The 288,358-nt window shown below is 39.2% G+C and overlaps 1 protein-coding gene across 1 annotated transcript; it reads left to right on the forward strand.

Annotated features, from left to right (window-relative positions):
• The first annotated feature begins 24,308 nt into the window (after positions 1-24,308).
• cntn6 (contactin 6) lies at positions 24,309-181,877 on the forward strand. Its single transcript, XM_083531976.1, has 23 exons — positions 24,309-24,451; positions 105,076-105,211; positions 108,413-108,539; positions 113,322-113,497; positions 115,295-115,390; positions 119,484-119,687; positions 120,640-120,742; positions 131,488-131,672; positions 132,313-132,455; positions 132,751-132,880; positions 133,014-133,164; positions 143,827-143,954; positions 147,897-148,069; positions 149,279-149,396; positions 149,717-149,875; positions 152,784-152,933; positions 153,877-153,947; positions 155,261-155,495; positions 156,107-156,222; positions 157,360-157,540; positions 170,711-170,823; positions 175,412-175,580; positions 180,808-181,877. The coding sequence occupies exons 2-23, from the start codon at positions 105,145-105,147 to the stop codon at positions 180,900-180,902; spliced, it is 3,090 nt and encodes a 1,029-aa protein (XP_083388102.1). The 5' UTR covers positions 24,309-24,451; positions 105,076-105,144; the 3' UTR covers positions 180,903-181,877.
• The last annotated feature ends 106,481 nt before the right edge of the window (positions 181,878-288,358 follow it).

Consider the following 288,358-nt stretch of genomic DNA (forward strand, 5'->3'; position numbering starts at 1 on the left):
TATAGTCACTAAATTAGTTACCGGTTTCTTTGCTTTGCAGTAGCATTATTTTTTTTCTGTCCTATTAAACCAAAAGGGGAACAGAAGCCCTCTTGTTAAAGTATATATGCAGTTAAGGGGAGAAACTCTTGTAACATACTTTCTGTTGTTAATTCATCAAAAAGTTTTTTGTTTTTAATTTTTATTTGTTTTGCATTTGCAAATGTATTTAAAAAAGATAATAAATAAAATTATTATAAATTAAAATGAGCCAATTAAATAGCATTACCTTAAAATCACACTTATTCACAAAAATGTATTAATGGATAACCAATTTACTCAATGTTTCAAAAACAACATAACACATTTAAGACTAATTATAATCTAACTTATAAGGTGAAAGCCATTGCATTAAATAAGCAATTGTTTCACAACCTTGACATAACCTTCAGTTATCTCTGTACCATGATCTGCCCTTATAAAAATGCATAACAACTAAACATTGATTGCACAATTAATCCAGTTTTTGTGCTCATAACTGAACAATCAAATATTTCTATCTCCTTCTACAAATATCATATTGTAAATCAGAACACAGAACATAAATGTTGTTTTTTTCTTAGAATAACAGTGTCTTTCAACAAGCTTATGACAGACATGCACTTGAGGGAAAACACTTTCTTTTTTGGGGAAGGTTGACTTATTTGTATTCTCACCTCTAAACCCAAAGGAAGACTACACACCTCTCAAATACTGATCATCCATTTAACAGCCTCAAGATAGAGAAGAACAGATCTCCCTTAAACCCAGACATGGATTCACACAATAATGCTTTCACTGGAGTGACAAAGGTTGCTGAAACATCTAACACAAATTGTAGTTTAGAACTAGGAATCCTTGGAGAGTATCCATGTAATAAATCCTCTGAACAATGATGTGGGAGGTCACTTATAAAAAGAAACTCACTTATGAAATCTATTTATTTTTATTTCAAAAGGAAAATGCTTTTTGCATTTTAATGGTAAAACCCTAACCTGAACATATCAGGTAAAAGCAGAGCATTTTTTTTATGTCTGTGTTTTTTACAAAATATTTTAAAAGCTGTTGTTGGTTGGTGCTGTTGTTTCTTTATGGATACATACAGTAAACTAGGTCAGATTGCAGCATTTATAACTCTCTGCCTGCAATATACAAAAGCATTAAAGAGACAACTACTAATCCAAAGGATCACTCAAAACCTTCATAAGTGTTTAAAGTTGAAAATATAAAACAACACAAAATAAGAAAAAAATTATTTGTTATAAATAGATGGTTGCCCAGGAGACAATTGGGCCAGGACACCTTAGGTCTCCATTTGGACAGGCCGGAAACTGTGTCAAGGACTACGATTAACTCAAGCACCATTCCCTCAACTCCAAAGAATTCTACTCCCTGAAGAGTCAATAAATAGAGAAGGTCAGTGCACAAGCCAGAGATAACAGCCTACAGTTCTGTAAAAGCCACTGCCCTTTTACCTATGTCTGTTAAAAAATTGTTTGCCAATGTTACTTAGAAATAGCTGTTCAAGTATAATAATTACAACAAACAATGCCGATTCTAATTGGAATTATAATTAAAAATACACTATCATGCATTGTCGTTTTGACCAACAGGGTTCTGGTTGTGCAGTTATGATATTTACAAAAGCGAATGAGAATGAGAAATGACAGATGGTTTTACTGTCCTTTAGGTACCTCACGAAAGCACAACTTTGCTCTTAGGAGAGAAGCATACGGTATATCTCTCTTTGTTCTGACCCTAATACTGTGTTTTTTCTATTCTAATGGATTAAGGGCCTGTTCTACAACCATAGATTATTGAATTAACTGGATTAGATTTTATTATAAAAACCAGAAGTCAGTATGTTTGACCTGCTTGTATTTAGAAGCATTATAAAGCCACAAAATCATAAATTCTTCTTCGTCTTCTCCCATTAGGGGTGGCCACAGCTGATCATCTGTCTCCATACAACACCCCCCCCCCCCCCCCCCCCGGTCCTCTACATCTACCTCTTTCAAACCAACTACCTGCATATCTTCCCTCACCACATCCATAAACTTCCTTCTTGGCCTTTCTCTTTTCCTCCTTCCTGGCGGCTCCAATCTCAGCATTCTCTGATATACCCCATGTCCCTCCGCTGCACATGTCCAAACCATTTTAATCGTGCCTCCCTCACCTTGTCTCCAAAACGTCTTACATGCATTGTCCCTCTAATAAACTAATTTCTAATCCTGTCCATCCTTATCACTCTCAATGAAAACCTTACTGAAACAAAAACTGAGAAAAAAGATCAGGGAAGGAAAAGCATGCTACAGGAGGAAGATGGAGGATCAGCTGCAGCAGAAAAACGTCAGCGGTGTGTGGAAGGGGCTCAAAACCATCAATGGTCATAAGGAGCCCAGCTTTCAGGCTGAGGGTGACCAGAAGTGGGTGAATTATCTTAATCTATTCTTTTCAGATTCAATCAGCTACCCTCCCCTAGGCCCCATCCATTCCCCTCTGCTGCAATCCCCCTTCTCTGCTTCCACAGCAAGCAGCTCCAGCTACTGCCGATTCCCTCCAGTCAACACTCCAACCAATACACACTACCCCTCACAGAAGCCCAGGTGAGAATGGAGCTCATGAAGATCAAAGCGAGGAAGGCTGCAGGCCCAGACGGCATCAGCTCCAGGCTACTTAAGACCTGTGCAGACCAGCTGTGCGGCATATTGCTGTACATGTTTGACCTGAGCCTGAGGCTGGGAAAAGTGCCACAGATATGGAAAACATCCTGCGTGGTGCCTGTTCCAAAGACGTCACGCCCAAAAGACTTCGGAGACTATCAACAAGTAGCACTGACCTCGCATCTGATGAAGACATGGGAGAGGCTGGCACTAACTCATCTCCGACCTCTGGTGAGCCCATCACTTCAGTTTGCCTACCAACCTGGCATTGGATTGAAAGACGCAGTCATCTTCCTCCTAAATCGGGCTATATCACACCTGGAAAAGGCTGGACGCACTGTGAGAGTCATGTTTTTTGACTTCTCTAGTTTTTTTAACACCATCCAACCTGTTCTCTTGAGGGATAAGATGGTGTACATGGGACCATCATCTGTCTGCCTGGATACTGGACTACCTCACAGACCGACCACACTATGTGAGGACTCGTGACTGTGAGTCTGCCATGATTGTCTGCAACACTGGAGCCCCGCAGGGAACGGTTCTAGCCCCGTTTCTCTTCACCTTCTACACTGCAGACTTCATGTTTAGCTCAGCAACCTGTCACATACAGAAGTTCTCTGATGACTCTGATATCGTCGGTCTGATCACGGATGATGATGACAGGGAGTACAGAGGACTTATACAGAACTTTGTGGACTGGTGCCAACGGAGCTGCCTCCAGATTAATGCGGGGAAAAACAAAGAACTAGTGGTGGATTTTCTTAGGCACAAACAAACTTTATCACCAGTAAACATTCAGGGAAAGGACATTGTGAGAGTGGACTCTTACAAATACCTGGGTCTTCACCTAATCAACAAACTGGACTGGACAGACAACACTTGGGCAATTTACAAGAAAGGGCAGAGCAGACTCTTTCTGCTGAGGAGACTAAGGTCTTTTGGAGTGCAGGGACAGCTACTGAAGACCTTTTTTTGACTCTGTGGTGGCCTCAGCCATATTCTATGGTGTGGTCTGCTGGGGCAGCAGCATCCATCCTGCAGACAGGAAGAGACTGGACAAGCTGATCAGGAAGGCCAGCTCAGTCCTGGGGATTCCCCTGGACACTGTACAGGAGGTGGGAGAAAGGAGGATGGTAGCAAAACTATCATTATTGCTGGAGAACGCCTCTCACCCCCTGTATTTAACCGTTACATCGTTGAGCAGCTCCTTCAATGACAGACTGTTACATCCCAAGTGTCTGAAGGAGCGTTACAGAAGGTATTTTCTCCCTGCTGCTATTAGACTTTACAATCAAAGCTGCTCCCAGTAAACAAGTCACCAAATACACACTGTTATTACTGTTTAACTGTGTAATAACATTACTTGTGTGCAATATTACCTGCAACATGTGCAATATTACCAGAAATATGTGCAATATTACCTGCAATACGTGCAATACCACCTGTGTGCAATACTACCTGAAATACATACTTTTTTCCTTCCCTTATTTGTATTTATACATTGTACTGTGTATATACTGCATATTATAGTATGTGTATATTCTTTTTATATATTTGCATTTATTTTTATTTCTTTCCTTTGCTGCTGTAACAAAGAAATTTCCCTACTGTGGGACAAATAAAGGTATAACTTATCTTATCTTATCTTATCTTATCTTATCTTATCTTATCTTATCTTATCTTATCTTATCTTATCTTATCTTATCTTATCTCAACATCTTCAGCTCTGCTACCTCCAGCTCCACCTCCTGTCTTTTAGTCAATGCCGCTGTCTATAAACCATACAACATAGCAGGCCTCACCACAGTCCTATAAACTTTCCCTTTTACTCTTGCAGATACCCTTCTATCACAAATCACTCCTGCCACTCTTCTCCACCCACTAAGAACTCAGATCAGCAGAGAGGAAGTGGGAAAAATCGCAACTTGACTCAAACCCCCTGCCCCACCTGCTCCCTCCTCCCTAACTGCTGAAGACTTTGCCTCCTTCTATGATAAGAAGACTTAGGAATTTTGCCAGATCTTCACTTATCTCCCCAACAATGAATACATTCCACACCCAGGGATCCCCTACTCTTTGATTGTCAAGCTTCTCAATAATAGCAGAAGATGAGATTGCACTGCATCACACAAGACCTCCTGCCATTCAGCTTCACGATCACCTTTTGCTCGGATCTTGGCAAGCTTAGCGGACATATCTTCATAGATGAGTGTTTATCAACTAACACTAAATCCCAGCAAAACAGAACTGCTGGTCATTTCAGGTGATTTATTTACAGGTCAAGACCTCTGAATAACTCTTCATAACTCTCTGCTCTCCCCTTCAACCACTGCTCATATCCTTGGGGTTACCATTAACAATCAGCTGTCTTTCCACTCATGTGTTGCTAACGTGTCTCGTTCTTGTCGGTTTCTTCTCTACAACATTTAAAGGATTTGACCATTTCTGTCCACAAAGGCTGCCCAGGTGTGTGTTCAGTCATGTGTCATTTCAAGACTGGACTACTGCAACTCTCTGCTGGCAGGTCTACCTTTGAATGCTATTCGTCCACTGCAAATGATCCAAAATGCAGCTGCATGGCTTCTGCTTTACCTGCCCAAGTTCTCCCAAACCACCCCACTTCTGTGTTCCCTAAACTTGCTTTCTGTAGCTGCATGAATCAGATTCAAAACACTTATGCTTGCCTACAAGGCCGAAAATAGACCAGCAGCCTCTTACATCAGAGACCTCATCACACCTCGTACTGCATCACGCTGTCTGAGATCCTCCAGCACTGCTCGAATGGTACCACCTTCTCTCAGGATAAGAGGTAAGTATACTTCAAGGCTCCTCTCTGTTCTGGCACCGAGGTGGTGGAATGAACTTCCTTAGATGTCCGACCAGCGGAGTCCCTGGCTATCTTCAAGTGTACTGTGAAGACGTACCTCTTCCTGAAACACTTAATCTAACACTTTCCAAGTTTGCTTTGTAAAAAAAAAACCCTCAGCAGAGTTGTAGGCTGATTTATCGTAAGTAGCATACTAGTGTAGATTTATTCATTGCTAGAGACTCAAAGCACTTTTGTACGTCGCTCTGGACAAAGGCGTCTGCTAAATGGCGCAAATTTAAATAACATAACATAACATAACACAACATAACAGGAAATTAAATGAAATGCAATAAAAAAAATACTGTGCTAATGCCATATAACATAAACCTGGAAATGAGCACTTGAATATTTTCCTCAGTTAACTATAGCTAAATCAAATTTTCTTAAAGGTAACCTGAACAAAATTGTTCCACCTGCTCTCAAATAATCCAGTGACCTTTTTACAAGACTGGCAAGTTGAAGTAGTGTTAGTATTAAGATGTGCCTTACACTAGTTCTCTAAACACTCATATGTTGTCTGTTCAGTGATTAAACTGTAGGATCTTTATGATGCGAGTATGTAAGGTAATGTCTTTATCTGGGCTCACACATGTCTGGTTACTATGTCTTCTTACCCAAAGAACAGTTTTAGCTCAGCATCGTAGATAGCATGGGAAACCTCTCCATTTGTTTGGACATGATAAAAAATAAAACAAGTAGCTTGTAAAAATAGTCATTTTTTTTTAATGTGTATAATTTCTTTTCTTTTTTCATCATTACATATAGGTTTGTTTTGATGTGTCAAAAGGTCCACCTTCACAAATGCATGCCTTCCTGCCTGCCTGCCTACGAGGGGGTTTCTACTACTCCCTGCAGGAGCAATTTGCAGAGAGAGATCATGAGTTACTCAGCAGAGTCTGGTCTGTCACTTATTAGAGACTAGACGGAATCAAAATGAAGGGCTAAATAAGGTATATATTGCTGATTTGTACTTTTTTGTTGTCCTACAGATATCTTCCTGGGAGGTGGTGAAAATTCTGTCATTTCTGTAGAGCATGGCAAACAGGTGAACTGGCTGTATTGTTTGAGAATTAAATAAAAAATAAAAAAAACATGTTTTCCATTCTAAATGAATCAATTTGTCATAAGGAAATGTGTACACTTGGATTTTTTCTTATTATTTATTTGAAATAAATCTTTGTAGACTTACATGTATGACATTTGGCAGATATTCTTTTAAAAAGTGATTTACAATTATCCTACTTAAAATATTAAGAAGTTGAGGATTAACAGTGGCAACAAGGCTGACCGCTGTAGTTCACATTTGCATTGGACGAATGTGAACATATCACCCAGAAGAATTAACAAGGCATGCATGGGGAAACCTGCAGTCTGCAGTTTTTTATAAGATCGAAATTTCTAGAATACAATCTTTTCACAGAACTGTACATTATTCAGGAAACATTTAACCACTGGCTTTTTTTAGACAAAGTTTTGGCCAGTTGGAGAAGGAGCTTACCAATAGAAATCCACATTGGCCAAAACGTCTGTATTTGTGACCACCATGTGGGATGACGTGGGATGACGGTGGACTACCAATTGACCAATGCTGTCACACCATTGTGCTTATCTCCAGCTCACAGTCCAATGGGTAAACAATATTAGTCAATCTTACCCTTACCCATTTCCTTATTATTATATTTTTATAATTTTCTTTGAATACATGCAGTAAGGACAAAAGTAGTTTGTAAACAACTATTATAATAAATCACAAAGTATTTAAGACTGTCCCAAACCACCTAAAAAATTGTTTCAAGGTCTAAGCCGAGTTCACTATGACACTAGGGTTTTTTATTCTTAGCCTATTACTTTTTAGATATTTAAAAATAGTTGTTGTGGTGAGATCCTCATAGATGTCACAATACAAGAGTAAATCAGGAAAATAGGCAGTACTCACAAAGTCAGAAACAGATGTTCAGTGTGAATTGCACGTGATGGAGCTGTAATAAAACACAGCCTCTATGTGTGTCTGTGACAGCGGGTAAGATGAAAGCTGCAACCGACTCCATGCAGCACACACAGCCTGAGATTGGTGCAGACATGAAATTGGAGTATGTCATTTTCAGTTATTTTAAAAATGACACAGAATGTGATTTCTAAACCCTTCATGTAAAAGCAAAAGTAAATGTCAAGACATATTTTGATACAAAGTATAATACTGTCTAAGCTGATCTAAATGTGACACAGTTGCTAAAGTCTGAGGAGGATCCTACTTATATGGTTTTTTTTTTTCATGGTCATGTGGCAATATGGTGGTAGAATTTTAAATATTCTTGTTGTGGCAACAGGAATAGAAACAGAATGTATGGTCTTATAAAAACAATGTAATTGTGTAATAGTATTTACATTTACAGCATTTAACAGATGCTTTTACCCAGAGCAACTTACTCTGAGCAGATGAGGGGTTAAGGCTAAAGGCCTGCTCAAATGGTAGCAACTTGTTGTAGCTGAAATACATTTTTGAACTCATGAACTTTTGATCCAAGGGCCATCCAAATTATGATAAAAAAAAAGGCTGTCATTAGCAAATATTAGTTTTTAAAGTCAGTCTCTAGATCAAGCGATTGAGATGAGCGATCATCAAGAGATAAAAGATTAAAAAACAGATTTGAGTGTTTTCCCCAAACTTTTCAACATAAAAGAGCTGTGTTGTTTTTGCTAATCTTTCACTTTTCTTCTCACATGAACTAATTTGTTTCACATTGTTTACAGTTGTAGGTCTGCTTCTTTTTGGCACTTTCACAAGCTAGGTTTCTAGCATATTCTGGTGTGTACTTTATAATCATTAAAAATGGCCAAAACATAATCCAACCACAAAAAAAAGGTCAATTTTACTGACTTGGTAAGCATGGATAATTTCTGCTAACAAAACTTATAAATGCACAGGCAATGAGTTGATATACAGTAAGAGGCTTCAAAAAAGCAACTGCTTTAGGGGGTGCTGGTGTTATGCATTGTCTTCATACATTGTTTCAGAGCAATTTCCAGTCTTGCAATGATTATACATTTCCTTGCTTGGGCAATGGCAGTCAATTATTCCAGCTGTCACAGGTACATCCTAAACCACCACTACATCCTAAACCACCACTAATGGTTTAAGTGATTGCATTACAATTGAATCACCCAGTTATCTGATGCATGTTGTGTGTAAACAGGGCGAAAGATTATAAAGTATGCTTGTTATCATGTTTAAGTTATACGGCTAAGTTTGAAAGTGACTGGTGGCTTTTCTTTATAAACTTTTCTGCAGCAAAACAAGAAATATACAAGAATTATATTAATATTACTACACAAACCAATGTTTATTGCAAAACGCCACTAAATTGAAAAATGCTAAATGTGAACAGGAATAAGCACAGTATATTAATGGCTAATATATTTTAGTTTTCAAATGCTGTAATTTGCAGTAAGCATTTACTTACTCAACTGATTGTACTTAATTATTCTTATAGTTGCAACAGTAGCAGGGTAAAGAAGTCTTATATGTAATTATCTGTTCTCTCTATTTTATTAATGCATGTAAAAAATAAGCCAATTATAAGCAGAAATTGCTTAGCACTTTGTATATGTTTAATAAACTTGTGAAAAAGTTATTACTTTTCCACTATTCTTTTATTAAAAGATTTACTATTAAAAATTGAGAGAGTGCTGATTACTTGCAGCAAACTGAGAAAAAATAAAAAATAAAAAGCACTGGTATGTTTCCAAGAATGTATTCCTTGCCTGGTTTAATAGTCTATTATGATGGAAGTCTATGGTGGTCTGTACTATCAGCGAACTTGTCATTTTTTGGTGCAAAGCATGGATGGAAGTACATCGGACTGAGAGTATTTCTCATTAAATTTTTAGGGCCATGCTGTAATCTTCTTTAAAAAAGCACAAACAATTAAGCAGAGCAAGGCATCAAATGCAAGCAGTGTACAAGAAATACAAGGTTGCATGTAATTAATACATTCCATCTTTGGCTGTTCGGGAAAGCTATTAATGTTGTGACATTGTCTGTGTGTTCAGATAGTGTTATAAATGTGCTTGCATATTTTTGTTTCACATTAGCAAAGGATGTGTTTTCAAGTCAAGACATATTCACTTATTATACTGTATATGATAAACATAACATAAAATATAGTAACCCTTGTGCAGCCATAGTAAATATAAGAATACATCACAAGGTCATGTGAAAGACACAAGATAAAGCACTTGTGACCAGAGGTGGAAAGTAACAAAGTACAAATACTTCATTACTGTATTTAAGTAGATTTTTTTGGTATAAGTATTTTACTCCACTATTTATTTTTCAGACAACTTTTTACTTTTATTCATTACATTTTTACACAAATATCTGTACTTTTTACTCCTTACATTTTCAAAACAGTCTCGTTACTTTAGTTTTAATGCATTGATTGTTGAAATATAAATTTTTCAGCCCACCAACCGATTTCCTGTCATTGCGCATCTTTTTCAATCTACTAGTGTATAATGTCCTGTCTCTCACACACCACAGATGTAGACTAGTTTAAGAATCTAAGAATGAGCAGGCAGAAAGCAACAAGAAGTAAAGCTAAAGTGGATGAGACAAAGGGAGTCAGTGATGTAAACATGACTGAGAACAGAGACATTCCTAATCACCTGATTATCATCATCATCATCATCATGATCATCTTTTCTCAGTTTGTGTTCTATATGTGGATGTTCAGCCTGGACACATTCATTAGGTAACAGCATTTTTAATTCGTTTTTTATATATATATATATATATATATATATATATATATATATATATATATATATATATATATATATATATATATATATATATATATACAGACCGTAATTTCTGGACTATAAAGCACACCCATATATAAGTCCACTGAATTTTACAAATATTTTTATTTTGAACATAAATAAGCCGCACCTGTCTATAAGCCTACGCTTAAACTAAGGAACTTTACACAGGCCTTTAACGAAAGACACGTTACACATGGTGTAACAGGTGAAATATGTTGCGCTTCCTTTAGGAGCATAGCGGTATTTTGGGAATAGCCTGGCACTGCATTTTTCCGCTATTACTACGTTTGTGCAAGACGAGGATTATGTCCTTATTATTTTCTGATGCTCATTTTTAAGTTTCTTTGACTAGCCTATAACGCTGTTGACAAGAAAAATAAAAAAGCACGAGTTTTGGAAACCTGTTTTTGGCTTTGAAGTTTGTGAAACCGGGAAAAACCCAGGAAAAATTCATAAATAAGCCACTTCATTGTTTAAGCAGCGGGGTTCAAAACATGGGAAAAAAGTAGCGGCTTATGGTCCGAAAAATACGGTGTATATATATATATATATATATATATATATATATATATATATATATATATATATATATATATATATATATATTATACATACATACATACAGGTCATGCGGCGAACGAAAAGAGGCGGAAGCTGGAGCACAGCTCGCTTTGATTTAATGTTTGGAGAGAAACACACAAACACAGCAGTCCAGTATTAGTCCCAAATGAGATATCCGTGGTACGCCCTGTGCAGGGACAAACGCACGGAAGGATAGGGGTAATCTGGTGTGCACTTTGGGGAGAAAGCACAGCCGTAGAGAGAGTGTGAAGTCCGAGAGGAAGAGAACGTATAGGGATACGCATACTAACCAACACATACCAACAATAACGGACAAGGAGTGAGTGAGGGGTTTAAGTAGGAGCTGGGGATGAGTGCTTAATGAGTCCTCTGGATCATCCAAATGGTCATTGGCAAACTTAAGATGTGCCTGGACATGTGCTGGTTTAAGCAGGGGAACCTTCCGTGCCATGCATGAGTTCAAACCATGACGTCTTAGTGTATTAGCAACAGTAACCTTGGAAACGGTGGTCCCAGCTCTTTTCAGGTCATTGACCAGCTCCTCCTGTGTAGTTCTGGGCTGATTTCTCACCTTCCTTAGGATCATTGAGACCCCACGAGGTGAGATCTTGCATGGAGCCCCAGTCCGAGGGAGATTGACAGTCATGTTTAGCTTCTTCCATTTTCTAATGATTGCTCCAACAGTGGACCTTTATTCACCAAGCTGCTTGGCAATTTCCCCGTAGCCCTTTCCAGCCTTGTGGAGGTGTACAATTTTTTCTTTAGTGTCTTTTGACAGCTCTTTGGTCTTGGCCATGTTAGTAGTTGGATTCTTACTGATTGTATGGGGTAGACAGGTGTCTTTATGCAGCTAACGACCTCAAACAGGTGCATCTAATTTAGGATAATAAATGTAGTGGGGGTGGACATTTTAAAGGCAGAGTAACAGGTCTTTGAGGGTCTGAATTCTAGCTGATAGACAGGTGTTCAAATACTTATTTGCAGCTGTATCATACAAATAAATAGTTTAAAAATCATATATTGTGATTTTCTGATTTTTTTTTTTAGATTATGTCTCTCACAGTGAACATGCACCTACAATGACAATTTCAGACCCCTCCATGATTTCTAAGTGGGAGAACTTGCAAAATAGCAGGGTGTTCAAATACTTATTTTCCTCACTATATATATATATATATATATATATATATATATATATATATATATATATATATATATATATATATATATATACAGTGGGTACGGAAAGTATTCAGACCCACTTAAATTTTTCACTCTTTTTTATTTTGCAGCCATTTGCTAAAATCATTTAAGTTAATTTCTTTTCCTCATTAATGTACACATAGCACCCTATATTGACAGAAAAACACAGAATTGTTGACACTGTTGCAGATTTATTAAAAAAGAAAAACTAAAATATCACATGGTCCTAAGTATTCAGACCCTTTGCTCAGTATTTAGTAGAAGCCCCCTTTTGATCTAATACAGCCATGAGTCTTTTTGGGAAGGATGCAACAAGTTTTTCACACCTGGATTCAGGGACCCTCTGCCATTCCTCCTTGCAGATCCTCTCCAGTTCTGTCAGGTTGGATGGTAAACGTTGGTGGACAGCCATTTTTAGGTCTCTCCAGAGATGCTCAATTGGGTTTAAGTCATTGCTCTGGCTGGGCCATTCAAGAACAGTCACAGAGTTGTTGTGAAGCCACTCCATCGTTATTTTAGCTGTGTGCTTAGGGTCATTGTCTTGTTGGAAGGTAAACCTTCAGCCCAGTCTGAGGTCCAAAGCACTCTGGAGAAGGTTTTCGTCCAGGATATCCCTGTACTTGGCCACATTCATCTTTCCCTCGATTGCAACCAGTCGTCCTGTCCCTGCAGCTGAAAAACACCCCCATAGCATGATGCTGCCACCACCATGCTTCACTGTTGAGACTGTACTGGACAGGTGATGAGCAGTGCCTGGTTTTCTCCACACACACCGCTTAGAATTAAGGCCAAAAAGTTCTATCTTGGTCTCATCAGACCAGAGAATCTTATTTCTCACCATCTTGGAGAACTCCATGCGGGCTTTCATGTGTCTTCACTGAGGAGAGGCTTCCGTCGGGCCACTCTGCTATAAAGCCCCACTGGTGAAGGGCTGCAGTGATGGTTGACTTTCTACAACTTTCTCCCATCTCCCGACTGCATCTCTGGAGCTCAGCCACAGTGATCTTTGGGTTCTTCTTTACCTCTCTCACCAAGGCTCTTCTCCCCCGATAGCTCAGTTTGGCCGGTCGGCCAGCTCTAGGAATGGTTCTGGTCGTCCCAAACGTGTTCCATTTGAGGATTATGGAGGCCACTGTGCTCTTAGGAACCTTAAGTGCAGCAAACATTTTTTTGGAACCTTGGCCAGATCTGCAGTTCCTTTGACCTCAATGATTCTCATTTGCTCTGACATGCATTGTGATCTGTAAGGTCTTGTATAAACAGGTGTATGGCTTTCCTAATCAAGTCCAATCAGTATAATCAAAAATTTCTGGACTCAAATGAAGGTGTAGAACCATCTCAAGGATGATCAGAAGAAATGGAGAGCACCTGAGTTAAATATATGAGTGTCACAGCAAAGGGTCTGAATACTTAGGACCATGTGATATTTCAGTTTTTCTTTTTTAATAAATCTGCAAAAAGGTCAACAATTCTGTGTTTTTCTGTCAGTATGGGGTGCTATGTGTACATTCATGAGGAAAAGAAATGAACTTAAATGATTTTAGCAAATTGCTGCAATATAACAAAAAGTGAAAAATTTAAGGGGGTCTGAATACTTTCCGTACCCACTGTATATATACAGTGAGGAAAATAAGTATTTAAACACCCTGCTATTTTGCAAGTTCTCCCATTTAGAAATCATGGAGGGGTCTGAAATTGTCATGGTATATATCCTCACTGTATATATATATATATATATATATATATATATATATATATATATATATATATATATATATATATATATATACACACACACACACACACTGTATATAAATGTAAAATGTTGGGAGGAAATAAAATTATATAAAAATAGTGCAGATGTAATGAGTAGTAATAAAGATATACTATGTAATATGTACATTGTATGTATAATTGTACAGAGGTTATCAATCAAATTAAATATTTAATCTCAACTCAATCGCACATTTCTATCTGTTCTAAATGTACCATATATTAATACTTCCTGTTTTTAATACTTTAAGCAACATGGACCTGGAGAAATATAGATGCAACATAGAGCATGAAGACAAAAAATACCTGTTAATGTTTTAAAGTAATAATGATGGTTTAAATTACGTAAATCATCAGGACACCAAATGGAACCTTTTGCTATGTTTCCACACGGACAGTGTGGAGACAGTGATACCGGAGAAACTGCACCTCTTTAAGTCAAGCCAAAAAGCTTTTATATATATATATATATATATATATATATATATATATATATATATATATATATATATATATATATATATATATATATATATATAATCATAGACATTTTACAGATTTGAATAATGTATTGTTCTTATATGTACGATCAATAAAGACAGTAATTTAAGTTCGTTTCGCTATTATGAGGAAAAAAACCAAAAAACGCCACCCAAAGGGTTAACTGTGTGAATCATGGCGGATTTGGTGTTTGATTTGAGACTTGACCGTGGAGTTTATTTATTTATTGATGATCAGGTGATTAGGAATGTCTCTGTTTTCAGTCATGTTTACATCACTGACTCCCTCTGTCTCATCTTTAGCTTTACTTCATGTTGCTTTCTGCCTGCTCATTTTTAGCTACGTAAACTAGTCTACATCTGTGGTGTGTGAGACAGGACATTATACACTAGTAGACTGAAAAAGATGCACAATGACAGGAAATCGATGGTGGGCTGAAATCGGCATGCAGTGGAAAATTTTTTTTTATATTTCACCAAATCAATGGATTAAAACTAAAGTAACGAGAAAATGAAAGAAGTAAAAAGTACAGATATTTGTGTAAAAATGTAATGAGTAAAAGTAAAAAAGTCTAAAAAAATAAATAGTGGATTAAAATACTGATACCAAAAAAATCTACTTAAGTACAGTAACAAAGTATTTGTACTTCGTTACTTCCTACCTCTGTCAGGGACACCAACTTTTGCAAACCAAAATTGGTATTATGCTTTCTTTGCAGTGGTGGGCCGTGCATTTATTACCTAGGCCTTCATTGGGGACTTTCCTGACTTAATCCACCTCTTAATTCTACTACTATCACGTCGCAATTATAGAAACCATCATTACTATACAAAAACGCAAAGCGTGGCATTACAGAGAGAGAGGCATTTTGCATATGGAGGGTGAATACATTTTACTAAAGCAGGCTCCAAACCTCTACACTATAATGGCAACTGTGCCATCCACATAATCTGGAGCAGTTTAGAATCAATATTTGTCTAATAAAATGACAAAAACATAAAAAATTAAATAAAATACAATCTACTCACCAGAGATCATAATTTGCACCGCTCCTCAGAGGCTGTAAGCCAGGGGTACCGCTTGTATTCACTGGTCTGCAAGTGGTGAACAAACCCTTTCCTGGGGCAAGACAAGCTAGCTAGCTTCGGGGTTGGTGAACATCATCTTATGATGTCTAGCTTTTCTATAAAATGGATTTATAAGTATGTCCAATCAATTTGTATAAAAAAGGTATAAAAAAGTTTAACTCTAATGTATTAATGTGTGCAGATTGCGATAGTCATGTTTTGCCAGTCAAACTTGGCTGTAACAGATTCCCTCTGACCAACCAATTAGAGGAAGGAAAAATGTTGACGCTATTTTGGGCCAGCTATGTGAATTTTAAATCTGATTTTTAAAGAAACAAATCCATTGCTAATAGAGACTAAGGTAAAAAAAAAAAAAAAAAAAGCCAGCAGTACTGACTTTGAAGGGCAGATTAGATTGACATGGCAGCACATGTACAAAAAAATCTAACATCCACATACATGTACTGGAAGCAGTGCAGTCAAGAGAAACCCTACAAAAAGAAGAAAATAACTTGTTGGGAATAAATTAATACAATTTCATGGAACAAATATTAGAATTTAGGTTGTAAATGTAGGCCAGTGCTTCTAATAGCATTTAGGCCAGCAGAGAAGGCTTTGCTGGCCCTGATGGCCCACCACTGTTGCTTTGTAAACAGATGTTTTGTCATGCTGGAATTTTCTAGCTGTTCTAGCAGTCAAAAAGTAATGCTACAATGCATATAATGGTATATTAGATAACTTTGTGCTGTCAACTTTGTGGTGGCAGTTTGGGCAAAGCCCACATATGGATGTGTGAATTTTGTCATATAATGTATTTCCAGATGGTATCTGAAAAAAAACATTGTAATTGATATATGTGAATTTGCCAAGTCAATAAAAATTAGGCAGATTTTTAAGTAATGTGTGCCATCTAATTGTGGGCATTCATACAAACCTTTCTTATAATCTTATAAGAAGCAAACCTGTCTTTAATCAATTACAAATTGACTATAAAACAGCATTAAAACACTGAAAACACATGGACCTGTCACTAACAATTAAGAATTATTTTTTGCCCTCAAACTACTGTAGTAGCCATGATTATTCAGAATAGCTTTCTGTGAATGATTGTAAGTCTTGCCAAGCCTGTACCATTCTGATTTTTATATCTATGTGTCATTGTCTGCCTCCTTGACTACTCTCCCAATTATGTATTTTTGACTTGTCTGCCTTGATCATGTTTTGTGCCTTGCTGTCTTTGTTTGAGTCTGGAGTGCATTTTAATCTATTTTACATGAAACATTTTACAACTGGATCTCTATTACATATCTGAATCCTCCTCGTTACAAAACCAATGACTTGACATTTATGTTTTAGAATTAATCATCAATGCTGGGGTTGAAATAATCCATTTTTCCATGCTCTTAGAAATTAATGTGCAGTTAAGAACCAGTTATAGTTCTAATTATTGAAAAAAAAAATCAAATGTTGATCAATTATTTATTGCTCAAATGCATTTCTGAAGTACCTGGAAGTTCATTATGTAACACCTAGTTCCAAGATTTCTGTATTAACTACAAGAAATGAACATCTTTACACAATAGTGTCCAATAGCTGGCTTTTTTTCTGTGCTGTAATGCAATTAAGATTCCTGACACATAAAATATAGATCTCTCAGTCATTTTCTCTGGCTGTTTCTCTCTAAGATAATGAAATTGAGCTTGCCACAATCTTTCTATTTCTGTTGGTGGTTGGTATTCAGGAAACTTTTAAGGTATAACCAATGCTGGTTTTGATCCATCATTGATCCAGATATATATATATATATATATATATATATATATATATATATATATATATATATATATATATATATATATATATATAATTTAGAGTGGACAAGCAATCTGTTGAGCTAAATATCACATATGCAGAAACATGCAGGAGTCATCAGAGTGGGGCAAAACAACAGAGGACAATAAACCACAGCAGGCTTTCCCATTATAAATGCTCATGCAGTGCTGGAGTCAGTGATGCAGCTACTCCTAACTGTGTGTATGCTTGGTGGCATTTGAGAAGGGTAGAAATAGGACTAGGGGTGGAGGTAACAAGAAGACCCTTGGCAGAGGGTAACCTGTCTTACAATATAGAAGCTGGGCCAATCACTTAGTGTGTAAGAGTGTTGAATAATGTTACGGTGAGTTAAAAACATTAGCTAAAAAGCATAATTAGATTTTGGTGTGATTTTTAATTAAACTTAATTTGACAGACAAAATAACAGGCAAACAAATGTTCCCCTTTCAGCAACTTAAACTGCGTCGGAACGCTTTGAGAACAAGGCTGCATTGTCCAAGCTTTGAATAATGTGTGTAATCAATCAATTGGAGGCAGGCTGTCCCCGGCAGGGTGACATCATGACCAGGAAGTATAAAACGCACATGGAGTGAAGCCGGCGCCAGCTTCTGCTTGTTGATGTAGCGCTCTGTGTAAATTTAATGTTGTTTTGTCTGTCTGTCAAAAATGGAGGCATAGAAGCAAACCAAGCATCCAATTTTCGGCTTGGTGTGGCTTGTTTGGGAGCGGAGCAGGTCAGGCCTCTGGATGTCTGCACACCATGGGGGTGTTATACGATTCAGTTCGGGTCTCATCCGACCCCGTTCAACAGGCTCTGTCCAACTCTGGTGGGAAGCAAGCAGGCTTTGGTCATGGAACAAGAAGTAGACACTCTTCTGAGAAAGGAGGCCATTGAAGTGGTCCCTCCATCAGACAGAGAGTCCGAGTTCTACAGCCGGTACTTCAAAGTTCCCAAAAAGGATGGTGGGTTGCGTCCAATCCTAGATCTACATCAGCTGAACCGCTGTTCGATGAGGCTCCGGTTCAAAATGCTGATCATCAAGCAACCTGCGTGTTAGATCAAATCCGAGGACTGGTTTGTCATGGTAGATCTAAAGGATGCGTACTTTCATGTACCCATCCTTCCTGCTCTTTTGGGATCAAATTGTACCAATATTGGGTCCATCCATTTGGCCTTGCCTTATCACCCCGCACCTTCAAGAAATGTGTTGATGCGACTTTGGCTCCCCTGAGATTTCATGGCATCCATATCCTCAACTATATTGATGATTGGTTGATATTAGCTCGGTCAGAGCAGTTAGCGATCTCACTTACATGAAGGAACTGGAGTTTTGGCTAAATGCCGGGAAGAGTGAGCTTTCTCTATCACAGAGAACCACCTATCTCTGCATTATATGGGATTCGACGACAATGCGTGTGCAGCTTTCTTCTGCCCGCATTCCGTCTATTCCGTCCTGATCGGCTGTCAGGACGGTCAGAGAAGGGCAGTCACTCACTGTCAGGTAGTTCCTCCTTGAGCAGCCTCCATGGGAGATTTCTCTGAGGAGGGATTTCCTCTCTCAATCAGGGGGCACAATAGTTTACTCCTGACCAGAGCTGTGGAAGCTGTAGCCCCTGAAGATGAGTAGCTTCAAGGCTCTGGTCTCTCGACCGAGGTAGTAGAATCCATTCTCTAATACAGATCTCCCTCCATGAGAAGGTCGTATGCAGCGAGATGCCATCTGTTCACTGTGTGGTGCACTCAGCACCAATTCGAACCAGTCCACTGCCCAGTTGGTTCAGCGCTGAAGATCCTGCATGAACAGTTTGCAAAAGGGTTGGTTCCACCCACTTTTAAAGTGTATACATCCACTGTTTCGGCGTATCATGCTGCTGTGTCTGGGCATTCACTGGGCATAGACCCGCACTGGGCATAGACCCGCTCCTCGGTCATGAATCCTCCTCCATTCCAGACCCCAGACCAGTAGAGATTGAACCGGCTGTGGCCAGTCCAAACACTGGACTGTTGTCCACAGGACAAGTCCTTGGAGGAAGTCAGAACAATTGTTAATCTGCTACGGCCCTCCGAGAAGAGGCCTTCCTGCTCATAAGCAGACCCTCAGCAAATGGATTATTGATGCTATTGCATCCTCTCACGGGTCCTCTGGTCTCCCCGCTCCATTCAGGGTCAGAGCGCATTCGACCCGGAGTGTGGCAACCACTAAGGCTTAGTCCTACACATTTTGTCATTTGTAATTAGTGCTTTTTCTCACCTGTTTGGTGTCAGAGAGTCGAGGTGCCAACTGAGATGTAGGCTGTATTCTGTTAGGCAGTGCAGCCTGTGCAACACATTTACAGCTAAAGAGAAATAGATTTAAAACAACTTAATTAATTAGCTAAATATAAATAACCTAAAGTTATACTATAAAACAAACATATATGTATAGCTATATGTTATATATACTTACAATATGTTTTGTATAATATTTTTCTTCTGCAAGCAAAGTATTGTAATTCATAATTAAAGGTCACTTTTTCGGTTGAAATTGGTATAGAAATGCCCTCTGGATCATCTCTGTTTGGAAATCTTTGATAAATGTTTACACAAAGCCTTATCTGCTTCGGCACAATAATACCTTGCAATAATATTGTTACCTAAGGCATGGGATTTAGAATGGTTTTTCCCATGTTCATTTGTTAATTCATTATTTGTTTGTTTGTATATTAATTTATTTTTTTACACCCCCTCCCCCAAAACATGGGTGATTCAAGGTTACTTGAATGAGTACTGAAATTACATAATGAGTGAGTGTGTAAATGTAAAGCACATGCATGGAGCTCCTTGATGGACTGGTGTCCGAATTCAGACAGGCATCATATCCACCGTACCTTTTAAACAAGTGTGTGTGTGTGTGTGTGTGTGTGTGTGTGTGTGTGTGTGTGTGTGTGTGTGTGTATGTATGTATATATATATATATATATATATATATATATATATATATATATATATATATATATATATATATATATATATATAATAAATAATGACAATTAAATTTCTTGGTAGTATGCACTAAATAAATCAAATCAAAATCTAATATAAATGCACATTAATTTGTGTAAAAGAAAAATGTCCCTGTTTATATATGTTTTAAAAAAGTGGGACTGGTGCATATCTCACAATGAGAATGAGAATCCTTTCAAAAGAAAAAAAGTATATTAAAATAGATTTAATTCAATAGAGACAGTGTACATATTTTGGCTTAAAACATGCTCCTATCATGCCAATGCACGAATAAATTGGCAAAAAAAAAAGACTGCAAAAATTTTGGTTTGAGAATCAAGGGTATGAATTGCAGGGGAATTGAAGAGTCTGACCTCCATAATTAAGTCTCTGTCTCCAAAAAAATAAACACAAAAGTAAAAAAATATTGAACACAAACATAGGTGGAAAGCCATGAATGTATGGAAGACTGAATTAGAGAATACTGGTAAAAGTCAATATAGTTCCCAGAAACCCATAGCCGATGATAGGGAAAGAATATCCGTGGTAGCCCGAGGACAGGCGAGGTTCACAAAGTCCGAGTGATTCCTTTAGCATAACCTGTTTAGAACTGACGATGGGCATGAGAGAGTGAGAGCCTTAAGTAGACCTGCTAGTAATGAGCGTCAGGGGTCAGTAGTTACTATGATGAAGACTGGCTCCGTGCGGGTGAGGCGTGCAGGAGAGGTGAAGCGGGAGGCTCTTGACGCCCGAGGCCGGCGCCTGGGCCTACCCCGAGCCCAGGGCACCGGATGCACCGGATAAGCAGCATGGAACTCCTCCTCGTCGAGGAACAGCACGTCCTGCCGGGACACCCATGAGTGCTCCTCCTGACCGTAGCCCTCCCAGTCGATCAGGTATTCCAACCGGCCGCCTCGACTGCGAGAGTCCAGGATCTCCCGCATTGAGTAAACCGATGGTTGGTCCAGCACTTCAGGCGGAGGAGGTCAGGCGAAGTTGAAGCTGTTCAAGGCATGTCTGGGAGATGAAGTTCCTCGCGGAGCCGGAGTCGACTAAGGCAGGGGCCGAGATAGAGAGAGTGGGGGTTATGAGAGTAACACCCAGTTTTGACAGTTGTGAAATGTCGGTTGGAAACTCAAAGGAACTCACCGAACTTACCACAAATCAAAGGCACTTCCAAAACTGTGGCAACAAAGATGAAAACATAATTCATGTAATTACAAATTGTTTTCCCATCTCTGTTGCAACAGATTTGGAAGTGTCTAAAATGACTACCCATACGTACAAGTCATTGGTGTTTGGTTTGAGTTTTTGCCTCGAGGTCTGCATTTAAAGTCCACCAGAGGTGTTCAGCTGGGATTAGGACTTGGCTTTATGCAGACCACTCAAGTTCTTACACACCGACTGAGTCAATCATTTACTTTTGAACCTTGCCTTATACACAGAGGCATTTTCATGTAAGAATAGAAAAGGGGGTGTCCCAATACCTTTGGCAATATAGTGTAACACTTTTAATTTGTGCTGTCAAACTCGTTACTGAAAAGTATTCAAATAGGATTATTCAATAAAAAAGTTTTTTGCCAACACTTTGCCTCCTTCATTCTACTCTTTCCCCCGCCGTTTGGCTTATAGAACAGTTAGCATATTAGTTTCTGACACCAGACAAAACTGTTTTCTCTTTACAGGATCTGGATAATACCTCAGGTATGAGAGAATATGCCTATAACAGACTGATAGCACTCTTACCAGGCAAGACTTCTGGAAGTTTCCAGACATTTCCCTCATAAACAAAGGTAGACCTTTGAGAGCTGTAGCTTTTGTTTGAGCTGCACATGAGAAGCCTGAGAGACACAGAAAAAGTTAAAACCTTCAGATTTATGCTTCCGAGATATGTGGCTACTAAAAGTAGAAAGGACATTTTTTGTCAGCTCACAATCTTTAAAAGGACAATTGACTGTGTCATGCCTCCTCACATTATTTCTGAAATTGTTTAAAAACTGGGATGGCTGACAAAAATCTTTGAAATCACATAACTCACATGAAAAATTTAATTTGTCAGTAACTGCAGCAGTGTGTTTGTGTGATCTTGTTAAATGTGTTTTTAACGCATTTAAAGTTTTAAAAGTGCAGATGCAGACAGTATACAAGCAAGAATGCTGTCAGGATCGCCCTCGATAGTGCCGAAGCCTGTAGTGTTTCAAGAGGACCTCTGTGCTACTGTGGGCAAATCTGCAAAGCTTACACTGCATTCAAACCTATGAAAAGAAAAACAAAAACAGTTTGACATGTGCAGAGTTACATTCCAACTAAATTGACATTAATTGTATAAAACACAACATAAATATTACATACAAAAAATTAGAATATTTCGATGAATCACAAAGCAAAACAATAATGCCAAATTACATTTAACTAGTTAAATGGTGCTAAGAAGAGCTATGCTAAAAAAATCTAAGCTCCTGAAATACTAGACATTTGCTGATAATTCAACATGATGATATATTTTCTGTGTTTTAGACCGGATGTTATGTAAAGCATGTTATTTTGTATGTCTAAGATCAGAAATAACCACAGGGTTAACGAGGCTAAGTATACCCTATAACTTACTTAAATGTAAAATGCTGTTTTTCCCCACTTTTTAATAATGTTGATTGAGAAACGGCATTTACTCAGGTAGATTTTTTCCCCAAGTAGTGCTCTGTGGCGTAGCTGGATCATCAATAATCAAGTGTTTTGCATTAACATTAGCCAAAACTGATTTACAGAAAGCAAAATGCGGACGGTGAAATAGAACTGACCAGCTGTCAGAGGATTCTGCCTGGTCTTAAAGCCTTCCTCTAATGCAAATCAAGCAAAGATTTATCCAAAAAGAACGATTCATTCTCAATTTAGCATTTGTAATTAGCATTAGGCGTATGACTGTGTATCATATGCCTTTCGTATGCTTCTTTAATGACTTAAATACTAGAGATTCTATTAACTCACTCCACAACACACAATCCATTTAAATACAGTTTATTGTAATAACTATAACTTACACAATAAAATTGTTTTTTGATACACATTTCAATCAAATTTTACAAAGTGACTTGAACATGACCTAACATGAAGCATGTTAGCTGTCTGAGCTCATTGCAAAATATTACATTCCTTAAAATAGTCTTCCCAAAACACGTTACATTTTATGTTGAACATTTGTATAATGTATTTAGGTTATTTATTTATATATTATATATTTATTTAATGTACGATAATAAAACTTACATGAGTGAAACACTGAAATTTGGAAATCAAAATATTAAGTTTTCCCAACTTATATATATATATATATATATATATATATATATATATATATATATATATATATATATATATATATATATATATATATATATATATATATTATTATTATTTTTTTTTTTTTTTTTTTGTCATGTGCTGCAGCATTAATGCATAAATGGATTTTAGAACCCTTAAGGATTGGAATCTTTATCTATTAACCACAAAAATGATTATAAAATAGTGTCAGTGATCATACAAAAAATAGAAAAAATGGGTATATTTGTATGACAAAATATATTGCAGATGGTTAGTATTCACAATACAGATTACATTTTTTAAAGATATTTTTCCCTAACTGACATCCTATTATTATTACCCATAAAATGTTTTCTGTACTCGATTTGTGACAGTCTTGCAATTTACATAAATCTAAAAGCAAGAGTTCTCTACTCTTCCCCCTCTGCCATCGTCAGTATGAGTAATTAATTTTTGCCTTTACAGGTATTCATTATTTTTTCAGATTCATTATCTTAGACTCATTAAAGCATTGGTCTTGTTCTTGCTTACAGCTGCATGAGAATTTTTCATAGCCTGCTATGTGGGGGGCACTTGTGTTACGTCGGAAATCGTTTCAAATCTGATAAATCTCTGTCATTCATGAACTTAGAAACTGTGCGCGAAACGGCGGTGTGCGATGTGTGTTTCCGAGGGCACGGGAGGAGGAGTTTCGGTTTGCCGCTTGTTCAGTCTAGTGTACACTCTTTCAGAAAGACCACGGCTACTGTTCGGACATCAGATTTTTCCTTTCCGGAGCATCACTGGCGCAGTCCGATCGCGGACCATCTTTTCAAAGGTGAGGGAAGCAACTTATCATCCTTAATAGAGACACTCAAGCAGTCGATGAATGCGTCTAAATATAATGGATGCGCCTTGTGCACTCTCGTGCAGCAGCCGGGCTCATGCTGTTGCATCACGAGGCTCAGGGCGCGAGGAAAAGGATTTCATAGTGTACAGTTCGCTCAGCAATAAAAACAAGGCTGCACAGAATTTGACAGGACAGAATCACAGCTTTCTTTCTTTCTTTCTTTCTTTCTTTCTTTCTTTCTTTCTTTCTTTCTTTCTTTCTTTCTTTCTTTCTTTCTTTGAACCAATTTCTGTTGACATGGACTTACTCAATGCAGTACATATTAATTTATTCAAATTAAGTTTGCTGCTGTGTATACAGTAGGTGTATGTTGTGTTTGCTCAGCACAAATTCCAATTTGTTGCATCAAACTGTTTACATCAGTCCAGTGAATTAAAATGAACTCAAATTAATTCAACAGTAATACCTGTGTGTGTTCAGGTATGGTTTAGATTTGGCCTGTGTGCAATTGTTTTTGTGTACATTTTATTTTTTTTTTATTTTTTTACCCTTTTTCATATCTTCCTTCTTAAGCTGACAGGCAAATCCTCAAGACAAAAATGGCCATTAGTGTTTGCCATTGGATCTATTAATTTGCATTTACTGTTATTTAGATTTTTTTTGCATTACTGCATCTGCATCCAGTCCCCAGATTCAGTAATGCACTTCAGAGAAAAGCAAAAAGTTTCATGTAAGATAAAAAAAAATTGTCTTAAAACAATGGGCATCTTATTGTAAACTTTGATATTTGTTTTTCTCTAAAGTGCACTATGAATATGGTAAATAAAATGTGTGTTTTTTTTTGTTTGTTTTCTTGTGTTTAATCTTGGATTTGCTACAAACAATAAGACACAGTGTTAGATACAGTCATGTCCCAACAGACTTGTTATAAATGTGATCTTTAGCTCATTCAGCTACATCCCATGCTTGACATGCTTGGTGTCATTTATGACCTGCTAAGGATTTACCTGCATGCATATTATAGAGCATATGCATATGGCTCTCTGATCAGAGCTGGCTGGATAAATATTTTTGAGTATTCAATTATGTCTGCAAGCAGATGTCCATTTACTTTGCCTTGAACTATTCCCCAGGAAATGCTTCAGTAATGCACTCTATGCAATTTGAACCTAGGTGGTTTTTAATTTTATTCTATATACTATACTGTGCTTTTTCTTACGCCCCATATACATCCGAATCCATTTATGGATAGTCAAATCTGTTTGCTCATTTCATTATTGTACATTATATAGAATGTATTACTAGTGTTGATGCTTTTTCAAAAGAAAATTCATTTGTTAAAGAGACCAGCAATAAATACATTTATTGCAACCATTCTGAGTTCCAGTAGATGCACTAAAATTGTTTGCATGCCTCCGTACACTCTTTAATACACTGCTGCATGTGAGATAGTGTACACAGCCCTCCACTGTGAAGCAGCAGTAAAACTGGAAGGTGAGAGACTTAATCTTCAGTATAGGGTGACATAGATTAGGAAGATAGATGGTACCACTGCTATGGCTCAGCATTGCAAGTACCCTGCTAGTAGGTGAGGTGACTTCAATATTGCAGACTGTATACTGTGTGTATAGATAGACAGAATCAATTTTTATCAGAGTTAAACTTTGGCTAACAAAATATATGCTATTCAAGAAAATATTTTCAAGTGAAAGTTAAATCGAATGGCCTGACCTACCTAATTAAGACCTTGACTCTAAGAAAATGAAGACAAAACAGGGCATTACACTTCCTCTACACGCTTGTGTTCTTCTCATAATTTAGCCTGGCACCATCTCATTTCTAGGTAAGACACACACACACACACACACACACACACACACACACACACACACACACACACACACACACACACACACACACACACACACACACACACACACATATCAGCTTTTGGTAGTGGACACAGGTCAGCATGGGTGGCTTGACCAGTCTGCATTTGCACAGCCCCACACATAGCAAGCTGCAAGCTGTAATGCACTGTATGTTGTGACACCTTTTTATCATGACCAACATTTGCTTGTTTAGTAGCCGGTGCCTCCCCTGTGAGATTGGACCACTGTTCTAATTTGTACTAACCACAAAATTCCAGGAACACTGACAAGACCTTTTGACATTTTGAAAATGTTATGACCCTATTTTCTATCCATCATGATTTAGCCCTAGTTAAAGCTGCTCAGAACCTGAAAGTTGCCCAATTTCCTGTTTCCAATGCATCAACATTGAATACTGACTATTCAGCTGCTGCCTATGATCAACAAAGTCTATATGTTTAAAAATCAGGACAGTTAACATTTTGATTTCAATATTGTCACAGAACCAAAGTGTCTGGACTAATGTGCTTGGCCGATACCAAATCATACCAATAATGAAACAAACAACCCAACTATACCACCTAGAATGTATAAAAGTGAATGGTTTAAATACAACTTAAATTCTAAATGTTTCTTCTTCCATGATCAATATGTCTTTTACAAACCTTTATATCAATATACACTGTACATAGTAAAATATAGTGCATCCTTTTAAGAATAATTTGATCAGTCCTGAAGCACCTTTGGTAGTCCTGAAGCACTTTTGGTCATATGACCATTGACATGTGCCCTCCCTGCAGGAGCACCAGTGATCTGAGGGAGTGACCTTGCTTTTAAAGTGCTGTTTCCTTGCTGTTATTAGACAGACTTTAATTCTGGGACTGACTTCAAATTGCTAACATGCTTCAGTATATCACGAAGAAGCAGCAACATTGTAGTTTCTAGCAGGGTATAACTAACCTTCTTGATCATAAAAGACCTTTATAAAAAAGACCATCTTTTGTCTAAGCTATAACAACATACACTACCTTCCCATAGCCTTAGGCAAGGTGATCTATGGAACTGGAAGATGTCATCATTTGATTGTATCCAGAATGAATCTGGAAGAATGAATCTATGTTTTATTTGTTTTGAATTTGTAAATTGCTTTTCTGAGCATATTTGCTTATCCTTACCTTTCAGCCATTCAGTCCACTTTAATGCTTCTTGGCAGCAAGCACAATGCTCATTAATAAATCAAGAAACCTAGCTGTCAAAGCATAGAGCAGGAAATCACCATGTACAACTTTAACTGAGTTTCATAATATTACTGTTCTTCCCATTCCAGACCGTGTCAGTTCACAAAGTATAATTTACTTAAACCTAAAGAGTGATTTACTTTGTGTCTGTCTATTCTCTGTTTTGTTCCCAACCTGAATCTAAACCTGAGATTTTTTATAATTTTACCAAATTTTGCATTTGTTTCTGTAATGACATTCGTAGAGAGGTTAACTGTTGGTAGTTTGCTGAGTTCAATGTAGCCTCCTCCTTTCTTTAATGCAGGATTTAGATTTATGAAGCAAGTGATGAAAGCAAAATTCCCTATTGTTTCTCACAGAAAATATACAGAAGAGTAATAACAAAGTTCTGGTTAAACTAGAAAGTTGGGATATTTCTATAAGCATATTGCGCATTTATTGTTTTCTGGAAGGAAAAAAAAGAATGAAAATTAATGACAGAGAATGCAATAAATGTAATTAATGAGCTTGGAAAATCCCCTATTCTATAACTGCATTGCAAGGTTTTACTATTTTTTTTTTTAGACAATGCAATTAAATCTTCAACTTAGGTCTGTAGCTGGCTAACATAATGTATGTTAGATAATTATGAATATTCAACATTATTTAAACAGGAAATTGCAACCAGGGCCTGCTGATTAATTACTTTATGATCACACCCCTGCCCTAACATTGGTTAGTAGTTCTTAGTCATGAATAATGATAGCATTACACATAAACACAGCATATGGCATTGTGACCTCATAACTCATGTTCAGCATACCCTATGCCACATCAGCATTTTAGCACAATAAAGACCATATGAATTTTGTAAGCTGCAATCCAAGCACAGGAACAGAGAACAGGAAACAAATGGTTGCCAAGTTTTCAAACTGAAAATATATTATATTTTAGTAAATGCATTACATTGAATCAGTGTGGAATATACTGCACAGTGAGAATTAGTATAATGTAGTGCAGTATATTTCTAATTTTATGTAGATTAGGAAATTGTTATATTTTAAAATGTATTATTATCACTTAAATTCTAATATTTCTTAATCTTACACATTGAAGTATTGAATGTGTTCTACTAAAAGACAGAATTGCTCATTAAATTCAGTTCATAAACTCAAACCTTCTGGGGATAGAGAAAAAAAAAAGAAATGTACAGGCCTATTTTTATGTCTGGGTTAATTTACCTCACCTTCTTGTAATGCAGTCATCTTCAGCTGCTGTATTAACATTACATTTGGGTGAAATTCTGCTCGGCTTTGTCATAATTGAGAAAATTCTGGGTATGAAATGGGGAGAATGGCTAGTCTCAGATGAGTTACCTTACACCATAATATCTTAAACAGACTCTCTTCACAGGGAAACACCAATCATTTCAGAATTTAACAATGTTATCACTTCAAGTGACACGTGTCAAAATCAATTTGGATGGTATTGAAAAGTATTCACTTTTTAATGCACTATGTACAGATGGAATACATATAAGGATATGCTGTACAGTTTTTCAGGGGAAAAGTGCAGTCAAACATCAGAACTGGCATGAGATCTTATATTGGATAACTTGTAGTTGGGAATTTCAATAAATTGCATGCTGCCTATTTTGTATTGATAGACTTACTTCATGTTCCATAACCACCTTAATTAATAGATTGATTGTAATTAGCAGTTCATAATTGAGGAGTATGTGCAAATTGTGTCTGCCGAGTCAGCTTCCTGACTGAAGCGTCACTAAATAGATTTGTAATGAAGAGTGTGTCAGATGAGCTGTAACCCTCATACTAATCATTCCATCACTGAATCTTCACACTGAAGGGTTTCTTATTGTTTAGTTGTGGCTGAGAATGTCCTCAATTTAAAATCTTTATTTTATATATGCATAGAATAATACAGTTTACCCAGTATAGTACAAGTCCTTTATAGGTAAATGTATTGATTTGTTCCATTTGTTTATTTAACCTGTTAGCCGACACAGATTTTGGGACTCACAGCTGAAATGCTCTACCTGATTTTAAAAGTTAACAGTTCCTGATAAAAATGTGCTACATACACAATTTAAATATCTTTGAAAAGAAGACACTTTGAGCTTTACTGTCCATCATCAAAGTTGATATTGCTCAAAAAAATATTAAGTTATAGATGATGAAGTGCCATAGATATACATTTCCTGCATCGACCATTATTTTTATTTAATATATAAATACATAAAATGTACAGATGCAATCCTGGAGCAATCCAGAAAAGTACTGGGTTAAAAGCCACATGTCTCATGAGTTTATATTTCAGATTTTATGAAGATTGTCATAACAAATGAGATTCCTACAAAAATTTATCTGAGACTGTCTGAGCCTTTTCTCCCCCCTCTGTTTGAGAGACACCTGCTAAACTCAGGTGATCATTCATACTCTATTCATACAGTCTGCATATTAATGAATGGCTGACCATTAAAGGCTTTTGTTCTACATGTTTGGGGCTATTTATATTGATTTGGCATTCATATTGATGGCCAGGTAGCCAGACAAGCTATTGTTCTACATTCATGGCTATTCATATTGCAAATCTCCGATAAAACAACTTATTTGACTGTCTATTTTTTTCCTTGTTTTCTTTTTTTTTGTAAACAAAGTCCAGTTAGCACGAGCTATAAACAGCTGTTTATGTTGACCTGAGAGCTGCATCACTTCCTGGTTTGTCACCAAACCAGGTGCTTTGCTGCTTCAGCCAGTAATAGTTTGTAAAGAGTAATAAAACCAAGACTCCAAGACTAAAATCCTCCCATATATCGTTAGAATCTTGCACTTATTGGCTACATTGTCCATCAGTCATTTTGTTTCCATAATGTTACTGGCTGGAAATAAAAGGTTTGAAATGAGAGGCGGAGCGTAAAAAAACAGGGCGACACCTGCAGAGAGAGTAGAGACTCCACCCAAGATTTATACTCTTTTACTTTTTTATTATAATTTTTTTGTGGTCTCAACCGTTTTGTACCACTATATTCTACCAGCCATATTTGTTTTTTGTCACCAAGATGTCTTTTGGTGTCTCCACCCATGTGAAAGTTATTCGGAAATATATAAACACAAACACCAGCCGAAGTTCTGTGACGTAAACAAAGGAATAAACATCTAAATTACAACACTATTGTTTGTTTGGAGCAGAAATGCTTTACGGCATGTTGTTCACTGGACCCTTATCTTTCCTAATAAACCGGGATTAGCATCAGAATACTGTATGTTTTCATGATGTCCAAGTGAGGCACAAAATGATAAGGCAATTAGCTCAGAAATGAAGCAGGAACATCAGAAGCAAAGCAATCAGGACCAATTAGCCAAATCCAGTGGGCAGGAGGGGCCACCAGCATCTCATAAGGCTATAGTGGTGCATATACAGTTCAAATGAAATAGCGTATTAGTATAGTATGAGCTTTCCAGAGGGTAAAAGAGAGTATATTGTGATTATATTGCAAGTGGGTCTGCTGCAGGCCTATTTATAAAATCATAACTACAGGTGAAGCCCAGAAGTCATGAAGGGCCCTGAGACAGCATTGTCCAACCGCTCAATAAAATAACCTGTATCACCTGACAGAAAGTTGAAGATAGAAGGGGTGGGGGTCATCATCAAAACATCTCAGTTTGCCTTGACTGTATATGACTATTAACCTCCTAATTTTTACATTGAACTTTATCTAATAGAAGAGCTACTAAACAAAATGACTTAATATACAACAATTATTTCAGTCTAGACATAAAGATTGAGAATGGGTTTGAGTCCTGAACAGTATTTGGAAGGTTATAACTGGAAGTCTTTTTTGTAGTTACTCATAAAGGGCTTGCACTTTCTGATCAAAGCAGATATGACAGGTCATAATAGACCAAGACTTCACTCAACTGCAGTGGAATAGGACTTTTTAGTGCTTTATATTGTAATACAATGATTCTGTTCGCAGGCTTGTAGTTACAAACATGATCAGAATATCATGTCTTCAGAATTGGTCACTTGCATCCTGCAACAGCCAAACAAGCAAACCCAGGTCTCCAGTAAATGACTGTTCAATCCACAGTAAACCCAATTGTGTGTAGGTTTGGTCTTCTGGTAGTGGTCTTTAAATGGTTAGTACTGTTACGTTCCCATCTTGGCCTGGCCTAGGGGAGTGTCAGAACAATAACCATTTAGATGTTACGGGTTGTTTGGACAAAAAGCAGGACCAGAGGTTAGAGTAGTTATTGTTTTAATGGTCAAGTGCAGTAGGGTAAGAAACAATTTCCAAGAGTGTTTCACAAGTCAAGAAGACTAATCTCACACTGGCAAAAGAACATGGACAGTGCCAAAGAAATGAACACAAGAAAAAGGTCTACTCTAGGCTGTATTTTGGAAGCTTAACCTAACTAACAAACAGCAACAGACTAGCTGACTACTCTAGGCTATGCTACCAGAAAATACAGTGGGTGGCACCTGCCCTCTAACTAGGGTGTCTAAACAATAGCAAAACCTACGTGGTGCAATGTAGGTGCGCGCACATTCTTACCTGTTCCTAAACCAGGTGAGCTAGTATAATAGAGACAACTAGCCAACAACTAGCAAACAACTAGCAACCAAGCTCTCTCTTTTCTTTCAAAACCTTTCTGGTCTTTCTGGCAATCATTTGAATGTTACTCTCACACGTATCACCTGCCTAAACAATGTTTCCTACCTAATACATCTTTTTATAGCGGCACTATGCACTTTTAGAAGGATAAATATGTCCTGCCAATCTGCAAATGGTATGGTTTAAGGAACATAACAAAGAGTTCAAGGCTCCAAATTCCCTAGATCTTAATCCAATAAATCATCTAGTCAAGTCAAGTCAAGTTTATTTGTATAGCGCTTTTCACAACAGACATTGTCTCAAAGCAGCTTTACAGAAAACAACAGTGAAGGTGAATGGTGTGCGTTTGTCCCTGATGAGCAAGCCGTGGCGACAGTGGCAAGGAAAAACTCCCTTAGATGATATGAGGAAGAAACCTTGAGAGGAACCAGACTCAAAGGGGAACCCATCCTCATATGGGTGACATCAAAAGTTTGGTCATAAATCTTTCAACAATACAGAACAATTTGTGATCATCATAGATCCAGCATCAGCTTCTCCATGCCAGGGCCTTTAAACACTCGGCATCTACTTCTCCATGATCATCCATAGGTCCATAATCTTCACGAGGTGGGACGTGACTGGAGCTGGCCAAACCTCAGGATGCCTCGGGATGGGGAGAGAAAGAGAAGCAGTGGAGAGGAATTAGCGTAGCTGCTGTTCATGATATTACCAGCACAAGTTGATAATGTGCATGTGATCAGATGTTCTGGAGCACAAGGTTATGATGTGATGTGTGTGATGTGTGTTATGTGTAGGCTTTGCTAAAAAGATATGTTTTTAATCTACACTTAAACTGGGAGAGTGTATCTGAGCCCCGAACACTGTCAGGAAGACTATTCCAGAGTTTAGGAGCTAAATGTGAAAATGCTCTACCGCCTTTAGTGGACTTTGCTATTCTAGGAACTACTAGAAGCCCAGAGTTTTGAGATCTCAGGGAGCGTGACGGATTGTAGCGTGTTAAGAGACTGGATAGATACATGGGAGCCAAACCATTTAGTGCTTTATCTGTGGAATATGCTGGACAAACAAGTCCGATTAAATGAAGTCCAACTTTGAAACAGAACTATTTAAAAAAAATAAAATAGCACACATGCACACTTTAGTCATCACCTCTCCCCTACAAGATTTACTAGGAATAAAATCTCCAAACCTTAGATTATGTAGAATCCAGACTGTAGAATGCTGAAATCTTGCAGGATTTCTTAGGACTACTTAATGGATGATTCAGGAAATTCAGTGTCTCACAAATACATTATGTATTAAATCTTTTAAAGCCATATCACAACTTGGATGATCACAGCTTGACCATTGGATTAGGGATATTTAGATTTCACAAGCCCTTGTAACTATAATATCATTTGTGATTGTTACTTAGTTCAACATTAACTTATCATCTACAGTGGAATAATTTCATATTTATCTTTCTCAACATAAACTATGCTCATGCATTGTGATTTAATTTATAGCCCAGGAATTTATTTTTTTTAAACAAAATCATATTTTTATGAGCAATGAACCGTTTAAATGGAAAACAATACAAAAGGTAATACTGGGGATCTACAGTACTGCCATCTTTATCTCAACAAGCATAAATCACAACAGTGTTTTTTTCTGTTTTTCTGTATCTAGGACCAATATATAGTCTCCAGCTTCTCAAAACTACGTCCAATGTTCTGGGCAAGAGAGTCTTGATTTCTCAGATAGACTGTTTAATTACAAACCATAAATCACTTAATGTCCCTTGCTTGAGAGTCTCAATGCTAACTGAGCACTAGCTGCATAGCAGACTTTGTCTGAGGAAGACATAGTAAGTGGTATATAGGACTTGAAACCAACTGCTGCTGTATCTACACTAGAGTAAGATATTTTATCATTGCTCTACACATATGACTTCAACCATTGTGATAGGATATTATTAGAGAATTGCTATTTGAAGTGCAGTTCTTCCTTGGATAATTGACAGCTCTTAATTTAAAGACCTGGTGACAAATTTTTATTATAGACCCAATTCTTCAAAAATTTAAGCAGAAAGTGTCATAACTTACGGGACATGATGCACGGACAGATTGTTCTGTCAGAAATCTTGCGGGTGTGACTAGGTGACTGGATGGGAGGACCCAAATGCAGGATGTGAGCAGGAGTTAGGTGAAAACAGGCTTTAATGAAAGGGCACAGGCAAAAGCAAAGTCCAATAAACAGTCCAGGGTCAAAACAAACTGAAACAGGTCAATGCAGGTAGAGACAAAACCAAATCGAAAACAGTCCAAGTACAGTACAATACTGGAGAGGCATGATAATCCTGGGGCAAATGAGGAAAGTCAAGAGCCAGCAGCGGACACAGCAGGACTTGAGGCGAACTGCCACCAGGTATGCCTTGGAGGTCAGGAAAGTCCAGATGAAGTGTGGAGCAAGCCTCCAGGTGGCTGCCCCAAGCACTTTCTGGCCGATGTGATGTGACAGAGCGACGCCCTCTGCAGAGGTCTGAACCACATTGTTAGCAAAACCCAGGTGCCAGGCGAACACCTTGGAGAAACCCATGGGTGGAGCCTCGGCGGGACTCTGGAGTGGAGCGGCGCCCTCGATGGGACTCTGGACAGGCTTGGGGGCATGTTTGGCAGGGAAGACAGGAATAGAGGTGATCTTGGCAGGTTGGAAGAGCGGGGCAACATCCGCAGTCAGGCAGGAAGGCTGAGGTTATGCAGCCCCCCAGCAGAGTTCAGGGGCTGGAGAGACAGTCGATTTAGGAGATTATTTAAAACCTTTTGGTTTGCCAGAGATTGTTCATGACTCACCCCGAAAATACTGCTGGGGGCTAAGCTTCAAAATATTGACTATCTCAGTTGGATCCCGGAATTGCCGGTCTGTGGCAGAGCAAGCCCAATGCTTTAATACATCCGTTGGGTCCATCTTTTAGCCAGATTATTCTGTCAGAGACCTCGGGTGACACGTTGCACGGCCAGATTATTCTGTCAGGAAAACTGCGGGTGACTGCGGGTGTGGGTGGAGACTGAATATGAGGACCCAAATGCAGTATGTGACAGGGAGTAAGGAAAATACAGGCTTTAATGAAAAACACAAAACGCAAAAACACAGTCCAAAAGCAGTCCAGGGTCAAAAGAGGCAAACAATCCAAAAAACAGCGAACAGAACTAGGAAGGGCAGCGCACAAACCAAAAACCAGTCCAAAGTCAAAATCAGAGCAGAGCAGAGCAAGGGTCAGGAACAGGAGCAGGAACAGAATCCAGAGCAGGCAGGGTGGCAAGAATAATCCCAAGGACTATAAGAAGGCGGTAAAATAATCTGACCCCGAGCTAAAGTCTTGGTTGTCCATAAATACTGGGAGTCGCGGGGAAAAAACGGAAAGATGGCCGCGACCTGGAAAAGCGTGCCGCGGAACCGGAAGTGCGCCCCACGAAACCAGAAAGTGCGCGCCGTGTGCCCGGAAGATCCTTACAGAAAAAACACATCAAAAAGCAGAACAAACAACAGCCATTACAAGTACAGTGGTACCCCGCTTATCGACTTTAATCCGTTTATTAAAACCGGTCGAAATGCGAAAAGGTCGTTCTCGACCGTTCTCGACCTCCACCGATGCCCATTTATAAATTTTTGCCCTGTTTTTAGCAGTAATAATACAGTTACATAAATAATACTGTATATAATTGTTATGCAGCGTAATGAGCGGAGGCAAAGCCGGAGCACAGTTCCCTTTGGTTTAATGAAAACACAGAGAGTTTAACACAGAAACACACACACACACACACACACACACACGGTAGTCCATAGAATCCCGACAAACAAGAGAGAGATATCCGTAGTACCCCCTGCAGGGGCGAGGTCCACGGGCGAACGCACGGGAGGAAAAAGGTAATCCGGGGTGCTTCGGAAAGAAAGCGCAGCCGTGGAGAGCGCGTGGAGTCCGGAAAGGAAGAAACGCATAGGAATACGTGTGACAGGGAAACCACAGACAAACAAGCACCAAACACCTTCACATATTTATATAGAAGCTGGGGATGAGTGAATAATGAGCTCCAGGAGTGCATTATTAAAGCCGGGGTCTTCAGGGAAAGTGGAGGTTTTGACAGCCGCCAAAGGGGACGTGGCAGGTGGATTTCTGACAATAATACAGTAAAAAGTATAAATTTAAATATTACAAAAGTAAAAAAAAAATAAATGCTCCACGTGGGTCGGGGTAAAAAAAGGTCGATAAGCTGGCATTTGGTCGTTCAGCGGGCGCAAATTGCGGTTGAAAAACTGTTCGCTAAGCGAAAAGTTCGATGTCCGAGCAGGTCGATAAGCGGGGTACCACTGTATTAGCCATAAGATTGATTGCCATTTAAAAGTCTTTTTTTTGTTTTGTTTTTACTGTGGTTGTTAGCTGGGCTTTTTCCCCATCTTATATAACGTAGTCTTACTCTGTGTACATCTTCAGAATGGTTTACTTTACAATGTTAAGACAGGTTTTAATACTGATGCTAATACAGATTTAAAACTGACTGGTGTCTGATGCTAAAACTCTGGTCTAAATAAGAAACAGAAAACTCTTTCAATGTTTACAGTGCCAGATATATATACAATTTACTTTTAGAAGTTTCCACTTATATGCGACTACATCTTTAACAATGGGACTTAATCAGAGAATGTGCTTATTAGAGATGTAACAATCACTTCTAGATAAAAAATAGGTTCATGAGGGGTTGAAGTGATGAAAGCTGTTACTGTATACAAACAAATATAAGAGTTTGTATGTTTGGCCCAGCTTTGATATATACTTGTTTCATATAATTTGTGAGGAGTATACTGGTATTATAGTCCAGCTGTCATGAAAAACTGTAAAACTCCTTAATGATTATCTGGTGGGACAGGTCACAAGTGCACTAATTATTATAAATCCCAAACTGCCATTTGATGCTTTTGAGCAAAATGTATTACATTAATATACACAACTCAAATATGGATATGGATAAATAATAAGGAACATCCCTTAAATGGCAAAAAAATGTATGGCTGCTTTTTTATAAAAGATCTGATAGAGAATTTTATGTTGTTCAATAATCACTTGTAAAGCCGCTTCTACAAAGACAATGATTGATGTAACTGAAGCAAAAATCGCATTTTGCTTTGTTTTTATGTTTATTGTTTTTTCTCTGGTATCCTGCTACTTTGAACCATGAAGTTATCAAAGGTCAGGAGAACAAGGAGCAATTATTAATCATTGATTTATTTACATGCTCAATTTGCTACTCCCAAAAAGAGGCCCTTTTTATAGCCTGATCAATCTGCCAATTTGGCAGCGTCACCCCCTCTGTATTTCCAGAAAGCTTTACATTTACATTGAAAAAGTGGGCTACAATCAATAGAATTGCATGGTATTAAAATAAGCCTCTAAACCCTGGAGTGAACTATGTATAACAGTCAGCTCTGGAGGTGACAGAGCAAGACAGATGAAGCAGAGGTGGCTTTGTTCGTACACCAACAGCTTTAAACATATATACGTATATATAGATATATACAAACCCGAGTCCAAAAAAAGTTGGGACACTGTACAAATTGTGAATAAAAGCAGAATGCAATGATGTGGAAGTTTCAAATTTTTATATTTTATTCAGAATACAACATAGATGACATATCAAATGTTTAAACTGAGAAAATGTCAATATTTCAATTTCAATATAACATCTGGGGACTAAGGAGACAAGTTGCTCAAGTTTAGGAATAGGAATGTTGTCACATTCTTGTCTAATACAGGCTTTTAGTTGCTCAACTGTCTTAGGTCTTCTTTGTCGCATCTTCCTCTTTATGATGCGCAATAATGTTTTCTATGGGTGAAAGATCTGGACTGCAGGCTGGCCATTTCAGTACCCGGATCCTTCTTCTATGCAGCCATGATGTTGTAATTGATGCAGTATGTGGTCTGGCATTGTCATGTTGGAAAATGCAAGGTTTTCCCTAAAAGAGACGACGTCTGGATGGGAGCATATGTTCTAGAACTTTAATGTACTTTTCAGCATTGATGGTGCCTTTCCAGATGTGTAAGCTGTCCATGCCACATGCACTCATGCAACCCCATGCCATCAGAGATGCAGGCTTCTGAACTGAGCACTGATAACAACTTGGGTTGTCCTGGTCCTATTTAGTCCTAATGACATGGCATCCCAGTTTTCCAGTTTGCCACAGTCTATTTTAAATGAGCCCAGAGTAAACGCCTGCGCTTCTGGATCATGTTTAGATATGGCTTCTTTTTTGACCTATAGAGTTTTAGCCAGCAACAGCGAATGGCACAGTGGATTGTGTTCACTGACAATGTTTTCTGGAAGTATTCCTGAGCCCATGTTGTGATTTCCATTACAGTAGCATTCCTGTATGTGATGCAGTGCCGTCAAAGGGCCCGAAGATCACGGGCATCCTTTATGGTTTTGCGGCCTTGACCCTTATGCACAGAGATTGTTCCAAATTCTCTGAATCTTTGGATGATATTATGCACTGTAGATGATGATAACTTCAAACTCTTTGCAATTCTTCTTTGAGAAACTCCTTTCTGATATTGCCACACTGTTTTGACCTAATAAGTTGAAAATTGAAACTCGAGCTGCGTCAACAACGCTTTAAGAACGCTTCCATGTTGTCCACGCTCTGAATCACGTGTGTAATCTGTCATATGGAAAAAATGCATCACCAGCGGGGTGACGTCTCGACCAGTAAGCTATAAACCGCACATGTGTGAAGCCAGTGCTAGCTTCTGTTTGTTCATTAAGCGCTCTGTATGTGTGTTTGTCCCCTTACAGGTTTTTGGTAACTGGTAAATGTCTGAAAAAAAAAAAAGCAAGCGATCTTGGCTTGGGAGTGGAGCACATTAGGTCAGTTCCAGACGGAGCAAGCTGCGCACATTCTGCGCATATTCCAGACACATTCTGCTCATATTCTGTACACATTCTAAACATATTCTGTGCATATTCTCTGCACATTCCTTGCGTAATCTGTTGAACACATTGTGCTAGCATGTCTATGCGAATGCTTCATTCCCAGAGAGCACCCTGCCATAAACAGTGCTTCAGGGCATGGGCAGCTCCAGCGAGCATCCTTCTTGATTTTCACCTGTTATCGTAGCGGACCTGGAGAACTCGTATTCTCCTTTGAGGCTCCCAGAGCTGCAACAGGGCGTAGCCCCGGCTCTGGGTCTACCAGAGGTCAGTCTCGAGAGACTGAAACCCTTTAGAGACTACCTGGCAGCCTGAGAAGCTGTACTGAAGACATAGGCTATATGATTCAGTGCAGCCTGAGAAGCTGCACTGAACTGCACTGAAGTCTCTTCCACCCCGGTTCCATGTTGTGCATCCCAACCTGGTGGGACCCGAGCAGGCTCTGGTTATGGAACAAGAAGTAAACACTTTCCTGAGGAAGAAGGCCATCAAGGTGGTCCCTCCATCAGACACAGAGGAAGACAGTCACTCACTGTGGTGGCTCAGGACCTGAGGGTTCTCTCGGACGAGCAATCACCTTTGTCAATCAAGGTCACACAGCGAGCCCTACGTGACTTCGATGGCTGGAGAGATCCTGGTTTCCTATCTCAGAGCACAATGTTGGGAGTTCCAGGTCAATGCGTAATGCTTACATCCCTCACAGGGTGGGGAGCGGTCATGAAGATCTATGGGGATGGCCCCGTCTGCTGTGGCACATAAATTGCCTGTCTGTGCTTCTAGCTCTGAAGCATTTTCTATTGGACCTCAGAGGTCACAATGTGTCGATCCGTTCAGACAACACCTCAGCGGTCTCTTAAACCAATCACGCCTACTATACAAGCTGGCACACCAAATCCTACTCTGGGCCCAGGGTAAGCTGCTCTTCTTGAGTGTCTTGAGTGTGGCATATATCCAGGGCGAGAAAAGAAAAAGTCAGAACAACTGTTCATCTGCTACGGCCCTCTTAGGAGAGGCCTCCCTGCGAACAAGCAGATGTTTAGCAGGTGGATTATCGCTGCTATTGCATTCTCCTATGGGTCCTCTGGTTGCCCCGCTTCTTTCAGGGGCAGAGGGAACGCAGCTCGAGTTCCTCAAAGGGAACGTCTCCAGGTTGTGTATGTAACCCTGCTTCCCTGAGGGAATGAGATGCTGCATCTCCATGCCACACTTACGGCATCACTGCAGCGCTTCCTTCTCCTTTACAGAAGCTAGTGGCGACTTAACTTTAATAGCTTCATGATTGTGATGTCACCCTGCCGGTGACGCTGCACTTTTTATTGGACAGATTACACACGGGATTCAGAGCGTGGACAACGCTGAAGCTTTCCCAACGCAGTTGACGCAGCATCTTGTTCCCTCAGCGAACCAGTGTTACATACACAACCTGGAGACGTTTTGTCCTATTAACAAAAATGCAGCCAGAGGTAAAAACCAGGTCTCAAACCAACAGTAGACATTTAGAACAATTACATGTTTAAACAATAACCTAACAGGGTACACCTGGGCAACAAAAACACCTGTTAGTCCTATAAAAAGAAATGACATGTTTTAAGTAAATATCGGGATATAAACTTCTTAATCCTGTGTAAATCATTGTTCTTGAGATCTGGCATTGATAATATACATTTTATAACTTCAGCAAATATATTAAATCATATTGCATTGAATACTTCTATAATTACTTTATTCTGGTCAGGATTTCAGTGAACCCAGGGCGCTTTCTGCGAGCATAAGTAGAAAATACAGCCTAGATTTGTAATAACAGAGCACTGTGCACACACATTTTCACAATTATTCACAGTTGGTACGCTAGTTTAGAAAAGGTACTCGAGGTGCAAGATGGCATGAGATCCTCTGCACTATCATGCCACACCATGTGCCGCCATGTATGATTGAATTTAAAACTCAATAATTTCCAAGCACTGAAACCTTTTTCTTCTCCTGTTGGTGAAGAACCAGATATGAATTATGAATAAAACCAGAAATAGAGATCACTCTTGTCTACATGCAAATCAATCCTATATGCCCCAAACATAACTGCTTGTCACTTTGCATAACATATAAGATCATAGGCAAAATGATTGTGCAAGCCTCACTTCGATAATGCAATAAGGGAGAAGGCCTCCTGAGGCACCCCACTAACAGCATGAAATCAAGAAACAGAAAATCTTATCAGGCAGAGTTAGCGTATGATTTATTTGTTTTTACCGGAATAATTTTAGATTTCTCAAAGCTAAAACTGGAAACTGAACACATAAGCTTGCATGATGAGTACATTTTTTTTCAATAGTAGACATTATTTTCAGCTAAAATCAAAATATTCCTTGAAGGCTCTCCTGAAGATGATTTTATCCTTATATAACATTAGTGATAAGGCCATGCTTCTAGAACACAGCTCAACTACTAATCCAGATCACTCTCAGGAGTCTTTCAGGAATTATGGTAAATTTACCGTCATGTTAACTCTTGACAAATATGCTATTGAAACTCAGCTGTCATTTCCCACCACATTTGGGTTTTAAAAAATTATATAAGACGAATTTGTGGCTCAGGTACAAACAGATGGTTAAGTAAAGTAAACACATGGAGGGTCAGCAAACACTACGACCTCCACCACATGGTGCCGCTGACAAAGCAGGTAAGTACTGCTGTGTGAGTGGAAACTTCAGTGCTTCTGTAAATCAACAGTAGGCCCTTAGATCCCTCTATAATGCATGACATTGGGAGCCATTTCACATAGGTGTTATGTCCTTTCTAAAACAGTTTGCTTTCAAGAGACAAGCTTTGACACATCAATGACAATAAAAATCCCAGTTGACATTTACTCTAGATCTAGCTTCCAGACTTAAACACTCTGAATATGAAATCTGTGCTTTTTTTTTATAAAGTTTATATTTGTAGTATGAGCTTGAGATGTTTGTAATGACATCAAAGTAGATAGTTAGGTTTAATTAGTCATGACAAATTATCTTGGCCCTAACCATTGCTGGTTGAATACTGGCCAGTGTTTTAGGGTTTTTTTTAAACCGTTGTGTTGTTAGCTTTAATTAAGACAGTACACATTGAAATGAAATTTATTAAACTGTGTGCATATCCTCAGTATTGAAACAGCAATGGGTATACTATTTACATTTTTGTAGAGTGAAGAAGCCTTGAGAAACAAAACATTCCATTTTTTTTTTTATTTAAGCCCAATTTTCATGTTTTGTAGGTGAAGACATTCCATGCATAAAATTTATTCTTGCATTATTCTGGAATTATTTTTGTTGATTTAAAATTTACAGATATCACTTTTAAGAAATTTAAATTGACAGCCTGATAGCCATTGCAATAATATCACTCATCTCGTCACACCTTAAAACTTCAATGGTTTTCATGATAGTATGTTAAATATTTATAACTTATGCAAATTTTTTGCCTATTTTAAAATAAATTTATATTAAAAATCATATAATTGAAAATGAGAATTATGCGAAATAACAAAATGATCTTGTGTAAGGGATCACATTCAGCCTTAAGGTGAAGGCTTCTAACAGCAACAATCTTTTTTTTTTTTTTTTTTCACTCCTCTGCCTGTATGTAGATTTAGATGTCTTCTTAACCTCTTAGTTGTCAGTGCTGCGATTCTGGTATCAGAATCTTTCCTTCTCCTCTATCTCACAGCCAACTTGTGGAGCATAGGCACTGATGACATTTATCATCATCCCTTCAACTTCCAGCTTCACGTTCATGACCCTATCAGAAACTCTCTTCACCTCCACTACACTCTTACTGTACTCTTCCTTCAGAATCACCCCTACACCATTTCTTTTTCCGTTCACACCATGATGGAACAGTTTAAATCCACCGCCAATGTTCCTGGCCTTACTCCATTTCCACTTGGTCTCCTGAACACACAACATATCTACCTTTCTCCTCTTCATCATATCAGCCACCTCTCTCCCTTTACCAGTCATAGTACCAACATTTAAAGTACCAACCCGAACCTCCACTCTCCTGCAACTTTCTTTATTCTGCCGTCTCTGTAGACTTCTTCCTCCTCTCCTTCTCCTCCTTCTTCGGCCAACAGTTGGGGAGGGGCAAACCAGACATAGTCTCAGATAAAACTCATGAGACATGTGGCTTTTAACTTTTACTTTTCTGTATTGCTACATCATTGATTTTGTGTATTTATATATGAAGAAAATAAATTCAGGAAATTTATTTTCACTGTACTTCATCATCTATAACTTTCTATAACTTATCTTTTTAAGCAATATCAACTTTGAATAATCGACAGTAAAGATCAAAGTGTCTTCTTTTTAAAAATGCTTAAATTGTGTATGTAGCCCACCTTTATCAGGAACTGTTAACATTTAAATTCAGGTATGGCATTTTCAGCTGTGAGTCCCAAAATCTGTGGCGACAGGTTTATAATACCTTCTCATTGACAAAGTTTGTACTAAACATTGAAATGACACAACGTTGTTCTTTTAAATGACTTTGATCTGGATTCTATTTACAAAATTGTTGGACAAAAACAACTGTGTACTGTATGTTGACTTCTATCAGAAAACATGGCTTTGCTTCTGACATAATGAAACAATGAAGACATCAGGACCAACAAAGCATTGCAAATTCCTCTGCTGGACAGGTGAACCCATAAATATGTTTGCTGTTAGAAAAGCCATGCCTTTGGCAATGTTTTCCATGCATTTTTTAAACAATATATATACAATATATACTTTGTTAATTCCTTTTACTGTATTCGTTCAACAACATTTAAACTGACAGGCAAATGAACAAGAATATAAAAAAAAAAAAAGGGTTATACACTGTGTATGTACATAAGTAACATATTTTTTTATTAATAACAAATACAGTGGCATATAAGAAAATAATAGCAAATAAGCAGACACACACAGGTGGTGGCAAATTCTAGGAAGAAAAAAAGAGAAAAAAAGAGCATCTATGCATTGTAGCAGCAGTAGACATTTTTACCTCACCATTAGTTTTTCTTTTTTGTTTTTTTTAACCAGAAAAGTAAATGAATGTTATTAATATAAGTGGTTGTGACATCAGGCATATTGGCAATTGGAAATTTTTCAAGGATATTTAAAAATGTTTATGGATATTTTGCTTTATTTCAATTAGATCTAACGTCATTATCTAATAATAATTTTAAAACAGAGAAAGGAGCAAATTAAAGTCCTTCTTTCTGAATTGTGAAATTTCCAGGGAATGGAGGCTTATCTGCTTCTATGTTACATCCTTTAAAGATTAATCTTGCTTTATAGCCACCTTTTTAAATAACAGTTTTGTTTTTAAATATACACTATATGGGATCATTCCTATTTAACATATATCCTCTAAAAATAGGAAAATACAAATAGTTTTCTCTGAGAAAATGTTCTGTATAGTAAAAACATTTTGCCTTTGTTGTACATTTTTTAAATTAAGGTTATAATATATGTACGATATTCTCAGTCACAGCATCTGTATCTATTTTTCAAGGGTCTGCCTTACCATTTCAATAAAAATTCAGTTTACAGTATAAAGGAATTTATATCTGTCAGTAACTACTGCAAATCGAATAAACTAAAGTAATTTAACTAGTTGAAACACATTCCAATAATCACTGATGCTACAGAGGTTAAACATCAAAAGAAGACAAATGTAATGTATGCAAGGTGAAATTCTGATATAGACCCATTTTGTGCATACCGTAATTGACTATAGTGCACTTTTTGCTGTGCACCATTTCTCTGTCACCATTTTCAACATTCATCAGTGAAATAAGGCTTGGGCTGATAAACACTGTGTACCATTTAGTCATTTTATTATAAACTGGTTGGAGATGATAGCTCACTGTTGTCAGTGCACAAATTGTGGTAATCATCCTCTTTTTATCACAGCACTTAAGTATGTTTTTGGTTGGTGAACTGTATCTTAGTATGTTGGCTACAGTGACAATTTAAAATACAATTTTTTTTTGTAATATTGTTAAACCTGACCCATTTGCTGTACTGTGCTGAGCATGGTCCTTGACTAAAATAATATCTGGACATTCATAGCCCTATTGATAGATTCATAATGTAAACATTGTTATGCTTTATTAAATAAGTACATGTAAAGAGATACTAATAAAATTGTGTCACAGTATGCCAATAGGGCCCATTATTTAGTGTAATGGTTTAATATTTCAAATTTAAAAACTAGGGAATAGATAAATTATGCTTTTTAATTATTTTTATAATATATACATTTATTAATTATTATATATTATTTGAGCACTGAAATTCAGCTTTTTTATTTACGTAGTATAAAGCCATTGTTTTCTGATTGCTTTCTCAATGCAGTTAGAGTTTAAAGTCATAACCAGCATGTCCTTTTCTATTCATTCCAAAACCCCTATGCAGAAACTGGCATGTGGTGGTAGAATTGTTTCCAGTGCTCAGATAGGTGCAAGGGTAGAAATAAAAGAAATTTCAATGATGAATCACCATTGCCTTTGCAATTTTACCCAAGACTATTCTTAGTCCCTGTCAAAGGAACCAGTCCCTATTGTCTTTTGCTGCTGATAGTGCACTTTTTAAAAGCATAAAACTGCTGAAAATTCCAGTGCAGTATTGTATTGTTTCTTGCTGTTTGTTTTTTTAAGATAGGTCAGAGAGGGGAAAATTCAGTAAGTGAAGAAAAATATGAAAACCAAATATGTACCACCACAGCATATCTATACTTGCATTATTTTTGGGTGTATAAATGTGCTGCGTTTTAAACTGAGAAGGTTTCTGTACGTATATGGTATACAAATGGAAACCCATTTAAGAAAAAATACATTCTCTTTTATAGTAAAATGCTATTCTGACATTTCTGTGTTGACAGATTGTAGTTTCTTTGTACTCTGTGTGATAAATGTGCTAGGCAGCATGTCTCTAGTAAAGTTCCAGAAACTTGTTTGCTTGTCTGTTTACGGCCCTTCTTACTTATTCTCTGACCTTTTGTGAAAGTACAGTAGAATTGTAGTCATAACATTATTTCTATACCCATAAAAAAAATTATTTAGTCTTCGTTACAATTTGCTCAACAGTTGACTTCTGCTAAAAAGATTGTGAGTATAAATCCCATCAGGTCTTTTGATGGTGGTGGAGCAAACTGCTTAATTCATCATTCCACATTTGCTTAGCTGGTTTAAATCTGGTAACTGCAAATATCACCACATGTAATTTTACTCAGTTTTGGTAGATGATGTTAATTGACTCAAACAAGCATAAAAACATTGGATCTGGGGTGCAGAAAAATTTCAGCAGGTGCTTTGGACTAAAATGGAGCTAGATTGGTCAGGATTAATGGTGCCCTCAATGATGAGAAATACAGGCAGATACTTATCCATAATGCAATACCATTATGGAGGCACCTGCTTAACCCACAATGTATTATGCAGAAGGACAATGACAATTGTTTGTTTATCCTGCATTTGGTAAATACGTACCATGTAATTCATTTAGAGGAAAGCTTCAGTCCTGTACAAGTGCTACAAGAGATGCAAACTACAGAAGAATTTGGACATGCTGGTATGGCTTTTGATGTTGAGCATTTACATGGTAAATCTCCACTCTCTCTGTCTGTTGGAAATCAACAGCTGGCTGATGAAATGAAACTTTTTTTATTGTCTTCAGCCTTACTCAGAGCAAGTGTAGAAATGATTGAGCTCATCAGTTAGGAAGGCACTATTGTTTGGAAAAGACTTGGTTTGTAGTAGTGGTCTGGATGCCCACCCATAAGCATATGTGGTCACAGATGTTAAAGTGTAAAATTTGTAAGGAGGTTTAACTTTTTCCAATGCCTAATTTATAGGTTGGCCATGGCTCTACTATAGGACTTTGCATCGCCAGATTTAAAAGCAGCTTCTCCTACGTGCATTCCATTATCTGTTCATGTGATGCTATCTGAAGCCACAGTTTAGATTCAGCATCAGAGTTTAGCTCTAGCCTGGCTCTATTGTTGCCCCATGCACACCCCTAACCCTCCAGCTCCCTCAACCCTCTTTGTTTATGGTCTTGTATTGATGCTGGGTTTTCTCTGCTGGAAGAGCTGGATCAGCATTCCATAGTGTCCTGATAATTTCCTGAGGGATTTGAAAGCTGTTTATTATGTTATTTGTACAGCTGTAATTGATGTCTAGCCATGCTTGTCAACTCAATGAATACATAGAAAGGTATTCTGAATTGTATTAAATCACATTATACACAAGCCACCACCATGGTCTTGAAAGAGGTGGTCAGGCTGGTTAGTTTCAGGCTCTTCCTTACAAGTCTGCTGGAGGTGCCAGTGTAAGAGCAGGATCTACAATAGATGGTTGTACAGGATATGTAGTCCATATCAACTCTTGTACATCTAATGACAATGTTCAATACCGTAGGGGCTGACAGACTGACAGACAAGCTTTTAATTTTTTCCTAAACACCCAGTTGCACAGAAAGAAAAGGTATTTGTGTAATAGGCCAGGCGAACCTAAAGACCAGTCCCAAATGTAAAAGCAAAGTAGCATGAAGTAAAGCACTGAACCTGGAAGTCACACATAAAACCGTTTCAAATGGCAGAATAAAATTTGCCAACTCTAAATTGAAACACAGACATTACAACGAAGGTTTAGAGTCAAAGCAGTATGTGCATTTGCAAATGAATCAGTAAGATTATGCTTTTAACAGAATCACTGATTCTTAAAAGGAAATGGTTTTATGTAATGTGTTTTTTTCTAGAGAATCTCATCATGCATATAGCCATATACACAGCAAAGCTGAGTAGAATCTTGTTGCTTTTTGCACCTACTATTGCTGTTTGTGTTGACTTATAAAAAATGTATATTGAATTACAGAGTGACTAAAACACTTCTGTCTAAATATAAAGCTTATATTTGCAGAGTGAAGATAAGATATATATAAGAGAATGTAATTTCAAGATTTATTAAATAATTTAAAAGCAAAAGAATCACACCATCCATGCTTTTTATTTACTGTGATCTGTAGATTCCTACACATATGTAAGTTATCAAAGATCTTTTTTGTTCTCCAATATGCTCATGGTTTTGATCTCAACTCCCTGCAAACAATACAGCATATATATTTAAAGTTTGTTCCCTATAAATCTTTCAGGGATCCACCTGCCATGCCCCCCTTGGGAGTTCCGGAGTTCCCACGAGCGTGCCGCTCTGTTCCAGAGTTCCCACGCGTGCACCACTTCTTTTCAGAGTCCCCACGAGAGCGCCGCTCCTTTCCAGAGTTCCTATGAGCGCGCCGCTCCGTTAAAGAGTTCCTACGGCCACAAAAAGGAGGACATACCGCCGCGACACAGACACAACGTCGTCACCAAACCCCTCCGGATGTGCGGTTGTACCTCCAAGTCCCTCTGAACGCGACGTCTCATCTCCAAGTTCCCCACAAGGCGCATTCTCGCCTCCAAGTCCAAGGTGCCACCCCTGGAGGGGGGGTAATGTCAGGGATCCACCTGCCACGCCCCCCTCGGTAGCTTTCACGCTGCCTCGCTCTGCCGCTCCTGGCATTCGCAGAGGGCAGAGGACGTCGCTCCGCCTCAGATCCCCACAGGATCCACCTGGCACTCCCACTTTGGTAGCTGTCACGCTGCCTCGCTCTGCCGCTCCCGGCATTCGCAGAGGGCATCACTCTGCCTCAGATCCCCGCAGGATCCCCGTCGCTCCGCCTCGGGTCCTTTCCCACCTTCCCCGGTTTCTTGGCGGTGCGTTCCAGGCCTCCTCCTTCGACCCTGGATGGTTGGCGGGGCCTTCCTCGAAGTGCCTGGCCCGCCTGGTGTGGGTGGTTTTGGGGCGTCAGGTGCTGCCCCTGGATGGGGGGGTAATGTCAGGGATCCACCTGCCATTCCCCTCTCGGTAGCTGTCACGCTGCCTCGCTCTGCCGCTCTCGCCATTAACGAGAGACAGGTGTCTCTCGTTACTGATTTCTCTATATAAGCTCTCATTCACATCTCATTAGTGTCTGACCTACTTTATGGCTACGGTGACCGACCTCACCCGAGACTGCCAGCATTCCCCGTTGGTTCCGTGAATAATTCACCTGAGACTGCCAGCATTCCCCGCTGGTTCCGTGGATCACTCACCTCCCATGAATTACTATCCATTTCGAGGATTACTTATGTTCCGTGAACATTTCCCTATCGGATATTACCGGCTTTCCTGACTCCGCCCGCGTTACGGTTCTTATGCTCTACCGCTATCGACCATGATAAAGATACTTCCGCTTCCGATTCCGGGTCCGTATCTTGACAAAATCCCACTTGACTATGATGATTTTTTTTTAAAACATGATTTTTTATAATACAGCACAATGGGCCCAACAATAAGAAACAGTACATATTCAATATAATCCTTGCCTTTTATAAAGCAAGAACGTTTAGACCTAGCTAACTTTCACTATGATAAAAACACATAAAAACTGTTTGTTGTTAACTTAACTATGCTGATGAATCCTGCAGAGAATCTGAGATGTATTTAGGATTAGAGAATGTCATAGTTGCATTGAGACAATTTCACTCTAATCCATTCAAACCATGCCTACATGCACCCACTGTGTTTAAATAAATAAATAAATAAATAACAAAATAAAATTCATTAAGCCTAAAAGAGACTGTCTTCATATTCTGAAATCCCTGAAGTTTGTGAATACTTGCCTCAACATCATGTCAAAATTTTTTATACATCATTCCACAGTGAAATGTAATATCCTTTCATACTATTTTTACAATATTAGTATATTAAATGTTACATATTATTTTTGGTGTTCTGCATTCAATCAAAAAATCAGCAACTAGTGAGCAGTCAGTCTGAGTTATCAAGGTAATGTATAGCATGGCAGTGGCTGGCCACAAATTGACTTCTGAAATCATGATCGTGCTCCATAGATGTTTATCCATTTCACTTTGGCCAGAGTCTCTCACTCTCTCTTGTTCTCTCTCAACATTTTATTGAACACTGCACTGCGTTTGCTTTGCCTGGTAATTTATGTCTGTCATTTTGTGGTTCAGCTGCTGCAAAAAAGTTCTTAAATTACTGGCTGCCAGACATGGAGTTTGGGAGATCACACATCTATAACAATGCAATCTCTTGAACAAATAACAAAGACTAATCAATTTACTGTCTGCAGAGTTGCCGTGTTTTTGTAATTAATAAAGCCCTAAGATTTTTACGACAGACCACAGAATGCAAAACATGATATGTTGCATAGCGAAAAGATTTACAAGTTGGTGACATCTTTAATTATAAATGTTTTTTAATGGTTTATTTGCATTTTTGTACCCATGAGCATTCCTATTTAGGGAATAACATAATAGAGCCACAGAACCTATGCCCTTCCATTATTACCACCTTTTTCATGCCAAAGGCTGTGATGTTATCACTATAAAACACATTTCGACTATAACTGCAAACTCCCACAACACATTCAGTATTATTTCACTAGTGAGTGACATGGTGGCACAGTAGCTAGTATTGCTGCCTCAAAGCTCCATTTATAAGCTCACTTTACTGTTTGTGTGGAGTTTATCATGTTCTACCTGTGTAGGTTTCCACTGGGTTCTCCATTTTTCTGTATAGAATATGCAGGTAGAGAATTGCATATTTTCCGTAGGTCTGAATCACTGTGGTAAATTTAGCTGCCTTGTGCCCAGTATTAGCAAAAATCACTCAGAATCCCTGAATCCACAATAACATATGCTGATTCCAGAGAATATATATATATATATATATATATATATATATATATATATATATATATATATATATATATATATATATATATATATATATATATACAAACAGTACAGACCAAAAGTTTGGACACACCTTCTCTTTCAAAGAGTTTTCTTTATTTTGAAAAATTATGAAAATTGTAGAGTCACACTGAAGGCATCAAAACTATGAATCAACACGTGGAATTATATACATAACAAAAAAGTGTGAAACAACTGAAAATATGTCATATTGTAGGTTCTTCAAAGTAGCCACCTTTTGCTTAGATTACTGCTTTGCACACTCTTGGCATTCTCATGATGCCTACTTTGAAGAATCTACAATATGACATATTTTCAGTTCACCTTTATGTTATGTATATAATTCCACATGTGTTAATTCATAGTTTTGATGCCTTCAGTGTGACTCTACAATTTTCATAGTCATAAAAATAAAGAAAACTCTTTGAATGAGCAGGTGTGTCCAAACTTTTGGTCTGTACTGTATATATAATATATAAACTTTTGGTCTGAACTGTATATTGTGTATATATATACAGAGGGTACGGAAAGTATTCAGACCCCCTTAAATTTTTCACTCTTTGTTATATTGCAGCCATTTGCTAAAATCATTTAAGTTCATTCTTCTTCCTCATGAATGTACACACAGCTCCCCATATTGACAGAAAAACACAAAATTGTTGACATTGTTGCAGATTTATTAAAAAAGAAAAACTGAAATATCACATGGTCCTAAGTATTCAGACCCTTTGCTGTGACACTCATATATTTAACTCAGGTGCTCTCCATTTCTTCTGATCATCCTTGAGATGGTTCTACACCTTCATTTGAGTCCAGCTGTGTTTGATTATACTGATTGGACTTGATTAGGAAAGCCACACACCTGTCTATATAAGACCTTCCAGATCACAATGCATGTCAGAGCAAATGAGAATCATGAGGTCAAAGGAACTGCCTGAAGAGCTCAGAGACAGAATTGTGGCAAGGCACAGATCTGGCCAAGGTTACAAAAAGATTTCTGCTGCACTTAAGGTTCCTAAGAGCACAGTGGCCTCCATAATCCTCAAATGGAAGACGTTTGGGACGACCAGAACCCTTCCTAGAGCTGGCCGTCTGGCCAAACTGAGCTATCGGGGAAGAAGAGCCTTGGTGAGAGAGGTAAAGAAGAACCCAAAGATCACTGTGGCTGAGCTCCAGAGATGCAGTCAGGAGATGGGAGAAAGTTGTAGAAAGTCAACCATCACTGCAGCCCTCCACCAGTCGGGGCTTTATGGCAGAGTGGCCCGACGGAAGCCTCTCCTCAGTGTAAGACACATGAAAGCCCGCATGGAGTTTGCTAAAAAACACCTGAAGGACTCCAAGATGGTGAGAAATAAGATTCTCTGGTCTGATGAGACCAAAATAGAACTGTTTGGCCTTAATTCTAAGCGGTATGTGTGGAGAAAACCAGGCACTGCTCATCACCTGTCCAATACAGTCCCAACAGTGAAGCATGGTGGTGGCAGCATCATGCTGTGGGGGTGTTTTCCAGCTGCAGGGACAGGACGACTGGTTGCAATCGAGGGAAAGATGAATGCGGCCAAGTACAGGGATATCCTGGACAAAAACCTTCTCCAGAGTGCTCTGGACCTCAGACTGGGCAGAAGGTTTACCTTCCAACAAGACAATGACCCTAAGCACACAGCTAAAACAACGAAGGAGTGGCTTCACAACAACTCCGTGACTGTTCTTGAATGGCCCAGCCAGAGCCCTGACTTAAACCCAATTGAGCATCTCTGGAGAGACCTAAAAATGGCTGTCCACCAACGTTTACCATCCAACCTGACAGAACTGGAGAGGACCTGCAAGGAGGAATGGCAGAGGATCCCCAAATCCAGGTGTGAAAGACTTGTTGCATCTTTCCCAAAAAGACTCCTGGCTGTATTAGATCAAAAGGGGGCTTCTACTAAATACTGAGCAAAGGGTCTGAATACTTAGGACCATGTGATATTTCAGTTTTTCTTTTTTAATAAATCTGCAACAATGTCAACAATTCTGTGTTTTTCTGTCAGTATGGGGTGCTATGTGTACATTCATGAGGAAGAAGAATGAACCTAAATCTTCTTCTTCTTCTTCTTCTTCTTCTTTCGGCTGCTCCCATTAGGGGTCGCCACAGCGGATCATCCGTCTCCATACCACCCTGTCCTCTATATCTGCCTCTTTTACACCAACTACCTGCATGTCTTCCCTCACCACATCCATGAACCTCCTCCTTGGCCTTCCTCTTTTCCTCCTACCTGGTGGCTCCATCTTCAGCATTTTTCTACCAATATAATTCATGTCCCTTCTCTGCACATGTCCAAACCATCTCAATCTCGCCTCCCTCGCCTTCTCCACCCACTCCACCCTGCCTGCACTCTTTTCTTTACTTCCCTAACACACTCTCCATTACTTTGCACTGTTGACCCCAGGTACCTGAACTCCTCCACCTTCTCCACCTCTTCTCCCTGCAACCGCATCACTCCACTGCCCTCTCTCTCATTCACACACATGTACTCTGTCTTACTCCTACTGACCTTCATTCCCCTTCTCTCCAGCGCATATCTCCACCTCTCCAGGCTCTTCTCAACCTGCTCTCTACTCTCACCACAAATCACAATATCATCTGCAAACATCATAGTCCAGGGAGACTCCTGTCTGACCTCGTCCGTCAACCTGTCCATCACCACTGCAAACAGGAAAGGGCTCAGGGCCGATCCTTGATGCAGTCCAACCTTCACCCTGAACCAGTCTGTCGTACCTACTGCACACTTTACTGCCGTCACACTGTCCTCATACATGTCCTGCACCACCCTCACATACTTCTCTGACACACCTGACTTCCTCATACAATACCACAACTCCTCTCTCGGCACCCTGTCGTACGCTTTCTCTAAATCCACAAATACACAATGCAGCTCCTTCTGTCCTTCTTTATACTTCTCCATCAACATCCTCAAAGCAAATAAGGCATCTGTGGTGCTCTTCCTCGGCATGAAACCATACTGTTGCTCACAGATGGTCACCTCTTCTCTCAGCCTGGCTTCCACTACTCTTTCCCATAACTTCATGGTATGACTGATCAACCTAATTCCCCTGTAGTTACTGCAGGTCTGCACATCTCCCTTATGATTAAAGATCGGTACCAGCACACTCCTTCTCCATTCCTCAGGCATCCTCTCCCCTTCCAGACTCCTGTTAAACAATCTGGTTAAAAACTCCACTGCCAGCTCTCCTAAACATCTCCACGCTTCTACCGGTATGTCATCTGGTCCAACCGACTTTCCATTCTTCATCCTCTTAATCGCTGCTCTCACTTCCTCCTTACTAATCCTATCTACATCCTGCTTCACCAACTCCACATCCTCCAACCTTCTCTCTCTCTGATTTTCCTCATTCATCAGCTGCTCAAAATACTCTCTCCATTTCTCAACACACTGTCCTCACTAGTCAACACATTTCCCTCTCCATCCTTAATTGCTCTAACTTGCAGTACATCCTTCCCAGCTCGGTCCCTCTGCTTGGCCAATTGGTATAAATCCTTTTCTCCTTCCTTAGTGTCCAACCTCTTATACAGTTCCTTATATGCCTTTTCCTTGGCTTTCGCCACATCCCTTTTAACCTGCTGCCGCATCTCCTTGTACTCCTGCCTACTTTTCTCATCACTCTGTCGATCCCACTTCTGTTTTGCCAACCTCTTTCCCCTAATGCTCTCCTGCACTTCCTCATTCCACCACCACGTCTCCTTGTCTTGCTTTCTATTTCCAGATGTCACACCAAGTACTTTTCTAGCTGCCTCCCTCATCACTCCTGCAGTAGTTGCCCAATCATCCGGCACCTCTTCACCACCACCAAGCCCCTGTCTGACCTCTTCCCTGAACCTCACACTACACTCTTCCTCCTTCAGTTTCCACCATCTTATTCTTCTTTCAAACCTTACTTTCCTCCTCTTCTTCTTCGCCTCCAAATCCATCCTACAGACCACCATCCGATGCTGTCTAGCTACACTGTCCCCCGCCAACACCTTACAGTCTCCAATCTCCTTCAGGTTGCATCTCCTACAAAGAAGATAATCCACCTGTGTGCACCTTCCTCCACTCTTATACGTCACCCTATGATCCTCCTTCTTCTTAAAATATGTGTTCACCACTGCCATTTCCATCCTTTTAGCAAAATCTACCACCATCTGCCCTTCCACATTCCTCTCCTTAAAACCATACCTACCCATCACCTCCTCATCACCTCTGTTCCCTTCACCTACATGCCCATTAAAGTCTGCCCCAATCACCAATCGTTCTTTCCTAGGTACACCATCTACCACTTCATCTAATTCACTCCAGAATCTTTCTTTCTCCTCCATCTCACAGCCAACTTGTGGAGCATAGGCACTGATGACATTTATCATCATCCCTTCAACTTCCACCTTCACGATCATCACCCTATCAGAAACTCTCTTCACCTCCACTACACAAGAATGAACCTAAATGATTTTAGCAAATGGCTGCAATATAACAAAGAGTGAAACATTTAAGGGGGTCTAAATACTTTCCGTACCCACTGTATATACAGTGAGGAAAATAAGTATTTGAACACCCTGCTACTTTGCAAGTTCTCCCACTTAGAAATCATGGAGGGGTCTGAAATTGTCATCGTAGGTGCATGTCCACTGTGAGAGACATAATCTAAAAAAAAAAATAAAAAATCCAGTAATCACAATATATGATTTTTAAACTATTTATTTGTATAATACAGCTGCAAATAAGTATTTGAACACCTGTCTATCAGCTAGAATTCTGACCCTCAAAGACCTGTTAGTCTGCCTTTAAAATGTCCATCTCCACTACATTTATTATCCTAAATTAGATGCACCTGTTTGGGGTCGTTTGCTGCATAAAGACACCTGTCCACCCCATACAATCAGTAAGAATCCAACTACTAACATGCCCAAGACCAAAGAGCTGTCCAAAGACACTAGAGTCAAAATTGTACACCTCCACAAGGCTGAAAAGGGCTACGGGGAAATCCCTTGGTGAAAAAAGGAGGGAAGACATGCAGGTAGTTGGGTTGAAAGAGGCAGATGTAGAGTACAGGGGGGAAAGAAGATATATATATATATATATATGTGAGAGAGAGATTGTCTCCAGGAGGTTGAAGAGTTGCTGCTTTCCAGCCATGCCTGTCCATTGGCTCTGTCCATTCAGCACCCAACCTGGCTGTCGTGTTCGGAGCGCTTGTCTGTTGTTGCATGCGGGACGAGAGGCTTTCGTCACAATATATATATATATATATATATATATATATATATATATATATATATATATATATATATATATATATATTGTATAAAGCTACTCTTTACTTTTACTTGTTAGCCTTGTACATTTTAATATTTATATATATATATATATGTGTGTATTATCTGCAATCATCATTATTTATTGTGGATTCAGGGATTCAAAGTGATTTTAGCAGAGTTAAAATATGCTAGAGGAAAAAATAAAAAAATTATGCCTCAGAAACTACAGCACTAAAAGTAAGAAAGACAGAGATGGAAAAGTTGAATAGAATGAAGTTAACCCTGGCCATATATAAGCGACCACTTCAACTTCAAGTGCAAGAAAGGCAGTAGGTTTATTATGCAGTGCAAGCTGTGCTTGCTCAAAGATCAAGCTAGCAGCTTATAAACACTTCACGTCAAACCACCACAAACATGTAAAGGTCAGTTATCTAATACATTTAGCATTGTATTAGTAAGAGGCATTGCACAAATTAGCCAAAAAGACATTGATGCATGAAAGTGCTAATGCTGGTTAGCACTAGCAACCTGCTGGTGACTAGTTATTATTTATTCTAATGCTAATGATGTCCCATTATAATTACCACCTGTTTGAATTGTAATTACAGATATGACTTCATATACAGTCAAATAAAAAGTAATAGTTACGTTTTTTTGAAGAGGGGTTGTATGCCTGGTAGTGTATTACATGGGATTGATTCGCCAACATTTGTATTGCAGGTGTGGATCAATAAATCAGAATCAGGTTTATTGGCCAAGTGTGTTGACAAGTGGTTCCAGCTGTTACCGACTCTCAGAAGAACAGACATAAATAACACCATACATTTAGCTTGGACTATACAAGACAAAGGTGACAAGACAAGACAAAACGTCTCTAGGTTATGTATTTAACCCTAGTTCCCTGAGGGAATGAGACGCTGCATCGCAATGCTTTGAGAACGTTGTCCATGCTCTGAATTACGTGTGTAATCTGTCCAATTGAAGGCGCGTCGTCACCGTTGGGGACCAAGAAGTTATAAAAAGCACATTGACTGAAGCCGTCAGCTTCTGTAAGACAGAAGGAAGTGTGGCATAGAGACGCAGCATCTCATTTCCTCAGGGAACTAGGGTTACATACATAACCTAGAGACGTTCCCTTTCAGGAGCTGCTTAACGCTTTGGGAACGAGAATCCAATACCGAAAGACCTGACTGGTGTGCATGAGCACAGCTAGGTCGAAAGAAAGGAGGAGCCAGGAGTGGCAATTAGGTCAAAGGTTTAGAGCCTGATGAAGGTCAGCGGGGTGGACCAGCCCGCAGCGTTGCAGATGTCTTGGAGGGACACTTCAGAGGACCAAGCCTTAGAGGCTGCCACTCTCCGGGTTGAGTGAGCTCTCACCCCTTAAGGAGCAGGGAGACCAGAGGATTCATAAGAGGATGCAATAGCATCAACAATCCACCTGCTGAAGGTCTGCTTGTTTGCAGGGAGGCCTCTCCTCGGAGGGCCATAGCAGACGAGCAGCTGATCTGACTTCTTCCACGGACTCGTCCTGTGGACGTAAGTGTCCAGTTCTCGTACCGGGCACAGCCAGTTTAGCTTCTCCTGGTCTGGGGCCTAAAACGTACTAGGATAGAATGCCTGTAGCCTAACAGATCGTGGGAAGACCGAGGGCACCTTGGGGATGTAACACATTCTAGGGTACAAAAAGGCACTGGCCATACCTGAAGTAAATTCCAGAAAAGAGTGGGCCACAGAGAGGGCTTGTAAATCTCCTACTCTCTTCAGAGAGCAAATAGCCAATAAAAACACAGTCTTGACTTTTGAGGTGCTTTCAAGATGCCTTAGCCAACGGCTTTAAAGGGGGCTCAGATAGAGCCTCCAGCAGAACGGCCAGGTCCAACCCATGCACTCTAGGTCACACCGGGGACCTCAGCGTTCGGGTGCCACCGAGAAACTAGAGGGTCTCTCCCCAGAGATGATATGCCGAAATGGTGGACACGTAGACTTTAAGGGTGGACGGAGCCAACACTTTGGTGAACTGTCCCTGAAGTAATTTCAGCAGTGAACCAACCGGGCAATGAACTGGATCCAAATGGTGATGCTAACACCACACATTGAACAGGCGCCATCTTGCGGCCTACAACCTCCTCGTGGAGGGGGTTCTGAATTGAAAAATGGTCTCTACCACCTCGGTGGAGAGACCGGAACCTTGGAGCTGTACACAGCCTCTACAACCGTGGGTGGGATGTAATAATGCACCCCTTGCTTGAGAGAGGAGATCCCTCCTCAGATGGATGCATCCATCGTTAAGCATTATGCGACGAACATGAATTCAAAGCACTGGGCTCTGACACAGGAAATGATGACCAGATAAGTGGTTCTCTCTAATGGAGAAAGCACTCTTTTCTTGGCGGTTAGCCAAAACCCCAGCACCTTTATGTGAGCAAGAACGACATATCAATGCCAGACCGCTAACTGCTCTGATCAAGCTAATATCAACCAATTATCGATATAGTTGAGGATACTTCCAGAAGGTGCAGACAAGGCCAAACCAAAGAACCTGATACTGGTAAGATTTGGCCCCAAAAGCAAACCTCCGGAACTTCCTGTGAGAAGAAAGGATGTATACATAAAAATATGCTTTTCATAGATCTACCGTGACAAACCAGTCCTCAGATCTGATCTGAGACACGACCCCAGGAGCTACCATGCCACTCTGCCTAAGCAAGAGCGGGGTCAGAACCGCAAGGAGTAAGGGCACACTCCTCGAAGACTGCCCATTGGGCAGCTCCCTAAAGAACCGACATGCTCCGCTTCCAAGCAAGCTGCACATCCGGAAAGTGTGTTTAACTTTCTTAGAAGCCTTCAATTTGACAAACGATAGACAAACAATTGACAAAAAATAACATGAAATACACACAGAGCGCTTCATACAACATGCTTTTTATAGCTTCCTGGTCATGACATCACCCTGGCGGTGACGCTACAGCTTTTATTGGACAGATTACACACGTGATTCAGAGCGTGGACAACATGGAAGTGTTTCCTAAGCATTGCGACTCAGCTCGAGTTCCTGAAAGGGAACAGCCTATATGAGACAATACAGACAATGTGAGAATATAGACAGTATTAGTATTAAATGGGAATACAGAGTATATAGCAGATCAGTAATGTAATCAAATAAAGTGTGAGAGTGCATGGTAGTGCAAATAACAGTATTGTGTGTCAGGTACGATAAAGAGTTTACTTTAGAACTTTTGTACAATATACTGTACAGCAGCAATAGTGTGTGTAGCACATATGGATGATGTGATGACTGAAAATTCTGTTAATGCAATACTTGTAGATATGAAACAGGGAATATACTTATGGTGAGTTGTTATTGAGGGTGATTGCCTGGGAAAAGAAACTGTTCCTGTGTCTGGCAGTTTTGATAAACAAAGTTTGTAGTGCTAGCCAGAAGGGAGGAGCTAAAAGAGGTTGTGTCCAGGGTGTGGTGATTTTTCCTGCACGGTTTCTAGGTTCTTGTATGGTACAAGTCCTGGAGAGTGGGCAGGGGAGCACCAATAATTTTTTCTGCTGTTTTAACTTTGTGTTGCAGTCTGTTCCTGTCCTGTTTTGTTGCTGCTCCAAATCAGTTGGTGATGGTAAATCAAAAATCAATAAATATATCGCACAAAACTGAAAAATTTATTAAAAGATAACAGGATCACACACAAAATCATGTTTTTTGTGGAAATGAATTTTTTTATGCTATTTTTTTATTTTCCCCCAATCTAGTTTTCACGTTGTGTGCTTTCCAAATCATCATTATCGGTACACTAGTTCTAGATTGACAGTCCCTTGTCTAGCCTATCAATCGAAGAGGGGATTTTTACGACAGTAAGAGTCTCATGGCTGCTGTGGCTCGTACAAGTGTGAAGAGGGATAACCACCATCAGCTGGTGACTGTCAGACAATCACAGGCAATTAAACAGAAATGTATTGTTAGTGGGTGAGAGATGCTGTGAACATACACAAAATGTTGAGTGAAATTTTCAAACCAAATTTAAATGAAAAATTGTAAAACTAAATAAAAAAAACTATATAAAATATGTTAAAGGAGAGTCACACATTTTCAGTGGAAAACCCAGGGAAGCCCATTTGGAGTTTGCCAAAAGGCAACTGAAGGACTCTTAGACTGCGTGGAACAAGATGATCTGGTCTATTGAAACCAAGATTGAACTGTTTGGCCTTATTTCTAATTGTTAAAATGTTTTATGTAATGTTATTAAGAAATCCAGGCACTTCTCATCACCTGCACAAAAGCATCTCAAAAGTGAAGCCTGATGGTGGCAGCGTCATGATGTGTGGGTGTTTTCTGCAACAGGGACTCAGCAACTTGTCAGGGTTGAGGGAAAGCTGAATAGAGCAAATACAGAGATTAAACAAAACTTGTTTCGCAGAGCTCAGTATCTCAGTCTTGACCAAAGGTTCACCTTTCAACAAATCTAAGCACATAGCCAAGACAACACAAGAGTGGCTTAAAAACAACTCTGTTAATGTCCTAGAGTGGCCCAGTTAGAGCCCTGATTTGAACCTTATTGAGCATCTCTGAAGAGACTCTCAACCTGACACAGCCTGAGAGAATTTGACATCGAAAATGGCAGAAAAACCACGGTTCAGGTGTTCAATGCATCTTGCATCATACCTAAAAAAAACTCAAGGTGTAATTGCTGCTAAAGGTGCTTCAACTAAGTACTGAATAAATGGTCTAAATACTTATGTACATGTGATTTATTTTTTTCACAATTTCACATAATCGGGTACAGAGTATAGATTAATTAGAAAATAATTTTATATACAGTGAGGAAAATAAGTATTTGAACACCCTGCTATTTTGCAAGTTCTCCCACCTAGAAATCATGGAGGGGTCTGAAATTGTCATCGTAGGTGCATGTCCACTGTGAGAGACATAATCTAAAAAAAAAAATCCAGAAAACACAATGAATGATTTTTTAACTATTTATTTGTATGATACAGCTGCAAATAAGTATTTGAACACCTGAGAAAGTCAATGTTAATATTTGGTACAGTAGCCTTTGTTTGCAATTACAGAGGTCAAACGTTTTCTGTAGTTTTTCACCAGGTTTGCACACACTGCAGGAGGGATTTTGGCCCACTCCTCCACACAGATCTTCTCTAGATCAGTCAGGTTTCTGGCCTGTCGCTGAGAAACAAGAAGTTTGAGCTCCCTCCAAAGATTCTCTATTGGGTTTAGGTCTGGAGACTGGCTAGGCCATGCCAGAAATTTGATATGCTTCTTACAGAGCCACTTCTTGGTTCTCCTGGCTGTGTGCTTCGGGTCATTGTCATGTTGTAGGACCCAGCCTCGACCCATCTTCAATGCTCTAACTGAGGGAAGGAGGTTGTTTCCCAAAATCTCGCAATACATGGCCCCGGTCATCCTCTCCTTAATACAGTGCAGTCGCCCTGTCCCATGTGCAGAAAAACACCCCAAAGCATGATGCTACCACCCCCATGCTTCACAGTAGGGATGGTGTTCTTGGGATGGTTCTCATCATTCTTCTTCCTCCAAACACGTTTAGTGGAATTATGACCCAAAAGTTATATTTTGGTCTCATCTGACCACATGACTTTCTCCCATGACTCCTTTGGATCATCCAAATGGTCATTGGCAAACTTAAGACGTGCCTGGACATGTGCTGGTTTAAGCAGGGGAACCTTCCGTGCCATGCATGTTTTCAAACCATAACGTCTTAGTGTATTACCAACAGTAACCTTGGAAACGGTGGTCCCAGCTCTTTTCAGGTCATTGACCAGCTCCTCCTGTGTAGTTCTGGACTGATATCTCACCTTCCTTATGATCATTGAGACCCCATGAGGTAAAATCTTGCATGGAGCCCCAGTCCGAGGGAGATTGACAGTCATGTTTAGCTTCTTCCATTTTCTAATGATTGCTCCAACAGTGGACTTTTTTTCACCAAGCTGCTTGGCAATTTCCCCGTAGCCCTTTCCAGCCTTGTGGAGGTGTACAATTTTGTCTCTAGTGTCTTTGGACAGCTCTTTGGTCTTGGCCATGTTAGTAGTTGGATTCTTACTGATTGTATGGGGTGAACAGGTGTCTTTATGCAGCTAACGACCTCAAACAGGTGCATCTAATTTAGGATAATAAATGTAGTGGAGGTGGACATTTTAAAGGCAGACTAACAGGTCTTTGAGGGTCAGAATTCTAGCTGATAGACAGGTGTTCAAATACTTTTTTGCAGCTGTATCATACAAATAAATTGTTTAAAAATCATATATTGTGATTTCTGGATTTTTTTTTTGTAGATTATGTCTCTCACAGTGGACATGCACCTACAATGACAATTTTAGACCCCTCCATGATTTCTAAGTGGGAGAACTTGCAAAATAGCAGGGTGTTCAAATACTTATTTTCCTTACTGTATACTTGCACTATGTATATTATTATGGTTGTGGTGACTCACCGCTGCATTGGGCTGAACACAGACAAGGGAAATCTGGGGTGAAGTTTTTTTAATTTGGGACCAAAAACGCATCTGCAATCTTTTGCTTTTAGTGAGACAATAGGCGAGAGATCCGCCATTAGTCGGGAAATATATATATATATATATATATATATATATATATATATATATATATATATATATATATATATATATATATATATACAGTGGGTACGGAAAGTATTCAGACCCCCTTAAATTTTTCACTCTTTGTTATATTGCAGCCATTTGCTAAATTCATTTAAGTATATTCTTCTTCCTCATGAATGTACACACAGCTCCCCATATTGACAGAAAAACACAAAATTGTTGACATTGTTGCAGATTTATTAAAAAAGAAAAACTGAAATATCACATGGTCCTAAGTATTCAGACCCTTTGCTGTGACACTCATATATTTAACTCAGGTGCTTTCCATTTCTTCTGATCATCCTTGAGATGGTTCTACACCTTCATTTGAGTCCATCTGTGTTTGATTATACTGATTGGACTTGATTAGGAAAGCCACAGACCTGTCTATATAAGACCTTCCAGATCACAATGCATGTCAGAGCAAATGAGAATCATGAGGTCAAAGGAACTGCCTGAAGAGCTCAGAGACAGAATTGTGGCAAGGCACATATCTGGCCAAGGTTACAAAAAGATTTCTGCTGCACTTAAGGTTCCTAAGAGCACAGTGGCCTCCATAATCCTCAAATGGAAGACGTTTGGGATGACCAGAACCCTTCCTAGAGCTGGCCGTCCGGCCAAACTGAGCTATCGGGGGAGAAGAGCCTTGGTGAGAGAGGTAAAGAAGAACCCAAAGATCACTGTGGCTGAGCTCCAGAGATGCAGTCAGGAGATGGGAGAAAGTTGCAGAAAGTCAACAATCACTGCAGCCCTCCACCAGTCGGGGCTTTATGGCAGAGTGGCCCGACGGAAGCCTCCCCTCAGTGTAAGACACATGAAAGCCCGCATGGAGTTTGCTAAAAAACACCTGCAGGACTCCAAGATGGTGAGAAATAAGATTCTCTGGTCTGATGAGACCAAAATAGAACTTTTTGGCCTTAATTCTAAGCGATATGTGTGGAGAAAACCAGGCACTGCTCATCACCTGTCCAATACAGTCCCAACAGTGAAGCATGGTGGTGGCAGCATCATGCTGTAGGGGTGTTTTTCAGCTGCAGGGACAGGACGACTGGTTGCAATCGAGGGAAAGATGAATGCGGCCAAGTACAGGGATATCCTGGACAAAAACCTTCTCCAGAGTGCTCTGGACCTCAGACTGGGCAGAAGGTTTACCTTCCAAAAAGACAATGACCCTAAGCACACAGCTAAAACAACGAAGGAGTGGCTTCACAACAACTCCGTGACTGTTCTTGAATGGCCCAGCCAGAGCCCTGACTTAAACCCAATTGAGCATCTCTGAAGAGACCTAAAAATGGCTGTCCACCAACGTTTACCATCCAACCTGACAGAACTGGAGAGGACCTGCAAGGAGGAATGGCAGAGGATCCCCAAATCCAGGTGTGAAAGACTTGTTGCATCTTTCCCAAAAAGACTCCTGGCTGTATTAGATCAAAAGGGGGCTTCTACTAAATACTGAGCAAAGGGTCTGAATACTTAGGACCATGTGATATTTCAGTTTTTCTTTTTTAATAAATCTGCAACAATGTCAACAATTCTGTGTTTTTCTGTCAGTATGCGGTGCTATGTGTACATTCATGAGGAAGAAGAATGAACCTAAATGATTTTAGCAAATGGCTGCAATATAACAAAGAGTGAAAAATGTAAGGGGGTCTGAATACTTTCCGTACCCACAGTATATATAAAAGCTACTTTTTACTTTTACTTGTTAGCCTTGTACATTTTTACTTGTACTTGTACTCTTTAAAAGTAAAAGTGCTTTTACTTGAACAGAATTTTTGAGTACTCTTTCTACTTGTGTATAAGAAGAGGCCTTTTTTTCATTAAAAAAACCATACACTCAAAATGGTCCATATCCATAACTGTATATCCATATCCATTTCATGCCAGTGAACCTATTTTAAATAATTAAATTAGCCTTTGTTTCAAACTATGGATAATGCCACTTTCTACACTGTCTCTATCTTTTTTCCCATAACACATCTTTAAGTAATAAAAAAATTATTTCTTTTGATTTTGGCTTGTCCCAAACATGTTTTCTTGCTTTATTTAGATAAGCTTCTTTTTTCTTTTTCACAGACACTAGTAACTGACTACTTCTGCAGGAAGGAGTAATCCTGTATGTGTAACTTACCCAGAAAGACCTGTCAATGAAGACTGAAGCAGCATGACGATCAATAACTTTTATCCCTCTCAATTTATTCAGCAATAGATTTGTACAAAAAAGTTCCACAATTCTTCTTGTAGAAATATATTTATTTTATTAATCCTCTTTGACTAAAGCTACACATCAATTACACACATACTTTATGGTACTGAACAAAATGTATTTTGACAGTGTGTTTACGATAAGCATTACATTTTTAAGGGGGCATTTCTAATTGATTTCTATAAACCAGTTCAATTGGCAGCAGCCATATATGGAGCAATCAGGATTGTAAATTGCGATCTTTAACATACTGCATAAGTGCTTGTTTTTCTTGGGGGTAATATAATTCTCATTACAGGGTATGCAAGAATATCATACACAGTCTCAGTAAGCTTTATCTGCTTGTGATTGTGCATGTTCACCAGCAAATATACGATTAGGGCGCATAATTATATCCTATGTTGCAGTGTGTTTGTTGCTTTTAAAGATATGGGATGGGACATTTATTTGCAGTAGCTGTGCCCAGTCTGTGACGCACAATAGTATTGAGTTGAATAATCGTGATGATTAATTTATTTAAAATAACAGAGTAGCAACATTCTTTAATTTAAACTTTTGGGAGCCATAGGAAAAATCAAGCAGGGTCTTTTTTTTCTTTTTTTTTTTTTTAGATTTTTTAGGTTTTTGTACTGTACGTGTTGTAAGGTTAGATGTAATGAACATGGAACAAAAGAAACATGAAAACATTTCTAACATAATTTTACAGGCACTGTGTTCGGTTCAAGTGAGACAGGTTTCAAAACTCAAACCATTCATCAAAAAATTTTCAGCCTGTTTAAAAATAAACTAACCAAAATGTTGTGTAGGAAATGTGGCAGCTTGAATGAGTTTCTTGCTGGTCACAGGTCTTGTGGTGTTTCTTTTAGAAAACACCATCTGAACTAGACAAAACAATAAAACACCTAATTAAATTAATTCTGGACATTTAAAGCATTTTTTTGCACCATTAAAATCCTAAATATATAAATAAGAGCAAAGCCTAGTTCACATGGTTGTAATTAAAGTAGGGCTGTACCTAGCTATCAATTATCAATTTTGGTAATTGAGTATTCTACCAATTTTTTTAAATAATTAATTAAGTAATCGGTTAAGAAGTACTTTGCAGTGTACTGTCTTTTCTTTATTCTTTGGTTTTCCAAATGTGCCCATTTCCAACACAAAAAAAAAAAGATTTTTGCTTAATGCAGATTTTTTTTTTTGCAATTCTAACTTTATATCTCATAGACATCCAACATTTCATCAACCATGCTTTTAGGCCTAAAGTTTGAAGTTGTTGGTGTTTGAACGAGGCCACTTAGGCTTTATCTGTCTTGTTCCTCCAGAGCTGATTGTTAGACAGATCATGCGATTCTATTGATTGAGCTTTTTGGCAATACAAATTAGTTGACGCTGCCTGATTGGCTAAAAGAAGTCAGAATTGCGACAAATAAAGTTGTAATTGAGAGAATAAAAGTCAGATTTTTTTTGTGCCGGAAAAAGGCTTCAACATGAATCTTCTCCTCGCCCCTCACTGTTTTCTCAATGTTCCTCCATTTTGTAGCGCCATGTGTAGTTAAAAGGACTAAACGATGCATCAAAGCAAATAATTTGCCTCGATGATTTTTTTGTATTCGAATAACTTGAGTTACCCGAGGAATAGTTTCAGCCCGAAATTGAAACTTATTTATGTCATAATACCTTCAGCATATCGTGTATGTGATTATTCTGACACGAGTTTTCCCCTCTCCTGCTTCCTCCTTTTTTTCTATAAGCCATTTATTTAGCTGGCTTGCCATGTTGTGTTGTGATCATCCCTTTTTTGTGCAAGAACGATAAGGTGCAACAAGGTTCATTACAACCTCTTGCAAGCAGAAGACACCGTGCTCTCTATTCTTTCCCCTACTGCTTTGCATACTAATCTCACTACCAATAGGTCTCTAAGCAACAGAGACTTGCCAGAAAGCTCCTGCTTTTCCAGCGGTTACATACTTCGTGACAAAAAACAGCTTTACTTTGGTATAAGTCATAGTGTTGGTGCACATTCAGTATGATCACATACAAAGAGTCTTGTACAAGATAACCAGCTTTATTGTCATTTTAACCATACTGTATATAGCTGATACACATTGAAATGAGACAACGTTTCTCCAGAACACTGGTGCTACATAAAACATAGAGCTACATCACACAACATAGAGCTACATACAGAACACAGAGCTAAGGACTAAGTTGTCCTAGCCACATACAATGCATCGTGTGCAACCAAGTACAAACAGTGCAAGACAAAAGATAAACAAATACAAAGATACAGTAAGTGTGCAATGCAATGGCACTGTTTAATCCATTAAATATAGATTTCTCTCCTTTTTTTATTTGAGCTGGAAATGGCAAAAAAATATATAATTCATTCATATCTGTTAAGTTTAAATAATGTTTTTGTATTTGGCTCCACCGCTATGATATGTTAATGGAAATAATGCTTTGGATAATGGTAAATTCAATTAATGATTTGATATTTATAAAGAGATGTTGCATAACATTATTCAACCTCCGGACACACACACACACACACACACACACACACACACACACACACACACACACACACACACACACACACATCTCTTAGCTCTCATAAGTCTGATGGTTGACCTACAGTCTTCATTCAGTGTGTTTATTTAATAACACATATTGCATGTAGCTAACTAATATCTATTCTATTTGAAGCTAATATTATACAATATTACAATAATTCTAAAATGCCACAACATTTACACATCATGAAACCAGTATAAAATATGCACAAGACGAATTGTAAAAGGCATATGTAAAACCTATTCAGATAAGGGGGTTATTTTTCTATTGGCCTGGATATTTACTGGCCATGGCACATTCATCATAGATAATGATTGGCTTATGTTCTACTAACTTTAAGAAAAGTTTATAGAAAGATAGATTATTATAATGCAATGCAGCTTTGTCTGTCAATCATTATTTGGTAGCCTAAGGCTATGTTTGAATTAAATTGTCCTCATATTTCTTTGTAAAAGAAATGCTGCATAATAGTTTTATACTTTTAAAATCAAAATATCTTGGTAGACACATTTAGAAATATGATACTCTTCTTGGTGTTCTGGAAAGTCCTCACATTGTACTTTAGAATTCCATACAATACATGAAGAAATTATTTTGTTTACAACTTGGGGACACATATGACCCTGCATGCTTGTGATGATGACATGTATTTTATACAGCAAATCACCTTTTATAGACAATGAGCTTTTAGTGATAAGGCAGCTGTTAGACCACATCAAGAGTTCCTACGAACCTTTTCAGGAGAATATCTGAACTGTGTCTAATTTGACGTTATCAGTGCACTTCTAAAATAAGTTGAACTTTAAATCTAATCAAAAGGCACTTTACTAGTATGCTCAATCACTAGTTTTTAAGTGTTGCTCTGTGGCAGCTATTTGGTTAAAATCGATTTTGTTAAGTAAGGGCAAGCACATCAGCACAATTCCTGTTCTCAAGCCAGTCAGTTGAAACGAGATTGGAAAGTGGGTGATAATGGCTACATTTCTCTGGGGTGCAGTGTTATTGCTTGCTCTGATTGTGGGGGGTTGAAATCTTTTCTAATTGAGACCTTAAAGAGTGGGGTCTTGCTTGGGCTGCCTGTCAAAAAGAGCATTCGTGCAGTAACCCACTTAGAGATGTCTCTGATAAACACAAAGGAGCTGTGAAATCAAGTACATATTCTCTGAATCTTTTTATTAAATGTTTTTAAAGCACACTCCAGTGGTAAATTCCGTGACCCCAGAAACCCATTAGTTTTGGCAACAGCTGCTAAATGATGTTCCATTGTTATTTTATGCATGAGAAAAAGGCAAAGGAACGTGTCACTTTTGGCTTTGCTCTTGACTTTCAGAATGATCTGATTGTCAGGCTTTTCCTCACAAAGCTCTTAAAAGTTCTACATGCTCGGCTCCTGACCTTGACAAATCGTAACAAGAGCCTGTTGACTGGAATGTGAAGTGGTACTACACTGCCCTTTCAATTTGCTGATAATTCTGGGCAGACTTTCAACATTTAATGATTTCATTTTAATGATACCAGTTACAGCTTTTGTATTGGAAATATTTATTTGAAGGTACTCGTGGCCAAATTTAAAATGCAATATTCACCCAGAGAAGATTATTTGGGTAATATTTATCAAGACTAGATGAAATGGGCATTTTTGAATTTGCTAAAATAAGTGCATTGGCACTTTAGTGGGGGACTTACCCGACTTAATCCATCTCTTCCACCACTATCACGTTGCAATTATAGAAACCTTCAATACTATAAAAAAACACAATATAACAACGTGTGGCATTACAGAGAGAAAATTTCACGTATGGAGGCAGAATAGCATTTTACTTAAGCAAGAAACCCAGTTAAGACAACTCCAAACCTCTAAACTACCACTGCAACTGTGCCACGTAAATCATCTGGAGCAGTTCAGAATCAATATTCGTCTAATAACATAAGAAAAACATAAAAATGTAAATAAAATACAACCTACTCACCAGAGATGTATACTCATAATTTGCACCGCTCCTCGAAGGCTATAAGCCAGTGGTATCGCTCATATTCACTGGTCTGGAAGTGGCAAACAAACCCTTTCCCGGGCTGAGACAAGCTAGCTAGCTTTGGGGTTGGCCGACCTCTCCTCACGATTTCTAGCTTTTCTTGACAATGTATTTTTAAGTATGACTGAAACCAAATCAATTTCTCTTTCTTTGTAGGCATAAAAAAAGTCTAACTCAGATGTATTAATAATCAGAGGACGGAAAAATGCTGACACTATTCTGGGCCAGCTAGCTGGCCCTGTGAGTCGAATATGAAATCTGATTGGTTAAAAAAACATAGCTATTTCTTAAGGGGACTATGGTAAACGGGCCGGCACTACTGACTTTGAAGACCCTGGGCAGATTAGATCGACATGGCCAGCACATAGAGGCTGAAATCTGATTGGACAAAAAAAAAAAAATCTAACATCCAGATACACATACTGGAAGCAGTGCAGCTAAGAGAAATGCTATGAAATGAAGAGAATAAACTGTTGGGAATAAGTTAATAAAATCTCATGTAAAAAATATTATAATTTAGGTTGTAAATGTAGATCAGTGCTTCTGCTGTGTTTAGGCCAGCTGTGAAGGCTTTGCTAGCCCTGACCGCCCGCCACTGAATATGTGTATGAATTTTTTAAAAGTATGTAAATTAAAATCAGTGTGGTCCCTGCTAGTAAAACTGGTCCCTGCTAGTCAACATTTATTATTTACGGGAAAATAGCTTGGTTTACAATTTGGTTTATATTTTCCAAATTGTATTTGGCATGTCACTTGCAATATGTTTTGTATGCTAATTATGGAATGATCCACAAACATAAGTAGCATAAGCATAATTTTGCTGCTAAAAACCACAATAATGCATTGTTCTATTGTTTTCCTTTTTTAGTTATAGCTAATTTCAAGGAAAAGCTTGCTAATTAGTGAAGTGGAATCAGACGTGTTATTTTAGTTAAAAACTACATACAGTACATGTATGACAGTTCTTTTGGCCTTTAGGATAGATAGTGCTTTCTAGCTTATGCTTATGCTGCTTATGCTCACACCTTAATTATTATTATTACTATATATAAAACACAATCAGTCAACCTAAGACATAAATCAGTGCTTTTAATTTTTATTTATTATAGTATGATGATGATAATAATAATAATTATAATAATAATAATGTGTATATATGTGTGTATATGTATATATATATATATATATATATATATATATATATATATATATATATATATATATATATATATATATATATATATAGTACAGACCAAAAGTTTGGACACACCTTCTCATTCAAAGAGTTTTCATAGTCATGAAAATTGTAGAGTCACACCGAAGGCATCAAGGGCAATTTGACCAAGAAGGAGAGTGATGGGGTGTTGCGCCAGATGACCTGGCCTCCACAGTCACCGGACCTGAACCCAATCGAGATGGTTTAGGGGTGAGCTGGACCGCAGAGTGAAGGCAGAAGGGCCAACAAGTGCCAAGCATCTCTCGGGGAACTCCTTCAAGACTGTTGGAAGACCATTTCAGGTGACTACCTCTTGAAGCTCATCAAGAGAATGCCAAGAGTGTGCAAAGCATTAATCAAAGCTAAAGGTGGCTACTTTGAAGAACCTAGAATATGACATTTTTCAGTTGTTTCACACTTTTTTGTTATGTATATAATTCCACGTGTTAATTCATAGTTTTGATGCCTTCAGTGTGAATCTACAATTTTCATATATATATATATATATATATATATATATATATATATATATATATATATATATATATACACACACACACACTTAATACTTAAGTACTTAAGCCCTCATATTTTAACTTGCAAGTAAGCAGAAAAAGGTCTAGAGTTTCAATTGTGGCATTTGCATGTGGTGTCTTTTGCTATTAACTCTAATTATGAAGTCTAGAGCCATGTCCATGCTAGTAAAGCAAGCAACCATTAGGCTGAAAAACCATAACAAACCTATCAGACAGATAGCAGGAAAATTAGCTGTAGCTGAAATAACTTTTTTCTAAATTCTTAAAAGGAAAGACACAAGTGAACTCAGGAACACCGAAAGAACATAGAAAACAAGTGTATCGGATGGCAGAATTATTCTTTCCATGGTAAAAGGAATCTCCTTCACAACAGCAGGCCAGATCAAGATCACCTTCAGGAGGTAGATGCATGTGTCAAGAATCAAGAGATATCTATACCAGAGAAGACACAGAAGGTTCGACTGTAAATGTAAAACTTTAATAAGCCTCAACATCAGGAAGACCTGAGCACAAGAAATATCTAAAAACACATAAAAACAACTGTACCTTTTTGGAATACACTTCCTAAAGACAAAACAAGAAAAACATGATGGAAAGAGACTTGTGTGAAGTACCTTTGATATATTATGACATAGGCATAATATATATATATTCTAAAAATAATCATTCATCTTCTCCCGCTTATCCATAATTCGGGTCGCGGGGGCAGCAGTCTAAGCAGATTCCCCAGACACTTCTCCGTGTCCGGGGATCAGGCTGTCAAGGCCCCCGCCTTCGACTGCTGCCCAATCCTCTCAGCACCGGTCCCTTACGGTCCCTCCTGCAGGTGGTGAGCCCACGGGAATTAATCACAATTTAATTTAATTAATTAAATTACTTTTGTTTCTTTAGAAAAAATGAACAATATACAAAAATGATTTATTTATACATAATGCATATCAGTTGGATGTATATATAGTGTAAATTGAATGTAATTGTGTATTAGAGAGTCCTTTAAAGAAATTGACTTACCTTTTAATAGCTAGATTTAAAGGTCACAGTGGTAGACTTTTTTTTCCACGAAAACAATTACATAGTTACACCATAGGATGTCAATAACCCTGATTAGTCTGCAGGTCTACACAGGCTTGGTTGTACTGCTGAAATGTCATACATAGAGTATCTATATTCTATAACCTAATGCTTACAGCATCATATACAAATATTACAATATTTATGTCACATCTGGGATTTTTTTCAGCATTCTTTGTTTTTCTGCCCTAAGCTTCATGTTCATAACATGCTTTAATTTCCCACTGTCCTTATCTCACTGACAATGACCCTTTCACTTTTGGAGGGTGCTGCCACTTTGTCAAAAGTGTCTGTCAGGAGTTGTAGAGATGGTTATGAGATATGGTTCGATTTGGCACCTAACCTTTAGTGGAATTACTCTCTCTGTGACCCATGTCGGATGATTGTCTTTGAAATACCAGTGAAATCTGTGGCATTATTAAAGTGAGTGACATCCATTGGATGATCAACCCAGCAATGTTGACAGAATTCTCAAAAGCTCTGATGATATTACACAGCGAGGAGATGAGTTACAACTCCAGCACTTTATGACTGGTAGTCCTTCAGCTTATACACGTCAAAACACACCTCCTCCCACGATTTGTTATTTGACCTAAGGCAATTCATTATTTGAAACACGTTTTGCAATCATGTTAAATAAGTCATAAAGGTGAAGGAGATTTTACAGTATGGTGGCGTATCATATCGAGAGGGGGGTGAAAGGGAAAAAAAATGAAATTGAAGATGATGCTCAATTATTATGTGATTTGCTGAAGACTCTGTAAAAAGTATTTTTGTTCATGTTTCAGATCTTAAAAAATGATTTGGAAAGAAATGGAAAAGCCACTTTTAGCTTGGCAAATACATCACCTGTATGAGGCTGTGATCTATTGGAGAAAAAGAGCCAAATACAACACTGTTTGAACATTTTCAGGCCCTGTAATTTGAGCTGCTGAATTATTCATGGTTGTCTTGGTAATGAGTGTAAAAAGAGGTTCCTTATCATTCATAATCTGGAGGGTAAAGGAAATATGAGCATGGACTTTATGCACTAAGTGGTACTTTTTTTTTTGACAGAACTGAGCGATACTTGAGGAGGAGCGGAGATAGAGACCACCTCTATTTGCTTAGAGCAGGCAAAAACAACACCTCACACACCAGTAATGGAGCCTGTACCATAGATGAGCAAAGGTGCAACAGATCAAATGCTCTCTATTAAAGATAAACAGATTTTTGCAGCCAACTTTTTTTTTTAGTTTGCTGATCAACCAAAGCAGAATAAGCGCTAGTTCTCATTTTGCATTTTGCTAGTTCTTATTTGCTAGTTCTTATTTCTTCTTCTTCTATTTTTTTAATCTATAATCTAAGAGATGTAGGTCAGGATTTAATTTCGATGCAAGTTATATACTATATAGAGCTGTGTATGTGACAGGTACAATTTTGACTTTTGTATAAGCTGACTCAAAATAGAACAATATTTTTTTTGTGTGGTTTTTTTTATTATTGATTTTGAAAAGGGTCTTTGAGAATTTTATTTGCATATTGTATATGGCAATAAATGTCTTCAACACATAAGGGATTAAAGAAGGTAAGAGAGTAGTGATAGTCTTTATTAAAGAGTGTAAGAAAAACTGCAAGAACTGATAATATCCATGATAAATATACTGAGCTAATCATATCTTGGGATTTTTTTTCTGCACTGCAAATCTTTCCAATGACCTTTACAACGGCAAGAGCTTTGAAACACAGTAACCATTAGTATCCGGTATCATATGCTCTCCTGACACCATATTTCAACACCCACATAGCAAAGGGAAAAATGAGATAGATAGGTCATAATATGTTATTGATAGTATCTGGAGTGTCTTTTTGGGGTGGGATGTAGTTATTGCACAATCCCTATATTTCTGTTGCTTGAGATACTGACTGAAAACAGATTAAATGTTCATAAATCAGGTGTGGAAATTTTTACAATTTGCCAGGAGTTTGTATGCTATCTTAATTAAGTCTTTGACAAGATTGTCTCCTGTTTCAGCAACAGGCAACAATGTTCACAACACACCAGCACAAAACATCAGGGTTGAAACAGATCACAAGATTTATTTACCAGCATTGACAAACTTTAGATTAAATTTAATTGTTGCACACACACACACACACACACACACACACACACACACACACACACACTAGAGATGGCAAAAGTACACACATCCTTCACTCAAGTAGTACTCATATTTTAAAAGATTCTGGTAAAAGTACTGACTACACTTTTTGCACTCAAGTTAAAGTAAAGAAATCTGTAAAGAGCTCTGACACACTTAATAAAAAAGTAGCCATAACTATTAACTGTTTTACAGTTTACATCATATTAATATATTAAGATTAAAGAATTTCAAATTTTGTTACTTAATGAATGTATCCAGGCTGAACAACCACCATAGAGAACACAAGCAGAGAAAAGGTGATGATGATCAGGTGATCAGAAATATCACATTAGCTATACTTCTTGTTGTCTTCTGCCTTTCTCATTGTTAGCTTCTTAGGCTAGCCAATGTCTGTGGTACTTAAATAACAAGAAATAGGTTGAAGGGCTGAAAACGGCATGCAGTGAGAACAAAAAAATAATTGTCATGTTAGATTAAAACTAAAGTCACGAGCTTGATTTAAAAATGTAAGAAGTATAAAAGAAAGATATTTGTGTAAAAATTGAATGAGTCAAAGTAAAAGGTTGTCCGAAATATGAACAGTAAAGTGAAGTACTGATACCAGAAAAATCTACTTAAGTACAGTAATGAAGTATTTGTACTTCCTAACACACACACACACACACACACACACACACACACACACACACACACACACACACACACACACACACACACACACACACACTCTTGAAACATAAAAAGGGGTTATTTAAGTTATATTTAAGTGAATAATATAGTGTGTTGTGTGTGTGTGTGTGTGTGTGTGTGTGTGTGTGTGTGTGTGTGTGTGTGTGTGTGTGTGTGTGTGTTAGGAAGTACAAATACTTCATTACTGTACTTAAGTAGATTTTTCTGGTATCAGTACTTCAGTAATTTGTATTTTATATATATATATATATATATATATATATATATATATATATATATATATATATATATATATATATATATATTTTTTTTTTTTTTTTTTTTTATATAAAATACACATTTACAAAAACCAGAAGTCTACCTATCTACATGTATAAATTGTGCAATGTGAAATGATAACATTGAACAAAGGCATGTGTAAAGTAAAAATAAATGTTTTTAAAAAAAATTAATAAAATGTACTTGGCTTTGAAAGCAATTAAGTATCAAAAGAAAAGTTATGATTAATGAGAACTATATTTTATATATATACTGTATATACTAATATATATATATATATATATATATATATATATATATATATATATATATATATATATATATATATATATATTCTAATACAGGTTATCAGTTTATGTATTCAGTTAAAAGTAGCAAGGGGCAGCAAGTGCTTCTAAAATATAGTGGAGTGAATTGAAAGATATTATACTATACCTTAAAATGTTTTGAAGAAAAGGTTTCCCAAAATGCAAATACTCTGATGAAGGAAAGATATGCTAACCTCTTCATTGTCCTCAGGGAAGCAATTACATTGTCTTGTTAAAGCTTACTTTTTTTGCCTGGCATCTGCCAGGGTGTATTGCAGCCTCACTTCCAGGGATAAGCTGTAGGTCAAATGCAACCCTGACCAGGATAATGCTTTTACTGCACAAAGCTTTCCTCTTTAAGGATTATGGGACTATTTGAACTTTTAAATACTCATGCTCTGACCCTATATGTACAGCCTTTATAATCTATATCTACCCGATCAGAGAACCAGAGGACATTTAAAAAAAAAAAGGATTAAGCAACTGACCCAGATCTTTTAATTCATAGTTCAGGACAATGCAGAGTTTTCCAGTCCAATAACTGAGATTAAAATGCATCAGGAGCTAACCAGAAGGCTAAATTGATTCAAGGCTTAACACTGTATGCTTTCTTTAACATCAGAAGCACTGAAACTAACGGCAGCACAGCTACAGTACATGTTCTGCATACTACATATACACAGCTATAGTGTTTCCTGGGTGCACATTGGTAACAAAATTACAGGACATGAATATGTTTTATACTTTTGTATTTAAATATAATTAATATTACAAATAATAATATATTATAACATATTTATTATCCAAATGGTTGCCTTGCCCCCACACTTTAAAACTCTCTCCTGCATCTCTCATTCCACCTGTCTCACTGACTGACAGATGCAAATGATAATTAGAATTGCATTTCATTCTATTGTTGATGGAAAATGTAACTAATATTTAGATAAATATTTGAGTTTTAATTTTTTCCTTTATTTTCTTACATTTGTTTAAACCTACAGTCTGATATATTTGAGCAATTCAATCATATAATTATTGCTTAGAAATAAGTGTTGCTTTAGACTATATTGATAATTAATTTAATCCAGCACATAGACAAATCATATATCAGAAGGCTTTTCTTATACTGTAGGTAAGTGAATGATAAACTGAACTCATTTATAACTACAGTATCATACATTCTCAGTTTTATTTAAATAAGGGTAGCACATTGCAATTGAAAAAACAGGCTTGTTTGCAAAAGTAAAAACTTTTAATTTAATTGAACTATCATGCTTTTTCATTGTTTTCAAGAGACATGCTGTGTAACAACTCAATTATACACAATCTGATGCGATCAAAATATGCCAATGTACATCACTGGCAATGTGGCATATCAATTTTAAACACTTTTATCCATCAAACATTCTGCATTTTCTCAATATGTTTAGGGTGGTTTAGTTGGCTAATGGTGAAGCTGTAAACCTTCTGCAGCACTGCATAGCCTGCCACTAATTAAAATCCAAATTGTGTAAAAGTACACAATAGGAGTTAAAATTAAGTTTAATTAAGAGCCTTTTTACTGACCATTTACAGTGGTTTCATAATATTTTTTTAGCTTTAGAAAAACTGAAATCACAAAATGTGTACTTTGTTTCATCACTTTACAAGTGTTTATGGTCAGTTACATTTAGGCATCATTAACTTGTTTCAATCTTTAACATGCTCCAATAATCCATCTTTATTATTGTTTTCCTCATTTTGCTGAACAACACTTTTCATTTACTTTTTAAAATAATTGTTGAATATCAAAGATCAATCAAGGGATTATATTTTGTTATATGTCAAGTCTGCATTTTGACATTTCAGTTAGACTCATGGGTCTAACTAAATAACAAAAATGTAAAAGATTAAACTTTTCCTGTGCCAAATTGTGAATTGAACGGATTTAATCTCCTCTGAATGAAAACAAAGTAAGCAAGGTTTTTATATGACACTTTTATTCAAGGTAAACCTTAGTAAATAGACTTTCATGTATAAGATGGTTTCAGAAAAGTAATGACACCATCTGTCACTATGTGGATTAGATTTTGCCCAGGTGCATTTGTACACTCATGAAACAGGTCACATGATGTAGGATCTGTGCAATGTCATGGTTCAAAATCTGGTATTTAATGTTGTTAATGGCAGTGATGTACAGTAACTGACCTTTATATAGGCATTGTGTACCTGGGGGATGGTTGGCTACGGACACCATCCTTGAGGGGATTCAGTGGCTGTACACAAACAGAAAATGCCATTGACAATGTACAGCATTGTAAACCTTCTTGACTGTGGATTTTTAGATGAGCTAACATTAGCCATATCATCTTAGCTAGCAAACACCTTTCAGTGAGTATAGCTTTAGGTGTAATTTATAACCAGTGTTGTTTTTAAATATTGACTAAAGTAAATTTTGGACTATGTGCATGTGACAAACTGTGCTTAATGGTGTTAATGAAAAAAATGTCAGCCTGCTATACAAGATCTCAGATTGCACACAAACCTAAACATAATGTCTTTTATCTAGTTACTATTTTTATATATATATATATATATATATATATATATATATATATATATATATATATATATATATATATATATATATATATATATATATATATATATAGCAAGTGAATATGTAAAAATGTGAAAATGTAAAAATGTTTTACTTATCATATTTCGCCTTATATTGAATGCATAATAGTAATTTCAATTATTTAAAAGAAAAACAATTAACTTGTGTTGGCCAAATGATTACCTACTTATGATTTATCATTTCAGAGGTGAAGTGAATCCCAAAGCCTATCATAAAATAACTCATCTCAGTTGTTAGGTCCCACATTTTAGCAGGATTTTACCTCTCTCCAAATAGCCTACAACAATAAGTCTGGGGTTCTAGCATTATGGCAATTTTGGCAATGTGTTTCCTGTTTGCTTGATTTGGCTTCACCCCATGTTTTTTAGCAACACAATGTGCTTTCTTTTTTAATTATAATATTCAGGACCCAAAAATACATAAACATTTCCATGATTAAAAACTCAGTAAAACATTTTTTAATGAAGTTAAATCTTGCACTCCCAGTCATCTTCATAGCTGTCAAAAGACATTTGCTTTTCCACTGCTAGAATCAATAAAGCCAATTATGTATCATGGTAGATAGCTGACCTGACACACTCCCCAATCTCCCAGTGAATTATGAGAAAATGGAGGTCACGAACAGCATGTGTAATACCATTTTTAAAATAGCTCCATGTCTTCTTAGCCAGTTTGTCAAAACTTGGCAACACATTTCTTCAGGCCTTCTGCACTTTCTCTGCCTGTTTATTTGCAGAGTACTTGCTTAGATCTGTTCTTTTTGGCTTTTTTGTTTGCTTGTTTGTTTATTTGTTTTATGAAGTAATGTTTAATATTGCTCTTTGTGTCAGGGCTGAAAATACAAAGCTGTAGATTGTCACTGTGCTGGCTCTAAGCACGTTTTTGTTATATTCTTCCACCTGAGGAAGCGATCAGTCTTTCTTTGATAGGCCCTGCTGGAGACTGTGAGTACCAGCAAACCCAATTACTATGAGTAAATGCACTCGCTCGTGTTAGCACAGGAATCCAGGTTATATGTACTGCATGTAAACAATGGTTTTGAATTCAGGCCATCATATTTTTGTTTGAAAATTTTTTTCTTTGTAATGCATAAGAACCTTTTGTTTATGAGATTATAGTTGGATGTTTGATGACCTTTTTTAATTCTGTACTACTTTACGGACTCATTTGGAATGATGCAATTGAACAAATGACGTGTCTGCTTACATGATTACGGGAACATGCACAAAGAATGACATTTAATCAACACCTCTTAAACAATCTCACAGAGTAGTCTTAGTACTTGTTGTACATGCTCTAGCACTAGGATATTTATTAGTTCATATTTAACTGCTCACAGACTGCTATAACCATTGTTTCTCAGGTGGTCCTAAAGTGTACATGCAGCAATTTATTGGCAACCTGTAAGTGGTTATGAGTATAGACAGTTAAAATTGCATAAATGTTTACTTGATGTGATAGGATTCTGATAGTACCATGAATGCTTATTTTCTTGTTTACCTAGGATTACTGTCAAGTTGCATAGGCTCCACTTTCTCATGTAGACCTCACATTGTATTTTCTTTTAGTGATTAGTACTAGGAGATCAGGTTCTTCACATTAGAGCAAGTGGATGATCATGTAATGTGTAAACCTTGTCTGCATTGAATCATGTAGCATACACACCATTTTGTAAAACAATAAACTTGTGTTGGTCAAATGATTAACTACTTCGTTTAAATTTCATATAGCTTTCCATTTTGTAATAACACATCATATTAACAGTATCAGATAAGATGTAACTGCTCATAAACTGGTATATACCTATTAAGTTACATTTCAGTGCTGCTCAATTTGTCGACGTGTACATGGAGTAATTTGTTGGTATTTTAGGGATTTATGCAAGAGGATTATTAAATAATGTGTAAGCTTTGTCTGCATTAAATCATGTAGCATATGCACCGTTATGTCAACAAGACACCAGACTGTAGTGTGCGCAAATTCTTTTTACTTATATTATATGGTTTAATCAAAAGTTCCATATATTTCAGGCACATTTAAATGTTTTGCAGTGCAACATATAGTGCAATTCTTATATACTGCATCATAGAGATCAGGAGCAAATGTAAATGTAGAAAATCTATTAAACTTGAAGACTGAACAAAAATAGTTACTTGATAAGTTTTTAATTTACCATTTAGCGGTGGACTTTGGATTTCAGAACAACCTCTTCAAATTGTGTTTTAATCATCTTGAAATTATATATATCTATTAGGCATATTAAAATCATATTTATATAATTTACAAATGTGTGCGTGCAAGCTCTGAGACTATCAATACAATTAATACTGTTCCAGGCATGCATGCCTACTTCCACATAACACATTATTTATGCATTTATACACATCATGTGCGCATTCATTTTGGCAATGAGTTATAGATTTGTCCCCAAACAAACAGGTGCTTTGTGAGCAGCACATAGGATTTTATGCCCAGTGGCATAATGGAAATGTGTGTTTGTTTGGGACGAGTGGCTAAATTACATTCTGTACCTGCTTACAAGCCTGAACCATGAATACCTACTGAATAGATGTGTGTTCTTTTTATTATTTTTTTCGGCCAGTGATACCTCATAGCTACATCGTAGAGGTACTTAGGATACATTAATTCCAGTTCTCCCCTATTTTATCATCATTTGAAATGCATGCAAATTTTTTAGTATATATTTATGAATGTATTTATGCAACTATTTAACAAAATACAACCCAATTCCAAAAAAGTTGGAATGCTATATAAAATGTAATTAAAAATGGAATGCAATGATTTGCAAATCTTATAATCCCATATTTTATATACAGTAGAACATAGAAAACATAAATTATTTACACTTAGTAAATGCACCATTTTAAGGAACAAGTTATGGCCACAATGTTCTTTAACATTGTAAAGACTTTAAATATCTCATTATCTACAGTACATCATATTTCTAAAAGATTCAGAAAAACGGGAGAAATCTCTGTGTTCGAGGGACAAGGGTAAAAAATCAATATAGGAAGCCTGTGATCTCCTCAAGCAGCACTGCATTAAAAAACAGGTATGATTCTGTAATGAAAAATCACTGCATGTGCTCAGAAACATCTGAGCCCATGAAAGCTCCAGAAATCACTGTCTGTAAAGACAGTTTGATATGCCATCTCCAAATGCTCTATCATGCAAGGAAGAAGCCATATGCAAACATGATCCAGAAACACTGTCATCTTCTCTGGTAAAGCTTAATTAAAATAGACTGAGGCAAATGGAAAATTGTTCTGTGGTCAGACAAATAAAATTTTTTTACTCTATTTGTAAACCATGGATGCCAAATACTCTAGACTAAAGAGGAGAGAGACAATTCGGCTTATCAGCGCTTAGTTTAAAAGCCTCTGATGGTATTAGTGCATATGGAATGGGGACCTTTCTTATTGGGAAAGGCAGCAACAATGCTGAAAGGTTTCATCCTTTTATTCAGACAATGTCTTTAAAGGAAAGGAACTATTATCATATTTCGGCAAAATATGAATGGGGCAACGTTCCTCACCCAAAATTCATGCAGCTTGTCTCCTCAATTCCCAAATGTATACAGACTGTTGTTAAAATAAAGAGGAGAGGTTGCTTTACAGTGGTAAACATGCCCTTGTCCTAACTTTTTGGGACGTGTTGCAGTCACTAAATATAAAAATTACCTCATTGTTTCCTTAAAATGGAACCTCAGTTTAAACACTTGATATGTATCCTATATCTCTTGTAAATAAAATATAGGATTTGCAAGTTGTTGCATTTGGTTTTATTTATGTTATGAAGTGTACCAAATTTTTGGGAATTAGGTTTGTAGAATGAAATGATTATATACCGTATTTTTCTATAAGCTGCTACTTTTTTCCCACGTTTTAAACCCCACGGCTTAAACAATGAATCAGCTAATTTATGAAATTTTCCTGGTTTTTTTCCGGTTTTACAAACTTCAAGCCAAAAAACTGAGCGACATAACATTAGACCAATGAAATTTCCGAACGGAAACGAAAAAACGCACCTCACCTGTGTTCTGAGCTGCATGGCTTCGGGAGAAAAAACTTCCATCGGGTGATTTTTAAACGTACGACGATGCCAAAAGATAAACTCCCGAGATAAATAGTTGTGAAAGGAAGGAGGAAGACAGTGAACAATGACTTACTTGGTCGGCTACTGTTTAGATACAAGCCATTGTAACACGTTGAGTCAGGGTGAAGGGAGAGCTCGCTAACTCCAGTTGCAACAGAAATCATATAAGCACAGGCGGTTTCCAAAACTCGTGCTTTTTTATTTTTCTTGGCAACAGCGTTACGGGTTAGTCAAAGAAACTTAGAAATGAGCATCAGAAAATAATAAGGACATAATCCTCATCTTGAACACACGCGGTAATTCCCGAAATACCGCTATGCTCTTAAAGGAAGCGCAACATATTTCACTCGTTACACCGTGTGTAACGTGTCTTTCGTTAAAGCCTGTGTAACGTACATTAGTGTAGACACCTGCGGCTTATAGACAGGTGCGGCTTATTTATGTTAAAAATAACAATATTTGTAAAATTCAGTGGGTGCGGCTTATATATGGGTGCGCTTTATAGTCTGGAAATTACGGTACCTCATTTCTGACATACTGGATTTCAAACTGGTCAAGTAATTTAAAGAAAAAGGCTTAAAGCTGTGTTCCAATTCTCTTTATGCATTCTGACTGAGGGAGACTAGCTCAGAGATTGCTTATGTGTGTGTTTTTATGGTTCTACCAATAGCTGCTGTAGAATGGAGGACCTGTGAGGTCTCAATAATTTGTCAGAGAGCTCTATACTAATTTTACAGCATTAATGAAGATTGACATTCAGTATTAGTGTGAGCTAAAGGTTAAAGGGTTTCACTACCGAATAATACATTGCTAATAATGAATAAAAGCCAGTGTGTGCCAAATGAGTGTATGCTGGTAATGTTCATTATCTTTAATTTATTCATTAATTTATGTTAGGCATGTTACCACAGGCAGTAATGTAAGAACCACACTGATCTGTGAGGCACTAAATGTATGCGTTTTGCATGCCAGGCAATTATTTTAACTGTAATGATTTTTTTAAACAGCAAAAAGGTGTGGCTTCCAAATGGCACAATATTAAAGCACATACCCTATCACAGAATGATTCTGTCAGCCATCAGTGGAGCCAAGGGAGCAAATCTGGCCCTCCTTTCTGAGTGGGATGGATGGCATAAGCTTTCTGTAAATGTCTATGATCTAATGTATATAGAAGCTGGCAGATTTTTTGTCATGATGTCATTGCAGCAAGAGAAAAAGCAAGAGAAATATTATAGTATTTTAAGAAAAAAAAATTGGCTTTGTGTTAAAGTAAAGTATAGTAAAGTATAGCATTTGTTAAAAATATTTTTTTTTTTTATTATTTTATTTCACACATGTAGTCTATAGTTAAACCCACACACCTTGATTTAAAGATTATATAAAGGTGATTAAAAGTTTGTTATATAAAGTTTATATAAAGAATCCTTAACTTGTGTTAACTGTTTTAAATGCAATCAACCTAGAATTTAGTTTGGATTTCTGTTACTTGGTGTAGATGATTATTTGGGTGGATATGACATTTAATAATTTCTGTTTCCCAGATTTAATTCAGCTTGTGTCTGATTCACTGGTTCATATTTCAAGCATTAGCCACTGTCTTGGCATTTACAGACTAGTTGATTCTAAACATACAGTGAGGTGGCCTTGAGGTCCCCCGCTTTGCAGCGACATGACAGCAATGAATTACATAAAGCTCTGGCGCTGTGCTTTGGCTGAGAAGCGCTTATGAAGGTCAAGCTGGCAGAACTTGGACAGTCTGTGAGATTCATGTGGTCCCCCCACCACCTGCATACATACAAGTGTGCTCATGATGAAAAGTGTAGGCTTCCCTTCTGGGTAGGCTAGGTTTTTGCAGGCTCTAATTTAGACCAAAGCACAATATCTGTTTGTACCATGATTTTCCATTTACTCCTAAGATCTTAGCCGATCAGTTGGCATAGTCACCCATGCCAGTGTCAGTGTCTTCAACCACTTTCATAAAGAAAGCAGTGCAATCTGTTCATCTCTGAAAGGGGAAGAGCGAAGGGGAGGGGAGGGGTGCATATTATCCATGTCCTGATATTATTGGAGATTATCCCTGACATATCACTTTCCTTGCAGGCACCATTAGCCAGGCTTTATCCCGCTTAGTATTTCTACCACCTGAGACCACTATTCTCAAGGACTAAGAATTATTACTATTGTATTTTTTTTTCCTGGTATATAAATTAATCACAGTTGGATTGTGATCAACTGCTTTTATTATTTTTATTATTATTCGCTGAAAGCCCTCTCTCCCAGAGGATGTCCATGGAACCCCATGAATCACTAAAAACAGAGCACCGTTTTGTAGTCATAGATAATTTGTCACTGACAGGTTGGCAGCACATTTGATGCATATTATCATTTCATATCAGGATAGAAACATATGCAGTAATGCTGACTCTTTTTACAAACATAATCTTATATGGCAATGATTACAATGCATGTAAATAACACATAAATCCACACAATAATAAAAGTACAGTTGCTGGGGAATGACATGTGCCATACAGAACAATACACCCTAATGGTAGCATACATAATTGCACTGTACACAGTTGCTACACAGCATCGCAATAAACCAGATCCAGTGGCTGCAGAATTGAGAATTATTACCGGCCATAAACATTGCAAGATAGTTAGGGAGTAAGAGGACAGCTGAAATAGAAATAGGCATTATGTTAATGGGTTAACCTCATGATGATATATACAGTATTTGACAAAAGTAAGTACACCCCTCACATTTCAGCAACCATTTTATTATGTTCTCAAGAGACAATACTATAGAAGCAAAAATGGGATATACTTTAAAGAAGTTAATGTGCAGCTTGTATAGCAGTACAGATTTACTATCCTCTAAAAATAACCCAACATAAAGCCAATATTGTCTACATAACTGCAACAAAAGTAAGAACACCCTAAGTAAACATGTCAAAACTGTGTGACCACCATTGTTATCTAGCAGTGCCTTAATCCTCCAGGGCATGGAATTCAACAGAGCTGTACAGGTTGATGCTGGGATCCTCTTTTTCATAATGACATCAGGAACTGCTGGATGTTAGACACATGGCGCTTCTTCACTTTCCGCTTGAGGATGTCCCACAGGTGCTCAATAGGGTTCAGGTCTGCAGACATACTTAATCACCTTCAGCTTCTGCAGAAAAGCATTTTTTATCTTGTCATATTGTTCAGATACATTTAGATTAAGTACAGATAAAGACAAACATTCAAACATTTAGGTATTTACTTACCATCCCAGCCATTGATATTTTAGAATATTAAAAGTCATTGTCCGGCTTCCAAATGACAACTACACTAATCACCTGGTGTATAAGTGTTCCATCTTATAGAGAAAATAGGGCATTAAGCTGTGTAATTGTATACAGATTGTATTCTGTCTATATATCTATATGAATGTTTATTAATAAAATACCTGGTCACACAATATTCTGTAAAAATCATATTGTTCATCATAAACTTGCAAATGTTTACTTTCTTAAAAAAGTATTGCAGGGTGTTACTTTATAAATATTAAACATTTATCATTATTTGCCACAATGTTTGAGTTGGAGTTTGAAATAAATGTTAAGTGTTCCTTGGGGGGTACATTTCAGATGTTTTATTAAAAACATTGGGGGTCCCAAATGTCTTGTGCCCACAAAACACAAACAGACACAAGGGCTCCAAAAAGCTAGTGTATAGGTATTGTGCAGTGGCGGATCAGTCATTTGGTACCTGGGCCTTCAGTGGGGATTTACCCAACTTAATCCACCTCTTAATACTACCACTATCATATCACAATTATAGAAACCATCAATACTATACAAAAAACGCAATATAACAACATGTGGCATTACAGAGAGAGAGCTACCACCACAACTGTGCCACGTACCTTATCTGGAGCAGTTCAGAATCAATATTTGTCTAATAACATGACAAAAACATAACATTTTAAATAAAAATAAATTAATTCATAAAATACATCATACTAACCAGAGATGCATACTCATATAATTTGCAATGCTCTTCAGAGGCTGTAAGCCAGTGGTACCGCTCATAGGCACTGGTCTGGAAGAGGTGAACAAACCCTTTACAGGGCTGAGACAATGTAGCTAGCTTTACGGTTGGCCAACCTCTCCTCACGATGTCTAGATTTTCTGGAAAAGTCCGCCTTGAAAATGGATTTTTAACTATGTCCGAGAACAAATTGATTACTCTTCCCCCATAAGCCAAAAAAAAAATTCCAACTGAAATCTATTAATGTGTGCAGATCATGTTTTGCTAGTCGGCTGTAACAGTTTCCCTCTGACCAACCAATCAGAGGGCGAAAAAATTATGACATTATTGTGAGGCGAATTTGAAATCTGATTGGTTAAAGAAACAGTCCCATTGCTAATATAGTAAATGTACATCGGCCAGCACTACTGATTCTGAAGGCCCTAAGCAGATTAGATTGACATGGCAGCACATAGAGGCTGAAATCTGATTGAACAAAATATCTAACATTCACATTTTCTTCATTTCGTAGCTCTTCATTTCGTGCAGCCAAGAAAAAAGTTACGAAATGAAGAGCTCTGAAATGAAGAAAATAGACTGTTGCAAATAAATTACTACAATTTCATGGAACAAATATTAGAATTTATGTTGTAAATGTCAGTGCTTCTGATAGTGTCCAGGCCAGCACAGAAAGCCTTGCTGGCCCTGATGTCCCACCACTGGTATTGTGTAGATTTCAGGCAACAAGATGAAGTGCATGTGATATTTATTTAAAGGATTTATCATAAACTAAATTTAGCTACAGTTGACAATTAAAGCCCAAAGAGACACAACAAAGTAAAATGGCTCTTTGCAGAGTACTGTGTAAGTTCACTCATTTATTGAAAATATTCAAGCTAAATCTTTTTATTCACATTCAATGGACATTTTGAGTACTTTGCTTTATGTAAGCCAAATTAATGTGGCAGTGGGTTTAAGAAGTATACACTTGGTTCCTATTTTCTAAACCAAAAAGCTGTTTTTTGTTTTTTTTTTCCCCTATCTAAATACCCACTTATTCAGTTAATGTTATTTCTACACATTTAACTGAGCCTTGGAGTATACCTCAATGGTATTTAACTCAGTAGCTTGAGCATAAGGAGTATTTAACTCAATAGCTTGAGCATTTTTGCTACATGTTGGTGAAATCACAATATTTTACTCTTTTGAATCACCACCTATTCTAAACCAACAGACTCTTAATCACACAAAGGGCAGTTATTAAGTTTTTACAATTTTATTCTAACTATTTAGAGATAATGCAGTTTCCTTATTAAATAAATCACAATCGAAGCAAACAAATTCACAAGTTAAGCAAACTGAGAACTAAGTATAAAAACAAAAGCATGGTGTGAAATATCAGAGGAGTGACATAAACAGAAGCAGTTTATCAAAACAACAGAGACTAAGTAAGCGAGGGAACACTGAAATTATGTTCATGGATTAATCAGGTGAGAATCTCTCTAGGTTACGTATGTAACCCTGGTTCCCCGAGGAAACGAGACGCTGTGTCGCAATGTCTTGTTCCCTCAGGGAACTAGGGTTACATACATAACCTAAAGACGTTCCCCATTCGGGAACTTTGAGCTGCTTCACAACGCTTTGAGAATGAGGTGTCCAATCACACCACACTGACCAGACTCTGCCTAGTGTGTGAGTGCCTCAACACCCGCACGTAGGACAGAGGCGCCTGGAGTGGCTCTAAGGTCAAAATCGTAAAACCTGACAAAGGTCAGCGGGGTGGACCAGCACGCAGCATCGCAGATGTCTTGCCGTGAGATTCCAGCGGACCAGGCCGTAGAGGCCACCACATTCCGGGTGGAGTGTCCCCAAGCGGATCGGGGAGACCAGAGGACTCATAAGATGATTAAATGGTATACACTACCCACCTGCTGAGAGTCTGCTTGTTGGCAGAGAATCCCTTCCTGTTGGGGTCATAAAAGACAAACAGCTGCTCTAACTTCCTCCACGGACTCGTCCTGTGGACATAACCTGTTTTGCTTCTCCTGATCGGGGGCTAGGAACGGAGGAGGGCAGAACGCCTGCAGCACGACAGGTCGTGCGGGAGCCATAGGCACCTTAGGTACGTACCCAGGTTTTGTGTAAAGAAATGCGCTGGTCATGCCAGAGGCAAATTCCAGGCGAGACGGGGCCACAGACAGAGCCTGCAGATCCCTGATTCTCTTCACTGAGGAAATCGCCATGAGGAAAGCGGTTTTCACCAACAGGGGCCACCTCAGCCTCAGACAGGCACTCTAATTCGCGTCCCGGGCCGCAGCCTCCGGGCGCCACGGAGGAAAAGTGTCACCAGAGGGTGTCTACCCAGCAACTGCCTCGCAGCCCGCGCCGTGTGCTTAGTCACCCTAAGGGGTTAGGTCGGCAGTGCAACGCAACTCCTTAACAGAAGCTAGTGTCGCTACCACCACGCAGCTATTTTGTAGCTCCTGGTCGTCGCGACGTCAATAAGTATTTGAACACCCTGCTATTTTGCAAGTTCTCCCACTTAGAAATCATGGGGGGGGTCTGAAATTGTCATCGTAGGTGCATGTCCACTGTGAGAGACAAAATCTAAAAAAAAAATCCGGAAATCACAATATATGATATTCTTAACTATTTATTTGTATGAAACAGCTGCAAATAAGTATTTGAACACCTGAGAAAGTCAATGTAAATATTTTGGTACAGTAGCCTTTGTTTGCAATTACAGAGGTCAAACGTTTCCTGTAGTTTTTCACCAGGTTTCACACACTGCAGGAGGGATTTTGGCCCACTCCTCCACACAGATCTTCTCTAGATCAGTCAGGTTTCTGGCCTGTCACTGAGAAACACGGCATTTAAGCTCCCTCCAAGAATTCTCTATTGGGTTTAGGTCTGGAGACTGGCTAGGCCACGCCAGAACCTTGATATGCTTCTTACAGAGCCACTCCTTGGTTATCCTGGCTGTGTGCTTCGGGTCATTGTCATGTTGGAAGACCCAGCCTCGACCCATCTTCAATGCTCTAACTGAGGAAAGGAGGTTGTTCCCCAAAATCTCGCAATACATGGCCCCGGTCATCCTCTCCTTAATATAGTGCAGTCGCCCTGTTCCATGTGCAGAAAAACACCCCAAAGCATGATGCAACCACCCCCATGCTTCACAGTAGGGATGGTGTTCTTGGGATGGTACTCATAATTCTTCTTCCTCCAAACACATTTAGTGGAATTATGACCCAAAAGTTCTATTTTGGTCTCATCTGACCACATGGCTTTCTCCCATGACTACTCTGGATCATCCAAATGGTCATTGGCAAACTTAAGACGTGCCTGGACATGTGCTGGTTTAAGCAGGGGAACCTTCCATGCCATGCATGATTTCAAACCATGACGTCTTAGTGTATTACCAACAGTAACCTTGGAAACGGTGGTCCCAGCTCTTTTCAGGTCATTGACCAGCTCCTCCCGTGTAGTTCTAGGCTGAATTCTCACCTTTCTTGGGATCATTGAGACCCCACGAGGTGAGATCTTGCATGGAGCCCCAGTCCGAGGGAGATTGACAGTAATGTTTAGCTTCTTCCATTTTCTAATGATTGCTCCAACAATGGACCTTTTTTCACCAAGCTGCTTGGCAATTTCCCCGTAGCCCTTTCCAGCCTTGTGGAGGTGTACAATTTTGTCTCTAGTGTCTTTGGACACTTCTTTGGTCTTGGCCATGTTAGTAGTTGGATTCCTACTGATTGGGGTGGACAGGTGTCTTTATGCAGCTAACGACCTCAAACAGGTGCATCTAATTTAGGATAATAAATGTAGTGGAGGTGGACATTTTAAAGGCAGACTAACAGGTCATTGAGGGTCAGAATTCTAGCTGATAGACAGGTGTTCAAATACTTATTTGCAGCTGTGTCATACAAATAAATAGTTTGAAAATCATATATTGTGATTTCTGGATATTTTTTTTAGATTATGTCTCTCACAGTGGACATGCACCTACGATGACAATTTCAGACCCCTCCATGATTTCTAAGTGGGAGAACTTGCAAAATAGCAGGGTGTTCAAATACTTATTTTCCTCACTGTGTATATATATATATATATATATATATATATATATATATATATATATATATATATATATATATATATATATATATAAAATTAGAATCAGGTTTATTGGCCAAGTGTGTTGACACACACAAGGAATTTGGTTCCAGCGGTTATTGACTCTCAAAAGTACAGACATAAAGTAAACCTATACAAGACAAAACAGACAAGACAAGACAAGAACAGACTATACAAGACAATACAATACAGACAATGTGAGACAGTATAGACAGTGTGGTTATTAAATAGGGATACAGATCAGTAATGTACATAAAGTGTGAGAGTGCAGGGTAGTGCAAATGACAGTATTGTGTGTCAGGTATGATAGAGAGTTTACTATAAAACTTTGTACAGTAAATAGCAGCCATAGTGTGTGCAACATATACAGATAATGTGATGACTGACAGTTCTGTGCAGTACTTATAGATATGAGCAGGGAATATAATTATGGTCAGTTGTTAGTGAGGGTGATTGCTTGGGGAAAGAAACTGTTCCTGTGTCTGGCAGTTTTAGTGAGCAAAGTTCTGTAGCGCCTGCCAGAAGGGATGAGCTGGAAGATGTTGTGACCAGGGTGTGAAGGGTCATTAATGATTTTTTCTGCCCGGTTTCTGGTTCTTGTTTGGTACAAGTCCTGGAGAGTGGGCAGAGGAACACCAATGATTTTTTCTGCTGTTTTAACAGTTTTCTGCAGTCTGTTTCTGTTTCTGTCCTGTTTTGTTGCTGCTCCAAACCAGATGGTGATTGATGAGCACAGGACAGATTCAATGACTGCAGTGTAGAACTGCATCAACAGCTCCTGTGGCAGACTGTACTTCCTTAACTGGCGTAGAAAGTACATCCTCTGCTGGGCCTTTTTCAGAATCGAGTTTATGTTGCATTCCCATTTCAGGTCTTTGGAAATGGTAGTGCCCAGAAACTTGAAGTTCTCCACAGATGACACAGGGATGTTGGATATTGTGAGGGGAAGTGGTGTTGAAGGGTGTTTCCTAAAGTCCACTATCATCTCCACAGTTTTGAGTGTGTTTAGCTCAAGGTTGTTCTGACTGCACCATAACACCAACTGCTTCACCTCCTGCTCATATGCAGACTCGTCACCATCTTGGATGAGTCCGATGTGCGTGGTGTCATCTGCAAATTTCAGGAGTTTGACAGTTGGGTCACTTGATATGCAGTCATTTGTATAAAGGGAGAATAGCAGTGGGGAAAGAACACATCCCTGAGGAGCACCAGTGCTGACTGTCCGAATACTGGAGGTAACATCTCCCAGTCTCACCTGTTGTTTCCTGCCTGTCAGGAAGCTGGTGATCCATTGACAGGTTGCAGGGTGTATAGTGAGGTTTAGGAGTTTGGACTGGAGAATACCTGGAATTATTGTATTAAAAGCCGAACTAAAGTCAACAAACAGAATCCGGGCATATGTTCCTGGGCAGTCAAGGTGTTGTAGAATGTAGTTTAGCCCCATGTTGACTGCGTCATCCACCGATCTGTTTGCTCGGTATGCAAACTGTAGGGGATCCAGCAGCTGTTCTGTCACCTTCTTTAGATGGGCCAATACCAGCTTTTCAAAGGTCTTCATGACGACAGATGTCAGAGCGACAGGCCTGTAGTCATTCAGTCCAGTAATGGGGGGTTTCTTGGGGACCGGGATGATTGTGGAAAGTTCAAAGCAGGAGGGGACCTCACACAGCTCCAGTGATCTGTTGAAGATAAAGGTGAAGATGGGAGCTAGTTGGTCAGCACATGCTTTGAGACAGGAGGGGGAGACACCGTCTGGGCCGGGGGCTTTCCTTGTCTTCTGTCTCTGAAAGAGCCGATACACATCCTCTTCAGAAATCGTGAGCGCAACTTGAGTGCTGGGAGGAGTTGTAAGAGGGGTTCCCAGAGGTGTGATGGTGGCAGACATTGGGCTGGGTTGGATGAGAGGTGTGAAGATATTGTTCTCAAACCTGCAGTAGAAGGTGTTGAGGTCGTCAGCCAGGTCTTTGTTTGCTTCAGTGGGGAGGGGTGGTCTCCTGTAGTTTGTGATATCTTGCAGGCCTTTCCACACTGATGCAGGGTCGTTAGCTGAAAACCTGCTTTTCAGCTTTTCAGAGTAGCATCTTTTGGCTATTCTGATCTCTTTTGTTAGTTGATTCCTGGCCTGCTTGTACAGTGCTTTGTCCTCCCCTCTGTAGGCATCTTCCTTGGCATGTCGAAGTTTTTTCAGTTTGGCTGTGAACCATGGCTTGTTGTTACTAAACTTGCAGAAGGTTTTGGTTGGCACACACATGTCTTCACAAAAACTGATGTAGGATGACACAGTGTCAGTCAGCTCATCCAGGCTGTCAGTCCCAGCCTCAAAGACACTCCAATCAGTGCAATCAAAGCAGTCTTGTAGTTCCTGCTTTGCCTCACTGGTCCATCTCTTCACTTTTTTGACTTCAGGCTTAACAGATTTTAGTTTCTGCCTGTGTGTTGGAATAAGATGAACCAAGCAGTGATCAGAGTTCCCTAAAGCTGCCCGGGGTACAGAGCGATATGCGTCCTTAAGAACGGTGTAGCAATGATCCAGTGTGTTTTTCTCTTTTGTCGGACAGTTATTATGTTGCCTGTATTTTGGAAGTTCAAGTGTTAGTTTTGCTCTGTTAAAGTCTCCAAGGATAATAAAAAGAGAATCCGGATGTTTTTGCTCCAAGCCGGATATTTGGTTTGCCAGGTTTTGCAGTGCATCACTCACGTTGGCCTGCGGTGGGATGTAAACTCCAGTCAGAATGAATGAGTATAATTCCCACGGTGAGTAAAATATATAATATATATATATATATATATATATATATATATATATATATATATATATATATATATATATATATATATATATATATATTAGGTATACAACAATACAGTTAGCCCACGGTTCAATACATACCTCGGTTTTTAACCAAGGTTTTCGGTTTGGTTCAGTTCTGATGGCTTAACACATAAAAGTGTTTTTTGTTATTCTATGCTTAGGCAATAGGAACAGTAAGAGGTTAAAAAGAAACAAAAAAACGATTTATTGCAATACTCCTTTATTTTACTTAAAAGCAAAGTCAAGTCCACTAGTTCCTAGTGTTTTGTATAATATAAAAAAAATATATTTTTAAATTAACACTGACATCTCACAGCTGCTGGTAGCCCATGTACAAACTGAGGAACACAAATTCCTAAACATATTTGGCCTCCTCAACTTCCATGTATTCACTGCGTTTGTCAACTCTTCTGCCAAATGAGCGCCTGAATGACTCATACAGGGGACGGGTTTGGAGTACAGCGCTTTTCATTTCCTCACGGTTGCCCGCAAGGTCCAACTATCTGTGGTCAGAGCAAGGCTCTGTGCTTGAGCCAATTCGTACACAATACTGTTGCATGTCTTTTCATAGAGGTCGGGAATGATGTCGGTGCTGAAAAAAGTGCGAGACGGTAGTCTGTAATGCGGATCGAGTGTTTTTATAAGATGACAAAATCCCGCATCTCCAATCACCGAAAACGGCTGCAAATCTTTGGCAATGAACACCCCCACTGCCTTTGTTATTTTCATGTGTCTCTAGGAACCAGTTGGGTATGTATGCTGGAAGGATTCAGCGAGGGACGGTTGTTTTTTGGAGGACTTTATTACCTGCTCTGCTATCCTGCCTTCAGACATTGATATGTGCAATCATATTGGAAGTGTTTCCGTTTGAGTAGGCTACACGTGTAAAACAATGCTTGCAGACAGTCTTTTTTTGTTTTTTTTGTTTACCGTTTTTTTTCTTACTCGGCAATATACTCAACAGCAAAACCAAAATGTCTCCACCCCACAGATGTAAAACTGAAAAAAACGCAATTCACAAGCGCGCATTGAACCGTGGATGTCGTACCGAACGGTTCAATATTATATTGAGAATTGTGGCATCCCTAATATATATATATATATATATATATATATATATATATATATATATATATATATATATATATATATAAAAAAAAACATCTTTACAGTAGTAACAAAAGTCTTTCTAGTTACACAAGCATTTAAGTGGCAATTGAGTTTTACTGTGTTTTGACACATTTTGCAGAGAGATGAACCAAAGAATGGTTCAGTAAAAATGACAGCTAATATGCCTATATTAGTTTTGGAATAAGTTCAAAACCCCAATATTATTGACATTTATGTATTTTTTTAAGAACTTAATCTTACCACATTCACTATGGAGTAATACTTTAGTTCTTGTTTACATATAAAGATCTCATTTACATTAGCATATTGTGTTTCTTGTGTAACAAATTCTGCCTGTGAAAGATCGACCTTTTCTATTATACAAAAATACATAATTCAGATGATTTATATGGTAATATATTTGCTAATATTATGTTAATACATTTATGGTAAGCCTCAGACTTAATACCTGGGTGGATGGACACTGACTTACATTCTGTTTTTCATGTCTAAAAGATTTTATTATTTTATGGTTGAATAATAATTTCCTCTCTTAATTCTAATTTGAGCCCAGCAAATGTAAGCATTCTTATACATATAGGGGTTACATTATAGTATAATGTTTGCAAAAGTGCTAAGGGTCCCTAAAATTGGAAATTATCACATGCATGCACACTGCATGTCCTGGCGTTTATTTGCTTTCTTAACCTTTTTGGTAACTAAGTTAACAATAGTGTACATTTCTGCACTTTATGGGAATCTATCAAGCATAACAATATTTCCATCTGCCTAATATTGTGTTGGTCCCCTTTTGCTGCTAAAACAGTTCTGACCCCTTCAAGCATTATCAGCAATAACTTCTCTGGCAATTTGAGCGTCAGTAGCTCGTCTGTTGGATTGGACCACATGGGCCAGCCTTCGCTCCCTACGTGCATCAATGAGCCTTGGCTGCAAATGCACATGTAGCTGGTTCACCACTGTTCCTTCTTTGGACGACTTTTGATAAATACTGACCTGATTTGGCCCTTTTAAAACTTGCTCAAATCCCTAAGCTTCCTCATTTTCCCTGCTTCTAACACATCAACTTTAAGGACAAAATGTTCTCTTGTTGTCTAATATATCCAATCCAATAATAGGTCCTGTGATGAAGAAATTATTTAATTTACCAGTCATAATAATATAATGTCAAAATGTTACAATAAGCATGATCGCTGAATCTGAAATACATTGTGATAATGCATAGAATTTGGTGATCCTGTTTGCAAAACAAATGCAAACCTTATTAGCAGAATACAGATGGAAGCTACACAGTTTGGTTTTACCCTGAAATGAAGAATATCGATAAAAAAAAAAAATAAAAAAAAAAATTCAATCATATTTCTTTACAAACAAGCTTTTCATAGCGTGAACTGTTCTGTACACAGAGAATGACTGCATGTGGTGCACAGAGCTGCATATGATTTCAGGGCACTTCTGAAAAGCACATTTCATTTATTTGGAAAATATTATAAAACCTGTCAGGGACCACACTTTTGTCACAAATAGTCCTATAGTATTTTTTGCAATATAGTATTTATTTTGTGGCAAACAATAATGGTTTTCAACTGTAGTCATTTGTATTAAATGAATAAGTAATCTTTTATTAGTAAAGTTAATAATTTAATTTTAATTACAAATTTTAAATTGACTTGAGTAAATAAATAAAGAACTGCATGGCTGTTGGTCTGAAAATGGAATTGATGTACTGTATATTATTAACCCCTAAGTAATTAATGGTCCTGATTTGATTACACAGGAAACAGAACATTTTAGACAAGTATTCATCTGTTAAAGTGCGTTTACAGGAGGTGAAACTAATATATATTTGAAATAATGTCTTTAATCATGCCTAGTCTGTATACAATTTTTGGAGGTTCTTTAAAAGGGAAAGCACACACACAATTATATTGTAAGAATTTGCTTTGTTTTTAACTGTACTGTAATTATAGTGTACTCTAATTACTGCCACTGTTTTATTAGTGGGATGACAAATGAGAAACAAAGGAATTGTCTATGACCTAGTGGTGGATTGTGTCGTGGTCAGCACATCTGTTCTCTTACTAGTGGAAAATAGGCCATTGAATAATCTACAGTATGACTTTCTTAATAAACCAACAATTATAAAAATAGATGCACCTTTTCTCACTTTCTTAGAGAAAGTCTTCATGTTCATTGCCAAGCTGATATTTTCATTGCTTTCACTTTATTAGCTGGTAATAGGAAGTGCAATTTTTCCATGGTTTAGAGTTTTAGCATCCTGTTTGATTAGAATAGCAGTCTGATTTCATTGACATCAAATATCATGGGTAGTAGTAAAAAAGTGTTTGCCTACATGTATGTATATACTTTCATATGTATATATATATATATATATATATATAGTTATACAGTGTATATACATACTGTACATACACACAAAAAAATTAATAAATTGGAACCACTGTGTGGTCCCTGAGGATCAGTTTCAGAAAACAGAAGCAATAATGAAATTGAATGAAGTAATACAGATAACTGTAGTAATTCTCAAGCACTATGCCTAGAAGTCAGAAAAAGATCCTCCTTGTCACATGGCTTCTGTTACAGCATCCATTTCAGCTGCATCCATAACTATATGCATCTTCCTTGTGTTTCCTAAGGATGTGAACCAAATATCCGGTTATTGACTTGTCTTCCAAGACCTGATTGAGACTCATTGTGGCATCTGGGTCAGAAAAACAAAAAAAAGAAGCAGAAGCACAAGGATAAAAAAGAACCCCAGATCAATAGAGTTGGCTGAAATGACAAAGGGTTTGAAGGTCAGCACTTGTGGTCCCTCTGAGCAGATAATACCGGAACATAATCAATCTCATCTGATTTAATCTGTTCCTCTATCAGGCTCGTTTTTCTCCCCACTCCTGGTCAGTTCTTTTCAATTTCTAGCCAGTGATTTCGTGTTCCCAGAGAAGCTTTGTGTAAAGAATGAGGATCAGTTTAAGTGTTGACATAGTAAAGAGAGAACTTGGATGCCCAGGTCAAAAGTGAATGGAATTGAATGAATCAGAAAATACAGTATGTATGTAACCATAATGATCTAACTATTAGTACAATACTCTAAATGTTTAATTATTGTTTGGGACAAGAAAATTAACTTGTAACATTTTAATGGCATTAATGTTATTAATGCCATTAATAACATTAATGGCATTAATAACATTAGTGCCATTAATGTTATTAATGTTATTAAAGTTCCCTGGTAGTCTAGTGGTTAGAATACGGCGCTCTCACCGCTGCGACCCTGGTTCGATCCCCGGTCAGGGAACCAACCCCAGCCACTCTTAGTGCTAGTCCCACGTCCGGATAAAGGGGGAGGGTTGCGTTAGGAAGGGCATCCAGCGTAAAAACATGTGCCATATCAAACATGCATTTAATGAATACGGATGATCCGCTGTGGCGACCCCTAACGGGACAAACCGAAAGAAAGCTTTTTAAAAAAAAAAATTATTTTATTAATGCACGATTAATGCAGCACGCATTTCTGTTTGACTTTTATTTTCATAAAACATGTCATTAAATAAATAATAAAAGAGGTGAAATTTAAATCTTCAATGCAACAAACATTTATTCATGACGTTCTTTCTTTACTCAGATATAAAAAAATAAATTCCATTGAAAAATAAATTTTTAGCACAAACATGTGTTTTACTGATGTGCAAAGTCTTAAATTAAGCACCAAAATCCGCCATTAACACACATCTGCCAATTAAAACCGTCTGTGTGGAAACATAGCAAAAGTTCATTTTTGTGTCTTGATGATTTATGTAATTTAAAACACCATAATTACTTTAAAACATTTACAAGAATATTTTGTCTTCATGTATGAGTAAGTTTTGCACTAATAATAAACATACATTTGCATAAGGCCTCTATATTTGTCCATGCCCATGTTGATTAGACTATTAAAAAGGTACATTTAGAACAGATAAAAATGTGTGGTTAAGTTCCGAATAAATATTTGAATATTAAATATTCGAATGACAGCCCATATAGCTATATATAGTAGGCATATAAAACATATTGAATTCTCTATCCGTACTCTAGGTTTGTGTGTGTGTGTGTGTGTGTGTGTGTGTGTGTGTGTGTGTGTTTAGCTATGTATTGTATTAGTACTGTAATGTCACAAATTCCATTCTCAGCATGACTTAGCCCCTAGTACAGCCATCACTGCTGTCTTTTGTTTTGTTTACTTGTGCTTTGCTTTACGGCTTTATGACATTATAACATTATGATTATCTCTTTAACATGAAACCTGTCAGTAGGTGGGATATATTAAGTAAACATTCTTGAACGTTCCTCAATGTTGATGTGTTTGAAGCAGGGAAAATGGGCAAGTGTAAGGATTTAACCGAGTTTGACAAGGGCCACGTTGTGATGTCTAGAAGACTTGGTCAGAGCATCTCCAAAACTGCAGCTCTTTTGGGGTGTTCCCAGTCTGAAGTGATCAGTATCTATCAAAAGTGGCCACAGGAAGGAACGGTGGTGAACCAATAACAGGGTCATGGGCAGCTAAGGCTCATTGATGCATATGGGGAGGACAACACATTCAATTGCTGATGAAGTTAAAGTTTATAATGCTCAACAGGTCAGGACTGTTTTGGCAGCAAAAGGGTGGGCCAACACAATATAGTGTGTGTGTGTGTGTGTGTGTGTGTGTGTGTTTGTAAATATGTATATGTATGTATATGGTTTTTAAGTCTTGGTGCGGTAAAATTTTGGTACTGTTAGAGGGAAGAAATGCAAAATATAAAATTGCTTTATTATTTATAATTATTTTAAATAAAATGCATGTTTAGTTAAATTTTATATTAAATATTATATTTTCTTAACATTCTATAAAAATAAAGTTACAAAAATCTAAATAATGCAATGCACCTTTTTATTATATTGATTCAATATAGTAATCAATTAAATTGGCACAAATTAAATTAATTAAATAAAAGTAAAATATGTGGAAAATTTAAATTAAATAGTTTACATTTGTTGGACCACATTTGAGTAATACAGATGTGTATGTACAGTAAGTGTGTGTGTGTGTATATGTGTGAAAGCTCTGTACTGGTAAATACTGTATATATTTACAATATACAAACACATGTACTGGTATTTATACAGTAAAATAAGAGACAAGAAGACTTCTTGTACCACACCGTGGCTGTCAGAAGTTTTGCGCAGCAATCGACGAGAACTCAGATCTGCAGAGAGGAAGTGGAAAAAATCACAACTTGATGTAGACCTCTCATATTACCGTGCACTCCTGACCAAATTTTCCTTGGAGGTGACTTCTGCCAAAACTGCCTTCTACAAGGAAAAGTTCGAGGCCTCTGCACAAGATCCTCGTAAGCTTCACAACATCTTCTCTTCTCTACTCAACCCCCCTGCTGCACCTGCTCCATCCTCCCTGACTGCTAATGACTTTGCCTCCTTCTATGATTAGATTTGTGTCTAATATTAAGAAAATCTGCCAGACCTTCACTTCCTCTCCAACAATGACTACACAACACAGCCAACAATCCACTACGTCTCTGTCAAGCTTCTTAACCTTAACACAAGATGAGATACTGCAAGTCATCCGATCTTGCAATCCCACCACCTGTCCTCTGGATCCAATCCCTTCAACTACGCTCCAGACCATCACGCAAGATCTCCTGCCCTTCATCTCCACAATCATCAATGGGTCATTACATCTGGCTATGTACCCACTTCCTTCAAGCAAGCAAGGGTCATTCCTATCTTGAAGAAACCTGCTCTGGATCCATCAGACATCAACAACTACAGACCGGTATCACTTCTCTCCTTTCTTTCTAAATCTCTGGAACGCACTGTTTTTAACCAACTGTCTGTCTATCTCTCACAGAACAACCTCCATCATCCGAAACAGTCTGGGTTCAAAGCGGCACATTCCACAGAGATGGCCCTTTTGGCTGTTTCTGAGGAACTGCATGCTGCTCGGTCAGCCAAGCTGTCATCTGTACTTATCTTCCTGGACCTTTCAGCAGCATTTGACACAGTCAACCACAAGACACTTTTGTCAACCCTCAAGAGCCTTGGTATCTGCGGAACAGCATGGGTATAGTTTGCTTCCTACCTGGAAGGTCGCTCATACCAGGTAAAATGGAGGGGATCCACATCTGCCCTGTGCAGACTCACCACTGGTGTCCCACAAGGCTCTGTACTTGGTCCCCTCCTTTTCTCCCTCTATACCCACTCCATTGGTGAAGTCATATCCTCACATGGGTTTTCTTATCACTGCTATGCAGATGACACTCAACTCATCTTTTCTTTCCCTCCATCAGATACCACAGCTTCCGCTCGGATCTCAGCATGCTTGTCAGACATATCTTTATGAATGAGTGCTCACCAACTAAAACTCAACCCCAGCAAAACAGAACTGCTGGTCATCCCAGGTGATTCATCTCCAGGTCAAGATCTCCAAATAACACTTCATGACTCTCTGCTCTCCCCTTTAGCCACTGCTCGTAACCTTGGGGTAACTATGGACAATGAACTGTCTTTTTTCCCACATGTCGCTAATGTTGCTCGTTCTTGTTGATTTCTTCTCTATAACATCCGAAGGATTCGACCATTTCTGTCCATACAGGCTGCCCAGGTGCTTGTTCAGTCTCTTGTCATTTCAAGACTTGACTACTGCAACTCTCTGCTGGCAGGTCTTCCCCTGAACGCTATTCGTTCACTGCAAATGATCCAAAACGCAGCTGCACGACTTGTGTTCAATCAGCCCAAGTTTTCCCACACCACGCACAGCTGCGCTCCCTTCACTGGCTTCCAGTAGCTGCACGTATCAGATTCAAAACACTGATGCTTGCCTACAAGGCCAAAAATGGACCAGCACCATCTTACCTCAGTGACCTCATCACATCTCGCACTGCACCACACTGTCTGAGATCCTTCAGCACTGCTCGACTGGTACCACCTTCTCTCAGAATGAGAGGTAAGTACACTTCAAGGCTCTTCTTTGTTCTGGCACTGAGGTGGTGGAATGAACTTCCCCTAGATGTCCGTGCAGCAGAGTCCCTGATTATCTTCAAACGATGACTGAAGACCTACCTCTTCCTGAAATACCTAAATTAGCACTTTCCAAGTTTGTAGAATTCGAGTTATATTTATATTAAGTTTGTAATCTTGCGTACCAGTGTAGATTTATTCATTTACTAGAGATTTAAAGCACTTTTGTACGTCGCTCTGGATAAGGGCGTCTGCTAAATGCCGCAAATGTAAATGTAAATGTAAGAGATAGAAAATAATACAGGTCTTCTAAACTAAACACATAATCTGTTTTTCTTTTTAAAACAAATGCACTTACAAGTATATTGGTGAAAACAAAACCAATTTAGTGGATTTAATTGTCATATTACATAAAAATACAATTACAGTGCATTCAAAAAATCTCTCTGAAAGTTTATAAAAAAAGCTTTTTGTAAAAATCTTTTTCAGCTTACTTTAAAAACGATAACTGGTGTTTTCTTTATGTTTTAGTTTGAAGTTAACCCAAACTTTGGAAACTTTCTGGTGTTTTCTTTGGCTTGAATCTTCTCCCCACCCCTCGCTGTTTTCTCCCCGTTTCTCCATTTTTTTTATTCTGCAGTGTAGAGCGTTACATATCCAGAGTGCTGCAGAGCTTATTGGGCAATCAGTTGTCATCTTTGCGATGTGTTTGGGGTCATTTTTTTGTTGGAAAACTGCTGTTCCACCCAGTTTCTGAAGGAAGGGTATCATGTTCTGCTTCAGAATGTCACAGTACATGTTGAAATCAATTTTTCCCTAAATTAAATGGAGCTTTCTAGTACCAGCATAGTACATGTGGCTTTGCATGGTTACACAACATACAGCTTTTATCACTTAGGGTGTACTCACTTTTGTTCCCAGCTATTTTGACACTAATGGCTGTATGTTAAGTTATTTTCAGAGGACAGCAAATATATACTGCTATTCAAGCTGCACATTGACTACCCTATTTCCAAGTTTCGTTTCTATTGTATTGTTCTTTGAGAAGATATAATAAAATGGCTGCTGAAATTTGAGGGGTGTATTGTTGTGATATCTATCTATCTATCTATCTATCTATCTATCTATCTATCTATCTATCTATCTATCTATCTATCTATCTATCTATCTATCTATCTATCTATCTATCTATCTATCTATCTATCTATCTATCTATCTATCTATCTATCTATCTATCTATCATCGATCGTCACTAGGTTACGTATGTTCCCCTAGTTCCCTCAAAGGTAAGAGAGCTGCGTCGAAAATGCTTTGGAAATGCCTCACGTTGTTCACGCTCTGAATCATGTGTAAAATCCGGCCAATAGGCAGTCATGACGTCATTGGCGGGCGACGTCAAGCAAAACAGAAAGCTACAAAATGGGAGTGCGATGGCAGCGACTTTAGCTTCTGAAAAAGGAAAAGGTAAGCGCTGCAGGGATGCAGGGAGTATGGCCCGTTGACGCAGCTCTCGTTCCTTCAGGGAACTAGGGTTACATACATAACCTAGTGATGTTCCCTTTCAGGAACTGGAGCTGCGTCAAAACGCTTTGGGAACTAGTGTCCAATCACGCCACACTGACCAGTCCCTGCCTAGTGTGTCTAAGCACAACTGGACAGAGAAGCCGGGTGTGTCCAAGGTCAGTGGGGTGGACCAGCCCGCGGCATTACAAATGTCCTGAAGCAAAACTCCAGCTAGCCAGGCCATAGAGGCCGCCATACCCCAAGTGGTCTCGGTGGAAGTGTTCCAGTGCCAAAAACACGGCCATCTTCCCCTGGCAGTTTATGTGCCATTAAAGATGTGACTTGTCCCACCGACCTTGGACGGAGCGGGCACTCATAACTGCTCCCACCCCATGAGGGATCATTATCGTTACGAATTCAATCCGGGCAGGAGACAATTGTGTCCGCAACATGGTCGAGTCCCACACTATGCCCAAGAAGGTGGTTCTCTGTACTGAAGAAAACACACTCTTCTTTGCGTTTAGTCTTAACCCCAATTCTTTCATGTGGGCGAGAAAGACATCTTGATGCCGGACCACCTGAAGCTCTGATTGAGCTAAAACCAACCAATCGTCTATATAATTCATGCACTTGGTGAAGGTCACAAACCATTGAACCGGGTAGGAGGGGACCCAAACTGAATCGAGAAGCCCTTTTCTACTGTGTGCAGGACCCACAGTGATACATCTGGCAGGCCTTCTCTACCAGGAAATCTCTTGCGGTGGGTCTCCTCCATCTGCAGCGATCTTTCGGGCAGAAATAGAGGGAGACACCGGCTGGAGGGAGGTTTCACTATGAGGCACATCTTGTGGGAGAGTTAACAGCCTGGCCTTGCCATCTGCCTGCAAGTCAGAGCGTGAACAACACAAGGCATTCCCAAAGCGCAGCTCGAGTTCCTGAAAGGGAAATATATATACACCAGTTTGGAATTGGTAAAACTGTTACTTGGTTTGATGATGAAGCATGTAGGCATTCAAAAACAAGACAAAACTAATCTTCCAGTTCACTGACAGGTAAGGTTCAGATTTTTGGCTGCACCCAATAGATTCTTTAGCTGTATCCCTTCTTACAATCTACTTACCCATGAAAAAATTAAGAATGAAAAAAAAATATGAAATAACCTAAAGTATAAATCTAATGTGTTTCGTTGAAATGGACTGTATTGATTGTAGTCCTCACTCAGAAAACACATATTTGATCCAATGCAACTCCTTTAATTATATTGACTTGTGTTTAGGGATAAACAGTGTGAACATAAATGCATTTGTGTAAATTTCTTTCATCACAGGGCTGCAGTCTATGTGCATAGAAGTAATAATTTTAGCACAATCCAAATAGTGCCTATGGCAACAAATGTTTTAGATGTTACAGCTACAAGCAAAGCCCGGTTTCTTTGCACAATCTCTCTCTCTCTCTCTCTCTCTCTCTCTCTCTCTCTCTCTCTCTCTCTCTCTCTCTCTCTCTCTCTCTCTCGCTTGCTCGCTCTCTGGAGACTATCATAGTAGTGTGCCGACACTAAATATCAGCTGCTGTGGATCAGCTGTGAGCCTGTGGGACTGAGATTCTGCCTGTGCTTATTTGGATGAATGAATTATTAATGTGCTAGAGATTTTCCTCAAGCTCCAGCTTTGGTGCTATATTTTTTTTTTAAAACAGACTTTCAGTATATTTAGTACTGCACTTCACTGCAGCATCTCAATCTTTTCTCCCTCTCTCACTTTTGCAGATATCAGAAGCATCGGGACATCGCTCAAGTATTTTGGACAGGCAATAAAACAAAGTGTGAATTAGGATAATGAAGATCAAGGTTTTACTATTATGGCTGGCTCTAATCCTGATGTCACTCAAATGCTACCTCACAGGTACAGTATTTTGTCAGTACTTTTAACTATGCACCCGATGTTTATTGGATTATTTCCATTTCTGCACTTCACAAGAGGAGGTTGGTGCTTTATTGCACTCTCTCACTTATTTTATTCTTTCTTGTTAAAACTGAGTACACTGGGATTAAGATCCAGATTAAAACAACGTCTGGTTTTTTTTTGCTACATTATAATGAAATATGTAACTAAACCTTATTTTAAAAACTATTTTGAAGATCTTAAAGATTTCTTTCAGAAATTTAATTTCTTAGAAATTATAAAACCCATTCAATGAAAGGTCTTCACAATAAAACTGCAAGTTAAGTGGCCTTGACCTGCTATTACTAGGCACACTGCCCTGAATTATTGAATGCCTTCATAGACCCTCTTAATCCACTCCTGCAGCATTGTGTGTTTCATACTTAGAAGAAGAGGTGGCTCAAGAACTTCCTCCCTGCGGTGAAGACAACTGCCTTTCCTAGAATGAGTGGCCCTACTCTAAATGCATCATTAATTCCCTTCATTTAAAGGACATATAAAAAGGCAAAGGAAAAGGGGGGAAAATGAATGAGGAGAGATGAGGCCCTCACCCCAGGCAAACAGGCCATTTCTATTAGCCTGACTATGTGGGAGGAAGCATTTCACTTTGTCCTTGTCAAGGTTAGGGACCTGTTTAAAAAAAAAGAGAGAGACAATTTTCCTGTTGAGAACAAGCAGGTGATTCATCTCTGAAGAAGAAGAGGTGGATGAACATAGTAAAACATGCAAACAAGTTTGCTGGTTGTGCATTGTTTTGGATTTGTCTCTACAAGGTGACTGAATATAAGTTAATTCTGTCTCTCTGTGTTTATTTATCTTCAATACACTGTGTTATAGATTACCCCAGCAATGACGTGACAGATAAGACTATTTTATTTTTATTTTGTTCTTTTATGATTTGCTTTTAAAGACACGTTTATAGAGCGTAGAGATATATACAGTACCAGTCAATAGTTTGGACCTTCTCCTTCAGGGGTTTTCTTTATTTAAATTATTTTTAATATTGTACATCATAATTGACTTAGGACTACAGATTTGCTTCTGATCACCATCACTGTACCTCGCAACATCGTATATCTGCAATAAAAGGACATTCGGTGCAACCGAGACGAGGATGGGTTCCCTCTTGTGTCTGGTTCCTCTCAAGGTTTTTTTCTTGCCACAGTCGACACCGGCTTGGTCATCAGAGACAAACTTACTTATAAAGAACATATACATTTTTTATCACCACATTATCTGTGTAAAGCTGCTTTAAGGCAATGTTCATTCTTAAAAGCGCTATACAAATAAAAATTAATTGAATTGAATTGAAAGATTAGATTCAAAATAAATGAGTGGCAGACAAATTTCAGCATACACTGTTTAGAGGTGACTAAGCTGAATCAGGCTTTTTATACTTAAAATGCATCAAAGAGACTATTACTTTTGTTGCACAACAAGTGGAAGAGACTTGCATGGATCAAGAAACATGCATATTGGACATCATTGGAACTCAAGGATGTTGGAAAACCATTTCAGGTTTCACCTTTAGAATCTGATGAGAGAATGCATAGAAGACTGTGCAAAGCTGTCATCAAAGCTAAGTGTAACTACTTTGGACTATCTTAGATATAAAACATATTTTGGGCTGTTAACTTAATTACTTAATTCCCTGCACATTCTTTCATATTTTGTATATCTTCAGTATTAATGTACAATGTTGAAAATAATAAAAATAAAGAAAAAACTGAACTTGTTGTGTCAGTGGTGTGACTAAAAGAAGTACCCTAATGCCGTACACAGACTGGAATATTATAAAGTTTTTTTAATAGAAGAAGCAAGCAGAGACAAAGTTAAAAAATAGTTCATGGTTCAGAGCAATGTAGGCAAAAACAAGTCAGTCTAGGGTCTGAACACAGGCAAAATGTGCAATGCAGGCTGGGACAGAAACAAATGCACAAACAGATCTCAGTTAAAAAAAAAAAAAAAAAAAAAAACAGAAAACAGAAAACAGGGCAATGCAGGCAAAGTGTCAGGAATCCACCTGCCATGCCCCCTTCGGCAGCTGTCCTGCCTCTGCGTTCGCTGAAGCTCCCGGGTTCAATTGTGCACACCAGGGGCTCATTGTTCACTCATCCCCAGCTCCTACATAAACCCCTCATTCACCCACACTCCTTGTCCTTTATTGTTGGTATGTGATGGTGATGGTTCATGTTTGTTCGCATATGTGTTGTTGTTGCGTATTCCTATGCGTTCTTTTCCTCTCGGACTCCGCACACTCTCCACGGCTGCGCTTTCTCTCCAAAGCACACCCTGGATTACCCCTATCCTTCCGTGCGTTCATCCCTGGACATCGTGGACCTCTCCCCTCCAGGGCGTACTACGGATATCTCATTCGGCACTATTACACTGTGTGTTTGTTTGTGTGTTTCTCTATATTTCATTAAACCAAAGCAAACTGTGCTCCGGCTTCCGCCTCCGTTCGTTAGCCGCATGACACAGAGGCTAACCAGACTCCAGGAACAAAGTTTAAACTGGTACCAGGGCAAAGCAGGGTAGAACAGAGATCCAAGACAGGTTGGAAACGGAAACCAGAGCAGGCAGGATAGCAAGATACATGAAGAGCCGGTAAAATTTCAGATACATGAAGAGCCGGTAAAATAATCTGGCAGTGAGTTAATGTTTTTTGGTGTCCTTAAATACAGAAGTGTGTGCCACAGGTAGTGAACTTAAAAATAGTAAATCAGGCAATAACAGCAAATCATATTCAGTTGAACCAAGTAGGTAAAGTATATATTAGTATTTCTAGCTGGATATGTGTTAGAAACAAGCAAAAAGAGCAAGATAGCAAGTTAGTAAGCTAAGTGTTTTACCTCAGGTCGACTACTATTGAGACTAAGAAGACAACTTGCCTCTGGTATTAGTTTGGTGTGGTTTTTTATATCCAGATAACTTACTCTCAATTGTATGTCTCTCACGGTCCTCTAATCTGAAGTGTTGTATGAAGTGCTGGCTTGTAAATTTACATAACATGACCTATTTCTCCTCTTGCCCTGAAGAGTAATGTGGGAAAAAATGTGTTCCCAAGTGAAATTTTTACTTCATTACTTTTTTTTCTGCTTTGTGAATCAATAATTAAACACCTGTCTTTTCTGAATATGCTAATATGGATGATTTTTGCAGAGAGAATTATTCAACATGGACCTGTTTTCACCCAAGAGCCTAGTGACAGTGTTTTCCCACTGAGCAATGAAGACAACAAGATATTTATCAACTGCAAAGCCAAAGGAAATCCTCCACCACATTATAGGTAATAAATGGCCCATACTGGGCCATATTTTTTAAGCATCATCAAAGAGCAGTGGCTTTGTGTTTATTTAAGTGCACTAGGATATGCACAACCATCTAAATGCATGATGTTAAAAAGAAAATGAGCTGTTTTCTTATCATTTATTTTGTTCATTTAAACAAAAATGACCTATTTTAGAATGCACAATTATTATATTTGTACAGTAGCTACAGTCTAATTTCTGTATTGGACATAGCTCATCTACAGGTGACTTTAATATTCTTTTTTAAGAGTTCAGTTGAAAAATAAACATGTTAAAAGCCAAAAGTATAATTTTTGTTTCATGTAACCTGTGCATAGAAGTGCATAAAAGCAGCATGGTTAATGAAAAATAAAAGATCAGCATCATACAAGAAACATCTATAATCATAAATTAGGACACATGATGATCAAAACCAGGTAAGGAAAGGCATGTAATTAGAGCTAAGATGTTCCAGAAGACATTTTACAGCATAAAAGTCCACAACAAGAAATAGACGCAGGAGGGTATAAATTGACAGACAAGCCTCAAATCAAAGCAAAGCACAAGTAAACAAATCAAAAGAAAGCAGTGGTGGCTGTGCTGGGGCTAAGTCATGCTGAGAGTAGAATTTGTGATATTACAGTACTACATTCCAGAGCTTCACACACACACACACACACACACACACACACACACACACACACACACACACACACACACACACACACAAACCTACAGTAGAGATAGGTACAGATAGATAATTAAATATGTTTTGTATGCCTACTATATATAGTAGACATGTTTGTTTATTATATACAGTATATAATATATATATATATATATATATATATATATATATATATATATATATATATATATATATATATATATATATATACAGTGGGTACGGAAAGTATTCAGACCCCCTTAAATTTTTCACTCTTTGTTATATTGCAGCCATTTGCTAAAATCATTTATGTTCATTTCTTTTCCTCATGAATGTACACATAGCACCCCATACTGACAGAAAAACACAGAATTGTTGACCTTTTTGCAGATTTATTAAAAAAGAAAAACTGAAATATCACATGGTCCTAAGTATTCAGACCTTTTGCTCATATATTTAACTCAGGTGCTCTCCATTTCTTCTGATCATCCTTGAGATGGTTCTACACCTTCATTTGAGTCCAGAAATTTTTGATTATACTGATTGGACTTGATTAGGAAAGCCACACACCTGTTTATATAAGACCTTACAGATCACAATGCATGTCAGAGCAAATGAGAATCATTAAGGTCAAAGGAACTGCCTGAAGAGCTAAGAGACAGAATTGTGGCAAGGCACAGATCTGGCCAAGGTTCCAAAAAAATTTTTGCTGCACTTAAGGTTCCTAAGAGCACAGTGGCCTCCATAATCCTCAAATGGAAGACGTTTGGGACGACCAGAACCATTCCTAGAGCTGGCCGACCGGCCAAACTGAGCTATCGGGGGAGAAGAGCCTTGTTGAGAGAGGTAGAGAAGAACCCAAAGATCACTGTGGCTGAGCTCCAGAGATGCAGTCGGGAGATGGGAGAAAGTTGTAGAAAGTCAACCATCACTGCAGCCCTTCACCAGTGGGGCTTTATAGCAGAGTGGCCCGACGGAAGCCTCTCCTCAGTGCAGGACACATGAAAACCCGCATGGAGTTCTCCAAGATGGTGAGAAATAAGATTCTCTGGTCTGATGAGACCAAGATAGAACTTTTTGGCCTTAATTCTAAGCGGTATGTGTGGAGAAAACCAGGCACTGCTCATCACCTGTCCAGTACAGTCTCAACAATGAAGCATGGTGGTGGCAGCATCATGCTGTGGGGGTGTTTTTCAGCTGCAGGGACAGGACGACTGGTTGCAATGAAGGGAAAGATGAATGCGGCCAAGCACAGGGATATCCTGGACGAAAACCTTCTCCAGAGTGCTTTGGACCTCAGACTGGGCTGAAGGTTTACCTTCCAACAAGACAATGACCCTAAACACAGCTAAAATAACGAAGGAGTGGCTTCACAACAACTCCGTGACTGTTCTTGAATGGCCCAGCCAGAGCAATGACTTAAACCCAATTGAGCATCCCTGGAGAGACCTAAAAATAGCTGTCCACCAACGTTTACCGTCCAACCTGACAGAACTGGAGAGGACCTGCAAGGAGGAATGGCAGAGGATCCCTGAATCCAGGTGTGAAAGACTTGTTGCATCCTTCCCAAAAAGACTCATGGCTGTATTAGATCAAAAGGGGGCTTCTACTAAATACTGAGCAAAGGGTCTGAATACTAAGGACCATGAGATATTTTAGTTTTTCTTTTTTAATAAATCTGCAACAGTGTCAACAATTCTGTGTTTTTCTGTCAATATAGGGTGCTGTGTGTACATTCATGAGGAAAAGAAATGAACCTAAATGATTTTAGCAAATGGCTGCAAGATAAAAAAGAGTGAAAAATTTAAGGGGGTCTGAATACTTTCCGTACCCACTGTATATATATATATATATATATATATATACAGTGAGGAAAATAAGTATTTGAACACCCTGCTATTTTGCAAGTTCTCCCACTTAGAAATCATGGAGGGGTCTGAAATTGTCATCGTAGGTGCATGTCCACTGTGAGAGACATAATCTAAAAAAAAAAAATTCCAGAAATCACAATGTATGATTTTTTAACTATTTATTTGTATGATACAGCTGCAAATAAGTATTTGAACACCTGAGAAAGTCAATGTTAATATTTGGTACAGTAGCCTTTGTTTGCAATTACAGAGGTCAAACGTTTCCTGTAGTTTTTCACCAGGTTTGCACACACTGCAGGAGGGATTTTGGCCCACTCCTCCACACAGATCTTCTCTAGATCAGTCAGGTTTCTGGCCTGTCGCTGAGAAACACGGAGTTTGAGCTACCTCCAAAGATTCTCTATTGGGTTTAGGTCTGGAGACTGGCTAGGCCATGCCAGAACCTTGATATGCTTCTTACAGAGCCACTTCTTGGTTATCCTGGCTGTGTGCTTCGGGTCATTGTCATGTTGGAAGACCCAGCCTCGACCCATCTTCAATGCTCTAACTGAGGGAAGGAGGTTGTTCCCCAAAATCTCGCAATACATGGCCCCGGTCATCCTCTCCTTAATACAGTGCAGTCGCCCTGTCCCATGTGCAGAAAAACACCCCCAAAGAATGATGCTACCACCCCCATGCTTCACAGTAGGGATGGTGTTCTTGGGATGGTATTCATCATTCTTCTTCCTCCAAACACGTTTAGTGGAATTATGACCCAAAAGTTCTATTTTGGTCTCATCTGACCACATGACTTTCTCCCATTACTCCTCTGGATCATCCAAATGGTCATTGGCAAACTTAAGACGTGCCCGGACATGTGCTGGTTTAAGCAGGGGAACCTTCCGTGCCATGCATGATTTCAAACCATGACGTCTTAGTGTATTACCAACAGTAACCTTGGAAACGGTGGTCCCAGCTCTTTTCAGGTCATTGACCAGCTCCTCCCGTGTAGTTCTGGGCTGATTTCTCACCTTCCTTAGGATCATTGAGACCCCACAAGGTGAGATCTTGCATGGAGCCCCAGCCCGAGGGAGATTGACAGTCATGTTTAGCTTCTTCCATTTTCTAATGATTGTTTCAACAGTGGACCTTTTTTCACCAAGCTGCTTGGCAATTTCCCCGTAGCCCTTTCCAGCCTTGTGGAGGTGTACAATTTTGTCTCTAGTGTCTTTGGACAGCTCTTTGGTCTTGGCCATGTTAGTAGTAGGATTCTTACTGATTGTATGGGGTGGACAGGTGTCTTTATGCAGCTAACGACCTCAAACAGGTGCATCTAATTTAGGATAATAAATGTAGTGGAGGTGGACATTTTAAAGGCAGACTAACAGGTCTTTGAGGGTCAGAATTCTAGCTGATAGACAGGTGTTCAAATACTTATTTGCAGCTGTATCATACAAATAAATAGTTTATAAATCATATATTGTGATTTCTGGATGTTTTTTTTTTAGATTTTGTCTCTCACAGTGGACATGCACCTACGATGACCATTTCAGACCCCTCCATGATTTTTAGTGGGAGAACTTGCAAAATAGCAGGGTGTTTAAATACTTATTTTCCTCACTGTATATATATATATATATATATATATATATATATATATATATATATATATATATATATATATATATATATATATATATATATATTCACACACATGTTATATACATGTTATATACTGTATATAGGGCTGTCAATGGACTAAAATATTTACGAGTTAACTCTTGATAGATTTGCAACTTATTCGCACATTTTTATCTTTTCTAAATGTTCCTTAAATGAATACTCCAAGTTTTTAAAACTCTAATTAAACATGGGCATGGTCAAGTATGGATGCTTTATGCAAATGTGTTTATTATTAGAGAAACTATACTCAACATAGAGCATGAAGACAAAATATACTTGTAAATGTTTAAAAGTAATTATGGTGTTTTGAATTACATAAATAATCAGGACACTTTTGTTATGTTTCACACACTGACAGTTTTAATTGCTGGATGTGTTCATCATGGCGGATTTTGCTTCTTGATTTGAGAGTTGGCGTATCATTAAAAAAAAAAATTAGTAATTAAAAATTTATAAAATTAGTGACAATAAAATTTATTTTGCATTACGTGTTATTGATGCGTTAATTTCAACAGTCATAAATATATATATCAAGTATGTATCAAGCAGCTTTGATAAATGCAAAAATGTATTTTCTGCAGGTGGAAATTCAATGGAAAAGATCTCGATACTTACACCAATGTGAACTTCAGCCTGGTTGAGGGCAACCTCTTGATCAATAACCCACAAGCGATCACAGATGGAGGATCTTACCAGTGTATTGCCACTAATACTTTTGGAACCATCCTGAGCCGCAAGGCCAAAGTGGAGTTTGCATGTGAGTAAAATTCACATATCAAATTCTTTTGCTCCCACAGAATTTCAATATTAGCCTCTTTGATTATTGATTAGGTTCTCCTCAGGAAATCCTTTTTTTTTTTTTTTCTTAATGCATTTATATTGTGCTGTAAAAAAAATGTCTAAATTCAAACTTAAACCTACTACAAAATATTAAAATTTTTCTGTGTAAAATATCAGAAAATTATCTTTTCATAATAATTACAATCTTTTCTACACTCTAGACATGTACCGGTATCAAATATAACACATTTTATGATATATAAATCCCATTGTATCATTCATTTGGAAAGCAGTCTTATAAGTTGCCATGCATAATTATTTGGACCCATGTCTCTAATAGAAATAAAAATAATGAAATGAATCATTTGAGCCTTTTTCCTCATTCAACATAATCTCTAGACACTGCATCTGGAGCTTACTGCTGATTACTAGTACAATGTATGAAAATTCTGGCACATTTCCAAGACAGAATTCGTGTTTGCTTGTTTATGATTGATGTTTAAGGACAGTTGGCAAATTAATACTCATCTCACGAACTCGTCTATAAACGTACGTTTATAGAATAGTTTCATGAATTCTCCAGTCACGGTTGATCAGTTATGAATTTCACAAAAATTGCACCCTATTGCTTGTGTTTAAAGTGTCAGGTGGTAGAGACAGCTGCAGTTGCCAAAAATATAATATATAATAAAGATGAGACAGTCAAGCGCTTAGGTGATTAGCAAAAAAAAGTGTCAAAAAGCTCAACACTGAATAGACAAAAACCTTAAATAAACTACATTTACAAAGCTTTATTTAATGAATGCTGTATAATTAAAACTTTATTGAAAAAAACTAAATTATTGAATGCATTTGGTTAAGTCTTTTTCCCATATATAGTATCATACAGTACAGTTTCTTTTATAGGTGAGTTTAAGTCAACACTTCTTTATTCTTGTCTAATTACAGGAAACTACTGTTGTGTAAAGTATTTGCACATGTGTTACAGATGTGGTAGAGAAGATCAAGTGAAAAAACAATTGCAAATTACTAGTAAACTATCACTTTTATCAAGCAAATGCTTTATGCCACTAACAATGGATGACATATGTCATGTGTCTAATGACAAATACAAAATCATCAAAAGATTTTGATCCATAAAATTATTAAAATATTCTGCAATATGGACACAATTTAATCTATGACATGCGGAGTCAGTGTGTACTTAAAGGATAAGCAAATCTGTTGTTATTTGCAATTCCAAAAACAAACATTATTAAGTGACATAACCATTCAGGGATGTTTGTGCTTATTTGTAAAGTTGTTCTAATAATTTACTGGGTTTATGCAAGAATGCATCTTTACATACAGACTGTACATTATTTTAATTCATAACATAGACAATTTTATTAATTTCCCGCATTATGCCAAGCAAACTTGTTAATTTAAAATGTAAATTTTTGCTAAGTTAATTTAGGGTGTAGAATATTTATTATTTAACTGTAATAATAATTGTATTTTTACACTTGTAGAGAATTAGTTGTAATATATTCCAGTGTGTACAGGATCTGACATTCAAAAAATATGTTTTCAAGCTTTCCAGTAGACAGCCGATTAAGTGCTTAACTAAAAGCTTTGTTTTTAATTGGCTGACTGATGCCTGCAGTGGTAGTGGTATTTCAGATATTCTCTGTGGATTAGAATGGTATTTTCTAAAGGTTCCTGTCCTCTGTGTGCTCTTTCAATGAGGTGGTGGTTGCACACTGAAAACTAATGGCATAACTGTTGTTTGCAGATCTTCAAAATTTCACCAACAAGGCCAGAAATGCAGTCTCAGTGAGAGAAGGCCAGGCTGTGGTGCTTCTTTGTGGCCCACCACCCCATTTTGGAGGTACTGTGATGCCAGATTTGCTTTTAATATTTGTTTTTTATATATATATATATCACAATCAAATCACATTTTATTTGTCACATACACATACATACAGGGTACGACATGCAGTGAAATGCTTATTACAATGGTATTAATAAAAATAAAATACAAACAAATAATACAAACAAAAAGAAGACTGATAAATAAAGTATAAAAACTATATAAAATAAAATATAATTGTATATATATATATATATATATATATATATATATATATATATATATATATATATATATATATATATATATATATATAAACAACTTTATATATCTCTTTGTTTTTATCAAAATTTACTTAGAATTAAGCATTGGGATAACTGTGTGATATTTCTGCTTAACTGTTTATTTTCAAAGCTGCCCAACGAAGGTATGGTCCAGTAGGTGGCACCAGTGAGCAATGGGACCTAAAGGGTAACTTTTAAACACAAAAGTCAATTGAAAGTACTTTTTTAAGCAGACATATTTAAGAAGAGCAATATTTCAAATAATCACCTTATTTGTCTTGCTCCTTTTTTTAAGAAACATCTTTCTATTAATTGAAATTTATTGAAACAGTGTAGTGTGTTTTAATTTAAAAGCTGTTAAAAAGGTTAAAAATTAAAAAAAAAAAAAAAATGCAAAAAGTAATGTGACAGCCTTTTCTCTCCACAGTCATGCAAGAAGTATTTACAAGAGTTGGCTTTCTTAACTGGCAGTTTTTAGAGAGATTCTTTTTTTTTTACTTTCATGTCCCACATTCCTTATCTCTAATACCTACATTTATACTCACACACACACAAACACACACACACACACACACACACACACACACACACACACACACACACACACACACACACACACACACACACATGCATACACACACACTCACAATCTTTCCTCATGGCATTTAGCTCAGTTTCTCCATAATACCCCCCCCCCCTCCACCCCCACCCAAACACACACCACACACACACCACACACACACACACACACACACACACACACACACACACACACACACACCCCTCCCCTTCCTTTTTAATGCCATGTGTGCCCTTGCGGTCATTTGGAAAGGTTATTTTCTTTAGGCTTGGCCTTATATTGCTGGGTAATAAAGGCATTTGGCAGTCCTTGTGGAGCAACAAGCTTCTTTATCCCTCTCTGCAGCCAGCGGTGTCTGCTGTGCTTATGTGCAGCTGATTAGCGGGCCGTCAAAGCTCACATACACACATACACACATGCCATTGGTACAATTTCACGCCATCGGCCCAGCATTTTCCCACTCAGTTGAATTTTCCAGAGGAACGAATGGCCTTAAGCATAACGGCACTCTTTCCTTTAGCACACAGTCCCTTTTTCCCTTTTTCACTTCTCCTTTTGAGTGCTTTCATATGGAAATATGCTTTGGAAAACTTCACCATACTTGAGCTTTGCACTAGTGGATTTTGAGATCTTCAGTACAGTTATTTCTATTTTATATGGTCCACAATATGGAATCAGTAATGCAAATAAATACACATGTATGCTTATTTCATAATTATACAAGTTTTGCATCACTGTATTACCAAGATATCATGTTTGCAGCTTGTTTGTGTAGATCTTACATTTTACAACTCTGAATATACTATCAAATTGTATGCTCATCAGGCAGATGCATGAAATGAAGACCATAAAACAATAAATAGATTATATTCAATCTTAATAACATGGGGCATACCAAAATGCATTTTGTTGCTATAAAATCAAATCAGATAGCCTGCTTCAATGGGTCATTAATTGCTATGTGGTGAATAGCACTTGAATGCTTTTAATTATTTCCACTCTATAATCATGAAAGAACCATCACACTCCCAACAATTCTCCCAAAATGGGTTTAATTTGTCAAGTCTTTAATCTAGGAACTAAAATTGGTTTTCTTTTTTGTCTCTACAAAACAAAAAAGAGCTTAGAGCATGACGTTTAGACATGCCATGGTTAGACAAGCTCTTATCAAGCTGCGTTTCAATCTCACCAGCCCTTCCAGGCCTTTAATAAGCACCCCTTAATTTGACACTGATGTCGGCAGATCTGTCTGCTCTACACTATGGTTTCTGTCTCATTAAGAACCAAAGCACTGAGAAACCTCCAGGACCAAAAGGACCAGACTCATTTCGAAATGGTTGCATAACTACACTTTTTGAGTGAAAAGCATCCAAAAATGCAGTGAGGTGGAGTGAATGACTATACATTCACCAATGCAATGCAGTATCGTATACATTTTAAAGTTAATAAATTAGCATAAAATAGCAAATCTGTAAAGACCATACTGTAAATACTCATCACATTTTTTTGCTTTTTTGCTATTGCTACCATATTAGAATTAAATTAAACCATTAATCTATAAAACGTATAATGTATATAATAACATGCATAAAAATATGTGTTGATTAAAATGCAAGCTGTGGAATTCTGTGGCTACAGCAGGCTTCGAATGAATAGATAAAAAACAGGTTTTTTTTGTATCTTAAACTGTCCGGCTTCAATGGGCCTGTTCCAATTATAGCATCAGATTCCTTTTCCTGCCTGACAGGAGTGAAATCAAGTGTGGTCTTCTGTTGTTGTATACCTCTATCTCAAAGTTCTATGTTTTGTGCATGCTGAGATGCTTTTTTGCTCACCACAGTTGTAAAGAGGGCTTATTTAAGCAGCTCAAACCAATCTGGCCATTTTTCTCTGACTGCTTTTATCAACAATGTTTACACATACACACACACACACACACACACACACACACACACACACACACACACACACACACACACACACACACACACACAAAGTGCTTTCAGCAAGTATTTAGACCAGGTGCCTCCAAATTCGATTCATGTTTCTACACCTTGAATGGAGTCCAACTGTGACACACATATAGATTGGGCATGATTTGTGAAGGCACACACCTCTCTATAGATGGCCTTACATATAGATGTTCTGAAGGACTCTCAGACTATGTTGGCAAACTCCAAGTGGGCCTCCATAGGTTTTGCACAGAGTAGGGCCTTCCCTCTAGCCACTCTGCCATAAAGCCTAGCTTGGTGGAGGGCTACAGTAATTAATTAATTAATTTATTTATTTTTAACTGCTAGTTAAATGTTGTAGTGCTGTCAATGATTAGTCTGACTATTAGATCTGTAGTAACTGGGGCAAATCTAGCCAGGTGTTAATGTAAGCAATGCCTCATGCTATGTTGCTCAGCACAGTTTTCTCCTATTGTTCCACTTCAATTGGCTTGTCATGAGGGTCAGCACAAATGATTGTAATGGTACATGGAACAATGTAAGCACACAAGACTGCTACCAAATTCTTTAAGCACGCCATATACTCCTACAGCTCTATTACCCATCAGTTTGCTGTAGCTAGTATATATATATATATATATATAGTATGTATATATATAGCTAGTATATATATATATATATATATATATATATATATATATATATATATATATATATATATATATATATATATATATAATGTGTGTGTGTGTGTGTGTGTGTGTGTGTGTGTGTGTGTGTGTGTGTGTGTGTGTGTGTTTGTGTGTGTGTTTTTGTGTGATATACTGTATGTATGAGGGATATATGTACGGTTTATATAGAGATAGAATTAAATGTATAGTACAAACCCACATCACTAACAGAAACTATCCTGTCATGTTCACATTATCACAAACATCTGTTCAGAATTTTGTTGGTCCCCCTTATGCTGGCAAAACAGTCCTGACCTGTCAAGCATTAACAGCATTAACTCCTTCAGGAATTTGAGTTTGTCTGTTAGATCAGAACACCCAGGCCAGCCTTTGCTCCTCATGTGCATCAGTGAGCCTTGTCCGACCATGCCCCTGTCACCGGTTCACCACCGTTCCTTCCAGTGCATCAAATAAGAGACTAATGGAATGATTTGTCCAATAGAAAGTTTTACACATATGCAGTCCTGTCTCAAGAAAATCACTAAAAACTTCTAATGCATCTTGTGTTATGTATTTACTATAATTAATATGCACTAATTATTTTACTTTACCTTGTTTTCCCAGAGATCAGATATTCATGGGTTTACAATGGGCATCCCAATGTCCTCATCCAAGACAATCGACGCTTTGTGTCCCAGAGGACAGGGAACTTATACATTGCTAAAGTGGAGCCATCTGATGTGGGCAACTATACATGTGTGGTGAAGAACCTAATGACCAATGGCACCGTGTACAGCTCGCCAACTCCTGTGGTGCTGCGCCAGGATGGTGAGGGACCTCAATGTTTTATTTAAGTATTCTGCTGCTCACACGGTGTCAACTAGTGGAAGCCAGTGTCAGCTTTATAAAAATTACTCCAAAAGCCAAAGGCAAAGTATACACTTAGCTAAATGTTATATTCATATCTTTCTTTATTATATTTATATTGCTGTATCATTCTTTGTATATCTTTTTTCTTTATGTAATCTGTAATTTATTTCATTATCTTTATTTAAAAATAGAGGTAAAAAATTGGGACTGTGTAACGTGAATAAAAACAGAATGCATTGACTTGCAGATCTGGAGAATCTGGTACACAGGATACAAGGGTAAACACCAATACTGGATGCCCATGATCTTTGGGCCCTCTGGCAGCACTGCATTAAAAACAGGCATGATTCTTTAGTGTCTATAGAAATGGACAGCTTGCATATCTGGAAAGTCACTATAGATGCTAAAAAGTATATAGTCTTTATATGGCTTATCTTTGACTTATAGTTTATATTAGTTTTTTTTTAGGAAAGGCCTTGTATATTTCAGCATGACATTCTAAATTACATACTGCATCTGTTACTACAGCATAGATTTGTAGTATAAGAGTTCAAGTGCTGAACTGGTTTGTCTGCAGTCCAGACCTTTCACCAAATGAAAACATTTGGCACATTGTGAAACAAAAAAATATGACAAAAATTACCTAGGACTGTTGAGCAGGTAGAATCCTGTATCAAATACGAATAAGACAACATTCTTCTCTCCAAACTTTATTTACATACTTTGTTATACTGTGAATAAAATAAGGTTTTATGAGATTTACAAATCATTGCATTCTATATTTATTTACATTTTACACAACGACCCATTTTTTTTGCAATCGGGGTTGTACTTCCTGCAAAAGCCACAGATTTAAAAAAAATAAATTTACTGTTTTGAATTAATTGATTTTTCATTCTTTTTTTTTCAGCTGTGATGGGTGAATATGAGCCTAAAATTGAAGTCCAGTTTGAAGAAATGCTGCATGTCGTTAAAGGATCATCAGTTAGACTGGAGTGCTTCGCTTTAGGAAAGTAGGTCTCTGTTCAAATAACGTACGGACCCTTGTCTGCCTCCAGAGATTTTTGAAGCTAGCAAGGACTTTGCACACTTGGCACATAGTACATCTTTGAGCTTTATTTAAGCGAAAGATCTCAGGAAAATGCTGGCTCTTTTAATCTTAGCAAAATGTGGCCAGGGTGAGAGAACAGGGCATTTATCATTGCAAAAACAGCTGCAAGGTATGATTCGGGGATTTTGTGGGAGGTTAGGGACCTCTGATTTTCTAAAGGTAATGCTGCATAGTATGTAAAGGCAACAAAAAAAGCCCAACAGGCAATAAATAAGTCAGTTTTTTTTAGCCTCTATGTAAAATATTGCCATATATTAATATTATTCTACTACTGTTATGTACCTAAATAATCATTGCTGGTTTACTTACAGTTAATTCACAGTACTACTACTACTACTACTACTTCCACCACTACTACTACTACTACTACTACTAATAATAATAATAATAATAATAATAATAATAATAATAATCTGCCTTTTCAGCTCCATCACCCTTACCCAAAAACACCCTCACACTGACTCAAAAATAAACATAGGTGCACTGTGTTAATATTGAGTAGATATTACTTTGTCTTTTACAGTACCCACACTTTCTTTTGAGTATGCTTTATATCCTACAAACGTGGATACATTGAAACATGCCTCAAAAATTGCTAACATTTTGTGAAATAAAACAGTTTTTTTTTGTGCAACACTTGATAGTCTTTTGTTTATTTGTTTGTTTTTAAACTCCTTGTCAGGGAACTGGCCACGCCCCCCCTCGGCACTCAGCACACTCTCAGCACCTCTCCTTTATACTAATCATCTTCACCTGTCTCCAATCTACACCCTCCCTTTTTAAGTCCCTTACTCACCGTCTGATCTACGGTTCATTCTGGCGATCATTCCTGGACTACCTGTCTTTCGGAATATACCCGTTTTCCGGTACATGCTGCTTCCTAGCTTCTGTTTGTTTCCCAAGGCTAATAAACGTCCTATTCGTATTTTGGTTTACGACTCTTGATCAAAGCGTGACACTCCAATACACTTTAGCCAATTAGAGTTATATGTTTTAAACTTGTTCCTGTTCCTATTGGAACTGATTTCTTATATCGTAACTATTGCATCTTTTTGAAAATAAATATTACCTTGTAGACTTTTCAATATGTACTAAATCAGAGATAATGATCAGGGGGGAAAAATAATAACATTTAATTCTTCGCAGACTCTGTTGGTGAGAAATAGACATTTTACAGTTTGTTATTACTTAAAAAGATGGGAGTAGTTCTTCCTAACTAAAAAACATAAAGGCACATTATTTGTTTAGTTAGGAAGAACTACTCCCATCTTTTTTAATTTGTATGTAGAGCATTGCCAAAATCAAACCAGAGACTTAGAAACGAGGGTAAACTGACATTCTGTATATGCTGTACACTACATTATATCTTATTAGTACACAGTATGCATATCATTTAGTATGCACTCAATAATTTCACTTTTTTGTATTATAACACACCGTGTTTAATTGTAGTGATTAAGACAAATATGAATAAATGAGGCAGCAGAGAAATGCTTCAAGCCAGTCAAAAACCACTTTAAACTTATTTCTGAAACAGGATTGCAATTATACACTAATGGCACATTTAATTAAAATTAATATTACATGGATTGATGCGAACTTTGAAGAAAATTTGTTTGACCAGTGCAAACACTGGGTCAATTATTTAATTACAAGACCAACAGACTTTTAGCCACCTTTAGATCTATTATGCCACAGTTTGGCCTTGGAGCCAAAATGCTGAGATTTAATCTACATTAGTTTTCATTTAAGGGTCACTCTCACAGGGAATATTTATGTTTCATTTAAAAATATATATATTCTTAGTATGTTCTTCTGTGTATGCCTTTGTGATCTATTAATATTTTGAGCATTGCTTTGTCAATTTATTAAACTATTCTGCACCCCAGTTCCTGGGAATGTCTCCAGGTTACGTATGTAACCCTGCTTCCCAGAGAGAACGAAAAGCTGCATCAACAATGCTTTGGGAACGCTTCTGTGTTGTCTATGCTTTGAATTATGTATGTAATCCAATGAAAAGCGTGGCATAATCCTGGACTCTCTGTTTGATGGAGGGACCACCTTGATGGCCTCTTTCCTCCGGAGAGGGCTTGTCTCTTGTTCTACGACTAGAGCCTGCTCGTACCTCGTCGAACTGTGGCAGATGAGACACAATCTGAATTGTATAGCAACTGTCTACAATACACATGGCCCACCAAGACACGTCTGGCAGAGCTTCCCAGGCTACCAGGTAGTCTCTTAAGGGTATCAGTCTCTCAAGACTGACCTCTGGTACACCTAGAGCTAAAGCTACGCCCTAGTGCAGCTCTAGAGCCTTCAAGGAGGCAGCAAATCCTCCGGGTCCGCTATGATACCGGATGAAAACAAAGGAGGGTGCTTGCTGGAGCTGGCTGTGCCCTGAATCACTGATCGTGGCAGGGTTATTGGATCAGGTCCCTGGGGCGCTGGGGCAGGGCGGGCACCGTATAGTGAGATGCTTCATGCCCTACTGACTTTTATTCCCCTTCTCTGCAGCGCGTACCTCCACCTCTCCAGGCTCATCTCAACCTGCTCCCTACTCTTACCACGAATAACAATATCATACGCAAACATTATAGTCAATGGAGACTCCTGTCTGACCTCGTCCGTCAACCTGTCCATCACCACTGCAAACAGAAAAGGGCTCAGAACCAATCCTTGATGCAGTCCAACCTCCACCTTAGGCCCGTCTGTCGTTCCTACTGCACACTTCAATGCTGTCACACTGTCCGCATGCATGACCTGCACCACCCTCACATACTTCTCTAGCACACCTGACTTCCTCATACTATACCACAATTCCTCTCTCGGCACCCTGTCATACGCATTCTCTAAATTCACAAACACACATTGCAACTCCTTCTCTATACTTCTCTATCAGAATTCTCAAAGCAAATAATGCGTACGTGGTGCTTGGCATAAAACCATACTTTTGTCACAGATGGTCACCTTTTCCCATAACTTCATGGTGTGACTGATCAACTTTATTCCCCTGTAGTTACTGCAGGTCTGCACATCTCCCTTATTCTTTAAGATCGGTACCAGCACACTCCTTCTCCATTCCTCAGGCATCCTCTTACCTTCCAAAATCTTGGTAAACAACCTGGTTAAAAACTCCACTGCCATCTCTCCTAAACATCTCCATGCTTTTACCGGTATGTCATCTGGTCCAACCGACTTTCCAGTCTTCATCCTCTTAATCTCTGCTCTCACTTCCTCCCTACTAATCCTATCCACTTCCTGCTTCACCATCTCCACACCATCCAATCTTTTCTCTCTTTTATTTTCCTCATTCATTAGCTTCTCAAAATACTCCCTTCATCTTCTCAACACACACCCATCTCCATCCCTTATTGCTCTAACTTGCAGAGTAACTTGCACATCCTTCTCAGCTCGGTTCCTCAGCCTGGGCAATCAGTACTTATGCCTTGTACTCCTGCCTACTTTTCTCATCAATAGAATTGATTCCAATTCTGTTTTGCTAACCTCTTTCTTCTTATGCTTTTCTGCACTTCCTCATTCCACCACTACATCTCTTTGTCTTCTTTTCTATTTCTAGATGTCACACCAAGTACCTTTCTAGCTGCCTCCCTTATCACTTACCACTGAGCCCCTGTCTGACCTCTTCCCTGAATTTCACACTACAGTCTTCCTCCTTCAGTTTCCACAATCTTTTTCTTCCTTCAGTCCTCACTCTCCTTCTCTCCTTCTTCACATCCAAAACCATCCTACAGACCACCATCTGATGCTGTCTAGCTACACTGTCCCCTGCCAACACCTTACAGTCTCCAATCTTCTTCAGGTTGCATCTCCTACATAGAACATAGTCCACCTGTGTGCACATTCCTTCACTCTTATACATCACCCTATGATCCTCCTTCTTATTAAAATACGTGTTCACCACTTCGCCATTTCCATCTTTTCAGCAATATCTACCATTATCTGCCCTTCCACATTCCTCTCCTTAAAGCCATCACCTCCTCATCACCCCTGTTCCCTTCACCTACATGCCCATTTAAATCTTCCCCTGTCACCAATCTTTCATTCCTAGGTACACCTTCTACCACTTCATCTAACACACTCCAGATGTTTCCTTCTCCTTCTCACAACCCACTTGTGGAGCATAAGCACTGATGACATTTATCATCACCCCTTCAACTTCCAGCTTCATGTTCATCACCCTATCAGAAATCCTCTTCACCTCCACTACACTCTTACTGTACTCTTCCTTCAGAATCACACCTACACCATTTCTCTTTCCATCCACACTATGAAAGAACAGTTTAAAACCACCTCCAATGTTCCTGGCCTTACTCCCTTTTCACTTGATTTGGCACATGTTTTACGCTGGATGCCCCTCCTAACGCAACCCTTCCCATTTATCCATGCTTGGGACCGGCACTAAAAGTGCACTGGCTTGTGCAGCCCCAATGGCTGGGTTAGAATATGCACAGACTGAGCGCCAATATGCACAGAATGTACGCAGCCAGCTCTCTCGGAAACCGAACTAACACGTTCCACTTCCAAGCAAGCGACTCACGGGCTGGAAAACACGCACACATAGAGCGCTTAATGAACAATCAGAAGCTAGCACCGGCTTTACTTCATGTGCTTTCATAGCTTTCTGGTCATGACGTAACCCCGCCGGTGACACCACGATTCCATTGGACAGATTACACATGTGATTCAGAGTGTAGACAAGTCAAGTCAAGTCAAGTTTATTTGTATAGCGCTTTTTACAACAGACATTGTCTCAAAGCAGCTTTACAGAAAACAACAGTGAAGGTGAATGGTGTGCGTTTGTCCCTGATGAGCAAGCCGTGGCGACAGTGGCAAGGAAAAACTCCCTTAGATGATATGAGGAAGAAACCTTTAGAGGAACCAGACTCAAAGGGGAACCCATCCTCATATGGGTGACATCAAAAGTTTGGTCATAAATCTTTCAACAATACAGAACAATTTGTGATCATCATAGATCCAGCATCAGCTTCTCCATGCCAGGGCCTTTAAACACTCGGCATCTACTTCTCCATGATCATCCATAGGTCCATAATCTTCACGAGGTGGGACGTGACTGGAGCTGGCCAAACCTCAGGATGCCTCGGGATGGGGAGAGAAAGAGAAGCAGTGGAGAGGAATTAGCGTCGCTGCTGTTCATGATATTAACAGCACAAGTTGATAATGTGCATGTGATCAGATGTTCTGGAGCACAAGGTTATGATGTGATGTGTGTGATGTGTGTTATGTGTAGGCTTTGCTAAAAAGATATGTTTTTAATCTACACTTAAACTGGGAGAGTGTATCTGAACCCCGAACACTGTCAGGAAGACTATTCCAGAGTTTAGGAGCTAAATGTGAAAATGCTCTACCGCCTTTAGTGGACTTTGCTATTCTAGGAACTACTAGAAGCCCAGAGTTTTGAGATCTCAGGGAGCGTGACGGATTGTAGCGTGTTAAGAGACTGGATAGATACATGGGAGCCAAACCATTTAGTGCTTTATAAGTGAGTAGCAGTAGTTTGTAGTCTATTCGAAACTTAATAGGAAGCCAATGTAGGGACGATAAGATTGGGGTTATATGATCGTATTTTCTTGACCTAGTAAAAACTTTTGCTGCGGCATTCTGAACTAACTGAAGCTTGTTTATTAATGATGCAGGACATCCACCTAGTAATGCATTACAGTAGACAGCTCGAGTTCCTGAAGGGGGACTGTTTTTAAGAACTTATGTACGAGTATAAAGGGGTATAAATTAAGGTTTATCATACATATCTGTATTAGCTTTACTACATGACTGTATACATGCTCTGGATCTTTAAAAATACAACTTCAACAACTGTTGGAAATACAATTCCAACAGTCTTGAAGGAGTTCCCCGAGAGATGCTTGGCACTTGTTGGCCCTTTTGCCTTCACTCTGCGGTCCAGCTCACCCCTAAACCATCTCGATTGGGTTCAGGTCCGGTGACTGTGGAGGCCAGGTCATCTGGCGCAGCACCCCATCACTCTCCTTCTTGGTCAAATAGCCCTTGATGCCTTCAGTGTGACTCTACAATTTTCATAGTCATGAAAATTAAGAAAACTTTTTGAATGAGAAGGTGTGTCCAAACTTTTGGTCTGTACTGTATATATAGATATTATTTTGCTCTTAATTACACGGCCAATTGTAACACCAAACTATCTTTTTACTTTAAAAATATAATACTTAAAAAAAGGCCCACTATTACATTTTTTTTTTTGCAACAGTTACTCTCACAAACTTCAGTTGCATTTCAGAATAAAATTACCTCCACGTACAATTAAAATACACAAAATAGTAGATATTGTGGAATTTAATATACTTTGTTATATGAAGGTATTGTGACTAATAGTTGGAATGAAATGAGTGGGTGAGGAGCTGTCCAAAATCTTTCTGATGAAATGTTTTCTGGGTCTGTATTACAAAATAGCATAATGCCAAAATTCTAAATCTATCCCAAAGTCCATGCTTTGTTTTATATAGGCAAAATCTGTAATATTTACAATATATAATACATATGTAATATTGCACATTGTCTTATGATGACAATCATAATAATAATAACAACAGAACAGAATAATCTAACCATAACCTTGTCAATTATTTATTTTATCAGTGTTTTCAATTTTCTAATTAATGATGAGTTATATGATAAGAGGGCCTATTATTGGTAATAGGCCAATATAATGAATGTCTATTCAGGATTAGAACTATATAAAGAAGTCCAAGATATGCCTAACTCAAACATAACCACAAACATACGAATAATATTATATTTTGACATTACATTGAAGTCATATTGATTAGTTTAACCTTGCTTTTATCAGTATCACCAATCTGGTGCACCAGCTTATATATTCCCAATTATGGCGTACCAGTTAAACCAACTTAAATAAAGACTGTAATTCCAAATGGTACATTTTTAATTCTGATTATAACAATTAAGCTTAGTCAAAGAGTAGGCTACATATGTGCCTAAATTGATTTTCCAGGTAATCCATTCACATTCAGCAAATTATTTATTTGTTGTATATGGTTCTGAGGTTGCCAGAGTAGAAAAGTTAAATAGTGTATGAACTATATGATTTGTAATACTATATGGATCACTGCTTTTACATTAGCACTTGCCTTTTCACCTGAAGAAAACAAATCAGGAATATAAAATGTCAACTAAAAAAATCAGATTCTGCTATTTTTATATAACATAGCCTACCAAAAAAACGCTATTGTAATGTGTATAATAAAACAAGTTCAATCAGGTTAGGTTAGAGTGGTGTGGTGACAGCTGGGGAGAGAGCAGATATTCTGGAAAAATGTGAACCAGGGCATCAAGGGTCTGCACCCTAAATTGGGTAACACTCAATAACTGCTATACTGCAATAGAGGGATAGAGAGAAGTCAGCTAATCCATTTGAGTTAGGAAGACAAATGAGCAGTTGTAGAGAAAGTTTGTGCCTGCAGGATTTTGGTGATGCGACATCAGGGTATATGGACCAGTTGGGAACTAGCGTTGACCCATAAGATTGACCAGTCAGTTTATGACCTGCCCAGATTGGATATGGCAGAAGAAAAAGCATTTAGTTCGATTAAGCAAGGTGAATTATAAATTAGACTTTGTGGCCAACAAAGCTTTAAGATTTGCTGGAGAAAACATTAGAGAATGGTTTAATTTTTTAATACAAGATTTTTGCCAAAAAGCTTGTGATGTTATGAAAACAATACTTGTCAAATTGGCATTTGTTTATGCAAAGCTCTTTTATGGCCCTGCCGCAGCATTTAAGTTGAGTTGAGGTTGGGACTTTGACTGTGCCATTGCAACATGATGATGTTGTTTCTCTGGTGTTGTTAGGATCATTGTCCTGTTGCATGGCCTGAATTAGCCAAAGTTTAGCTGACAGACAGATGGCCTTGCATTTGAATTTAGCTTGGTATACAGAGCAGTTCATAGTCACATCAATGACTGCAAGTTGCCCAGGTCCTGTGGCTGAAAAAACAAGCTTAAATTCTCACCTCTCCACCAGTGTTTGACAGTTACCATTAGGTGTTTGTGCTAATATGCTGTGTTTTCGAGAAACATGGTGCCATGTGCAATCGACTTTACATTTACAGCATTTAGCAGACACCATTATCCAGAGTGACATGCAAAAGTGCTTTGAGTCCCTATCATTGAATAAATAAACACTGGTTCACTTAAATACAAACGTCTCTAGGTTACGTATAGGTTACGTTACCCTAGTTCCCTGAGAAAAACGAGACACAGAGTTGAAATGCTTCGGGAATGCGCCCCTGTGTTCACGCTCTAAAATAATCTGTGTACTTTCTGTGTAGACCAGGAATTATAAAACGCATACAGAGTGAGCAGGGCCAGCATCTGTAAGGGAGAAGGAAGTGCTGCAGGGATGCCGAAGTTGTGGCACAGAGACACAGCTTCTCATTCCCTCAGGGAACAAGGGTTACATACGTAACCTAGAGACGTTCCCTTTCAGGAACTCAAGCTGCGTCGAAACGCTTTGGGAACGAGTGTCCAATCACGCCAAGACTGACCAGTCTTCTCTACAACATCCGAAGATTTCGACCATTTCTGTCCACACAGGCTGCCCAGGTGCTTGTTCAGTCTCTTGTCATTTCAAGACTCGACTACTGCAACTCTCTGCTGGCAGGTCTCCCCCTGAACGCTATTCATCCACTGCAAATGATCCAAAACGCAACTGCACGACTCGTGTTCAATCTGCCCAAGTTCTTCCACACCACCCCACTGCTGCGCTCCCTTTACTGGCTTCCAGTAGCTGCACGTATCAAATTCAAAACACTAATGCTTGCCTACAAGGCCAAAAATGGACCAGCGCCATCTTACCTCAGAGACCTCATCACATCTCGCACTGCACCACGTTGTCTGAGATCCTCCAGCACTGCGTGAATGGTACCGCCTTCTTTTAGAATTAGAGGCAAGTATACTTCAAGGCTCTTCTCTGTTCTGGCACCGAGGTGGTGGAATGAACTTCCCCTAGATGTTCGTACAGCGGAGTCCCTGGCTATCTTCAAGCGACGATTGAAGACCTACCTCCTCCTGAGACACTTAAATTAGCACTTTCCAAGTTTGCTTTGTAGAATTCAAGAGTTATATTTATATTAAGTTTGTAATCTTGCGTACCAGTGTAGATTTATTCATTGCTAGCGACTGAAAGCACTTTTGTATGTCGCTATAGCAGACGCTAAAGGGCGTCTGCTAAATGCCGCAAATGTAAATGTAAAACTAGTCCCTGCCTAGTGTGTGAGTGTCAAACATAGCTAGAGGAAGACTAAAGGGCCATGAGTGGTTACATATGTCTTGGAGGTTAAACTCCAGAGGACCAAAATTTTGAGGCAGCCACACTCCGGGAGGAGTGAGCTCTGACCCCGAAGGGAGCGGGGAGACCAGAGGACTCATAAGATGATGTGATAGCATCAATTCAATTCAATGTATTTTTATTTGTATAGCGCTTTTAACAATAAACATTGTCTTCAAGCAGCTTTAGACAATGTGGTGATACAAAATTAATATGTTCTTTAGAAGTGTAAGTTTGTCCCCGATGAGCAAGCTGTTGGCGACTGTGGCAAGGAAAAACTCCCTGCGATGGCATAAGGAAGAAACCTTGAGAGCAACCAGACTCAAGAGGGAACCTATCCTCATCTGGGTTGCACCGAATGTCAATTTATTACCGATATACATTGTTGCGGGGTACAGTGATGGTGATCAAAAGCAAACTGTATTCCTGAGTCAATGTAGCAGACTGTTGACATTAACTACTGTCCAAATCTATCCTCAAAGCTCCAGTTCTTACTATGAAATTTTAATGGAACCACCCAAGGTGTTGATGAGAAACTGTCCCCAGCTGCACAGAGTGGCCTCCAAACAAAGAGAACACTATCCAGAGGCAAGCCTGGACGAAGTGGGAAGATCCGTAGAGGAGCATGTTTAACTCGAACGAGAGAGAGAGAGAGAGAGAGAGAGAGAGAGAGAGAGAGAGAGAGAGAGAGAGAGAGAGAGAGAGAGAGAGAAAAGAGGGGTGACTGGAAGAGAAGGATATGGATTATTATGTGTCCTTATTGTTGTATGAAAGTTTATGTCGCTGTGCAGTTTGGACTCCGGCAAGACTCGCTATGGCAGCCTAGCTAAAAGAAAAAAACCAGATTATTATTTATTATTATTATTAATAGTAGTAGTAGTATTGTTATTATTATTATCATTTATTTTATTTTATTTTATTTATTTAGTTATTTTTAACCTCGAGGAGTGAGAGCACACCTCCAAGGAGTGCTCTCCGGGAGTGGAGCGGTCGCATAGAAAATGCCAGCAGAATGTGTGGCACAATCAGCGCGGCGCAATAAAAATATAATTTTTGAGACATTTATGTCACTTTTGCTTATGTAACAAACAAGGTCAAAGGCAAGATAAATCAAGAATTGGGTAGTAAATAACTGGAAGAAGGTTCTATGGACATTTTTCTAATTAAAAAATTTTAGCAACAGAAAAACTTTATGAAAGAGAATAAAGGTTAACATTTCTACATTTCTATATGTGTTTCTCTAAATAAACTGCATTAGTACTAACATGGCCTGTTCTTTGGCACAGTCCAGTACCTTCTATCTCTTGGAGAAGAGCAGACAGAAGCCCTTTTCCTGGAAAGATGAAAATCAATCAATCAAATGGCGTCCTGGAGATCCCTTATTTCCGGCCTGAGGATGCTGGCTTTTATGAATGTGTGGCAGAGAACACCAGAGGCCGTAGCATTGCAAAAGGACATCTCATATTTAATGGTAACTACAAGTTACAAATAGTTAATAATGTAAAGAAAACCACATATGACCGGTGTAAATTGAATGCATTTTATGTGCATTCAGCAAGAGAAATGCCAAACTACATTTATGCCGTGAGTGCTCTAAATAAACTTCAAGTCAATTCTACAAAAAACGTATTACTTAATCTCATCTATTTATTTTGACGCTTAGTAGCTCTTTTACCTTTTCAACAGTGAAATCAATACAAGATGTACAATACATACTTTAATTGTATGTCAGAAATTGGGCAGCATGGTAACCACTACTGAATAATGAATAATCTGCAGATGAAAATGACTTAATGCTGGTTGGCCAAGCCAGGCTAATTAAAATGGCTGAAGCATCAGTCTTTAGATTGGTGGTGAAAAGCAATTTTGCTCATACTGCTCATAAAGACAGGTTAATCTAGAATTAATGTGTAACAATTAACCCCACTGTTTGGTGGTTTATGGAGTACTGAGCTATTTTTAAGATGACATGCAGTTTTTCCCTACAAAATCAATGGTCAGGGAAAATAAGGGATGATTGTAAAAGGGATAAAGAAAAAAAGTGGAAAGACTATTGTTTTAATCATTTTGATTGTTGGAACAGAAGTTGTCTGCTCTGCTCTTGACTGTAGATTTGGAACATCTGCATTGGGCCCAGACACTGCATGATGCCTACATGGCCATCGATGCCGATCTGCACTGGGAATGCAGGGCTAATGGGAAACCCCAGTCTGTGTACAAATGGCTTAAGAACGGACAGACCATGGTGTCAGAGGTGAGAAATTTCATTTGCTATGCCTTCCAAACTCCTCTCAGTTATGTGCATGCCAGGTGAACCTGTTTAAAAATAAAGATATATTAATTATCAAATATTGGTGTTAATTTGGTGCATTATACACATTAGCATTCTTCAAGTTATATGGATATTATTCAAAAGATAAACTAATAAAAATGCATGGTATTATGCTAAAACTGTCAGTTGCCTTACCTGCCTTAGTTAGAATCTTTTTAACAATATAGTTTGTATTAGCACATTGTAGTCACTGTTGATGGTGTAATTTTGTCCTTAGGACAGAATCCTTATTAATGGAGGCAAGTTCATGCTCTCTAAAGTTACCCAACAGGATTCAGGGATGTATCAGTGTTTGGCTGAGAATGAGCATGGTGTCATTCATGCTAGTGCTGAACTCAAAGTTTTAGGTGAGTGACTTTGTTTTTATCTGAGCATCATAAGAAGGCTAAATATATTCTGACATTGTAACATAAAAACACAAACTAAGATATTACCTAGAACAGACAGCAAATAAAAAAACACTTTTGCTGTTTTATAAAGCTTTTCCTCCAGACTTTTCTAAAGGTCCAGTTAAGAAGTCCACACTTGCTCAAAGAGGAGGTGAAGTCATCATTGAATGCCGGCCACATGCATCCCCTAAGGCCTCCTTCTCATGGAGGAAAGAAGGCAAGCTTCTGAAAAACAGTGAGAGGTAGGGATTACTGACCAAGTATGCAGAGATGGTATGCTTAAGACTTTAGGCCAATTCAGCCATTAAATTCACATTTTAATGCAGTCCGCATCACTCCCCAAGATGTGGGCCTCTTCTTCTTAATCTTCTTTCGGCTGCTCCCATTAGAGGTCACCACAGCGGACCATCCGTCTCCATACCCCTCTTTCCTTTACATCTGCCTCTAAGAGGGACAAGAGGGACATATGCTTTGCCTGTGAGATTCCTATGATCATGTACTGTATTTATCAACCTTGTTCATACATACCTTTGCTCTTTACTTTCACCACCCCAGAGGTTACTGGTGTCTTAATTAATACAGAATTGGTGATATAAGGACTTGTCCATGGACAGATGTTGTTTGGTAGACACTATAGTACTGTATTTTTTTTCCTGATGGCATTTTCACAGAAGACTGCATGCTTAATGGCACACTAATTAATTCACTGGGAGTGCTGTCTCTGGCCCGTGGGGTTTGCATAGGCCAGACAGTCTAGCATGACTGTATCAGGACAGAAGTGTGAGAGAGAGAGAGAGAGAGAGAGAGAGAGAGAGAGAGAGAGAGAAAAGTGTAGCATGGCCGTGTTAGGACAGGTGGCAGGAGAAGCGCATGATCTCCAGTAATAGATGGGGATGAAGAGATGGCCATGGCGGGTCTATCCACACTAGCGGGAATGCTGCCTCTATGACTCACTGCTGCTGTCTGCAAGCCCCAGAGGAGCCGAGTGATTACTGGATGTGAGGGTAAGAGAGAGCTGGAGAGATATGGGAAAGAGAGAGAGAGAGAGAGAGAGAGAGAGAGAGAGAGAGAGAGAGAGATCGCAGGACAAAGAGTTTTACTACTTCTGAATGTCTATGTCAATATATGAACTGCTTTGGCCATACCAGTAAATTGATGATGATTGATGAGGGAGAGAGAGAGAGAGAGAGAGAGAGAGAGAGAGAGAGAGAGAGAGAGAGCAATCAAATCTATCCAGAATTGATCTGACAGAAAGAAGAGAGAGAGAGAGAGAGAGAGAGAGAGAGAGAGAGAGAGAGAGAGAGAGAGAGAGAGAGAGAATTTTTTTATTTCTGAGTATGTTCAGATATGTCAATTTTGTGTGTTGGTAATGCTGCTACTGCTATACTACACTGCCATGCAAGTAAAGTGATCCTTATGCACGTACACAACACACAAATACGGAGAGAGAGAGCGAGCAAGAGAGAGAGAGAGAGAGAGAGAATTGTATTACTTCTGAATATGTTCCGATATGTCAATTATATGTGTTAGTAATGCTGCTACTGCTATACTACACTGCCATGCCAGTAAAGTGATCCTTATGCACACTCACAAATACAGTGAGAGAAAGATAGAGAGAGAGAAACAAAGTAGGGGCAGACCGGGAGATTATATTGGACAGAAAGGGGGAGTGGTTGGAGGTTTTTATTATTCGTAAATGTTACATTGTCAGTACATTAAAGTATTTCTGTACTTTGGCAGTACAGTAGTTCTTTAACCATGCCAGTTAAGCGTGTCTGGACTGAATGAGGCATCCAAAGAAACAAATCTGCTAAAAGTGAAACAAAAACACAGTTTTGTTAAACTTCTGCTCAAAACATTTTATTGTATGTTCTTTTAAAACAAGAAAGAAATACAGTGGAGAGGTTTATAATATATAGTAAGATATAAATGAGATGTGTTGTAATCAGAGCAATAAATATATATATATATATATATATATATATATATATATATATATATATATATATATATATATATATATATATATATAGTAGTTGAACATACAACTGTGTTTTGGCCTTGTGCCTGTGCACATGTCTACATGATCATTGCAGACAATGTGTTCCAGTTAAAGAAGTTATGGTTAAGCTTAAAGAAGTGATTAAGGAAGTGGCCATCCTTCCCAGTCTCATGCAGTTGACTTCGGCTCTGAATCAATGCGCCTCGCCCCATTCCCCACAGCCCTTTTTTTCCGTAACTCTCTGCACTTGCAAGCGCTAGCATCGATTAGCTCTCATATTCCATATGAGGCGGCTCAGCTGCAGAAAAGTAGGGAGGAAAATGATTACAAAGCTGAGCGAATGACTCGATGAGAATATGAATGTGGCCAGAAGTTTTCTTTTCGGTAAGCAGATATTTCTCTCTTTTTTTTTTCATCTATATTCTCCTCCCATCCTCTATTTTTGCCAACTCATTGCCCTCTGAGGTCAGTCACCCAGCGTTTGATTTTGGTCAATAAATCAGAGCAGAAACATCTTTAATGCCATGCCTGTGCTCTGAGCTGTGGTAAATAATTATTAATTTTATAGAAAGTTTGATTTCTTTGTGACTTTCTCTGCTTTGCTGTTTGATTGAGTTGAACAGAAGGCAAGGCTAACCTAATTTATGTATGTTTGTGCTACTGTTCAATATGGTGTTTTTTTTTTCTGTATTAGTAATTAAAAATCTCAACATGGCTGATCATGGTTGGTCAACCCCAAATGCATTTGTACTATTTTTAGTTCTTAGTTTCAGTTACCAAATGCCTTTGCAGTATCTTAAGCCTGGAAAACTAAGATTGCTGTATAGGCTACTCCACTAGTAACATGTCTTAATGCGATATTTTTTATTTGTTTGTTTGTCATTTATTAAATAGTTTGAAGGATACTTCTGCAAACACATTTAAATTATCGTGGTGCTACTTCCTCTTTGTAGTACGCACAGCCTCTTGTACACAATGTTCAATGCCGTTTTTTCTCCAGTTAATATTAAGGTCGTAATTAGCAGCGTAAGTGAGTCAGCACTTTCCTTTTTCACTTTATCTTTCTGGTCTCCATACACCTTTTATTCATCCTATTCACAAGCAACTTTAATCTGACTTGTCATCCCTTACAGCTGTAAGATGATAAGTGATTCATTATTTTTTGCTCTGAAGATTTTCTTTCTCAAATTTTACTCATTTTTCAAAAGGTAAAAAATGTCTGTTTCCAAATCAAGTTTGAATTCAATCAAATCACAGTTAGCTGGTTAGATAGCTACCAAAAATTTAATCTAATCATTGATAATATTTTACATACTGTAAGAGCAATAGGCTTTATTTATTAAAATATTCTTGTCAATGTCTTTGTACTCACATGTGCATGTTGAAAATTGCCAATTACGCCAATCATGCCCATGCTAAACATCAAAATATTAAGGAAATGGGGAAAAGCATGTTGTACAGCTCAGCCAATGTATCTGAGGCAAACATATCCAAAATCCGAGTCAATGATTAGAACTGTGTGTATATACTGTATATTAATATAATATGTATGAATATCACATTTAAGAAAAATCCATCCATATCCAGTTTGATCATTGAGATGCATTCTTCAGTTCTATTTCTGAACATATTCAGCACAGAAATAACATTGGTTTAAAGAGGGCAGCTAATGCCATAATTGTTGCTGCTGTTATGCAGGTAGAAAAAAAAAATTGCTTGTTGCAATTTTTCTTCCCTGTTCAGAATATAAAAACTCTTTCCTATTTTAATTGCATGTGGCGAAAATGATTTGAGGTCCTTGTCTGAGCTTTTTGGGTATTTAGAATAAATTAAGGCAGTTTATTTGGAATTAGCCAAGTTATTCATGAACAGTTTGACAAATAACAAGACATCTGTTTAAAGCAGAAAGGCTAAAGGTAGCTTTAGATTATGTATTGTCAGTAATGAAACAGTATTTAAAACTAACAATGTTGTCTTTCACACAACATAGTATTATGAAATGTGTGAATGTGGGTTAATATATGGTTTGTAATTATAGCCTACACATATATCCTGGGGATGTTCTGAGTTGAAAAAAGTATAAATTAAAAAATTTCTTTTTTTTTTTTTTTTTTTTTTTTTTTTTTTTTTTTTAGTTTTTGACAACTAGGTAGCCTCCCCCTAATGTGCCTTGTCATGGACTATAATGTCAGACTTTTGTTTTGTCTATTGCAAAATTAACTTGCTATTTTTACATGCTATTTTTAATGAGTGTAATTAACTTGTGCAGCAGTTAAACAAGCTAATGCAGGATTTATCTGTATGGCTAGTATATCATATCAGTGAGCCAAAAGCTAGCTCTTAGATTATCTAAAAATAGCAATGCAACAGATCTTCTTCTGGGAAGTACACACTCACGCCAAGAAAACAAGGCTGGACAGACATAAAGGTTTTTCCCGTTCAGAGATGTTAAGCCAAGTTAGATTGTTCTTAGATTGCCCTCAGCAAATGGAGGGTGACCGTAAGAAGCCATGTGGTTTCAGCAGCCTTGCCTTGTTAAAGGAAGACTTAAAATCCAGCAGCAGAGGGTGGGTGTGTGTGCACCTAAATGGACATATTAAGTCTTTCCAGCAGTGGTTTATTCTGTCTGAAATCTTGGTCTTAATTGAAGATGCAGTTCACTGCTTTGTCTCATTATTAAAAACAATCAATCTAGGAGAACTTCTGCAAAGTTTTGTTTTTTTAAGACCTTGATGATATCTACATGCAAATGTATTTTAATTAAATCCAACATTTTGAACTCATAGCTATTTGTGCATTTCAACATCACTGTGGCACATAAGGTTATTTAATATGCACTTCCCAGTACATCAATACTATTTTCTATCCCAGACTGAGTACAAATATGGGCACATGTTTTTGGTACTCTCCAATACTGATACTGATATGGATATTAGTAACCTACTTATATGGATCATATCAAGACGAAAGTCAAACCACAAAGGACACTTTCGAGCTGTGTTTCCATTTAGCCAACTGGCAAGAGCACAACCAACAGCCCTCTTTGATCATTTGCTTTGGCAACTACAGCATTAAATTATGAGCTGGTGAATTTAAATATTTTCAGGGAGAGGGATTTTAAGCCTCTAATATTATAATTAATGCAAACTGTCTAAGTTAAAATATTCCAGAATCTTTTTATTTTTATTTAACAGAAGGAGGGAATTTTTGCCAGACTCTACCATAATAACTGTATAATTAATTAGCAGTTTTAGCCAAACTGACATGGGGAGAGTGTTACTACAGTTGACTAAATATATAACTTCTAGAAAATAAAAAGACATGTAAAAGAAACATGTGAATTACTTTGATGTAAAATTTTGGTTGGAAAACAATATGGAACATTTGATTTAGCTCTGTTTTGTTTCCATGCTTTCAAATAATGGCCAAGAAAGTGCACACAGAGACAGGCCCATGGTTTATATTGTTAGTAATTTGTTTTAAATGCGTTGACGGGATTTATCTAGCTATCACCCCAAAACCAAAAGATCTGGGACACTGTGTAAACTGTAAATAAAATCGGAATGCAAGTATGTGCAAATTTTATGAACCCATATTTCATTCAACATATCAAAAAAAGTTAGGATGGGGTAAAACACTTACTTGCTACACAAGTAAGTGTTTATATTGTTTATATTGTTTATAAAGAAAAATTTACTAATTAGGCAACAGGTGAGTAATATGTAATCAGTAATATGGGCAGAGTCTCTCATAAGTTAAGATGGAGAGGGGTTCACCAATCTGCAAAAACTGTCTTAAAAAACAATCTGGAATTATTTTCAACATCAAATTGTGAAGACCAATTATTATTTGATGCTTGGAATGTGAATTTTGTGCCCTCAGACAGCACTGCATTTGAAACAGGTATGATTTTGGTATGGCAATCACTGCATTGGGTCCAGAAATCAGTGTCTGTGAACAAATCAGCTTGCTGTGCCCTCCACAAATCATGCAAAAAAAAAGTAATGTGTTAAAAACGCAACTTCTCTGGACTAGAGTTTAGTTACAATTGACTGAGGCAAAATGGAACACTTCTGCCAAACTCTCTGCCACTGGTCCGAGGCAGATCTTTGGCACCGTAGGGGCCCCTAGTTTGACATAGTTGTCTCTGCTGCTGCTGCATTTTCCATTCTGCTGTCTTCAGGGTCTCCTTCTATAGGCTCTTCTTTGCTCAAAGATGGTAAGGAGCCGCTGCTCTCCTTATTAGGTTCCAGTCGAGTCTGATTTCCCCATCTCGCCAACATGCCATGTGCTCTGGGGCTTTCCACAACATGGGTGCTGGAGTGGCGCTGTCCATTCAGCACCTCTCTGACAGTCGTGTTCGAAATGATTGTCTTTCCAGGTGCTTGAGTCCTTAGCCCAGTGTCCGCTGGCGGTGCCGAATGCCATTTTAGGTTTTGATTTCCAGGGACAGGGCTAACTGGCAGTATCCTTTTGTTGGGTCCAAAGTAGAGATGAACCTGGTTCTTCCCAGGTGGTTTACTAGGTCGTCTATTTTAGGAAGTGGGTAGCTGTCAAACTCGGAGACCTGTTTGAGCTTGCGGAAGTTGTTACATAATTTGAGGCACCCGTTTAGCTTTGGCACAACGATGATGGTCAGCCAACTAGAGGCTGGCAGACTGCTTGATTATTCTGTCCTGTGCGACGACGGGCATTTGGAACCTTATTTGGACGTTGGCGCTCTACCACCCTCAGCAAAGACTTAATTTTGTGTTGCACTAGGTGGGTCTGACCCCGCACTGTCAAAAAGACGTTCGCAAATTGATCAACCATCTCTGTTAAGTCCTGCCGTTGCCTGGGTGTTAGATCCTCTCCCCTTTTGGACCAAGCTACACCCCGCAGGATCTGTGGTTGAGGTGCAAAAACACTGACACAGCAGGATTTGTCTTTTCAATATTTTTAACACTTTACTGTGATATATTTGAGTGTTTGTTGTACCCAGCTGCTGCAGGCAATAGTTCACTGGGCCGATTTTCTTAAGGACCTTGTACAGGCCTTGCCAGCAGGATAGAAACTTGCAGGTTGTATTTTAAAGCAGAAGTGGCACCCTGGCTGGAACTCCCTTGGCTTTGCTGGGTGGTTATATGTATGCTGCTGTTCGATGTCTTTATCTATGCAATTCAGCATCTCCTGTGCATATTCGATCAGAGACCAATATGGGGATGGCTGTTCCTCCGATGCCTCTTTGGCTACGTCCAGCAGTTCTTGAGGTCTCCTTCTGAACAGGAGTTCAAATGGTGTGAGCCCTGTTGATGCTTGTGGTGTTTCCCTTATTGCAAAGAGGTCGTAGGGAAGGAGGAGGTTCTAAATTCTCCCTTCCTCATCCTCAACTCGTCTGAGCATTTTTTTAACGTCTGGTTGAATCGTTTCATGAGTTTGTCTTGTTCTGGGTGGTAGGCCAATGTCCTGAAGCATTTCAACTGCAACAGTCGGCAGAGAACTGACTAAAATTTTACTTTGATACCAAAGATGTACCTTGATTGGTTAGTAGGTCCTTTGGGATTCTCACACGGCTGAAGAGTGTCATTAGTTTCCTGTCGATGTTCTTCGCGGTGGCCTTACTCAGGGGGACTGCCTCATTGTCATTGTCATTGGCCCTGCATGTTTAAGCAATAATGTTAACCGCATACTGCATTTATTGCAACACCATGTTTTTATAGTAGAAGATTCCAAAATTCAAAATACATTTCATAAAAACATCTGGTGCATCAAAACAAAACAAAAAATGACAAAAAAGACCCAGGACCATTGAGCAATAAGAATCTTGTATTAGACACAAATAGGACAACTTTCCTCTCACAAAACTTAAGCAAATGATCTTCTTCGTCCCCGGATGTATAGGGACTGTTGTCAAAGATAGGAAGTAACACATTTTTCATTACTGTACTTAATTAGATTTTACTATTATCAGTACTTTACTTTCTAATAAATTTTTTTGGACAACATTTTACTTTCACTAATTACATATTTTACACAAATATCTGTACTTTATATTTCTTACATTTTTAAACCAGGCTTTAAGTTGTAATCTATCTGTGACATAATCTATATTTTTTCTTTTTTAACCTACCACTGGTGTATAATTTCCTGGCTACCCCACACCACAGACTAAGGCTAGCCTTTAAAGCTAATAAGCAAGGCAGAAGGCGACAAAAAACATTTTAAGATGACTGAGAACAGAGACATTCCTGATTACCTGATCGTCATCATCTTTTCTCTGCTTGTGTTCTATATGGTGGTTGTTCAGCCTGGATACACTTATTATTATTAAAGATGATGGTCCTCAGATCTGTAAGTTCCTTGGGCCTCGGGTGACACTCTGTCTCTGAATTTCACGATGCCTAGCACTCGTGCTAGGCTGGGGCTGCGCCCGCTAAGCAGCCCAATTAGTGTGGAAAGGGAGGGACCGCAGGAATGCCACCGACTGTTTCTTGGCTATCTGGGACTTTTCAACGACCATATTCACGACTTTGCTGAACAGGCCAGTCAGCACCACAGGGGGTGCAAACAAATCTGATAGGGGGAGCCAGAGGTGTCTCTCTGTGGACCAGAGTGGACATAGACCGGTCGAGCTCTTTTGTGGCCCTGAGAACCAGGTCTGTAACACGACGCACTCTAGGATCCCATCACTCATTCTCGCATCTAGCTGACAGACAGTCGGCCTGATAAGCCTTAAACATGCCCATGATGTGGGGCAGGACTGGGGCCTTAAGGGACGATGCAGCACCCAGGAAGAGATAGCAATACCCTGGTGTGGAGGTAGTGACGTAGATTGCAGGAAACATTCGTCCAGCTTGCTTAGGGGAGCGCAGCACTCTCCTCACAGGGGGAAGAAACCGCTTAAAGCGTGCTTCCGATAATTAAGCGGGGTTGAGAACAGCAAGGAGCAGGAGCGCCCTCCTCAAAAACAGCTCTCTGGAGTAGAGCATCCGCATGGACATATAGTCGCAATGCGGGCAGCTGGCTCCTTCGAGAGCCAACCGAGCATGCTCCACTGTCAGACAAGCCACACACAGTCTAAAAGGCTGCTTGCCTTTATAACTTTTCTTTCTTTCCATTTTTTTAAATATGTTACTGAATACCAATACTTGATAACACAGACACACACAGAGCGTCTCCTGAACAAACAAAACATAGCACCGTCTACTCGGCAAATGCTTTTATAGCTTTCTAGTTGTGCTGTCACTCCGCCGGTGCCGTCGCATCTTTCTGTTGTTCAGATTACACACGTGATTCAGACACGTGATTCAGAGTGACTCATTTTATTGCCTTAGAATGGCGCGTTGTAAATTAAAGAATGAAAGATAATGGCTGATTATCAAGAATAATATATTGTTTTTAATCAATTGTTAATTTTTACTACTAGAACTCTTTCTGATTGTATGTCTAATATATATATATATATATATATATATATATATATATATATATATATATATATATATATATATATATATATATATATATATATTTATAATATACTAATAACTGGTTGGGCCACCCTTAGCAGCAACAACTGCAATCAAGCATTTGCGATAACTTGCAATGAGTCTGTTACAGCACTGTGAAGGAATTTTAGTCCACTCATCTATGCAGAATTGTTGTAATTCAGCCACATTGGAGAGTTTTTGAGCATAAACCACCTTTTCAAGGTCATGCCACAGCTTCTCAATAGGAAACAGGTCAGGTTTGACTAGGCCAGTCCAAAGTCTTCATTTTGTTTTTCTTTAGCCATTCAGAGGTGGACTTGCTGGTGTGTTTTGGATCATTGTCCTGCTGCAGAACCCAAGTTCACTTCAGCTTGAGTTTACGAACAGATGGCTAGACATTCTCCTTCAGGATTTTATTGGTGAACAGCAGAATGCATGGTTGCATTTATCACAGCAAGTCTTCCAGGTCCTGAAGCAGCAAAACAGCCCCAGACTATCAAACTACCACCTCTGCCATGCAGACCATTTTTGCCCAGTCTCTTTCTTATGGTGGAGTCATGAACACTGACCTTAACTCTCCACTGTTCCATGTTTTTGCCATTTGTGAATGGCTCTTACTGTGATTTGCTGGAGTCCCAAAGCTTTAGAAATGGCTTTATAACCTTTTCCAGACTGATAGATCTCAATTACTTTCTTTATCATTCGTTTCTGAATTTCTTTGGATCTTGGCATAATGTCTAGCTTTTAAGGATCTTTTGGTCTACTTTACTTTGTCAGGCAGGTCCTATTTAAGAGATTTCTTGGTTGCGAACTGGTGTGGCAGTAATCAGGCCTGGGTGTGGCTAGAGAAATTAAACTCAGGTGTGATAAACTGCAGTTTTAACAGGGGGGCAAACACTTTTTCACAGAGGGCCATTAAGTTTGAAAGTTTATTTTTATTTATTTTTTATTTTTTTTATGTGATATATTTTAGAAAGATTGTATTGTTCCTTTTCCTTTTCACAGAGTTTGCACTGCTTGATTTGCTTTGATTGACATTATTAATTGTGAAATGAGGCCAGAAAGCTGTCAATTCATCTTGTCTGTTCATTGGCACCACATCATATACTAGACATTTGCACATATTATCACAAGGTTCTGCAAGTATTTTTTTTGTTTATAAAGTAAAATGAGCACAGTGTCAAACTGATATCAGTATGGATCAAGCAATATTACTTTACAAAGCTGAGGTTTACACTGCTGTAGTCTGCCAGAAGTGAAGTTTGACACTTGAACTTTTTTTTTTTTTTTTTTTTTTGCATTATGAGCTTCAGAGTATCTTATGTATGGGGACTAGAGTTTTATGTTTTGTTACAGCTGTCTCAGTACAACTTTTTTTTAAAGCCCTTATAAAAGAGAGGATGATTCATCCATTATCTTTATTTTTTCAACAGAAGGACAATCTCAGATGATGGCACCCTGCGGATTACCAATGTGAGTGAGTCAGATGCAGGTAGATACACATGCGTGGCACAAAACCTGTTCGGTGTGGCCAGCAGCAGAGGAACATTGATGGTCAAAGGTACAATTCCATAAACCAAAAACATATCCCCTTCTTTTTTTTTGTTTAAATCCTGGCTCAGGAAAGCAGCCGAAAAAAATATGACTAAGCCAAGCATGAAATTGATAATGAAATATATAGTTGTTTTATGTCCCTGCCAGCTTTGACAGAGATATAACTCATCCATGCTTTTGTCAGCTGTGAGTCATTGGTCAAATCAGTAGCATGAGAAAACCTTTGTGAACTGCAGGAATGAGGGCGGATTGATAAAAAATAAAAAGTAGGTTTTGTAGGTTTGTTCTATATTTTTATATCACTATTTTGGCTTGTATATGACATTTTACATTTCCCTAAGACATGCAAATGAATCAGTTTAGAATTAGTCTAAATTGGACCAATACACATTTCTTTTCACAGCAGCTGTTCCATGTTCAGTGTGCAGCTGCCTCAGACCTGTTAATCAAAGAAACACTGACAGCAATACAGAGCTATCACAAACTCTTTTATCAGAAAAAAAGAAAAACAGGTCTCTTAGAATGACAAGAGCTTTGTGATCCGGTCTAGTCAGCAGTATCAAAGCCTTTATATTGGTAAACAATTTGCTCCTTGTTGACTGAAAAACTGATGATAAAAAAATAAAAAACTTAGCATCTTTTCCATGTATGATAGCTGCCAACAATAGCAGTCATATACTGTATGAGGCTACTATATATAAAGACCATTTGAAATCTAACATGAGATGTTATTGAAATGTGTTTGGTACTTTTGTCATGAAATTACTCTTGAGGCTATAATCAAATGTGCAGCCTGTCTCTAAGACAAATGTATGTCTGAAATCCTCTTTACAACAACAAACTCTAGTCTGACATGTTATCAGATAGATTTGAAAAGTTGATGAATCATTGTTACAGAGGTTGTACATAACAGGCTTGACACAAGATTTCTCTTAAAGTTTTTTATAAAATTTTTTATAAAGATATTTTATTTTTAAAGATTCTACTGTAACATTTTAAGTGCATTTATTTTGTGAGTAGAATAGCTATTGAGAATGTGTGTATATATATATATATATATATATATATATATATATATATATATATATATATATATATATATATATATATATATATATATAATTATTTATTTATTTATTTATATACACTCACCGGCCACTTTATTAGGTACACCTGTCCAACTGCTTGTTAACGCAAATTTCTAATCAGCCAATCACATGGCAGCAACTCAATGTATTTAGGCATGTAGACATGGTCAAGACGATCTGCTGCAGTTCAAACCAAGCGTCGGAATGGGGAAGAAAGGTGATTTAAGTGACTTTGAACGTGGCATGGTTGCCAGACGGGCTGGTCTGAGTATTTTAGAAACTGCTGATCTACTGGGATTTTCACGCACAACCATCTCTAGGGTTTACAGAGAATGGTCCGAAAAATTTAAAATATCCAGTGAACGGCAGTTCTGTGGGCGCAAATGCCTTGTTGATGCCAGAGGTCAGAGGAGAATGGCCAGACTGGTTCAAGCTGATAGAAAGGCAATAGTAACTTAAATAACCACTCGTTACAAAAGAGGTATGCAGAAGAGCATCTCTGAATGCACAACACGTCGAACCTTGAGGCGGATGGGCTACAGCAGCAGAAGACCACACCGGGTGCCACTCCTGACAGCTAAGAACAGGAAACTGAGGCTACAATTTGCACAGGCTCACCAAAATTGGACAATAAAAGATTGGAAAAATGTTGCCTGGTCTGATGAGTCTCGATTTCTGCTGTGAATTTCGCGTCAACAACATGAAAGCATGGATCCATCCTTCTTTGTATCAACTCTTTAGGCTGGTGCTGGTGGTGTAATGGTGTGGGGGATATTTTCTTGGCACACTTTGGGCCCATTAGTAACAATTGAGCATCGTGTCAACGCCACAGCCTACCTGATTATTGTTGCTGACCATGTCCATCCCTTTATGACCACAGTGTACCCATCTTTTGATGGCTACTTCCAGCAGGATAACGTGCCATGTTATAATGCTCAAATCATCTCAGACTGGTTTCTTGAACATGACAATGAGTTCACTGTACTCAAATGGCCTCCACAGTCACCAGATCTCAATCCAATAGAGCACCTTTGGGATGTGGTGGAACGGGAGATTCGCATCATGGATGTGCAGCCGACAAATCTTCAGCAACGGCGTGATGCTATCATGTCAATATGGACCAAAATCTCTGAGGAATGTTTTCAGTACCTTGTTGAATCTAATCCATAAAGGATTAAGGCAGTTCTGAAGGCAAAAGGGTGTCCAACCCGGTACTAGTAAGATGTACCTAATAAAGTGGCCGGTGAGTGTATAATTTTATTTTTATATAATTTTATTTATTTATTTATTTATTTATTTATTTATTTATTTATTTATTTATTTATTTTATTTTTTTGTATGGTGTGGTGCAAGTACAGGTATTGAGGGACATTGTAGTAGAAGTCCAGATAGAGTGATTGAGTCTTGTGGGAGGGACTTGCCATCTAGATTTTACTACAGTACATACTTTAGAATGTACTTAATGCTGTGCTATGTTTTGAAGAATAATTCAGACACAAAATAATCAGCATCTGAAAGGCATATGAAAATAGAGACATAGTTAGATGTTGTTATTATACAAATACAAACACGCTCAGATATGTTTATCTGGTTGACCTCTTGAAGATCTTTCATTGGCATACATTATATGGTCAAATAATGTGGACACCTAACTACACTTGTATGTACTTTTCTGTAAGGGGGTTTACACTAGGTTTTAATTTTAGGCATTTATAAAAAAAATTCCTGCATTTAGCAGACACCTTTCCCCAGGGTGACTGAGTAGTTGAAGATTGCTGGGATTTGAGCTTAGGACTATCCAATCAGAAGTCAAAGGTCTTATCCATTGAGCTACCATTTCCCACCAGATTTTGGAACATCAGTGTGGGGATTTGTTCATTCAGTCACAAGCGCATTAGAGAGATTGGGCACTGATGTAAGCTTTGGTGCACAGTCAGCTTTCCGAATCATCCCTAACGTTTTCAGTGGGTTGAGTTCAAGGCTCTGTGCTGGCCACTTCAGCTCCAACCTTGGTGAACCATCTTTCCATGTTTTGTGCACATGGGCATTATCATACTGGAGCATGCTTGGGAGCATGCTCTTCATTGCAAAGAAGGGAATTTGTAACTTCACTTTGTATACAATTCTTGTTTTGTTTCAAAGAAGCCACATTGAAAATGTGATTGACAGGTGTCTAGTAACTTTTGGCTATATAGTGTTTATTGAGCTAGTTAATGCTACAATGCTATATAAAAAAATTCCAAACCTATATCTAATTTTTATAGTTAAAAGAAAATGCTGTTATGAAAAAATCACTTTTCTTTGTGAAAAGCAGTGAAATGCACCTAAAAGTTAAACTACACAAACCCAACGCCCTTCCCACAAACACACACACACACACACACACACACACACACACACACACACACACACACACACACACACACACACACAGAGAGAGAGAGAGAAACGCACATCTATATACTTAAACTCCTAATTATAAAGCCAGAGTTTAGATGAGATCATCAAATGATCAAAATGTATCCACCTGCAGACCCTTGTGAAGCTTCTCTTGATTAGTCATTGTTACTAGACATGCACATAATTGCACATCAGTATTCATAGACAAAATCGGACCATCTGTCATCACACTTCCTCTGAGATTTTAAATGGTGTTTAAATAAGGTTCACCTTTTTTTAGCATTTACCTGACTTGAGACTAATGACTGGTTGAGTTTATTACCGGTGTGACATGACTTCTCTTGCAGACTGTAAACCTAATAGAAAACTTAAATTATAGTTTTTAGTACGTTAGTATAACCCCAAAGACACCCATTAAAACAGCAATAATTTTTTACCATTTTTTTTTTTTCTCTAAACAGAACCAACCAAAATTGCAGTTCCTCCACTGAGTATGGATGCCACAGTGGGTGAGAGCATAGTTCTGCCATGCAGGGTGTCCAGAGACTCCAACATGGACCTCATCTTCAAGTGGTTCTTCAACGGGAAACTTGTCGATTTCACCCGCCATGAACATTTTGAGATGATTGGAGGGGTAAGTCTCTAAAGCTAGATATCCGACACTCTCCAAGTGTCTAAGTGCCATAATGCTTTTACACGGTATACAGGTTCTTTCTTGAAAGCTACTTATTTAGAATAAAGCTAGACTTTTTGTGCAGCTGTGGCAGCTAAACTTTAAAACCTCCAAATGCTCTTTTGTAGTTTTTTCTTTACTAATCAGGGACATGGAGAACAAGAGCTGTGTCTGGCTGCTCGGTGAACAGAAAAGCACACAAATGTGTCTGATTACAGGATTTAATCCACATATTAAACATAAGAAAGTCTCTCCATTTAAAGGCTGCCTTTAATTTTATTTCCAGCCCATAATCAAAAAAATGTGTACTGGCTTACATTAAAACAAGTAAACCGAGACATCTTGATTCGTTTTTTGTTGTTCATTTAAATATGTTCAGTATTTCATTGCTGTCTGGCTTTTGTTTCTGAAACACATTGAAGAACAGGAATCACCATGGCAGTAAAAATAGTAGTAGGAAGGCCAAAGTTTAATCATATATGGAGATTGTTGTATTGAGTGTGCTAATGCATATAATCACTACAATATCAAATATCCATTACATAATGAAAAAATGATATCACAAAAATAAATCAAAAGAATTTTTATAATAATGTCATAACACAATTATTAGCACAGTTCTTTACTAAGTGTTTAGTCAAAACCTGCACTACTGATGCAAAACTGTTTTTAATATTTTTAAATGGTATTTAGTGCCTATGTTAAAAGGTCAAGGGTAAAGATGAAAGGACAGTTATTTTTCTTAATTTTTAAAAGAGCTTTAATGTTATTGTGTTTATGACTATGCATGTAAAAATGTTTGCAGTGTGTCTTGCTTGAAAACAAAAAAACATTTTGAAAGATCTGCTTATTATTACATGCTTACCTGATGAGTTCCACTTCCACGTTCAGAATGTTCCATCAGTAGGAGGCTTATACAGCATTTAAACTTGACATTATTTATTGTCTTGGTCAGTAAGTTACATGCTGTGATTAATTGTAATAGACAGCTTAAAGATTTTATGAGCTTATGTCATTTTGGTAATTTGTAATGTTTTTTTTTATATTTTACTATTTAGTCGACTGGTTAGAGATGATTACAGTATATTGTTGGGTGTGGAGGCATTAATACATGCATTTTAGTATAAGTAATTTTACTTTATTTTATTTTTATTTTTATTTTTTTTATAGGGAGCGTCCGGTGACCTAATGGTTCGTAACATTCAGCTAAAACACTCTGGGAAATACGTGTGTATGGTCCATACAGCGATGGACAGCGTCTCAGCTGCAGCTGATTTGATTGTCAGAGGTACATACAGCTCCTTATAGGTACTACAACTCCAAACCCCACCCCTCTGTCTCAAACTCTTGCCCGATTCCCTTCTGTTTCTATCACAGTTTCCAACAAATGAAAAATAAAAGACTTTAACATTTCTATACCACTTGCTCTGAGAAAGATTAAATGCATCCTTCCTTAGATTACCTGAAACTGCACAATATTCAAAACTGTGTCTCTGCAACATGGCCCTCTATATACTTATTTGGTTTGCATGTTTGTATATATTTATAGTAGATATGACTATTCTGATGATTTAAGTCCTTGTCACATGACATTTTTTTCTATCATAGGGCCCCCCAGTTGCCCTGAACGAATTGTGGTGGGGGAAGTCACTGACCAGACAGTTCAGCTCTCATGGAGTCCTAGTCCTGATAATCACAGTCCCATCACACATTACATTGTGCAGGTCCGAAGTGATTTCTCCATTGGCTGGCAGGCTGTAAAAACAGGTATACTGAACTCATAAAAATATAAATTTATATGACCCTAACTTAAATAGTCAGTGTCTATTGTTTATTGCTGATGTATAATTAAACTATGCATGTGAGGACATGCAAGAATGACGCACATAAACTATGATAGTTCAGAACTTGGGCTTTAATAAAGCTGTTGGATGCAATAGATAATTTAACATGTAGAACAAGCTTTAGTAACTGTATTTTTTGTATTAAGCTTGCAAAAGCAACAATTACCTTTAGTATAGTCCAGTGGCCAGGATGGTGACTCAGTCTTTTGGTACTCATTTATTTTTGTATATATCCTGGAGGAAATAAAACCTGGTCTTTCAGAAAGCACTGCTGAATCCCCCAAATAAAACAAAATGGTATCAACATCATGATAAAACTTTGGATTTGCAACCTTTGCAACACTGTGTTCTGGAGAAACTGTTCACCAAATTAAGTCTATTTTATTGTTAATCTATCCCTGAAAATGTTATTGTCAAGCCATCATTCCAAAACCTTTTAACCATAAATACATTTGAGATTTGTATGTCTCTTACCAGAGACGGTTAAGAGGTGAAAAATTCCCTGAAATACATCACTTGCAAAATAAGGGTTGACAACAATATGAATATTTGTTTTTGTGTGTGGTAAATTTTCACTATATCCATGGTTCAAAACGTAAAAAAGTTTCTTAGAAGTGGACTTAAAACTTTATAATAGCACAGACTTAAGGCAGTGAGATAGATGAATAGAAGGATGTAGACTGTTCTGTTAATTTAAAATTAATGTTTTCTGTTCATTTAAAAAGTAAAATTTTTTTGGTTTATCTTTTTTACGTTATAGCACCATAGAAATAAACTTGAACTTAAACTTAATGAGGTGCATGTCAGTATAAACCTGTGGTTTAAATGTTTTGTAAACATTGGATGACTGTGGTCTTTACCAAAGTAATATTATGTATTGCAGAGCTTTTAGATTATTTTGCTGAAATTAATTTTTTATAAATATCCCACTTGAAATATTTCTTTAAATATTACTGTATAATTCTTAACCCTGCCCTTTAATAGTATTTTCTAGGAAGTCCCAAAACACTAAGCCAAATGCTAAAAATAATGTGCTGATTTGCTTAAATAAATCAAATTAACTTACACTTTTTATTTAATTAATTTTACATATGTGTACACATAAAACTATAATAACTTAGGCCCAATGTATTTTCTTAATTTGTTTTTACTGATTATTGCTTTATTATAGCATTTATGACCTATCACCACAAATTCTAGCAAATGTATTCATTAAACACTATATTAGAAACACCCTACTTTCATGCAATTATTAAATCAACCAATTGTGTGGCAACAGTGCAGTGTGGAAAATTATGCATATATGACCAGCAGGTTGAGAATCAAAATGAGGTAAAAACAAGAACATTAGTCTGTTTGACTGTGGCATGATTGTTGGTGCAGACAAGCCGGTTTAAGTATATTTGTAACTGCACTCTGATGTAATTTTCATACTCAACATCATATAGACTTTTTTTTGAATGATCCTTTAAAAAAAACATCCAGTAAATAGCAGTGGCATTTCTACAGACAAAATCACATTGTTGATAAGAGAGGTCAAAAGAGATTGGCCATAATGGTAGAGGTGTCTTGTAGTAAGAAGAAAATGTTTCAGAATACACATCAAACCTTGAAGTAGAACCCAGGTGAGTTCCACTCCTATCAGATAAAAACAACAAGCTGAGGCTGCAGTCGGCACACATTTACCAAAACTAGACAGGAGAATGTAAGAATTGTTCTTGAAGAATCTTGATTTCTGCTGAGGCAGACAAATGATTGTATTAGAATTTGGCACCAACAGTAGGAATCCATCAACCCAACCTGCATTGTGTCAAGGTGGAGGTGGTGGAGGCTGGAGACTGGGTAACATTTTGTTTACATTTTTGCTACTGTTCACTTTATGTCTCTTTACAACAGGTTAACTGGCGGAGCTATTTTGTATTTTGTGTTTTGTGTATTTGTCTTGCACTGTCCTGTGCTGTCTTGCATTGTCTTGTGTTGTCTTTGCACTGTTTGCACCAGGTTGCACACATGCACTTTATGTGGCAAGGACACTTACTAGTCCTTAGACCTGTGTTTTCTGTTGTCTGTTATTGTTGTATGTAGCACCAGGGTCCGGAAGGAACGTTGTTTCATTTAACATGTAAAATAAAAGCTTCTTGAATTCTTGACTTGACTTGGAGGCTGGTGGAGGTGGTGTAATGGTGTGCGGGAATGCTTTCTTTGTAGTTTGAGTATTATTACTGACCATGTCTGGCCCTTAATGTGAACAAATTAACCATCTTCTAATGATTACTTTCTGCATGATAATGCACCATAAGACAAAGCAAATTTCATCTTAAAACTGGTTTCATGAACATGACAATGAGTGTAATATTCTCGAGGAGTTTTTTTTAGTCACTGGATGTGAATACAATAGAACACCACTGGTGTCTAGTAGAATGGGAGATTCGCTGCATGAAAGTGCACCTGAAAATTTAATTAATGCAATAAATTAAAAATGGACCAGAATCAGTAAAGAATGTTTCCAACATCTTTTGTAGAATCCATGTTACCTTCATGTCAAATTTCACAATAATGTTATTATATTATTATTTTTTAATTAACATAGACAAAGATTAACAAATTAACAAAGATTAACACATTTTCTATCAGATGTCAGATATTCAGTATATGAAATTTTCATCTGCATATAATCCTGCTGCAATGATATTTTTCCATATTCTTAATTAATAATTTATGCATTGTATGACATAAGAATCTGTAACATCCATCAACTTGGATTTAACTTTGTTGGTTCATGTACAGAGGGCATTTATTTGTATCTCCATTCCAAATTTCTTTAATCCTAGTTCCTGATTCTGTGCCTGGACAGATGACACGGGCCACTGCAGTGGGCCTAAGGCCATGGGTTCAGTATGAGTTTAGGGTGGCAGCCGTGAACAGTGTCGGTGTGGGCGAGCCCAGTGCCCCATCTGAAGCTGTTCTCACTAAAGCAGCAGGTACTATTGTAAAATCCCTCTTAATCTCATATATTCCTCTTTCTTAACACATGACTTCATTTCTTCTTCCTGTCCTTTCTTTATCATTTTGCACTGTACCTCTCTATTTTCTTGCCTCTAGAACCCCTGAAGCTTTTTTATCCTCTTCATTTTGTCCCTTCTCCATCTCCTCTTTCCCCTCTCTTTCTCTCATTTCCTTCCGTTACTAATGTTCCAGGCCCACTGCGAGAATGCTGTTTAATTCCTTAATTAAATGTAATTTAATTCACTTGTAGAGACTCATCTCGATGGCAGATTAGCCATGGGAAATCCATGATCATTGTTTCCTGTCAGTCATTGCATTTGGCCCCAAATCACCAAATAATCTTCTCACAATTAAGACACAAATCATGCGTGCATCTATCTGATCAACAGCGGAGGAGATTTTGCTAAAATGAATGAGAGAAAGCATTGATTGTGCTTGTACTTTTTTGTTAGCTGAATAACTTTTGATATTTGTGCTTCCTGATCCTTTAGTCATTTTTTTTTTTTATCTCTTTTTATATCAGAAGGGTAAAGCTGTCATCATGTACTTTTTAATCATTTTGATGTGATACTTTAGCAAGCATGGATTTCTACTGTTATTAATTTAGCCTGTAAATGTGTGAAATCTCTACACTCAGCAACAAGCAGTAGAAAATGAAAGAATCTATATTTAGCTTGTTATGCAGAGAATGATCAGAGCTACAGGAAATAAAATACCATGTCGACTTTAACACTTAAAAGAGATGACAAAACCCCAAAGGTTTCTTTTGTTTTCCAGGTTCAACTTTAACCAAACTTAGTTCTTATCTTGAAGAAGACAAATTTATTTTGCCAGGCAACATAAGAAGAATTCTAAAAACCTTGCTGTTTGATATAATTTTTTTGTTCTTGTTGTTGATTTTTTATATTTTTTCTCAAGTTCCTGAGGTTGCTCCAGCAAATGTGAGTGGAGGTGGTGGGAACCGTGGTGAACTGGTGATTGTGTGGGAGGTAAGGATTAATGCATTACCAGTATGCAGATTTTAGAACAGATGTTGTAGTTGATCTTCAGAAACCAGTCAAACCAATTACCACTAAAAGGTATGTACTGAAATGTAAATTAATGCATATCATTATTTTCAACTTTGTTTTAAATCTCCACTACAATTATACATTGTAATATTTGTGTTCTTTACAATTGTAAAATTTTGTTACACACCAAATAGTTTTTAGATTTAGTTAGTGTCTAGTAATTGCAGTAGTTCTTGACCCAGTGAATTAATATGAGAATGTATAGCATTCACTAATAGAGACTTGCTAAGGGTGTCTTACAAAATGTAAATGTAAACACCTCTCTACCTAGGCTTTTTGTCATTTTGTATTATTTAAAGAATTAACAGTAAAAGTAACCCTCGCCAGCATAGTCATGTGGACAGAGTTTTCAGGGGGGAAAAAAATTTAATTTATTTGTTCATTCATTTTGTTTCACTACATTAAAAACTTGATAGTTTGTCAGCTACTGGATCAGTGCAGTTTAACATGGCAGTGCAGCAACACTAGCAATGTTTAATTCATTTTTTTTTTTTTTTTTTTTTATCGGGTCAAATAATAAAAAATGCTTGCACTTTTTTTGGGATGACACCATTCCTTCACAATATGTTACTGTATATAGGTTAGGGTTAGTGATTGTTATATTATATTATATTATATTATATTATATTATATTATATTATATTATATTATATTATATTATATTATATTATGTTGGCTAGTTTGAGTAAGTTTTTTCTTTTATTAGTTTTCTGACATGAATTGGATTTAATTTTAAACCTCAGCGGTAATGCCAAGATGAGCCATAATTAAAACATGGATCTGTCAATGTCACTTTTACCTGTATGCAGCGACTCCCTACAGAAATCATAATAATGATAGCGATAGAAGTTATATTAGAGAAAGGCCTTGTGTAACAAAAAAAAAAAGCTAAATGACAAAGCTTGTCAAGAGATTTTAACTATTAGCACACTGACTGCAATGCCACCTGTTCAGCTTTGTGAGGAAAGCAAGTACGATTTTAAAAACAGTGCATTTCAAATGTTTTCGGAGCTTAGATACCAGATTGCCAGAGCAGTAATCAGAGCTTTTCAGCTTATGTAGGAAGACATGACAATAGCAAGAAAAGAAATGACAAGGGACTTTTTCTTGTCATCCTCAAATTATGTAAGATGATCTCAGCTAATTACATGAATCAAGCATCTTTTCTCTGGATTTTTCTGACCATCTGGAGTTGTTACATTTTTTTTTTTTACATTCTCTTTTAACTTCAGCCTGTTCCAGAAGAACTTCAGAATGGAGAAGAATTTGGATATGTGGTTGCCTTTCGTTTACTTCGGTCCTCTGTCTGGATGCAGAGTGTGGTGCCCTCAGTAGATGCATCACGATATGTGTTCAAAAATGATAGCTTTCCTCCACTCTCACCATTTGAAGTAAAGGTGGGAGTGTACAACAGCATTGGAGAAGGTCCATATAGCCCTGTATCTGTTGTCTACTCAGCAGAGGAAGGTTGAGTAAATATTTGTCAATTCTCTTGATACAAATATACTGAAATACAAGTTAAAAGAATTATTGACTTGTGAACAAGAATTTTTAAGTTGAATTATTTAGTTAGTGTTGGTGACTCACAGATCCTTGCATTGGCTTATTGGGCACAATTCTTCTTCACAGGCTCTAAACATGATCTGGAATTAGAAGTGCATTTACAGACATTAGAATGAATGAAATGTTTAATTTTAAGGTAGCTTATAATAAAATTATTTAATTATAATTATTTTTATCAAGCCTCACTTCAGAGAAAGTAGGACTAGTGATGTAAAAAGTATTGAAACGTATTTTCACTTTTTTTATCTATAACTTTTCAAAGTGGCTATATAATGAGTGTTTATATAGAATATTTTAATATAAAATTTAAGAAAAGTATTTAAAGTTTGTATATATATAAATATTTAATGGGGTTTTATGTGTCTTGCACTAATTAGATCATTCTATCTGGTCACTTTATACTGTATACTGTACTTTTTCTATTGAGTCTATTATCAGACTTTACTATTTTCTAACAATTTGTGGTGGTCAGTTTTATTTTGGTTTATCTTTGGTCCTACTTTTTGTCTTCACAGAACCTTCTATAGCCCCAACTAAACTGTGGGCACATAGTCTTTCTTCCTCAGAGCTGCAGGTTTTCTGGGATCCCATACTGCAAAATCATAGCAAATCTAATATTTTAGGATATGAGGTAAGAATAAAGGCACCAGTTAATTAATTTATTAATTGTGTACTGTTTTTACCTTTTACAATTTTTTTTATCATAATACAATACAAAATACTACTTTTTTTTTTCTGCACAAAACTGTACTGCCATTTTAGAAAACAACAGTATTTTATTTTTCAGAGGATCAACAATAACTTATACAATCACTGTGTCAGTGACACATTGTCTTCCCTCATCTCATTGTGCATTGTTTGAAAGTAATATAGAAACAAAGAGGGTCACGAAACACCCTTATTGTTTTTTTTTATTTATTTTTTTTTATTATTGATTAAAGTCTACCTTCCTTTCAATTTTTCTTTTGATTACTTAAATATCCCCTGTATATTTCTGAAATCAGAAGAGGCCCACTGCTTGGTGTATATTTTATGTTTTCTTAGCCACTTTAGAATACAAATAGCTTGATAATGAGCTGATTAGATGAATCAGTGCATTCTTTTTTATGCAAGACTGCCCTTTGATAGATGTTTTTTATTTATTTTTTTGCCTAGGTTTTTTTGTTGATGTTGTTCTGGCTTTTGATACCAAATACCCTGTGACTATACACATCAGCTGTGGATCGCTTGAGCACTTTCAGGCTTTATTTTAAAAGTGTGCTGATTTGAAATAACATACTTGTATTATATTAAACCATGAAGAAGAAACCATGTTTTTAAGTAGGGTTGGATTGTGTATCAAATACAAGCTCCCCCTTTGACATTTCATGCTTGGCACATTCATTTCCAATATGATTTTTACAGGTTATGAAAAATGTTTTACATTTTGAATTGTTCAAGGAATAAATAGAAGCACAATTATGGAATCACTCTATCTGCCAGTGACATTCTTAATGAACACAATTTTTTAAACTTTATTCCTTATTACATGTGATGTCTTCTTATTTGGCCAATAAAAAAACCTTGCCTTTTCACTTTGCCTTTCTGACATCACCTTCATGACAAGTACAGTACGTACAGCTCAAAAGTGATGGCTAGTGAATAAAGTGTGATGTAGAGGCAGTTTAACTATTTGCCTGATTTCATTAATGTTTGACATGCTAGTATGTCTCAAATAATCATAGGTACATCAGTCTATTATCAGTCTTACATTTTTTTCTAACTATAGGTGCTTTTGTGGGAGGACGGCTCATTAGAGAGTGTAGCAATAAGGGAAAGGGTCATAAGAAGCCCTGCTCATATCACAGGCCTGAAGGGCAGCACACTGTATCTGATCTCAGTCAGAGCTCACAACAGTGGTGGAGCTGGACCTGCCAGTGCTGCCATCAACATGACTACTAAGAAACCACGTGAGTATCTCAATTCTTTTAATACAAGTAAAACTATTGCACAAAAATCTCACATGATTTTTACTTATTTCTACGTATTTCAAATATAAAATAGAATTTTGTAATTTGTATTTCATAGGGCTGATGAAAATGACTTTTTGTATTTTGTAGTTTTAAAATACTGTAAAATGTGTTGTAAGAAGTCTACATAATGACCACAAAAGGATTCGGCCTCTGATGCATACACCTTTATGAATACAGGTGCCATCAGTTGTTTTCTTAGGAATTACTTGTTTGTCATTGAGTCAGTGTTGCTGATGTAAAGTAGCCCTTTTTACCAAACACCAAGTAACTAAATAAGGATAAAATTATGAGTCATTTGCAAACTGTTAAACATTAAACTGTTGGTTACTTTAAAACTAAACTTCATCTGGAAGATCACAGGGATATGTATGTGAATATTTAATCTGTTAACTAGTTGCATATGTCATTTATTGCAGGCCAGAGAAAAGCTGTTGCTATCATTCTTTTTATAATTAACTGATTCAGTGTAACGGTAAAGGGATACAGTAGATCAAATAAACCAATTGATGGATGGTTTGTGAAGAAATTTCATGCTAAATGTATTGTTTGTATTTTTAAAATATCAAAATCCAGTAGTTACATGGTGTGGTTTTATATGGTGTGGCTGCTGTATTTTGTAGTTTATTTTGTAAAATCTTTGATGTGTCTTTGCCCAACCCTGTATATAGGTTGAGACATGGTTTAGTCTACCCAAGAGTCTTAAAGAATCGTGATCATTGTTAATAATTTAACAAATAACAGTACATTATTTATCAAAAATTTGTAATTTACAGTACCATACACTATAAACTATACAGCATATATGTATGTGGCAGCAAACACATGGATGAGCGAGTGAAAATACGCTGCTAGATTTTTCTGCCACGTGAAACTTGTCATATATATGTCATATATATATATATATACTTGTCATATATATATATATATATATATATATATATATATATATATATATATATATATATATATATATATATATATATATATACACACAGTGAGAAAAACAAGTATTTGAACACCCTGCTATTTTGCAAGTTCTCCCACTTAGGTGCATGTCCACTGTGAGAGACATAATCTAAAATAAAAAATCCAGAAATCACAATATATGATTTTTAAACTATTTATTTTTTATGATACAGCTGCAAATAAGTATTTGAACACCTGTCTATCAGCTAGAATTCTGACCCTCGAAGACCTGTTAGTCTGCCTTTAAAATGTCCACCTCCACTACATTTATTATCCTAAAGTAGATGCACCTGTTTGAGGTCGTTAGCTGCATAAAGACACCTGTCCACCCCATACAATCAGTAAGAATCCAACTACTAACATGGCCAAGACCAAAGAGCTGTCCAAAGACACTAGAGACAAAATTGTACACCTCCACAAGGCTGGAAAGGCTACGGGGAAATTGCAAAGCAGCTTGGTGAAAAAAGGTCCACTGTTGGAGTAATTAGAAAATGGAAGAAGCTAAACATGACTATCAATCTCCCTCGGACTGGGGCTCCATGCAAGATCTCACCTCGTGGGGTCTCAATGATCCTAAGGAAGGTGAGAAATCAGCCCAGAACTACACGGGAGGAGCTGGTCAATGACTTGAAAAGAGCTGGGACCACCGTTTCCAAGGTTACTGTTGGTAATACACTAAGACGTCATGGTTTGAAATCATGCATGGCACGGAAGGTTTCCCTGCTTAAACCAGCACATGTCCAGGCATGTCTTAAGTTTGCCAATGACCATTTGGATGATCCAGAGGAGTCATGGGAGAAAGTCATGTGGTCAGATGAGACCAAAATAGACCTTTTGGGTCATAATTCCACTAAACATGTTTGGAGAAAGAAGAATGCTGAGTACCATCCCAAGAACACCATCCCTACTGTGAAGCATGGGGGTGGTAGCATCATGCTTTGGCGGTGTTTTTCTGCACATGGGACAGGGCGACTGCACTGTATTAAGGAGAGGATGACCGGGGTCATGTATTGTGAGATTTTGGGGAACAACCTCCTTCCCTCAGTTAGAGCATTGAAGATGGGTTGAGGCTGGGTCTTCCAACATGACAATGACCCGAAGCACACAGCCAGGATAACCAAGGAGTGGCTCTGTAAGAAGCATATCAAGGTTCTGCCGTGGCCTAGCCAGTCTCCAGACCTAAACCCAATAGAGAATCTTTGGAGGGAACTCAAACTCGGTGTTTCTCAGCGACAGGCCAGAAACCTGACTGATCTAGAGAAAATCTGTGTGGAGGAGTGGGCCAAAATCCCTCCTGCAGTGGTGCAAACCTGGTGAAAAACCACAGGAAACGTTTGACCTCTGTAATTGCAAACAAAGGCTACTGTACCAAATATTAACATTCACTTTGTCAGGGATCCACCTGCCACGCCCCCTTTGGTGGCTCTCTATGCCTCCGCTCTCCCTAGAGCTCCAGGTAACCACGCAATTCAATTTCAATTCAATTCATTTTTATTTGTATAGCGCTTTTAACAATGAACATTGTCTCAAAGCAGCTTTACACAGATAATGCGGTGATTAAAAATGAATATGTTCTTTATGAGTAAGTTTGTCCCTGATGAGCAAGCCGGTGGCGACTGGCGACTGTGGCAAGGAAAAACTCCCCGAGATGGCATAAGGAAGAAACCTTGAGAGGAACCAGACTCAAGAGGGAACCCATCCTCATCTGGGTTACACCGAATGTCCATTTGTGGCGGGTATACAATGTTGCGGGGTGCAGTGATGATGATCAAAAGCGAAGTGTATTTCTGAGTCAGTGTAGGAGACTGTTGACATCAGTGTAGGAGACTGTTGACATCCAATCCAGGCAGGCCTGGATGAAGTGGGAAGATCCACGGGGGGGAGAGGGGCAGGAACAGTGGTCACTGGAGCCTCAGGAGCATGTTTAACTCGACCGAGAGAGAGAGAGAGAGAGAGAGAGAGAGAGAGAGAGAGAGAAGAGGGTGACAGGAAGAGAAGGATATGGATTATTAAGTGTACCTATTGTTGCATGAGAGTTAAAGTCACTGTGCAGTTTGGACTCCGGCAAGACTCGCTATAGCAGCATAACTAAAAGGGAGAACCAGAAGGCAACACAGACATGAGGGATCTCTGGGATAAGAGACGGCCCACCACACCACCATCAACAAACCTGAGTGAACACGTGAATGTGAGGGGACGACAGCGTACAAATATCCCAGTTCACCAAACACTCTATATCAATGTTCCCTCCAGATCTGAGCCTTTACCTGAGAAAAAATCTACTGATTAAAGGCTTGACTGAATAAATATGTTTTCAACCTCGACTTGAACACTGAGACTGTGTCTGAGTCCCGAACACTGATAGGAAGGCTGTTCCATAACTGCGGGGCTTTATAAGAGAAAGATCTGCCCCCTGCTGTAATCTTCATTATTGGAGGAACCAACAGATAGCCTGCACCTTTTGATCTAAGTAGGCGTGGAGGATCATACTGGTACAGAAGTTCACTCAGATACGGTGGTGCGAGACCATTAAGTGCTTTATATGTCAGTAGTAAAATTTTATAAACAATGCGAGATTTGATTGGGAGCCAGTGTAGACTGATTAATACAGGGGTGATGTGGTCATATTTCCTAGATCTAGTGAGGACTCTTGCTGCTGCATTCTGAACTAACTGAAGCTTATTTATGCACCTACTCGCACACCCAGACAGTAAAGCGTTACAGTAGTCTAATCTAGAAGTAACAAAAGCATGAACTAGTTTTTCTGCATCCTGTAACGACATCATATTTCTAATTTTAGCAATATTTCTAAGGTGAAAGAAGGCGATCCTGGTAATATTATTCACGTGAGCCTCAAAGGAAAGACTCGAGTCAATAATCACACCAAGGTCTTTGACAGCCGTACACGCTGAAACAGAAACACCATCCAGAGATGTTAGGTAATCGGAAAGTTTGCTTCTAGCTGCATGTGGTCCTAGTAAAAGTACTTCCGTCTTATCTGAGTTTAGCAGAAGAAAGTTATCGAGCATCCACTGTCTAATGTCCTTTACACATTTTTTAACATTGTTAAGCTGATCTCTCTCATCTGGCTTTGCTGAAATATATAGCTGTGTATCATCAGCATAGCAATGGAATCTAATACCATGTTTATGAATAATTTCTCCAAGAGGCAGCATATATAAAGAGAAAAGCAGAGGGCCTAAGACAGATCCTTGAGGAACACCAAACTTTACCTCAGAGAGTGTGGAGAACTCACCATTAACATCAACAAACTGATAGCGATCAGTCAAATAAGACCTGAGCCAAGAGAGAGCCGTTCCCTTTATTCCAACAACGTTCTCAAGTCTAGCAAGTAGTATAGTGTGATCAATGGTGTCAAAAGCTGCACTAAGGTCGAGCAAAACAAGTAAGGAGACAAAACCCTGATCAGAGGCCAATAACAGGTCATTTACCACCTTAACTAGCGCCGTCTCTGTGCTATGATGAGGCCGAAATCCTGACTGATACATTTCAAAAATATTATTCATAAGTAGGTGTGAGCATAACTGCTGTGCTACAACCTTTTCCAAAATTTTGGCTATGAAGGGGAGATTTGATATTGGTCTGTAGTTGGACAGCTGACATGGGTCAAGGTCAGGTTTCTTAATTAGGGGGTGGATAACTGCCAGTTTGAAGGATTTTGGTACAAAACCAGTGCTAATGGAAGAGTTTATTATTTTTAAAACAGGTTCAATTACCTCTGGAATGATCTGTTTAATGAAACTTGTAGGCAAGGGATCGAGAATGCAGGTTGATGATTTTGATGAGGAAATTAATGAAATTAAGTCATTCTCGTGAATAGGAGTAAAACTTTGTAATTGATTGTCTGTTATAATTACACTGCTGTCTACAGGGTTACTTGTAAAATAATTTGGCTTTACATTAACCGTCTGGATTTTTTGCCTGATGTTTTCAATTTTATTATTAAAAAAGTTCATGAAATCATTAGTACCTAATGATGGTGTGCATGTGAGTGCAGTGCTTTTATTCCCTGTTAATTTTGCTACCGTGCTGAATAAAAATCTAGGATTATGCTTGTTATTTTCTATGAGGGTGGAGAAATATGCTGATCTAGCAGCACTAAGAGATTTTCTATAAATTAGGAGGCTCCCCTTCCATGCTATTTGAAATACTGTTAATTTTGTTTGACGCCATTTACGTTCTAATTTTCGAGTGGTCTGTTTTAAGGTGCGTGTATGATCATTATACCACTGTGCTAATTTTTTCTCCCTGATCATTTTGGTCTTAAGGGGAGCTACATCATCTATGGTATAACGTAATGTTGATTCTAGGTGTTTAGTGGCCCAGTCGAGCTCTGCAGGGTCAGACGGAGATCTATCTAATATCGTAATTTCTGGAAGATTGTTAATAAAACGCGCTGTTGTAGCTGACGTGAAAGTACGCTTAACACGATAACGTGGTGAAGTAGTAATGCAATGACTGAGGCAAATTTTAAAAGAGATGAGATAATGGTCTGAAATAGCTTCAGACTGTGGAATTATGACTACGTTTTTTATTTTTAATCCAAATGTTAACAACAAATCGAGAGTGTGTCCACCACTATGAGTGGGTCCTATAACATTCTGATTAATTCCAACTGAATCTAGAATGGACACAACTGCTGCTCTTAAGGAGTCTTCCTGATGATCAAAATGAATGTTAAAATCACCAACAATTAATGCTTTGTCTAGAGAAGTAACTAAATTTGTGATGAAATCTGCAAATTCTATGAGAAAATCAGAGTAGGGCCCTGGGGGTCTATAAATATTAATGAGTGGAATTGTCTGACTGGACCTGCTTTCAGACACTGAATATTTTATGCTGGTGTAAAGAACTTCAAATGTTTTACATTTGTGTTTAGTCTTTTGTGTGACGCTTAGATTATTATTATAAATAGCTGCGACTCCGCCTCCTCTGCCATTTAGACGGGGTTGGTGTATGTAACTATACCCAGGAGGACTCGCTTCATTTAATGCTAAATATTCATTTGGTTTAATCCATGTTTCTGTCAAACACATTATTTTAAACTCCTGGTCGGTAATAATTTTGTTTACATTAAGCGCTTTAGACGTGAGAGATCTAATATTCAGCAATCCTATCTTTAGATCAGAGGTGCTGGCTGTGCGTTCAGTCCTATTTAATTTTATGTTAATCAGGTTACTAAAACAGACTTTCTGAGAATTCCTATATGTTGGTTTCGCTCGGGGGACAGACACAGTCTCAATTTGGTGGATCCTGAGTAACGACTCTGTGCAGCTAGCAGACGGTCGGTTTAGCCTGTCTGTCTGCTCCCTGGCCTTGGCTCTAGACAGTCACTTGTTAACTAGTGCTGTTCTGAGACTATGACCTATACTACAAGAAATGAGAGCAGCACCTTCCCGAGTGGGATGGACACCGTCCCGCCTTAACAGGCCAGCCTTGCCCTCAAAAATGCTCCAATTATTAATGAAGCCCACATTATTTTTGGAGCACCACTCGGACATCCACGCACACCTGGGGCTCATTATCAATCATGCCTCCACTTTCTCTGGAGCTCCAGGCCTAATCACGCTCAGCTGGAGCTCATCACCCGCTCCTACATAAACCCCTTATTCACACCCACTCCCCGTTGGTTATTGAATGTGTTAGGTGTTACGTACTGCTGCATGGGTTCTCTGTTGCATGCAGTATTCAATGCAATCCGTTCCATTCGGTATCTACTATCAGGTACCGGCTGCGCTTCTCCTCCCCGTGCATCTCGGATCCGTTACACTTCTCCCCCAAAGCGCACTTCGGACTCTCGCAACCAAAGGACTGCAGTGTGTGTGTGTGTGCGTGCGTGCCTGCGTGCGTGTGTGTGTGTGTGTGAGTGTCTCTCTTCCTCAATCCTGTCATTAAACCTGAGCGAGCTGCATTCCGGCTTCCGCCTCTTGTTTCACCACTCGCACCCTGACAGAATAACCAACCTCCGAAAGGGAATATAAAAAAAAGAAAAAAAAAAATTATCGGATTACCGTCGTGGACCCGGTGCGAACTGAACATCGGAGGAAGGATTCGCTCTGCCGCGCTGAAGCGGCCGCCCAGCTCCGCCCCGGGAAAACCCTGACATCCGCTGCCGTTTCACGCGGATCATGCTCGGCAGCGCCACGCCCCCTCAGTGACGTCACGGGATTCCCGGCTTGTTTCTCCGGGAAAACGGCAGAATGGAGCGGATTTTTACCGAGCGTTGGTGGATATGTGGAGTCGAATTCAGCCTCCTACATAACGGAGGGTGCAAAGATCGCGCTCCACATCTCTCTGTTGTCTGGGGAATCCCTCTCTTTAGCCAGTGAGTTGTGGAGTACAACTGGAGGCGAATTCGGCTCGTGCGCCCGGTTTATTCGGCTTCTCACCAGGGAACTAGGGATGGTCACCGCGGATCTCCACCGACTCTCTCCCGCTCCCGAGAGTACGGACCACTCCAGTGTTTCCTGGAGAGCTCTGCTCTATCCCAGGACCTCCAGGGGATCACCACCCTGCTTCAGGCCCTCCAGGATGGCACCGCTTCGCCCCAGGACCTCCAGGAGATCTCCGCCCTGCTCCAGGTCCTGCAGGACGGCTCTGCTTCACCCCCGGGCCTTAAGGAGATCCTCACCCTGCTCCAGGACCTCCAAGAGAGCACAGCTCCGCTCCAGTGTGTCCCCGAGAGCATCTCTCCGCTCCAGAGTTTCCAGGAGATCTATTTTCCGCTCCAGGGTTTCCGGGACAGCTCCGTTCCGCTCCAGAGTTTCCAGGACAGCTCCTTGCCGCTTCAGGGTTTTCAGGAGAGCTCACCTCTGCTCCAGGAGAGCTCAGCTCCGTTCCAGGATTTCCAGGAGAGCTCAGCTCCGTTCCAGGACCTTCAGGAGAGCTCAGCTCCGTTCCAGGACCTCCCGGAGAGCTCAGCTCCGCTCCAGGAGAGCTCAGCTCCGCTCCAGGAGAGCTCAGCTCCGCTCCAGGTCTCCACAGACAGCTCCTCTCTGACCCAGAGCGTCTCCGAGAGCTCCTCTTAGCTCCAGCATGTCTCCGGGAGCTCCTTTTAGCTCCAGCATGTCTTCGAGAGCTCCTCTCAGCTCCAGCATGTCTCCGAGAGCTCCTCTCAGCTCCAAGGACTCCATTCAAGCTCAATTTCGCTTCATGGATCTGCAGGACAGCTCCGTTCCACCCCAGAGTTTCCCAGAACAATCAGCTCAGCCCCAAGGCCGCGAAGGGAACGTCGTGCCCCCGCCCGGCCGCGAAGGGAACGTCGTGCCGCCGCCCGGCCGCGAAAGGGACGTCGAACAGCCACCCGGTCACAAGAGGGTTGTTGAACAGCCGCCTGGTCGCAAGGAGGTCATATCGACTCCGACCGCCTATGAAGGTGGCATGGAAACCCACGGTTCCTCAGACAGCCCCAGGTCGCTTCCAGAGCCATCCGGCAGTGAGGTGGCAGTCCCAGACTCTTCTGAGGGCGACATCACAGCCCCATGCTCTTCCGATGGGGACGTCTCGCCTCAGAGCTCCTCTCCGCTTTACAAAGTCTCCGAGAGCTCCTTTCCGCTCCACAGAGTCTCCTAGAGCTCCTTTCCGCTCCACAGCGTCTCTGAGAGCTCCTTTCCGCTCCACAGAGTCTCTGAGAGCTCCTCTCCGCTCCACAGAGTCTCCGAGAGCTCCTCTCCGCTCCACAGAGTCTCCGAGAGCTCCTCTCCGCTCCACAGAGTCTCCGAGAGCTCCTCTCCGCTCCACAGAGTCTCCGAGGGCTCCTCTCCGCTCCACAGAGTCTCTGAGACCTCCTCTCCACTCCTGCCTCCGAGCTCCTCCGATGGCGACGTCTCGCCTCCGAGCTCCTCCGGTGGTGGCGTCACTCCTCCTAGCTCCTCCGATGACGACGTCTCTCCTCCGAGCTCCTCCGAAGGCGACGTCTCTCTCCGGAGCTCCTCCGTCGGCGACGTCTCGCCCCCGGGCTCCTCCGTCGGCAGCGTCTCGCCTAAGAGCTCCTCCGAAGGCAACGTATCGCCTAAGAGCTTCTCCGACGAAGACGTCTCAGCCCCAAGTCTCCCAAAAGGCGAAGCCACATCTCCTAGACCATCTGAAGGCGAAGTCACGCCTCAGCATTCCGCTCCATGCGACGTTTCGCCTTCGGGTTCCTCTCCAGCCTAAGAAACACCTCCGTGTCCCCTTCCGGATGACGTCTTTCCTCCAGATCCCTCGGAGGATGACGAATTACTCCCAAGTTCCTCTGAAGGCGTCGTCACAGCCCCGTCACTGTGTTCCTCATCTCCGCCGTGGGCGTCACTCGGCCTCTGGACACCACCGAGGACGCTTTTCTGCTCCCGGGCCAACACTGAATGCATCACTCATTCCCCGATCTTCGCTATGGACATAGCTCCGCTCCTGACCTCCATGGTTGGCACCCCTTCGGTCCAGGTCTCCGCCGAAGGCGTCACTCCGTTCCAGGTCTCCGGGGTGGGCATCGTTACGCTCCTGTCCTCCGTGCTGGACATCGCTCCGATCCAGACCTTCCCGGTGGGCGTCAATCCGCCCCTGATTGCCGCCGAGTACGTCACTCGGCCTCAGGTCTCTGCTACAGGCAGTTCTGATCAGGTCCCTTTCGACCCTGGACAGATACCTGGGTCCTCTTCCGAGTGCCCTGGCCCTCCAGGCTTCAGTGGGTTTGGGCATCAGGTGCCGCCCCCCCCTGGGGGGGGGGGGATTAGCGGTAATGTCAGGGATCCACCTGCCACGCCCCATTTGGTGGCTCTCTATGCCTCCGCTCTCCCTAGAACTCCAGGTAACCACGCACACCAAGGGCTCATCATCAATCATGCCTCCACTCTCTCTGGAGCTCCAGGCCTAATCACGCTCAGCTGGAGCTCATCACCCGCTCCTACATAAACCCCTCATTCACACCCACTCTCCGTTGGTTATTGAATGTGTTAGGTGTTACGTACTGCTGCATGGGTTCTCTGTTGCATGCAGTACTAAATGCAATCCGTTCCATTCGGAATCTACTATCAGGTACCGGCTGCGCTTCTCCTCCCCGTGCATCTCTGTTCCGTTACACTTCTCCCCCAAAGCGCACTTCGGACTTTCGCAACCAAAGGACTGCAGTGTGTGTGTGTGAGTGTGCGTGCGCGCCTGCGTGCGTGTGTGTGAGTGAGTGTCTCTCTTCCTCAATCCTGTCATTAAATCTGAGCGAGCTGCATTCCGGCTTCCGCCTCTTGTTTCACCACTCGCACCCTGACGGACTTTCTCAGGTGTTCAAATACTTATTTGCAGCGTATCATACAAATAAATAGTAAAAAAATCATACATTGTGATTCCTGGATTTTTTTTTTAGATTATGTCTCTCACAGTGGACATGCACCTACGATGACAATTTCAGACCCCTCCATGATTTCTAAGTGGGAGAACTTGCAAAATAGCAGGGTGTTCAAATACTTATTTTCCTCACTGTATATATATATATATATATATATATATATATATATATATATATATATATATATATATATATATATGTATAATATATATATATATATATATAGAGAGATAGATAGATAGATAGATAGATAGATAGATAGATAGATAGATAGATAGATAGATATACACACACACACATAACACATATGTATATATATATATATATATTTGTGTGTGTGTGTGTGTGTGTGTGTGTGTGTGTGTGTGTGTGTGTGTGATGCATCACGTGATGTGTGTTTTTCTACAGTCTAATATAAAGCAAGACTTTTCTACTAGACGGTGTCTAATAAATGTGCGCTGTGTATACACTTTCCTCCCACTACTCTAGTTGTAGTGGATGCTGAAATTATTAAAGCGGGCGACTGTTCATTAGCATACTGTTACTGTTCTTGATAAATATGTTGCAAAGAGAGACAAATGCAGTGGGGTTTAGTCATTTATACTGCCGACATCTTTTATGTGTCATTTGATAAATGTGTCTCTAAAGCATTGTTTGTGCTAATATCTCTTCACGTTTTTTCATTCATTCATCTTCAGTAACTACCTCACTGCAATGGTCCTGGTGCCTATACAGAAACTCTGCGCAAAAGGCGAAAAAAACAACTTTTCTTTTGCTTAGATATTCACACCTAGTGACAATCCAGAGTAACCAATAGCCCGGAGGTGGTGGTTGGGGGGGGGGGGGTACCTTAAAAAAAAGGAAAACCTTTTGTTAGCAACTGCATCTATAATGGAGTAATTATGTAGTGAACTAATTTCTTAACCAATTATTTATTTAAGCATACAAATCTCTACAGATAACAGAGCTATTTTTGCTAATATTCCATTAAAATAATGCAAAAAATACTAGTGAAAAAATAATCAGTGGAATTATCATACTGAATTGATAGGATCATCCATCTTTCAATGACATATACATGTAGACTTCATTTAAGCCTCAAGCATATTTAAATTGAACTAGGGTCTTATCAGATAAACTCAAATGTCTCAGTGGAAAAAAATAAGAAATTGATTTATTTGTACAGCTTAGGAATTGTTCTTATGTGTATTGTGTTATAAAACAGAGAGAAAGCATAGGCTGCTAAAACTATTCAACTAAATTCACATATTGGCAAATATTAGAGATATATTGATACAATATGGAGACAATAGTAGAAATGGTTTTGTATTACTTAGAAACTCTTCCTTTGTTTTACTCAATTATCAAGTGAGTGAGCACAATTGAAATACTTTCAGCCCTCTTCCTTTTTTATTTAAACCAGAAATGTTGTGTCACATTACTTACTGGACAATTACACTAGATATAATTATAGTCTTAATTTCTAGGCTGTGTGTATGTCCTGAACCTATGAAATAATTGATAATATATACAGTGTATAACAGTATATGGACACTGTTTACTGCATAATTGCATAGCTATAAAACATTTGTTACATGCAATAATTGCTATTGTATATTGTAAAATAAATGCTATCTTGGGCTGGCGTTCTAACGGAAACAGCAGAGGTTGGTACCCAAGTACACAGTAAAATACAGTCAGCTGGGTGGATAAGAGACCCAAAGAGTTCTGGGTGTACTCTGCCAACAGCAGGGCTTAGTCCTTCTAGTTGTAAGCACACTCTAGGTTTGACTATTCCATCTGCCCATTGGCCAGAGACTGTTATAGGGAGATTATACTAAATCTTACCCTATTTCTTTTTTTTTTTTCTACACAAAGTCGACCCCATTTGCTGCCAATGCCAAGTATCAAGTACAAGTTTAGTTCAGCTGATATTAACACTTTGTTCAGAAGTGTGTGTGTGATAGCTTGGCTTGTTTCCCAGTCCATGGCACCCACAAAGCAGAAGGGGGGTGGGGGGCGTGAGTTTCGCACCAATGGCATGCATGTAGGATAAACCATCTACCATGGTATTGTTGGAGCTGGGCCTATTTGAGAGTGAAGAAAGTTTCTTTCTTGTTGGGGTGAAGAATTAGAGCAGATGGTCTAAATAGATGGCAAGATCAATGAAGAAGTATAGCAAGATTTAGTACCCATGGCAGTACATTTAATTTTTTTTAGGGTGTTTCTGTGAAATGTGACTATAATGGTCAAATTGTTTCAGCCGGGATTAGGTGGGACTCGTGAGTATACTCTGCCACCTTGCAGTAACCTTGAGATAAACTACATTAATTCATAACAGGTGAAATGTCACAACAGATGTTTTTTTTTTGTTTGAGATGCATTACCTGCAGACCAGCTGTGTGAGTATCCATGTTTGCAGGAGAAGCTAGTCAATGATCAAGGTCACAGTGTTTGTGAATTAAAGTCATTTTTAAACTGTCAATGTGTCATTCTGTATAGGTAGGTTCAGAAGTCCATTGATTAGGTACAGGTTAGTGTATTCTGAGTAGTAGGTTCTGAGGCATGTAGTTTGAATTGACTATGTTTGTATGCTGAGGTGCACACAAGGTTTCCTTGTTTTCTATTATCATCATAAAAAAACAAGAATCTGTGATACATAGAAAATATAAAGTTCAAGGCCAATAATATATAAATCCAAAAGCCAGACTTTAAAAATGACAGAAATAAACTTAAGAGAAAAAAATGCTACATTTATGTCCAAAATAAACTACACATGGTATTTATTATTATTTTTTTTTTAGCTCCAAGCCAGCCTCCAGGGAATATTGATTGGAACATGACAAACTCCAAGATCTTCTTGCACTGGCAGCATGTGAAGGCAATGGACAATGAATCTGAAGTAACAGGCTACAAGGTAAGATTTAATTAATGCTTTTCTATTTTATGGAATACCACAATATGGATCAATGTGTACAAACTGAACCTGCCTCTTATACACTGTTTAATGTATTAGAGTTCATTTGGGATTAATCTGTTTTTAACAGAAAACTTACAATTCTCTTGACTCAATCTTCCCCAACCCATTAGTGTTTTGTGCACTACAGGCTTTTATATTTTGTACCTTATGTGTATGCCTTTATTTGAATCAGCTTTTAATCTGAATTCACACTCTGGTGTTCGCTAATCAGGCAACCTGGACAGTCTTAGCAAATGGAAAGCCAGCTGGCTCTGGAATTAGGTGAAAGAGCCAGCAGAGTGTTCTGTGCTCTTGACCAATACAAATCCTGAACTAAAATAAGGCACAGTAACTATTCAAACCTTAGGATTAGTTCAGCTACAAGCTCTTTGCTTAAGCTGTGTGATAAGTTTGCTGCCTCAGTCAAACACTGTCTGTATGTTCACTCAATCTTTTAGAGAAATTACATATATAAACATGAGGACTACATGCAAATACAGTGATCCTTTATAATCTAAGTTTAAATTAATTCAATATTACTATATGGAATTTTGATTAGGCAAAAGTTTCATTTAAGAATTTTTTTTGCATTCAAAAGAATCTCTTCGCTGGGATTTGCAGTCTGAATCGAGCTCAGCATATTTTAAAAATACATTTCAGAGAGAGCCAGTCAGCATGTTGGCCTGCTGTGCTGTAAAAGAGCAGTCTTAGTCATTGGCACATATGAACTGGCACAAACCAAGAAAATGAAAAGCAGGGAAAAGAAACAGAATTGAACTTTTTGAAATTTTTGTAATGTATTAATTTTGCTGAATGCTTCTGGCAAACATAGAAAGGCCTTTGCGTGGGGGTAAGGGCAACTGGAAAATTATGGGCTACAAGCTTTACTGAGCATCACTTTCCAGTATTCATTTGTAATCCAGACTGCTTTCAGAGCAGAACTTGTATAATGCAATCAATAGCTACAAATTATCTCACCCATGCAGGCAAGAAGGAATATCAGAAGCCCAGGTCTTTGTTTTTTGTCTGTCCGTATGAAGAAGAATTATAAATGATTTATGGATTTCTTTTCCCCTAAGAGCATAGCAAATTGCTTGGCATACTAATCATCCTTCTAGTGTGCTGAGAACTCACTTTTAAGTTTTAAGCACTTTTTCCAGTAGACTGTGTCACAAAGCAGTGTTATTTGAAATAGCTGTCCAGGACTTTAGGGGGAAAAAACAAGACACATGAAAAATGCCTATAAAAATACTATGAGGAGAAAACCTTGATAGGAGGGCTTAAACATTGATTCTTCACAGTGTGGGAGGCATTGATAGTGGAGTCATATCATATGCATACTTGTCATTAAATTAGAGAAATGTTGACAAGTAATATGTTCTTTCTTACTCTTGAGTCTATAGAGTAAATTTTTATTGGTTGTCTTTTTAAATGTAGTGTTGCTACACTAAAGTTTAGTAGCATGCTAGAGTATGAAAGCAGTTTGTGGTATTCTATCATTAAACTAATCACAGGCTATTACTTCATGCTCTTTGACCTTCTCAATTAGAATATTACATCCAAAATACATCCCTGAAGCCCTGTTTGGATTGAACTTGGTTTGATAACATAGTTATTACTGGAGTAATATGGGATTTAAGTCTGCCTGATTCTATTATGTCAAACTGCATGTGCACACAGTTTTAATTTAAAAGGTGTCATTAACCTCATATACAGTTTTTTCAATGCCACTCCAGTAAGTACTTACTCTATTCTATTGTTTCCTGTTAAACCAAAATGAAACCAAATATTGTCCGTGTTTAAAACACAACAATAAAATCTTACAGCAACATTACTTATATTGTTGTGTTTTAAACATAGAATATATATATATATATATATATATATATATATATATATATATATATATATATATATATATATATATATATATATATATATATATATTCATTCATTCATTCATTCATTTTCTCCCGCTTATCCGTAATTCGGGTCGCGGGGGCAGCAGTCTAAGCAGGCCTCGCCTTCGACTGCTGCCCAATCCACACAGCACCGTCCCTTACGGTCCCTCCTGCAGGTGGTGAGCCCACGGGAAGGCGGCCCGACGTCACGGACCTTTATTTTTCCTTCGTAAGGGACCCCCGGAGCATAGAGGGTTAAGGGCCTTGCTCAAGGGCCCAAGAGTGGCAGCTTGGCGATACCGGGGCTTGAACCCCAGACCAGATATATATATATAAAAAAAATATCAAACATCAAAAAATGTCATCATGCTTTCTATAAAATACACACACACACTTTATATATATATATATATATATATATATATATATATATATATATATATATATATATATATATATATATATATATATATATCACAAGTGTGTGTGTGTGTGTGTGTATTTTATAGAAAGCATGATGACATTTTTTGAATGACATCTGGTGTTATGGTGTAAAGTTGTCACTACAGAATATCAATATATATTGCATGTGTTGTGTAAAATAAGATACATAGACATTGTGCTTTACACATTAAAACGAGCCAGCATATCTTTCAGCCAGCATTCTAACATATTAGAGATGTCCATATGCATGAAGCAGTATGCCTCACTATATACCACCTCCAAGGGTGTCACAGGAATCTAAGTTGAAATATAGAGCAAATATTTCTCCTAACATGAAAATGTGTTTCCATCACAAATTTACTGCTCTGTAAAACACATCCACAACAAGTCTGTCACAGTGCTAAAACAGCAGTAAATGTTCAAGATGATGTTGTACATTATTACATACCTGTTTTTTTTTTATATCCAATATTAAAACATTGTATTATTTAGATATGACATTAAAACATTTCTTCTAGACTGCAACTATTATAAAGTTCGACTGAAGCAACAGGATTTTGCTCACTCTTTGTAAATGTTTTGAATCTTAATAAAAGAACAAAAGTAACCCCAGAAAAAGCAACACCACAGGTCTAAGTTAAAGTTAAACCTAAACCTATTCTAACCTAAGTCATAACTAAGACTTCTTTAGAATCCTACAATGTATCAGTGGCAGGCTGTCAGGGCCAACAAGGATTTCTCTGCTGGCCTAAACACTATCACTGGCTTACCATTTAATAAATTTTTGCCCATGAATATGTATTAAATTATTCCCAATAGTTTATTCTATTCATTTCATAGCCTCTCTCACCTTACAGCTGTGCTCCTGCAAGAAGTGTCTGTATACGTCGGATTTTCTATCCAATCAGATTTCAGCTGTCACATCACATATTGACATGGTCAAGTGTATGCCAGAAAGGCTTCAGAAATCAGCACCATGGTTGCCTGGTAGCATAAAATACCGGAGAATGAAGCTGTTGCTTTAACCAATAAGATTTTGAGATTGAGTCACTGGAGCCATCTAGCAGACATCCAATAATGTTGCCATTTTCACTTCCTTTGATAAGACAGAGTGCACTAGTCAGAGCTCAAAACCACATCTGTTGCAAACTGCATCGCAAATATATTCATGTGGATTTACTAGCAGTTTATTTACATTCCACAATGGCTGAAAGTGGAGAAGAATTATTTTGGTCACAGATGTGCTTAGAAGGACATTTACAAGAAAAGGAATAGTCAGCCAAAACAGTTCATAACAGTTTTTTCTTATTTCTTATTTCTTTAATTTCAAACAGTAATGCACAAAAGAAATGCACAAAATCCCAGTCATTTTACGAGGTTAATATTGGTGCTTCTGCACATATATATTATGTGGGTGGTGCAGCTGTGGCTGCAGGGAAGGAGACTTGAATTGTGTTAATTGGGTTTCTTGCTGTAGTAATGTTATTCATTCTTGCTCTACAAGTTACCTGTCTGTGATGGAGCACTCCTTTATACTGCGTTTCTGTATCCTAATGATTTCTATAGTTGTGTAGTCATAATGATGGTATTAATAGGTCAGTAAATTCTGGTAGAACAACACTGAAATGCACGGCCTTATGCTTCGACTTTACAAAAAATGTTACACAATATAAAACACCAGTTGAAATGATATGCCTAAAGTAAATCTATACCTTTTGAAGGAACGTATGAATTATTATTTCATCTTCAGTCTTAATCATTTAAACAACATATCATTTAACCAACAGTAGTTCTCAAATAAATAGATTTAGATAATTAAATCTTGTATTACTTACACTTACTCTTACAGCTATTTAAAAACACACTTGCTTTCTGGAGAATTTTAAGGAATTTGTGCAACCCAGTCTCACGGGTTTCCGTTCAATGTATTTGCAGCAACATAAACTATATATATTGAATATCAACATGTTGTGGCACAAGTATATTTTGCACAGCAACATATCAAACTTTCACTTGAGCACGCTGGATTATGAAACGTGATTTTTTTCTCTGCAAATGCAGCTTATTGTTTTGTTAAGCCAACATCAAATGTATTATCGAGTTAAGAATTATTGAATGATTTTTATTACGTTAATATTTAATGCATGTGATACAGGTTCTATTGATATATCATTGATATACCACTGAATCTTTTCTTTCAGGTTATGTATCATCAGAGCTGGCACAGTAGAACCAGCATAGTAGAAACAAATCGGACATCACTGGAGCTAAAGATTCCATCCGGAGATGATTTGCTTATACAGATCAAAGCTTTGAGCGATGGAGGAGATGGCAGCTATAGCAGTCCTATTTACATACCTAAGTTGTCCAGTAAGGATCCTCCCCTACACAGTTTCATTTTGGGCTAACAGACAGGACAATATAATTACCAATAACTGATAACAGTAGACAATATTAGCACAATTAAAAACTTATGCATATCATCCTTTTTTACAAATCACAGATTCTCACAAGACTTTGTTTCTTCATATCCACCTGTATCTTAACAGTAATAGTAGCAGTAATGCAAGTAATAGTAGCAAACTTGTATGGTTAAAGCAGCCCTACACACATATTGAAGATGTCAAAATGAAGTGAGGCACTGCTCATTTACAGGCTTCCCTTGGACCAACAGATCTAAAGAAATGCTGAAGTAATAACGAGTGGAAAATGCAGTTTTTTTACTTGCCTACACATTTCTCTCAAGACATTTCTCAAAACCTTTCACAGTAATTCACATTGAAATCATGAAGCCAACTAAAACCATAAACACTGCCTCAAGAATTGCTCTTAAAATGTTTATATAATGTCTCTTATAATTTACTTATGCATGTATGCTAGAGCTGTAGTCAAAGTTGTTGACTTAAGATCAGAAGACCTGTCAGTAATTTAAAGCAGAGTGAGAGAAGTTGTGTGAGTTAGCTTATGAAGGTGCTTATGTTAATTTTCTGGGCAAGTTGTTTAGGCTAGTAAAATAATCTATGTTCACAGTAAGCCTCCAAAGTTGTGAGAAATTAATTGATTAGAGATGTTTTTAAGCACAAAGAAAATGCTGATACTGTAGATGTTGATAGTCTAAAAAGCCTAAAATATGTATGGAGGTATAGTATATTTTATAGTAATGTTTTTTTTTATTTCAATTCAATTAAAATTTTATTTGTATAGCTCTTTTACCAGCAGCTTTACACTGTCAAATAAACAATTTAATTAAAAACAACTATTATAATAATGTTTAAATGACATTAAGGCAAGCATTTAAATAAATGGTAAGTGAATATGAAGGAGTTTTTGACACTAGATTAACTGAAATGTATGTACTGTGAGTTTACTCAAGCAGTTATATAACCTGTCTGCCACTAAAAATACATGAAAAAATGTCTATACAAATGTCTAATACAAAATAAATTTTTATATTAAATAATTCAATGTATTCATATTGTATCACCAATCTGAACAGTCATATAACAATTTAAAATGAGCTGCTAATTATGTGGTAATCTTAGTTTAGCATTCAGTGTCAAATTTAGTGGTTTTGGAATATTGCAAAAATGTTAATTTTTGATTTGTAGACTTCATCAGATAGGTAGATTTCATTTAGTTTTCATGTTTATTATAAATAATTACAATATAGCTATACTAAATAATAATAATAATAATAATAATTATTATTATTATTATTATTATTATTATTATTATTATTATTAAATTTATATCAGCAAAGGCAATAGTCTGGATGCAAAACAAGCCTAACACATATGTATGCTTGTTGCCATGGTTACAATAATTGCTCGTATTACAATGCTTGTATAAAGAGCATAAAGTTCTTTGAGATATGGCCTAATAACCCAAGATACAGCTTAGTTTGAAACAAAATGTCTTTGTGCAGACTGCTAATTCAGTAGTAAGAACTGATTAGGAAAGGAAAAAAATTCTATTTAATCAGATCTGATTGTAAGTCATTTTTATATAACCAATTTAGTAGAACTTAAGTTGTCTTTTCCTTCATTATATTGGCACAATTGAGGGGATGGTTTAAGTCTTGTGTCACTGTCTAACAGCAACCACATAATGTCACATAAAAGTTCATTTTTAATGGCTCTAAATTCATTTAGAATCAGTGGTGTGCCAGTAAAGAGCAATCTTTCTAATAATAATTATTAATATATACTTTTAATTGGCTGCTTAGTTTATCCTTGTAAAGTGATTTACATAGATATAGATATCAGAGGAGACAGCATCTTAATCTGAGACATTGCTTAGCTTTAGGACTAATATTATATATATATATATATATGTGTGTGTGTGTGTGTGTGTGTGTGTGTGTGTGTGTGTGTGTGTGTGTGTGTGTGTGTGTGTGTGTGTGTGTGTGTGTGTGTGTGTGTTGAGAGCTGAGAATTAGTCCAGGGCTGTGGTTTGAAGACTGTGGTGTCTGATAGGAAATTAGTTAACGTTAAGTTCATTGTACAAAAAAAAAGTGTGTCTGTATCTGTGTTTGTGTGTGATATTTTATTGATTTTGATATTTTGCACCCTGATACTACAATTGTTTAAATAGATTTTGTTGCTAACATTAATCTACATTTAATACCCCATAATGACGGAAAAGTAAAAAACATAATTCTAGAAATGTCTGTCAAACAATCTGTGTGTGAAACAATCTGAAAAAAAGTAAATAAAAAATATATATTTTTAGCAACTTCACATGTAGCTGCTTGATGTTAGACACATGGTGCTTCTCCACCTTCTGCTTAAGGATGCCCCACAGGTGCTCAGTAGGGTTTGGGTTTGGAAACATACCTGGCCATTCCATCACCCTCACCTTTAGCAGGGCAGTTGTCATCTTGGTGGTTTGGTTGGATTTTGTTATTATGTTGGAAAACTGCTGCACATTGACTACTCTAAAATATATAAACTTTTCACTTCTACTATATAGTATTGTCCCATGAGAATTTATGCTAAGATGGTTGTTAAAATATTAGGGGTGTACTCACTGTGTGTGTATACACACACACACACACACACACACACACACACACACACACACACACACACACACACACACACACACACACACACACACACACACACACATCCCGATCAGGCATAACCTAATGACCATTGACAGGTGAAGTAAAGTGAATAAATCTCTTCTTAATGGCACCTGTTAGTGGGTAGAATATATTAGGCAGCAAGTGAACATTTTGCCCTCAAAGTTGATGTATCAGAAGTCAGAAAAGTCAATGCTGGTTTTGATAGAAAGGTGAAAGTGCCTGAAACAATGGGCTCGTAGGCATCAGAACTGAACCACAGATCAGAAGAAGGTGGCCTGCTCTGATTAATAGCATTTACTTTCACATTACATGGATGAATGTGTGCGTGTGCATTGATTTCCTGGGGAACACAGGTAGGGCAGAAGGCAAGCCGGTGGAGGCAGTGTGATGCTTTAGGCAATGTTCTGTTGAAAAACCTTAGTTAAGGAATGGTTTGAGAAACGAATTTGAGGTGTTGACTTGGCCTAGAAAATCTCAAGAGCTAAATCCAATGAAGCATCTGTGAGATGTGCTGGACAAACAAGTTCATTCCATGGAGGCCCCACCTCGCAAATTGCAGGACTTATGTATCTACAGAGTATCTGCTGCTAACATCTTGGTTCCAGATACCACACCACACCTTCAAGGGTCTAGTGGAGTCCAAGCCTTGACGGGTCAGGGCTATTTTGGCAGAAAAAAGGGGTACCACCACAATATTAGGCAGGTGGTCATAATGTTATGCCTGATCATATATACAGTATGTACAGTATCTTACAAAAGTGAGTACATCACTCACATTTCAGCAACCATTTTAGTATACCTTCTCAAGGGACAATACTATGGAAATGGAACTTAGATATATTTTAGAGTAATGAATATGCAGCTTGTATAGCAGTATAGATTTACTGTCCCATGAAAATAACTCAACATACAGCAATTATTGTCAAATTAGCTGGCAACAAAAGTAAATACACCCTAAGCAAACATGTAAAAACTGTTTCCTAAGTGTCAATATTTTGTGTCAGTACAATTATCTAGCACTGCATTAATCCTCCTGGGAAAAGAATTCACCAGAGCTGCACAGGTTGTTGCTAGGAACCTCTTCCACTTCTCCATAATGACATCACTGAGCTGCTAATTGTTAGACTTTTCATCTTGGTGATGTGTTTGGGGTCATTTTTATCTTGGAAAACTGCCATTTGGCACATTTTCTGAAGGGAGGGCATAATGTTCTGCTTCAGAATGTCGCAGTACATGTTGGAATCCTCTAAAGCAATGCTGGCAGTATCATGCGCCTGTTTTTTGAAGCCATCTTCTGCACCTGATGTACAGCACAAGGACTGAACTTCTTTGACCCGAGGCCTGTTTCCCGAGTGGTAAACCATCTTGGAAAACCTCTGTATGACCCTGATCACTGTACAATAACACATTTTCAGGATGTTACCAATCTTCTTATAGCCAAGGCCCTCTTTGTGGAGAGCAACAATTCTAATTCTCAAATTTTCAGAGAGTTCTTTTTGTCATGAGGTGCCATGTTGAACATTCAGTGGTCAGTATGAGCGAATTGTACTTAAAGCACCAAATTTTAACTGCTCTAATACGAAATCACAAATTACACTATGTACCACTATTATCAATTAAGGTGTACTTACTTTTTGTTGGCAGCTATTTTGACAATAATGGCTGTATGTTGAGTTCTTTTTAGGGGACAGTAAATGTATACTGCTATACAGGCTGCACATTTAATACTCTAAAATATTTACAAGTTTCATTTCTATAGTATTGTACCTTTGGAAGATATTCTATAAAGTTTGCTGAAATGTGAGGTCTGTACTTAGTTTAGATAGATAGATAGATAGATAGATAGATAGATAGATAGATAGATAGATAGATAGATAGATAGATAGATAGATAGATAGATAGATAGATAGATAGATAGATAGATAGATAGATAGATAGATAGATAGATAGATAGATAGATAGATAGGTGACAGACAGACAGACAGACAGACAGACAGACAGACAGACAGACAGATGTACACACCTTTCACTGCTTCCACCAAAACTTCAAACTGAGTAAGCAGACAAAAAATGATATTAGTGTTAATAATAATGATCCATTAAAGTTACTGCAGTTGCTTAGTACCTTGATCTACTCATTCATCCTGTTTTATCCAAAACAAATGTTAAAAGAAAAATGATAGAGTTGGCACTGTTCCTATCTAACTTCATTCAGATATCAAATATGTCTAGTGAGGCTTATTTCAGTCTCATTTTGAGTCTATCAGTTCCACTGTTGCTAATAATTAATAAAACATTGTAAGTTTTTAAGTCAGCATTCACCCTAAATTGCTTGTTTAAATTACCCAAGATGCAAAGTGGAACTTTGGTCTGCCCTTTTTTGGTCCAACAGCTCCCAAATATGATGATATTGCTTTGTAAATGCAAAAATAAACTAATGTGTACGCTGATGTTACATGGGCTTTCACGTGTACATTTCATTCTTTATGTTTATTTCTTATGTTTCAGATCTGAACTCAAGAGGCTATTTCAGCTCTGATGCAAACAAGATGGTCCATATCCATGAAGTTGCATTACTTATACTATCATGGCTGCTTCTATAATAGCTTGTCCTTTAATTCGCACAGGGTAAAATTAAAATGAAGAGCTGAATACTATGTAAGAGAAATATACACAATGTAGAATTAATTTTAATTATGTAATCCCAAAAATGTTGATAGAGACAGTCAAAATGTGTGTGTGTGTGTGTGTGTGTGTGTGTGTGTGTGTGTGTGTGTGTGTGTGTGTGTGTGTGTGTGTTTAGGGAGCTGTTATTGGTGGTTTTATTTATTTTCGTTGTTTTTTTTTTTTTTTATTATGGATGAACTTGTGCTTTATCTTTTCAGTTTTATGCAAAAAGGTTGGCATTACTTAGATATTATTTGTTAGTATCAACACATCAGAAAACTTTCTTCTACTTTGTATTTTGGCGTGCAAACAGAATTTAAATGCTGTGTTCAATGAAGAAGACCCCTGGGTCTTCATTAGATGCCTATTGTTTGACTACACTTGTTTTATCAATGCAGATGAATCTAAAAGAGCCTCAATGTGATTTTTCTCACTGTTTTTGTTTAATTTTAACTGTTGGAGAATACCTGATAGTTAGATTAGATGTATAGTAATTAATCAGATATGCCACATGAAGGGTATGCCACAATTTGTCAAACCAAATTCTTTTATAAATTATTTGCTGTTTTGTGAGATTCACACTGATAAATGATCTTTAAAAAAGCATATTCCCGGAACAATGTTATCTGGAGTATGTCTACTTAGTTATTATGTCTACTTCATTATTTGCTTGATGTTCAATGTTTTAGACTATTTATATATTAATAATGAAAGAATTGTGTTACCATTTTCATTTTTTTTTTTTTTTTAAGTCCAATGTTATAATTATTAGTATAGGAATATTGTTCTGTCATCGTTTGTTCTTATTGCAAATATTTCAGTTTTTCAAGCAGTTTAATACTTTTCTAATAATATTTGAATTATCTCTATGAGATGTAACAGGAGCACAATAAAATTTCATATTGGAATTGTAATCTTTGAATTTCCCATCCATCAAAAATAACACACAGTGACACTTCAGGCCACTGTTTACCTTTCACATTATTGTTTTTCTAACATATTACTCACTTTATTAACATGAGCAATAGCAACTAAGATGTCATTCTTAATTGCATTTATTTTGGTGGATCTGTATGGAAAGAGAATGTTTGTTGTCTGATCTTCAACATTGATATCCAACAGATTTCAATTAAAAAATTGCTAAAAGTTACAGTAGTGTGGGGGGTAAGTAAAAATCTGTCCATGAATTCCATATTTTGGAAAGGTAGCAATATAGCTTTTTTCCCTAAAATTTAGAAAATTGCTACTTGAAGTTGTAAAAATACAGGCATATAGACTAATTCAGAACTGCATTTGCATAAATTAAATGTGATGGAAGCATACATCGTGTACACAAATGAATACCATATGGAATTTTGCATATGATGAAGAGGGCACAGCTTAAAAATTGTAATATAAACATTTAAAAAAAATAAATAAATACAATACATACCTTGTGTATGCAGAATACAAAGAAATTAAAGTTTATTTTTCAGTTTTAAAATGCCGTAGGCTGTTGTTTTTTTTAAGACTTAATTTGCAGTTAATTATTACATTTTAAATTAATTGATTTAACAATAGAAAGTAAGTAATTTTAACAACGATTTTTGTTTTTATCCAACTTTTATTCATAATTAAAATGGAGAATTAATTAACTATGCATTATTTAAATACAAAATAAATTCCCTTCGTATATATCAGGTTAATTTGAAGAAATGTTCAGTATTTTTTCATATTTCACAAAGAGACTTGGAAATTGGAAGACTGCAGGTGAAAAAAAAACAACACTTTATTGACTTTACATAAGTGCAATGCAATTATATGAAAGCAAATTCAGACAGAAAATAATCCAGAAAAGAAAATGAACCACCAAATCATTGCCTAATGACATTGCTTGTCATCCTGTTTATCAAAGAATAAGTATTCATTTTTTAAGCTTATTTTCATGCCTTAAACATAGATTCATCTGATCTGCCGATATATGTATATTGTTGTACAAGCGTCAGGGTGCTGATAAACGATTGTCTAGATATTCCTTTATGACAGTATAGTAAATTTTTATTTGGGTGAATGAATTCAATAGATAAAGTTTGGTTCAGTTAATAAAAATGACAAAATAATAGACTAATTTGAAATATAAAACTGGGTTGCAGTCAGTGTGTCAAATAAAGTTTACATAATAAGGACATTGTGGGAGGGGGAAAAAGATAAAATATGTGCAAGTACATTTCTTAAAACTCTAAGGAATAAGCTTGTCAGGAACACAGCTGAGCGTCTCAGCATGGCTGTAATCTCCTGAGACCTGCTCCAACTTATCAGACTGCTGGGGGATTTAATTGTAAGTGGTAGACAATCTAAAACCTAGAGCATTTGTAATAGGAAGCATGAAAAGTCATTCTGATGTCCCCCTTACCATTTTGTTCTCTGCTCCTACATACCAGCTTTGACTCTGGCACAATTTGCCATTTTAAAATGATCCTCTCTCTGATCCTCTTAAATTAAAGGCTTCAGTGGAGCCCATACAGTTTTCTGGGAAGCAAGACAAGGAATCCTCCCCTGTTTAACACATTTGGACAGCTGATGTTTCCATTTAATCAGAAAGAAATACACCTTTGTTTATGTGCATTATTTTATATACGATTTTGCTACTGTGGCATCTCTGACTGTGCTTTGAATGGGTTTTTTTTTCTATGATTTTATATATGGGAAGGTAACAATGTTTTCTGAAACAACATGCTGCTTTATAAATGTATACCCTTTTTCCAAAGTGTGTGGGTAAAGACTGCCCCTTTTAAATCAATAATACTATTGACAATATCCAGACACTATTTTCATTATAGATGTATATCTGTTAGCTCAAGTGGGGCATATTAAAAATTTTGCCTGATGGCACTGTAATGAATCTTATGCAAAAATGAAAAAGGCTGAATTCTGTCCCAGAATTTCACACAGATAGCCACAGCGGTATGTAGGAAGCACCTTGACTCAGGGGAACCTATGGGTATTGGAATTAATCATTATAGTGATAGAATAGGGCTGTCATAGTTCATTTTGTTGGTAGTGGGATGCCACTGAGGAGGGACCAGTGAGATAATAAATGGTTTAGGAGTTATGCATAATAAGTGGGAGAGCTGAAAAGGCAATCTGAGGCACCAGGAAAGGGTGTGAGAGATCGCACAGCCTAGTTAGGGGGACAAAGAGGGGGAAAAAGATGTTGGACTAGATCACTCTTTCCTCTTGGGAGAAGTGACATAAAGCATATATAGATAAGGACACTGCAGGTGTTGTAATACGATGTAAAAAAAAAAAAAATGTAATATATATTTTCAATTATTTTAATCTAGAGCATAATTAGTAACTTTACAAAAGCTAAATATTTCATCATTTACAGTAAATAATATAATCAACAGTATTAAAGAATCTGGAGAAATCTCTGTGCACAAAGGACATTGGCTGCCCGTGTCCTCAGGTGACAAAATTGTCATTGTTCTGTAATAGAAACCACTTTTTGCAAACACAGTTTTTTCACAAATGCCGGTTAAATTTATATCATGCAAAGAGGAAGGCATGCATGAACATGATTCAGAAATTCTCAATTAAAATGTACTGAGGCAAAGTGGAAACCTGTTCTGTGGTTAAAAATTGCATTTATATTTTTTATTTAAATTTAATTTATAGGAAATTTTAATGAGATTAATTGTAATTATTATTATTTTTATGAGAATATCATCCACTGAGGTACATCCTGAGGTACAATTTAATGGCAAAACAACAGCTAACTTTCAGTGGATAATAATAATAATAATAATAATAATAATAATAATAATAATTATATATATATATATATATATATATATATATATATATATATATATATATATATATATATATATGTATATATATATATATATATATATATATATATATATATATATATATATATATATATATATATATTTTTTTTTTTTTTTTTTTTCTACTAAGTTTGTACTAGTTTTAACATCTAACGCAGTGAGCAGAAACACATTTTAGAATGCTAGTGTATAATGGTACTGTATTATGTATTCGTACCAAAGTTTTTCGGTACAGGGCTTTTGGCACATGTTTACAGGCACATGTGTAGTAAGTGGTAGACCACTAGGTTTCTTTAGTCTCATCTTATGTATGCTCAACAATGTAATGGAATTAAAGTGTTATAACCTGATATGGATAATATAAACATTAATCAAAGATAATGGATTCACTTCTGTGTTGTACATAGACAGTTTGATGTACTTGATTCCACAAAAAAGTGTCACTATAGAGACATATGGTTGTGTGACAAAAGGTGTTTCGAAGCAGATAAAACCATCACAGGGCTCAAAAGGTGAGCAAGTTAAGTCGGACATAATCTGCAAAGCAGCAGATTGGACTACTTGGCCCATAAATTGGCATGTGAGATACTGCACACTGAAAAGCTGTTCTCTGTGATATAAATATTGGATACCCCTCAGTATCATACAAACAAACAAACAAACAAATACACAAGATAGACAGAAAGACAGACTGATTGATACTGTACCTGACAGGAGGACTAAAAGGTGTTTAACCTGATCAAATAACCTCACTTTAATAGACAATACAACCCAATTGTTTTATATATATAAAAAAAAAATGCATTATATTTATTTTATGTACTAACAATGTACTCTTAATAAATATAACATATATGCACACACACACATGCATCAGTTGCATGTTGACTGAGAGTAAGCTTTATTTATATGTAATTCTTTTTACAGATGTTACATATATTATAATGTCTACTAAAAGACAAATCCAGAACTCAAAATTGCATTTAAATCAAATGGGTTTATAGTAAATTTATAGTGAAATTGTTTTTAAGAAAAACAGGACTGTTTTGGCAGCAAAAGGGGGACCAAAACCATATTAGGCAGGTGGTAATAATGGCCTGGTTGGTGTACTTACAAATATATACATACTAGTTCCAGCAGAACTGGCATATTGTCATAAACAATATTTTTCTGGGCATATATTATGGTAATATATCATGGTCATAGTTATGTAAAAAAAAAAACTTGGTGCTCCACAAGGTAAATCAACAGTTCACTTAACCTCATGCCACTTGCTGTCTTATGCCTGTTGAGTTAAAATTTTTATCCCTGCTTGACATTTGCAGTAATTAAACTGCCTAATCTGAGCAAGGCACTGGTGTTGCTTCTCAGAGGAGTCACACATTTAGATCTATTACCTACCTATTATATTAGAACAGGCTTAAATTCAAGGATTTAAGGACTATTTTTGTTATTGTTAATCTTCTTCTTCTTCTTCTTCTTCTTCTTTCGGCTGCTCCCATTAGGGGTCGCCACAGCGGATCATCCGTCTCCATACCACCCTGTCCTCTATATCTGCCTCTTTTACACCAACTACCTGCATGTCTTCCCTCACCACATCCATGAACCTCCTCCTTGGCCTTCCTCTTTTCCTCCTACCTGGTGGCTCCATCTTCAGCATTTTTCTACCAATATAATTCATGTCCCTTCTCTGCACATGTCCAAACCATCTCAATCTCGCCTCCCTCACCTTGTCACCAAAACATCCTACATGTGCTGTCCCTCTAATAAACTCATTTCTAATCTTGTCCATCTTCGTCACTCCCAACGAAAACCTCAACATCTTCAGCTCTGCTACCTCCAGCTCCACCTCCTGTCTTTTACTCAATGCCACTGTCTCTAATCCATACAACATCGCAGGTCTCACCACAGTCCTATAAACTTTCCCTTTCATTCTTGCAGATACCCTACTATCACAAATCACTCCTGTCACTCTTCTCCACCCACTCCACCCTGCCTGCACTCTTTTCTTTACTTCCCTAACACACTCTCCATTACTTTGCACTGTTGACATCAGGTACCTGAACTCCTCCACCTTCTCCACCTCTTCTCCCTGCAACCGCATCACTCCACTGCCCTCCCTCTCATTCACACACATGTACTCTGTCTTACTCCTACTGACTTTCATTCCCCTTCTCTCCAGCGCATATCTCCACCTCTCCAGGCTCTTCTCAACCTGCTCTCTACTCTCACCACAAATCACAATATCATCTGCAAACATCATAGTCCAGGGAGACTCCTGTCTGACCTCGTCCGTCAACCTGTCCATCACCACTGCAAACAGGAAAGGGCTCAGGGCCGATCCTTGATGCAGTCCAACCTTCACCCTGAACCAGTCTGTCGTACCTACTGCACACTTTACTGCCGTCACACTGTCCTCATACATGTCCTGCACCACCCTCACATACTTCTCTGACACACCTGACTTACTCATACAATACCACAACTCCTCTCTCAGCACCCTGTCGTACGCTTTCTCTAAATCCACAAATACACAATGCAGCTCCTTCTGTCTTTCTCTATACTTCTCCATCAACATCCTCAAAGCAAATAAGGCATCTGTGGTGCTCTTCCTCGGCATGAAACCATACTGTTGCTCACAGATGGTCACCTCTTTTCTCAGCCTGGCTTCCACTACTCTTTCCCATAACTTCATGGTGTGACTGATCAACTTAATTCCCCTGTAGTTACTGCAGGTCTGCACATCTCCCTTATGCTTAAAGATCGGTACCAGCACACTCCTTCTCCATTCCTCAGGCATCCTTTCCCCTTCCAGAATCCTGTTAAACAATCTGGTTAAAAACTCCACTGCCATCTCTCCTAAACATCTCCACGCTTCTACCGGTATGTCATCTGGTCCAACCGACTTTCCATTCTTCATCCTCCTAATCGCCGCTCTCACTTCCTCCTTACTAATCCTATCTACATCCTGCTTTACCAACTCCACATCCTCCAACCTTCTCTCTCTCTGATTTTCCTCATTCATCAGCTGCTCAAAATACTCCCTCCATCTTCTCAACACACTCTCCTCACTAGTCAACACATTTCCCTCTCCATCCTTTATTGCTCTAACTTGCAGTACATCCTTCCCAGCTCGGTCCCTCTGCTTGGCCAATCGGTATAAATCCTTTTCTCCTTCCTTAGTGTCCAACCTCTTATACAGTTCCTCATATGCCTTTTCCTTGGCTTTCGCCACATCCCTTTTAACCTGCTGCCGTATCTCCTTGTACTCCTGCCTACTTTTCTCATCACTCTGTCGATCCCACTTCTGTTTTGCCAATCTCTTTCCCCTAATGCTCTCCTGCACTTCCTCATTCCACCAACACGTCTCCTTGTCTTGCTTTCTATTTCCAGATGTCACACCAAGTACTTTTCTAGCTGCCTCCCTCATCACTCCTGCAGTAGTTGCCCAATCATCCGGCACCTCTTCACCACCACCAAGCCCCTGTCTGACCTCTTCCCTGAACCTCACACTACACTCTTCCTCCTTCAGTTTCCACCATCTTATTCTTCTTTCAAACCTTACTTTCCTCCTCTTCTTCTTCGCCTCCAAAACCATCCTACAGACCACCATCCGATGCTGTCTAGCTACACTGTCCCCCGCCAACACCTTACAGTATCCAATCTCCTTCAGGTTGCATCTCCTACACAGAAGATAATCCACCTGTGTGCACCTTCCTCCACTCTTATACGTCACCCTATGATCCTCCTTCTTCTTAAAATATGTGTTCACCACTGCCATTTCCATCCTTTTAGCAAAATCTACCACCATCTGCCCTTCCACATTCCTCTCCTTAAAACCATACCTACCCATCACCTCCTCATCACCTCTGTTCCCTTCACCTACATGCCCATTAAAGTCTGCCCCAATCACCAATCGTTCTTTCCTAGGTACACCATCTACCACTTCATCTAATTCACTCCAGAATCTTTCTTTCTCCTCCATCTCACAGCCAACTTGTGGAGCATAGGCACTAATGACATTTATCATCATCCCTTCAACTTCCACCTTCACGATCATCACCCTATCAGAAACTCTCTTCACCTCCACTACACTCTTACTGTACGCTTCCTTCAGAATCACCCCTACACCATTTCTCTTCCCATCCACACCATGATAAAACAGTTTAAACCCACTTCCAATGTTCCTGGCCTTACTCCCTTTCCACTTGGTCTCCTGAACACACAACACATCTACCTTTCTCCTCTCCATCATATCAGCTATCTCTCTCCCTTTACCCGTCATAGTACCAACATTTAAAGTACCAACCCGAACCTCTACTCTCCTACACTGCTCCTTTTCCTGCCGTCTCTGTAGACGCCTTCCTCCTCTCCTTCTCCTCCTTCGGCCAACAGTAGCCCAATTTCCACCGGTACCCTGTCGGCTAACGATACCTGTGGCGGTCGTTGTTAACCCGGGCCTCGACCGATCCGGTATGAAATTCTCATTTGTGATCCGCATATTTGATTTGGCACATGTTTTACGCTGGATGCCCTTCCTAACGCAACCCTCCCCATTTACCCGGGCTTGGGACCGGCACTAAGAGTACACTGGCTTGTGCCCCCCTAATGGCTGGGTTTTTTGTTATTGTTAATATCCTTTTCTATAATTATTTTATAACAGTTGATCACCTGCTACACTGATTACTTTAAAACACTAGAGGAGGGGTGTCCAAATTCTTTGTGCTAGGGCCCAGGTGCTAAAATATTTTTGTGTTGTCTCAGTTCGCATGGCTGTAATAATAATAATACAAAAATACTATTAGACAAACTAATTGATAATTGCCTTTAATTTGTCCATGTCTGATTATATTTTAAATATGCTATTCTCTAAAAATGTGTGTGCTAAATATATATATTCATATATATACCCCATGATATTATATAAATTTTTAACCTAACAATAATTACAGTGTATTGCTTTCAATAAATCTCTTACTCACTAGTAGCTTTATTAATGTTAACAGTGATGTCATGTTTTCAATTTCAGATTTGATGTCAATTTAGGAATAAGTCGTTTAGTAGAGATACAAAGCAGATCACAGACATGGATGTCAGTCTGTCTGGCTCTCAGTAAACTCTTGTACCTTGTCATCAGCAAAAAATGTTTGCTTGAAAGACTGATGTTTTTCAAATATTGCATTTATAATTTTTTTTTTTGCATCTATGTGAGCTACCTAATAGCTAGCTCATGTAGAAGTTCCCTGTGCTCTATTAGCACGAAAAAATGGTTGTTGAGTTGACAAGGCAGCTGCCAATTGCTTCACTTTTTGATCTCGCTCAGCACCAGTGTAAGATTTAAAAGACTGATGTTTTGTTTCTAAGTTGTCTTTTTACATTATGTTTCTTCATCACCACAACAGACTCCTGTCAAACAAAACAGACACATTTTCCATTGACCTCATTGAAGAAATATTAAGTGTCTGAAAACTCTGAAGCAGTCATTTTTTATTTTTCTATTTCATTGTTGTGCCATGACTTACCAAAATGTGATCAACAATAATTAGTTGTCTTTAGTCCCTCTGTATAATTATGAACATCTGACTAACTACCCTAATGCGTGTGATAGCGATACCTGATTGTATTTAGTACATTTAATGTATATAATAGGCAGTTCATGGGGAGGATCAGGACAGTTTTAGCAGCAAAATGGGGACCAACACAATATTAGGCAGGTGGTCATAATGTTATGCCTTGTTGGTGTATTATTAATGAACATTTGTAATAGAAATGCTAGACCATTTATTCTGTGATTGTGGGATAACATACTAAAGTCTGTTATATTTATTAATTGTTTACAGTTATTTTTACTATTTTGAACGGACACAATTTTAAAAATGCCTGGCTCTGCTGCTTTGCTGTGTAAGCCAGCCCATCCTCGATGGTATAAAAATTTTATATGACTTCTTTCTATGTCTCTCCAGATTAAAAAAGGCTTTTATTTAAGAACACTCAGAGTTTTTTTTTCCCCACACATCCTGACACATAATGATTGCAGACTGTGCTGAGGTGTAGTTTGTGGGAAATGTCAGAAAGTGACAGTGCACGAACTTGAGCTGAGCTCCCAAGCAGGGATAAAGTGCCATGATGGACAGAAGATTGGCTGAGAATTAAAAAGACCACGAGCACAACCCCATTGGATCATAGAGAGCAGTTGACTGGCATTGCTTCTCTCTCTCTTTCTCTTTTTTCTCCCCTTATCCTTTCCAAAGCTTTTCTCCTCTGCTCCCTTACATATGCCTTTAGCCAAAATATTTGATGCTCTTAAATGTCTATATTGTAACAGTGGCTTAAGAATCATGCAATTATATGAACTATCTCACCAGGACAGTTCATTTAAATCCATAAACTGTAGTTCATTTCTGAGAAACCAGAATTGAAAACCATGTACTCTACAGTGCCTGTCAAAAGTGTAAAAACGTCTTTTATCGTTTTGACATAAAACATATGACATATGCATGTTTCTTTTGTTTAGTTATGCAACAAACAAGGTAATCTAATATTAAGAGGATATGCCTTTATCAAAAAATGAAAAATAAAAATAAAAACACATAAATGCCACTCCACTGCTTCTCTTTTTCTACCCAACCAAAGGCATCCAGAGATTGGTCCAGCTCCAGTTGTGTGACACCTCATTAAGATTTTGTACCTTAAAAAAGAAGATTCTGACCCCAGAAGGATGCCTAGGCATCTAGAGGTTGCGCCAGCTCCAGTTGTGAAGATTTCGGAGCTCTAAAAAGAAGATGCCAACCCGACACGGATCCCGAGACATCTAGAGATATTCCAGTGCAAGGTGAATCCCAATTCATGTAGATTTTGGACATTGGACCTTGAGGAAAAAACAACCTCTTAATCAATTCTCAAAAAAACATTCTACATATGCTGCTTCTCCATCATTGAACATATAAAGTCTCTGACATGGAGGAGATGGTGTTGAAACTATAATGATTTTGAAGTTATCTCGTGCTAATTTATTAGATGCTCAGGAGCACCTGGTTCCACAACTCCAACTGACTGTATAAGACTACAAGGTCATAACTTATAATCACAGACTTTGGTGCTCAGGATATTTTTCACTCTCTAGTGTTTGTAATGTTATATTTATAATCACTCTTGGTGTCACCCAAATTTCCCCTTTTGTTTACAAACCCGATTCCAAAAAAGCTGGGACATTGAACAAATTGTAAATAAAAACAGAATGCAATGATGTGAAAGTTTCAAATTTTAATATTTTATTCAGAATACAACATAGATGACATATGTCAAATGTTTAAACTGAGAAAATGTATAATTTTAAGGAAAAAATAAGTTGATTTTTAATTTTCATGGCATCAACACATCTCAAGAACGTTGGGACAAGGCCATGTTTACCATTGTGTGGCATCCCCTCTTAGTGAAGTAGTAGTAAAGTTTATACTTCTTCTTTTTATAACAGTCTGCAAACGTCAGGAGACTGAGGAGACAAGTTGCTCAAGTTTAGGAATTGGAATGTTGTCCCATTCTTGTCTAATACAGGCTTCTAGTTGTTCAACTGTCTTAGGTCTTCTTTGTTGCATCTTCCTCTTTATGATGTTTTCTATGGGTGAAAGATCTAAACTGCAGGCTGGCCATTTCAGTACCCGGATCCTTCTTCTACGCAGCCATGATGTAATTGATGCAGTATGTGGTCTGGCATTGTCATGTAGGAAACTGCAAGGTCTTCCCTGAAAGAGATGACGTCTGGATGGGAGCATATGTTGTTCTAGAACTTGGATATACCTTTCAGCATTGATGGTGCCTTTCCAGATGTGTAAGCTGCCCATGCCACATGCATTCATGCAACCCCATACCATCAGAAATGCAGGCTTCTGAACTGAGCGCTGATAACAACTTGGGTTGTCCTTATCCTCTTTAGTCCGGATGACATGGCGTCCCAGTTTTCCAAGAAGAACTTCAACCACATAACCACATAACAGTTTCCCACTTTGCCAAAGTTGATTTTGAATAAACATTGGTCCAGAGAAAACGCCTGTGCTGAGCCCATGTTGTGATTTCCATTACAGTAGCATTCCTGTATGTGATGCAGTGCCGTCTAAGGGCCCGAAGATCACGGGCATTCAGTATGGTTTTCGGGCCTTGACCCTTACGCAGAGATTGTCCCAGATTCTCTGAATCTTTGGATAATATTATGTATTGTAGATGATGATAACTTCAAACTCTTTGCAATTTTTCTCTGAGAAACTCCTTTCTGATATTGCTTCACTATTTTTCGCCACAGCATTGGGGGAATTAGTGATCCTCTGCCCATCTTGACTTCTAAGAGACACTGCCACTCTGAGAGGCTCTTTTTATACCCAATCATATTGCCAATTGACCTAATAAGTTGCAAATTGGCCCTTTACTTAAAATTTAGTTTGAGTTATCAATCACATTCTGCCTCATCAAAATCTATAGTCATGAGCTGCTGCTGCTGCTGTACATAAACTATTTAATTGTATATTTACATTTCAGTTTTTATCATCAGCCTCTGGCAGGAAACTGGCTTAAGAGGCTGCACCATTGGCCCCTGGCGTTAGAAGTTCACAGGAGGCTGCAATGTCAGCCACTGGTGTGAGCAGGTTGTAAGAAATCTTGTTGCAGGCCGCTGGCAGATAGAAAATTCTATCATACTGTAGTTCCATTGTCTGAAGTCTATCTTTCATACCATTACATTGTCTCTTTTTAAATATTTCTTAGTCATATTATATGTACCTCATCGTTTATTATTATTGATGAAACATACAATACTGCAGTGAGTTTTATCAATAATCTCCTAGAGTTCTCAAGAATGATTGGATCAACATCTGACCCCACAGAACTCGACTGGGCTGCTGATCGCTTGGAATTAGCATTTTACCACACACTAGATAATTTAGCTCCCCCTAAAAGAAAAATAATTAGAGAAATAAAACTAGCACCATGGTATAATATTCATACACACAACTTAAAACAGGCTACTTAAAATCTTTAATGTAAATGCAGCATAAAATCAGCAAAAAAAAGAAAGCCTTCTGAGTAATAGAAACGCTCTTAGCACTGCTAGATCAACAAATCTTTCTACCCTAAAAGATAATAACAAACATAATCCTAGGTTTTATTCAATACCATAGCAAACTTAACTAGAATTAAAAGCACTGCAGTAGCATGCATACAATCAGCAGCAGCAATGATTTGATGCATATTTGTACTGACAAAATTAAAAAAGGATTATAATTCAGACTAATTTCAAGGTAGGCAATTTAATAAATAACCTAGTAGATAACAATATTATTACATCAGATTAAATCATACAATTTCTTACTTTCATTCAAGAGAGCAAATTTGTTTTACTTTTTCATGAAGATTATCAACTTGGGTACTAGATCCCCATTATAAAAATAGTAAATCTTTTTCTAGTAAATTTTCTTATCACTAGTTATGCACATAAGTACATAGCTAGTGACAATGACATGTCATTCAAGCTAGTGATTATTAAACACCTAAATAAAAAAGCTAACTTTAACCCATGTCAGTTCTTCAAATGTAGGCTTCTCCAATAATATAGAAGAGGTTGTAGTACAGCAAATTATTCTCATACCTTCATAGGAATACCATTCATGAGCTGGTCCGTATGGACCAGCTCATGAATGGTATTCCTATGAAGGTATGAGAATACCATTCATGAGCTGGTCCGTATGGACAGTACATCCGTGGTCTCTTACATCAACAATCAGGGGGGTCTGCACTCTTTCCTTTTTTTCAAGCTGACACATCAAATCCTTCTGTGGGCCCAAGGAAAGCTGCTCTCACTGGCTGAGGCCAGGGGAATGGAGGCTCCACCCAGAAGAAGTGAAGCAAATATGGAGGAGGTTTTACAGAGCACTAATGGACCTGTTTATGACTCAAGAGACCTCACGCTGTCCCCCTCTGGTTTTCCCTCACTTCCTTACTGGAGTTCTGGTGAGAGTTTCCGGGATGGAGTCTGTCTCCTTTTGGTAGCCCCTTGACATGGTTTGCGGACCTAGTAGCCCTTCTCAAACACCCTATCTTTAAGATTCCTCTCAGGCGGAACTCCTCTCTCAGGCTGGGGGCACTCTATTTAACCACCTCCCAGAGTTGTAAAGGCTATGGCCCCTGAGGGTTTACGTGTCTGCTATTGCGGCATATCGTTTTTTCGCTTGCTGTTTACTAAGGTGCGTTTACTCAGGTGCAACCTAGAGTGCTTTTGTGGCATCTGTCCATAGTATTGAAGGCCCTGTACAAATCTCCCCTTAAGCCTTTGCATGAGGTGCCATTGAGATTTCTTGCAGACAAGACTGTTTTTTTCTACTGGCCGTCTCGTCTTTAATAAGAGTTGGAGACCTTCAACCCCCCTTTGTGGCCCCCTCTTTTTTAGAGTTCACCTGGGCATGGCCAGTGGCTTTCTCTACCCACAGGCCAGGGTAAGTTCCCAAGGTGCCCTCTGTTGCCCTGTGAACAGCCATGCTCCAGGCATTCTATCCTCCTCCCTGTTAAGCCCCCGACCAGGAGAAGCTCAATCAGGTGTGTCCAGTGTGGGCATACGTCCACATGACAGCCCTGTGAAAGAAGTCGGACCAGTTGTTCATCTGCTACAGTCCATGTTAGAAGGGTCTACCTGTGGACAAGCAGACCCTCAACAGGTGGATTGTGGATGCTATCTTTTCTTCTTATGAGTCCTCTGGTCTCTTCTCCCAACTCACATGCTATGGCATCCTCTTAAACCTTTTCCTCTGGGGTTTCTCTCTAAAACATTTGCAATGCTGCGGGCTGGACACCCTCTGACCTTCGTTTAGTTTTGCAACTTTGACCTTAGCGCCATTCCTGGCCCCACAGTCCTTCCAACCTAGCTGTGCCCCCACTAGGCAGGAATTTGTCAGTCTGCCGGTGTTGTACTCTCATTCCCAAAGCACTGTTGACTCAGCTTGAGTTTCTGAACGGTAACGTCTCTTGGTTATGTATGCTAAACCTGGTTCCCCAATTAAACAAGATGCTGCTTGTTGGTGCCACACTCTCTGCATCCCTGCAAGTGCTTCCTTCCCTCTTTAAAGCTAGCGCCATCTCCACGGCAAGTGCGTTTATAGATTACTGGTCATAATGTTGCCCGGCCGGTTTTACATCCTGCAGATTACACACGTGGTTCAGAGCATGGTCACACAGATGCATTCTCAAAGCATTGTTGATGCAGCGTCTCATTTACTCAAGGAACCAGGGTTACATACATAACTTAGAGATGTTTTCAGACAGCAGAAGACAGAGGATATTTGACAAATAAAAGAAAACATTGTGCAGGACTAACTGCCTCTATGGGATGTGTCTTCAGTAGATAGAGGAAGGGGCTGTCATCAAAAATCCTTCCAGTGGCTAAAAAAGTATGTCTTGAAAGATGGTAAAGAGGCTGGGATCATGGCAGTGTGACCAACTGACAACCAACCAACCTCTCGTGTGCGCCGTTTGTGGTGTGTGAGAGTGAGAGTTTTAGTATGAACTTTACTATTTTTCATCTTTCCACCCCTCTTGCTGAGAATTTTGAACGAGATCTGATTATAGGAGACTTTTCTAATGCACATGCATTTAGCTAGTCCTTTAGGGGCAGCAACACCACAGATTAGGTGTATACCAGGACATTTTCAGTTTCTAGGCAAATATAGGTTATCTAAAATTCACGTGGGCACTAATGATATATACTTTCGACAGTCAGAAGTTGCTAAGAGTAATATTATAGAGGTGTGTAAATTAGCAAAGTCAATTAGCAAAGTCCAATGCAGTAATATGCTCTGGCCCCATGCAAATGCAACATGGCAAGGTCGCTGAACTGTTGAATGTCCAAGTCATGCTCCAAGTCACGCTCCAACAATGTGGGCTTATTAATCATTTTGGAAACAAGATTGGCCTCTTAGGTGTTAAGTGCTGCTCTCATTTCTTTTAATATAGGTCAAAACAGGACTAGTAAACTAGTGATAATCCAGCACCAAGACCAGAGAAAAGACAAGACAGCTAAACTGAATACTTAACTTCGATCAGAATATAAGACTGTTAAACATTAGATCTCTAATTTTAAAAGCGCTGATTTTACATAAAAATGTTACTGATGAGGAATGTAAAGTCCTGTGTACTATGTGAAATATGGATTAAACAAAACAAAAATATAGTATTAAATGTAGCAATCCTTCTGGGTATAGTAAATACACCAGTCCTGTTTAACTGGCAGAGGAGGCAGTGTCACAGTTATTTAGAATAATAATTTAAGCAGTGTTGGGCAGTAATGCGTTACCGGTTACTACTTCTTTTTTTACCCGTTACTTTTATAAATGAATTAATTTCGGCTGAAGTGTAGACTACAGTCTAACTTGTTTACAGCAGCGTCACATTGTAGGATTGGTGGATAAACCACTGTAAACAGGAAGAAGACGCATTGTAGTATTGGTGGATGAACCACTGTAAACACAAAGAAGACGCAATGTGGGCGTGTCTCCGTTTATTCAGGTCTTTGCGGCAGTAATGGCGAGTCGAGGCGAGAGCACGATGAGTTTCTCAAAGTGGAAATATTTTCATTATTTCACTTTAGTTGAGTATAAAGACAAAAACTTTTAAGTCAAATGTAAGCTGTGTCTTTCTGGTTCGAAGCTCGTATCTACTGCGATAAACAGCAACTCCAATCTGTCGAAGCTCCTCCAGGACCTCCATGCCTGAGGAGCTAGTAGCTAGGAGCTCTGTTCTACATTGTGGATAGTTTTCATACTTCAGCTGTGAAAGAAACATTTTTAAGAGCTCAACACAACAGCAGAAGCCACTTTAGTTTTTGATTGTGAATATATTATTCAGCTTGTTTTGTTATTCATTTCAGAAATCCTTGTTATATATTCAGTTTGTGTTGGTCTGACTTTATTAAAATAGTGTTTAAAAATTACTTTGTGTTTAGGTCAGTTATGTGTTTGTATAGACCATAACGCATAAAAGGGCATAAATGGGAACATTAAAGAACGTTCTTTAAAAAAGTAACTAAAAAGTTACTTTTAACAGTAACCCATTACTTTTTGGTGTAAGTAATCAACAAAGTAACGGAGTTACTTTTTTAATGAAGTAATGAGTAACTGTAACTAGTTACTATTTTTTAGTAACGAGCACAACACTGAATTTAAGCATAAAAAACCCCTAAATAAATGATATATAAATGTAACAAATATAAAGTGCCATAGACGAAATATAACATATTTAACTTCCAAAAGTCTAGTCTACTTATTTCCATTAATTATTATTTATGGACTCTCATAGCCCTATTATAATTTCCTTGCAGAACAGCTACTTTTTTATACAAACCATTCATTTTTGGGGACTTTAATATTTTTTTGATAATCAGGAAGATAATTTATATATATTTTATATATTTTTTTTCTTAATTTCTATACCAAAATTGTAATTAAATATTAAAAATATATGCATAGTTCCATAGATGGAACTTATTTTAGATCAGTACCTCATCTCCGTTTAAATATGCCTCAGTCATTGTATATGACTGTATATGACTCAGTATGTACCTCATTATGCTTCCATGTCAAACGTACATTCATGTCAGCTACTGCATTACATTTTATCAAAGATATTCCAGTATTTTGAACCAGAACTAGAAAATATGACCACATCACCATGTCATGCTGACATTAATCAAAAGGTACAGGCTATTTGTTGGTACCTTGAATAGTAAAGGCTACAGCAGGGAGCAGACCTTTCTCTTACAAAGCCCCACAGATATGGAACAGCTTTTAAATGTGTGTCTGGGACAGTTTCACTGTTTAAGTCTAGGTTAAAAACACATTTGTTTAGTAAAGCATTTTGTGAATTTTTATTATCCCATTCCAGGTGCCAATTGAGAAACAACTCCTGCGTTACAATGTAATTGAATAGCTGAGTCAGGAGCAATATGAGTAGCTGACTAACACATACCTCACTACTGGCTGCAGATATTGATCTTGTTAAGCAGAAATAGCACAGAGGCAATGTGAATATGTCGCACAGCTGCAAATAGGTTAAAACCTTGTTGTGGCATCTGCCCATCAACCTCAACCATCAGGATGAGGGCCAGCGAGAGGTTGCACAGAAGAAATTATATGAGGATTCCAGTGCATACAGCAGTAATGACAATAACATTGGGTACATACCCAGCTTGCAGTTACTGATCACACTTTACAAATGGCATCCACATTTGTAGGAAATTTCAGCAATACCAAAACTCCTAGTATTCTTGAACAAGGCAAAGCATGCCATGAAGGGTACATTGTACAGGGTTCCAGACACATGACATCAATCATCGCACCCTGGACTGTATGAGTGAGTCTGAATCCCCTTTGAATTGTTAAATACACCTGCTGCCTTCCAAAGCAGTTTGAAAAAATGTTTCACTCACTCAGAAATGAGTGCTGCATCCCATTATTAGAGAATGTCCTATGTTATGCAAGCATCTGAAAGAGTCCTATGGGCTATACTGTTTCAGCAGGAAGATAGGAATTTAATGGTCATTGGATATGTGTTTAGAATATTACACAGCATGGGGCAGCATGGGGGAGGGAAGTCATGTGCCAAAGAGAAATGATATGGCTTGGGTTACTGCCCTGTAAATGTCTACAGTGTTGGGTGAACCATGGCAATCCACCACTGGTTGCTGACAACAAGGCGGATTGAAATGATTAAAAAGGGTCCAGTAATCTCTCAAGTAAAACAATGGAAGGTGTAATATCTATGAACAAGATGAGGGTAGGTATGTACCAGTACAAGTGGAATAAGCTGCAGCTTGAAGGAGGACTCTCATAATAAAGAAAACAGGCGAAGAAACTAATTATTTTACTGAGCAAGTAAAAGAAGCTGGAACTCGAGCACCTCCATGACAAGATGGACCATGTGAATACAGAGGAAGAACTGAGCCTTGCAAGGGAGTGGTTTTACTGGCCATATATAGAAGTTGAAGTGGGCATGTGTGTGACCAATGGGTGCCAATATATAAAACTAAAGAAACCTACTGTACACATCTAAATGCCTATGGATAGCGTCACAACACATAATATACATGCATATACATATGCATTGATAACCTGTGTAAATATATATTGATAAAAATGAACAAGTTAATAACAGAAATGCATTTACCGCATACATTTTATCAACGCACAATTAATGCAACGTACATTTAAGTTTGACAATTTTTTATTAAAATATAAATAAATACTTATAAAAAAGGCAAAACCTTTAATGCAACAATAATTTTATCTCAAGGTCCTTTCTTTACTCAGATAATAAAAAAAAAAATCTAAATCTGTAAACATTAAATCACTAAACATTTGTTTTACTGATGCACCAAATCTCAAATCAAGCACCAAAATCCACCATGTAGCACACATCCAGCAATTTAAACTGTCCGCGTGGAAATAGTAAAAGTTCTGTTTAGTGTCCTGATGATTTATGTAATTAAAAAAGACCATAATTACTTTTGTGTCCATGCTCTATGTTGAGTGTGGTTTCACTAAGAATAAACATACGTTTGCATAAAGCATCCATATTTGTCCATGCATATGTTGTTAAGAATATTAAAAAAATTTAAAAATATCAATTTAAGGTATATTTAGAACAGATAAAAATGTGTGAATAAGTTGCAATTAATCACTAGTTAACTCATGACAAGCAAGAGTTAATCGTGATTAAACATTTTTATAAATTGAACATCCAATATATATATATATGGTGGTAGCATCATGGTCTGGGGCTAGATGAGTGCTGCTGGTACTCGGGGCTGTGGTTCATTGAAGGAAACATGTACTGTGACATTTAGAAGCAGAACATGGTGCTCTCCATTCAGAAACTGCAGTTTTCCAAAATAATAAAGACATCAAATACACCGCTAAAATGAAAACTGCCTTGCTGAGGAAGCTGAAGGTGATGGAATGGCCAAGTATGTCCCCAGACCTAAACACTATTTAGCACCTGTGGGGCAAGCTCAATGTTGTCATTATGCAGGAGTGGAAAAGGATCCCAGCAACCTGCAGCTCTGGTGAATTTAATGCCCAGGAGGATTAAGGCAGTGCTAGATAATAATATCAAAATATTGACACTCTGGACACAGCTTTGAGATGTTATTTTGACAATAATGACTGTATATTGAGTTATTTTCAAAGGACAGTAAATCTATACTGCTATACAAGCTGCACATTGACTTCTCTAAAATATATCCAAGTTTCAATTCTATAGTTTTGTCCCTTGAGAAGATATACTAAAATAGTTTCTAAAATGTGAGGGGGGTACGAACTTGTGTGAGATACTATGTTTTAAAAAATAAACTTGGAAACCATGATAATGTTTGTATTTTGGATCTACATTTCATATAAATGAAATTGTAAGAAAGTTAAAACAAAGCTATATTTCCACACTCACATAATAAGACAAAGTGATACTTTACAAGTTACCACAAGGGTCTTCAACGGTGCTTTAAATAAACACCTATGACTGTATTTTATGTCTTTATTAAGGCCTGGAATTACCTGTCACATTCAAGCAAACAAATGTTTGAGCATGTTGCCAGTGGGACGATTAGCTAGTGGTAATTCATAGCTTTCTGAAACTGCTTGCTGTGTAAATTAATTTTTAATTGCTAGGTGAAAATAAGTAATAGACAGGTGGCTTATTGTTGACAGATACATGTGCACCAAGCTTCTTGAACATAACCAAGCAATAATCCCATCAGATGCTTTTTTACTTTAACTAGATATGCTGCAACTACAATCGTGCATGATGATGATGATAATGAGAATTCAATTTATTAAACAGTCAGTGAGTGACAAATTTGTTGCAGCAATGCCTATTAGAATCTGGAGAATATGAAGCACTATTCCAATTGTATAACGTGTCAGAAATAAGTAAATGTATATATTATATATATTATATTTATTCAAATATATATTATATGTAATAAATTATTCAATATTATTGTAACCGGGTGGTAGTTTAAGTGGCATTCATTTCCAGTGTTGTGCTCGTTACTAAAAAATAGTAACTAGTTATAGTTACTCGTTACTTCATTCAAAAAGTAACTCCGTTACTTTGTTGATTACTTACACCAAAAATGAATGCGTTACTGTTAAAAGTAACTTTTTAGTTACTTTTTTAAAGAACCTTCTTTAATGTTCCCATTAATGTCCTTTTATGCGTTATGATCTAAAGAATCACAAAACTGACTTAAACACAGTCATTTTTAAACACAATTTTATTAAAGTCAGACCAGCACAAACTGAATATATCACAAAGATTTCTGAAATAAATAACAAAACAAGCTGAATGATATATTCACAATCAAAAACTAAAGTGGCTTTTGCTGTTGTGTTGAGCTCTTAAAAATCTTCCTTTCACAGCTGAAGTATGAAAACTATCCACAATGTAGAACACCAGGTTAGCTTCCAGCTACTAGCTCCTCAGGCATGGAGGTCCTGGAGGTGTTTCAACAGATTGGAGTTGCTGTTTATCGCAGTAGATACGAGCTTCGAACCAGAAAGACACATCTTACATTTGACTTAAAAGTTTTTGTCTTTATACTCAACTAAAGTGAAATAATAAGCATATTTCCACTTTGAGAAACTCGTCTTGCTCTCGCCTCGACTCGCCATTACTGCCGCACAGACCTGAATAAACGGAGACACGCCCACAGTGCGTCTTCTTCGTGTTTACAGTGGTTCATCCACCAATCCTACAATGCGAGAGTGAAAATCGGGGAGTTAATAGGGATATAGGCTTTAAATTTACTGTTTTCTAGGTAAAAGATCCAGTATCATCTAAAAAAATATATATATAAAAAAGGATAGCAAATTTCTTGTACCCATGTTGTTTTCTGAAGAGTGATGTATGTCTGCAGTAATTTCCATGGATGCAAGATTTTGAGGTGCAACTGTTAGCATAGTGTGAGCTAATGCATCAGGTCAGTGGTCTCGGATGCATATTAGTTTAAAAATGCATTAAATGTGCGATTTGTGTTTTTTTTCTAAATGTTCATGAATGTGTTGATTCATGTAGCATGTGCAGGCCATACGAGTTCTCTTGGTGTGTTTGGCCTATCAAAGCATAAATAACACTGAAGAAAAAACACTTTTTTGTGTGTGTGTGTGTGTGTGTGTGTGTGTGTGTGTGTGTGTGTGTGTGTGTGTTATAAATAATATTTGTTCTGTAATTTTCTGTTCTGTAACTTGTTGGCTATCTGCTCTATAAAGAGAGTAGGGGACTTGCAGGCCCTTTCTGTGGCACCCTCCTTCATGGAGTTTACCCCAGATAAGGCTAGTGCCTTCCTGTACCTCGTACGGTTACATCCCCAAGGTGCCCTCGGTTGTCCCACGACCCGTAAGATTACAGGCATTCTATCCTCCTCTGTTCCAGGCCCCAGACCAGGAAAAATTAACCAGCTCTGTTCGGTGCACTCACAGGACACTTACATCCACAAAATGAATCCTTGGAGAAAGACCGATTAGCTGCTCAGCTGCTACGGCCCCCTCAAGAGAGGCCTCCCTGGTAATAAGCAGACTCAGAGCAGGTGGATTGTTGATGCCATCACATCATCTCATGTCCTCATCATCTTGTGTCCTCTGGTCTCCCCGCTCCCTTCGGGGTCAGAGCTCACTCCACACGGAGTGTGGCTGCCTCAAAATCTTGGTCCTCTGGAGTTCCCCTCCAAGACATATGTAACGGGTTGCGGAGGGGATGGTTGGTTGACCCTGCTGACCTTTGTACGGTTCTATAACCTAGACTGCAATGCCACTCCTGGCCCCTCAGTACTCCTTTAGCTGTGTTTGACAGACACACTCTAGGCAGGGACTGGTCAGTCTGGCGTGATTGGACACTCATTACCAAAGCGTTATGATGCAGCTGGATTTCCTGAAAGTAAACATCTCTAGGTTACGTATGTTACCCTAGGTTACCCTAGGTTACGTATGTTACATCTCTATGCCACACCTCTCGTGTCCCTGCAGCACTTCCTTCTCTCTTACAGAAGCTGACTCTGCCTCTCTGCGTTCCTGAAGCATTTCGAAGTAGTGTCTTGTTCCCCTTGGGGAACTAGGTTTACATACGTTAACCTAGAGACGGTCTTCTGCATTTTATTGCAATAGCCACAAATTTTGGTACCTGAAGTGGGGTATTCCAAGAGGTTAGGTGTGCACTTTAAGGTACAGTTAATAATATGGTGGTGCTGAAGAGGCTGAAAGTTTAAATGAAGGATGGAGAGACACCGGGTGTTGTGAAAGGACATCGGTGGATCATCAAGGACTATAGCCGAGGCCCAGTCAGAGTTCAGCAGCAACCAGCCCAAATAGAGACTGTGCATAAACTGCTATGTCTGATTGAAAGGACGTCAAGTCTTTATTCTTTTCAGGGCTTTTCTTAAAGTCTTTCAAGAAGTTTTATCTCACAATGTCGGAACCAGACGACAACCATAGTAAAATTAGTTTGCCAGAAGAGATAAGGGAATTACAAAATAGGCATGATGAAGCACATTTTACCCTATTGTGGTGACATTGAGAAAGAAGGCAGATCAGTCAATGATTTTAACAGGGGAGGTTTAGCGTGTTCTGCGTGCTGGGCATCAGTCTGACAATGACCAGTATGATTTTGTCATGTCTCTATTAAGACGGTCAGCCCTTTAAGAGGTCACACAGTGTTGATGATGATGGAGTTAGTAAACTATTTGTATATCTCAGAGAAACCTTTGGAGACAAGCATAGTGCACATCAGCTCCTACACAGTTTCTATAGTTGCAAGCAGTTAGAAAGGGAAAGCACCAGAGAGTTCTCTCATGCACTGTCACAAGCACTCAATTTGATTCTGAAATGTTCCTTGGATGCTGTAGCTGATGTGAAGGTAGCATTGAGAAATCAGTTTGTAGAAGGGGTCTGGGATCCTTCTCTTAAGCGGGAACTTTGTAAATTTCTTCGCAATCACACTGATTGTACTATGATTGATGTCCGAGTGCAGTGTAAAGCCCTGTTAAATTAGGGTCTAATAATTATTATTTTTTTATTTATTTTCTTTTACACTAAAGAGTTAAAAGTTTACACTAAAGAGTTGTTACTTTCAAACAGAAGAGATATAACTAAGAAAAAAATTTATTAAAAAAATGTTGTTGTTTAACCAATAAGGTGGTTTCCGACTGACCCTTGAGGTCAGAGGTCTGAGGGCAGAGTGTGGGGGAAAAAGTAATAGTGAGAGAGAAGGACGACACGAGGGGTCCAGAAAAGAAAAAAAAGGTGCGCGAATCGCACAGTGCAGGTGTAAAGCCTGACTACTGAGATTGCGGACTACATACAGGGACACTGAACAGATAAGAGACTGCAGTAAAATAATCGTGAATGAACTCTATGTAGAGAGTGTGGGTTTAAAAGTGACTGTACTCGGGTGCACGCGTTCACATGAAGGACAAAGATGACACAGTTCTTTTAGTCCCAGGACTATGTGAGCTTTATGTGATTTATACAGTTTGCAAAGTCGCAGAAGATAAACTATCATAAAGTGTAGTGAGTGTACAAATGTTGTGGAACAGTTTGCAATGCGAATAGTCATCAACAGTGAGTGAGTAATGGAGAAAGTGAAGGCCGCGCGATTCTTCAGGAGAGACCGAGGACACGTGGGGGTCTATGCTGCATCTTTCCCTCGTTTACGTCGTCAGATTGATGATTCGCAGAGTGTTTGTTCATGGATGGACACCAGGAAAAATCGTACCGATTGATCGGATAATCGTGTTTTTCCAAGTGAGTGCTTCGTGCTCGAGTTTCACTGTTCCATTGGATTTTGTGAGTACTATCAACTGTACACACATTCACATGAGCTCCAACGTAGCACGCCAATGAGAGACTTAAATCACAGCTGGGTAATATTTATTTTGTGGGGTTTTATTTTGTTTTATTTTGTTTAAATTTTTTCAGTTAATAAATGTTTGTTTATTGTTCACACAGTATAATCTCCTGTTATTCTTATGTAAAGAAAGAGACCTTTGCTGTTTTTTGGTTGTAATTAATTATTTATTGAGTGATAGAAGTGAGCATTGAAAAGAAACATTGAAGTCTGAAGCCCGAGGTTAATAACAGTATTTTTGAGTACTTTGGTTTACCTTAGGTAAATTTAGATGTAAATTTTAAGTTTCCCTAGACATAGTTTGAGCCAGTGAATCAGTGAGAGTGCTACAGCAGATATGTGGTTCTTAGAGGAACCCTCGACTAGTACCACAGTAAATAAGTCACGATATAGTAGTAGTTTAGCACATTTTTCAGCACTTCAGGTGCATGAATGTAAAGATGTTACCTTAGAGGACATACTTAAGGTCATAGCCAAGCAAGGCAGGGCAATTAGTGAGCTGACTCAAGCAGTGAAAGATCTCACTGCACAAGGTGGTAGCACAAGAGTAAACACTAGTAGGCCCAAGTCTCAACCAAGATTTACAGAGGAAGAGCTACCAATATGTTTCAGGTATCAAGTAGCTGGACATGTGGCAAAGAATTGTACTCAGAAGCCAATTACTCCGTTGGCTTAGCCTGTTCCCCCTGACTCTCAGGGAAGTAAGACCCCCCCCTCGATCATCACAAGTCAGGCAATTCGAGGAAGGCAAACTGACTGTGACCAGTTGATGCAATGCACTGTAGCTAGATGCCCTGTAGTTGAGCTTTTAGTTGGTGGTGTTGCCACCCAGTGCCTGCTGGACACTGGTTTTCAGGTGAGCACAATAACTGAGCAATATTTTCAGAACCATCTGTGTGGGGAAGATGGTGACATGTTCTCCACCACTGGCTGGCTAAAACTCACAGCTGCCAATGGCCTTGACATACCCTATTTCAGCTACCTGAAGTTAGAGGTTGAAGCCATGGGAATCAAGATGCCGCACTGTGGTTTCTTAGTTGTTAAAGACATTGTTAGCCCTGATAAATCACTGCCATGTATTATAGGCATGAACATAATCAGTCATTGTAGGCAGCTAGTCAATGCAGAATTTGATACTACCTTGGATGCAAAAGTGGATTCCGATTGGAGGGATGTTTTCCAGAAGGCACAGATGTGTACTATTAAAAGGACATGTGTTGCAGTGGTCACTGGGAAATGGACAGAGCGAATACCTGCTGGGTCAGTAGTGACTATATTGGCAAGGGCATCTAATAGAGATCTTGGAACTGGACAGCTTAGGATGTTTGAACCTTTGAGTACTCCATTGTCAGGATGTCTGGTAGTCATTCCCACGCTTGTTGATGCAAATACTTGTATCCTGTTGAAATGTTAAATCTTTCTCAGGAGGATATGTTTTTGTCCCCTAGGACACGGCTGGGTATCCTGTCAAATGTATGGTTTGTAGAGAGTTTGCAGCATTGTGAAGTGAAATTTCAGCGTGGTTAAGCCTAGTTAAGAAATTTCACCCGGTTAAGCTTCTCCTGGTCAGAGGCCTATAAAGAAGGATGATAGAATGCCTGGAGCATGACTGGTCACAGCATGACCAAGTGCACCTTGGGAATATACCCCAGTCCGGGGTAGAGGAAGGCACTAGCCATGCCTCAGTTAAACTCCAGACAGGAGGGGTTCATGCCCCAGGGTGTGACGGTCCACAAACCTATTTAGAGGGAAGATGGCCAGTAGAAAAACAGTCTTAACTTAAAAAAAATCTTAAGGGCACTTCGGGGAGGTGCTCAAAGGAAGGCTTAGACTAGGCCTCCAGAACAACGGCCAGGTGCCATACAGGCCTCAAGGTATAACAGAGGAAATGTGTCACTAACAGGATTTTTTTTTTCCCTACTGACTGCTCGGCATGTGGAGCATGATAAGCTGCAATTGCATACATGTAAAACCTTTAGGGTGGAAGGAGACCTTTGGTGAACTGTTATTTCAGAAATCCCAGCACTGGGGCAACTGAGCAGTTAACTGGGTCTAAGGAGTGACCTATGCACCATGTTGTGAACAAACGGCACTTTGCGGCAAACGACCCCCTTGTGGAAGGAGCTCTGGATTAGAGAATGGTTTCTACAACCTCGTCCGAGAGACAAGTGACTTAGAGGCCACAGCCTCAGGCTCCACCGCTCCGAGCCACTCATTATCACCCCCCAACCCGTGAGGGAGGCATCTGTCATTAACGTTACACAATGACATAGAACCCCTAACACGGGGCCCTGTAACAAAAACCTGAGATCTCTTCATATGTTGAAAGCCTGTAAGGCTCGCTGCGTGGCCTTGATTGTGCAGAGTGGGTTGCCCTTAGGTGAGAACCCTTTGTCCTTGAGCCACCACTGTAGGGGTTGCATGTATAGGAGGTCAAGTGTCACCACATTGGATGCAGCTGTCATCACACAAAGCAGTCTTTTTTTTTTTTAAAAACTGCTTTAAAGTAGCTGGCCAAAATACTTCTATTGAAGATGACCATTAAATATTCGTTAGCTTCTTGTGCCTGGAGTGCCACCCAGGGGCCCTAGTTTCTGGGGGAGTGTGAGTGGCGACATGCTGTCTCTTTTTTTTTTCACTGGGGCTGGGGCTACGCCCGCCAAGCAGCCCATAAGAGCAGCAAGAAAGAAACCTCTGGAATGCCCCAGACTGTTTCATGGTCTCCTGAAACTTGTCGACGACCATATTTATAGCCTTGCCAAACAGGCCAGTTGGCACCACTTGGCTGTAACAGTTTCCCTCTGACTAACCAATCAGAGGACGAAAACATGCTGACGCTATTCTGGGCTGGCTCTGTGAATTGGTTAAAGAAACAGACTCATTTCTAATAGAGACTAATATATAAAAGCCAGCAGTACTCACTTTGAAGGCCCTGGGCAGAGTAGATTGACATGGCAGCACATAGAGGCTGAAATCCGATTGGACAAAAAAAAAATATCTTACATCCACATGCACGTACTGGAAGCAGTGCAGCCAAGAGAAACACTACAAAATGAAGAGAATAAACTGTTGGAAATAAATTAATACTATGGCTTAGAACAAATATTAGAATTTAGGTTTTAAATGTAGTTCAGTACTTCTGATAGTGTTTAGGCCAGCAGAGAAGGCCTTGCTGGGGATTAGAGACAATGACTCTCTCTGCAGTTTTTATGACTCACTGCAGCGATATTTCTCACCCAGAGTAGTGTTGCCATACCACATAGTAATACCACTGGTAAGGATGCTCTCAACAGGGCCTCCTTTGACATGGATGAGGGGTTGATATTGAAGTCCAGCCATCTTAAGCAGTCTAAGGAAATGTAGCCTTTGCTGAGCTCTGTTAACTGTTGTTACTTGGTTTTTAGCTCAGCTAAGGTTCTCTGCAATGTGAAGGCCTGAGAACTTATAACTGACAGTCTGCTTCCCCTCAGCCTCTTTGATAGTAAGAGTCTTCTGAGGAGAGGCTCTCTTTATAAAATATAGAATAGGTTCTTTGATTTCGCCAATGTTAAAAACAAAACTATTATTCCTACCTTTTGGGAACCTGAGGCCAAGAAAGTTTGTATCATGTGCATACTTAATAATGATATTATTGTCTTGAGTGGAGGAACAGTCATATGTATACAGTGAGAAGAGTTTAGCATTGAGGCAGAAGCCCTGGGGGACTCCTGTGCTCACTGTGTGGAAAGTCCAGTATTCTGTTCTGAGTGTTGGTCAATCCCGCAGACCTTTGTGCGTTTCTATAACCTAGATCGCAGTGCCACTTCTGGCCCCTCAGTCCTACTCTAGCTGTCTTTGCCAGACACACTAGGCAGGGACTGGTCAGACTGGTGTGACTGGACACTTGTTCCCAAAGCATTTCGGCGCAGCTCAAGTTCCTGAAAGGGAACGCCTCTACGTTACGTATGTAACACTAGTTCCCTGAGGGAACGAGACGCTGTGTCTCTATGCCACACCTCCGGCGTTTCTGCAGCGCTTCCTTCTCCCTTACTGAAGCTGGCACTGCCTCACTCCATATGCGTTTTAAACTTCCTGGTTGTGACACCACCGGTTATGGCCAGCATCCAATTTTTGACTGATTACACACATTATTTCAGAGCGTGAACACTCGGACACGTTCCCAAAGCGTTTTTCAATGCAGCGTCTCATTCCCTTAGGGAACTAGGGATACATACGTAACCTAGAGATATTGTTATTCTTGACAAACACAAATAAATTCTCTGAGTGAGTGCTTTGGATTATGCATATGATGTACATTTAGTTCATGTATGTCCATCATGTTCATACATGAACTACATGTACATGTAGTTCATGTATGTCCATCATGTATGAACTACATGTACATGTAGTTCATGTAGTTCATGTATGTCCATCATGTATGAACATGATGGACATGCCTCAATCTCTGCCAGATTTATCTTGGTAGAAGCATTTCAGACCGGGTACCTTCAACTACAATTAAACAAAACTTTCTGCATTTAACTTTGATAGGAATTGAAAATGTCTTACAGTTATACATACAGTAATCATACTGAGCAGTTAAGATCAGTTAATGGGTTAATTGCTCAGTAGTGGCAGCTTAGGGCTGCTAAAATTTGAATGTATAACCTTCTCGATCAGAAGTCCAATGCTGCCGATTTAAAGACCAAAAAGCACCACAGCAAAAAAAAAAAAAAAAGGTTCATTAAATGGTTATCATATTAAACATCTCTCTAAGTTACAATGATATTTGCAATGCATTTGGAAAACTCAGCCCTAAATTCCTACAGCTATCTTTAAATAGTGTCCATATATTTGCCCTTTAAAAAGTTCTAAATTATACTAAAACTGATACATTTGTGTCTCGTCTGATCTCCTCTGCAACAACAAAAGCAAAAAAAACTTCTACTACTTCTACTTGTACTCTAATTTGTCAACAAGAGCAAAACTATTTATTGATTTATGTTATCATACTTACATATTTATTATTTTGAGTTTATTAAAATACACAACAGGTGGAGTCGTGACAAAAAAACTTAAAAAAAAATATTCCATTGGCAGCCAGACATGCCCATACCACTGCCTGTATGTTTGACAGATGCTTATTATCATGTCCCTTTTCTTTCTTTCCCCATATTCTAGCTCATATAATTCTGGTACTAGCAAATCTTGGTTTTATCTGTCTAATCGTGATCTACGTGTTTTATAAAATATATTTAATCTAGCCTTTTTTTTTTGTGTTACCAATGACTGACATCCTATCAGTGGCTGACATCATATTATTTACATAAAAGCCATCTCTTGATTTTAAACATTGACCAAATTTATTCTACCTCCTTGAGATAGTTCTTGATTTGGCTAGGTGTTGTGAATTAAAATAATTTGTCAGTATTTCAGTTTTTTTTTTTGGTGTTTATGGACTTAAAATGCATGGCAAGAGTTCCCATGAAAAGCTATCAAATGCTAATTCAATGTTAGGAATCAATTTCAGACCATTCAATAAGAATGAAACATTCTACAGATGGTTGAAACTGGCTTATTGGTCTAGTCTAGTTTAAGCCTGTAAAAATGGAGGAACTATGTAAAAATGTCTGTAAGTGATTAATGTAATGTTTTTGTTAAACAAATTGAATAAAACTAAAAGTCTGCACTTTAATTACTTTTTAATTGCTTGATTTGAAATCTATTGTGGTATACAGGGGAAAGTGGGGAAAGGGGAGATTATGTAAATTGTGACATTATCTAAATACTTATACTTAAACTTAAATGAAAATTTATTTTAATTCCTCCATACTGGCATAGTCAACTAAATTGACAAGCAAAATAGTTAAACTTTCAGTATACAGGGGAAGATATGTATTTAGGCTACGTTTCCAGACTGTCATACATAATGGAAAACACTTGACTCAAGGTTTTACCCTTGGTCACATAGCAAATGGAATGGCACACACAACGGAACACAGAAACTGCTAATTATTTCACTCTCACAGAAGTAGATAACATTCGAGAGATGATTTAACAAAGGACAATTTCATTTAAAATCTTTTCCTGTCAACATGTCAATATAAAAAAGCAGTCAATGCTAATAAAGCAAGTAATCATCTAAATAATTTGATAAATTCTTAAAAAGAAAGACTGTACTGGAACCCAAGGCCATGAAGGCCATGGGAAACAACACAGCAATTATTTTCTTAGTGGAATAAAAATTCATAGCAAGGCTATATATTCTCCAGTAGTTGTGTCTGGAGTCAACTTCTAAATGAAAGTAGAAACTCAAGGAGACCAAACTTAAATTAGACACAAATATAAAAAAATAAATAATAATAATAATCTGTATCAACATCTTATGGACATATGATTAACTTGGTTTTAGAAACAGGAAAATGGAAAATGAAGGAAATGTAAAAAATTTTAATTATACACTTACTCACCTTCCTTTGGAATGTCTAACAGGGTTTCAAGACACTGTCTAAATCAAGTAAAGTGAAATTACCACTGCAACCAAAGTGTAGAATTTTGAGCACTTACATATAAATTCACTGAATCAAACATTGTAACAAAAAGTATATTATAAAGGTACCTCCTGATACAAATACCTAATGAAAACCACCGGTGGCAGTTATTGTTTTGCATGCTAATGTGGTGAGTGGAAGAGGCAATATCATTACAGTATGGTGGCTGACATGGCCACTAAGGTCTGATATACAGTCAGAGTATACAGTAAGTCCTGTTGGTTATAGTAATTTTATTTAAAAGCCAGTATAATGTGGTAGGTATAACAATATTGTTTAAATGTATAAATACTAATATAAAAATATGTAGATGAACCAATACGAGTCCTCACTGAGTCTTGACTGATAAAGGACACTGCAGCAACTGATAATGAGTTTCAGGTAAAAAAAAAAAAGTGCCAATCAAAGAAAAATGTAAAAAGTTGAAATAAAAGCTGCCAAGGTAATGATTTCTTTCTGTTTATGGTATAAACATTTGCTTTACGCAGACGTGATGAGGTGCTGATCTGTCTTAACCACATGCAAATAAAAGCAGGCTCTAGCTCAAGCTGATTGGACCATATGTTTTTCTTTAAAATGCATAAATGCAAAGACATACATTCACCAGGATCCGCTCAGAATCCATACTTCCTGAGTTATGCTTTGTCAGGGCTATCTCATGAGACATACCAAGAAAGCAAAGGAAGAGGGCAAAAATCATATCTACAACCACATTTTATACATATTTGACCTGCCCCAATCCAGAGGCTGTCCATATCAAACAATATATTGATGAAATTCCACTGTCATTAATATTCATTAATTTGTCTAGATCCATTTGTGCACATGTCTTGCTCTAGATGTGTCCCTGCTTGTATCCCCTTCTTTCTTTGCACATTCCTATATGTGCATCATTTCAAAGCAACATTTCTTTTAAATACTTTCATTGATTCCCTTGCCAGTGTTACCCACATTTTTTTATGTTTTAAATTCTCTTCCTATATACTGTAATTCCAAAGGACAGAGTTCTGACTGTGCCGCCCTCCCCACAGTTCACATCACAAGTCTGTGGATGTTAAATGTTTACATAATTTTGAATTGTAACTTACGTACATAACTTGACAATTACTAGTTTAACCATAGTGAGAAGATCTTGGAGAGCACACACCATCACTATTCTAACATTGGTATCAGTGCACAACTTAGACAACTAAGTGGGTTCAAATAAAACACAACTATTCATCTGGTTTTATGCCATTTGCTGGTAGGCAGTCAGTAAATTAAATCAAATACGTTTCCAGTAGATTTTCCTTTTGATGTTGACGTTTGCCCAAGCCTTGTGTATTCTGTTTATTGACTGCTTGACTCTTAAATGTATTTCCCACTTAGTTTGCTTCATTCACTGGATTATCTGCTGTAAGCCTTTAATAAACATTAATTTTGCACCTCCTGATATAGCAAACAGTACTGTATTTTGTTTAGATTTAATTTCAAAACCCTTAAAAAGATCCTCCATTTCATTTGGGTTGAAAAGTCTAAATCCCATGCGCAAATTATTATTTCATGAACTTTTTTTAGTATTATACATAGTTTTACTATTGAGACATGCATTAACATATACTTCATATATTGGCGATACACTGGGCTCTTGTTAGTTTTCATTTAAAATATGTTTTCCCTTTCACATTTAATAAACTGTATTTTTAGATTGTCCATTTCTCATATATTTAACAGTAAAAGGCAAGCGTGGTGGTCTAAACACTATTACAAAACCACATTTTGGATTATACTACTCAAGAAAAATATCTGTTAGGCTTCCAATGGCTTCCAATGGTGCAGTAGAAAATAGTTAACTATATTATTCGGAGATGAATTATTCTGAGTGATTCACAACCATCGTTGGTGGGACACTGAAAGAAAAAAAATGTGTATGCTATCAAAAAGCACCTACTGTAGCTGTACTGTATATCATATACTGTAGCATCCTATATACTGTATATCAGCAACAATAGCCAATTCATGCACTGAAGTGGGTGGGTAGAGAGTAGTATCTTACCTCCGATGCTGCATGAGCAGCAGTCCAAAAAGATGCATTTGGGTGACTTCACATTCTTTGAAAGAAGCACATGATGGCCTTCACCCTTCTGGTCTTAGCTGTCATGAAATAGGGAATGATGAATGATGCAAATTTACTTTTACTAAATGCATGGTTCCTTACAATGCATTAGATATTAATTATTTTTAGTGTGTATATGAGCACCTATACGCATACACATTAAGAAAACCTTTGCTAAAATACTACATATTTTAGTATATATATATATATATATATATATATATATATATATATATATATATATATATATATATATATATATATATATATATACAGTGAGGAAAATAAGTATTTGAACACCCTGCTATTTTGCAAGTTCTCCCACTTAGAAATCATGGAGGGGTCTGAAATTGTCTTCGTAGGTGCATGTCCACTGTGAGAGACATAATCTAAAAAAAAAAATCCAGAAATCACAATATATGATTTTTATACTTTTTATTTGTATGATACAGTGCAAATAAGTATTTGAACACCTGTCTATCAGCTAGAATTCTGACCCTCAAAGACCTGTTAGTCTGCCTTTAAAATGTCCACCTCCACTACATTTATTATCCTAAATTAGATGCACCTGTTTGAGGTCGTTAGCTGCATAAAGACACCTGTCCACCCCATACAATCAGTAAGAATCCAACTACTAACATGGCCAAGACCAAAGAGCTGTCCAAAGACACTAGAGACAAAATTGTACACCTCCACAAGGCTGGAAAGGGCTACGGGGAAATTGCCAAGCAGCTTGGTGAAAAAAGGTCCACTGTTGGAGCAATCATTAGAAAATGGAAGAAGCTAAACATGACTGTCAATCTCCCTCGGACTGGGGCTCCATGCAGGATCTCACACCGTGGGGGTCTCAATGATCCTAAGGAAGGTGAGAAATCAGCCAAGAACTACACGGGAGGAGCTGGTCAATGACCTGAAAAGAGCTGGGACCACCGTTTCCAAGGTTACTGTTGGTAATACACTAAGACGTCATGGTTTGAAATCATGCATGGCACGGAAGGTTCCCCTGCTTAAACCAGCACATGTCCAAGCACGTCTTAAGTTTGCCAATGACCATTTAAATGATCCAGAGGAGTCATGGGAGAAAGTCATGTAGTCAGATGAGACCAAAATAGAACTTTTGGGTCATAATTCCACTAAACGTGTTTGGAGGAAGAAGAATGATGAGTACCATCCCAAGAACACCATCCCTACTGTGAAGCATGGGGGTGGTAGCATCATGCTTTGGGGGTGTTTTTCTGCACATGGGACAGGGCGACTGCACTGTATTAAGGAGAGGATGACCGGGGCCATGTATTGCGAGATTTTGGGGAACAACCTCCTTCCCTCAGTTAGAGCATTGAAGATGGGTCGAGGCTGGGTCTTCCAACATGACAATGACCCGAAGCACACAGCCAGGATAACCAAGGAGTGGCTCTGTAAGAAGCATATCAAGGTTCTGGCATGGCCTAGCCAGTCTCCAGACCTAAACCCAATAGAGAATCTTTGGAGGGAGCTCAAACTCCATGTTTCTCAGCAACAGGCCAGAAACCTGCCTAATCTAGAGAAGATCTGTGTGGAGGAGTGGGCCAAAATCCCTCCTGCAGTGTGTGCAAACCTGGTGAAAAACTACAGGAAACATTTGACCTCTGTAATTGCAAACAAAGGCTACTGTACCAAATATTAACATTGACTTTCTCAGGTGTTCAAATACTTATTTGCAGCTGTATCATACAAATAAATAGTTAAAAAATTATACATTGTGATTTCTGGATTTCTTTTTTTAGATTATGTCTCTCACAGTGGACATGCACCTACGATGACAATTTCAGACCCCTCCATGATTTCTAAGTGAGAGAACTTGCAAAATAGCAGGGTGTTCAAATACTTATTTTCCTCACTGTATATATATATATATATATGTGTGTGTGTGTGTGTGTGTGTGTGTGTGTGTGTGTGTGTGTGTGTGTGTTTCAAGTTGTAAATATTGTTGAGGTTGTAGCTAGTTAAAATGTTGTTATCCTGCAATTAGCCACATGGAATACTGGTTTCTCTCAGAGAAAGAAGACCTAAAGACTGACAGCTCACTGGGCACCAAAGTGAAGCTGCCTCTCATACTTGACGAAGACAAATGATTACTGCATAACACTCTTACCGCATGGATCAAACACAAAGAAATGTGACACTGACAAATGGCCTTGACTACATTGTGCCATTGAATTGAATGTTTCCATGTAAAATTCCCCCATACCATTGCTTTGCAACTGCATTACTTCATAATCTAGCCCATAAAGCAAATAGTGATAATTGTGAAATAAAAAAATAAATAGCATAAAAAAATATTTTAAGTAACAATTTATTTTAAGCAATATTTATTTATTTATTTATTTAAAAAACTGGTTTGTTTGATTATAATGTTGTGTTTTTTTCTACCACAATGTAATTCAAAGAATCTGTGGGGAAAACAAAATTTATAACATACTCCACTCTAATATATTTTTGACACCAATAAAACAAGCTCAAACATATTGGGATACATTTCAGAGCTCAGCTATCTTCCTTCAGGCTATGACTGTGCAGTGGACTGGAGAGACAGTAAATGCCTGTTGAAGCATCACTGAGCAAATACATCCAACTAAGTCACAGCTATTTTGTTCAAGGAAATACAATCATTGGACCTCTGACAAATAAGAAAGAAAAAAAGGTAGTCCAATTGGACTTGTGACGGCAGAAATGTCTCTAGGTAAAAGTGGAGTGCAAATTATATTTTTGAAAAGGTTTAAGGCAGCCAGGATAGCAATGCAGCCTCGGGAGGACTGCAAGCTCAGTGGTTCCCATTCAAAACTGCCAAAGCATTTAAATGGCTTGTCAGCAACCGCTAGTTTTGTCATCAAATCACAAGATATACAAGGACAAGCACACCCTACAATAGCCCAGTGACAGGTTTTCCTGCCATAAAATTCACTAGTGTGTGTAAGGTTTGTGTAAAAATCATGTTGCTTGGCTGTGATATTTGGTGTATAACTGTAATATTAAGTTTGAAGATTAATTTATTACAATAATACAAACATTTAATACTCTATGTCTACTAATTAAGCTAAAGGCATTCCGAATTGACATTAGGTGCATCTTATGTGCTTTGATTTTTTTAATTTTTATGATGTCTCACAAATGACATTGAGTGTTAAACCAAAAACCGTCATGAAGTCCAAAAATTTTTTGTAGACCTCTTTATTCAGGGTTAATGTATAAAAACATTAGAAAATCATTCAATGTTCCAGTTTTACATTTATGGCAGTTTGGCAGTTTATCCAGAGCAACTTGCAAAAATTATTCTGTTTAAACAACTGAACAGTTGATGGTTCAAAGGCTCAGCAAGGCAGCTTACGTAGTGATGCTAGGATATAAACTCAAACTGATCAGAAGTCCAACAACGTAATCACTGATTTACAATTTCCCTATCCTCCAATGTGTCCACCATTGTAAAACATTAGTTTGCAAATGGAACTACCAGGATTATATCTAAAGTTGTTTAACCCAAAAGCTTATTTTTGTTTTGTAATATGGGTTATTGTATGCAAATTAATGACAAATTAATTAAGTCAATCCATACAAATACATGAAGTGCAATGAAGACTACAAGCCTAAACATCTTTAATGCACAGTGTATGACATGGCTATATTATTTGTAACATGCACCTAGCATTGATATTTGTACAATACTTACTGTGCTATATAGATAGTTTAAATATCTCACTCCGTTTGTACTGCCTTGACATAACAGGATACACACACAAGCAATACATTATTCATAACTTATACAATAAGGCATTATGTGTAAGAGATAATGAGTATGAGTTAGCTGTATACTGACTGTAAATATAAAATGGCCTTAAAATTGTCCTGGAGTTCAAGGGAAGGGATCCACTTGTACTTTTGTGATGAATTGCTGATGAATACAACAAGTAAAAATGAAGGTTTGATTAAATATACAATGAAAGTTGGTGCAATTTTATATTCTGGTGGTAACTACACAGGAATACAGGTTCAATTTGTAATACTGTTTTTACAAGAAGCTACAAAGTAACTTAACTTCCATAAGCTTCAGGTCTCAGGTGCAAAGACAATTCACATTTTCATTTATGCAGCTGTAAATAAAGGTGCTGATGTTTGTTGGATTGAAACTTCTGCTACCAAATTACATTCTCTTTGCCAGGATTTGGTCTCTTCCCATCAATTCATTAACAGCTGGGACCTCTGTGCACTTTCTTTTCCAAGGAAATGCAGGATCAGGCATATGTTGGATGTGTATAAGTCCAGTGCTTGAGCAAGTCAGCAAGTCTTCCCATATTTGGCCATGGGGGATAATGACTCCACTCTTGGGGATAATGTCACTTTTAATGTTGCTACAATAGGATCTTAGGAATTCAATTTCCTGATTAACCTGAAGACAGACAAATATAAATGTTTAGCTGCTGACAAAATGCCAAACCTGTGAAGTGAAATGTTTTTTTTCTTTTCTATCATGAAGTCTCTGCCTTCTCTGTGGCAATAGGGAGCTTTGTCAGAGCAATTAGATACATTAATTTCCTTCTTCAATAGAAATAAAAGTGTATGCACTTTACAATTTAAATAATCTGAGGACCTTTGTTTTTTCCTTTGCTGTAGGTACAAATAGAAATATGTACCTATATTTAATGTTCATGGCATTGAGCCCTCTGTTATAAATAAATGGACAATTCCCTGGTATTAAAACCCGTTTGTATTATGGTTCTTACATTAGTGAAAAGATGCAATTGAATTGGCAGAAGTGTCCCTCTATAGACTTGGGTCATCTATAGATTTGCAGAAATCCTGGAGCTGCTGAGCACAATTTATGCAGTCATAAAAAAATGCAACCAGACAATGGATATTGACTGAATATTGTTAAAGCACCTTGATTATCCAGAAAATAGAAAATCAACAGAATGGTAGCAGAAGCTAAATATCTTGCTTTTGTTTAGATTTAGGCTTATGCAAACAAACAAACAAAGAAACTATATATATATATATATATATATATATATATATATATATATATATATATATATATATATATATATATATATATATATATATAGTACAGACCAAAAGTTTGGACACACCTTCTCATTCAAAGAGTTTTCTTTATTTTCATGACTATGAAAATTGTAGTCACACTGAAGGCATCAAAACTATGAATTAACACATGTGGAATTATATACATAACAAAAAATTGTGAAACAACTGAAAAATGTCATATTCTAGGTTCTTCAAAGTAGCCACCTTTTGCTTTGATTACTGCTTTGCACACTCTTGGCATTGTTTTGATGAGCTTCAAGAGGTAGTCACCTGAAATGGTCTTCCAACAGTCTTGAAGGAGTTCCCCGAGAGATGTTTGGCACTTGTTGGCCCTTTTGCCTTCACTCTGCGGTCCAGCTCACCCCTAAACCATCACGATTGGGTTCAGGTCCAGTGACTGTGGAGGCCAGGTCATCTGGTGCAGCACCCCATCACTCTCCTTCTTGGTCAAATAGCCCTTGATGCCTTCAGTGTGACTCTACAATTTTCATAGTCATGAAAATAAAGAAAACTCTTTGAATGAGAAGGTGTGTCCAAACTTTTGGTCTGTACTGTATATATATATATATATATATATATATATATATATATATATATATATATATATATATATATACAGTTGAACCCGGTTATGTCGATGTCCTAGGGGGTCGCCAAAAAGCATCGAGATAACCGATGATCGAGATAAACGAAAATCAATATGGCGGCAGTATATTAACGTGCTTGAAATTTCTTTATCTACATGATGTGCGTTAATAAATGAGAATGTGCATGCACGTGTTTTTGGAGGGTTTTAACAGCGTTTTAACAGTCATGCTATAGAAATGTACATGTTTGTTAACTGTCAGGAATCCTCCTGCCACGCCCCCTTGACAGGTGCTTTCTCGGCCGCTTTCTCTGAAGCTCCCGGCTTCATTCGCGCACATATGGTGCTCGTTTATCACTCATCACCAGCTACTATTTAAACTTCCACACTCTCACCGTCCGTTATTGTTGGTATATGTTGGTTCACGGCGGTCGTTGTTATTGTGCATGCGTATCCCGGTACGTGTCTTTCCACCGGCACTCTCATAACGGCTGCGCTTTTCTTCCCAAAGTGCATCGCGGATTCCCCCCTTTTCCCCCCTTTCCCCCCCCCCTTCCCCACATTTAACAACAAAAGGCATATGTGCACTAACTAACAGCAGAGATTCACCAGTATACAATACAACACCTGTAGCATCTGTAAGTCTTGATTTTTCCGCCACTTTCGCGAGTTCTTCTGCGGCTGTACAGTGCCGTTTGACATAACTGACGTTAAATGGTCAATTTCTCCCCCTTGTGCTCGAGATATTAGGGTTTGGCGACATAAAGTCGACTTAACCGATAAAAAATGCTTAGACAAAGCGAGAATTTGGCGGTTCCACTTCAAAAACTTCGACTTAATAGGGTTGTCCAGTTAACCGAGGTCGAGATAAGCGGGTTCCACTGTGTATGTATATATATATATATATATATATATATATATATATATATATATATATATATATATATATATATATATATATAGCAGCCTCAGCCTTTTTGTGTGTGAACTTTTGACATTGCTGTCAGATTGAAAGTCTAAAGTAGCAACAAAAGTAAAAATGTATAATACACACCCTATTCAGCCACAGAAGGCTTAACAGCGATCCTAAGTCTGGAAAGGGGCAGGTTGGAGGCACTGGGAGAGAGGTATACCAGTTGGTGACTATACATTATTTCATATACAGACAAGAGCAAAATGTATTAGTAAGTGGGGGAGATGATTCCGGTACACCACAATCATTTTCAGAAATAGATGTAGGCAGGCAGTGCTAAAAAAAGAAACATGACTAAATGCTGTTAGTCCAAACAATTTCTGGAGTCCATATTCACAATCAGATTTCAGTTCACCAAATTCCCCAGTGAAAAAATTCTGACTACTCAGTAGAGAACTTGAATGCCTTATTGACTCCTTCTTTTAGCCCAAGACCTGGAAATGGGTCATAGATTATTGTAGCCCTTGACCTGGATGTATTTCAAAGAGGATATAAGTTTTACACTCCAAGAAACCACAGGTGCTTCCTACATAGAAGTAAGTATTTTTAATGGTTAGGACATAAGCCTTCAGTATAATAGCACAATTCTCACTCCTCAAAAACTATAAACAAGTTTACCCCATAAGTATGAAAACCACAAACCTGATGATATTACTGAAAATGATAAACAAAAATTAAAGATATTACTTATCTAAAAAATAATACAGGTACATTCATAATAGAATAAAAATCTGGTTAAGATGTGGCTGAAAAATATGCAGTCTTTATAATGGAATCTTATAGGAATCATAAAAGCTATTGAAAATGTGATGTTAATGTACAGTAATAATTTGAAATAAAATTTATTCAGTGTCTATTGTGAATGCACAGATCTTTTCTCAAGACAACATACAGCTGTGCAGCAAAGTAATTGATTAGTGATGACATATGCCACAATGATGTTTGCCACCTGCTTTTATATTCAGATTTACGCTACACATGGGTAGGAAGTGAACTTTTTTATTCTATTAAAAGATAAAAGATTTGTATTTTGTCACAAACATAGTTATATGCAAAATACAACTTTAGGTGAAAACCTGATAAACCAATCTGAAAGTGTGCATTAGATAAAAAGGGACTATAAATATAAAATATTAGAAAATCATAAAAATAAAATAAAAGAAGATATAAGTAAATATATTATATAATGATAAAATAGTATTAAAAAAAAATGTATATTTAAGAAATAAATGGTTTATTTCTCAAAAATTGTTTATTTCTTAATTCATTATACAATATCACAGACACTTACAAGTTTGTACTTAATAAAATGTGTCTAGAAGTGTAATAATTTAAAATTGGGTTTATTGTAATCTTATGAATTACTAAATTAATGTAACTATGTGTTTCTCATTTGTTTAAACTGCTGCAACAGCACTGGGTGCCACTTCTGCTTAGCAAAACATTTAATAGCTCTAGAACACCAGGTTTAATGTAGATGACACTGGTTTGATCATATATGCTGCCTTAAGAGTGCATCCACTGCATCATTGTGCCATTGCAGTATGCATTTTGCTTACTTGAATAGCTTCTGTGAAAGGTAAAGAGTGTTTCCATTTGTTTGTCATCTTGGTGACTGATGTATTTGACCAACTCAATATATCCAAAGTGGCCCAGTATAAGATGGCAGTGTACCTCAAAACTAATAAGATGAGGTCTACATAGACAACTTGCATTCATATATTCTGTACTCAAAATGGGACTCCATATACCTTTTATACCTCTGTGATACCACACAGCTTCCCATCCAGTGAAGGTTCTTAACTGTTCGTTAAGCGCTGCTATGAAACAAAGCATAAGTAATTACATTAGCCACAAAACACAAAGATGGGAGCCTAAATACAGATGAGAAAATAATAATTCAAGTATTATATAATTCCTTATATAAAGACAGAAATGTCTGATCATGCATTATATGTTCATTTACTAGCATAAACCCAAATGTTATATTGACTTAATGTTTTACCCCTCCTTATCTTAATTACTGTTTTCCTCCTAAATTGTTGTCTGATATAATTTTATAATAATAAACAAGCTTATTTGTCTTTTAACAGTAGGAAAACTCACTAACTTTTTTGGCCTGGAATTTAAAATTCTTTCCTACAGTGACCCAAAATGTGCAAAATTTTACTTTATATAGGTGGTAGAACTTTTTGTACATTGAAGTTGTCCTGTTATATGTTATATTTCTCCTATTTATATAAACTTTAAATAAACCAGCTAAAAAAATGTTCAGGTTATGTGTGCATTTCACAGGAAAGTGGTGATAGAGTTAAAGGGGGCCCTTGGCACTGTCACTGCCTGCATTGCCACCACACTTGCCCAGGTTTTTACCAAGACAGGCACCTGTTTTTTCTTTGAAGTGTCACAGTGGAATCTTGAACTGGTAAAAGAATAAAACTACATAGGCATTACCATATGTAATCATAGATACATAAGGAGATAGGAGAAGAAAATTATATTTTAATTACTCCAGGACATATAAGGCTGGCATTGCAGCCACCATTTTATCAGCTTTTTAATTCCTCCAACTACCAACCACTGTAACATTTAGCTGAAATAAGCAAGAAGTACTGCAGAATATTATTTCTGGAGGAGCTTGGCATTTTTTGTTGACATGCTACATAGTAGTTTTGTAACTGTATACAAAATTCATGATTCAGTACATACTTAAGATTTTAAGTCACAGGTTCAATTTATTTACATTTGGGGAAGAAATGCAAAAAATTTAATTGCTTGTCAATTTTTATTATCAAAGTTTATTACTTTTAACATTTGTAAACGTCAACAGTTTACATAAAAAAATATTCTAAAATAAAATGTCTGCTTGGGTAAATAATATATAAAATTATATTTTATAAAATTATAGAAAAATAAAATAGAATGAACTAAATTAATGCAAAACACTTCTTTATTATATTGATCAAATTAAGTAATCAAATTAAATTAAATAAAATTGATCAAATTGAATTAAATAAATGGACAAATTTAATACAAATATTTTGTTAGACCCCTTTTTGGTAATAGAGATGTGTATATAAGTATGTGTGTCTGTGTGAGTGCGTGTGTGTTTTACATTTAATATTTAATGTTCTAAAGATATGTTCCACTTATTTCAACATACTTTAACAAATGTCTTCATTCCTTCTATCCTTCAATCATTCACTCCCTCGATATACGGTATTGTCAGGATTTTCTACTTTAAAGAAAATGAGTTGAAGCTGGACATGAAACGCTAAAGAATCCATAGTGCTAGTGATTATAGTGATTATAGTGACTATTTCGCAAATGCGCAAAACAATACAGTACAAATCGTATTTTGGCACACTACAAATTGCATTGCTGGGATGGAGTGAGTAGTCACAGTGACACTGCACTAACTATAGTTTCTTATTATAACCCTAGTATTTTTGTGTATGTTTTTAAGTTTAATAATAATAAAAAAAAAACCCTGCACTTTAAAAGCGTACTATGTACCGCATGTAAAAAAGGATTGCATTCGGAACATGTGTGCAAAAAAGTTTCAGTATGAATACGTGCACTGTTACACCCCTACTACAAAGTGTCCTCAGAATCTCTGGATTAAACAGTGCAACATTCTGAATCAAGATCCAAATATAATATAACTCTTATTTAATTAAGATCAAGTCATGATATCAATAACATTTTATGAGTAATTAATGCAAAAATCCAAGTGAGTCCAAAAGTGATTATGGCGGTCAAAATATTTTGTATATGTATTTACAGTTATTAGTGGATGCACCTGCAGGGAAAGACGATTTTATTGATAAAGCATATGAATCCAGATTGGCAGGCAAACTCGAAAGTGTGAAACATACAATGGTTGGGTGATTAGCAAAAAACAATTCTATGGAATAAATGAAAATGAGAAACAATAAACAAAAAACATCAGAAAATTAGAAAAAAACATGAACAGGAACAATAAACAAAACAGCTCAGTATTTAGCTAAACTGGACAAGTTAGTTTGCAAATCACAAGATGTACATGCAGGGATATTTATAAATAAACTAAATAAAATGAAACAGAAATCTGTGAACAGAACATGTGAACACAAGAACTGATAACAAGATAGGGGGGAAGACATGAATGAAAAACACGACATGAATTAAACACACAGAACTGACACGTGACAAAATCAAATGTACATAGTTACAAAAAAAATGTAAGCAAGTATTACCTAAACAAGTAAGGGACTCCTTGACAACTGTGCTACATAAAAAACATTATCTGCTCTATTTCCCGTTTTAACATTATTGTCCATTTATTAAAGTATGTGTGTGCATTCTGTTCATTTCTGTTTGGATCCAAGATATTTTCTACTTATTTCAGCAAACTTTACCAAATGTCTTCATTCCTTCCTGTCATGCTGCGCATATGGAGGCGGAGGCAGGAATAGGAGCCGCCGTTTTAATTAAACAAAAAGGCAGAGCCAACATAAAGCACCCGCAGAGCGGGATAATCCGGCAAATGGCAGCCCGTAATACAAATAATAATAATAATAATAATAATAATAATATCCATGGTGCGGCGCAGAGGCAGCGACGGAGAAGCGCCAGAAGTCCGAGGCACGCCGGGAAACGCACACGCCGCCATGGAGAGAACGAGGAATCCAGAATGAGAAGGTGCGTAGCGGGAGAAGCATACGCTGAGCAGCGCGCCACCGTGGACCTGCACAGACACACGAGACTACACACATGTACATGCAATAACGGACAATCTGTGTAGGTGAGTGTGGGGTTTTTATAGGTGGTGTGATGGGCAACGGAAATGAGCCTCAGCTGCTCCTTGTGAAGCCTGATTGCGAGCAGCTCTGTGTGGGCGGGGCACACACGAGAGCAGTAGCGTGGTGCGTCAGGGAGTCCCAACATCTGGCGTGGTAGGGGGATTCCTGACACCACCCCCCCCGAAGGGGCAGCACTTGACGCCCCAACCCACAGAAAGCCCGGTGGGCCGGGGCACTCTGAGGACGGCCCCCTTGAACGTCCAGGGCCTAAAGGGACCCGGTTGGAACCGGCATGGAGCCAGGGAAAGCCGGGAAGGACCCGAAGCGGAGCGATTACCCCCGAGGAAAGCTGGAAGGGAACCATGGACACCGCGGGACCATGGAGCGAAAGCCCTGGCGTCGACTGGAGACGGAGAGGCGGAGCGACGCCCTCAGTGGAGACTGGAAGCTGCGAGACGTTCTCGGCGGTGGCCTGTAGTAGCGGGCCGGCCACCACGGGAACCCCGAACGGAGTATGCCCCCGCGGAGGCCTGGAACGGGGCCCCTTTCACCACATTGACCGGGAAGGGCATAACGTCCCTGGTGCTGACCTGAGGCTGGGCGATGTCCTCGCCGGAGGTCTGGACCGGAGCCCTCTCACCCACAGGGACCTGGAAGGGACAGGCGGGGGTGAGCAGTTAACGAGGCTTACCGGCTGGTAGACCCCCTGGATGGAGGCCGGAGACAGAGCAAAGTCCCCGGTGGTCTTCAGAGGCGGAGTGACCTCCACGGCGGGGAACCGGAACTGGACGGTGCTTACGACCCCGACTGGAGGTTGGAGGACGTCCTCGGCGGATTAAGGAGGCCGAGCGACGCCCTTGGAAGACCCCTGGAGTGCCATGTCCTCCTCTGAGGAATCTGGAGGCCTCACCGTCTGTGAGTCTGTGGGGCGAGACATCGCCGTGGGAGGAGTTCGGGAGCAAGTCGTCGCCGTGGGAGGAGCTCGGGGATGTGGCGTTGTCCGGAGAGGAACTCTGAGGCGTCACTTTGCCTTCTGCAGGACTGTGGGGTGAGCCATCGCCTTGGGTGGAGCCCGGGGGCAGCGGTTCAACTTTCACTTCGCAGTGCTGGAGTCAAGGTAAGTGCACAAGGAAACCCCTGGGTGAGGGGGCGCTCTTTGGGACCCTCGGGAGCAGATCGGATCCTGCTGGGCAGCTTGGGAGCGGAGAGGAGCTCACCAGGAAATCCACGAGCGGAGAAGGGCTCGCCTGGAGATCCACGAGCGGAGCCGAGCACTCACGGAGGTCCTGGGACAACGCTGAGCTCTCGGGGACTCTCTGGAGGGGAACCGAGCTCACTGGGCTGCTCGGGAACGGACAGGAGCCCACGGGGTCGCTCGGAGGCGGAGAGGAGCTCTCTTGGAGAACCTGGAGCTGGGCCGAGCTCTCAGGCGGGACCTGGAGCTGGGCCGAGCTCTCAGGCGGGACCTGGAGCTGGGCCGAGCTCTCAGGCGGGACCTGGAGCTGGGCCGAGCTCTCCGGCGGGACCTGGAGCTGGGCCGAGCTCTCCGGCGGGACCTGGAGCTGGGCCGAGCTCTCCGGCGGGACCTGGAGCTGGGCCGAGCTCTCCGGCGGGACCTGGAGCTGGGCCGAGCTCTCCGGCGGGACCTGGAGCTGGGCCGAGCTCTCCGGCGGGACCTGGGGCGGAGCCGAGCCGAGCTCTCCGGGAGGTCCTGGGGCGGAGCCGAGCCGAGCTCTCCGGGAGGTCCTGGGGCGGAGCCGAGCCGAGCTCTCCGGGAGGTCCTGGGGCGGAGCCGAGCCGAGCTCTCCGGGAGGTCCTGGGGCGGAGCCGAGCCGAGCTCTCCGGGAGGTCCTGGGGCGGAGCCGAGCCGAGCTCTCCGGGAGGTCCTGGGGCGGAGCCGAGCCGAGCTCTCCGGGAGGTCCTGGGGCGGAGCCGAGCCGAGCTCTCCGGGAGGTCCTGGGGCGGAGCGGAGCTCTTCTTGGGAATCTGGAGCAGAGTGGAGAGCTCCTGGAGGTCCTGGAGCAGAGTGGAGAGCTCCTGGCGGTCCTGGAACAGAACCGAGCCGTCTTGGATGGCCTGGAGCACGGTGGAGATCCCCTGGAGAACCTGAGGCGGAGCAGAGCTTTCCTGGAGGGCTTAAAGCAGGGCGGAGATCTATAGTAGACACAGGTACGGAACCGTGCCCTCGGAGGCGGAGGTAAGGAGATGGAGATCAGCCGTGACCATCCCGAGTTCCCTGGTAAGAAGCTGGAGGAACCAAGTGCACGAGCTAAACTCACCTCCATTCGCGTCCCATAACTCTATAGCGAGAGAGAGTTTCCCCCGTCAAAAGAGAAATGACAAACGCGATCCTGGCTCTCTCCGTCGGGAAGCTGGATGGATTAGACTCCATATAGCCATTCACGCTTCGTAAAAACCTCCCCCATTCAGCCCTGTTGCCGGAGAAGCGATTCGGGAGACCCGCGACGTCATCAAGGGGGTGTGGCGCTGCCGAGCATGACCAAGAGATGGCCGCGAGCTTCCAGGTTTTCCTGGAGGCGGGGCTTGGCTGCTGCTGAATCGCGGCCAAGCGAACCCGACCACCGATTCGCGCTGGGACCACGGCGTCAGTCCGATCATGTCCTTTCTGTATCGGTCCGTTATTCTGTCACGCTGCGCATATGGAGGCGGAGGCAGGAATAGGAGCCGCCGTTTTTAATAAACAAAAAGGCAGAGCCAACATAAAGCACCCGCAAAGCGGGATAATCCGGCAAATGGCAGCCCGTTATACAAATAATAATAATAATAATAATAATAATAATAATAATAATAATAATAATATCCACGGTGCAGGGTGCGGCGCAGAGGCAGCGACGGAGAAGCGTCAGAAGTCCGAGGCGCGCCGGGAAACGCACACGCTGCCGTGGAGAGAACGAGGAATCTGGAATGAGAAGGTGCGTAGCGGGAGAAGCATACGCTGAGCAGCGCGCCACCGTGACCCTGCACAGACACATACAAGACTACACACACGTACATACAATAACAGACAATCTGTGTAGGTGAATGTGGGTTTTTCATAGGTGGTGTGATGGCAACGGAAATGAGCCTCAGCTGCTCCTTGTGAAGCCCGATTGCGAGCAGCTCCGTGTGGGCGGGGCACACACGAGAGCAGTAGCGCGGTGCGTCAGGGAATCCCAACATCTGACAGCCTCCGAGGGGGGGCGTGTCAGGGGGATTCCTGACACTTCCATCTTTCAATTATTTACTCCCTCAATGTGTAATTGTCAAGATTTTGTACTTTTAAGAGAAATTCTTGAATCTGGACATAAAACGCTAAAGAATCCATAGTGCTAGTGATGTCCAGAAAGTGGCTACTATTTCACACATGCGCAAAACAATACATCTTGCAATCATTTATGCGTTTTCATGCATGCGAAAAACCAAACTGAGTGCACATAGCGAGGATGTGAGTAGCCACAGTGACATTGCACTAACTCTAGTTTCTTTTTTTTTTTTTTATACCTTTCAAGTTTAAACTTCGCCACAGATTTTGGTACTCACAGCAGAAAATGCCCTACCTAAATTTAAACGTTAACAGTTCGTGATAAATGTGGGCTACATACAGAATTTAAATATCTTTAAAAAGAAGAGACTTTGAGCTTTAGTGTCCATTATTCAAAGTTGATATTGCTCAAAAAGATAATAAGATATAGAAAGTTATAGATGATGAAATACCGTGAAAATATTTTTCCTGAATTGATATTTTTTTCTTCATATATAAATAAATGAAATCAGTAATGTAGCAATCCAGAAAAGTAATGCATTAAAAGCAAAATGTCTCATGAGTTTATATTTTAAATTGAATGAAGATATCATGAAAAATGAGATTCCTACAAACATCTATCTGAGACTGTCTGGTTCGCCCCACCCAGCCCAAATTTTAGGACTCACAACTGAAATTCTCTACCTAAATTTAAATGTTAACAGTTCTTAATAAAAATATGCCACATACACAATTTAGATATCTTTGGAAAGAAGACACTTTGAGATTTACTTTCAATTATCAAAGTTGATATTGCTCAATATTAAAGCGACGTGGGGCCGCCTTCCCGTGGGCTCACCACCTGCAGGAGGGACCGTAAGGGACCGGTGCTGAGAGGATTGGGCAGCAGTCGAAGGCGGGGGCCTTGACAGCCTGATCCCTGGACACGGAGAAGTGTCTGGGGAATCTGCTTAGACTGCTGCCCCTGCGACCCGAATTACGGATAAGCGGGAGAAGATGAAATGAAATGAAATTATGAAGTATAATGGATATACATTTCCTGCAATGAACATTATTTTTATTTTATATATAAATACATGAAATCAGTCCTGGAGCAATCCAGAAAAGTACTGGGTTGAAAGCAAATGTAATTTTAAAATTAAAAAATTTAATGAAGATTTTCATGGCAAATGAGATTCCTACAAACATTTATCTGATCCCTTTTCTCCCCCTTTCCCTGTTTGGGAGCCACCAGCTAAACTCTGGTGTCCATTTATACTCTATTTTTACAGTCTGCATATAAATGAATAGCTGTCTATTAAAGGCTATTTTTATATATGTTTGGCTATTGATATTGAGTTGGCATTCATACTGATGGCCAGGTAGCTAGACAAGCTATTGTTTTACAGTCATGGCCACTCATATTGATGTCTGGCAATTTCAATCCCAACACACACACACACACACACACACACACACACACACACACACACACACACACACACACACACACACACACACACACACACACACACACACACACACGCTTTGTGCAAATCTCAGATAAAACAACTTTTTTGATTGTCCATTATTTTCTTTGTTTTCTATTTTTGTAAACAAAGCCCAGTTAGCACAAGCTGGAAACAGCTGTTTGTGCCGAACTGAGACCTGCATTCACTTTCTGGTGTCACTATGCACATGTGCTGCTTCGACCAGAAAGAGATTGTAAAATGTAATACATCTATACCCATGTGGGAAATAAAATCCTCCCATACGTCGTTAGAATCCTGCACTCATTGGCTACATTTTCCATCAATCATTTTGTTTCCATAATGCTACTGGCTGAAAATAAGTTTAAAATGATAGGTGGTGCATAATAAATGTCACCTGGACACCTGCCTATGGATTGTAGACTCGAGACCGAGATTTACTCTTTAACTATATATTTTTTTCTTTTAGTGTGTGGTCTGTCACCCCTGAAGGAAGCCTCTTCTGGAGCTGGCTCACAAGAAAGCCTGCAAACAGTTTGCTGAAGACAACCTGTTTAAGAGCATGAAGTGCTTTGAGAGGCTCGTCATGAGGCACATTAAGACCCAGCTACCACCCTCACTGGACCCCATGCAGTTTGTGTATCGTCCAAACTGCTACATGGACGATGCCATCTCCACGACCCTTCATCTGGCCCTCACCCACCTAGACAACAAGGACACATATGTACGAATGCTGTTAGTAGACTTCAGTTCAGCATTTGACACAATCATCCCTCAGCACCTGATTTAGAAGCTGAGCCTACTGGGCCTGAACACCTCCCTCTGTAACTGGATCCTGGACTTCCTGGCTGGGAGACCTCAGTCAGCATCTCCAGCACCACCACACTGAGCACTGGGGCACCTCAGGGCTGTGTGCTCAGTCCACGGCTGTTCACTCTGCAGACTTACGGCTGTGTAGCAATGCACAACTCAAATTACATTATCAAGTTCGCCGATGACACAACTGTAGTGGGTCTAATCAGCAAGAACGATGAGTCAGCATACAGAGAGGAGGCGCAACAGTTAAAAGCCTGATGTGGAGCGAACAACCTGTATCTTACGTTCACAAACGAAATATATGGTTGTTGACTTCAGGAGAGCACAAAGCTAACATTCTCTACTGAACATCGATGGACCCTCCGTGGAGATCATAAAGAGCACCAATTTCCTTGGGGTTCATTTGGCAGATAACATCATCTGGTCACTCAACACCAGCTCCATCACCAAGAAAGCCCAGCAGCGTCTCTTACCGGAAGGAGACGGACTCCATCCTGTCAAACTCTCTCCAGAGCTCCTGGGGTCAGCATGATGGGGAAAAGGCGTACAACTGCCACCTCGGCCACACCTGTACCAAGGCATCCAGCCCTAGAGAACCAGAGGGGACAGTGCAATGTCTCTGGAGATGCAAACATCTGTTGGAAGCGTTACGCGTATCACTTTTATGTGATCTCTTCACATATCTAAGGCACATAGGGGTAAACAGAGTGACCTTCATCGTACAGAGTGAATTGCCCCTCCAAGAGAACCCTTTGGGCTCTGGGAGACTTAAACTGGGAGAGTGTGTCTAAACCCTGAACACTGTCAGGAAGACTGTTCCAGAGTTTAGGAGCTAAATGTGAGAATGATCTACCACCTTTAGTGGACTTTGCTATTCTAGGAACTACTAGAAGTCCAGAGTTTTGAGATCTCAGTTTGCTCAGGTATTCAGCTCTAGCAGCTTTTAAGCATGAGCCCCATCAGACTGGTCATGGGAGCAGTGTAGCAACCATTTATAGTGCCTCTTTTAATGTTAATCAGAGACTAGGATTCAGTTTTAAATCATTTGAAGTGCTCATTCTTAAAATTGTACTTTCAGACATGCATTGAAAACTCGCTCCGGTCACCGTGTTCAGAACCCCAGGGCCCTACGCTGCTTTTCTTCAAGAGTTTGCTTGTTTTCTTTCAGACCTCTTGATCAATTTTGATAAAGTGCTGCTTTAACGTGGTGAAACATGGCTAATCTGCTCTACTGGTAGTGTGTACAGTATGAGATAATGGTCCGTGATGTCATCACTCTAAGGTAAAATATCTATATCAGTGACGTCTGCTCCGTAGGATATTATTAAGTCTGATTGTGTGATTAAAACGATGAGTTAGTCTGGTGACGTTTTGTTTAACCCCAAACGAGTTTAATAAGTCGACAAATGATAATCCTAGGGCATTGTTTGCATCATCTATGAATATTCAAATCTCCTATAAGCAGCACTTTATCAAAATGTATCAAGAGGTCTGAAAGAAAATGAGCAAACTCTTGAAGAAAATCTCTGTAGGGCCATAGGGGTCTGTACATGGTGGCCAGAGTAAGAGATAGTAGGGGTGTTCTATGTATGTCTGAACGTACAACTTCAAGAACAGGCACTTCAAATAATTTAAACCTGAATCCTAACCTCTGACTAACATTAAGAAGGGCACTATAAATGGTAGCTACACCACCCCTACGATGAGTCTGATGGGGCTAATGCTTATAAGCATATTCTGATGGTGTAGACCCTTTTATACCCATATAATCATTTGGTTTAATCCTCGTAAACATCTGTGAGCAACAGTATGGTTTTATGCCGAGGAAGAGCACTACAGACGCATTATTTGCTTTAAAAATGTTGATGGAGAAGTATAGAGAAGGACAGAAGGAGTTGCATTGTGTGTTTGTGGATTTAGAGAAAGCTTACGACAAGGTGCCGAAAGAGAAGTTGTGGTATTGTATGAGGAAGTCAGGTGTGTCAGAGAAGTATGTGAGGGTGGTGCAGGACATGTATGGGGACAGTGTGACAGCAGTGAAGTGTGCAGTAAAAAAGACAGACTGGTTCAAGGTGGATGTTGGACTGCATCAAGGATCAGCTCTGATGTCCGATGTTGTATGGTTTAGAGAGAGTGGCATAGAGGTGGAGCTGGAGGTAGCAGAGCTGAAGATGTTAAGGTTTTTGTTGGGAGTGACGAGGATGGACAGGATTAGAAATTAGTTTATTAGAGGGACAGAGCATGTAGGACGTTTTAGAGATAGGGTGAGGGAAACTCGATTGAGATGGTTTGGACATGTGCAGAGGAGGGACATGGGGTACATCGGCAGGAGAATGCTGAGGGTGGAGTCACCAAGAAGGAGGATAAGAGGAAGGCCAAAGAGGCGGTTTATGGATGTGGTGAGGGAAGACATGCAGATGGTTGGGGTGAAAGAGGCAGATGTAGAGGACAGGGGGTATGGAAACAGATGATCCGCTGTGGCGACCCCTAATGGGAGAAGCCGATAGCAGAAGAGAGACTGCATTTTTGCATACTTCTAGACAAACCTGAACATTTTTATATATTTAATCTGCACTCAAAAAAAATAAATGTGGCTGCATTTGGTCCAAAGAATGTAACTATGTTTAAATTAAATAAGGCACTAAAGTTTGTGTATTAAAATTGAAAGTCTCGTTGACAATTTTATATTTTAGTTTTACACAACGAATTTAAGTAAAATGAATGAAAGAGTTGTGTTGCTTTTGCAGTACCGCGCTTTGGTAATATCTGCACATGCGCAGAGGAAAAGCATATTCAACGCACACTTTTCAGTTCTGTTTTTGATTGGCGCCATTTAATAGGAATCAATTTAAACAAAGTTCACAGTGCAAAAAGAGAAAACAAGCAGGATTTTCACTTATGGACACACAGCCAGGTGAGATTCAACTTATATATATATATATATATATATATATATCTCTTATGCATAATATATACATAATCTCATGCATAATCTCATGTTTTGTATGGTATTTTCAGGATGTTACCGTATTCCTTGTGTGGTTTTCACCTTCATGTTAGTTACGTTCTTGTTTTTCTCTTTAATGTCATTTATATTTGTTGAAATGTGATTTAAAGTCGCCTACACAAAAATGCAAATGATTTATTACATTGATAGGAAGACTCGATTCATGTGTAAACGAATTTTTCTGTGCAAATCCGTTTACACAAGTTGTATCAAGTTTTTAATATCAACTTTTCAAAACGTTTCAATAATTTAGTCTTTAAAAAATAGTGTTGTTCATTCTTACTTAAGTTTAAGTAAAAATGTTAACTTTGGAAGCCCCAAAAAAAACATATAACAATAAACATATAGATATGTTTTCAGCATGCTTTTGCATACCAGATTTCATAAGCAAAAATTTTTTTTAATTATTTTAATTAAAAAAAAAATAAAAAAAAAAACACTGGTGAATAAACAATCAATATTTTATTTGATTCTAATTATTAGGGTAAAAAGTGAGTACACCCTGAGTGATAACAGCTGCACATGGTGTAAACATGCAAAGCATTCATCCTATTCATTCATTCGTCCTATTCATCATGTTCATGTTTTTGTCTGCTTAACAGGACCATATAAATTTGTGTATCTTGTATTAGACAAGATAAAATTTGGTGTTTCGAGTACAATCATACTGTCTCATACTGACTATAGGATTTTCCACATGGCACCTCATGACAAAGAAAACTCTGAGGATTTGAGAATTAGTATTGTTGCTCTCCACAAAGTTGTACAAAGGCTGTACAAAGATTCGGCAACACCCTAAAACTAAGTTACAGTAAAGGCGGGTTCTACTTGAAATAGGCCTTGCAAGGTACAATCAAAGAAGTCGAGACCTCGCACTGTAAAAAAAAAAAAAAAAAAACATCTTGGAAAACCTCTGTACTGTAACTCAATTCAGGGTGTTACCGAATCTGGACCTGGATGGTTCGTGACCTTTCATTTGGAACTGGACGAAGAGTAACTCGCAAAAAATCTGATAGTTCGCAAGAAGCTGCGAGTGGTTTAAAAGTTTGGAGTTATATATATATATGTATAAACACTAAAATGTTAAAATGATTCATACTGTTTTAATGAGTGCTACGTTATAGCGTCATCATATTCAGCACCAGAGTTGCGTTTTTGCACCTGCAACAATTGAAACAACTCTGACATCAAAGATTATTGTGCATCTTTTCCATAGCAGAGATTGGAAAATTCTCCTGATTTAGGACCATTTTTGGTTTTCTTGTACTGGTTGCTAGGACTTTTGTAAAAACATCACAATGGGATAATCTGTATGATGCTACTTAAAGTTTTAGATGTACAGTAAAGCGCTAACTAATGCTCATTTTACATTGTTCAGAATGTCCCCATTGAGAAAAAAACGTGAATGCATCCTGAAAGCCCTTACTGTCTACCTGAATGAGAGCATCAAACCTTGTGAAGGAGTATATGGTAAACCATTTACATTTTTTTTTAACTTATTGTATGTTTCTTTGCAACCAACCCCTCCTATCACTCTTGATCTGTTGGTAATTCTCTTTTTATACTTGATATATTTAGGATGTTGAACATGATGTCGTTGCACCCTTGATGTGCAACACCACCCTGTAAATCTATGTCATTGTACATGAAGGAGCAAATGCTACAGATCCTTATGAAGAAGTTGGCATCATCATTGAAGGTCCAGGTCCTGAAAAATAAACTCTTGTTATAAGGTAGAACATACTGTATGTTTTCTCCATAAGGTCTTGCTGTTTGCTGTAGTTGTACTTTTGTTTCAGTACTGACCATGTTCATTCTTTGCAATGTTGGTCTTGCATTGAATAACTGATGCATTGTTGGCTTTTTTTTTTTTCAGTTTCAAGAGGGAATATTAGAAAATAAGACTTTTGTAATATTTGTTTTCTATTATTATTTTGTAAATCTTTTAAAGGAAGCATGCTTTAGTTTTATTAGTATTTTTTGTAATAAGTAAAAATAAATTAGTTTTTTGAAAAATAAAAGCAGTTTTCATATTTTGTACAGTACACATCCTTGTTGGGAAAAAATGTAAATACCTGTAGATTCATTGAATAAACTAATCAATAAAACTGAATTATTTGTTTTGGTTGAAGGCAACAATATATATTTTAGAATAATTGAAATTAATAAACTTAATATATTAAAACAAAATTAAGAATGTTAAGTTGATTTAACTTAACAACATTGCATTAACATTATGTAATTCACTTACGTTTACTGAAATAAATATTGTTACTTAAATGCAGCCTAACTAATTTATGTGGAACCTGTTGACAAAGTTAAGCATGGCCAACATATAATTTTCTTGTGTGTGTCAGGTAAAGCACATCATAGACTAAGATTGTATCTCACTCACACGTTCAATTTCTTAGCAGGCTGGATGTTTTTAGCCACTTTTGTAGCATTTAGCTAATTTGCAGTCTCATTAGTGTGGTCTTTTTTTCAACGATTTTGCTGCTGTTCAAATATACACATTATTAATCATTCAGATAGAATTCATGTTTTTAAAATGTATGCCTAATTAATAATGACTTTACTGGTCTTGTGTAATACTCTTTAAAATCCCAGTATGCAGTTTGGGTTGTGGGAAATTTATATTTGTAATTATTAATTAAGATACAAAAGGTTTGAGTTTACAATAACTATATTGTGATTATATTGTATCAGTGTGAAAGTGCAAAGCTCTCAACAATAGCCAGTGAAGCAAAATTAAAATTCAACAAATCTAAAATTAACTATAATAAAGTCTTTAGAATAAACTGGAACTGGTGTATATCATGTATTATTCACTAGCACCAAATGAGAACAAACCACCAAGAATAAAAAACATCAGTCCTGAATTATTTTTCCATTAATATTATGATCAGATTAACGATACAGAAACCTAGCCATTAGGGAGGCACAAGCCAGTGCACTCTTAGTGCCGGTCCCAAGCCCGGATAAATGGGGAGGGTTGCGTTAGGAAGGGCATCCAGCATAAAACATGTGCCAAATCAAATATGCGGATCACAAATAAGAATTTCATACTGGATCGGTCGAGGCCCGGGTTAACAACGACCGCCACAGGTATCATTAGACGACAGGGTCCCGGTGGATATTGGGCTACTGTTGGCTGAAGGGGAAAAAGGAGAGGAGGAAGACGTCTACAGAGACAGCAGGAAAAGGAGAAGTGTAGGAGAGAGGAGGTTCGGGTTGGTATTTTTAAATGTTGGTACTATGACTGGTAAAGGGAGAGAGGTAGCTGATATGATGGAGAGGAGAAGGGTAGATATGTTGTGTGTTCAGGAGACCAAGTGGAAAGGGAGTAGGGCCAGGAACAATGGAGGTGGGTTTAAACTGTTCTATTATGGTGTGGATGGAAAGAGAAATGGTGTAGGGGTGATCCTGAAGGAAGAGTACAGTAAAAGTGTAGTGGGGGTGAAGAGAGTTTCTGATAGGGTGATGAACGTGAAGCTGGTAGTTGAAGGGATGATGATAAATGTCATCAGTGCCTATGCTCCACAAGTGGGCTGTGAGATGGAGGAGAAGGAAAGATTTTGGAGTGAATTAGATGAAGTGGTAGATGGTGTACCTAGGAATGAAAGATTGGTGATTGTGGTAGACTTTAATTAGCATGTGGGTGAAGGGAACAGAGGTGATGAGGAGGTGATGGGAAGGAATGGCCTTAAGGAGAGGAATGTGGAAGGGCAGATGGTGGTGAATTTTGCTAAAAGGATGGAAATGGCAGTGGTGAACACTTATTTTAAGAAGAAGGATGATCATAAGGTGACCTATAACAGCGGAGGAAGGTGCACACAGGTGGACTATGTTCTATGCAGGAGATGCAACCTAAAAGAGATTGGAGACTGTAAGGTGTTGGCGGGGGACAGTGTAGCTAGACAGCATCGGATGGTGGTCTGTAGGATGGTTTTGGAGGCGAAGAAGAGGAGGAGAGTAAGGACTGAAAGAAGAATAAGATGGTGGAAGCTGAAGGAGAAAGAATGTAGTGTGAGGTTTAGGGAAGAGGTCAGACAGGGGCTCGGTGGTGGTGAAGAGGTGTTGGATGATTGGGTAACTACTGCAGGAGTGATGAGGGTGGCAGCTGGAAAAGTACTTGGTGTGACATCTGGAAATAGAAAGAAAGACAAAGATGTGGTGGTGGAATAAGGAAGTGCAGGAGAGCATAAGAAGAAAAAAGGTTGGCAAAACAGAAGTGGGATCAACAGGGTGATGAGAAAAGTAGGCAGGTGTACAAGGAGATGTGGCAGCAGGTAAAGAGGGATGTGGCGAAAGCCAAGGAAAAGGCATATGAGAAGCTGTATGAGAGGTTGGACACTAAGGGAGGAGAAAAGGATTTGTACCGATTGGCCAGACAGAGGGACCAAGCTGGGAAGGATGTGCTGCAAGTAAGAGCAATTAAGGAAGGAGATGGAAATATGTTGACTAGTGAGGAGAGTGTGTTGAGAAGGTGGAGGGAGTATTTTGAGCAGCTGATGAATGAGGAAAATCAGAGAGAGGGAAGGTTAGATGATGTGGAGATGGTGAAGCAAGATGTGGATAGGATTAGTAAGGAGGCAGTGAGAGCAGCGATTAAGAGGATGAAGAGTGGAAAGTCGGTTGGACCAGATGACATACCGGTAGAAGCGTGGAGATGTTTAGGAGAGATGGCAGTGGAGTTTTTAACCAGATTGTTTAACAAGATTCTGGAAGGTGAGAGGATGCCTGAGGAATGGAGAAGGAGTGTGCTGGTACCAATTATTTTTTTTTAAATAAGGGAGATGTGCAGACCTGCAGTAACTACGGGGGAATTAAGTTGATCAGTCACACCATGAAGTTATGGGAAAGAGTAGTGGAAGCCAGGCTGAGAGAAGAGGTGACCATCTGTGAGCAACAGTATGGTTTCATGCTGAGGAAGAGCACCACAGTTGCCTTATTTGCTTTAAGAATGTTGATGGAGAAGTATAGAGAAGGACAGAAGGACTTGCATTGAGTATTTGTGGATTTAGAGAAAGTGTATAACAGAGTGCCAAGAGAGGAGTTGTGGTATTGTATGAGGAAGTCAGGTGTGTCAGAGAAGTATGTGAGGGCGGTGCAGGACATGTATGAGGACAGTGTGACAGCAGTGAAGTGTTCAGTAGGAAAGACAGACTGGTTCATGGTGAAGGTTGGACTGCATCAAGGATCAGCCCTGAGCCCTTTCCTGTTTGCAGTGGTGATGGACAGGTTGACGGACGAGGTCAGACAGGAGTCTCCCTGGACTATGATGTTTCAGATGATATTGTGATTTGTGGTGAGAGTAGTGAGCAGGTTGAGAAAAGCCTGGAGAGGTGGAGATATGCGCTATATGTGCTGGAGAGAAGGGGAATAAAAGTCAGTAAGAGTAACACAGAGTACATGTGTGTGAATGAGAGGGAGGGCAGTGGAGGGGTGCGGTTACAGGGAGAAGAGGTGGAGAAGTTCAGGTACCTGGGGTCAACAGTGCAAAGTAATGGAAAGTGTGTTAGAGAAGTGAAGAAAAGAGTGCAGGCAGGGTGGAGTGGGTGGAAAAGAGTGACAGGAGTGATTTGTGATAGTAGGGTATCTGCAAGAATGAAAGGGAAAGTTTATAGGACTGTGGTGAGACCTGCGATGTTGTATGGATTAGAGACAGTGGCATTGAGTAAAAGACAGGAGGCAGAGCTGGAGGTAGCAGAGCTGAAGATGTTAAGGTTTTCGTTAGGAGTGACAGCCCATGTAAGATGTTTTGGTGACAAGGTGAGGGAGGCGAGATTGAGATGGTTTGGACATGTGCAGAGGAAGGACATGAGTTATACTGGTAAAAGAATGTTGAGGATGGAGCCACCAGGTAGGAGGAAAAGAGGAAGGCCAAGGAGGAGGTTCATGGATGTGGTGAGGGAAGACATGCAGGTAGTTGGTGTGGAAGAGGCAGATGTAGAGGACAGGGTGGTATGGAGACGGATGATCCGCTGTGGCGGTCCCTAATGGGAGCAGCCAAAAGAAGAAGATTTACTATACAGTACTGTACAGAGGCTCTTTATCATTGCTAAGGTTTTAAATGCATTAAAGCCACAAAGCAATGATTTTGTCAGAAAAAAGCTAATAAAAATTAGTTAGAGGAAAGAGAATTGTATTTAGACCCATTTTGAAAATAGTTATTAAAATCTCATTGCAGTGGCAGCTTCTGAGTGGATTAAATTTTAAATGTTGTTCATTGAGTTTAAGTTCATTGCAGATCATTGAAAGGGACTTGATATAGAATACCTGATTTTCTACAAATGGGAATGCTTGTGCTTCACAGTGAGGAACTGCATGTGTTTATGTGCACAATGTACATTTTACTTGTTTTTACTGATCTCTTTTTTTTGTCAATATCAATGTTTTCATGTCATTGGATCTAAGACTGAAAAACATCAGGAAATCAGCATTGGTATATCATTTTCGAGATTATAAGATTGTTCACTATAAAACAATTTGAAAAAAAAAGAAGAAAACTGTGCTTAACTGGGTTATGTAAAAGTGCTAATGAAATGCAGTGGCGGGCCATGTATTTGGTACCTGGGCCTTAAGTGAGGACTTACTGGACTTAATCCACCTCCTAATACCACCACTATCACGTCGTGATTATAAAAGCGACCAATACTATACAAAAACACAATACAACAACGCGTGGCATTACAGAGAGAGAGAGAGAGAGAGAGACATTTTACATATGGAGGGTGAATACTATGTTACTAATGCAAGAAATGCAGGTAAGACAACTCCAAACCTCTACACTACAACTGCAACTGTGCACCTACATCATTTGGAGCAGTTCAGAATCAATGTTTGTCTAATAACATGACAGAAACATTAAAAATGTAAATAAAATACAACCTACTCACCACAGATGCAAACTCAATTTGCACCGCTCCTCAGAGGCTGTAAGCCAGTGGTACCGCTCGTATTCACTGGTCTGGAAGCGGCAAACAAACCCTTTCCGGGGCTGAGACAAACTAGCTAGCTTTGGGGTTGGCCGACCTCTCCTAGCCCTCTAGCTTTTCTTCAAAATGTATTTTTAAGTAGGTCAGAGACCAAATAAATTTCTCTTCCTCCATAGGCATAAAAAAAATCTCAGATGTATTAATGTGTGCAGAGCTACACACGTTTTGCCAGTCGAACTTGGCTTTACCAGTTTCCCTCTGACCAACCAATCAGAGGACGGAAAAATGCTGGTTAAAGAAACAGAGCTATTTCTTAAGAAGACAATGGTAAAAAAAAAAAAAAACACCAGCAGAACAGACTTTGCAGGCCTGGGCAGATTAGATTGACATGGCAGCACATAAAGGCTGAAATCTAATTGGACAAAAAAATCTAACACGCACGTCTAGATCAGGGGTCTCCAAACTTTTCAGCCCGAGGGCCGCATTATCTATCAAACAGCAGTTCGGTGGCTGACTACACACTCGAGGTCCAAATAAAAAAGAATGTATTAGTGGGAATGGTAAAATTGTTTTCTGGATGCCAGAATAGCAGACATTTCTGGTTTAGATTTGATGTTTTTAACATCAACAGTGACCTGAGATTATCATCAGGCAAGTTTGTTCTCAAATTGTTCTTCACGTATTTCATTCTTGTGAAAAGATGATTAGACCAATGAAATTGCCAAACGGGTTCAGGTGAACCAATGAAAGGCTTTATATTAAATCAGATGCACTCCCACTGAATCGGGCCACAGCACATCATAAATATGGATAAGGATAAGGTTCCTCTGATATTTGACCAACCGGGCATAAAAAAAAAAAAAAAAAAAAACACCACACTTCACCTGTGTTCTGAGCTGCACGCCATCGGGAGAAAAGTTTCACCGATGGTGATTTTTAAACACACAACGATGCCAAAAGATAAACTCTATAAAGAAATTGTTGTGAAAGGAAGGAGGAAGACGGTGAACAATGACTTTCTTGGTAGGCTACTATTTAGATACAAGTTGTGTAACAGACACTGTCTTTCATTAAAGCCTGTGTAAAGTTCGTTAGTTTCAACGTAGGCACCTGCGGCTTTGTCAGGCTGGAAGCCGAGCAGAAGCCGATGTTCAACAGAACAGAAATATGTTTAATGAGGAAGGGAATGTATATAAACCAAACCAGCAGTAAGCACGGGATTACAGGATACACAGGTAAAGAGCAGTTCATACGATACATCCACAGGGTAGAACCTCAATGAGATAAGTTCTTGGAGTGAATCCTCAACGAGATAGTCCATAGAAAGAGTAGTCAGAAGGTCCAGTGATGTTCTCCAGACTAATCGGTAGAACGGACGGGGAGTGCTTGGAAGTGTGTGCTTATGTAGTGTGTGAGCTGATGAGTGTCAGGTGTGTGTGATTAGTAGGAGGGGGAGCAGCTAAGAGGAATGTGTGGTTCAAGTGAAGGTGTGGCTGGTGGATCCCTGACAGGCTTATAGACAGGTGTGGCTTATTTATGTTCAAAATAAAAATCTTTGTACAATTCAGTGGGTGCGTAATAGTCCAGAAATTATGGTAACGCACTACTGCGCGCCTCTATTTTAATTCGGTAAAAACATAACGTCCACGTAAGCAGGCCGTAGTTTGGAGACCCACTGACAGTTGATGTCTAGATGGACCTTGACGTAATTTATTGACTCCAGTCTCTCCTTTGAAAATAATGTAAATAATATTACTGGGATAGCTTTCTTTCATATCAGAATTATTACTAAAATAAGAAATATGATGTGATCACATGATGCAAAAATAGTTCATACATTTTTTTTTTTTTTTTATCTAGGTTGGACTATTGTAATGCTTTATAGTCTGGATGTTAAATGCATAAATAAGCACAGGTTGATCCAGAAAGCAGCAGCAAGAGTCCTTACCAGAATCAGAGAATATGACCACATCACCCATATCTTATCCACTCTACATTGGATCCCAATCAAATCTCGCATTGTTCATTAAATGCTACTGCTGACATAAAAAAGCACAGAATGTTCTCGCTTTTTTGGACGCTTTTGGACCTTTTTGGCATTTTGGATGCTGTTGTCCCCCAACTCTCACACATTTACTCATTTTTGTTGAAGATCGTATGGCAGGCCATTTATATTCCAGAGATCCACCATGTCTGTGCTAACTTCTACCTCTCAATTTTAGTTATGCTGTCAAAGCTAGTCCTGCTGTAGTCCCTACTTTCACCCTGATCATAATGCACAGTGACCTTAACTATTATGTAAAAATAAGAATGTCTAATAATGCCTGTTTTTCTCTATCTCCTTGTTGCCTGTTTGCCCATCTGGTTCCAAGGTTTCTTCCTCATAAAATCTCAGGAAGTTTTTCCTTGCCACTGTTGCCACTGGTTTGCCCATTAAGGATTAACTTATAAGTCTAAACAATGATAAAGTGTTTTATAAATGTAAAATTTCCAAAGCTGCTTTTGGAACCATTGTCAAAATTGATATACAGGTAAAATTGATAACTGTTTGCATTGAGAAATTTATATTTGACCTTGCACTCACAATGGGATGAATTCTGAAGTGGCTAATAGTCATTCAGTTTCAGTCAATCTACAGTGACATGAGACCAATAGTTTAATGTTAAGGGGAGGGAAGAGCAATTAAATAAGTAAAAAGAGAATGATCACAGGAAGGGAAGAATAGTGGATTGCCTTTTTCCAACTACTGTTAAATAATTTTCAATAAGTGTTCAGGAACTATGTTTACATGGTCATAGATTATCCTTTTCATGCATAGAGCTGCATTTTGTTCATTGAGCACATTCTGGCTTGCAGCAATGCAGTAACCTTCCAGGTTTTAATTTTGTGTCCATATGTGCTATGTGCATCCTTGTTTTGATTGATGTCATGTCTCAGTATTGTCCTCTTATTTGTTGTTTCCTTCATCTCTTCATTTGTACTTAGACATTTTCATTTGAACTTGTAATTAATTTGTGGGTAGATACTCGTGTGTCTGTTTCCTTTGCTTCTGTAACATATAACCACACCATTCTGTTTGATTCCTGTTTTTAATAAACCAAAAATGGAAATCAATAGAAGTACATTGTTTTTTGCTACAAATTTGCATCGATTATTATATATATTTTTTTATTACAAAATAATAGTTTGTAATAATAAAACATAGTTTTTAGACTGTTTTTATTAGATTTTTTAGTATTTTTACATTATTATTTTTTACAGTGATGCACAGAATAAGCACAATGTATCAGTAGTACATCTGATCACTGGTCAAAGATAGGAAAGGCAGTCTGATTCAGACATTTTGTCGGTAACTATGTTATCAGAATGGCCATATCTCACTAACTGCATGCTACTGTTAAAACCATAGCAACTTGGTAAAGACTAAAGATTTGATCATCCATAACAACCATTGTAGCTCGTTTTAAGTTATTCAAGGTAAAAACAGTGTAACTGCAGCATTAAACATTGATATTTATGCCAGTGAAGAATACAGTTTAAATCCACTTTGGTCATCTCTTGGCCAAAACAGAAATTAGAGATTATTGTGACAAATTCAAATTATGTTCCATAATTAATATAAAGTAAGATTTTATACCAGCTGTCATTATAATAGCTTATTTAATCAGTCTGCTCTTTACTTCCTTTTGTATTATACGGGGCTCAGTGATGACACAGCGTACTGGAAGTACTGATTTGAATCAGATGAAATTTGATTATAAGGAGTAGACATTTTGCGAAGCATTTTATAAAGACAGAGTCAATTTAAAACATAAAAAAAATTTTATTTGATACATTTCTATAATTATGTCCTAATTAAGTACATATAAATGAACAAGTACTCTAAGGTAACAAAAAAAAAAAATCACCACAGGTTCCAATATGGAGCCGTTTTTTTTTTTTTTTCAGAATGTCAGAAAATCTAACCATTGTGGTCTGATTGCACAAAGGCACTGCAATAGCATAAATTGCTAAACATTAACATTTTAAGCATTTTGTGCTAAAGTAGCTCTTTGTAGGATTAGACTAGATTTTAGTTTCACTTCAGGAACTCGTTCAACTAACACGCGTTGTCCATGCTCTGAATTACCTGTGTAGTCAGTCCAATGGAAAGCGTGGCATCACTGGTGGAGTGACGTAATGACCAGGAAGCTATAAAAAGCACATGGAGTGAAACTGGCATGAGCTTTTGTTTGTTCAGGAAGCACTCTTTGGGTGTGTGTGTGTGTGTGTGTGTGTGTGTGTGTGTGTGTTTGTGGCAAAAAAAAAAAAAAAAAAAAAAAAAAAAAATATATATATATATATATATATATATATATATATATATATTATATAATTAATAATTATATATATATATATATATATATATATATATAATAAAGAAAAAAAATAAAAGCGACTACTAAGTCTAATATTATTTTCAGCCATGTGTTCCTCCTTGCCCCCGCATTAATAGGGTGGGGATACACACAGCCTATGTGTTGCTTGCCTGGAAATGGAGCATGCTAGGCTGGTTCTCGAGAGAGGACAACTGCACAAACAGCACTCTTTGAGAAGGGTGCTCCCACTCCTCGTGTCTCTTGCGCCACTCTCACTGAGGTAAAGCATTGTTAGAGAACCTGGGGTAAGAAAGCTCACCCATCCAGCAAACACTACAAGCTCTTTCTGCAAACCGCATCAATACCTCCAATACCTCCATTTACACTTTTTTACCGAACTGCACACCGAGGTGTCCAGGGCATGTGTTAATCCTTAGTCGGCTCGCCTTTTTAGCTTCAAAGAATAAGAGTGGTTATGAGACGATGACCCGGTTTGAAGAGACACTGGCTGGCTATTTGTCCCCGGGTGCTTCATAATACCCCGGTGCTGGTGGGCAAAGCTTATACCTTGACAGGTCATGATACTGACTGTTGGCCCACCATGGCTGTGCTACAGGCCTTTTAGGCAGACCTGCTGTTAGAGCTAGACATGGAAGAGGCCGTGGGCGGTCAGGAAATTCGTGAGCTCCGCTGGGCTTCCGACCTAGCTCTTCGGGCTACTAAATAGACCGATAGGGTCATTGGCCAGTGTATGGCCCCCCTGGTGTCCACAAAAAGGCATCTATGGCTGTTCTCCTGGTCGCCCCCCTGGTGCCGACTTACCTCTTGGGCGATGCTGTCAGCGCTGTTGTCAATTGGTTTCAGGAGGCTAAAAAGCAGTTTGCAGCGTTTCAGCGGTTCCTCCCACATCACTCACATGGGGCTGCTTGGCGGGCACAGTCCCAGCCACAACCCAGGCAGAGCGTTGTTACTCACACATTAGGCCAACACCTCGGGAGGTGATGGATCTGAGGACTGTCATCATCAATAGGAAGGCTTCGGCCAAAAGATCCTGATATAGGACCTTCTTGGGATTCCGCCAGGAAGGGGCGTCATGCCCTCACTTAACCCATCCTCTTTCAGTGCTTCAGGGCATCCTCTCAGGAGGCCCCTAGAGCTGCACCAGGACATTGCTCTGGCTCTAGGTTTACCAAAGATCAGTCTTGAGAGACTGTTTCTCCTAAAAGACTATCTGACAGCCTGGCGTTCTCTCTCAAGGAGGGAAGCCATCAAGGTGGTCTCTCCATCAGACAGAGAGTCCGGGTTCTACAGCCGGTACTTCATAATTTACACAAAGGATGGAAGAATCTAAGTAAAGTCATCCGTATGGACAACACGTCTGTGGTTTCCTACATCAACCAAAAGGGGGGTTTGCAATCTTGTCTCCTGTACAAGCTGGCACATCTGATCCTCCTGTGGAACCAGAAGAAGCTGCTCTCCTTGAGGGCAGTGTATATTCTAGGCCACTTAAATGAGGAAGCAGATGCCCTCTAGAGACAAGGGCAGAGGTGGTGGAGCAAAATTAGGGGAGTTTTTACAGAGCACAGGTGGACCTGGTTGCGACTCAAGAGATATTGCACTGTCCCTTCTGGTTCTCCATGACACCCCCAGCCCCTCTATAGCTGACACTACTCCATCCCAAAAGGGAAAGGCATAAAGGAATGGCCGAGACAGCACCTGTACACCTTTCCACCTGTCGCGCTGCTTCCGGGAGATCTAGAGAGAGTTTTCCAGGATGGAGTCTGTCTCCTTCTGGTGGCCCCACGGTGGCCGGGCAGGTATCTCCTCTCTCAGGCAGGGGGCACAGTATGTAATTCCTGCCCAGAGCTGTGGAGGCTGTGGTTGTGGCCCTGAGGGAGCACAGCTCCTAGCCTCCAGTCTCTTCACCAAGGTGGTAGAGACCATCCTCCAATCCAGATATACCTTCTCCCAAGACGGCCTCTCTTCGGTACTTCAGGACCAATTAGCACCCATTGACATTCCTAATTCCCTTAAGGAGCTAATCAAACTAGCCATGCACCTTGACAATCGGATCCGTGAACGAGAGTTCAGACACCGTGCCTCACAAGAAGCCGGGTATGATCCCGCTCGGCAAGAAGGTCCTTGGCAGACAAAACACCACCTACCTGACCCAGAGTCTATGCAGTTAGGCAATGCCAGGCTGGTGCCTTGGGAACAAGAGCATCGTCTAAGAGAACGCTGCTGTTTCTACTGCGGGACACCCGGTCACTTTCGTGCCTCATGCCCAGAGATTTTGGGAAACGCCAGGCCCGCCATAGCCAGGAGAAAGTTGTGATGGGGCCTGCAGGTTCCTCCTCATGCTTAGCACAAGGAGTGTCTTTGAAGGTTAAAGTGAACTGGTTGGGAAAGCCACTTCGGGTACTGGTTTTGGTAGATTCGGGGGCTACAGGTAATTTCCCCCCCTCCCAGTGCCCCAAGTTATCATGGGTCTGGATGAGCAAACTGGTAAAGAGTACTTTACCAGCCACCACCTCTACAACTCACCATATACCAACATCACAAAACCCTTAAATGGTACCTCACCTCATCCCCACACGTTCCCCTTATTTTTGGCTACCCCTGGCTGGTCCTCCATAACCCACTCATTGATTGTTCTAAAGGCACAATCTGTAAGTGTGGTCTCCAGTGTGAGGGTACCTGCCTTATTAAGAAGCATGAGGAGCACCAGAGAAGTCGAAGCCCATCAACCTATGCTGTATCACTTCCTCAGAGCCATTTTTACTAATGAGTGGGCTACCACGTTTCCCCACATCGCCCCTATGACTGTGCCATAGATCTTCTTCCTGGCACCACAGAAAGGGAATCTATGTATGAAGATATCAAGGAAGCCCTGGCGGCGGGCTTGATCCACCCCTCCACTTTACCTGCTGGAGCTGGGTTTTTTTTTTTGTTGGAAAGAAGAATGGGGCAGTCCTCTGCCATAGGGGGTCAGAAAACAAAGTACATCCTTGCGCCTTCTTCTCAAGAAAACTCACCCTTGCTGAGCAGAACTATGCTGTGGGGGACAGAGAATTACTGGCTGTAAAGCTGGCCCTGGAAGAATGGAGACATTGGCTGAAGGGGGCTCAATGCCCTTTTCCAGTGTTCAATGATCATAAAAACCTAGAGTACCTGCAACAGGTCCGCCGTCTTAACCCTCGCCAAGCCCGTTTTAATCACCCTCACATACCGCCCTGGGACCAAGAACCTCAAGCATGATGCCTATAACCCCCACTCGCATCAGTGGTGGTCAGCCCGCCGGATACTCGATTCACACCGAGTGAGAAGAGGGCTCCAGTATCTGTTGGACTGGGAGGGTTATTGACCTGAGGAACACTCTTGGGTTCCCGCCTGGGATATCATTGACCCCAAACTTATCTGGGAATTTTGTCTCTTTGTCCTAGTTGTCCTGGCAGGAACATCAGGAGCCGTCCCTAAGGGGATGGGTCCTGTCAGGAATTTTTCCGGTATCCCCTAGATGTCAGCAAGTGCTTCCTTTAGTTTCCCCTCCTTACAGACTATTTATGTGGTAGTTTTCCCCCTTACCTTTAGCTCGGGTTTTGTTTTCCCCTGCTGCTGTCCATGGTTCTTGCTAGGCTTTGCATCGCAATCTGTCCTGTTGTTTTGTTGTAAATTCCTTTTGCTCTCCTATCCTGTTTTTGCTGTTTTTGCTAACCCTAACCCATGGTGTGTTGTTACTTTGACTGAGGTTTTTTTTGTGTTTTTCTTCTCACCTCTTGGGATATCGGCTCTGAGTCGCCTTCCACTTCCGGGATCATGGTCGGCTTGCGAAATATAAGCTCATTGGTGTTCTCTCCATTTCTTTAATAAATATTCTATTTTGCATTTCCACGTTTGTTTCTTCTCTGCATGTAAATCCTTGGCCTCGCCCGTAGCATATCTCCAGAGCGTTAGATTCTCACTTTGACGACCCCGGGTTTGAGCCCTGGTCATAAAAGTTACATACATAACCTGGAGATGTTCCCATGCTCATCAAACCATATGTGAACTTGAACCTCTTGCCAGTTGTCAGGCGGGAACGGAGGCGGAAGCCAAAGTGAAAGCAAACCGTGCTCTATTCAAAACAAAAAGGCAGAGCCAACACAAATACCTGCGTGAGCAAGGATAATCCAGAAAACAGAGTCTGAGTCCGGGTCAAACAGGCGCGTAGCGGAGCTGAGCATACGCGAAGACACCGGTACGCACGCACGAACATACAATAACGGACCCCAGTTCATGTGAGTGTGAGGCTTTTATAGGTGGTGTGATGGGTGCGCGAAACTAGTCCCAGGTGATCGGGATGAGCCCGAATGCAATGAGCCTCGTGCGGGCGGGGCACGCACGAGAGCAAGAGCGAGGTGCATCGGGGAATCCCGGGGTATGACAGCCTCCGAAGGGGGCGTGGCAGTGGGATTCCTAAAACCACTCCCCCCCGAAGGGGCGGCACTGAACGCCCCCAACCCACCGAACGCCCGGTGGGCCGGGCCACTCGGAGGAGGGCCCTCCTGATCGTCCCGGGCCTGAAGGGACCCGGCTGGAAACAGCCAGAAGCCGGGAAAAGCCGGGAAGGACCCGAAGTGGAGTGACCACCCCTGAGGAGAGCCGGTGGGGGACCACGAACACAGCTGGACCCAGGACCGGAGCATAGCCCAACGTGGCAGCCAGGAACGGAGTGCAACCCCTGGCGTTGACTAGAAGCGGGGAGACGTCACCCACGGAGGCCAGAAGCTGAACAGAGCCCACCACGGAGGTCAGGAGCAGGACGACGCCCTCAGCAGAGACCGGAGGCGGAGAGACCTTCTCAACGGAGGCCGGAGGCGGAGCGACGTCCCCCACGGAGCTCTGGAGCGGATCGACACCCTCGGCGGAGGCTGGATGCGGGTTAACGCCACCCCGAGATGCCTGGAACAGAGCCGCTTCCACCTCAGAGACCCGAACTGGCACGACGACCCTGGTGATGACCAAAGGCTGAGCGATGACCACCCCGGTGGCCTGAAACGGAGCAACGTTACCCAGGAAGGTCGGGAACAGGGCCTCATCACCCACGGGGACCTCGGCAGGGATCTTCGGTGCGAAGTCACCCTTCAGGGAGCTCAGGAGCGACCTGTCATCGTCCAGGGAGCTCGGAGGCAGGATGTCGCCGTGAGAGGAGCTCGGAGGCAGGATGTCGCCGTGAGAGGATCTCGGAGGCAGGATGTCATCGTGAGAGAAGCTCGGAAGCGAGACGTCGCCATGAGAGGAGCTCGGGAGCGAGACGTCGCCGTGAGAGGAGCTCGGGAGCGAGACGTCGCCGTGAGAGGAGCTCGTGAGCGAGACGTCGCCGTGAGAGGAGCTCGTGAGCGAGACGTCGCCGTGAGAGGAGCTCGTGAGCGAGACGTCGCCGTGAGAGGAGCTGGGGAGCGAGACGTCGCAGTGAGAGGAGCTCTGTGACGTGACTTCATCTCCCGAGTGCTCGTGGGGCGAGCCGTCACCTTCTGGGAGACTGTGGGGCGAGCCGTCACCTTCGGATAAGGCCAGGGGCAGCGGTTTGACGTCCCTTTCACAGTGCCGGGGCTGAGGTGAGTGCTCTGGGGACCCCTTGAGTGAAGAGGAGGTCTGTGACGTAGCTTCGCCTTCAGAGTGCTCGTGGGGCGAGCCGTCACCTCTTGGGAGACTGTGGGGCGAGCCATCGCCTTCGGATGAGGCCAGGGGCAGTGGTTTGACGTCCCTTTCACAGTCCCGGGCTGAGTTGAGAGCTCTGGGGATCCCTTGGGTGAAGCGGAGCCCCGAGAGATGGAGTCGCCTTCAGGGAGACTGTGGGGCGAGCCGTCGCCTTCGGTGGAGCCCGGGGGCAACGGGTCGACGTCCCTTTCGCAGTCTCGGAGGTGTGTTGTGTGCTCCGGGATCCCATTGGACGAAGAGGTGTTCTCGGGGATGCGTTGGCGTGGAACCGAGCTCTTCGTGAGACCCTGGAACGGAGCTGAACTGTCCCGGGAGTCCTGGGATGGAACCGTGCTCTGCTCGGGATCCGGGAGCAAAGAGGAGCTCTCGTCAGGGACCGGGAGCGGAGCCGAACTTTTGTCAGGGATCTGGAGCGGAAAGGAAACCGCCTGGAAACCTAGGAGCGGAGAGGAGCTCGTCTGGGGACCCTGGAGCGGAGGGGAGCTCGCCGGGAGGTGCTGGGACGAAGCCAAGTTTCTTTAGGACTCTGGAGCGGAACCGAGCTCTCGGGGACTCTCTGGAGTGGAACCGAGCTTTTGGGGACTCTCTGGAGCAGAACCGAGCTCTCGGGGTCGCTCAGGGACAGAGAGGAGCTCACGGGGTCGCTCAGGGACAGAGAGGGGCTCACTTGAGGGTTCTGGAGCGGAGCTGAGCTCTCTTGAAGGTCCTGGAGCGGAGCTGAGCTCTCTTGAGGAGCCTGAAGCTGGGCGGAGTACTCTTGAGGAGCCTGAAGCTGGGCGGAGCACTCTTGAGATGCCAGGAGCTGGGCGGAGCTCTCAGCGGATGCCAGGAGCTGGGCGGAGCTCTCAGCGGATGTCAGGAGCTGGGCGGAGCTCTCAGCGGATGCCTGGAGCTGGGCGGAGCTCTCTGGAGGAACCTGGAGCTGGGCGGAGCTCTCTGGAGGAACCTGGAGCTGGGCCGAGCTTTCCGGGAGGTCCTGGGGCTGAGTGGAGCTCTCCAGGAGGTTCTGAGATGGAACGGAGCTCTCCTCAGGAACCTGGAGCGAAGCTGAGTTCTCTCGGAGGTTCTGGAGCAGAGTGGCAAGCTCCTGGAGGTCCTGGAGCGGAACGGAGCCTTCTTGGATGGCCTGGAGCAAGGTGGGGATCCCCTGGAGAACCTGAGGCGGGGCGGAGCTTTCCTGGAGGTCTCGAAGCAGGGCGGAGATCTCTATGAGACTCAGGTGTGGAACCGTGCTCGCGGAGGTGAGGAGATGGAGATCAGCCGTGACCATCCCGAGTTCCCTGGTGAGAAGCTGGAGGAATCGGGTGCACGAGCTAAACTCACCTCCATTCGCGTCCCATAACTCTACAGAGAGAGAGAGAGAGTTTCCCCTGATAAAAGAGAGATGACATACGCGACCTTGGCTTTCTCCGTTGGGAAACTGGATGGATTCGACTCCATATAGTCTCTCACGCACCGTAAAAATGCGCCCCATTCAGCTCTGTTGCCGGTGAAGCGAGCCGGGAGTCCCGTGACGTCATCGAGGGGGCGTGGCGCTACCGAGCACGACCGAGAAGCGGCCACGAGCTTCCAGGTTTTCCTGGAGGCGGGGCTTGGCCGCTGCTGAATCGCCGAGGTGCGATTCGCACCGGGACGACGGCGTCAGTCCGATCATGTCCTTCTTTTTCGTTTTTTGTGCCCCCCTTTTTCAAGTCTTTATTCCTTTCTGTATAGGTCCGTTATTCTGTCAGGCGGGAACGGAGGCGGAAGCCAAAGTGAAAGCAAACCGTGCTTTATTCAAAACAAAAAGGCAGAGCCAACACAAACACCTGCGTGAGCACGGATAATCCAGAAAACAGAGTCTGAATCCGGGTCAAACAGGTGCGCAGCGGAGCTGAGCATACGCGAAGACACGGTACACACGCGGACGTGCATAAACACGCACGCACGAACATACAATAACGGACCCCAGTGTGAGGCTTTTATAGGTGGTGTGATGGGTGCACGAAACTAGTCCCAGGTGATCGGGATGAGCCCGATTGCAATGAGCCTCGTGAGCAAGAGCGAGGTGCATCGGGGAATCCCGGGGTATGACAGCCTCCAAAGGGGGCGTGGCAGGGGGATTCCTGACACCAGTAGTCATTCTTCGTACCACCTTTGGTAGGTTCTAACCACTGCACACAAGGAAATCCCCACAAGACCTGCTGTTTTGGAATTAAGCCCTTGTCAAATCACTAACATCACTTATGCTTTCCCTTTCCAGTGAATATTTAATGACCACTGAGCCTTTCCTGACATTTCAAGCTATTGTGGAATGTGAGGGGAAGTGTGTGATAATCTGCTTAAATCTGTCAAGGCATGGTTTTAACAAGAAATCAAGTTGAGAATGATACACACTAAACACACTCTCAATAATGGCTAACATGCACAAGGGCTCAGAGTTGTTTGTTTCATTCTTACTCTAGAAAACCTACTTTATTAAATCTTTTTTTTTTTATTTGTGTGGATGAATATTTTTGTTTTTTTTATATCTGATATAAAAAAATTTTTAGCACACAATAGCTACATTGCTTATAACACTTTTTAATTCTGACATTTTAAAGACAAATATTGTCTTGTAAAAGTTAAATATTTTTTTACGTTTACTTTCAATTTTTTTTGTTTTGTTTGTAAAAGTAAGGGTGTGGTCAGGTGCTGGTTTGTTAATGGAGGGTGGAGCTAGAGAAACTGAGTGGTAAGTAGCACACATCTTTGCATAGTTTTATTAGAGTTTCAAGCGAGTGGGGCACAGTGAATCAAAAGGGGTAAGAAGAGAGCAACAGGAGATTGTGGAGGCCTGAAAAGTAAGAGTGAAACACAACTCTAGCAAAATTAAGCCATTTTTTTGCCGCCTGCCTCCCATGTCTTGTTTCCTAAACCACTGAGCTTTCCACTTTATTTTTTTTACATGTTGGACAAATATAACAAATCTCCCATATACCAACACCTGTCATGATTTGTGCCATTATCTCTCTCAAAGAGAAGAAAAAGTGAAAAATATAGTATAATTAGTATAGTTGCATATATGTTTAATAGGTTTGAGTTGACATTGCAGTTCTCTATTTTTATTTTTCTAGACACAAAGTATGTATAAAATGTTTAATTTTTCAGGCACAAAAGAGGGTGTATGTATCACTTCATATTCAGCCTGCTATTCTAAAAGGGGGTCAATCTACAGACTTCTCCACATTACTTTAGCAATATATCATCTCAATCTCTGACTATCACTTGCTGGCTGATTACTGCCTTCCTAGGGTCATAGCCCACTTATTATTTCAATCTTCATAGATACAGCGACATGCTCCAATAAGTACCCAATTGGGGAATAGGATCTCTTTTGCATTTTAACAATGGTCAGTTTCCCATGATTCCTTTTGAAAGAATGAAAACAGACTTAAAAACAGCAGAAAATAAAACTTTCTGTGTTGTAACTGATTCTTTTGGAACTTAATACAAGTACCTTAAGAAAATATTTATGAATTCTGGGTAGAGAATAATTTATATGATTGACACAAAGCCTGCAGAGAAGTCATATAGTCTTTCAATAAAAAGGGTAATTGTATCTCTTCTTTCTCATTGTGTTTAAACTCAGTCGATAACATGGACATCTGGCTTAAAGCTGAAAGGGGCCAACCACTTTAAAAATTGAGTGAATAATAATAGAAGCGTTCCCTCCAATCAAATTATCTAGTGACAAAAGACCTTTAAGCAACCATTCAGTATTCCTATATTCCTCTTTTTCTAGCATTCCCCTCAAAATGTTTGGTGTCCAAAGTTACTCCATAGCACTATTGTTTCAGTTGTTTTCCGTATTTATTTATTATTATGATATAGTAAACAGGTATATTTAGTTTAAAATATTAGGCCTCTGTTTAGTGATTTTTTTATTTAATTAGTTTTATATAGACATAAATCATAATTCTTGTTATAATTTACTTCATTCAAATTTTAAAATCTACTAAGTATTATTAAATACATTCTTGGCTGAACATACCATAAATGCACTGAGAATGCTTCTGAAGCGATCTTGTTCCATTGAGAGGTTGTACTCTATAGTGCAAAGTTCTTTAGTTTTGTTCAAAAAGGACCAGTGTGGCTGCATGTTTTCATTCCAACCCAGAAGAGGTCACACCTGATTTCACTTGTTTAATCAGTTCATCTTCATCTCCAATTACATTTCAACTACTGTTTGGCTGGAATGAAATCAGCACTTTGTGGAAAAGATTTTAAACATCTGGCATAGAAAAAAGTGCACCAGTGACAAATTGAATCTCGGTTTTCAATCCACATTACATTTGATTATACATTTCTGTTGGGAAATAATTTATCTAATTTATCTAATTTGTTCACATATTTTAAAAGAGAAACTTAACAATAACAGAAACAGATTTTAGTAGGAAATAGTCATGTCTAAAAACATCCAAGTCAGTGATTTTTTTTTTTTATAATTATTTTTAATGGGTCACACATATACTCTGTTACTTATATTGTAATCAACTTTAATGTTTGCTTTCAAACATCTAGCTCAAATATATGGTATGTTGTCAATTTGACGTCTGTTAACAAAAATACATTTTTAAAGCATGTGTGTAATCACTAAGTTGGGTAATCACAAAGCTACAAAATTTCTCTAAAGATTGACCCAACAGTGTGTGATTCAGATTCAATTTCAAAACATGTGCATTCTACTAAATCAGTGAAAGTTTAAGCAATTTCCATAGTTTATTACAACACAGTTATATACAACACAATAGTTAAATGTCAATTGGAAGGGTCTTAATGACATTTGCTGAATTAAACACTTCCTCCCATAGGTCAGATTAACAGAATCTGTAAGATAGAGAAATAAATCATGGATCTGTTAATATAATATGAAATAGCAGGTTGTACTTAATTTTTGTTGTTGTTTTTTCTTTCTTTTTCTTGCACAGAAAAAAAAAAAGAATTCTTACAATTATGAAAAATCATCATTGGTAATTTATCATTTTATTGGGTTTAGAAAAACAAAACCAATCCCTGCCCCCCCCCCCCCCCCCCCTCTCTCTCTCTCTCTCTCTCTCTCTCTCTCTCTCTCTCTCTCTCTCTCTCTCTTTTATAACTTTCTTGCCATTCATTGAATGGCAGGTAATGTGCTGTCAGCAGCATCAGTACTCAAGTGGGCCTGACAAGATATTCTATCTTCCCACCTTTGCTTCTACTTTTTCTTACTATGTCTGGGGGTGCAGGGCCTCAGGGTCTGTCGCCCATGGCTTTCCTCCTGGCCAGGTGACATTCTAAAAAACACCCCTTAATTAGAGGCATCACTTTCTACTGTCCAATTGCTGCTGTATGGACTCCAAAACTGCCAGTGACACCTCAGTGTATTCACATGAAACAATGAGAAAAATGCTGTGGCTTGCACTTTAGACCAAGTACAGTGGACAAGAAGTGCAAAGCACATTAACAAATCAGAAAACAATTTAACAAATTAGAAAACATGAACAAATCCGAAAACAAAATAACAATATATCTTTTTCTTCTTCTTTCGGCTTCTCCCATTAGGGGTCGCCACAGCCGATCATCCGTCTCCATACCCCCCCGTCCTCTACATCTGCCTCTTTCACACCAACTACCTGCATGTCTTCCCTCACAACATCCATGAACCTCTTCCTTGGCCTTCCTCTTTTCCTCCTTCCTGGTGGCTCCATCCTCAGCATTCTTCTACCAATAAAACACGTCTCTTCTCTGCACATGTCCAAACCATCTCAATCTCGCCTCCCTCACCTTGTCACCAAAACGTCCTACATGGGCTGTCCCCTCTAATAAAAACTCATTCCTAATCCTCGTCACTCCCAATGAAAATCTTAACAACTTCAGCTCTGCTACCTCCAGCTCCGCCTTCTGCCTTTTACTTAACGCCACTGTCTCTAATCCATACAACATTGCAGGTCTCACCACAGTCCTATAAAGAAATATATATATGTATATCGTATATATACGATAGCGAGCAACCTTTCTCTGAATGTTGGCAAAATGAAAGAGATGGTTGTTGACTTCAGGAGAGCACAGAGCGACTATTCTCCACTAATCATCGATTGGATTCTCTGAGGAGATCGTCAATAGCACCAAATTCCCTGGTGTTTATCTGGCAGAGAACTTCACTTGGTCACTTAACACCAGCTCCATCACCAAGTGAGCACAGCAGCGTCTCTACTTCCTGAGAAGGCTGAGGAAAGCCCATCTCCCTCCCCTCATCCTAACCACGTTTTGCAGAGAGACCATAAAGAGCATCTTGAGCAGCTGCATTACTGCCTGGTTTGAAAACTGCACCGTTTTCAGTGAGGACAGCTGAGAAGATCATCAGAGTCTCTCACAGTCAGACTGTGCAACAGTTTCTTCCCTCAAGCCATCAAGTTCCTCAACACTGAACTGAACTAAAACTCACGTGCACACACACACTTAACTGTGTGACTGATCTGTACAACCCGCACTCAACACACAATTGTATTCACGTCTTTAGCACCACCCATATTATATCATTTCATTACTACAAACTGTTTACACGCTGTGTTTTTTCATGCTGCTGCATCTTTTTGACTGCTGCTATTGCTGTTTCGCACAAATCCTTGTTTAAATTTTGTTAAATTACAATGTATACTCCTGTACTCAGTTCTCTTTTACACACCGCACTGTGTAATATACAGTAAGTTTACTGGCATCGCTATTTTGTGTTTTGTGTATTTGTCCTACACTGTCTTGTGTTGTCTTGCACTGTCCGTCTTGCACTGTTTGCACAGGTTGCACACGATGCACTTTATGTGGCGAGGATACCTTCTACTTCTTAGCTCTATGTTTTCTGTTATGTAGCTTTATGTTCTTTAATGTAGCACCAGGGTTCTGGAGGAATGTTGTTTAATTTTACTGTGTACTGCGTCAGCTATATATGGTTGAAATGACAATAAAAAGCTTCTTTACTTGACTTGACATAAGAAACCCTTGCAATAAATAAATAAATAAATAAATAAATAAATAAATAAATAAATAAATAAATAAATAAATTTAAAGTTTGTATGAATAGCAAGTTGCTTCTTCATTACAAAAAGCAGATTAGGTGTTACAAAATTAACTTACTAATTTAAAAGGTTTAGTAAAAGTGGGTCATGTTTGACAAGCAGTGTATACATGTTGTTAATCAGTCCAAACCAATTACATCTAAAGTTATAGCAAAGATAGATCTTTTTATCAGGATTATGCATTAAAATATGCTAGGCTATAAAGGTTTATATGCAACAACAAACAAATACTGTTTATATGTGCAACTATTTATACAGTATATCTGTGAACTTATTACACTATGAGAGCCCTTAAGACAAATGACACATTGACACAAGTTTGGCTCTGTGTAATAAACTAAACCACCCTACTATACCAGTCATCTGTACTGCTGAATACCTACTCAATAACACCTACACAATTACAAAATACACTTAAAAATATACATTCACATATTAAATATGTACATCTACAGATTGAGAATGTCTGGTCATTTGCCATATTCACAAGTAAGCAGTGAAATTTTCACAGGTATGGAAATGTTATAAATTCAGAGGCTATTACTATACTGTCCATATGCTATGCTCCCTGAACAGGTATAGGGCACTCAATCTGCCATCTGCACTCTAATTGTTTAGCCTGTCATTGATGGTTATACTTCATTTTCTAGCTTTAAGAACAGATGGGTCTTAATTCCAGTTAAGTCCAATTCCACTATGAACAGTGCTCCAAGTATGTACATCATATTGCATGGAATATCCTTGGGGATTTTTAGCTGGTTTGTTAGATAGAAGGCTTTGCTTTATTTTAAACTGAAACTCTAAAAATTTTACAGTACAAATCTGTTGACCATGTATTGCATAGCTGCAAACCACTTGCATTTTGACTACCCTAAGGATCTGGAACAGTATGCTGAAGCATTAACATAAACTGGCAGCTGGAAGATTTCTAGTGCTTTTTTCCCTTGGATTCCAAAATAAATAAAAAATTGGCAGTAAAATACGTTTTTAATTGTAGCACAATGTCTATTGGCATGGTCAGAGGGTAAAAACCTAAAACCTAAGACAAACATATGTGCAGATTTTCAGCTTTCCTGCTGCTCAGCTTCAGCTTCACTCATTTCATGGTCACTGACACTAAAAACACAGACACTGAAGCCACACAGGATTCCTGCTAAACAATGTCCCACTCCATCATACCCAAACCATAATGCAGATTGGTGATCTGTCTGGCAAGGGACTTTCTTGCTTCTGATAGAATTGAAAGTTAACCACCAGCATGTGGAGGCCAGTCAGTTTAAAATAATGCAATGCCAGATACCCAGCAGTTAACAGAACAATGTCATCCTTCATGCGGTGGAGTACAAGGCATTTTCACTATGTAGTACTGCAGAGTTTAGTAGTTTTAACTTAAACAGAGAGTTCCTGCTGTACAGCACCTAACAATCTCCCTTTCCACATCCTGTGACAAAACAACACCCAGCTGTCCATCTACAACACAAAGGAGGGAGAGAAATCAGGGAAGTGAAGCACTGCTCTGAGCACTGGACCAGATATGAATCTCGCTTTTTAATGAGACAAGTCAGCAGGATGATGAGGTCCAAATAATTAGGCACAAACCTATGATAATATCCCACCACATGAATTGACTTACCACCTAGTTGTTATTTGTCTGCAAACAGACTACAATTCCTTCTGTTATTAATTTGGGAATGAACCTTCCCATGGCCTAAATGAAAGCCCAGAAACTGTGCCATAACTATCCAATTTCACACTTCGCTAAGTTTGCTTTGGGGTCGGCCTCTCTAAAGGACTTTAGAACCAATCGCATATGCTGCAGCCAATTATTACTATAAATAAGTAGATAATAGATAAAAGAATATAAACAGTCAAACATAATAGAACATTTAGAAAAACCTGCATGGAATAGAAACAAGAGAAAGAAAATAATCTTTCTGTTGAACAAGTATATTTGCTAGTGGTCCTTAATTAAATCCTTGGTTAAATAGTAAAAAAAGATCAAATGTAAATAAAAAACATAATATACTGTATATATTTTGTATATAATTTATACTGAACAAAATTATAAACGCAACACTTTTGTTTCTGCCCCCATTTTTCATGAGCTGATCTTAAAGGTCTAAGACTTTTCTATGTACACAAAAGGCCAATTTCTCTCAAATATTGTTTATATATCTGTCTAAATCTGTTTTAGTGAGCACTTTTCCTTTGCCGAGATAATCCATCCACCTCACAGATGTGGCATGTCAAGATGCTGATTAGACAGCATGATTTTTGCACAGGTGTGCCTTAGGCTGGCCACAATAAAAAGCCACTCTAAAATGTGCACCAGAGCTGTTGCTTGTGAATTGAATGTTAATTTTTCTACTATAAGCTGTCTTTAAAGACTTTTCAGAGAATTTGGCAGTACATGCAACCAGCCTCACAACCACAGACTACGTGTAACCACACCAGCGCAGGACCTCCACATCCAGCATCTTAACTGCCAAGATTGTCTGAGACCAGTACCCCGGACAGCTGCTGCAACAATTGGTTTGCATAACGAAATAATTTATGCTCAACTTGTCAGAAACTGTCTCAGGGAAGCTCATCTCCATGCTCGTAGTTCCCATCGGGGTCTTGACCTGACTGCAGTTCCTCTTTGTAACCGTCGCGAGTGGGCAAACATTCGATGGCATCTGGCACTTTGGAGAGATGTTATCTTCACGGATGAATCCCAGTTTTCACTATACAGAGCAAAATGCACGAGGCAAATAGTGGCCACACCAGATACTGACTTGTTTTCGGACCCCCCAGAACCCCCAATACAGTAAAACTGCACATTTTAGAGTGGCCTTTTATTGTGGCCAGCCTAAAAGCACACCTGTGCAATAATCATGCTGTCTAATCAGCATCTTGATATGTCACACCTGTGAGGTGAAAGGAGAAGAGCTACCTAACAAGGATTTAGACAGATTTGTGAACAATATTTGAAATAAATTGGCCTTTTGTGTACATAGAAAAAGTATTAGATCTTTGAGAACAGCTCATGAAAAATGGGGGTAAAAACAAAAGTGTTGCGTTTATAATTTTGTTCAGTATAGATATCACTTTATTCATCCCAAAGGGAAATTCATATAATGCTTATATAAACCTGAGCTATACCCAGCCTATGCAGAAGCTTGTCAATATTAGATATACATTGAAAGGACTTTGGATATCCCAGCCCCACTTGTCTCTTTCTGCCCTTCACCCTTCACATGAACTCATGGCCATCCTCTCCATGCACACAAATGACAAAGTGAGAAATTATGAGCTGGATGTAAAACACAGACTGCTGTTAAGAAATGTCAGAATTGAGATATTGCAGTCTTTTTTTGACCATAGACATTAGACTTAAGACCTTAGTACTTAGCTTCCAGATTAAAGAATAAATATAAGTAGGACATCAGACATAGAGTACAGATGTGCCATATTAATCAACATTTAAACTACAGCTAAAATATGTCGAATTAACTATCCCTGTTAGAAAAACTATTTTCTTAGTCAATAAATAAATCAATGAATGTATATGGTTACAATTTATGTCAGTTGATGTGTCAGAAGCAGTAAAATAGGTAAGTGTAAGGAGTAGACTGATTGACAACAGGCAAATAGTAATGGCTAGAGCATGGCAAGTGCTTAAATTAGTTACTATTTCCTTCCTGGCAGCTAAACTAAGTCTGACCTTTTTTTTTCCACAGAACTGTCACCCACTCACTGTTAATTTTTTTCCCAAATTCAGTGTAAACTCTAAAGACTAACATGGATGAAAATCCCAGGACACCAGCAGGTTTTAAAATACTCAAACCAGCCATCTAGTACCAATATCCAAGTAACAGAGATCACATTTAATTATTGTGTTGTGCTGCTGCCAAATGATTGGCAAAATAGAAAAATGCCTGAATCTGCAACTGTTCTCTTCTTGCAAATACATTTTATTGTGTGTGAATATGACAACTATGTAACTGAATTCTGTGAACAGTTAACAATTACCAACAAGTATTAATATCCAATTCCAGGTTTATTCTCAGCATTGATGTTATGTCTTCCATTCTTTTGGGAATGCTTTCTATTGTTTTTTTAAACAGGGATTTGCTGCTTCAGCAGCAAGAAAATTAGTTAAGTAAGGCACTCGCTCAATGAAGAGGAATTTGATTCCGGCACAAGAGACACCCTGCAACTGGCTCTTGGGGAAATGTGGCAGATGGAGGTGCCTTGCAGTTTTAAATAGTTCATATGTTTATAAAGCCTACAGAGACATTTTTTTGTTTGAACGCACTTATTCAAATTTTTTTATTTTAGGTTGTAACCTCAGCATACATAAATTAAAGATCCTTATTACTAGCCAAATATTATTTAGAATAAAATAGAATCTGCCATCCTTCTGTGTAAAGAAATGTGTTTAGTTGACCTCTATGTTTTAATTTGTTAGCTCTACCTTGTCAATCTCTCTGTGAACAAGTGTCATGGGATCTCTAAGACAATGTCATTAGAAACCAATTACCCAATGTATTTGTTTTCTAATTAGCAATGTTTTGCTTTACAAGAGGCTATAGTGAGTGGGGCTTGAGGTCATCACTTTACCCATTTAATTCTTGAGTAAGGAAGGCTGATACTTTGCGAGTATAGACCTAAAATAACATGAATACATTATCTAATCCAGCACTTTATTGGCAGCAGGCCCAAATAATGACTGGTTTTCCTGGGTAGTTTTTGAAGGGTTAAATTGTACACATCTGGCAGAGTGGATTGTGTTAACCACACTTAAAGCTATGCAGAGACAAGCGATTGCATATTATTTCCATTGCTAGCTGGGTGTCCCACACATGACACTATAGATTTCCATAGAACAGCACTGGTGACCACCAGCAAAACACATTTTAGGCATCAATCCAAAACAGGTGTTGACCTGCTCATGTTCATCATATTAGATAGAATGCTTGCTATTGAGGTCAATTGTAATGAGATGTCTGTCCTAATTCTTTTTAAATGTTGTGGATCTGTGATAAAATGCTTGTATGTGAATTCTATTATTTAAAGAACTTTGCAACAGTAACAAGAAGGACTGTCAAAGCTACATTAGAAGGTTTTGGGTTCTTACAAGTTAGCAGGCTGAATGTTGAACATTGTGGTTTAACTATATGATCATTGTTGTCATTAGAAGCAGTGCAGAACACCCAGACACATATATAGTATGATAGTGCACCTTTATTGAAGAAATGAGAAGTTGGAGATGTAGAAGCCAGTCAGTGGCATGGTATACAGTAAGTATCTGAATCATCAAGTCCATAATGGCCTGTAGGTCGTTAATTAATCCAAGTGAAACTTAATTTACATATTTCAGCTGATCATATTCAGTGTTGTTTTTAAACAGAAAACCACTCAGCTGGTCTCATACTTTCTTTCTCATACTCATAGTTCTGATTACACTGACCCACAATCCTGTCAACACTAGCTGCTTTAACACATGACCATAGTATTTTTTTTACAGAAGCATATACAAAAAAGGGTGCCAGGTTGCTAAGTTAAAATGCAGTGGGTAGGCTGAGATACAATATAATAACATAGATAATATTTTGACTTCTGTCGGCAGCCACAGAGTCTGTGCAAACAAACAAGTCAGTTATAGGCATGCAGAGTAGACTGCACAGTCTGGAATATAACCCTTAGTATATACCACTATATAACATTATTTTAGCCCACTTAATTTTAAGTACATTTTACCTAGAGTTAAATATGCAAATATAATACTTTGTTTTGTTTTTTTTTTTACAGGCTTAAGGTGTGAAGTCAGACAAATACAAACCCTAAAATGTGTACAATGCCTAGATTAAGGTTACAGGCACCAATCTCTGGTGCCAGGCCTAAGAGTAGTGTGCATTGGTGAAGTGGTCACCCAAATAGCCATTCATGAGCAAATCTTGTGTGATTACAACTGCCCTCACCAATAGCATTATAATATTTGCATTTGTGATCTATTTAGCTTTATTAGGCTGTGAATTATACTTTTTCAATGTAATAGATAATGCATCAAATGTGTTAATAAAATCTAGCATGATAAATAATTTATATATTAGTTACATATACATACATATACAAATCTAAAAATATGCTCTGCTCCCCCTTAAGGGCAGACTGATCAGAGAATAACATCTGCGGTGCTGGAGCAATTTGGGTGCATTTTAAATATCATTATGTGATGTCATACACTAATTGGCAGCATAGTGCCGTTTGAAGTAGAACACACCTACTTACTGTCTGGTTCCTTTTCAGGAAATTAAGCTGCATCAACAGCGCTTTGGTAAACGGTTCTGCGTGTCCACGATTTGAATCTCGTGTGTATCGGTCCAACAAAAATGCACAACACAGTTTATGTGTAGCTTGCCTGGGAACCTAGCATGCTCAGTCGGCTTCTCTAATTTACATTTACATTTGCGGCCCTTATCCAGAGCGACGTACAACAGTGCTGTAATTGTGGCCGCATGTCCATGGAGAGGTCCATGGAGCATCTTCTCTGAGAGATGGGGGCTTTTGCTTCTTGCAGTTCTGGACCCATTTCCGCTGAGCCGCGAGAAAATGCCCCTAATTTTGCTAGATGCTAGCAAAACCTTAGATGCCCCAGTCCTGTTCGAGGAGCTTTTGGAGGTGGTGACTCGTGCTGTTGCCAAGTTAGGTATTGCTTGGCCGGACAAAAAAGAGAAACAGTGTCTGAAAAACAAGCTGGACAAGTGCTTTTTGCTATCTATGTTACTGCCTCCATTCATTCATTAATTTTCTCCCGCTTATCCGTAACCCCTGCCTACGACTGCTGCCCAATCCTCACAGCACCACCCCTTACGGTCCCTCCTGCAGGTGGTGAGCCCACGGAAAGTATTGCCTCCATGTCTGCCTTTTTTCCAGACCTGCACACTGAGGGCTACTCAGGTTTGCTTTCGGGGCCAAAACTTACCAATATCAGAGCGCTTCGTGAACAAACAGAAGCTGGCTCTCACCTCACTCCATGTTTGTTGTTGACGCAGCATCTTGTTCCCTCAGGGAACCAGGGTTCCCTTTCAGGATTTCAAACTGCGTAGAAACGCTTTGGGAATGCGCCTGAGTGTTTACGCTCTGAAATAATGTGTGTAATCAGTCAAAAATTGGACACTGGCCATCACCAGCGGGGTGATGTCACGACCAGGAAGTATAAAATGGACATAGAGTGAGGCAAGCGCCAGCTACTGTTTGTTAATGAAGCGCTCTGTGTCTATGTGTTGAATTGTCTGTCAATTGTTTGTCAGAAAATAAATAAAATAAAATAAATAAAAAAGTCCTGGGAGCGGACTCAATGCCATCGCTTTTCTCCATAGCGGCACTCTCTGAGGAGAGAGACTGCCCTCCTTGCGATTCTGTCCCCTCTCTCGCTAAGACGAGTGACACGGCAGTTCCTGGGGCTCACAAATGAACCTCGCAGAGGGTTTTGAGCTGAAGGGGCTTCGCCATGACCATGACACCTCAGTGTGCAGGTCTAGAAAGAACGGGAAACCCCGACATGGAGGTTGCGACCCGGTGTCAGAGAGCTCGTCCAGAGATGCAGTCAGTGACAGTGAGAGGCTGTCCTTCTCTGACGTTCCTGACAGCCATTAGGATGGCGACAATGCGGGCAGGGGCACTGAAGCACTGAGGGTGGCACGGTTAGCGGACCAGGTCCCTAAGAGGGCCAGGACAGAGCAGACACCGGATAGAGAGGTGCAGCTTGCCCCTGTACGGCAGGATCCTCAGAAAGTCCTGTGTCAAAACCCTTTCATCAAAGCCTTCCTGTTAAAAATGACAGTCCACTGAGGTTTTAACGCCGAGCGGCATGCAGGATCTCTCACAGGGGGAGACGGAGTCGGTGGTAGGTGGAGGGTTGCGGTTGGAGCTGCGCGGCGTGGGAGGTACCACTGGAATGCCGCCACCTGTTTCTTATTCTCCTGAAACTTTTCAACCACTGAGCTTACAGAGTCGCCAAAGAGGCCAGAAGAGGTTAGTTGGGCGTCCAGCAGTATGTCCCTGTCTCTGACACAGGGGGTAACAGGTGCCTTTCTGTGGACACCAGGGCAGCCATAGACCGGACAATGGCCCTAACGGTCTCTTTAGTGGCTCTGAGTGCCAGATCCTCGGAGGAAGAGAGTTGGTGCTGCATGAGCTTGTTGCAAAGAGAAGAATCCGCTGAAAGGCATGCTTCCAAAGACTGTGAGCGAGCGCTGGACCGAGCAGGTGAGTTTGGAGATAGGGACAAGCCCGCCTTGAAACCCTCTGCAAGGTCCAGCTGTGAACTCCAGGAGCTGGCACGGCGGTCTGCCTCGGCAAAAGCGGGGCCAGCCCTGTGAGGAGCTAGGGCACCCTTCTCGAAAAGTGCCCAGCGGGAGCAGAGCGAGTGCATAGACATGCAAGCTCAATGAACACAGTCGGCTCCCTCGAGAACCGACTTAGCATGCTCCGCTCCCAAGCAAGCGACACACAAGATATTTGGTAAATGGTTACTTGCATTGGCCTTGTTGCTGCACAAAAAAGCAGAAAGCAGGAGACAAAGAAGGTTTTTGATGAGTCCGTTAGAAGGAAGTTCTTGGGCAGTTACCTACATACTTCCTATGTAGGTAAAGCTGCCAGAAGATCTGTCTTAAAGGAGGGTTTGAGTCACAATTTATGGGTATTCAAGACATTTAAAGGTCCTCTAGCCACACCCATCTTTGGCATGTACTAGGCATGAACATTTTAAAGGGAGAAACCTTCTTTGTCTCCGTTTGTGGCCTATTTACATGTTAAAGGCTGGTCTGAAGAACTGATGAAGTTTTATCCAAATTGTATTAAAGACAGTATGGTACACTTAATGATTACATAACATGTCCCATTATTTGAGAAATAGAGAGCAGATAATTTTTATAATCAAGGACGAAAGGAAAGACAGCATTAAGGCAGAGATCGGACCATGCCGCCATCTTCCTCATGCCTGTTTACAAACAAAGGCTGAAACAGGAAGCTCCAGTTCAGAGGGAGGTCGCGCGCTGGACTGACCAATCGGTTAGGGACTGAGACATGTTCCGGCGCAGCTCTGATGACGTGAACATGTTTACGGAAGCAGTTGTGGGATTCATCGGGAAACTAGCGGATGATATGGTGCAGAAAACCACCATCAGAACGTTTCCCAACTAGAAGCCATGGGTGGATAAAACCATCCGCGATGCTCTGAGATCCCGCTCCGCTGCCTACAACACGGGGCTCGCCACCGGGGACATGGAAGAGTACAAAGCTGCGTCTTACAGTGTTCGCAGAGCGGTGAAGGATGCAAAGCTGCGCTACGGGAGGAAACTAGAGTCACAGTTTCAACATGGTAGCTCTAGGAGCCTGTGGCAGGGACTAAGGACAATAACCGTCTATAAAACACCATCTTCTAGAATGGTAAATGCAGAAGCTTCTCCGCAAGACGAGCTAAACACCTTTTAAGCTCGTTTCAAGGCTGCAGCTAACCACGCTAGCGGCGCTAGCGGCACAACCAGCGTGCACGCTGAGAGAGCCGGAGAGGTAAACACGTTCACCATCTCAGGGCATGGCATTCAAGAGAGTGAATACCAGAAAGGCAGTGGGAAAGATGGCGTCACAGGTCGGGTTCTGCGCTGACCAGCTAGCACCGGTGTTCACTGAGATATTCAACCTCTCACTGTTGTCCCCTCATGTTTTAAACAGTCCACCATTGTTCCTGTCCCGAAGAAACCCCAGCCTGCCTGCCTCAATGACTACCGCCCTGTAGCTTTGACCTCAGTAGTGATGAAGTGCTTCGAGAGACTGGTCAGAGACTTAATCACTGCATCACTACCAGACACACTGGACCCATTACAGTTTGCGTACCGTCAGAACCGCTCTACTGAGGTTCTGTCTAACGCCATTGCTCATCTCCTCCACACCACGATGAGCCACCTGGACCAAAGAAACGGAAATTATGCAAAGATGTTGTTCGTGGACTACAGTTCAGCGTTTAACACCATAATTCCCTCCACACTCACCTCTCCTGGGACTGCCGCTGTGTCAATGGATCTCTAACTTCCTGACAGACAGACCACAAGCCGTATGGGTGGGAAAACACACCTCATCCACCCTCACCCTCAGCACTGGAGCTCCCTAGGGTTGTGTTCTGAGCCCCCTGCTGTACTCGCTGTACACATATGACTGTGTGGCCACATCCAACTCCACCACCATCATCAAGTTTGCTGACGACACTGTTGTGGTGGGCCTGATCAACAACAACGACAGGATGGCCTACCTACAGGAGGTTAAAAACCTGGAGAGATGGTGCCAGGAGAACAACCTTCTCCTGAACGTCAGCAAAACTAAGGAGTTGATCGTGGACTTCAGCACAAAGCGGGAGCGGTCATACCAACCGCTAAACATCTGCGGGACTCCAGTGGAAAGAGTGGACAGTTTCCGATACTTGGGTGTCCACATCACACAGGATCTGTCTTGGTTCTGTCACACTAACACCCTGGTGAAGAAGGCCCGGCAGCGTCCGTACCATCTGAGACGCTAATGGACTTTAAACTACCCTCTCAGGTGCTTAAGACTTTCTACACCTGCACCATTGAGAGCGTTCTGATGGGTAGCATCACTTCCTGGTTTGGGAACAGCACCATGCAGTACAGACGAGCCCTCCAGAGGGTGGTGCGTTCAGCTGAACGCACCATCCACACCGAGCTCCCTGACCTGCAGGACATCTACAGCACACGGTGCCGGACCAGAGCCAGGAAGATTGTAAAGGACCTCAGCCATCCCAACAATGGACTCTTCTCTTTGTTGCGTTCAGGGAAACACTTCCGCTCCCTGAAAGCGAACACAGAGAGAATGAGGAGGAGCTTCTTCCCGCAGGCCATTCGGAGTTTAAACCAGAAAACACCCAGGATCTAAAAGCTGGTCCACTCTCTCCATCATCACACTTCTTCTCTGTACATACCTCACCTCTCGCACCACGTCACTTTAAACTCTGGACTTGCACAGCAAAGTGCACTTTATATCTATTTATTTTATACCACACTATTCTGCACACGGACACTTTATGGACACTCTCTACCGCACACGGACGCTTACGGACCCTTACACCACACCATACCGCACACGGACACTTTATGAACACTTTACACCACACCATACTGCACACGGACACTTTATGGACAACCCACCACTAAAAGTGTCTATTGTTTACTCTTTGGTACACATTGTTTACTGTTTCACTGTCTAATGCCATAAGGATTTTCTTTGTACATATCTTTATACATCCTTTATACCTTATATTTTATTTTATATATTTTGTATACTTTATTTATCTGCTTTTTTTTTTCTTTCTACCCACCCTATTCCCCTCTTGCCGGACCGTCGTATAAAGCATTTCACTGCATGTCGTACCCTGTATGTATGTGTATGTGATGAATAAATTTTGATTTGATTTGATACATTGATACATCTGGACATAAGCCTTTAAAGCGTGACTAAGATAATACAGAGTTATATGCTAGGTTGATATGATATGATAAGGGGGAAAACATACAACACTTGCATATATCATACAGAGTTTGGAACACTTTACTATTGCCTAAATAAAGAAAATGTCCTTAGGTGTGTGTGCTTGTGTGGGGGGGTACGTCACAGTCAGACATACTGGAGCCGAGTTTAGAGTGTGAACTGCCTTATCATTTAAAGGCCCCTTTGAAGTTGCCTGGAGAGACCAGAGACTGTCTCTGTTTATTGCCTTTGTGAAGATACTTGGACGTAAGACCCCACAATATATCTGTAGACTGGGAGGCCCAGTCTGTGATTGATATGCAGATGTTAAAGGTTAAAAAGGGTATCTGGGACATGAGTTTCAGCTAATCAACAAATGATTTAAACTAGATGCTACATGCCTAATATATGTATGTAATCTTTTTTAATATATGTACTGTATGTGTACACTATTTTACACTATAGGAATATAGGCTTTACTATTTTATTCACTGTTAGATTTTTATCATGCCCAAACAAAACTTAATTCTTAGAGAGTTTTCCTAATGCGATCTACGATGCTCATGGTGCCTTTTCTGATATCAGGGAGAATCACTCAGCACACAGGTAACAGACAAGTATATATACGTATTGGAAAGAAAGCCTGACCAAAAGCTGTTTCCTGTTTGGATAAGAAGATATACTAGCCAGAGATGTGTGAGCCCAAATAAAGACTTCCTGTTTACCTTATGTATTAACATCATAAATATTCTATAGACACTAAAAAGACAAAGGAATCTGTGATTTAAACTGCAAATGAAAAGATAAAGATAACACAAAAACAACAGATTTCACTTCATATCGTCCCTACATGCATATAATCCTTCATCATTACCACTCCAATCGAGGCCTTTATGGTCTGTCTTGTCATCATCATCAAACATGGCAACATACAAAGTACAATCCCAACAATCAATACAAGAATCAATCCTAAAACAAAGTAGTGTTCAACACTTGTAAATAAATTCTTGATCTTCTCAAAAAAACTGTCAGCACTTATTTTAGGTTCTCTGAAACATCATAGGACAATTGTTTCTCAGTACTTGTTCAATATGTCTATAAGCAGTATTATCAGGTATATATGTAACAGTTTCCTCTCTCTGAATAATGTATTCAAAGAGAATAAGGAAAATTCGGAGTGTAATTACAACTATGCACAAGTCAAACATGGATCCAACAATAGCTTGGTTGTTTTAGCTACATCAGCAATACAGTATAATGCATTTATAGCCTGTATGGCTTTAGCTATGCTAATTGGTAATGCCTATGGTAATGCTTCACCAACACTATTAAAGCTAGTCTAGGCAGAGCAATTTTTCCATCTACATCTCTAAATGATACCAGCAGAATCGGATTTACATTGTTTAGAAGCCCAATACTTTATGTCCTCCTTAGTAGGCTGACTCTGAAGTATTTTTAGGTCAATATCTGGTATATTAGAGATATGTGTCATCATTGAGATCTCAGGGTTTGTATGTATTGTATCCAAATCTACTGGTTGTTTTGCTGCTTCCTTAGCTACTTTATCCGCTAACATGTTTCCCTGAGTTTCCTCATAATTACCTGCGGCATGTCCTTTAACTTTAACTATGGCCACTTTGGCAGGCACTTTAACAGGATTTAAAAGGTCACCTATGAGATTAAAATTTTCTATGGGCTTTTCATCAGCTGTTTTAAAGTGTCTTTGCTTCTATGTTTTAGCAAAATCATGCACAATACCATAAGCATACTTAGAATCAGTGTATATAGTCACTATTTTACCTTCAGACAACTAACATGTGTATGGTAATGATTTAGCTTCAACTATTTCATCAGGTAAACTTACAACCGCATATCCACATTTGGTTTCATAACCAGATCTACGTTGTGCTGTCATATGTTGTGTGTTGAGGTTGTGTAAAATAGCTGTTAGCTGATGTGAGGTGTACAGTATCAAAGAATGTGACAGCACCATTTTCTCAGCATCCTGGACCATCAGAGCCGCAACAGCCACTGCACGCAAGCACAAGGGCATTCTTTGTGCTATGTTGTTTTAAGATTTGGAAAGATACGCAACAGGGCGATATCTGTCACTGTGTTCCTGGGCTAGAATCCCCGCAGCCATACCACCAAGTTTGTGCACATAAAGGTGAAAAGGCTTCACATAATTTGGGAGACCTAAAGCTGGAGCAGACTGTATAGCCTTCTTGAGGGCAGTAATACTATCAATCATTTCATGAGTCCACAGAGTGAGATGTGATGGAAAATCTTTGTGATCAGTAGCACTACGCCAAACTTTCTCATGCTGTGCGCAGTCAGGGATTAATGCTCGGCAGTAGTTCATCAGTCCCATGAAGCTCTGCATCTGTTTCACAGTCTGAGGTTTCAAAAACCTAGTCACAAGCTGTACTCGGTCCTGTGATATATCTTACGTTGGCCTTCCAAGATCACATGGCCCAGATATGAGACCTTTCTCTTTACCCACTGTAGTTTCTGGTGTAAAGCTTTAAATCCAGCCTGAGCCAGGACATTGCAGACAACCACTGATGCTTTGTGGCTGTCCTGCTCAGTCCGCCTGTAACAGGGATGTCATCTGCATATTGAAGGATGCAGGTTGTTTCTGGCAGGTGGATATCGGCCAAAGTTCTGTGCACTACAACCGAGAATATGGCTGGTAAATCAACAAAACCCTGAGGAAGAAGGGCCCAGGTGAATTGACGTCCCTATAGGTAAATGCGAAAAGCGGCTGTGTCTCTGAGGCCAAAGGGACACTGACAAAGGCAGAATAAAGATCAATCACAGTAAAAAATCTGTGAGTTTCTGGTATAGAGTTAACAATGGTAGCTACATCAGGCCAAAGGAGCTAACAGAATAACTATTTTATTAATCTCTCTTAAATCTTGTGTTAGCCTCCAGCATTTTTTAATATGCCTTCAAGAATGGATTAATCGGTGTGTTATAAGGTGAATGTGTTTTGATCAAAACACCTTGTGACAATAAATTGTCAATAACTGGAGCAATGCCAACATTCTTCTCTTTTGACAATGGACATTGTTTAACAAAAAAACGGATGGTGTGTTTTCATGAGTGCATGATATGGTTTAACCTGGATTAAACCTGCTCGTCTTTGTGAGAGGCCCATAATTTAGGGTTAACTTCACCTAAATTTGGTTCATCAGGCAGGACTCCTGTACTATTACAGAAGAAATCTTCCGGATGTGGCTGTGGCTTAGTTGAGCGCATGAGGACAGAAGGAAAAGACAGTGAAACATTGGTTTCAAAAAACAGAATCTCTATTTCCATTTTATGCATCATATCTCTTCCTAAAATGTTTAAAAGGTGAGTTTGGAATTATTGTAAAGCTATGATAAAAATGTGTACCAGTCGGTTTTACCACAGGCAAAGAGTTATAGGACATGACATTGGAACTCTACTCTAAACTCTAGCAGCATCTAAATCTCTAGGAAAAAGTATCTACATATGGCTTAATTTCACTGTATCATGCCAAATGATCTAAATATGGATTAGTCCAGTAACCGGCACTATTCCTATACATCCAATCTTTGGAATTTTCTTCCGGCTGTAAGCAAGAGATGTCATAACCCAACTTCTTTACACAGGGGGATCATAGTCTTCAAACAAAAAAGGTAATCTAGTCTCTCCAATTGGATCAGATCAGAAATTTTGTAAGTTAGGAGACAAAAATAGACTATAAAGCAAAAACAAAATTGTAGTCTTTCCAATATTTCTTTTATTTTTTTATTTTTTATCAATTAATTAATCAATTAATTAATTAATTTATCTAACCCAGCCATTAGGGGGGCACAAGCCAGTGTACTCTTAGTGCCGGTCCCAAGCCCGGGTAAATGGGGAGGGTTGCGTTAGGAAGGGCATCCAGCGTAAAACATGTGCCAAATCAAATATGCGGATCACAAATGAGAATTTCATACCGGATCGGTCGAGGCCCGGGTTAACAACGACCGCCACAGGTATCGTTAGCCGACAGGGTACCGGTGGAAATTGGGCTACTGTTGGCCGAAGGAGGAGAAGGAGAGGAGGAAGGCGTCTACAGAGACGGCAGGAAAAGGAGCAGTGTAGGAGAGTAGAGGTTCGGGTTGGTACTTTAAATGTTGGTACTATGACGGGTAAAGGGAGAGAGATAGCTGATATGATGGAGAGGAGAAAGGTAGATGTGTTGTGTGTTCAGGAGACCAAGTGGAAAGGGAGTAAGGCCAGGAACATTGGAGGTGGGTTTAAACTGTTTTATCATGGTGTGGATGGGAAGAGAAATGGTGTAGGGGTGATTCTGAAGGAAGAGTACAGTAAGAGTGTAGTGGAGGTGAAGAGAGTTTCTGATAGGGTGATGATCGTGAAGGTGGAAGTTGAAGGGATGATGATAAATGTCATCAGTGCCTATGCTCCACAAGTTGGCTGTGAGATGGAGGAGAAGGAAAGATTCTGGAGTGAATTAGATGAAGTGGTAGATGGTGTACCTAGGAAAGAACGATTGGTGATTGGGGCAGACTTTAATGGGCATGTAGGTGAAGGGAACAGAGGTGATGAGGAGGTGATGGGTAGGTATGGTTTTAAGGAGAGGAATGTAGAAGGGCAGATGGTGGTAGATTTTGCTAAAAGGATGGAAATGGCAGTGGTGAACACGTATTTTAAGAAGAAGGAGGATCATAGGGTGACATATAAGAGTGGAGGAAGGTGCACACAGGTGGATTATCTTCTGTGTAGGAGATGCAACCTGAAGGAGATTGGAGACTGTAAGGTGTTGGCGGGGGACAGTGTAGCTAGACAGCATCGAATGGTGGTCTGTAGGATGGTTTTGGAGGCGAAGAAGAAGAGGAGGAAAGTAAGGTTTGAAAGAAGAATAAGATGGTGGAAACTGAAGGAGGAAGAGTGTAGTGTGAGGTTCAGGGAAGAGGTCAGACAGGGGCTTGGTGGTGGTGAAGAGGTGCCGGATGATTGGGCAACTACCGCAGGAGTGATGAGGGAGGCAGCTAGAAAAGTACTTGGTGTGACATCTGGAAATAGAAAGCAAGACAAGGAGACGTGGTGGTGGAATGAGGAAGTACAGGAGAGCATTAGGGGAAAGAGATTGGCAAAACAGAAGTGGGATCGACAGAGTGATGAGAAAAGTAGGCAGGAGTACAAGGAGATGCGGCAGCAGGTTAAAAGGGATGTGGCGAAAGCCAAGGAAAAGGCATATGAGGAACTGTATAAGAGGTTGGACACTAAGGAAGGAGAAAAGGATTTATACCGATTGGCCAAGCAGAGGGACCGAGCTGGGAAGGATGTACTGCAAGTTAGAGCAATAAAGGATGGAGAGGGAAATGTGTTGACTAGTGAGGAGAGTGTGTTGAGAAGATGGAGGGAGTATTTTGAGCAGCTGATGAATGAGGAAAATCAGAGAGAGAGAAGGTTGGAGGATGTGGAGTTGGTGAAGCAGGATGTAGATAGGATTAGTAAGGAGGAAGTGAGAGCAGCGATTAAGAGGATGAAGAATGGAAAGTCGGTTGGACCAGATGACATACCGGTAGAAGCGTGGAGATGTTTAGGAGAGATGGCAGTGGAGTTTTTAACCAGATTGTTTAACAGGATTCTGGAAGGGGAGAGGATGCCTGAGGAATGGAGAAGGAGTGTGCTGGTACCGATCTTTAAGCATAAGGGAGATGTGCAAACCTGCAGTAACTACAGGGGAATTAAGTTGATCAGTCACACCATGAAGTTATGGGAAAGAGTAGTGGAAGCCAGGCTGAGAGAAGAGGTGACCATCTGTGAGCAACAGTATGGTTTCATGCCAAGGAAGAGCACCACAGATGCCTTATTTGCTTTGAGGATGTTGATGGAGAAGTATAGAGAAGGACAGAAGGAGCTGCATTGTGTATTTGTGGATTTAGAGAAAGCGTACGACAGGGTGCCGAGAGAGGAGTTGTGGTATTGTATGAGGAAGTCAGGTGTGTCAGAGAAGTATTTGAGGGTGGTGCAGGACATGTATGAGGACAGTGTGACGGCAGTAAAGTGTGCAGTAGGTACGACAGACTGGTTCAGGGTGAAGGTTGGACTACATCAAGGATCGGCCCTGAGCCCTTTCCTGTTTGCAGTGGTGATGGACAGGTTGACGGACGAGGTCAGACAGGAGTCTCCCTGGACTATGATGTTTGCAGATGATATTGTGATTTGTGGTGAGAGTAGAGAGCAGGTTGAGAAGAGCCTGGAGAGGTGGAGATATGCGCTGGAGAGAAGGGGAATGAAAGTCAGTAGGAGTAAGACAGAGTACATGTGTGTGAATGAGAGGGAGGGCAGTGGAGTGATGCGGTTGCAGGGTGAAGAGGTGAAGAAGGTGGAGGAGTTCAGGTACCTGGGGTCAACAGTGCAAAGTAATGGAGAGTGTGTTAGGGAAGTAAAGAAAAGAGTGCAGGCAGGGTGGAGTGGGTGGAGAAGAGTGACAGGAGTGATTTGTGATAGAAGAGTATCTGCAAGAATGAAAGGGAAAGTTTATAGGACTGTGGTGAGACCTGCGATGTTGTATGGATTAGAGACAGTGGCATTGAGTAAAAGACAGGAGGTGGAGCTGGAGGTAGCAGAGCTGAAGATGTTGAGGTTTTCGTTGGGAGTGACGAGGATGGACAAGATTAGAAATGAGTTTATTAGAGGGACAGCACATGTAGGATGTTGTGGTGACAAGGTGAGGGAGGCGAGATTGAGATGGTTTGGACATGTGCAGAGAAGGGACATGAATTATATTGGTAGAAAAATGCTGAAGATGGAGCCACCAGGTTGGAGGAAAAGAGGAAGGCCAAGGAGGAGGTTCATGGATGTGGTGAGGGAAGACATGCAGGTAGTTGGTGTAAAAGAGGCAGATATAGAGGACAGGGTGGTATGGAGACGGATGATCCGCTGTGGCGACCCCTAATGGGAGCAGCCGAAAGAAAAAGAAGAAGAATTAATTAATTTATCTATTTTTTTCGGGCATATAAAAATTATCGTGGATTCTTTTGGATACTTCAGACAGTATCGCCTATATTAGACAGACCGTAAAAAACGTTTTATAATCTTGCATCTTAACATCTAAGGTGAGGAAAACTTTGTTGCAACAGATTCATCCCACCAAAGGAAATTGTTATCATTAATTAAACAATTAATGCATAACCAATACACGAACACACATGCAGCCCTATTGGCTGGCAAATGGGACAATCCCCACAAGCAACGAATTATCCTAAACCTTGATGCGTGATTTTGCCGGAAAGTCTGACACCAAAACTGTTAGATTTTTTATGCCCAAACAAAACTTAATTCTTGGAGAGGTTTTCAATGTAATCTATGATGCTTGTGGTGCCTTTTCTGATATCAGGGAAGAATCACACAGCACACAGAAATAAAAAGGAAGGGAGAGGGGCCTTAAGTAGGCCCTGGGCTGATGAGCACCAGGTGCCAGTATTTAGTATGAGGGAGACTCACTCCGTGCAGGCGGAGTGTTGAGGAGAGGCGAGGCTGGTGGATCCCTGACATCACCCCCTCCCCCAGGGGCGGCTCTTGATGCCCAGACCCAGCAATGGGCACCCCAGAACGTGCTGGCTACTGTGGATGGGGGCGTAGAACTCCTCCAAGAGTGCCGGGTCCAGGATGTCCTGCCTGGCCACCCAGGGGCGCTCCTGCGGGCCGTATCCCTCCCAGATACTCCAACACGCTGCCCCGTCGGCTCGAGTCCAGCACCTCCCAAACCGAGTACACAGAGGGTTGGTCCAGCACCTCCAGGGGAAAGCGTCCTCTTCTTCTGCTTGGAGACGAGAAGTAGGAGGTGTGAACGGTTTTAACAAGGACACATTGAATGTAGGGTGTATCCTGTACCGTGGGGGCAAGTCTAGCCGATAGGCCACCTCGTTGACCTGGCTCTGGATCTTGAAAGGCCAGATGAAACGGGGACTCAGCTTCTTACATGGTAGCCGTAACTTGAGGTCCATTGGAAAGGAGTAAGCCCGGTGGTGTCTTGACGTAAAGAGTTTTGCGCGTACTCCACCTGGTCCCGATGGCAATATGTCCTAAGGTATCAACTGAGCTCTTGGATCTTCCGTTCTGATTGCCCGTTGGATTGGGGGTGATACCCAGAAGACAGGTTGACCAATACTCCTAAGAGATGGAAGAAGGCTCTCCACACGTGGGATGTGAGCTGTGAGCCGCGGTCAGATACGATCTTTTGAAGGAGGCCGAAGTTCCGGAACACATAGTTGGAACAGGGCCTCGGCGGTTTCCAGAACTGTGAGTAGGCCCCTTAGGGGGATAAGGCGGCAGACCTTAGAGAACCGGTCCACCACTACTCGGATGCAGGTGTGACCCTCCGACCACGGTAAGTCCGTGACGAAGTCAATCCCCAGATGGGACCATGGTCGGTTTGGGACAGGCACGGGCAGATGGCGTGGACATACTGGGCATTCTCATGGTTCATTCCCGGCCACCAGTAGCGAGCTTGGGCGAGGAGGAGGTGCATTTCCTCCCGGGGTGGCCTGAGCCGGGGACCTCATGAACTGCCTTGATAAGAGTCAAGTCAAGTTAAGTCAAGTTTATTTGTATGGCGCTTTTCACAACAGACATTGTCCCAAAGCAGCTTTACAGAAATCAACAGTCAAGGTGAATGTGCATTTATCCCTGATGAGCAAGTCATGGCGACTGTGGCAAGAAAAAACTCCCTTAGATGTAATGAGGAAGAAACCTTGAGAGGAACCAGACTCAAAAGGGAAACCCATCCTCATTTGGGTGAAATCAAGTGTGTGATCTTGAAATCTTTCAACAGTACAGAACACTGGAGAGTGAGAAATAACATGAGCACTGGAGTATAGGATTATAAGTAAATGTTCTTTTTACAGTCTTTGGTATAAAACTAGGAGCTACTGAGCTCAACATTTGTGATCATCACAGATCCAGCATCAGCTTCTTCATGCCAGAGCCTTTAAACACTCCAGGAGGTCCAATGTCAAACTCCACACAGTGGATGCAGTGGGATCCAATTGGCACTGTTACGTCTCTAGATGGTTCAGGATGTTTGCGAGTTTGGCATCTACTTCTTTAAAATCCATAATCTTAATGAGGTGGGACGTGACTGGAGCTGGCCAAACCTCAGGAAGCCTCGGGATGGGGAGAGAAAGAGAAGCAGTGGAGAGGAATTAGCGTACCTGCTGTTCATGATATTAACAGCACAAGTTGATAACGTGCGTGTGATCAGATGTTCTGGAGCACAAGGTTATGATGTGAAACGTATGTTATGTGTAGGCTTTGCTAAAAAGATACGTTTTTAATCTACACTTAAACTGGGAGAATGTGTCTGAGCAGGCCGACACTCGGCTGGTACGAACGTGCGCCCCTCAGGGCATCCCGCAGGGACTGATCCCTGGCGGGTGGCGGTGCGGATTTCCTCATCGAGATCCCAAACTATAGGGCTGAGAATCAACTTGGTAGGTATGATTGTCTCCGGTTCCTTGGGTTCTTACGGGCCATAGAGGTGGGAGGGGGTGCGTCTGCTTTACCGTTTTTCGAGCCGGGTCGGTATGTGATCTGGTTTCGGAACCGGTGAAGAACAAAGCTCATGCGCCTGCCGAGAGTTCAGCCTCTTGGCCTCACGGAGATATTGGAGGTTTTTGTGGTCTGTGATCACAGTGAAAGGATGCGAGTCTTCCTCATTAGGAGATTAGGATGTCATCGATGTCGATTATGGTGGACTTCTCGAGCAAGGGCCGGAACACCTCGTTCATGAAACCTTGGAAGAGGCCTGGGGAGATGGACAGGCCATACGACATGACCCTGTACTCGTAGTGACCGGTGGGAGTCATGAAGGCGTTATTCCACTCGTCCCCTTCACAGATCTGTACGAGGTTATAGGCGCTCTGTAGGTCCAGTTTGGTGAAGACGCGGGCTTCACGTAAAACTTCCAGTGTGGCGGGGACTAATGGGCGTGGATATGGCAGAGGGACGATCTGAGCATTGAGGATCCGGTAATCTATACATGGTCGATGACCCCCATTCTTCTTCCCCACAAAGAAAAAGCTGGAGGCCACAGGGGAGTTAGATGGGACTATGAACCCCTGCTGTAGAGCTTGCTGGATGTACTACTCCATGGCTGTTCACTCCGGAGTGGAAACCTCTTTGTAACTTGCAGCTGGGTGGTGGGTTGCTCACTGAACACATCTGCAAAAGCCTGATATTTCACTGGAATCTTCACCTAAATGGGTTTGGGAGTCTCTTTCACGTGTATGGCTGCCAGGACCATGGATGTTTGAGGAGGAGAAGGAAGGTGGGTGAGACAGCGTTGCTTACACGTGGGGCTTCACACCAGGATGTCACAGGGGTCCCACAAGCACCTGGGGGCGTGTTTAGTTAGCCAGGGCTGGCCTAGGATCACGCTCGCTTTCGGATTCTTCAGGACAAAGAAACGGATCTCCTCCCAGTGGAGGAGTTTGAATGGCTAGTTCTCGTGTCCCTTTCTCCCGGTGAAGCTGGAGCTGGTCCAAGCAGGTCTGGGAGATGAATTTCCCCATGAAGCCGAAGTCGACTAGGGCAAGAACCGAGATGGAAAGAGCAGGGGTTAATAGGATGACTGTGAGCTTGGACAAACAGGAAATGTCATTGGGGAGCTCTATGGTACTCACCGCGGGGTGTGTAGGTCGAGTGGGACATTGAGTGATGAGATGATTACGATTCCTGCAGTAGAGACAAACCCCTGCTGCAAGGCAACGTTCTCTCTCTCTCTTAGATAGTCTCTGGGCACCCACCTGCATGGGTTCGGGTTCTAGGGCTGGAGAGTTGGATGGCGCAGTGGATAAATTGGGATCTGGGGACTGGCAAGCAGTGAGGCGTTGTGAGATCCGGATAGAACGTCGAATGAAGGCCTTCAGGCCAAACATATCATCGTATATAGCCATGGCGTGTCATATGTCCTGATTTAACCCCGATATGCTCCTAGATATGCTCCGATATGCTCCTAGGAGCGCCACCTCGTTCCGGTCGCTAGTGTGCGAAACCAGAGGCTGTAGTCTGCGATGTTTTCCTTGCCTTGCCGTAAACTCAGGAGTTGGTCAGCAGTGGGGTGCATGCCGGTGGCAGTGCCGAAAACCTCCGCAAAGCCACCAGCATGCACGCCAGAGGAGAGAGATGAGAAACGCCACATTCGCTCGGCCCAACTAGAATTTATGCGGCTGCATTTCTATATACAGCATCACCTGAAGAAGGAAGCCATGACACTCAGCCACTTTGCTGGAAAAGGTGAACGGAAGAGCCATCGGGCTGCCGGAGGACAATTTGGTTTATTACGGCTGGGGCGAAGGCTTCACGGAGGGCAGCGGAAACCAAAGTGGTGAACGGGAAGGCAGGAGTTAGATTCCGAACTGGGAAAGTCACTAGAAACCAGGAAGTCCTATGGGAAGGCTAGAGACGCAGGATCCGTAAGGCGCCAGGGGAAAAGTGAGACGAGTCCTTGGGTGTTCTGCCAGCATAATCTGAGAGAACAGACATGGAAGAAAGGGAGAGGGGCCTTAAGTAGGCCCTGGGCTGATGAGCGCCAGTTGCGGTATTTAGTATGAGGGAGACTCACTCCGTGCGGGCGGGGTGCTGAGGAGAGGCGAGGCTGGTGGATCCCTGACAATTGCATTTTTGTATAGGATTGATGGTTTCTATAATTGCAACGTGATATTGGTGGTATAAAGAGTGGATTAACTCAGGTAAGTCCCCAATGAAGGCCCAGGTACCAAATGCACAGCCCGCCACTGGGTATTGTAGCGAAGGAATTTCAGCCAATGGCATTAATCAGGTTGTCATCTTTCAGATATGTCCTTGTTCAGCTCTTGGGCTGGGTGAAACCAAATTCAGCACAGGTATGTTGTGGCCTGGTTCATGAGTGAAAATGTAGAATTATGAGTCATTTTACTAGGCTGACCTGTCCAAATCACTGATTCAGTTTCACTGATTCAGAAATTATAGCATTTGAAACCATGTGTTTTAAGCACATGTATTGCTTAAAATCTGTAATTTATTGTTTTAAGATTAGCCCACTCTTCTTTGTCAACCTGTAATATTATGAGCAGTCTTTTGATGAAAAGGGATTGAAAGGTTCCAAAAAAACATTAAACCCTTTTTTTTTCTATTGCCCTACTGCTGTGTATCTTAAATTACTTCTGTATCTGGTTTGTAGAGATAGGCTCTTATCTCTTATTGAGAGGTGGGCTGAGGTGGGCTGTGTCTAGTATCCAGCAGAGTGGCTCATCTCATGGCTGAAGTGTGTCTCCACATCATTGGTGCATTGGTGCATCATTGGAGCACAAACCACTTTAGCTCTTGCTAAAGCTATTGCACTGAAATACACTACTCCTATAAACACTTTGGTCATAGAAATTACACAATGGGTTTTTCCATTGTCAATGTTTTTAAGTCATGCATTATTTTGGTTGACATAATTGAGTACTTTAGTATTATTTAGTTTGATTACTCAACATCGCATTTCTCTGCATTTTGTGTCAATAGTTGCAAAACCTTATGAGCCACTTTCAACCATGGCAAAAAAGCTGAAATTTACATTAACAGAATTTGTATTCAGTTTATATTTATTTGAATTAAATGAATGTTGATTTACTGAGCTCCCCAGGTGAAGTTGTATGTAGTTCGCAGTTGGCAGTTAAAGTTCTCACATTTTCATTTTTGCTCTAACGTCCTGACAAATTTTAAAGATATGAGGGTCAGCATATATATATTCATGCATATATAATAAAAATGATATATCTTTATGACACCATTTTAAATGTAGCCATGAATATTTGTAACTATACCATTTTCATTTCTTACTTCTCATAAATCACTAGAGTATATCAAAGTGAACTTACACTACCCACATTCCAAAATCTCAAACGAAATCAAATCAAATTGTATTTGTCACATACACATTTATAGAGTAAGACGTAGTAAAATGCTTGTTATAACTTTCCAAAATGTAAATATGTAAATAAAAATAGAACATATGTATAATATTTTATATACTCAAAAAAAAATTTGTATAAGTATAATAAATATAATTTAGACGTTTGGGTAATTTAATGCACAATCCTGTAAAGGAAATTTACTTTCTGTTTGAAGCTGACTCTAACATAATTTCTAAACAGAGATGTGCACATCAATCAACTCTAAATAGCGTGTCGTGTTAAAATGAAAGTGCACCATTTTAAATGCTATGGTTTTTATGTATGAAGACATCTTCTTCATACTCTAAATATGCCTTACATATACATACATACTTGTTCTTATCAAGTCTTGGATAAATGCAACCTCTGCTGAATAGCCAAACATGGTGTATCACACCATGTTATTGTTCATTTTACAAAAATAAAGAAAAAATGAAAAGCCAAATGTGAAAAACTAAATACACCTCTAGTGCTTTCATAGGATTTAAAAGGCTAAGTAGCTGCCACATACTGCTAATTTAATGCCCTTGACTTATTTAACTGTCAGCAAGTATGACCATCTTTCTATATAATCCCAAGTTTTAGCAGTTTGCTGGTCTGGAGCATTCAGGTGTTTGTTAACATAATGTCAAGGTAGAAAAACATCAGCAATGATCTTATAGAAACAATTGTTGCTGTCCATCAATCTGAGAAAGGGCATAGGGCTATTTTCAAAGAGTTTAAAGTCCAACATTTTACAGTGAGGAACATTATTGACAAGTGGAAAACATTTGAGACAGTTGCCAATCTTCCCAGGAGTGGACATCAGCAATTTCACCCCAAGGTCAGACTGAGCAACTCAGAGAAATTGGAAAAAAACCCAAGAGTTACATCTGAGACTCTCTGCAGGCCACAGTTAGTATGTTAGATGTTAAAGTTCATGACAGAAAAATTAGACAAAGTCTCTCTCTAAAAATAGAACATTAGGAGCACAGCTTCGGTTTGCAGAGTTGCATCTGAACTAATCACTTCTAGACTACTGGAACAAAGTATTTTGAACAGATGCAGAAATGGGAAGTAAAGAAGTACAAATACTTCTGTACTGTACTTAAGTAGATTTTTTCTGGTATCAGCACTTTACTTCATTATTTATTTTTTCGGACAGCTTTTTACTTTCATTAATTAAAATTTTTACACAAATACCATACAATTTTTTACATTTTCAAACCAGGTTTGTTACTTTAGTTTTAATCTATTTCTCATTGTGTGGCTTTTTTAGCTCATTAACCTATTTCTTGTCAATGCACGGCTTTTTCAAGCTACCACTGGTGTATTATTTCCTTACTATCACACACCACAGATATAGACTAGCCTGAGAATCTTAAAACAAAGGCAAAAGGCAGCAAGAAGTATGGCTAACGTGAATGACACAGTGATAAAAACATGACTGAGAATTTGATGGTTGTTCAGTCTTGATACATTGATTAGATAACAATATTTTTTATTCTTTTATAATTATATATTAATATAATGTGAGGTCCAGGTACCAGGCTGACACTAAACAGTTAGTAGTAATGGCTACTTTTTACTTTAGTAAATTGCAGAGCCTATACTTTGTTACTTTAACTTGAGAGAAAAAGTAGAGTCAGTACTTCAAACAATTTTAAAACAAGTCGAGTCTTTTAAAACAAGAGTATGTATGCTTCAACATGAGTAAAGGTTGAGTGTACTATTGCCATCTCTGATCAAATGAGACAAAAGTGGAGATTTTTGACCATAATGCACATTGCCATGTTTGGAGAAAACCAAACAGACCATATTAGCACATACATCTCATAACAACTGTTATGCACAGTGGTGGATGGGAGCTGATTTTAGCTTGTTTTGCAGCCACAGGACCTGGGCAACTTTTAGTTGGACATGAATTGCTCTGTAAGTATTCTAAAGTCAAATATGAGGCCATCTGTCTGGCAGCTAAAGCTTGGCCAAAACTGGGTCATGCAACAGGACAATGATCCCAAGCACAAGAAAAAAACTACAACAGAATGGCAAAAAAAGAATAGAATCAAGGTAATGGGCAAGTCAAAATCCAGACCTCAACTCAACTAAAATGCTGTGGCAGGACCTTGAGAGCGCTAAACAAATGCTCACAAACCTCAGTGAAATAAAACTACTGTGTAAAGAAGAGTGAGACAATTCCTGCACAATAATCTGAGATACTGATAAAGTCATAAAGTCAGTATGTCACTCTGGACAAGGGCGTCTGCTAAATGCCGCAAATGTAAATGTATTGAATCATAAGGTGTACTTTTTTCACACTTACATTTTTTTCCATTTTAGCTTGAATCTTGTAAAAAAAATTCTAATAATGGCATTGTTTAATACATCAGATGAGTTTTTATTATGTCCTATTAAGTAAAAGCATAGGATTCAAATAGGGTGAACTTTTAATTTCTCAACTGTATAGAACATTGTATAATAACAATTGATCTATAGTACCTTTATGCACCTTATGATTAAAAGCTAAGATGCTTACATTTTTCCCCATAACTCTCTACATCAGTGGCAGGCAGAAAACAATATTATTCTAAAGCATGGTGTTCCAGAGTGCCTGTAATAATAATAATAATAATAATAATAATATTAATAATAATAATAATAATAATAATAATAATAATAATAATAATAATAATAATAATTTACAGTCAGAGCTGTGTCAGATTTGGAGCCTTTTTTGTACCGTGTAACAAGATCACTGGTTCCGTGCTGGAAGAAAGACAGACAATAGTTCACCAAGTAGAGCTTTCTTTATTTTACTTTCCCCTTTACCCCGGCGCTTTCCTTTCCAGTACTTACGCCGGGGCTCCCACACTCTCAAGTTTTTAAACACCTTTCCTCAGCATCTGCCCGAACCCACTCGCGGATCTCTAACCATAACCCTTTCCTTGGCACACGCCCACACTTCTTCGTGGACCGGCATGCCTTCTTTTTTATGTCCGCCCAAACACATTCGCGGCTCGCCACACCTTTCTCTCAGCTTCTGCCTATGCTCAGTCAGTGTTCAGAGACCCTTCTGCTTTCCTCTGCTTGGTGTGTCTCTCTCCCCCTAAAGCCGGTGTCTATCTCATTTTTATTGGCATCACCAGACTGAAACAGAGCAAACTTGAGTAGTCTAATCTGCTACAGGTGTAGTCTTACCACTTGTTTCATCCGGGTCTGCCACATATCACCAATGCCTGACTGAGGCCAGGAAATTGTCTGGCCAGAGCTGACCAGAAGCACCAGAGGCAGAAGCTGTTGGGAAGTGGCCATGCTAATGAGCAGTAAAAAAAAAAAAAAAAAAGATGCCACCACTGCCAAGCGGCAATCAAAACAAATTAAGTTTGTATCTGCTCATAAATAAAAAGGAATGGCTGATTTTGCAAAATGTAGTTAAGTGCAAAATAAGATATTTTACTTTAAAATGTAGTGAAGTTAACGATAAAGTCTCCCCAAACGAAAACACTTGAGTAAAGTACAGATACGTGAAAAAACTACTTAAGTACAGTAGTGAATTACATTTACTTCTTTACTGTGCACCACTGCTAATCATCAGCTACAGGTGTAGGCGCTCGTTTTTTCTGTCTCTGACCCACACTCGCAAACCACTGCCAAATACAATATGACATCTTAAGAAATTAAAACATCATTATACTTTAGCCTTACAAATTTAGTCTAGATCCACATCAGGCCCATGGTAGGTATTTTGCAAGCTAACATTAAGTAGGCTCACCTTTTAGGTCCTGTGCTATGCTCTGATTCTGTTGAACGAGCACAGTTACACTGTTGTATAAGGGATCAGGTCGGTGATGCATGGACAGACCCATACAAGATTAGAGACAGAGGTGACAGAGCAAGCTATCCAGCTAGCCCTAGATAAAGTACTTGTTAAAAGTAGTTCTTGTTTTGTGCTTTCACATAGAACTTAGGAATGTCAGTCATGTTGATGCGCATTTAATACGGAGAAAAAACTCTAATACTTATTGAAATGTATATGATGATAGATATTTGATGGTTAGGCACTTATCCAGGGCCTTTGGATTTCATCCCAAACCATAGTATTCATTGATAGGAGACGGAACCATGACTGTAGAAGCATATTTGAACAAGACAGTGATTTCATACTTTCAAATTAACAAAGCAGTATTTGCAGGAACACCGAAGGAATGGTTTGCAATGGTTGTATCATATTTATCTGATAATTTTTAACAATGAAAATTTTTTTACAAAACCATTTCATGATTGCACCTTGCATTAACTTGTCAGGTTGACAAAAGGAGGATTAAAAAGCCCCAAATCAAAATGTTTTCACTTGTACGTATACATAGATATAACATATCACAGATTCCAAGATAAATTACTGTATATCTCCAGTATCCAAGACTATAATAGCATAGACACCACCACCACCACCAAAAATAAATAAATAAATAAATAAATAAAATCAAAAACATCTAAGTTAGAAAATTGGATAATGTAATGATGAGGAATGATATCTAATTCTATTGTATTACTTGCAAAATGCATGTAATTGTCAATAAAAACAAATAGTCAAAGCAGCTTACTTAACTTGCATATTGAACCCAGCTCATTTTTCTTTGTTTGTAACACAACATATTGTTTCTTGGTTTAATACATTTTTTACTGGCTTTTCAACAGTAATTGCAAATTAACTCATTCATCTCCAGAAGCATCATTAACCGGATCAGTGTCACATTGGATCTGGAAATTATCCCAGGCCATTTAGTGTAGCCAGTCCTCCTACACAAATGTTTTAAAACAATAGAAGAAAAACAAAGAATCCAGATGAAACCCACTTGTTTAGTGGAAGAACATGCACAGAAGCACCAAACAGACAGTAACTTGGATTTAGGATTAAATCTGGAGCCCTGTATATGTGAGGCAGCAATTCTACAGTTCTGCGAGTAATTTACAAATTTTTAAACAAATTTTCCTATTTAAAAATACTTTCTTTGTAATAAGGAACTGTTCATGAGGCATGTTTTTATTTGTTCTGCTACTTAGCAACACTCTAAAAGTACTCTCTGGGTCAAAATAAAATAAGCACCTAATGCAGCATTTCCCTACCAATAATGTGTTTTAAGTAATTTTTATAATGTAATACATTTAATAAATATATGTAATAATTTTTTTATAATTTTAATATAATTACAATTGTAATTTTTAAACTTCCCTATTACAGTAAAATGTAATAAACCAGTCTGATAACCCATTTAATAAACCATTTTGTAATCACTGAAATAAATATTTATATGCATAATTTAATCTATAATCAATAGTAATTAATTTGTTTATTTATTACATTTGTGGCAACTCTAAAAAAAACCAAACAGAATCTAATTTATACATTTAAAAATGTGCTTCATTCTATTTTATTTTATGCCATTCAATATTAGATATGGCTGTTCAGGTATTTAAATGCTTGGAAGAAGTCTGCAAA

Source organism: Silurus aristotelis, assembly GCF_946808225.1.
Source record: "Silurus aristotelis genome assembly, chromosome: 2".
Classification (NCBI taxonomy): Eukaryota; Metazoa; Chordata; class Actinopteri; order Siluriformes; family Siluridae; genus Silurus; species Silurus aristotelis.

Bases quoted from the DNA above. Each gene is read 5' to 3' on its own strand.
- cntn6 (XM_083531976.1), top strand. From the start codon at position 105,145: ATGAAGATCAAGGTTTTACTATTATGGCTGGCTCTAATCCTGATGTCA. The intron at 108,540-113,321 runs GTAATAAATGGC...TATTTTCTGCAG, and splicing joins AATCCTCCACCACATTATAG to GTGGAAATTCAATGGAAAAG. The intron at 132,881-133,013 runs GTGAGTGACTTT...TGTTTTATAAAG, and splicing joins TGCTGAACTCAAAGTTTTAG to CTTTTCCTCCAGACTTTTCT.